The sequence below is a fragment of the Dunckerocampus dactyliophorus genome, chromosome 1 (assembly GCF_027744805.1).
Source record: "Dunckerocampus dactyliophorus isolate RoL2022-P2 chromosome 1, RoL_Ddac_1.1, whole genome shotgun sequence".
Lineage (NCBI taxonomy): Eukaryota > Metazoa > Chordata > Actinopteri > Syngnathiformes > Syngnathidae > Dunckerocampus > Dunckerocampus dactyliophorus.
The window spans coordinates 48,978,428-49,259,056 of NC_072819.1; the positions used below are offsets into that span (position 1 = coordinate 48,978,428).

The window sequence follows — 280,629 nt, forward strand, 5'->3', positions numbered from 1 at the left end:
GCAAATATACAGTGATGGATGGAGACAAGTGAGGATAGACAGCTCACAGGCAGTCACCGCTGTCTGTTTTACACGGCATTTACTGTAAATAGACCCTTTTCTGTGCAGCTGTGGGGTGAATGTGACAAGTATTTGCTGTGGTGAGGAAATTACATCATCTAACCCCTCGCTGTACTCTCGTTATACGCTGACTTTTACACTTTGCTGCTGTGAGAAACCTACTACAGCGTTCAAGCATACAGCTGCAGGAATTTGAAATATCACACGCCAAAAAAAAAAGGTTACATTTAATCATTTGCAAAATATCTCTTAAAATGTAGGTAGGCTAACTGGAGACAACTTCAAACCAGAAAACACTTTTGCTTGTGCCCTCATTTTTCATGAGCTGAATTCAAAGGTCTAAAACTTTTTCTTTGGACACAAAAGGCCCATCCATCCATCCATCCATCCATCCATCCATCCATCCATCCATCTTATCCAAGGTCCAGATCCAGAGCATCCCAAACATGCCCAGTAAGCAGGGGCATATTTAGTCATTTGGGGGCCCAAGGCAAACCCAGTCATTGGGGCCCTCCACATTCTCGTACTACACCGACAAGTTTTATTTTTTGTATTTTTATTTTTACGGATGTGACGGATGTAATTTAGGACACTTTTTTCCTGCTTTTGAAATCTGTTACAGGTACAGTGGTGCCTTGGTTAACGTCATTAATCCGTTCCAGGAGGTCCCACTCAAACCAAAACAGATTCTAACCAAAGCAAAACCACTAACCGGACTCTAACCGGTCAAAACCACTCTTCCATGTTTTCACCATTTGTGGATAATGGCTCTCACTGTGGTTTGCTGGAGTCCCAAAGCTTTAGATATGGCTTTACAACCTTTTCCTGATAGATCTCAATTACTTTTTTTCGGGGGGGTTAATCACTTAAAAACTGCAAAAAACTAAGACATCAGGAAAGGGGGACACACCACTGTATTTATTTTGAAATGAACACTGAGCCATATTTTTGTCTTCCTCTGATGAAATATCGGATTTTGTGGTCTTATTCAGTGCAATTTTGATATTTAACTTGAATTTTATGCATTATTTGTAGGCACACCATTATCATGTCCCCCGCATCCCCATAAAGTGGACATTATGTAATTATGTGTATTAATGTTTCAAAGATGACATAGACAATTTAAAAAAAAATGCTTACCATAAATAAAAACATAAAAATATTTAAAAATAATAAATAAAAATAACTTAAATAAAATGCGTCACGACTCAATGACCTTTTGAAAATGTGGGTTCCAGGTTGAGAACCCCTGATTTAGACAGCATCTCAACAATTGCTTTCCACTTTGTTCTTGTTCATGATATACATTACCTCAAATGAATGAAATATCCAAGTATCGATATTTTGACTTGAGATTAGAGCATAAAGTTCTGAAATCAAAGGTATCAGATCCTTATCCTCTAAAATCAATCAGTATCAATCTGCATATCACCAGCACCTGTGTTCGTTGTCCATAACATACGCCTGCCGGTACCATAACCCCACCGACACCATGACCCCTCCAACACCATGTACCACTTGATCCACAACACAGGTTAAATTAGAGAAGCCTTTTAGTGTGGCACACCTGTGCAATAATCATGCTGTCCGGTGAGGTGGATGACTTATGAATGCTCGCTAAACAAACGTAGGTTTGTGAACAGTATTTGAGAGAGATAGGCCTTTTGTGTCCTGAGTTCCGCTCACGAAAACTGAGAACAAAAACAAGTGTTGCGTTTATGTTTCTGGTGAGTAGTAGTTTGTTTGTAATGCAGTTTTCATTTCCCTCTGCCACAAAGTTGTGTTTTCTGCTACAAGAAGAGCCATGCCACTGCAGTAAATGCGTCTGTTTACTGCATTCGGCTATAAAAAGAGAAGAGAAAACATGGAAAGGGTGCAAATTAGTCCCTCAGGGACATTTATAGCATGTAGAGCTTTTTATTTAGAGCGTTCAGCTTATGGTGGAAAAACCACTGTCCACTTCTTTGGATGATTGTGCTTACAATTCATTGGAATCTTGCAGTTTTACCAGAAGATGGTGTCTAAATCAGCTCTAATGTGCTGAGAAAAGTATCCAACGGAACGAAATTAAGCATCCTGCTATTTACTCTGAGCGAGAGGTTGCAAACAAACATATCGGCCAAAAAGCTCCGTATTTGTACTTCTGTAAAAGAAACCCACTGGGCTTGATTCATGCATTTTTTGTCACACCACAGGGGAAAGAAAGAGCAGGGAGTAGATAAAACACACTGTAGGAAAACACTTTGGGGAGGTATGTTTATGACCGCAGCTTCAGATCATAATCGTGAAAATACAAGTTCAAACAAAGACCTGAATTGGCTGAAAAGGCCGTCTGGCGAGGAATGAGGGAAAATCGTTCGCCCACTGTAACACTGGACTCTGGACCTGCTGCTGCTTTTCTGTACGCTCAGCAGATGTCCCACACACCCCCACCCCACTCCAACACCAGACGACCTGCCTGGGATTAGCTGTCCTCAGATCGAGGTTGTCATAGAGCTCAGAGAAAACAATAAGATGTTTGGATGTGGCTCACGTGATCCTTCACATGGTTTAATATTTCACGAAGAAACTGGATGCTTGTCTTTACTATGAACCAACACTCACGTGAAGCTTATCCGATACTGGAGAAGTTTCAACAAGAAGTCTACAAAAGAACAAGTGAACATTAAGTGTGTTTTAACTGTAGTAAGGCTGCAAGTCATGGTACCATGCTTTACCAGCAAAAACGTAGGCAGTGCAGTGGTATCTCAGTTAACATCCGCCCCGGTTAGAGCGTTTTTCGGTTAAAGTCCAAAATTTTTGAAAAAAATTTGCCTTGGTTTGCGTTCGCCTGCTTGTTTAGCGTCCAAAAAAGCCTCCGGTTTGTTTACTCCGTCATTTTGGATCACGTGCTCAAGACAGAATCTTGCGATACTTGCACGTGGTCACGCATTGTGGGCCACGGGAGCCATTTTAGGGCAACAGCGGTTGTCTATATCAGAGCTGCTGCTGCCAGAGAGAGAGATACACAACGTAACAAAGTACACGGACCTCACAAAAGAGAAAGACGACGGACCGTACCGAGACAAGGGTGCAAAACCTCCAAATTTTACGGCTTAAAGAGAAGACGGTCATCATTTCAGAAGTATGTAAATGTGACCGAGTCACCGGCTGCAGTTGACACACATTCCCGCACATATGGCACCGCATACAGTCATGGAAAAAATGATTACACCACCCTTGTTTCTTCAGTTTCTTGTTCATTTGAATGCCTGATACAACTAAAGGTACCTTTGTTTGGGTACATATAATAATGACAACAAAAACAGCTCATAAGAGTTACAATTTTTGGCAGTACAGTGCTATAGCTATTCATGTAAGAACTTAAGTGATTTTAGTTATTGTCCAATCAAATGTACCTTTAGTTGTACCAGGCACTAAAATGGATCAGTAAACTGAAGAAACAAGGGTGGTCTAATCATTTTGTCCATGACTGTATATGCTTACAGCAGCAGAATACTGTGTTTATTTTGTGAATTTATGGTTCCTAATAAAGTATATTTTAAGATTGGAATATTTGGAAGTGAACTATGTGTGTGCACATGCGTGCGTGCGTGTGTGTGTGCGTGTCCATGCGTTAAAATTACCCCACAATGTGTAATTTTTTATGCAAAAATTATGTGTCCCGGTCCTGCCCCGCGGTGCCCCTTCCTCTTCCTGTCATGTGTGTTTCTCCTTCTTCTGATGATGCGCTTCTGCCACCTAGTGGCCGTTTTTGTGGCATTAAAATTGCTCTCAAGCCTAAATCATCGGTGAGGAGTTGCATCATCGCCTCCTTTAGCCTCTCAGCCAAAAAAAAAAGTAAAAGACGTATAAATACGCCGTTGGGATCGGGCGTTCAGGTTTATAAAAACGTACAACAATGTCTTTGGTATTGAATGAGCTGATTGGATTTTATATTATTTTCTGTGGGAAAATTTGCTTTAGTTAGAGTCCGTTTTGGTTTGAGTCGGACCTTCTGGAACCAATTAATGATCTTAGCCAAGTAACCACTCTATGTCCAATCAGGACTTAACAAACCACTTATTTAGATTATTTACAGAGAGCATTAAATCCTGGGAGGGTTAGCTAGCTGGGAGTAAAAACATTCTCTCATCCTTTGTTTCTCTCTCTTATCTAGCAGTTTATTATTCTGCTCCCACGAGATGCTCAACAAATTCAGTTCCTCTCATAAAAGTCTTAATTGTTCCCCCTGGTACTTCCGTGTGATCCCTCCCCACACTCACACAGACAAGCTACCACACCACAGGGGTACACTGAAGCACCTTTTTTAAGGTCTGTACAAGTTGCTGGCTGGGCTGCAGTATTTGCATTTTTATGCCATGTTTATGCAGCTCATTCAGCGAAAAGGGCCATGACCAAATGCCATTGAAATCATGACAGTCCTCCCCAAATACTAACAAATAACACAGTACCTCGAACACAACATTTATTCCAAACGTCTGCAGGGGTTGAACACGTCATCCAGCAATCTTAAAATCAAACTAGCCTCACTAGAACTACAAGTCATTAAGCACATGGCTACATTTCAGCGTATATACAGTACAGTGCAAGCCTTAAACTCTGAAGTGCCATTTCAATCATCTTTGACAAGTTGTATATCCTGAAATGTGACTGAAGTCCAATCACAACAGTAAACATATGATGTACTTCATCGTAACTTTTTCAAGCATGTCCGAAATAAACTGAACAATTACCATAGCTGATGTGATTTAAAGCATTAGTGCCTATGAAAATACCGTAAGCCACTACTTTTTTCTGCGGCTTATACAGCGGTACGGCTTATTTATGGCTAAATTCTAATCTCGTGACATCTCCTTTACTTCAGAACTACTACTAATTGTTTAAATACCGCGCCGCTCGCGAGTCACTGAGGAAACGGTACCTCTTTCTTTGGCAGGAGCCAATCACGAGCTATCAGTGCACTCACAACAAGCTTATCAACCCATTGGAAATCACAGAAGGCCATTATATAAACCAGTACAACAACATAACAGTCTGGGTCACTCTGTCATCTTTCAAAGAACACTTTACTAACACCACTAAATTCATCACACAGCAACTTAACACTCAAAACGTCTATCTGACAAATAAAATTAAATGACAAAACCCCAAAATTTGAAATTTTTCCCATAAGGCATTGAGTCTGAGCAATTAATTCATTGGGGCGCTACAATGACGTCAACCTCCCTTTGAGCTTTGGACTCCGGGTCCTCCGGGCCATCCACTATTTTCTATGCTTTCTATGCTCCTCCAATGTTATGATTTTCACAAATGATATGCATCGTATTGGTATTGCATATTTCTGAGGTATAACGGTTGAGTGTTAAGTTGTTGTGCGATGAGTTTAGTGTTCTTTGTAAGATGACAAGGCTGTTATATTGGGTAATGACCTCCTGCAATTTCCAAGTTTGTTGTGGGTTTATTCATAGCTCATGATTGGCTCCTGTCAAATAAAGAGCTGACTGATCCTCACTGACTCGTGCGCACCACAATATGTCATTTTGTGACTTGGACATGTGCGACTTATACACCGGTGCGGCTTATATATGTACAAATATGTTATTTCCTCTAAATTGCAGCTTACACACCGGAAACTCTTTCCAGTGAAACGGCTGCATGAATTTCAGTGCAGGTGGTCCTCGGTTTATCACATTTCGTGTTCCGTGCTTGACTCAAAACAGGCTGCTGTCGGCCGAAACACACTAAAAGAACATCAGCAAACTCAACGCTCGCCTCTGCGCTCAGTCAGGACGCATGTCACATTCACTGACAGTCTTTAACAGTACACATAACTGCCAGGTCTCTGATCCTCTGAAAGCTACACCAATAACCACGCAGTGTAGTGGTCTTATTATTGAGTTGGAAAGGGTGCTCATTCTATGGCTTTTATTTTTTAATACTTCATTTAACTATTGTACTTAGTAGGACCCGATGACAGACTCATGGAATTGGCCGCTAAAAAATGAATTTACTGTTAAACACGGAAAGTGAAATAAAGTGAATGAAATGGTGACATAGTGACGAGAAGGAACGTTGGTGTGGGGGAGTATTCCCTCGGCGGACCGCTCAACCGTGGCAGGATCTCATCACAAACATCAACTCGCGCCCTCTCGAACTAAACATGTCAAACAGCGGCGAAAAAACTTGGAAAGTCCTCTCTTTCAGAGCGTGAATGGAAGCTAGCAGGATTAGCTTAGGTATTATTATTATTATGTATTATTATTATTTATTATAATGTATTATTGCACTACAAATTGGAAGTGAACAGTTTAAAAAAACTAATTTTATAGGGCTGTAGTTTATTATTTTATTCCTTTATTTTATGTCTTTCATGCGTTCTGTGTGCATCGGCAGGGGCTGAGGAATTAAGTTAGCTTTAAGATCCGGTTTACATCACAGTCTAGTAACGAACTTGTACATAACCCGAGGAATTCAGTTGTTTTGGGTTACTTTCACATCATTTTTGTAAGAGCCCATGAGAGGGATTGAAAGTTGCTCTTGAAAGCACACCTTTACCATACCATTTTCCCTGGTAAACACCCGTACGTTGCCCTTCTGTCCCGGCGTCCTCCTGTTCCTGTATTTCTTAACTTAGAGCACATGAAAAAATTAAATTTTCTCCGGTACTGCCGGCACCCGGAGCAGAACAGCTGGTCCACTCGGCCTCAGCAACACTCGGTAAACATCGGCGTAACGTACATCCTGCAGCAGGAGGATATAAAGCATACCATACCATACCATTACACAGGCAGGGGACCCATCAGTGACAGTGGTCGTGTTAAACATCAGTGGTGCACATAAAAGTGTGGTGAGCCCTCTGTGTTGCTCGTGGGGAACTTTAGTTCCAAATGTTTTGGGGAGAGTTAACAAATGATGTTAGGGCCGACACCTGACTGTGAAACTGAAACGCTGGACCACACAGTTTGTACCCTGAGAAACTTGGCTCCACAGTCTATTAACACAACAAACCGCTGGGTGTAATTTCCCCGCAGATGAGCCAGCTTCTCACTGCCAGGGAATGTCCTGCGAGTGTCAGATGCAGACTTTTGAAATAAAACAAGCCCGGTCAGTGACACAGGTGAGAGCTGGGTGACGTCAATAGGATAGGGAAACAGAAGAATGAAATGACAGTAAAGTCCAAACATACAGTGATGTGGAAAAAGGTTTGCCCCCATCTTGATGTCTTCTTTTTTTGCATGTTTGTCGCACTTAAATGTTTCAGATCAACAAAACAAATTTAAATGTTAGTCAATGACAACACAACTGAATACAAAATGCAGTTTTTAAATTAAACATTTTATATATTAAGGGAGAAAAAAAGCCTACATGGCCCTGTGTGAAAACGTGATTTGCCCCCCCTGTTAAAACATAACAATTGAGATCTATCAGTCTGGAAAAGGCAAAAGGGAAAAGGTTACAAAGCCATTTCAAAAGCTTGGGACTCCAGTGATCCACAGTGAGAGACATTATCCACAAATGGCGAAAACATGGAACAGTGGTGAACCTTCCCAGGAGTGGCCAGCCTAAGAGTGCAGCAATAACTCCTCCAAAAGGTCACAAAAGGCCCCGCAACAACATCCAAAGAACTGCAGGCCTCACTTGCCTCAGTTAAGATCAGTGTTCATGACTCCACCATAAGAAAGACACTGGGCAAAAAGGGCCTGCGGGGCAGAGTTCCAAGACCAAAACCACTGCTGAACAAAAAGAACATTAAGTCTTGTCTCCATTTTGCCAGAAAACATCTTGATGATCCCCAAGACCTTTGGGAAAATACTCTGTGTTCTGACGAGACAAAACTTTTGGGAAGGTGTGCGTCCCATCTGGCATTTCAGAAAAAGAACATCATACCAGCAGTAAAATATGGTGGTGGTAGTGTGATGGTCTGGGTTGTTTTGCTGTTTCAAGACCTGGAAGACTTGCTGTGATAAATGGAACCATAAATTCTAAAACCAAAAAATCCTAGAGGAGAATGTCCGGCTATTTGTTGGTGACCTCAAGCTGAAACCAACTTGGGTTCTGCAGCAGGACAATGATCCAAAACACACCGGCATTTTTTTCATTTAAAAAAATGCATTCGTGTTCACCTGTGTTGTCATTGACTATTATTTAAATTTGTTTGATGATCTGAAACATTTAAATGTGACAAACATGCAAACAAATAAGAAAGCAGGCAGCGGGCAAACACTTTTTCACACCACTGTACATACAGTTGGTAAATATACACTAGAGCCTCCAAAGTAACAAGCAAAGATTTCCTGGAAAACAAATATTATGTATTTTTGCCAAACTTGTTTCAAAAGATGGGCAATGGTGATCCTTGAAGTCATGTGCAATGTTAGCATATTGAGCAAGAACAAAGAATTGCATGTGCTTCACTTTTTTATTTGTTCTTTTTTGTGACATTTATTCCAAAAGAAGGACCAGGCTCAACACAGACGAAGAGAGAAAACTTGGATGTATTCATATCTGGAAATTAGCAGATTTGTATTTAAAGAAGTAAAAGTCGCATTATCACTTGCGATGAAAGTTATGTTTTGTTGGTTTTTTTGCTGTTTAACTTTTTGTTACAGTGTTGATATGTGAGGATAGCAGATAGCAGATAGTTTTATTTTTTTTACATTGTACTATTTACAGTGTTTAACTTATTTGTATACCTGCTTGGCCATGAAGAATGTTAAAATGTTACAAACAAATTGGCTGTACAAATGTTGTATAATGGTGACAGTTTCCATTATTGTCCATGTCAAATTTGCAGTTCTTATAAGTCCATTGGGGAGTTACTAAAATGACCAATTAGGGAAGCCATTTACATGTCCCGGAAATCATACTTTCAATGGCTGACTTCCTGTTCCGTTTTGGGCCGTGGGTTCTTATAAACATGTTCACAAATTTTTGTGCTGCGTTTGAAGCTTGTGCTGGGGGCAAGCCACTTCTGATGGGTCCTAAAACCACTTCATGCCCATGTTGAGATTTGGGATGTTACTATAAACACAAAATGTCAACATTTTGTAGTGACAACAGTGACCTGTAATCTGCGAATCCAACTGGGATATACAAAAATATAATCTGACGTAATGTATTTACCTTTTCACGTCCGTCACAATCCCATGCCAATCCAGTACAATCACCGAAGGTAAATACGTCGAGTCCATTTCGTCAGGAAAAACCTACTTTTATTTTACACGTCACCGTACAGTTTGGCTGTAGGTTTGAGTTGGACTTCAGGTTAGCAATGCAAAAAACACCAGTGGGCCACGATTCATGTTGTGGCCATGGGAAGCGGACTTGCTGTTGTTAAACGCCAATCCTGTCGACATGGGCTTCAAAGTGGTGGACTCCAGCCAACTCAGGCCAAACAGTAAAGTTCAAAGGTTGAATGTCAATGTCAAGATCAAGTACCGGCTGGTGTGAAGGCTGGGCCGGATGTGCATGAGGAACATTTGTGTGTCTGAAGCTCAGGTGAATCACAATTAAGACACTCCCAGTGTTTAGACATAAAGCTGCATGAACAATGAGGTTAAGAAAACCTAAAATCTAAAATCTTTTTTTAGCATGAATTGCTTCCTATTACTATTTGATGTCAGTCAGCTATCGGGGTCTAATGGGCTAACATTTCTGTTTTTCAACTTGTTCTCCTGCTGGGTTTGGCTTTGTCCTGTGGGAAGCTGCCCGTTAGACCAGGTCAGATTCCACTCACACTTCTGAATTTCTGTCAGTAGCCAGTGCGGTATCACTTTCAGTCCTTGATTGATTCCAGACAGGACTGAACCGTGTGCGAGAGGACAAAGAAGCACCCTGTGGTTTATGTCAGACCTACTAGGTTGCATCACACAAGAACAGCTCCGTGGCTGGGCTGCGTAGAAGCGTATTGCAAAGGGCTTTACAACCCGCGACACAGTTCTTGAAACTGTGCAAAAGTTACACTGAAACTGCTTGTGAATAACTCACACACACATTCAAACTGCCTTGTTTTCAGTGACAGCCTCCACTCTTAGTTAATTGGGAACCATCAATGAGGGTCGTTTCCTGTGCACAGTGGAAATCCTGTCTCAGCGGATGTGGCGTAAGAGAGCCATGGCCAAAGGGGAGTGAGTGGGCAAGAGTTACAAATACGCCATTCCTAAATGTCAAGGAAATCTTTACATGCCCCATAATACTTGTATGGATGTGTGTCATGTAAATGCCATCAAGGGAGTTCCATAAGTCCCTGCTTTACCTCATTTAGTGCACGCTAACTGTGTGATTAACGGGATGGTGAAATAGGTTTAAAAAGTTGAGTGTGAAACCATATTCAGTGTCACATTTATTGCATACCTTGTTCTCTTAAGTTGCACTATGGCCTCACCGCCTGTAGTCAAGTTTCAGGTGAAGGAATGGAAACTGCAGGCTGTGCCGCTTGCGCTTGTTTATGAAAGGCCAAGCTGTGTGAGGTCGTGTAATGCCCTCACAGAGCATATACTCACAAACAGGCGCAATAATAGCGGTATCCACCCATCAAACTCTGGATTTCACAGCATTTTATAAACATTCCTGGGCTGTATGCATCTGTCTGCATGGAGGATTCCACTCAGGAGGCCAATGGCTCTCTGCAGCAGGGGTCCAGCTGTAAGTAGGCTGTTAAAGTCAGCAGATGAGGTGCATCAGACGAGCCAGTCCCACAACTACATGTTGAACTTAATTGCTTGTGGTCAAGCTGGTGCTCTAAAGCAAACTGCTGCTCTATAAACATTGCTTCTTGATTTGAAAAAGGTATAAAGTAAAGTAAGTAAAATATCCTTCGGGACAGCTGTCCTCTACTAAAGCCATGTCTGTAAATAAAGTAGTATGAAGTTTCATGACCACTCTTGACCCCGATCAGGCTGCAAAGACACATCCTGATCTGACCTATATTGAGGACATGAGTTGATCTTAGATAGTAACTACTGTAACTACAGCACCTGTATAGAAGCCGCACCCACTAAATTTAGAGAGAAAAAAAGATTTGGACATATACTGTATAAGACGCAGTTGTTAACGTCATAAAATGGGATATTTAGTGCACAGAAATATGTTTCACAGAAAGACTTTTGTGCGTGCAACACAGCTTTTTAAACAGTGCAGAACAGTACACGGCTAGTTAAACAGTGCCAAATAGTGCATGTAACATAGATAACAGTAGCCTACCAGAAAAGTAATTCATCCCCATCCTCTTGGAACTAAAACCACAATTGAACAGCGTTAGAATTCCTTCGTCACACACGTCGTCGGTCTCTCTCTCTCTTTCGGTGTTGCTTTCCGTGTCCTCCTCTTCATCTGCAGTAGTCCAGCCTTTCGAAACCCCTTGATGATAGTGTAGTTTTGCTCCACGCTGTAAGGATCCACCGACAGACTTCGCTGACAGCCAAGTCCATTGCCTTTAACTTGAAAGCGGCATCATATCCATCTGTTCGTGTGATTTCTATGATGGAGGGTGATGCATGTGCACAACGCGTCTACATTCCGGTACAGTAGGTGGCGGTATGCACCTAAACATTGGTTGCGACCCCACTATTAACAAAAAGAACAACATTAAGTCGCCTATTTTTTGGCTGTCAGTGTTAGATGGATAGATAGCACCTTTTTTCACCTGCAAGAGAACAACACAACATTTTATGTTTTGTTTTATGTGGTTTATTGTATCTGTATTTCTATTTATTGATGCGGATATGACATGTGCGTGTGGCGCTACGTACATTGTGTAGGTTTTACGTAGGGTCACTTGGGGAAATGATGTATATTTCAAACTATTTCTGCTGGAGTTATCGCTCTGGACGAAAACCACGGTACAGCGGGACCAGGGATACCATGGTCCGCCTTTGAGTCATCACGGTGTGTCCCGGTGGATGCAGGTATGTGTCAATAACGCCATCGCTGCACAAATTCCAATATGTCCCCTCTTTTTTGTTGTTTTCATTCAACATAACAGGCTTTGTAATCTTGGCGGTATATTTATGGTGTTTATTATTTCTTTCTGGGGGGGGTATCTTGATGGTTAGTTTACCACGGGGGGGAATAGAAGTGTCTGTCACATCTTAAACAACGCAGGCGGGCAAATACTGGTTTCCCCTCCCTTCCTCGCACTAATCCAATCACCAGTCAGAATTCAGTCAGGATGCATTCACTGTCTCACAGAAAGTCGGATAGTTTTAACACATTTCAAAAACGCACATTTCCCCCACTCAGGTGAAGGGAGCCACAACAAAGAGGCTGAAGAGATGCATGTGGCTCCGGAGCCGCGGGTTGGCGACCCCTGTTCTGGGTAAACTCATAACAGAGAGACCTCAATTCTTATCCGAAGGGAGGCCAAGAAACATTAAGTAGACGAGCAGCCACAGCAAGCAGGAAATAAAACCAGATACTCCAGTGGAATTCCCAAAACTCCTCCACCAAGCACTTCTTACACTTTGCTCTCCGCTCACACTGGGAGTGACTTAAAACTCATTAAAACAATAATAATGTCCTTCTTCTGCGGCCTGCAGTCAAGATTTCCATGCTGTTTTATCACCACCCAATTAGCAAGCCTGGGTAAAATGGGTCCCCATAGTGCAAAACCTGAAGCAAAGTCACGGAAATCATTGTAAGCATTTTTTAAATGCATATTTTCTTGGACTGTAACTATGTCATACACTTAAGTATACAACAGACTAACAGGCCAGCACCAAAACTACTTAGAACAAATTTCTTTGCTGGAATGTTTGCACCCTGAAGATCCCTATGACTGTTAAACGCCACCAGAGCGTCTGCTGTGAGGTTTTCTAAACACACACGAGAAGAGAGAACGCACATTTTCCCCAGACTTCAGTGAGAAACAGCATTAACCTGACATTGCTCAAGTTACTCACAGGGAGATTTTCCTGGAGATTTTCCTGCTAAATTAGTCTTCCAACACACAGCATATAAAGTGTGTACACGTATACAACATGTGACGTACCTTTGAGTAATTATGTAAGTATTGCGCAGGGCTTCCTGCCTGTTACCACAAAGAGGGCCTGATGTGCTTTCTAAATGATTGTTTTCTGCAGATAGATTCTATCTTGTACGTTTGAAAAAAAAAAGCATGTTCCATATAGGTACATGAGATGTGCCGCTTCTGGCAACAGCCTTTCACTTTGCACGGAGTGACCTCGCTGTGTGTCTTTCTGGCTCTGCGCATTGTTTTGGTTGAGCCAATCATATCTGATTGAACATAGCGCTGAAATGTGTAGAGCTGAGCTCAGCTGGTGATCATCTTTTCCATTCCCTCCCTGTATTTGCTATCAGAAAAGAAGTTGATGTTTGCATTCGTCTGCATTGGTCTACCAGTTATTTCCAGCGTGGGCCCTCATCAAAGGTGCTGACAGAGCAGCGTATGTGAGTGTGTGTTTGAGTGTTTCATTGGAATTATTGGGGCTTTGCTGACAGATGGGGAGGAATTCTGTCAGGGCCCGACGCAGACAGAAAACACCCACACAAGTAGAAAGTTTGATGTACTTACAAATTCATTTATGCAAGTAATATATGGTGGATCCTTGCTTATTCACAATTCAGCATTGGCTTAATTATTTATGGTAAAGCCTGCCCATTCTTGGTGTGCCGCACTCAAAATAGACAATTGCGCCATTTCATTCTCCCTAAGCAGGCTACTTTGTGGTTCATGAAGAATGACCAGATCATTGATGCCACCAGGAAATTATTACTAAAAGACATTCCTGTAATCACACCTTGTTCCAAATCTGCTATGGATTTTCTACTGTAGTTGTCCTCCAATGGGGATATAATGTGCTTCCCATACGGTACAAACACATGCTGATCCATCATCCTTTCAGGTCACCAGCTCCAAAAACTACATAAGCAGTCAGTAGAAGGCAGAATTCCCCCCCTGAGGCTAAAGACTTGTTTCCTGCAGTTCGAGCCGATGCCCATTCTATCCCTTGGATTGAGGTTTTCAGTTAGAAATGATAAAGAAAAATGTTCTGGATCTGCCGTCCAGCTCGGCACCAAAACGCAACAGTTTCTTAGGTGTAGTTTTGGAGCTCTATGCACAAACACCATTCATTCATTCATTTTCTATAACACTTATTTTTTTGAGTGTCACAGGAAGGGAGGTGGTGTACCCTGGACTGATCACATGTCAATCACAAGGACGAATGGAGGGGACGTCATGAAAATTAGACAGTGGTGAACCACAACAATACCCCTGCCTGAACCATTTGCCATTAGTTCTTCAGACACTGATTAAACACTTGATTAGATTTCCTGCAAGGGAAATCTGACAGATATATAGAGGCTGAGTCTATGTCAAAAGGAAATAGAGGAAAGGGAAGGGAGATGGAAGTAGGAAAAGGAAGGTGGTTGGGGGGGTGACATCTGTAAAAGGTCTCTGAGTGCACTTCGTGGGCGAAAAACAGTCAGCAGCTTTTAAACATTCTCTTACAGGATATAGGTCACAAAAACATATTCCAGCCCTCATGCTCTGTAACTGTAGATGGACGTATGGAGTACTGGAAGAAAGGAGAAACAAATGGCAGGCAGATGGATCATGAGATGGTAATCTATCCATACATTTAATTTTTATACCGCTTGTCCCCCAGCAGGACAAACAACCATTTACACTCACATTCACACCTATGGAAGATTTACAGTCACCAGTTAACCTGACATGCAAGTTGTTGGAATGTGGGAGGAAGCGGGAGAACATTCAAACTCGTCATGGAGGTGTTCCAACAGAGATTCGAAGGTGCAGCTCTCGTGACTGTGAGGCAGATTTCCTAACCACTACAACACCGTTCTGCGCGGAGATACTGTAGTAAACATCATACATATTCAAATCAGGGCTGTCAAAATTAGCACGTTAATAACAAGTTAACGCAGATTCTCTATAAAACCACTATTTCTTTGACACTTTAACTTCTTTTCTTTAACTTCTTCCAAACTGTAGTTTGGAAGAACGCACACGTGGAAACAAATACCTCGCAGAAATGGACGAAGAAAAGGGTATTTTGAATGTCAGGTTTAGCCTCCAAGCCCTGGTAAATGGCTGTCATGACAAAACCAGAGTTATTTTCCTCAACTGTCCTGGGTGTTGAGTTATCACCAGAGTACGTCGATTATCGGCTTAGAGTTGAAGCAAACTGAAAGAGTAACTCACACAGGACATGGGACGAGATGGAACTGCACCCTGCTGAGCTGGAGAACCTGAAGAAGCTGGAGGCGGTGCTGCAGTACTGCAGGTCAGGTCATTTTTTATTGCCATTTATACAGTGGTGCCTTGACCTGCGAGTGTCCCAACTAATGTGTTTTTGCTTTGATTGCGAGCCCAAATTTTGGTTACGGGCTGCTAGTTACTAGAAGGCATAGCTGAAGACAGCTACTTGGAGGGCTTGTGTCACCTTCGTGCGGGGGCAAATGCGGAAGTGAGCAAGCACACAGAGTGCTCATTGAGACAGCAGTAAAGGCTTGCGAGGGTCTTTATTAGCATTATCATTTTTATTTATTGCCAATTTATTAGCGCTTGTGCTTGAACTGCTGTGTTCTTCTGTAAAATACTCACTGCTCTTGAGCAACTTATTTTTTTTAAGATGTCAATATTTATTTAGCTAAGACCATGTTTTTCATTTTACTTACTTGTGTTGTGGGTGTTTTTGTGAACCTGTATTTGTGATGTTATTGACAATTATATTGTGTCAGACTATTTGCTTGAAGAGAATGATACTTGATTGATGGACAGTTTACCTTACCAGTGTCTACTTGCTGCCCATTGTCTCTGTTTTTGATACACTGTACATTTTGTGTTGAGCTGTTTAATATTAACAGAATACTTCCTAAACATTTGCATGAAGCAAACATATTGTCTAGTCTCATGTTGATAAGAGTATTAAAAATTTGAAAATTATCTTTCCAATGTACACTTATAGATTTTTTAAAAATCTATCTGCGGTCAATTGTGATTAATCAAGAGTTAATTATCACATATCAATTAATCACGATTAAATATTTTACAAATATATACTGTATATACTGACTATATGCCAGAGTTTTTGTATGATTGGGTTTTCGACAAAAAAATTGGCAAATATTTAGCCCCAGTTCTCTTACACTGTCTCCGTTATCGTCCAACATTGCACATAACAAACTGTTGTGTCTTACTTACCCTTTGGTGCCTTGACTCTTTTGATATTAATAAAGATGTGGACGGACTACTTTGAACATTACTTGTTTATTCATCCATCTTAGATAATAGATTAGATTTTTTCTAAAAAAAACAAAGAATCCTACATGTTGATGACTCGGGCTTGTTGTGTTATTAATACACCGCATGAGCATGCTCGCAACTCCCACCTGGAAGCCATTCTCCCCCAGCTCCGTCGCCCTTCTATGATATCATCACTCTGCAGTTGTTTGCTAGCTAACACAGCTACTGAAAAATAAATCGTAGGGCCAGATAAAGTTGTAAGTGCCAGCACTTTCATAAACACTACTGAATTCAAGAAATAACTGGCAGAGACGTACGACAGTACCGGCCCTCTTCCCTTTCCGGTCCTCAACACTGTTGCCAACTCCTCAGGAAGAAAAGTAGCTATTGGCCGTCCTAGAAGTTGCACCAGAGGTTGCTAGATGATGTCATCGGCTAATTTGTATATTATGTAAGAGATACTTACGTTTTCACTTTTAAGTCCCCAAATACCAGAAATCTCTCCAACGACGCCAGAAAAAGTAGCTAGTTTTGTCGCTTTTGAGAAAATATGCTGCCAAGAGGGTTTGGAATGTCGCCAGATTTAGCGACAGAGTTGCCAAGTTGGCAACATTGGTCCTCAACAAGAGTCTTTAGTCCAGGTAAAAGTGACGTTAAATGTTCACTTGTCCATTTATATGCATTTTTGCATTGTTTTCTTCATGTAAAACCATAACTGTTCTATATTAAAAGTGTTTTGTGTGAACATTTGTGGGCGTCTAGAACACATTAATTGAATTGGTTTTTAATGGACCCTTTGGAATGAATTAATAACGAAAACCGAGATTCTGCTGTATATGTAACAAAGCCAGCGCTGTTTTTGTGTTAGGTTTGATCATATTTTGATGCGCTGATGTACTTGGATAACACGTACTGTAATAATAAAGGTAAGAGTTTCACATATTGATGTATGTGTGACAAGATACTTGAGGAAGGCCACGGAGCACTTTCTCAGCACAGCAAGGTCAGAGGATGACGCTGATTGAAGTACAAAGTCAAAACAACTGACTCCACATGTTTTGGTTTCTAGAATACCCAGACATGATATTTTGAAACTGCCATCAGCTAATCTAATTTTAGAGCAGGTTGGTCATTTAAATGCACATAATGTGACAATGTGGTCGTGCTGCAATGCTGGCAGGCCGGCCTTCTGCCCTGAAGCAGTGACCTACATCCCCGAAGGTTTGCTGTCAACTCTCGGTGATTAGTCCGTGCTCAGAGAGAGTGCGGCACTCTTGGTTTTGTGGATTTTCGCGGCGGTATGTCAGTATGTCAGTGTGTCAGAGTGCACCAGGCCACTTCTTTTCGGATGAGTGCATGACACAGTTGGACAACACTTCCTGCCATCAATCTTTTGATGACATTCACAGATACAATCGGAGAGCGTTTTCGCAGAGGTCACTGAGGCCGTCTGTCTGGTCAAGGGCTTGTTTCAAGAGCACTCGCTAGCCCGCAGTCTACTGTACTCAGCCAGACAGCGCTCCCACAGGAAGTTAACCTTTGGACTTGAGGTCATTGCCCATGAGACCCAGACACACAACAACAGGAAGTGCACTTATTTCCTCAGCTAAATCAAGCCAGCAGATGCTGATGCTCCACTCTGTCCTATACAAGAAGCGCAGCCTGCAATTCATTTTGGCACAACATCATTTCACACACAACTTAGTCAGACACAGAGGATCCACATCTGTGTGCCGCCTTTCATATTTTTGCCCTTTAAAAATGCAAAGAATGCTTAAATAAATACAGCCAAATCCTCGCAGAGCTCTGCCAGAGACGACAAACCTCTAAGCCGGATCAACTTTTGACCCGCGAGTCCACCAACATTTTGAAGGGTCCATGTAGGAACTCCCTCTTACAGCACAATAAACAGGCGGGGTCAAAGGTTGACACGTTGATAGACAGAAGCAGATAGGCTAATCCCACACAAGGCTATGCACCGTAATATCTTTATCTGATGCTTACATGGTGAAACTCCGGAAAAGTTAATTCCGCAATTCTTCTAGAGGGTACGAGCAGAACAAAATACTGACAGCTGCAGAGCATCAGAAGCCATTAAAGGGAGGTGAGGAAAAACAAAGTGCAGCCTGTGGACAGTATCAGTGTTGGTCCAGGGTGCAGGAGAGGAAAGAGGGCAAAGAGACAAAGATAGGCTACAGGGAAACGGATATCTTACATCCATGACTTTTGAAGTTTTGGCAGTTGGGCGAAATTGTGAGCGCTTCAAAAGAAAGAAAAATTGGTTGGGCCATTGGTTCAAAAAAAAAATATGAATAATATTTTGAAGTCAGTTTGACATCTGGATGAGTGGAACCACCCATCCGGCACTGCAAGACCACCAAGACATTAAGTGTTTCAATTCATTGGCACCACTGTAAGAAAGGCAGGAAGGTTCCAACAGAATAAGAATAAGGAATTTCCAAAAAAAGAACACTTTTAAAGATCTTTAAAGGCTGTTTAGCGTTAAACTGTGAAGTTCAGAGTTCATGCTTGAAGTGAGGCAAAGCAGGCGCTTACGGTGAAGTCAAGGTCCCATCCAAGATGAGAACATGCGTCCAACCCTGATCTTAAGTTTGTGAGGACTTTGTTTTGGCACCCGATGCTGACTTCGCCACACGCGAAAGCAATCTGGAAGTAAGAGCACAAACAGACGCCACATTCAAAACAACTTTTCTCAGCAATCGTCCTGATCCAAAGCAAGACTCTTTCCCTGTCCCAGGGTTCAACCCGCACCGAAAATACCTCAGTAAGCATTTGGACCTGATGCTGCAGGTCATCTATCCTTGAAACCAGATCGAGCAAAGAGCTTTTGTTTATTTGCTCTCACAGATGGGTCTGGACCCCCTCCTGTTCAGACAGCTTTCCATCCAACCTGAGCGAGCCTGTTGAATCCGCTATCAGTTTTATACCGATTTGACAATATTGCTTCAGAGCAAATTGAAAGACAGCAGAAACTACATTCTAGCGACAATCAAGATGTACTGTACATTTATATTTGTCGTTTTCTTGCTCTGGTTGATTGTATGTCTGTTCAGTCGCATCCAGCAGCCCCATGATGCCAGGCTAAAGATCATCTCCAGATGTTGAACTGGAGTGAAGCATAAAGAGTGGGTCCGATGGAGAGGGGGGGTGAGCTGCATCACATGAAACATGCATCACATGAAAGGCCTACACAAACACACATGCATGCCCACATGCGGTCTTCATTTCGTGATCAGTCCAGGAACTCTCGAGTAATCTTACAATAATAATGAAGTCTTAAAGGCAAGCAAGATGTCAAGTCTGCCTCCAGTAATGACTAATTATCAAAAAGAATCTTAAAATGCTAAAACAGCAGTCCCATCCCACAAACAGTCATAAGTGCAAAAAAGAATGTACTGCACCAGTTCAAGAACACGATCCAACTGTTAAACAGCAATACACAGGGTGTCCCAAAAAATGTATACACCCTTTAGCAGCAGATAACTTTTGCAGATTAAACCCACTTTGTTTCCCAGATAGAAAGTAATTGAGATCCATCAGTCTGGAAAAGGTTATAAAGCCATTTCTAAAGCTTTGGGACTCCAGCAAAACACAGTTAGAGCCATTATCCACAAATAGTGAAAACATGGAACAGTGGCGAACCTTCCCAGGAGTGGCCGGCCAACCAAAATTACCCCAAAAGCACAGCGACGACTCACCCAAGAGGCCACAAAAGACCCCACAACTCAGTTAAGATCAGTGTTCATGACTCCACCATAAGAAAGACGCTGGGCAAAAACGGCCTGCATGTCAGAGTTCCAAGACCAAAACCACTGCTGAACAAAAACAACATTAAGGCTCGTCTCAATTTTGCCAGAAAACATCTTGATGATCCCCAAGACCTTTGGGAAAATACTCTGTGGTTTGACGAGACAAAAGTTAAACTTTTTGGAAGATGTGTGACCCATTACAAGTGGCGTAAAAGTAACGTCGCATTTCAGAAAAAGAACATTATACCAATATTAAAATATGGTGGTGGTAGTGTGATGGTCTGGGGCTGTTTTGCTGCTTCAGGACCTGGAAGACTTGCTGTGATAAATGGAACTATGAATTCTGCTGAAGGAGAATGTCCGGTCATCTGTTGGTGACCTCAAGCTGAAACTAGCTTGTGTTCTGCAGCAGGACAATGATCCAAAACACACCAGCAAGCCCACCTCTGAATGGCTGAAGAAAACCAGAATGAAGACTTTGGACCTGAATCCTATTTAGATGCTGAGTCATGACCTTAAAAAGGCGCTTCATGCTGGAAAACCTTCCAATGTGGCTGAATTACAACAATTCTGCAAAGATGAGTGAGACAAAATTCCTACACAGCGCTGTAAGAGACTCATTGCAAGTTATTGATTGCAGTTGTTGCTGCTAAGGGGGGCCCAACTCAGATCAGCCCACTGAAATCCTGCATGGACTTTCTCATAGGAAACTCCTTGTGAGAGAATGGCTTTACCTTTTGGCACTTTTAAAGACCACTTTTTCAAAGACCTTGATGACCCCGACGTTCACATTGCTATGAAAGCAATGTGCCCTCATCAATGCTAACTTCAAAAAGTTAGCTGATTACATCACATGATCACAATTTGCCCCATCAATGATCAACACCATCTTTTTAGGACAATAAATGAAGATTGAATGTGTTTGTTTGGTCTTCTGGTGCCGGTATAAAAGAGACAACTGGAGTGACAGCCATGTGGACTTCGGGGGGAAGAAAAATGGATGAAATAAAGCAAAAGCATGCGGCTAATGGGAGCAGGATGTTTTATGGCAGGCGCTGAGCACAGTTCAAGACCCGACTCCTTGAAACAAATCCAGAGATGTGAGAAAAGCACCAGCTGAACATCATCTGGAGCACGCTTTACATCCTACATGACAGATGTGGTGCAGTGTGTGACTCTAATGTGGCTCGTGGAGGATGGTGGAGGAGGCGATGAAAGTGACCAGATATGGTGGAGGGGGGATAAAAGTAGCAAGAAAAGAGGGGGAGGATAGACAGCTATCACGTGTCACAGGATGTATCGTTATTTCTTTTCTTGGATATGTTTTGTGAGAAATGCTACATCTAAAATGAGGATGGTTTTGTGCTGCTCCAGAGCATGGACCGCCCCCCTGTCAATCCCCCTTTTATTGACACCAGGTGGTGCTGCTAGTGGACAAAGCATGAACTTGGTTTGATTGGACGCTTTCACTGCACTACTACTACCATTCTACCATAGCAATAACACATCATCATCACAAAACCTTGTACAGGAAATAACTTCCTTAACGACGTTAAACAACAAACAAACTCAGTCCTAACTTTAGTGACTTTAATGCAAAGGTAAATAAATCAGATGACATCGCAAAGCTTTGTGACTTTTGATCGACTTGTGAATTTTACATTGTACAATATCACAGGTGTTTGGCTGTACAGGTTCCACTGTATTCACATAACAGCCCCCGTAGAAGCGTTTATCGATTTAGGATGCAGAATAACTAGGGATGATTGATATTGGCGTGAAAAAGAGATGTTGGTTCACATCGGTATTGTTTTTTTTCTGCCGATAGTAGTATGGCGAGTGATGATGTCGTGCTCCACACAGCAAAACCTGCCTGTCTGGAATTATTTCCAAGTTTCACAAACTGTTTATGGCGTTCTAAATATGAAATAACACCCCTATAGTCACCTTTACTTTCCTATTAGTAATACGCAGGCTGTGGGATCACTACTGGGACACGAGACGGCCAAGACTTTTAAGCATAGGATGCTAGCCGCCAGCTAATTAGTTAGCCTCCAATGTATTTATTCTAAACTTAAGAAAGGTTTTCAAAGAGAGTGGGGAAAAGTAAGTAGTAGTAAGAAGTAAAGTAAGAAGCCAAAAACTTACCACTTCCACACGGAATGAGAGAACTTTTTCCATATAATCAATGTTTTGTGTCATTACTGATGCCTAATGACCAGAATACTACATATGGCTTTTCTTCTTTTATTGTTTTACTAATAATAGACCATAGTCAACCACAAAACAGCGATCATTAATTAATTTTTGAAAAAACGCGAGAGAGTGAGCTGCGAGGGGAGAGTAAAACCTTTAATACATCCAATCTAATATCGCACCTCGAGAAAAATTACTCTTGAGTCACATGCAGCTAGCGCACCTGCAGGAAGATACCAAGCGACGGGAGATGTGTTGAATAAGGCCAGTTTAGAATTTTGCTGATTGTATTAGTCCTGCTGTATTCAGAACAGCAGTTCAGAATACCCGTCCTTTTTGGAGTCCTTAGTGCTGGAGAGTGCTCCCTCGGGGGGTTCCCTTGTTCTGCTGGGGGACTTCAACACTCTCACAGTGAGACCGGGAGAGGTGTGACTGGGAGAAATGCCCCCCACCACAATCTGAACTCGAGCAGTGTTTTGTTATTGGACTTCTGTGTTCGTTCGATTGTCCATAACGAACACCATGTTCAAGCATAAGGGTGTTCATATGTGCACCTGGCACCAGGAGACCCTGGCGACTTTGTGGTCGTGTCGTCGGACTTGCGGTCACATGTTTTGGACACTCGGGTGAAAAGAGGGGCGGAGCTGTCAACCGATCACCACCTGGTGGTGAGTTGGCTCCGATGGTGGGGGAGGATGCCGGTCAGACCTGGCAGGCCCAAACGTATTGTGAGGGTCTGCTGGGAACAACTGGCAGAGTTCCCTGTCAGAAGCAGTTTCAACTTCCACCTCCGGGAGAGCTTCGACCATGTTCAGAGGGAGGTGGCAGACATTGAGTCCGAGTGGGCCATGTTCCGTGCCTCCATTGTCGAGGTGGCTGATCGGAGCTTTGGCCGTAAGGTGGTTGGTGCCAGTCGTGGCGGTAATCCCAGAACCTGTTGGTGGACACCAGTGGTGAGGGATGCCGTCAAGCTGAGGAAGGAGTCCTATCGGGCCTTTTTGGCCCATGGGACTCCGGAGGCAGCTGACAGGTACCGGCAGGCCAAGTGGTCTGCGGCTCTGGCGGTCGCTGAGGCAAAAACTTGGACATGGGAGGAGTTTGGAAAAGCCATGGAGAACGACTTGCTGATGGCTTCAAAGAGATTCTGGACCACCATCCGCCGTCTCAGGAAGCGGAAGCAGCGCCTGGTCGACACCATGTATGGTGGGGATAGTATCCTGCTGACCTCAACTCAAGATGTTGTGGACCGGTGGAAGGAATACTTCGAAGACCTCCTCAATCGCACCGACACGTCTTCCAATGAGGAAGCAGTGCCTGGGGACTCCGCTGTGGGTTCTCCTATCTCTGGGGCTGAGGTTGCCGAGGTGGTTAAAAAAATTCCTTGGTGCCAGGGCCCCAGGGGTGGATGAGATCCGTCCGGTGTTCCTTAAGGCCCTGGATGCTGTGGGCGTGTCTTGGTTAACACGACTCTGCAGCGTTGCGTGGACATCAGGAGCCGTGCCTCTGGATTGTCTCACCGGGGTGATGTCCCCTTTTTAAGAAGGACAACATACCGTATTTTCACAACCATAAGGCGCACTTAAAAGTTTTAAGTCCTTATAATGTGGCGCGCATTGTGGGTGCACCGAGTTCAAAAATCTGTAAGTGTTGCTGTGTAACTTTGATGAGTGCTCCGCTCGACTGACTGGGAAGCATCTCCTGCCGACACGCTGCTTATATAGAAGAAAGGCGGACGTGACTGAGGACAGCATGCAGACATGAAAGAGGACGCTAAAGGCACGTCCCCAGCAGTTATATAGATGTTTGTGCCACATGGAAATGTGCAGCTTTGCAAATTGTGCAGTTGCCAGCATTATTTAATTGCCGTCTTCTGTGTTATTTTTTACAATATTGGTATATCGCATATCAGTAAAAAGACAGTATCAAGAAGCATCTAAAAATAATGCGTCTCTCTATGGAGTTGAAGGTTCAAACTAACGTGCATCTTGATTCGTTTTATATACTGAATAGCCAACAAGTTACTTTTGCGTGCCTCAGTCTTTTAACATTCCGGTGGGCATTCTCTTCATCCTCCACCTGTTCCTAATCACGTTGGTCACGTCACTGTAGATTCCTCTATACTCCAATGGCCAAAGACTGCAACCACTCGCGTTCAATTCTATACGACCATTATCATCGCCATTGGAATCTGTTCTTTGGCACCCAAAAATGGTTCCGCAGTCAGGACCAGTGAGGATCACTGCCAGCGCTAGTCAGCGAAGTAAAAAAAATAAAAATAACCACACTTCTTTTGTGAAGAAACTACCCAAAGCAAGCAAATTCCAAACATGTTTTACTGCTATCCAACAATTCCATCCAGAATTCAAACTTGCCAGTAAATGCCATGTTTACTGTAACGTTGAGTTTATTGAGTTTATAATGATGAAATATATTCAAAAGAGTGTTTGTGTGATAGACAAAAAAGGTTCCGTAAGTGTCTTTCCATATGTGTGAGCGCAGAAGGAGCGGCCTGGCTACAGCAAGAGGTGAAGGAGCCTCCCGTCCAAACTTTCCATTTCCTTTGCCCCCACACCCTTTTGGATTTCCACCCAGCGTTCTTTTGGAGAGGGACAGGCACTTCCCTGATTGTTCCCCCGTGTTGCTTCGTCACGGTTCTTCCTCTTAAGAGGCTGGCCAAAGCAAGCATTGCACGGCATGTATCAATGGCAAGTGTTTTGACTTCTGCGGCCATGAGGGTGTTAACTCCCACTGGTGCCCACTGGCAGGAAGAAAGCAAGGAAATTACCCTCATTTTTGTCTCTTAGTGTGCACATTTATTAACCTATTGCGCTTCCTATGATCAAGCTTCAAACACTGTTGTCTTTCAAAATAAAAAAAAAGTGAATCGGGTTATCTGAGCTCATTCTGTGTTAACGTGTAATTGCTGACTCCAGCGATCCAGCAATGCAGGCTTGCAGGGGAGCAAACAAGTGAGATGATAGATTTGTATCATCTTTGGTGCTTATAAACGTTCTTGGGACGTACAGTGTTTGCCCCCATCCTGACTTGTTTTTTTGCATGTTTGTCACACTTAAATGTTTCAGATCATCAAACAAATTCAAAATATTAGTCAATGACAACACACCTGAACACAAAATGCAGTTTAAATTAAACTTTTTATTATTAAGGGAGAAAAAAATCCAAAGCTACATGTCCCTGTGTGAAAAAGTGATTGCCCCCTAAAGCTAATAACTGGTTGGGCCCCCCTTAGCAGCAACAACTCCAATCAAGTGTTTGCGGTAACTTGCAATGAGTCTCTTACAGCGCTGGGGAGGAATTTTGGCCCACTCATCTTTGCAGAATTGTTGTAATTCAGCCACACTGGAGGGTTTTTCCAGCATGAAGCGCTTTTTTAGGTCATGCCACAGCATCTTAATAGGATTCAGGTCAGGACTTTGACTAGGCCACTCCAAAGGGTCAAACTTTACAATAAAGTACACAAAAATACAGTACTTACTCAGGAACTAATGAAGAACTAATGAGGAACTAATGACTAAGACACAAATTTAAACTAGTTACTGAGGAACTAATGAAGAACTAATGAGGAACTAATTAGTGGAGTAGTTACTGAGGAACTAAGGGACATACATTTAGAGTAGTTACTGAGAAACTGCTTTGTTCCTCATTACCTACTGTAATTTTGTGTGCCTTATTGTAAAGTGTTAATTTGGTTTTTCTTCAGCCATTCAGAGGTGGACTTGCTGGTGTTTTGGATCATTGTCCTGCAGTCCGGCTGTGTGACTTATGTGTCACACGGGCAGAACACAGATAAAGGAGGCAAACTCTAATCCGATGAGAACTAATGACAAAACAACGTATCTTACATTTCTCCATGTGAGGTCATACAAAATACTGTTACCCAGGCTTCAACAATTGTAGTACATTTCCTAACAATAATTTGAAGTACATCTGTGAAATATTAAGCCATAAAGTCATAACCCACTTTCCATCCATCTATAAATCATATAAACCCACAGTATGCTGTTTTGTCAGCTCAAAGACAGGCCAAGGCAAAGGGTCAAGCACACACACATGCACTTTTCATCCATCACAACAACCCGGGCTGGCCAAGCAGGGCAAATTCCCCACTGGTTTTAAACAAATCTTCCCCATTGAGCGTCTCGTCTTTTGATAACAGAGCTGACGAATGATGGGTGCATGCATGCGGACTCACTGTGCGCACTGGCAGTGTTTACCATAGGGGATGACTGTTCACATGGCTTGTCAGGTGATCCGTGCTGCCGGCTACCTGCTGTGCAGCTGGAGACTGTTTTGGACTTAACGATCTGGCCCAGGAGATGAAAAAACATTCAGGTTATTGTTTAAGGAGGAGAAGCCAGACAAATGTAGTTGTCAGATGTTCACATATTGCACATTCATTGTAGGAATGGATGTCATATCAATTTTGGACCCTTAATCATGCTAGGGAGGAATTATCCAACATACATTTTTTAAAAAATAAGAATTGGGTGCACAAGTTAGAATTTTGAATGTTCTCTTATTATATACATACAGGTTTATACTTGGTTAAATGTCCTTTCACCAGTTTCACGCGGTCCAGACACTTTTTGTAGCCATCAACAAGCTTCTGGTATCATTCGGGCTGGATATCGGACCATTTTCAGTTCATTTAAACTGGTTGCTGTCCTGAAATGGACCTGGCTTTTCAGCACCGTCCACAGATGTTACATTGGGTTGAAGTCAGGACTTTCAGACGGCCATTCCAGAAGCTTGTTAGGCTGCTTTATTCATTCCATAACCAATTTTCATGTGTGTTTGGGGTCATTATGCATTTGGAACAATTCTCATACAAAGTTTCATCCATTTTGCTGTCGATTTGCGATAAAGAAGCGAAGAAATGTGAGAATGTTATGAGTCCATCCACTTTGTGCAGTCCAGCATTACCACTAGCCTCGAAACGGTCCCTTGAGTTACAGCGAGTAGCGTTCTTCGGTCTGAAAGCCTCACCTTGACTCTTCAAACACGCTTCTTGTTAATGCAGCATGTGGCTTGTTAGTGCAGTTAGAAGGTTTGAATTTCATCGTGGACAGTGGCATCTTTACTAATTTCCTTTAACCAATAACAATTATTTTAACTGGTAATCTTGAAATTTGCAGTTGTTTAGAAATGACCCCAAAAGACTTTCCCAACTTGTGTCAATCTACAATTCTCATTCTTAGATCTTCACTGAGTTCCTTTGAGTTCCCATTGTTCAGACTATTGATCCATCAACGAATGCTGAAAGTATTTGATGTTGCCAAAGTGAAACACGCAACAGCTGCAGTCAGTCATCATAACTAAGGAGCCTAATTGTGCAAGCAATTCTTGGTTTTAGAAATAATTGACAACGTGTGTTGTATTACCATTGCAACCTGGAAAATCAATTCAAATAAAACAAGAAATTCACAAGACATCTCGTGAGTGTATAGAATGTGTTCCCAAACATGGCATATTTTTAGGCTCATATCCACGCAATCAAAAACATTGTAAAAGCATAAATAACTTTTGATGAATGATGATTATGAAATGTTTAATAAACGTCAGGACAGAAAGAAAAATAATAAGAAGAATGAAACAAATAAAAAGAAAGGATTAGTGTGAGAGGGTGTGGAGAAAGTTCAATAAATATGGAGGGGCGAGGTTTATCTATGGAGGCACAAGTATTTACTAAACACCAGCGTGCACGCCCAACATGCAGGTAAAAATAATACACACAAACAAAAACGTAAGTAGACAAAGATTGTATACCATGACAGCACTCACTGGACTGACTCTTCCCGTCTCTTAGGATCAAAAGACTCCACTGGCCACCATCATTTTCTCCATTTACTGTAGTTTTAGTGTGCAGTTCTGATATTTTTTCCGCTAACATGGCTGTAGAAGACCAGAAATAATTCATTTGCTGAAGAGGATACATAAAAGTTAAACATACTGTCAAGTAGAGACGAACACACAGTTTGCACTTGTAGTGTACCAGTTATTACAAGATGTCGGTGTAGAAAACACAGCTCTAGTAAATCAGTCATTCACAAGTCATTTGGCAGGGAGTCTGTTTCAAATGATGAATAAATTCTTTACTGACACCGTTAAATATTTAGCCGGCTAGCGACATCAAAGCACAAGCCTTGTTAGCCTCCACCAGTAAAATCAGAGGTTTACGTGTTTTTGAGTAAGGGACCACCAGCAGGATTGGAAATGACGCCTCAGCATTGTGTCAGATATATCGTTACATGTGTCAGGAGTACAGTAGAAAGGACACAACCATATGACTCTACGCTGGCTGGGAAGTGCAAAACACTTGAAACACTATTAAAACTATGAAACGCTTTGTGGACCTACTATGCTATGGACCTATAAATGTCCTTACAATGTTGTATTCTCGTGTTAAACTATACCAACGCATCAGATAATGAGGTTTCTCTGCACACTCTGTTTTACAGAGATTTTTTTTAACACTGAGTTCCATTGACATCAATGCAACCCAGACTTCCTTATATGGGCATGACCAGCACCCCTGCTCCGCTTCGCTCTGCAATAGCTCGAGCAATGGCTCCCAGGAAATGTTTGTTGGGGTGTGCCTAAAGAGGCGAGCATCAGGCAGAAGTGGTTGGAGTTGCTGATTCCCGCCCAGCGAGAGAAAAATATGCTCATCTGTCAACGACGCTTCACACGGGACTGTTGTGTAAACATGGGCCAATATGAAGCTGGACTATCCGCCGAACTGTTGCTGAAGTCCGACGCCTTTCCAACGTCACTTGGTCGTGTTGAAGAGTCAGAAGAGCAAGCAGTAAGTAACAATGTATCAGTGTCCTAACTGTTTATTTTGTGTAAGTAATCGGACAAAAGGGGTTCGGCAGCTGTCCGGAAGTCCTCGGGAGCGCTTGGGAGTGTGACCAATCACAGCGGAATGGGATCGGCGGGAGGCGTACATGGAGGAGGGTGGAATAAATTACAGACCGTTTGGACAGAGCGTGGAAGATCTAGAACGCTTTCTGTGCGGGTTATCTTGTGTAGCTGTGATGGCAACCAGGGAAACAATCTATCAGCCTTGTTCACTGTAATTTTCTCAAAAGCACCGCGTTCAGTACGACCAGCAAAGTTTTCCAACTGACTTTATATCACCTGCCAAATTAGAAGCAAGCAGACGTAAAAAAAAACATCGGCAGTGACCGACACAACACGAGCCGTTTACAGCTCTGTCTTGTCAAATGCACCGCGTACGTAACGAAACAAGTTTACAGAGTAAATTTTGATACGAGCTGAGCTGAGGAAAACCTAAAAAAACCCATCAGGACTGGAGGCAGTGACCAACGCGACACGAGCCGTTTTCAACTCTGTCTTGTCAAATGCGACGCATACGCCTCTCTCTGGCTGAAGGGAGTCTGTCTAGGGAGGGGTGGCCGCTGTGTTATATCTGTTATATCTGTTAGAGCCTCTCGGACATTACTGCTAAACTGAATCCAAGTATTTGGCTCACTCAATCACCTGTCCCGTGGTTACACTGTTTTGTTAAATTGTGAAAATAAGTGCAATGCAACTGGCCAAAAAACGCAATGTTTACGCATAGGTCATCAGCCAGAAATCCATTCTGCTTGGTCCAATCACTCACAACCAGCTAAAGTAGGCTATGTCAGTGCAACACAACTCAAGTCACAAGGCTCAGGCTTGCTGTGAGTGGACAAGGTTGAATGGATGCTGATGTTTTTGGCATGCACGTTGTGCTCATTGGCATAATTTAACAAAATACTGTGTTTACAAAGGACAGGTGACTGAGTGAACCTTCTTGAATTCAGGCCAGTAACAAATGCGAGGAATGGTCAACAGTAAAGAGGTCGTGCATAAAACGAGATGCCCAGACACATGGTTCCACCAGGCACTCAGACTGGGATTAGTAACAGTGCCTACATTTTTGAGTTTTTTCTCTTAATATTATGCTTTTATTCTTGTAAATTACAACTTGAATTTGATATTATTACTACTTTATTCTCATGGAGCTTCAAAAATATTTTTTGTGTGGTCCTTCTATTCAGTCGTAATTTGATATTTTTTAGAGATAATGAGGTTTTGTGGATTTTTACAACTACTGTTTTTTTTTTTATTTATTCATTATATTATAATATATATTATATATTATAATATATATTATAATATTAATTTATTAGTCCAAAGTCTAAATTCATTGAGCTCTCCTATAATGTCTTTGTGTGGACAAAGCAGCTGTGTCAGCACACATGAGCCAAGGTAACAAATAAAAAATACAATACATTGGTTTGGTTTGGTTTCATTTTATTTCGAACATGCATATGTCCGAAAAGGAGTAGGAAGAAGCAGAGCTTATTTAATCCTATCCCCTTTTTGTAGCACATCAATTGCTAATACATACATGCGTGTACATACATGTACATGTGTGTACATATACACACATACATTTTACACATACAAGCACGCACATACATATATATACACTTACATCTGCACCTACCCAAGTACGCACATATATACATATACAGTATACACATATACAATATACAGGTACACAAATGCTAAAAAAAAAATGTTTTTTTTCTCCCCCCTTTTCCTTTCCTTTTCCCTATCTATTTATCCTGTCCTTCCTCTCCTGTTGATATCCACATCTTCTTTGGTTTTGCACTGCTAGTGACGCTGGGTTTGTATACAAGAGTTCCTTTTATTAACTATGTCAAGGTTATTGCAATTGATGTGATTTAGAGTTAATGAACAAACAGTAGATAAAAGAAGGTGTTTGTGGATTTTCAAAAAGTAACAAGTCCATTTTTAAAACGTAGGAATAGAAAGTACGGACAATAGATTGGTGTAATTTGACATTTTTTATGCAAACAAGTTGTAAAATTAACCTTTTTTTCATTGCAGATCTTTACCCTTCCAAAGGGCTTGGCATTGCAAGTTGTGTGTCGCATCAAATCTCATGAAGGGCAATTTGGCCTCTTTATTATATCCTTTCCAGTAAAGATTTTGTTCCCTCTGCAGCCAGTAGATTGACTTTTGCTGACTGAAATGTATGACAAAAAAGTACTGATGTTTAATGTATTGATTACTTTTTTGTGATGTTGAATTTTTTTAGATGTACTTGTACCTTGCCTTTGGCATCTTCATTTTTTGGATGAAAAAAATCTGCTCAAACCGCACAACATGATAGTTAGTCCTCTACTGACTGCAGAGGGAATTGCATACAAATGAGATCAAGTAAAGCTAGATTGGCCCGGAATGTTAATGCAACCATTGTGATTTGAGGCTGAAATGCTCAAAAGTCTGTTATGTATGTAAGAAGAGCTAGCGTTAAATGAGTTAAGGCTTTAATTAAAGCTTTATTCCGTTTAGAGGCTCTGCATTTTGGGTGGGAAACAAAACAAAAAAAACATTGTGGCATTAGCCAACGGTGCTTGGTCCCACTTATGTGCACTTTCTACAACATTTTGTTTTGTAGAAATGGAGAGTGAAGACCAACCCGTGGTTTTGCGTGTTGTTGAGGCAGAAATTCTGAAATTGAAATGAAATTCTGTCAGATGTATCCTCCCCTGAACGTCTGCGTAGATGGCCAACTGGTCAGTTTCCTGTCCCGTTGTTTGGTTTGGATGTTTAGCTGATTTTAAGAGATGGTCAGAAGGCATTTGAAAGAAAAGGAACTCGACTACAGCTTAGCCGAGATCAGTGACGGGATATTCTGGAAAAAATGGCAACAACAATTGATGGATTTAAGGCTTATCCAAGCAAAAAAGAGATACAAAAGGCAGCTGCAGCACTCGTGGAGAAGCACCCATGTTTGAAGGAAAAAGGATCAGGAACGGCAGATGATGGCTGGACAAAAAGCTTAACATATCAAATGTCAAATGTGCGAATAAAACTGAGAAATGCTGGATGTCAAGAAGTAATGGTAAATGCTGGCAAGAGAAGTCGAGAATACTCTGATGACGAAAGTTCTCATTCCAGGATCAAAAGGCCAAAGCGAGCAGACAAACTTTCTGCCTAACTTCCCTCGAGGAGAGGATACATCTAGCCTTGAAGAACAAAGAGGAACAATAGTGGAGGAAATGAAAAAAGTAGAAAAGGACGTGACCATGGTTGGCAAACTAATGCAAATGACCTTTGCCCTCCGAAGACAAAACATTGTGGTTTCTGAAGCACCTGTGAAAAACCCGCTGGAGCTTTGCCTGCACTTCAGTTGCCATCTGAGGTCATCCAAATCGGAACATTTTATTTTGTCAGTACTGGAATTATGACAAACATGTTTTTATTGCTGAATTTCAGCGGATAACCAATAAAAATCTGCAGAATTCCTTCTATGCCGAGCTCGACATGCACACCCTCCGTCTGACGACGCTGTTCAGACAAAAGGCTTCCAAAACCAAGAAGACAAGCTGATGTCTTGGCAGCCATTTTCAAAGTTCCTGATGAACAGGTGTGTACTACTAAGCTCAGTAATGTTCACTATGTCTTCTAACTTCATATTTGTGAAGGGTTCTTTTCAACAGACAACATGATTAGAGATGTTATTCTTATCTTGACATGTTTCAGCTGCAATGCTGCTCGCCTTCAGCAGTGTTCCCGGTGTGCGGTGGTGTGTCATTAATCAGCAGCTGCCAAGGTAAAGTGTAACATCTCTAATCCTGTTGAAAAGAATCCTGTACATATACTGTAGGTTTGTATTACACTCTAGTCCGTAGCGCTGCTAACCTGCACTGTCCTTGTGCATCTGAGCCTTAATCTTAAAAAACGTTAGGCAGCCTTTAACATACATTTTTTTAATTACTGCTAAATTATTCGGGTTTACAGTGCAAATAGTTCATAGTAACTTCACAAAGGTGTAAAAATGGAAACACTTTCAAACGTGTGAAAATAACACTTTGGAGTGTGGACCCCATGGGACAAGTGTATTTAGGGCTGTAGAATTTGCTGCCTGATTGGACTTAAAAAAACAGATTTTATTTTAGCGAGTTTTGTCGCCATTCACAGCAACCTGTGCAACAGAAGTCCAACGCAGGAAGCAAACTTGTTCCATTTTTGTTGCCTGTTTTTTTTTTTAATCGCCCGACCCAATTTCTCTGCATACTTTCCATCCTTCCCGCCTCTGCAGCCACTGTCCTGTGCCAAATAGGGCCTTGTTCCGCTGTCCATCTTCCACATTCCAGGCCTGTGAGCCAACTACAGACAAACTAGACCATCCTTTCGGGTTGAATTATTTCATTACATTTCTGTCTAGAATGAATTTTAGAAAAACCTGGTTTGGTTAGAGCAGACAGATTCTTCCACACCATTATTTCTGCCTGCAGAATAGCAGAGTTGGAAAGTTCCCTGTTTTTAGCATTCCACACATAACATGAATGCACGTACGGTTCCACATTGGACCTGCCAAAGCCAAATCATCTTGCTCCACCACTGAACTGAACTGTAACTGAATATTCTAAGAAAAAAGCACATCATGCCACTCCAACTCAGAAACTGACGGTACGGTTTTGAGACTATAAAGCTGTTGCGGGATTATTGTCTGAGCGTACGAGCCAATGAATAGCACTCTACCAAACGGGAGCAAACGTGGACTTTCTGCCCTTGTTCTACTTCTGTCTATTTGGCATTATCATGGCAAATGTTGCATTCCTGAAAACTGGAATGTCCAGACTTTCAAGTTAGGAAAAGTGCATTGGAACAGTATTTCAAGTTCCCAATCGCAAACTTGTGGCACTGCGATCTGACATCACATAGACATGCACCAAAATATCATAAATGGGACTGTCAATCGATTTAAATATTTAATCGCGATTAATTGCATTTTGTCCATAGTTAACTCATAATTAATCGCACTCAATCGCAGATAGAAATAAGTTTTTATCTATAATAACTAGTGATTTTCCATATCCGCTTTTTTGTCGATATCCCTTATGCCGATATTGTCCAACTCTCAATTTCCGATTATGATATCAACCGATACCGATATGTGTAACATAGATACTTTTTCTTTTTTTTTTTACCGGCGCCGCCATGGTCGCTGCCTTTAAAAAAATTATTAACTTATTATGTATTATTATTATGATTTGTGTATTCTTACTGTATTATTTGTTATGTATTATTGAAACTGAAGTGATCTGTTACGTATTTATTTATTCTTATTCTATTTTCTTGTTTTTCTCAACTATCCTATTTTGCTTTATTTGTTTTATTTTTAAGTGATTACTTTTATTAGGACACTTTTGCAGAGCTGCTGGAAACGTGAATTTCTCTTGGAGATAAAGTACATCTATCATCCAAGCAGCCCTGTTTGTTCTCCTACTATTAGCATTTTTGAAGTAATATATTCTATCCATGGATATGAACTTGTCCACGTCGAGACTTGTTTATTCAAGCACATTTTCACTTGCCATGAGAGCGAGGTCCCACATCGGTAGGCATCAGAGACAGGGCGAAGATGAAAGCTAAGCGGCTAGCAAGAAAGTGGAGATTCAAGCCTTCGGTACCTTCTATTATCATGGGAAACGTGAATTCACTACCGAACAAGATCGACAAGATGACAAAGAACGTCAAGACCTTCAGGGAGTGTAGCTTATTGGCTTCACTGAAACATGGCTAACAGCTAGCGTCCCAGATGCTAACATGGGGTGCTAGCGGACTTAGCACAGTCAGAGCGCACAGAGACACGAGAGCCTGTTGAAAGCGCAAATGAGATGGGCTTGCTCTGTATGTGAACAAACCGTATGTGTCATCCCAGCCATGTGAACATTAAAATGTCCATCTTTTCAGCATTTTTTTAAATCGGTTTTCATTATCGTGAAAAAACCTGACATCGATATCTACCGATATCAAATTTTTAAGCCAATATCGAGCCGATAATTTTTTTAGGCCGATATTATCAGACATCCCTAATAATAAGTAGGGATGTAAATGATTTGATACACAAATACAATAACTATATCAAATTTTATGTAAAGCGATATAAATTTTGGAAATATGGGCCATTATTTTATTTAAAAAATAATATACATCTAGAAATCCCCCAGTTTTTGCATGTTTAATGCGAGCAGTGTTTTGTCCCAAGCTGTACAGATAGACTACTATACTGTATTTTCCCCTTTTTCTTTCACCTCATATTTAGCCCCAAATGCTGATATTATGTGGGAATGCAAAAAGGTAAGATTTGATGACCTTATTGAGTGCTAATGTGCATATTTGTGGTACACAATCTCTGTGAAAAGAGAAGTCCAGGCTTGTGCTGGTGGATGGTCGGTCTGTATTCATATCGTGCTTTTAATTTGATGTTGTCCCTGTCATAGTTTTACACAAAACATAATAAATAACAGAATTTATATCGCTATAATGTACGTAATCTTTCCCGGTGACTCGCTTGTGCGTGGCTAATGCCAGCACCGCTAGCTCTTCAACCATGGTCATTGATAAAAGGCCCCAAACAGCTGTCCTCGGCTATGCCTGCCATTAACTAGCAGCTTGTACCCAAATTGTAGCTCGCAGTTTAAAGCGAACAATCAGCCGAGAGACGGCTAGCATCCAAAAAACACTAGTTAGTTGGGACACATGTATGCCAAGATACCACTGTATACGTGACAATAAAAAAATATACCAGCAATGCTTCAGTACCTTCTCGCTTCTCCGGCAGGCGATGTAATCCGTGATAACTCAAATCACAGCCACAGTGGACACAAATAACTTTGGTCGTGTTGCGAGAGCCGTCTGCCTGGGCTTTGTAGCTCAATTTTCCAATCAAAATATCCTTTTTTTTTGTCCATTTCTGCTCAGTATTTGCTCCCACTTGTGGCTCCACAGTCACCGCGACTTCCTCAAACTACAGTGTGGGCCAAAGGTCAAACAGGACGCTTGCACTTTAATCGTGCATCAAAAAAATAGTGTTGTTAAAGGAAACGTCCGTTAACTTTGACAGCCCTAATGATAAATAATTGGTAATGCAACATAGCACTATTTAGTGCTACCTTTCCAGTATTGTGAGTCATGTGTTGAATGATTGCTATGCATTTTCGATCAAGATCAAGGCTGAACAAAGATTAGGTTTGCTGTCCGTACTGCTGGCAGCCAAATTGTTATGTCACAAACAGAACAAGAAGTAACTTATCGGAGTCGGTTTTATGTTTTACGTGACTTCAGAGGCACAATAAAATGTATCTTTTTCTCAAGAAGTGGTGTCAGCCATTCTGCTGTCACAACCACTCTCCATGAAGGACATCGGTTAGCTCCTCCTATTTCAGCCAAACACCTGTGAGGTCATCAGCATCCTCCTTCATTTTTTGGAATCAACTTCCTTTCAGGAGAGGAGTTAACTTGTCACTTGAACATTGTGTTCCAAGATGTACTTTGGGTAGGTGTTACACTTTGTATGTCGTTGAGGACACATCGCACAGCCATAGTAGGAAAAGAACCTGAAAAAACCTGAATGTTTGAAGATTCTTCTTCTTTTTTATGCTAAGCGAACTTCAGAAAGACAAATACTTTCCACAGGTATGGCCACAGTTTCCATGAAGTTAGGCATGCGTTTGGTGATTGAAATATCAAAGTGGTATTGAGTTACTTATCTTTCATAACGCTGCACTAAATGGTGCAAATTAATGTGCCTCAATTGGTTCATTTTGTGGTCTTCGGCCAATAACATAGTTCACAAGTCTTTTCTCAAAGTGGATGCTGACTATTCTTTATTTGTGAATTCGTGGAAGTGCATTGCAGCTTTGTATAATGGTCTATTGCAATTACATTTAGTCAAGGGCCATGTGAGGGCCAGATGGTATTGTTAAAATATATGCTGTACAAATACACAGTGGGACCTCAGTTAGCATGTTTTTTGGTTAACTTTGAACGTTAAATGTTAATTTATCCCTTTCATTTGTCATTTATTTATTTGTGTTTTAATGCATTTCACATTGCTGTCTGCTTATAAAACTGTAAGTTTTGCTTTCTGGAACGGATTCATTGGATTTATATTATTTTTTTACGGGAAAAAGCGATTGTGGTAGAGTACGTTTTGGTTAGAGTCGCACCTTCTGGATGAGATTAATGACACTACCCAAGATTCCACTGTATACAGTATGTATTTTCATGCACCCTGAGTGGTTCTTTGTAAGACTGAAAAGCCGCCCATTGAGGACCCCTGTCCTCCTACCTTTGAAGTCTCAAAAATGGCTAGACATTTAAAATAGAAATTTCCAGGAATCTAGATAGCTAAATATCTTTGGGGTGTAACTCAATATTTGTCTAAAGTAGGTCATAAAGTTGGACAAAACTAGTTGTACAGTTTCCTCCCTGATCGTTGTGGCCACAGAGGCATTCACAAATCCCCAGTAGGACAATGTGGCTCATTATTCAGTGTTCTGAGATAATCTCAGCCCTGCGTGCGGTCCTTCTCGGTGCAAGCTCAGCCCTCAGGGCGAATGTTTAGGAGCCGCCTTCATCAGTATCAAACCTTGTAGACTCAACATTCACACCCATTCTCATTTGCAGTCTGCCATATTTTTTATCTTTACCTCAGAATTCACATAGCCTGTATAGAAGTATTACATGTGGGATATACGCTGTAATGGCTGCTGAATGGATGTTTGCAAAACTTAAATCAGTACTTAGTTATCAGTTCTAGTGCAGAGAAATGTTTCAGATTGGACTCGTAGCCTCGAGCTTCACGTCACTGAACAACAGGAATCTTTTCTGTATGTTTAGCTCGGATGGGCTTGTCCAACTTTGCCTCAGGGATCATTTGTCTTTATCACTTGCAAAAGCTGAATGACCAAGGGACCGGCACGGCTGCTTTCTTATAAAAGGATTCAGACAAACTGGGTATAAATTAATCCATTTCATTAAAGTGCAACCTCGAGGGCTGAGTGGGACTCGTCAGCCACACAAACACAGGTAGGTTTTATACAATGAGTGGCAGAGTACACCTTGTTGTATAACATGTATCACAATGGAAATGATTGACTGAGCACAAAATCTGTTTGTTTCTGTTAATGTGATACTGTATATAATCTTTGAACCTTTTGTTTCATTATTTCACAGTATTTCACAGTATTATGTGAAAGCCAACCAGTGACAACAAAAAATAGCAGAACAGGAATGGCAATAAGCTGTTTTTTATTTGCCCTACTCTACTCAACAAAATATAACTACAGTAATCTCTCGTTTATCGTGGTTAATTGTTTCCAGACCTGACAGTGATACTTTGCTGAAATTCACTTATTTATAAATGGAATATTTTCGTGGTTTGAGCATAGAAAACCTTTTTACAACCTTCTAAACATGGGTTTTAACATTATTAGAGCCCTCTAGACATGGACACCCCTATAATCACCTTTACACTCGTAGTACCCAATATAGTAGACATAATAAGAGGAAATAAGGCATTTAATAAATAAGACTTGTACTTGTGTTGTGTTGCTATGATTGTGTTCCTGAGGGGAGCAGAGTGAGTGGCGGACAGGAAGTGACGTCTGGGGTTCAGAGTTGAGTTTCATCTCGCCATGGGTTACGGCCACAACAGTAGCCCGTGTTTTTATTAAGGATTTTTATTAGCGATTATTGTGCTTGTTGTAAGATATTTCAAACCTGCAATAAAAGTCTGTCATTCCAGCAGTAAAATTCTGGCGATTGTGTGTCTCACTAAACATTAGCATTACTGACACCTAGTGACCAATGTGCAATACTGCATATCGTGCTTTGAATGCCTCTACTGAATGCTTTATTACTATGTCTTACTAATAATAGGTGGTATTCAACCCCCGAAACGGCATGATTTATGAAGAAATGTAGTTTTGAAAAACATTGCTAGAGTGAAGTTGCGAAATTTGAACTGCAAAGTGGCGAAGGATGACTGTACTTCAAAGTATAGGCAGTCGGCCAGATCATCCAGAATGCTCATCCAGAATGCTTCCTTTGGAGTAAACCACGTTTTTAAGACACCTAATCAGGAATGCTGTTTGGAAGCGTAATAATGAATAAAGTGCATGTCAACCATGCAACTTTAAACTGACCCTGTGATTAAGGTTTTTGTTTTTTAAGCGATTTGAGTGCCATATTTCTCTCTCATACTGATCACTGGAAGTTCAACATGCCACCTCATGGCAAAGAACTCTCTGAGAATACTCTCTAATCAGCATCTTGATATGTCACAAGTGTGAGGTGGCTGAATCATGAATTATGAAGGCCCTCAAACAAGTAAAACCAAGTGTTGAAGTGTTGTGTTTATGTTTTTGTTAAGTGTATGATGGTTTTACAATCTCCACAAGTTGTTACATATCTCTTTGCTAGTGGCAAAAAATAAACAGATCAAGAAAAAATAAGTTAGACATAGTGTTTGTCATTTTAGCTCTATTGTGATACAATTTAAAGATACAGTATACAGTCATCCCTCGACACTTTGTGGTTCAAATTTCGTGGCTTCACTCTTATCGTGTTTTTAAAAAAAATATGCTAATTAGTAAATCATGATGTTTTGCGGTTGAATACGGCCTATTGTGAGTCAAAAATATTCATTATTGAAGCAAACTTAAACAAATTAAGCATTTTTGAGCATAAAATGGCAAAATGAACTAAAATACAAATATAAGGCATTCAGAAGATGCATTCAAAGATGCTGTGAAAGATATGTAGTATTCTGATCACTTTTGTTGACGATTTGAATTACCTCACAACAGGCACAATAATCCCTGACAAAAATCCCTAATAAAAACATGGGCTACTTTTGCAGCCGCAAATAACGGCACGCTAAAACTCAACTCTGAACCCCCGAACTCATTCCTGTCTCCCCGAGTGAACACATTTATAGCGACACAGCAGCACGAGTCTTATTTACATTTTAAATGGTTTATTTACTCTAAATATGTCTACAGTATTGGGTAACACGAGTAAAGGTAACTATAGGGATGCTACTTCATGTCTAGATGGTTCTAATAATGTTAAAAAACATATTTAGAAGTTTGGAATGCTCTAACTATGAACATATTCCATTTATAAATCAAGAATCCTACTTTGCGGAACTTCACTTATCACAGTCGTATCTGGAACCAATGAACTGTGATAAATGAGGGATTACTGTATTGGGTTTTATAATTGTTAAACTTGTATGTTGATGCTGTTTCATTTAGACGTTTCTATGAACATTAAATGTAAAAGAAACAACCTCAGTTTACAGCTCACCTGCTGTGGTTCAGAAATAAAAATAAAGCCAAAAAAGACTGTATGGAATCGCTCATTAAAAAGGTACAGGAAGGACCATCAGCAACAAGTATCTGGTGCACCACAAGCCTCAGGGGAATTCTACACAGTGTGGATGTTTAAAAAGCCCTTAAATAAATAACGGTTATGTGTTTCTCATAGATTTAAGAGGAAGTAGTTGCAACCACACGGTTGTTTAGCTCTGGGCATGAAGAAGTTATATTGAATGCAATCTTTTTTTATTTTTTTTTCTTGTTGACTGGAAAGGACGTTCATGGCAACAGCTCTGCTGACAATACTAGAACTTTGAACTCTTTTGGTGCCTTCCTGACTATACTTCATGACCACAAGAGCGGAACAGCTTGCTGACACTTTCAACTTTAACTCGGACAGACAAGAGGTACAGATTCCTTGAAATAAACTACTTCCAAGTGCTGACAGCTGCTCGCATGCCAAGCTAACTGGCTAACTGCTGAAGTTCAAAGCGGTTGCTTCACAATACTGCCAAACACAAAGCAAAATGATACCAGCCCTGGAAATCCGGAAATCAGAAACAGGTTAGTCTGGCTGTTGGATGAAGACGATGAGGAGGACGACGCCTTGAATGAAAAAAACAGTTCCAGAATTTGAAAATATTATCGAGAGCAAATATTGGATATTATTACACGCCTTTGAAGAAGGAAATGAAAGGGATACAACAGCGAACTGCAGCACAAACACAGCGAGAGTTTAGGCGTTGTATTGAGTATGCACAATCGCAGAACGACACCCTCGACAGAATGATCATGGGGACCCACGATGAAGTCATAAACCATATGGAGGAAAGTAGAGCACTGAGCAAGGATACCAAGGCAATAAGAGAAGATATCAAGGTATTACAAGATGATAACGCTGCCTTGCGCGTTGCTCTTGACAAGGTTAAAAACCCTATGGACGAAAATAAAGCATTATGTAATTATGTAAGAGATCAGGGTTTTACAGGATGATATCAAGGCACTATTGGAAGATAATGCTGCCTTGCGCGTTGCTCTCAAGGAGGTTAAAAACTATGGAAGAAAATCGAGCATTATGCAACGATATCAAGGTTTTACTGGATAATATCAAGGCACTATTAGAAGATAATGCTGTCTTGCATACCACTCTTGAGAAAGAATGCATGAATGAACGATCCTCACAAGGCTCCAAATTACACCCAGGTCAGAAGACAGGGCAGTCCAAAACACAGGAGAACCAGATGGAATGGATGTTCCTTCCACAAAGCAACAAATTGCCAACTTCCTGCAATCAAGCGAGGTGGATGTAGATGTAGACACCATCAATACTTGCATCCCACTGTATGGCCTAAATAACACTAAACCCGTCATCATCATTAAGTTCACCAACAGGGAATTAAAAACTGCACTGCTGAAAGAGGGAAAGAAGTGGTAAGGTACAAACGTCTACATGAACGAACGCTCACATCACCAAGAAAGCACGAGACTTGAGGAAGCAGGGAAAGATACAAAGCACTTCGAGCGCCAACGGCAAAATCTACATCAAGCTAAATGGAGGGCCAGCGGAAGCAAGAGTGCTTGTTGTCAAAGATATCAACGCTCTCGATACATATTAAAGATCAGATTACCATGACAACAAGTACAACGGAGGGTACAACCCACAAAGAAAGAACCGTGCAGCTAGGATTACATTCAATACAGAGGTATCTACATTCAATGACGTTCACAGTACAACACGAAAGACTGTAGGACAGGAAGACCTGGGAGTGGATCCGCACAACAAAAGGCGGAAAAGGAAGAACTTTTTGGATTTTGTTTTGTTTAAAAAATTCTAATAATAATATTAATAATTATTATTATAATAACTGCTTTGAGTGTATGGAAGAATAATGTAAATAGTGAATTACAGCATGTTGAATACATGTAAACTGTATGCATGTTCGAAATCAATTAAAGCATAACCAAACATGTTGATGATCAACTAAGCCACTGATCTCTGACCTGATCTTTTTCAAATGGGTTTATTTTCTCAGCACGTCTTTCAGCTGAATTGCAAAACAAAACAAGGCCATGTGTGTTACTTTTTGGCTTGATCACAGATATACCGAGTCTAAAAACTAAAGCGACGCTTAGAGAGTTGTGTCTGATAATCACACATGACTTTAGTATTTGTTTACGCCAGTGCATGAGCCATTTTTATCCTCACAATGCCCGCCACTGTATGTCAATGACCCCATGCCCTGGATACCAGACGGCAATTACAAGGTCCATAAAGCGAGCAGAGGTTGTGTTGCGGTCTTAGCCTGGTCTGCGTCACATGCTGTGACACCGCATTTACAAGAGCCACGCATTTGTCAGCACAGAACAATGGCGACTGTATCAAAAGGCCCCTAACGTTGGGCTTTTATATGGCTCCCGGGGAAGTCTCGTGCGGCGTCTCTACCAAGAGCACGGGCGCAGTTGAGGAATTGTGCGTTGTGTGACGACCAATTACTCTTGACCCTTGATCTTTTCATTTTTCTCCAGAGAATTTCCGACACTAATGAGGGAGACTTGAGTAAGGGATTTAATTGTACACTAAATCTACACAAAGAAACACTATTCTCTCACAAATCACTCTACGGTAGTTGGATTGATTTTGCTTGATATTCATGATAAAGTTATATAATGAACATAATTCTTGTTTTTTAATATTGCCATTGATAATCAAAATTCAAGATTCAAGAGTTTTATTGTCACATGCACAGTAAAACAGGTAGTTCTGCTATGCAATGAAATTTTATGTTCTGTTCATTCTCCCAAAGAAAGAAAGAGAAACACAAGAAAATGAATAAGAACATCAGAAACATAAATACCAATAAATTAAGCAACAACAACAGAAGAGACATTAATATAAATAAATAAATAAATAAAGTGCTATGAGTGTGTGCATGTGTTGCGTGCGGCGTGTGTGAGTGCTTCGTTGAGAAGCCTGATGGCCTGTGGGTAAAAGCTGTTTGCCAGCCTTGTGGTCCTGGACTTCAAACTCCTGTAGCGTCTGCCTGACGGTAGGAGTGTGAATAATGAGTGTTGTGGATGTGTGCTGTCCTTGATGAGGTTGTGTGTCCTTCGTAGGACTCTAGTTTTATGAATGTCTTGCAGTGAGGGGAGGGCTGCCCCAACAATGTTCTGTGAGGTCTTGATCACCCGCTGGAGTGCCTTCCTATCACGTGTTGTACAGGTACCGTACCAAACAGTGATGGAGGCGGTAAGGACACTTTCCATAGTGCATCTGTAGAAGCAACTCAGGATTTGGTGGACATGCCAAATTTCCTCAGTCTTCTCAGGAAGTACAGTCTCCTTTGGGACTTCTTCATAATTTGTTGGGTGTTGTGAGACCAGGTGAGGTCCTTGCTGATGTGTGTGCCAAGGAACTTGAAGGTTTTCACCCTCTCCACCTCAGTCTCATCAATAAACAGGGGTCTATGTGGCTCCTTTTCCCTTGTTCTTGGGTCGCTGATCATCTCTTTAGTCTTATCTGTATTGAGAAGGAGATTGTTATCACGACACCAAGCTATGAGGTTTGCCACCTCTCTTCTGTATGATGTTTCAGCACCACCAGTGATCAGGCCGATGACTGTAGTGTCATCCGCAAATTTAATGATGCTGGTGTTGTTCTGGGAGGCCACGCAATCGTAGGTGAAGAGCGTGTAGAGGAGCGGACTCAGCACACACCCCTGTGGGGTCCCAGTGCTCACAATTCTTGAGCTGGATGTGCGATTGTGGACTCTGACTGACTGGGGTCTGCCTGTTAGAAAGTTACAGAGGGAGGGTGACAGGCCAAGTGTGAGGAGCTTATTTGTGAGTTTGTGGGGGCTGACTGTGTTAAAAGCAGAGCTATAGTCTATAAATAGCATTCTGATATATGTGTCCTGGCCCTGTAGGTGAGAAAGGGCTGTGTGGATGGCAGTTTTGACTGCATCATCCGTGGACCGGTTCTGGCGGTATGCAAACTGCAGAGGGTCCACAGTGGCCGGGATGCTCTTATTGATGTGAGTCATGACTATTCTTTCAAAGCACTTCATAACAATAGGAGTGAGTGCTATAGGGCGATAGTCATTCAAGCAGGTCACGTTGCTCTTCTTGGGTACGGGCACTATGGTGGTGGACTTAAAGCAGGTCGGTACAGATGCTTGTGCAAGCGACAGGTTAAATATGTCAGCAAGCACATCAGCTAGCTCTGATGAGCAAACCAGAAGTGCACGGCCTGAGATGTTGTCTGGCCCTGCTGCTTTTCGTGGGTTTGTTTTGTTCAGAATCCTGCGCACATCAGCTGATGTCACCATGAGAGGTGAGTCCTGTGTGCCCAAGTCCAGCCACCCTCTCTGCTCATCAGGAGTTCGGGTGTCAAAGCGTCAGCTCGTCTGGAAGTGTAGTTTGGCTGGATGTGGCGTTGAGGACTACAAAAAGGCCAGATATGATCTGAGGAGATCCATAAGAGAGGCCAAAAGACAGACAGAAGCCAGAGGGCTACTATTCCACGTCAGACCCTCGGCGCATGTGGGCGGGGCTTCAGCATATCACGGAGTAATGTAGCCGCTATGTTCTTTGTGTTGTGTATCAAGTACTTTCGTATGTGAGAGAATTATGTTGTCATTACAGTATAACTAATAAATAAAATTGTCATATTTATTACAATTTAGAATGTTCTTTAATTTAGTCGGACTTGTACAAGTACAATGTACAATGTATGTACAATGTCCCACAAAAGCGACCACATCTCTCACATTTCCACAATGTTTTGTTATTCAAGATTCAAGAGTTTTATTGTCGTTTGCACAGTAAAACTGGTAGTTCTGCTATGCAATGAAATTCTTGTTCTGTTCATTCTCCCAAGAAAGAAAGAAAGAAAAACACAAGAAAAAGAATAAGAACAGAAGAAACATTACTACCAATAAATTAAGCAACAACAATAGAAGAGACATTAGCTTTTCCAAAATGGGGACTTGGAACAGCCTTCAAAGCACCTTTCATGTTGCTGTACACTTGGTACAGGATGCTATTTGCCCTCGTGGGAAAGCCTACATGCTGATAACATTCTGGGAGAACAGTCCCCGAGGCTCTGTGTCCACAAGACGCTGAAGTCCGATCTCCTCGGCAAGCGGCAAATGTCTCCAACCGGACCGCCGAGTCCGGTATATCCTCCGTCCAGCCAGGTCTCCGTGATTATATGTTCTCTAAGGATAACACTATAGCAATAAAACGTAGATATAACCCAGAGTCGTTTTTTTGTTGTTGTTTTTTTTACATTTGATCTCTCCTGGTTACATTAAACCTACCTAAACCTACCATAAACATTCTGGACTGTTCATATGTTTGTAAGGGGGTAACATTACAACACAGGGAATCTAATTTCTATAATATTACCCTTTGAGAAGATATACTTGTATATTATAATACATAATAAAAGCGACCTGTAGTATTTGACATATTTTGGACGTACGCACCCCCTAGGAGGTAGTGGCTGTGGTCTCTGTGGGAGCGTGCAGGCGTCACTGGAACAAACCATTTAGTTGCTCGGAGTAGGGGGAGGTGAGGCTGTGAACACAGCCACAGGACGCACACAGGTAGGCATAGTCGTGTCGAATTAACTGTATTTATTTTTATCAAACGAGGTACCAGAGTAATGTTGCCGTATGAGTTTATAATTAAGCATAGTGTAAAACGGATCAATTCAGCGTTGACCCCATTTTGCCTTTAGGTGTGTATTTGGTTTCGACAATGATGGTGGACTGTTACATGGGAACAAGGGTGACTATAATTTACTGTCTTGGCTGCTGTGACTGTAATTCAGTGTTTGAGCTTGGTTTTAATTTGCTAGAGAGTGTTAGAATAGTGTTCGGTGTTAATATCAGGCTTGTGTCATCACATGTCCTTGCGGGTGGGAGGGAGTGGGGTGATAACTAGCGACATTTTGCCAAAAAGCCTCACAACTGACTGTTCACCATCTGCAGTAGCTGCCAGCAGTGCCACGATAATGCTGGGTGTACATTTTTTTTAAATATTTTTTTTAATGATTTTTGATAATGGTGAGAGTTGATTATCGTTCAAAGATATTATTTTTTCTAATGGAGAAAATAATATTTGGTCAAAGTCATGCATTGTAAATATCATTTGCTTTGTAGTTAGAAGCTGTTCCAGATTCACGCTGCCAATTTGGAAACAACGAGCATTTTTTCATTTTAGCTTCATCCTGAAATTTCACCCGAAAGCCAAATATCCCTAACTTGTGAGTTAGCTTCCAAGATTGTTGCTCAACTGATTCCATCTTTACATACATCATACCTTGCAGGAATAGATTCAGTCCTTTTTGAACCTAATCCTAATGTTAAATACTTAATCCAAGTTCACACCAAAGGGACACTCCAGTTTAGTCTGATGTGAAAAATGGTACTACATTTTGTGGTGGTTATTCATGAAATCTGAACAGAGCTGCTATAAAAACAGAAGGTCATAGCATTCTAGCATTTGTGGCCCGCAGCACATTCTAAAAATATAATTGAACAAGAAGACTGAAAAAAAAAGTTGTAATTTAACGATAAAAGTCACATATAATCAGGAAAAAAACAACATTTTAGTAGTATGAAGTTGAATTATTAAAGAAAAAAAGATGCCTTTTTTTTGAAGTTGTAATGTTATGAGAGACAAACAAAACAACAAAGTTGTAATTTTTGGAAAATTTAGTTGCTGGAAACGTTATAATGTGACAGGAATGAAGTTAAAAGAAGATGGGTTTTAAGTTATAATGACGAGAAGAACATTGACAAGACGAAATTTGAAATATTTGGACATAAAAAAAAGCCAATGGGAAAAGCAGCTGTGATTTTACTGGAATAAAGTCATAATATGAAGACAAAATAGTCGTATTCCAATGAGAGAAAAGTTTCCATTTTACGAGAATAAACTTGTTATATTATGAGGAAAAATATACATGAAATAAAAATAAAAGAAATATTAAATATTAAAAGAAAAAACATTATTTTTTTAAAAAGTCGTAAAATTATGAGAAACCAAACAAAATAAAGTTGGATTTTTTGGAAAATTATGCTGGCAGGGAAAAAGTTGCAATATTGCGGAAATAAAGTCAAAATGTTATGGGAATATATCATAATATCATATCATTTTCACCTATATCACAAAGCTGAGATGCAGTTTTTTTTTTAAATATATAAATCTATGTATGTTTGCTTACAAAGTAGCTTTTGCATCCTTTTTTTTTTTTTTGTGACACCCCTGTTCTAGATGATGTGTACACACTGCATAAAGATACCCAAGGCTAACAGGCTCTGCTGCACACTATAGATAAAGGACAGACACCCACAGTAGGGTGTTCTTGAGGGACCACCTAATAGATAAGGCAGGCAAAGCAATGGTTAAACTTAGACAGTAATTCTCATCGTTGCTGAAAGGAAAAATGTGCTCGCGCCTTTCACTTTCATTTTGAGTCATATATTCGACTTGACACGGCACTGCTGGATGCCAAGCAGGATGTAGTATGTAAGTATGAAAAAAACTAACTTTTTTTTATGAACAAAACTTAAATACAGTCCAAACTGTATTTGGTACTCCCCAGATTTCATATCATTTGTTTTTTGTTGAAAATTGATGCTAAAATGTTGGCTGTTTTTGTATTGCATGTAACAAACTAGTCAGTTTGCCCTATACCAGGGGTCTCAAACTCAATTTACCTGGTGGCCGCTGGAGATAGGGTCTTTGAGTGAGGCTGGGCCACATGAAGTATTGGGATTAGGACTGGGAATCTCAGGGTGCCTCACGATACGGTAAAATACGCGATGCATGGCTCGCGATAACGATAATACCTCGATACGGTGGGGGGGGATTTGTCATAGTTTGTATTTTGCTGCATTCAGCTGGGATAGGCCCCAGCTTACCCGTGACCCCTAATGAGGACGAGCGGTATAGAAAACGGGTGGAATTTTTGCACCATATTTTAACCAGAATACAAGCCGCAATGCTGCTATAAATGACTGTTTTAGTGCGACATACGTATAAACAGGTGTCATTTTAGGTGTCTGACAAACCGTAAACCTAAACTCATTCAGAAAACACAGCATCTCTGGCAGCAGCGACGTATTCACCGGAAAGAGATGGCACAACAACGTAAAACGTAAACTACACACACAATAGAAAAATGAACATTTCGCTTACTAGACAGTTTTCTTCGTGAGCGCGCTGACAAACGAGGTTGTTGTGCATGTCTGTCGTATTTCCATAAAGTCCTTATCCAGCGTTGCCTCGTCCACACTATAAAAGTCAAAGTGAGTCCACACTTTTGATTTTAAAGATGCCGCCATGGCTTTTTTTCTTCTGCTTGCATTTCTTCTGTGGTTTCCACCCAATTTTCTGCCGCTGTTCGGCTGAAAGGTATCGATAATCCATAGTAGGGTTTCATATTGCTATAGTTGGATATATATACACTACCGGTCATGAGTTTTAGAACACTCCAATTTCTTCGGAGGAAAAAGCTACATTGTTAAGCGTTAAGATGGTCTGTCTCTCTTCCATGGTTAATTCCCTTTTTTCTTGCCATTTTTGTAGCAACTAATGACTTTCTCCAGTATAGTGCTGCTCACGAGGGTATAGTACCACAGTGTGTTCCGAACACTGTTTTTTATGCAGACAGAGGAGGTAGTAAGTGCTCAGAAAGAAATTGGAGCACCTGTAGGAATGAGTTGCACCAGCTGCCAAGGTTCGACCAACCTCCGTTTCTGCAGAACAGCTTTAAATTGTTGACCCATTTTGTGTTCGCTGAAACAGGCATTTTTGTATCATTCTGAAATACACATTATTTGTCAGTTTTGGGTAAGTTTACCTTTTTTATTTGACATCTGGGACTTCACCACTTACCTTTGTACCATTTCAAGCTATTTGTTGGACATGAACGACTTGAGTTTCAATAAATAACAGGAAAAAGTTGGGGTGTTCTAAAACTTTTGACCGGTAGTGTCACAACCCTAGTCTGGCGTGATGCCGGCTCCCAGCATGCATTGTCGTAATTGGTTTGTAAAAAGTTGCTGAAGTGTTTAGAGTTGTTTATTATTCTCCACGGTAGTAGTTGCCCATGTCAAGTCACTGGCCGCAAAATATGAAGCAGTGGGCTACAAATGGCCCACGGGTGGCAAGTTTGAGACCCCTGCCCAAGAGGATTAAGGCAGGGCTGGATAACAATGGTGTTAATACTAAATACTGACAATTTGTAAATGCTCACTGTGGGGTGTACTCATTTGTGTTGCCAGCTATTTCAACTATAATTTATTTGAAGCTATTTTCAGAGGACAGTAAACCCATCTCCCGCTATACAAGCTGTACACTGCCTCCTTTAAATTATTTTCAAGTTTCATCTCAATACCGCTGTCCTTTGAAAAGCTATAATAAAATGGTTACTGAAATTTGAGGGATGTACCCAAGTTTAAGAGATATTAGTGGGGTCGGATGTGGGCCGTGGGTCAATTTAAGGTCTAGCTCTGCTTTAAGGGCTCTCCATGTGCGGAGGGTTAAAGGCCACAGCTTTTAACATTGTGATGTGAGTTGCTGGATGAATGGATTATGGGAGTACATTGATATCTTGCACAACTGACAACCAGTGTTGACCTAGCGTACTGCTGTCAGATGATGATTTGTTTATTTGCATACAAGGTGCTGAAATCTTAATACTGTTCCCACCAAGCTGTAGCACCTTCCATCAGAAGGGTCAGGAATGTTCGGGGAAAAATTCTTCTTGAAACGTCTCAATTAGGTGCAGTGGTGTGAAAAAGTGTTTGCGCCCTTCCTGATTTCTTACTTTTTTTGCATGTTTGTCACACATCTACCAGACCATCAAACTAGTTTAATTAAAGTCATTGACAAGACAACTGAACACAAAATGCAGTTTTTAAATGAAACTTTTTATTATTAAGGGGGAACACAAATCCAAAGTTACATGGCCCTGTGTGAAAAAGTGATTTCCCCCTAAAGCTAATTACTGGTTGGGCCCCCTAAGCAACAACAACTGCAATCAAGCGTTTGTGATAACTTGCAATGAGTCTCTTACAGCGCTGGGGAGGAATTTTGGCCCACTCATCTTTGCAGAATTGTTGTCATTCAGCCACATTGGAGGGTTTTCCAGCATGAAGCACCTTTTTAAGGTCATGCCACAGCATCTCAATAGGATTCAGGTCAGGATTTTGACTAGGCCACTCCAAAGTCTTCATTTTGTTTTCCTTCAGCCATTCAGAGGTGGACTTGCTGGTGTGTTTTGGATCATTGTCCTGCTGCAGAACCTAAGTTGGTTTCAGCTTGACTCCAAAGGAGTCAGTGCCTCACCAGCCACTGAAAGTGACCGTGTCTCTATGCAATAATCTCACAGAGCAGTGGGGTAACCAAGTCATTATTGATTGAATTTTTGGAATTCTGTCAAATTATGACCATTCTCACCTTGTGGTGCTCACACACGTCCTACAGAAAACACAAAGTACAAATGGGAGGAAAAAAGACCCAAACTTAAACCACCACAATATAATTTTTTTCTTTGCACGCATCTTGCAAACATGTTTCTAGGTTGGTCATCTCACTTGTATTACTTTCTCTCTTCCAAGTCTGTACGTTTGCGTCTCTGCCTGAACCAGTGATGACTGACAGCAAAGTCCAACAAGGAGGCGCACTCAAGCAGACGCTAATCTACAAAGATGGCCTGCATGCCAGGGGCCAGTGGGCTAGCAAGGCTGAGTTCCTTCTGGCCGTGGCGGGGCAGATCATCGGCCTGGGCAATGTGTGGAGGTTCCCTTACTTGTGCTACAAGAACGGAGGAGGTAAAGCATGAGGGAAAGCAGTGCAGGAGTGGCGCAATATAAATGGACTTTCACTGTTATCTAATAATCACATCCTTTTTTTATTTCATTCATAGACATCAGTGAAAAGTACTTTGTTTCTCTGTTCAGGTGTGTTCTTTGTACCTTACCTTTTGTTCCTGGTGCTATGTGGCATCCCACTGTTCCTCCTGGAGACTTCACTGGGCCAGTACACCAGCTTGGGAGGGGTCAGTGCCTGGAGATCAGTGTGTCCATTATTTGGAGGTACAGTACATGTGTGTTGTACTTTATGTAATAATCAAGCAGGTCAATGAATCAGTAATAATGCTGTTTAAACAGTAGCATTTTTCATTGCTATCATTTATTTTTTGTCCAAATTATATACTATTATTAAGTCTTGCCAAAACCTCACAAACACACAACATGTTTTACTCACAGACAAACTCAGTGTGGTTTGCAAACACGAAACATCATTCACACATGAATGCGTTATGTTTGGCAAGTAAGAAACGTACCGATCCAACAAATCCTGCTTCAGAAACAAATACAGAAGAAACATATTTCTTCACTTACAAAAAATATCCATCAACTGCAAACTAAAATCTTTCAAGCACAAAAAGTATCCTACAAAAACAGAGCAACCTTCAAGTACAAAAAACAATTCTACAACCGCAAAAAACTGTCACATGACTCTTGGCACAATTTTACCAATGTCATGTGACTTTTGGGACTAATTTTAATGCACTCTGATCCACACACAAATACTTTCTGATTGAAACGGCGGTAAAGATAGCAATATATTCAGATTCGAACTTCCAGGATCAATAACTCCCAAGCGAATGTTTGTTAGACAACAAACGTATGAATATGTAAGCATTTGTGTGTGCATCAGAGTGCAGTCGTGTGTGGATCTGCAAGGCGGAAAATTACTGCCAAAAGTCACGTGACAGTTTTTCATACTTGTATAATTGTTTTTTTTCTACTTGAAGAATATTTTTTGACCTTGGAAGATTTTAATTTGTACTTTAAGGCTATTTTTCCTGCGATTGGCTGGCGACCAGTCCAGGGTGTACCCCGCCTCTCGCCCCAAGTCAGCTGGGATAGGCTCCAGCATACCCCCCTGACCCTAGTGAAGATAAGCGGCATAATAGAAGATGTTCCTTTGTACGTGTAAAACATGCTGTATTTGTTTGTGAAGCAGGATGTACAGTATTTGCTTGATGGGTACGTTTCTTATTTGCAAAACAAAATGCATTAGCTTGTGGATGGGTGTTTTGTATTTGTAAACCACACTGAGGTTATTTGTGAATTGTTGGGTGTGAGTAAAACATGTTTTGTGTGTCTCTGAGGTTTTGGCATGAATTAAAGTGGATTAAATCGCACATCATTGAAGAAATAACTGGAAAAAATAACACACACTGCCACGGGACGCATGCCACTTTGACAAACGGTCGAAAAATCACAATACTCCTGAACAGTGCTACACACGTAACTGCCAGATTGCTGTTCCTCAGAGACAGTAATAACAAGGCAGTGTAGTGGTCTTATTTGTGGTCTTAAATGGAGCTTGTGCGTAAGCCAAGGACCACCTGTGTATGAAATACGGCTTTACACCAATTGAATTTCATGTTTTTTGTACAGAAGTGTGTGCTTACTGGCTAATGTACCGTCACTGCTCACCAGGTGGCAATAAAAGCAGCCTGTTCCATCTTCTTTATCTGCCTGCAGGTCTCGGCTATGCCAGTCAGGTGATGATCCTGCATGGATGTGTGTACTACATCGTCATTCTGGCCTGGGCTCTCTTCTACCTGTCATACAGCTTTCACGCAGAGCTGCCTTGGTCGCACTGTAACAACTCGTGGAACACTGGTCGGTTAGCAGGAAACTGCAGTTGAGTTGGAATACACAGTTAAGTGCAGTAACATGGGTTTCTCCTTCCAGAGGCGTGTTTCCTGTTTGACTATCGCAACCACACCGGCAATGTGAGCAGCCTGCCTGAGAATGCCACTTCCCCTGTGATAGAGTTTTGGGAGTGAGTGTATCCTCACTGATGTTATTGGTTGTATGTTTAAGTTTTAATAGTAGTAACATCTGTGTGTGTGTGGGTGTGTGTGTGTGTGTGTGTGTGTGTGTGTATGTGTGTGTGTTTGTGTTGTAGGAGAGAGGTGCTCCACCTGTCCAATAGCTTAGACCAGCTCGGTCCAATTAATTGGAAGCTAGCGGTGTGTCTCGGCGTTGTCTGGCTCGTTTGTTACTTCTGTGTGTGGAAGGGCGTCAAATCCACAGGGAAGGTGAATCACCTACACAGACTCAATAGTAATCAATGGTGTAGAAATGAAGCTTGGATATGCTTTAGAGTGACTTGTACAGAACTCAACACACAGCCTCCAGTAAGTAACAAGATCATTTTTTTCCTGCCTACAGACAAGCACAGTGGTGGTAGAGTAACAGTCTGGGGATGCATGAGTGCTCCCGGAGCTGCCATTCATTGGCCGAAACATGAATTGCAACATGTCAAGTGACATTCTGAAGCAGTGATGCTCACTCAAAAATATTGACACTCAGGACACAATTTGGACATCAGTGTTGCCAGTCACTCAGACTACTCAAAGTTATATCCAAGTTTCATTTCTGCTGTATAACCCCTACAGAATATATACTGTAGTAATAAACCGGTTGCTGAAATGCAAGGGGTCCTCAGTTATGTGAAATACTGTATCTGTTGCATCCCACCGCCCTGCGTTTAGTTCTCATTCTTTTTGCCTCATTCATGACCTGATCCCTGAATACTGTTGACTTTCTAGGTGGTGTACCTCACAGCCACCTTTCCATATGTGATGCTGTTTGTGCTTCTGGTGCGTGGTGCCACCCTCCCTGGAGCAGCCCAGGGCATCATCTACTACCTCAAACCCAACCACACTCGCTTGGCAGACCCAGAGGTACAAAAACAGATTTTTTTCCCCATAAATATAAACTTTATGTTTTTCATCGCTGTTGTAGCCAGTGGAAGTCAGATAATGTCTTATATTACAGAATGGACACCGAGCATCACCGCAGCAGGGCGGTTGTGCTAACACAAGTAACAGTACAGTGGAAAACACACTTCTGGGGGGGGACGTTGTTCGGATTGTCACATTTTTTATTTAAGGAATTATGAAAGAGTCAAATGTTTTACAAAACTTTGAAACTTTTGTACTTCAAAACTGTTATTGTCGCCATATTGTATTGAGCAGCCAGTTTTTTTCTTGTATTTGACCTGTTTTTTTTATGTATGTCCTGGGTAAACTCTGACAAAGCAGGTGTCATGGATGCTAGCTGGTGCAGCTGTGCGAGAGCACGTTGGTAAACCTTGACGCTTTAAGAGTCTCGTTGGACATCGAGTTGACATTTCAGGGCTTTTAACTCGACAGCTCCTGCTCTCAACACTCAATATGCGGACCCTGGTTTGAGCCCAGGCAGAACGGGGGGCTTGCTCGACCAGACGGGTTAGACAAGGACTGTTCTAGGGCTGTCTGAGTTGACTTTCATTTGTTACATTTTGCCCATAGTCGACTAAACGTCGAAAGCTTTTTGTTGTTCTGCCTCAAGTCAAACACACGCATCATTTTTAGTTCTTTATTAACACAAATGAGGCTGATTTTGTATGACAATAGGCTATGTACAATAAAAACAAATACAAGCTATGTAAAATGTACGCTCAGCAGCAGGCAATGGCACCCCCCCTTGATCACATGACATGTTCATATAACTGGACTGCGAGGTTGATGCTCGAATAAGATCCCTCCGAATAGAATTGTTGAATAGCGGGCGATTCTAAGACACCCCTAGACTGTTCCTCTGACACCCTCCCATCAGCTGCTAACATGTACCTTTGTTTTTTTTATTTTCTCATCTCTCTGTAGGTATGGATGGATGCAGGTACCCAGATATTTTTCTCTTATGGAATCTGTTTGGGGAGTCTCACAGCGCTCGGCAGTTACAACAAATACAACAATGATTGTTATAAGTGAGACACTTTATCATACAGTCATATACATAGTATATATAACTAGTATATACAGTGGTGTGAAAACGTGTTTGCCCCCTTCCTGATTTCATATTTTTTTCCATGTTTGTCACACTTATATGTTTCAGATTATTAATTAAAATATTAGTCAATGACAACACAACTGAACACAAAATGCAGTTTTTCAATGCAAGGGAGAAAAAGTGATTGCCTCCTAAAGCTAATAAGTGGTTGGCCCCCCTTAGCAGCAACAACTGCAATCAAGCGTTTGTGATAACTTGCAATGAGTCTCTTACAGCGCTGGGGAGGGATTTTGGCCAACTCATCTTTGCAGAATTGTTGTCATTCAGCCACATTGGAGGCTTTTCCAGCATGAAGCAGCTTTTTAAGGTCATGCCACAGCATCTCAGTAGGATTCAGATCAGGACTTGGACTAGGCCACTCCAGAGTCTTGATTTTGTTTTTCTTCATCCATTCAGAGGTGGACTTGCTGGTGCGTTTTGGATCATTGTCCTCCTGCAGAACCCAGCTTGGTTTCAACTTAAGGTCACCAACAGTTGGCCGGACATTCTCCTTCAGGATTTTTTGGTAGACAGCAGGATTAATGGTTCCATTTATCACAGCAAGTCTTCCATGTCCTGAAGCAGCAAAACAGCCCCAGACCATCACACTACCACCACCATATTTTACTGTTGTTATGATGTTCTTTTTCTGAAATGCGGCGTTACTTTTACGCCAGATGTAATGGGACACACACCTTCCAAAAAGTTTAACTTTTGTCTCGTCAGACCACTGAGTATTTTCCCAAAGGTCTTGGGGATCATCAAGATGTTTTCTGGCAAAACTGAGACGAGCCTTAATGTTGTTTTTGTTCAGCAGTGGTTTTCATCTTGGAACTCTGCCATGCAGGCCGTTTTTGCCCAGTGTCTTTCTTATGGCGGAGTCATGAACACTGACCTAAACTGAGGCAAGTGAGGCCTGCAGTTCTTTGGAGGAAGTTGTTGTGGGGTCTTTTGTGACCTCTTGGATAAGTCGTTGTTGCGCTTTTGGGGTCATTTTGGTTGGCCAGCCACTCCTGGGAACGTTCACCACTGTTCCATGTTTTGGCCATTTGTGGATAATGGCTGTCACTGTGGCTCGCTGGAGTCCCAAAGCTTTAGAAATGGCTTTATAACCTTTTCCACACTCACAGATCTTAATCTCAGTTATGTTTTAACAAGGGGGGCAATCACTTTTTTACACATTGCCATGTAGCATTGGATTTTTTTTCTCCCTTAATAATAAAAAGTTTCATTTAAAAACTGCATTTTGTGTTCAGTTGTGTTGTCATTGACTAATATTTAAATTTGTTTGATGATCTGAAACATTTAAGTGTGACAAAAATCAGGAGGTCAGGCAAACACCTTTTCACACCCCTGTATGTACACTATATATAGATATACATTTAGCCACACAAGTGTCAGTTCAAGCAAGACTTAGACTTCAGGCTGACCATGCTCTGTGAAATGGTAGAAGTGGCTGCTCGGATGGCTTCCAGAAGGAATGAGTGGAATTGCCCAAAAAAACACAATCTGACACAGCCACACCTTTAAAGAAAAGCTTCTGCTGCCACGTTTTCCCACACTCAACAGAGTTGTGCACGGAAACAGCCAAGCACTTAACTGTTGCAAGCCCATCAATTCATTCCATATCCTTCCAGATACACTTACGTGTATTCTTAGTAGGTACTCGGACTGTGTTGCCATCCCAAATCATTTTTCTTTGTGTGTGTGCAGGGACTCTTTCCTTTTGTGCCTCTTGAACAGTAGCACCAGTTTCCTGGCAGGGTTCGCCATCTTCTCAGTACTGGGCTTCATGGCAAAGGAGCAAGGCGTGGATATCGCCACTGTGGCTCAATCGGGTAAAAACACATTATTAACGACATACTGCCCCAAATTGGCTGACACTGGTATTTGTATGCTACACGGCCATACAGTTACAGTATGTCCAGAAAACCGTCCAGGTGTGATTACATGTACACTTTCAGCTGTAATTGAAGAGGTTTCACAACCATTGAATGCGGAACACTTCCAATTTCAGGGGTTCAGTATTTCAAAAGTTGACGTGATGCCATTGTCCGTTGGGATACATTGTGGTTGTCTACGACCAGTGTTATATGTTTTTCTGGTTGTGTGTCCTCACAGGTCCTGGCCTTGCCTTTATCGCTTTCCCCAGAGCTGTAGCAATGATGCCTCTTCCACAACTCTGGGCCGTCTGCTTCTTCCTCATGATCATCATGCTGGGACTGGACACACAAGTGGGTCTTAATCACACTTGCACACACCTACCGGGTCGCTATTGTAAATCACTTTCCATGTCCCTGTGTAATGTGTCGCATCATAACCAAAAATCGTCCGCGGACGTGTCTCCTCACTGTGGTCCAGTTTGTGAGTCTGGAGGCGTTGATGACGTCTGTGACCGACTTGTACCCCCATCTGATCAGACGTGGACACCGGCGGGAGCTGCTGCTGCTGTTTGTCTGCGTCGTCTGCTTCCTGATTGGACTGGTCATGGTCACGCCGGTATGATGTAGATATGGTGATCATCTAACCAGTCCTTTTGGGGTTTATCACGTCGAATAGTCAACCTTCTGTGTGTGTGTGTGTGTGCGTGCAGGGTGGTCTGTATGTGTTCCAGATATATGATCATTTCTCCTGCAGTGGAGCCAGCCTGCTGCTTCTCTCCATCTTCCAGTCTATTGCAATTGGCTGGGTCTATGGTAAGAATCCCGTCTTCTCTCCTGTCCCTTTTTTTCCCACCTCATCCTCAAATTGAAAGAGGAAAAAGCATCCCTGTCTACCGTATGAGTACAGATTGTTGCAAATTAAACAGAAAATCTAATAACGAGCAGGGAGAAAATTACGTAAAAATTGTTTTTGTGATTAAATTACTCACACACTCAAGCTTTCCACTTCCTCCTTCCATGTGCATTCCACTCGGAGTCAGTAGACCGAACACGGCTGCAGCTACTCCCTGTTGCAAGGAGACTGGCTCAGAGCCAGGCCCTTTTCTGTCTCCTCTCAATCAGTCCCTGGGCCGCCCTCGCCTCACAGTCTGGTGGCCCCAGGGAGCCACTATTCCTGCCCGACCTGGGCAATGAGGCATTTATATAAGCACAAACAGTGCAAAAACATTGATTTTGTCAATTAGGCTCAGAAAAGTAGTAAAAGAGAAGTCCCCTTCCAGGTGATAATGATTAAGAGGTCAGTGTGAGTGTGTGATGCTGCCACTGAAAAACAAAGAATCCGTTTTTTATGGCTGTCCCAGCAAGAGGTTTTGAAGAGGCGCTGCAGCGATGACTGCTCTGCACTTTTATTTTTATGACGGCGACGGCTTTGGAAACACTTGCAGGTAAATTTATCTTGTCAGTCTCATCTGAGGTGAAACAACAGACCAGAAGAAGATGAATCAGAGCTTGCGTGAGCATGGATGCTTTTTTTGAAATTAAGATTGCTCGTTAAAGAACTATACAGTGGTGTGAAAAAGTGTTTGCCCCCTTCCTGATTTATTATTTTTTTGGTTGTTTGTCACACGTAAATGTTTCACATCATCAAACAAATTTAAATATTAGTCAATGACAACACAACTGAATACAAAATGCAGTTTTTAAATGAAACATTTTATTGGTCCTGTGTGAAAAAGTGATTGCTCCTTAAACCTAATAAGTGGTTGGCCCCCCTTAGAAACAACAACTGCAATCAAGCGTTTGTGATAACTTGCAATGAGTCTCTTACAGCACTGGGGAGGAATTTAGCAGAATTGTTGTCATTCAGCCACATTGGAGGGTTTTCCAGCATGAAGCGCCTTTTTAAGGTCATGCCACAGCATCTCAATAGGATTCAGGTCATGACTTGGACTAGGCCACTCCAAAGTCTTCATTTTGTTTTTCTTCAGCTATTCAGAGGTGTACTTGCTGGTGTGTTTTGGATCATTGTCCTGCTGCAGAACCCAAGTTGGTTTCAGTTTGAGGTCACCAACAGATGGCCGGACATTCTCCTTCAGGGTGTTTTGGTAGACAGCAGAATTCATGCTTCCATTTATCACAGCAAGTCTTCCAGGTCCCAAAGCAGCAAAACAGCCCCAGACCATCACACTACCACCACCGTATTTTGCTTTTGGTATGACGTTTTTTTTCTGAAATTCGGCTTTACTTTTACACCAGATGTAATGGGACACGCACCTTCCTAAAAGTTCAACTTTTGTCTAGTCAGACCACAGAGTATTTTCCCAAAGGTCTTGAGGATCATCAAGGCAAAATTGTTTTCTGGCAAAATTGAGACAAGCCTTAGCTCAATTGTTCAGCAGTGGCTTTGATCTTGGAACTTTTTGCCCAGTGTCTTTCTTATGGTGGAGTCATGAACACTGACCATAAGTGAGGCAAGTGAAGCCTGCAATTCTTTGGTTGGAGTTGTGGGGTCTTTTGTGACCTCTTGTATGAGTCGTTGCTGCACTATTGGGGTCATTTTGGTTGGCCGGCCAGTCCTGGGAAGGTTCACCACTGTTCGGTGTTTTGGCCATTTGTGGATAATGGCTCTCACTGAGGTTCGCTGGAGTCCCAAAGCTTTAGAAATGGCTTTATAACTTTTTCCAGACTAATAGAGCTCAATTAATCTTAGTTAAACTAAAATCACTTTTTCACACAGGGCCATGTAGGGTTTTTTCTCCATTAATAATAATAGTTTTCATTAAAAAAACTGCATTTTTTGTTGAGTTGTGTTGTCACTGACTAATATTTTACTTGATGACTTAATGATCTGAAACATTTAAGTATGACAAACAATGCGAAAAAATAAGGACTCTGGAAGGGGGCAAACACTTTTTCACACCACTCTAATGTCCTATCTATGTGTGTCTTTTTCCTCTCATTTTGGTGGTAAAATTTATTCTAAATCCTTTTAGCTAACCACAACCACTCCATTTTTCTTTTTGCCCAAAGGTGCTGAGCGTTTCAGTTCCAACATCAGGGACATGACGGGCCACGACCCCCTGCTTCTCTTCAAGCTGTGCTGGAAATACCTGACGCCAGCCGTGTGCACTGTGAGTGACCTGTTATTAATTTGATATATATATATATGTATATATATATATATATATATATATATGTATATATCTACAGCGGAACCTCAGTTTTCGTCTGAAGCGTGAGTTTTTATCTGAGGATATGGGAGTCTAAATAACCAAAGAATATGAACCGGTGACATTTATTCCTGACAAAAGGATCTACTACAGACGTCCGGGCCTATAACAGTCCCTGTATGCCTACTACTAAGCGGGTCTTACAACAGCGCAGCTGGAATAAGCACCCTTTCTTTCCCTGCCCGGCATTTTATACATTTTTAGATTGTGTAGGATGCAGGAAGTCTGGCGATCGTGGACCAATCAGCTCGTGCAGGGGGCTGTTGACGTCAACCAATCAGCTCTTGGAGGGGGTTGGCGACATCGACCATGACGTAGACCAATCAGCTCCTGCCATTGCCTCCTTTCATGCTGATTTACCTCCGTGTCTGCAGCGTCAATGTGGCGCCTGAATTCGAAAGCCCCGAGCACTTCCTGCTTTGATAAGACAACAGTACAGACCTACACAAAAGGGGGGATGGTTTACCTGCAAGGCGACCACTACATCTCAATGCAGATGCAAATTCACAACACAATACAAAAGGAAGAAGAAGCCAGTGACAAAACATTCATACACCTACACGTCCCAGCCCGTTCCAAATTGTCAGACGAAAACCGAAACGTACAAAAACCGAATCCATTGTTTCCATAAGAAATCATGCAAATCCAGTTTTGCCACTTGCAACTTTTTTTGCAGCCATTTAAATTTAAAAAGCACAGATATGTCTAACATTCAGAATTACGCAGTGTGCCTGCACACCTTACCAGCCAACCGGCGCACTGCGTATTTTTGGAGGAAGGAAGGAGACAGATGCAAAGTTGTTCGTTGTTCTGTGCGCCTTCTATGGAAAAAATAAACCACCTACACACAATATAGACGATGAAAGGATTGCCTGGCCGCAGTCTGTCTATGCTGTAGTGTCCCAACTCCAAAAGAACCCCGATGCTTCCTTCACAGAGATCGCGTCACCAACGCGTAGATTTTTTTGGGGGAACTCTGCTAGTTTGTTGCATTTTTTTAGCAACAATTTTAGACCAAAACTGAATCCTACCCAACACGTATTTATGCGTCTTTTATGCGTTTTTTTGCGCGAGAGGCAAAAAGAGGTTATGACGCACTTAATAGATGTCACTGTCACTGCAGTTTTAAGCCACAAGGTGGCAGAAGTGCATTTGATAAGAGTGCGGCATGGCTCATTTGCATGTATTAGCAGCAGTGGAAGCACATGGAGGAGTAGCCTGCAGAAGAGTACGCATCGCAGGGCAATTTTAACGCATGCACGCACACACCCACACGTGCACACACACAGTTTAGTTCCAAATATGAAAATTGTAAATAGTTCTTGGTGTTATATTTTTAAATTGTTATTTTGATGTAAAACAAAAAAAATAGTAAAAAAGCTGTTTTTCTCCCTTTTCTTGTTGGGAACTGATGTTTTCCTGAAACCTACCTAAAAAGGTAAAAAGGTAGAACAAACCTTTTTTTTCCTGATGAAAGACAAGAGTCTAGTCTTTCTTTTGTGGGGGTTCCGTCTTTATATAGCCATACAACTCAATATTCTGTGTGCCTTGAAAACCAAAAATGGCTGGGATTGAATGAGTTAATACAGTATATGGAATTGCCATGTGTATTTATAAAATTGGCCTTCCTGTCACCTGTAGGCCACCTTCCTGTTCTCCCTGGTGTGTTGGTCTCCACTGAGCTTCGGGAACGGCCTCGTTGCTCCAGGTTGGGCAACGGCGCTCGGCTGGCTCCTCACCCTCTCCTCCGTGTCTCTGCTCCCTGTCTGGGCCATCTACGCTCTCGCCGTGACGCCCGGCACCCTCGCGCAGGTTCTTTATTATGCTACTTGATAGCGACAATTCAAACGTTGTTTGTGCAACTAATGTGTGGGTTTTTTTCACCGCCATAGCGCTTTCAACGTCTGTGCAACCCCACCACGAACTCGCCACAGGTGTTCGAACACTTCTCCGGCATCTCGACCGCCTACAGCCCTGCACTTAAGCTCACCGAGAAGCCAAAGGACGCAATCAGCGACGTCATCCAGGACTACGTGGCTTAGTGGCGTTCCAGGATGCGCATGCAGGTGTGATGAAAGAGAGGTTGGATCCTCAAGCACCGCGTCCACCAAGCATTACAGTTAGTTTCACTTTGGAATTGCATAACCATTATTGTTTGTTCGTCATGACGCATTGACTTTGTCAAAAATGAGGGTAGCAAAATACGTGATGGTGCACTCATCATGTGCTGTCTCTTAATTAGACCACATGCATGTGGGGAAACAGCAAAACCATCCATTTCATAAAATTCGGGATGCTCCGATCAGGGTTTTATGCTGCCGATTCCGTCGGCTGACTGAGATCAGCCGATACCAATCACCTGGATTCACTTTTTATTTGTTTATGATGAGTGGTATTGGCCAGGGGCGCCATATGCGGGGGAAAGTTGGGAAAATTCCAAGTCAGGGGCCCCCAAAAAAAGGTAATTATTAAAAATAAAGTACAGTAGTACCTCGCATAACGTAAACCTCCTTTTACGTAAATTCCACTGAACGTAAAGAATTTATGTAAAGTTTTTGCATCGTATTACGTAAGAAATTCCATATAACGCAAAGCGTCAAGTCGGTGCAAGTTCAGAAATTAGATTTGAATAGCTCGCGCGACAGAGAGAGAGAAACATTTTCGATGACTAACAGAGTACACTTGGTGACACCTTCTGACTCTTCACGCTCTCATTGGCTGATTATCGGGGCACCGCCTTCCCTCTCATCTCATTGGCTGATTATCGGGGCACCACCTTCACTCTCATCTCATTGGCTGATTATCGGGGCACCGCCTTCGCTCTCATCTCATTGGCTGATTATGGGGGCACCACCTTCACTCTCATCTCATTGGCTGATTATTGGGGCACCGCCTATGCTCTCATCTCATTGGCTGATTTATCCAGCACGTACATGAGTTTGTGTGAGAGACAGGCTTCTCCCTTCAACCTCCCTTCCTCTTTGTAGTCGCCCTTAAACTAGTTGATTGTTTTTGTTTTTCAGTTTTATTCATTTACAGTAATCCTTTTTATTACCTTATTTTATATTGGAATGTTACTCTACTATGTTTATGCTAACGTTTTCTTATATTTTCCCACCATATTTGGTGGACTTTGAATATTTTGAAGGGCCAATGGGGTGAGTTTGGGAAGATCTTGGAAGGGATTAGGCTATTTACATGTCTTTTACGCTTGGTATAACATAAAAACTCTATAACGTAAACGTTCTCTGAACGGATTATTTACATCATTTACGTTAAATATATATATTTTTTTTTAACGGGGCCCACAATTCTGCCTGCACCGGTGCTATTGGATATGTGATCTGAAAAAAGCAACCATAAAATGACTTTAATTTCGACAAAACCATATTTTACTTACTTTTTGAAGAGAGCGTACATCACTCGTGGAACTTACAGAGGAAAAGACAACGCCGTTAAAGCGATAGTTCGGATTTTTTCATATGAAGTTGTATTACATCCCCATCAACAGCGACTTTTCCCCCCACCGAATAAAATCAGACCTCACAAATCGCTCCGTGTTATATTTGTCTCCCGCCATCTCCCTGCGCACTGTCGCCTCTCCATTCTTGTGCTCGCATGTTCTTCTGCTGTGGAACACACACGTCAACAAGATGGCCTTACTCTTTACTTGTGTAACCCCAGCGACTACATGGAACGACGTCCTACATCACCAAAATCCAACTTCATGTCAAAAAATCCAATCTGTGCTCCAAGTGAGAGAGCAGTCGGTGGAAACCGGTGTCGTCCACCGCCGAGAAAGGCTGGTCATTTAGTTTGATGAATTCATTCATTTTTTGGATGATTTGCTTAGCCTTCTGACTGTCACGCACACATACAGGCGAGCGTTGACCATGTTAGCTGTCGTGAGCTGCACCGTGGGCCTCGAAAACTCTTCATACTCCGTCAAGTGCTTGTTCTTCAGATGCCTCATTAAATTCAAGCTTTCGCGGCATGTGTTGCAGGAAGCCAAGTTTTTAAGTTCCACACGCCTGCGCAGTGTGAAGGAAAGGGGGGAGGGGACACTACACTGCACCCAAGAGTCGGCACATGCCGATCCTATCCACGGAAATCGGCCGTGGAAATCTGTGGCCAATCGATGGGAGCATCCCTACATAAAATATCTGGGATTACAATGGAGAGGGCATTCAAAGTGTGTAATGATATTGTCAGCACGCATCACTGTACCGTGTATCGTGTTTTCCTGCTGCACACAGCCAGATGCGGTAATCACCACAACCAGATCAGGTTTTTCCAAGGTCAACTGAATTGTAGCGCTTGGTGGACACTTGGCTAAGGACTTTGCACAAAGGCCCCTGATTATCAAGGGATGTAAGAAAAAACACCTCTATATATACCTCTATATGATAAAAAACAGACCAATAAAATATAAGGATATATTTATAGAAAATGTGAATATATGCATCAATTTACTACTTATGTGGCTTATTTTTTTACAACTTTAGGCGTGAAGGATGTCATTGTACTGCCAACAAATGAATGTGCCGTTACTGCTTGCTTCTGTCTGCTTCCTCAAGGTCAGAAGGGAAAGCCTTGATTTGGGGACTCCCATTACAGCTTTAAGCGCCCAGCCACCCTGTGAGCAGCTAACACTCCTTTCCGTGCAATTTCATTGAAGCCACAGGACAGTTAGTCACATTACCAAACCGTTCTTTTGGGGCTCAGCACCGTCGTCGAGCCTTTTTATCTCTGAGAAACGGGGCTAATGTTGGTCTGTTGTCCCTTTGGACACCATGCAACATGTTTTGTAATCTTCATTTAGTTAGTTATGCCTGCATAGGGTGGTTTACATGCCTTACACCAGGGGTCTCAAACTCAATTTCACCGGGGGCCACTGGAGGTAGAGTCTCGGTGAGGCTGGGCCGCATCAAGTATTGGGAGTAGGGCTGGGAATCTCAGGGTACAACTCACAATACATGGCTCACAATAGTGCTAAAGGGCCACCCCTCCCCCTGTCCATGTGATAACACCACTGTTAGTTCAGGGCCCCTGTAAGTATGTAAGTAACACTGAGCTTGCCCGGATGTTGCGGGCTGCAGTTACACTACTCTTTGATGTCACAAATGGCCCGCGGGCCGCGAGTTTGAGACCCCTGCCTTACACGGAACAAATCAAGCTTTTGCGAGTTTTGCATCAGCCCGTGGCGTTTTTTTGTTTCACTCATCAAAAGATATCATCCTGTGGAAAATGCACAAGTTCTATATGCAGTTTCTGTAAAGGGTAGCGGCGTTTGCCTTGTTACCAAATAAGTTCATTTTTAAATGTCAAGCACAGAAGCATCAATATAACTGAATCAGCATTCAAATATTTTGTTTATGTGTTTATGTTTCTTATGTTCTTATTCTTTCATTTGTTTTCTTTCTTTTCTTGGGAGAATGAACAGAATAAGATTTTCATTGCATGGTATAACTGCTGTTTTACTATGCACATGACAATAAAACTCTCTTGATCTTGATCTCTTGATCTTGATCTTGAAATAGGTGTGTGCACAAAAAACACTCCATTTTCACTCTTTGTGATCTCATTTTTGCTGTATTTCAAAAAAGGTTTTTACTCAACCTGATCCTTACTGTGTACTGCTGTTTTCTAATAGTTTTGACACTGCAAAATCGCTGCTTTGACAAGAATGTTGAAATGGCTTTGACACGGCAGCACTCTGTGACTTGGCATGTGAGAATGTGAAAGGTTCACGTGAATCTCTATGAACAGGTCATTTTTCTTGAGCCATTGTGATGAAGACAAACACGGTGACATTTTACAACCCAAAACAGGGTGTTTTTTTTTTTTTGTAATCATTTTGACCAAGTCAAGTTCTGTATTTTTCTAGTTTGTCTGAACATGCGTTTGCATACTTCAAATTACATCTGTCAGAGTGTGTTTTCTGTGTTTTATCTTATAATGGGCCTCTTTTTCAGCTTGTGTCATTGTCTACTTTTTAAAATAAATATATACAGTGTGGACAAAAGGGCGTGTGTCGGGTTCCATATTTGAGAATGCAGGAGATCCCTAACGCTAACGATCAGGACTCTGCATCGGTCCGCCGAAAGGCAAAGCTCTCAATTTACCGGTTGATCTACGTTCCTACCCTCGCATATTGTCATTAACTTTGGGCTCTCCCTTAGAGATAAGATGAGAAACACTCTAATCTGGGAGCAGAGGAGCCGCTCCTCCTCACATCGAGAGGAGCCAGTTGAGGTGGCTCGGGCATCTGGTCCGGATGCCTCTCGGAAGCCTTCCTGGTGAGGTGTTCCGGACATGCCCAGCAGAGATTCGAACCCAGATCTTTCAGATCTCCTGACTGCGTGGTCACCATGCTTACCCCCCACCCCCACAGAGATAGAGTCTTGATGCATAGACGAATTCAAAGCACTTACAATGAAATTCCCCTCATCTGATTTTCATCCTGATGGGAATTACTGGTTTTACCACGCATGAAAGGAGGATGGAGAGTGTGTGTGTGCGTGCAGAGGAGCGGAGGGGATCCTGACACCACCACTTATAGGCAGAGCTTGGTGGTTATGTAAAAGGATTGGCTTGTCAATGAGCTGTATTGGATTCTCTCCTTTCCCAGCCACGGCAGGAAGCGGGCTGCTTCCACACACGTGGCATGGCACGCGGAGGCCTTCGCTAGCTGGTTTGGTGTCATGCAATGCTGTATGCAGCCTGCGGGTTGCTATGTAATTGTGTGTGTGTGTGTGTGTGTGGATAACGTGGGTGGTTTATGTCCATATGGTTGCTTTGGCATACATGGTCTCAGATGATAAGGATTAAAAATCATCCAATGAGTGAGTGTGAGAGATTCAAAGAGGGAGGGAGAGAACATCGTAGGGACGCAAGCCAAAGTGTTGTGTGTGTGTGTCAGTGCACGCACACGCACGCAAACAAGCAGTCGACGTCTGTCTGACATCACAGCGACCTGACCAAACATCCTCTGTCGCACACACAGCTTGTATTTGCTCTGCCTTTACAGGCGTCTTTTACTGCGGCGAATACACTTGACAGTTTGGTGTGAGGGTGAAGCAGCCGGCGGTGGGGGTCTGGACACCAGACTGGAGGACAGACAGAAAATAAAGATGGGGTGAGGAGGAGGCGGGACAATTGCTGGTGGGGGATATATTGCATAACAGCTCAGTGAATTGGACATGCGGTTTACCTCGATACTGGAGCCACTGAGGTGGCCCCCAGCTCAATAAAGCTAATGAGCCCCAACTCAACTGTTTATTGGGAATCTGTGTTTGTGCTCTGTAGTTGCTATTGCCCCATGCCTGTGAATTTTATCATACGGTAATGTGATAGACCGTTGTCCAGGGTCCTGTCCGGTATCCTTGGTAGCTTTGCACAAGTCCACAGCCGGGCATCACGCTGTGTTCCACGTTTGGCTGCACTCCTCCCGTCCTCCGCAGCGCTCACACGCCCACACCTTAGCCCTCCACCTCACAGTCAGACCTGCACCAGGGACTTCGGATTAGAGCGCTGACATGGGCTCTCACCACTTGATGCAACAAAGCCGTAACACAATATGTGCACTGCAGGTTGGAAGTTCTGAGGGAGGCCTCCAGCGGTAATGGCTTCTGTAGGTGACTCAGCGCACGAGCAGCGCCGTGGAACTCTTAAGACTCCTAAAAGAAAAGCCACTCTCAAGTTCTTGTAATTCCCAGACACCAGCGCTGGTGAGGCGTGCGCAGCTGAAACCCTCAACACACCAACGCACGGGTGTCCCACTGGCGCCGCCTCGGACGTTTCCCTAATCCGTGCCATTTCTAAGCGCAGTCACACACCTGTTTTGTAACTTTCTCAAGCGCAGCAGGATGTAGCACACTCACAGATCTCTGTCTCTGATATGCGCCATTAACGTTTCCCACAGGAACGGTAACTTCCTATTCAGGGAACAATCAGAAATGATCTATTCCTGTTTGCAGAAACTCCTCATTTAAAACCTATTGGTGCAATTTCAATTATTTAAATCAACTGTGTCCAAAGTGACAAATTAAACAGTGCAGATTTTGATATTTTCCTTTTGTAAAAAAAAGTTAATCATCAATCCAATATGGTGGCGCAGCACGATGACGAAGCCAAGTAAACGCCCCATTATAACTTGCGGTGAAAGTGGAGACTTCACACCCGTACCAGTTTTTAAACAGTGTAAAAACCAGACTTACGATCAATAACAGTTTTGTCATTGTGTCGGCATGTTTAATATGTTACTGTGGCAGAGAAGCGCCAAAACCTTTACGAACAGTGAAAGAAATTACAAGTAACTAAACCGGAAAGGGAATGTGTCAAATTTAATGTGCGATTGACAGGAAGTGATAGCATTTCGACCAATCCGATACGGGAATTTGGAGTTTTTTAAATGATTTGTGTGGCGCAGTCACTTTCCGGTTTCGACAGTTGTGATTTGTTTCGCAATTCGTACTTGTGTTTTGCATTTTTCCGTATCCCCCAATTCAATCCCCCAATTTGGTGATAGTAATTTGTTCCGCCGTTTGTGAAACTGCTTTGCACTTTTACATTATGCGTCAAAATGAAATCAGAGGAGTCAAACACGTGAGCGTTTGCAGGCTAATCAAAAATTTGCTACAGACTGCAAGCAGTTTGGACATCCTTAGTGAAAAGAGTGAAAAGCAGCGTTTATAGACAGGAGCTTAACTCTTTTTTTATTTGATTGAAGCCGTTTCGGGAGGAGTGAGAGGTTGTTAGAGCGTAACAAGGCATGGAAGCATTGTTCAGGTTCCTCTTCTATCCTCTCCTCCAGCACTTGACTGCTTTGAGGAGAGAAAGAGAGCTAGAGGGAAGGGGGATGGAGGAGTGGTGATCGAGCGCAAAGGGGGCAGGACTTTTCCTCTCCTGGTCCTATTAAGAGCAAACTTTCTCATTTAGTTCTCCAACTTCAGCCCAGACTGCACACAGTTTCTCTCTGCTTCTCTTGGTTTCTTTTTTTCCACCATTCCTGCTCCACTCCATGGTTTTTCTTGTGCGGGACATAACAGGATGCACTTTTGTGAGTTGCCTCCTCAGCTCGTCCAGGGTGGCTTTTGTGATCCGGACGTAAGCGTGTAGATGCTGGACTGTGTGGAATGAACAATGGTGCTGCTCCTTGGTGCTGCGGCCAGGGGCACGCTCTTGCTGCTGTGCGGGCTGCTGGAGTTGCAGCTCGGCGGCGGGGTGCCTATTTTCCAGGGTTTCTATCTTCCACCTGCGAACGGATCGCTGCTCACACCTGCCAGGAGGACAGATGGGGTCGTGCGGACTATTGATAGGATTTATAACGGAGGGGGGAAGGCTGGGTACTTGGTCTACCTGGATGGGAGTCGCTTCCAGCTGGACATGGAGCGCGATGAGTCGATGAGCCCCGAGTATGTGCTCGCCATGATGGGGGGCAGCTCGGCGTCTTTGCAGCGGGGGTGTATGTACCGAGGGACGGTGGACTCCAAGCCAGAGTCCCTGGCCGTCTTCAACCTTTGCGGCGGCGGTCTGGAAGGCTTCTTTGCCGTGCACAATTTACGCTACGCTGTCACGCCGATCATCCGGGCCAGAGGACACGAGCGCGACTCGCGCGCTCTACAGGACAGGGACGCGGAACGCGCGCTCCACGCGTTCACGCGCGAGAGGTTCACGTTTGAAGCGGCGCGCGACGGCCGTGAGAGTTGCGGCACGCGCGACGCACGCAGGGGGCGCAGGGACGCGGCGCGGAAACGTCGGGTCAAGGGTCGCGAGAGGACGTGGCGGGAGAAAGAGGGCCTCTCGGACGGGCGGAGATGGTGGAGCCAGTTCGCCCGAACCCCACCTTCGGACAGCCACATGCGACGTAAGAGGTCCGTCTCCCGCGCCAGACAGGTGGAGCTTCTCCTGGTGGCGGATGAGACCATGACCAAGAAGTACGGGAAGGACTTGAACCACTATCTCCTCACACTGACCTCCATCGCGTCCAAGCTGTACGGGCACGCCAGCATCGAGAACCCGATCCGGCTGTCCGTGGTGAAAGTAACGACGGTCAGTGAAAAAGACAAAGGGCTTGATGTGACAAAGAACGCGGCGGCGACGCTGAAGAGCTTCTGCAAGTGGCAGAACCAGCAAAACCCGCTGGACGACGACCACCTGCACCACCACGACGCCGCCATCCTCTTCACTAGGCAGGTAAACGAACTTCCCTCGCTTGCTTCGCGCCCAGGTGCGCTGCCAAGGCAACGGAGTGACGCCATAGTTGTTTTTATTTTGATGGCGGGCAGCTGCTTGGCTGTGAGCTCTTAGCCCAGTGGGTGGCATTTAAACGCACATGAAAGTTGCTGACAAGTCACATTAGTTTCCCATTGACTCCGTGCGTAAAGGACACATATGGACACCAAAGTGAGTGCTAATTTTGGCTATGGGCTGTCAGATGTGTTCACCCTCTTCTGCACAGCCTGCTTCCCACATGTCCCTCCACGCCTCTCTGTCTTCCCTTCCTCTATTTGCTGAATCTTGTGTGCTTAACGCCGCTCAGCGTCTGTGAAACAGCCATAAAAACTGTATTTCCTGCGCCTGGTGTTTTTCTAGGCAGACTCCTCTGTCTCCAGCATCCCCTCCCAGTCCCCCGACAGCCTTCAAGCCTGTGTGACCTGAGGCGCATGCTCGCGAGCCTCGTACGCAAATACTTCCCAGGAATTTTTAAAATTAGCTGCAGGGGTCCCTACGCAAGCTCAACTGCGACATAATAGGGCGGACTCCCCAGCCTTGCATTATCCTCTCCCTCTCATCACTCCAGTCTGCACATTTTTTCCCAGTTACTTTTACAGCATCTGCCAGCTGAGGCTGTCAGAAAAACAAACATAAGCTGTATGGAGACCGCACTAATTCACCCCGTCTTTCACCCAGCCTTACTTTAGCCTCCGTCTGCGCCACAGCCGCTCTTGAAGCAAGCATCCGGGGTATTACTTTGTATCTCCACGGTGCACGTGCCTGGTCCGTGCCGTCATTCGTTGGCTGGGGCATCAAAAGTATAGTTGGCAGAGAGTTCCAGCCCCTGCGTGCCAACCACCTACGAACCCTGTTGACACTACACCTGCTCGGGCAAGCCCGCAGAGGCGAGCGGCGTCTGCAGGTGGCTGGTTTTGGCAGAGTGGCTGTGGAAAAAGACACAATGATACAGCTAAGGCGTCCACTGGGGTGGACCAAATATTATCCGTATTATTATCCATGCAAAAGGTGTTCTGTTGGCCGGGCCATGTGTGTACATTGTGCATATTCACACCTAATGCTGCACACATGCTGCTGAAAACTTTTCCATTTCTTCATAACTGAATCCGAGGAAGCAGGTGAACCACCTACGGGTCGCCCCGTAACCCAGAAAATAAAGTTTTCTGCTTGTCTTTTGGGCAAATTAGTCTAATTGCTGCTCGTTTATGACCCCACTTTTGGGTCACGGCCTTAATAAGCTCTCAAAAGCAGTCACCAGTTTACTTTAACGATGACCCCTGACCTATTTGTCTCTGAAAGCCCATCATTTAGATTCTCAGCTGCGGCGGGGCATTTAAATTGCCGTCACTTTAACCTGTCAATCAATATGACGGGCAGACGTGCACATCAAAACACTGCAGGGAAGCAGTCAGTGAAACAGGAATGCACAAGCCACATTTTTGTGTGGAATCCAGTCATGTGACGGCTAAGGTTACTGTTTCCCTTGAAATAGCGCTGCCTGGAAATAACTGCGTTTGGCTCAGGTGTCTTGCACCCAGCTGCATTATGGGGAAAAACAAAACACAAGGATATGTGAGCTGTTTCCCAATAGTCTCCATCTGGCTGTGTTGTGATGTTGTTTGGTTGATATGCATGGAAGGGTGTTCACATGTAACGGTACCTCGGTGTTTAAACCGTTCCAAATAGGTCGGCGGAAGACTGAAACGTACGAAAACCGAAGCAATTTCTCCCATAAGAAACACAGCGGAACCTCGGTTAAAGTCTTTAATCTGTTCCAGAAGGTCTGACTCAAACAGAAACATACTCTAATTAAATTTTTCCGGAAGAAATCATGCAAATTCGGGATGTCCCGATCCCCATTTTTTGCTTCAGATGCGGTACCAATCCTTTTTTTTCTTTAAATAATAAGCTTTTGTTACAAACATGAATTTGTGTAATCAAATATGGTTATGAAAATTAGCTCTTCAAAGCATGAAAAATAATGCAACCAAAGTATTGCTGAATTTACTTTTTTATTACCCAGCATGACCAACAATATTGTTTGGCTTACAAACCTCTGTGAATCAGGTCCCTAATCCAATAAAAGATCCAATTAAAGATAAAATTGGAAAAAATGGGTATGCAAAATACCTAGGGTAGGACTAATCATTTGACATGGTTAGAGATCAGTTTGTGGTGTGATTTAGAATACATGACATTTTTTTTAACAAACTCTCTCAGGCGCAATAGTAATTTATTGATGGTCCCTAGTATAAAGCGGCACTTCCCGTGCGCGCAGTGGTGCAGCCAGGAATGTTTCATTGGGGTGGCAAAGGTGAGACCATTACTCAGGTAGGGGTGGCAATAAGTTGATACCTGAAATGTGACCAAGGGTGGCTACGGCCACCACGTGCGAGCTCCCCACACAGTGACACAGCAGCCCGGGCAGAGTGAGGGGGCACGACCGCTGTAGATACGGATCCGAATGTCCAACGTTCAATGTGAAACTAACTTCACCACGGTACACCGCGGACACGTGTGCATGGTGGTGTTGCGTTTTCTTCTTCGAGTGGCAACCAGCTTTGAGGCGCATTACCGTACCCACCATGTTGGAGTGCGGCCCAGAGTTAGCAACGTCATACAGCAACCGGATCAGGCCACCCACTGGGCTTTTTACCATTACGATTTTTACCATTATTAGAGCCCTCTAGACATGAAATAACACCCCGATAGTCACCTTTGCACTCCTACTATTCTTTGTTTGCACCACATCGCTCAACTGTAATGCGCAGGCTGCGGGATCACTGCAGGGACACTAGAGACCGCCGCCGCTTTAAACATAGCATGCTACCGAGCTAACTAGTTATCCTACAATTTATTTATTCTAAACTTAAGAAGGGGTTTCAAATAGAGTGAGGAAGGACGACAAAGGAAGAAGACAAAAACTTACCACTTCCACACAGAATGGGAGGAGAACCTTTTTCACTGTGTCATGTTGGACATGTCATGGCTTCCATGTAGTGTGAAGGTAATCTAATCTGCTGTCATGTCTCAGGTAATATTACTGATGCTAAGTGACCACAATATTACATAGAATTTACCTGATATCCAATATCAATATTGGGCCGGTACCAGTGTGGCTGTGCTGATGTCCGTTGGTAAAGCCGACAACTTAAGAGTCGCGCTGGACATCAAGTTGATAGTTCAGGCTTTTAGCTTGATGGCTAGTGCTCTCGACTGTCATATTCCAGGTCTTGGTTCGAGTGGAATGCAGGACTGCCTGAACCAGGTGAGGTACAAAATGCTGGGAGTATCCGCCATCCACATCGTCAGCATGACCACAAGATTCAACTTTGGACAGTTTGTTCACTTACAGCAACTTGTCAACTGACAACAGTGTGCAACAGAGACAAGGTACCAGAACCGAGGCGGAATTTTGTAAATCATACAAAAAGCGTGCATTAAAAACTGAGGTTTGACTGTAAAACTAAAAAAACAACACATCTGAAACGCACCCTTATTGAATATGTGACTGTCCACTCAGTCCACAGTTACGTGATGGGATTGGTGCAGTAGGAGAGTGCATTCGCCTCTTTGAGTGTCACACATAACAGTCCCACTGCAAACCCACCCGCACAATGAGTGTGTGTTTATGTGTCCGACAGCAGACAAAGATACAGGAGCCATGTTGACAGACATACGGTGTGTGCGCTCCGGTTTTCTTTCACATATCACTCAAATATTTGCGTGGACATTCCCAGCACGTGCTCGCAATGCCGTTGATGCAGAGGCAGGTCAAAGTCGGGTCACTTTTGTGGTGTTATCTCAGGAGTCAAAGACAAACCGATATGTTTGGGCTGAACCGTGCCGTGGAATTCAATGCTAAAGGACTGCCTGGTGAGATGTCCTTGGTGCCTACTAGGGATGCCCCGATCGATCGGCCACCGATCAATATCGGCCGATTTTGGCATGTGATCAGCATATGCAAATGCCTGTCAACGCTGATCACAACAGTCGATCACCTGTGGCTCGTACTGTTGCGGCATGCAGCCTGTCGCGATCGTCCCCCATCCACTTTCCTTCACACCGCGGAGATGGGCCAAACCCTAAACAAACATGTATACCGTGTGGAATATACCTGCCGTTGAGAAATTTTGCACCCTGTAAAACATGCCACGAAAATATCTCACCAGCGTAGCACGTTAAAAAGCTTTAATAAGAAGCTTCATTTAAAAACTGCATTCGGTGTTCAGTTGTGTTGTCACTGACCCCTGTGGTTTTATGGTTCCCTTTTTCATACCACATAGCCAATAGCAGGGGTGCAACCAGGAATTCTGGGCACCATAAAAAAAAATCATGTTGTTTTACTTTTGAATTATTACCTATTTTTTGGGCTCTCATGGATGATCAATATCAGAATCGGCAGCGTAAAACCCTGATCAGAGCATACTGATCCTTCAGTTAACAAAGAAAGCCCCTGACATTACTACTGACTTTATCCACACTGTTATGTCATTTAACCTCTTACATGGAATTTGCACGTGTGTGGCGCCGACTCCTCCCTTTCCTGTGCGCTTGACAAACCACCAGCACCTCCGTGAATTTTTGTGTACATCACAGTGTACATTTCCCAGCTCTCGCCGCCATCGCAGTCGGCCCCTCTATTTGTTTTAGCTGTTCTTGATATTTCACACATGTTGTACTCTGTCTGGCATCTGTTGACGACCTGCAGACAGCCCCTGGAGCCCCAAAGCCTCGACCCTGGCTGGCGGGCACGCCGCATGGACCTCGCTCTCGACTCCCTATGATGCATGGGTGAATTTTATCTATCTATCTATCTGACTGTCTTGTTGATGTAGCTCATTTACAACATTTTCCTGAAATTAGGCCTGGAAAATTTGAGGTGGATGTCAAAGGAAGTGTGCATTTTGCTGCCGATGTAAATTATTATTATTATCTTATATTATTATTACCGTGGCAGAGTGTCGTTCCAGCTGGGATTTGTGCAGTGACATCAGGTGTGTTGAGTGTTTTCAGTGTGAGCTAAACCAGCTTAGTCAGACATTTAACATGTGTGTCTGGCTGGCTGTTTGTTTTACTCAAATCTTGGCTAAGACTGATCGGTCTCTCACACGGCGCACATGACCCACCCCCACCCCCACCCCCGCCCCCCCAGTAGTCACCTGGCCTTCGCATCCAGCTTGCCACCTGTTCCTGTGTTGTTTCTGCCAATACCCCTGTAACTCCATGCCCTCCCTGTTCTCCTCTTTAATTTCCGGCATCCCTCCATCCCCCGTCCCGGGCCCATTTCCTTGAATTTGTTTCTCTTTCTTTCTCTTTTCCCATAGTTGTCTGTGGGAGGCAAAACAATGTTAGGAGTAAGAGTGAGCATAATTCCCATTTTTTTGTTCTTTTCATCCACGTTCTGCTGCAAAAACATGAGCTTTCAAAGCCTGGCCTTGAATGGGCTCGGTGAAGAAATAAATACAAAAATGTTGGGGTGAAAGACTGTGGGAAACTTCATATACACTCCAACTGTCAGATGAAAAACAAACATTGTGCTTGTCCGCGCATCAGAGAGGAGAGGGCACTCAGCGGGTCTGAGTTGGCCCTTGTTGGCCCTGAAAGTATTCATCAGTTAATTGGCAGAGAGCCTCCCTCTTGTTGCATTGTGCATGTGCGTCCTGTATATTTTCTCTAAGTGCGTGTATTTATTTGAAAGTAGACTCTATTAGTGATGTACGTATATCTGTGTGTGTGCAGTGTTTCCACCCAGTTAGTCAAGTGTGAGTGCAGAACACAAGGCAGTTTGTTCCTGGAACGAGTAAACACCCTCCCCGTAGAGCCTCTCCCCTGCGACCCAGCAGGCCTGTCAGCACCACTTAACATGACGACTCACCTTCCCCGTGGGACGTGTTTGTGTGTTTCCCACTGCATGGATGTTTGTGTGCACACATCCATTTGTGTCTGCACTCTGACGTGACGACGAGATTAAACGATTGATTGCTGCGCTTGGCGGGCCGAGGCAGGACGCCCCGAGGCCTCATCGGCATGGATGAATGCGAGTCAAAACAATCCATACGATGTCCCAGCTGTGGGGCGGACAAATAGTAGAAGAAACTTTAAGGGGCACTGTGCACGTGAAGTGGTGTGAATTTGTTGTGTTGTATCTGTGCAGGACCTGTGCGGCCATCACTCCTGTGACACCCTGGGAATGGCGGACGTCGGCACCATCTGCTCTCCAGAGAGAAGCTGTGCTGTCATCGAGGATGACGGGCTTCACGCCGCGTTCACCGTGGCGCACGAGATAGGTAAGCAGGCATACACACTTGAAGACGTAAACAGAGAAACAGACTCGTTGGGGCTTGCTCGTCTGTCAGCACTTCTGAGGTCGCTGAGGATCCCGAGAGTCTTGCGTGCTCGCCGTGTTTTCTTTGCTCATTCTTGCTGCGTGTGCAAACCTGTGGCATCCTTTCATTGACGCCATGTCACCAAAACATTTCAACGTCTTTCCCCCGCTGCCTCAGGCCATTTGCTCGGTTTGTCCCATGACGACTCCAAATTCTGCGAGGAGCGCTTCGGCGTGAACAGCGACAAGAGGCTCATGTCCTCCATCCTCACCTCCATAGATGCGTCCAAACCCTGGAGCCGCTGCACCTCGGCCACCATCACAGACTTCTTTGACGATGGCAATGGTGAGTTTCGAACAGAAGCAAACATCTGGAATTATTTTAAAGGTGAGAGCTCTTAGGAGCCTGTAAAAGATTTATACTCTTTCTGCAAATTGCATCCATGTGAGCTTGATTTGTTTCCCACAGTGTCTATCACTGAGCGAAGAATGTTATTGTAATGTAACGCAGCCAGTGATCATGTTTCCTACCTTGCAATGGCCAGAAAGCATAGCGAGAAGGATGCAAATACACAATTTATCGCATTCTTAGCGAGTGATTGAAACATTCACAATTTGTTTTGAATTAAATCACTCATCATACGCTGTTGTGTCCCTGCTGCAGCCGAGTGTCTCCTCGACTCTCCCCACCAGCCTCTGCTGGGCCCCGAAGAGCTCCCAGGGCAGAGCTACGATGCCGTGCGCCAGTGCCGCCTGGCCTTCGGTCCAGAGTACACGGTGTGCCCTGGGATGGACGTGTGCTCTCGGCTGTGGTGCGCAGTGATTCGCCAGGGACAGATGGTGTGTCTGACCAAGAAGCTGCCAGCTGTGGAGGGGACACCCTGCGGGAAGGGACGCATCTGCCTGCAGGGGAAGTGCGTGGATAAAACGCGCAAAAGGCACTACTCGGTAAGAGGTGAAAAATGACTTCATTCAACGCTTGCTTGCTTTCTAGGCAAGCGTGGACAGCTTGATGTGACAACCCTTTCCACTCTCCTCTGTGCCGCAGTCATCCAACCATGGCAGCTGGAGCTCCTGGGGTCCTTGGGGTGCATGCACCAGAACATGCGGCGGCGGAGTGCAATTCGCCCAGCGGTTGTGCAACAACCCGCCGCCGCGGAACAACGGGCGCTACTGCACGGGGAAGAGAGCCATCTACCGGTCCTGCAACGTTGCACCATGCCCACCGTCCAGTGAGTGCTGCACATCTATTTGTGTAGGCGACATCTGGAATAAAATAATCACCTTCTTCTACATTTGCTCTCTAGATAAGAGTTTCCGGCAGGAGCAATGTGAGGTGCGCAATGGCCCGCAAACAGATCCGAAAGGGGTGAAGACTTATGTTGAGTGGGTGCCCAAATATGCTGGAGTTCTCCCGAAAGATGTGTGCAAGCTAACCTGCAGAGCAAAAGGAACCGGTTATTATGTGGTGTTCTCGCACAGGGTGAGCTACCAGAACAAGTGTTGCTGGGACATTTGAGTAAAATAAAGCGCAGAGAGGTTAATCAAACTATGGTTTCAGGTGATCGATGGGACCGAGTGCCGTCCTTACAGCAGCTCGGTGTGCGTAAAAGGGAAATGTGTGCGAACGGGCTGTGACGGCATCATCGGCTCCAAGCTTCAGTTTGACAAATGCGGCATATGTGGAGGCGACAGTACAGGATGTGTACGAGTTGTGGGCAACTTTACCAAGAAGAGGTAAGGTCAAATACCTACACTTGGTGAACATGCCTTTAAAGTAGTACAATCCTCAGTCCCCCCCTTGACCTTGTTGAAGTATCCTTGGGCGAGATACTGAACCGAAAACTGGGCTTCCAGTGTACATAAGTCTGAAAAGTTGAAAATAAATCATTAATCCATTCCAAAAGGTCCAACGAAAACCCCAAAAAATGTTTCCCTTAAGAAGTAATGGAAATCCAATTAATCCGTTCCAGACACCGAAAAGCATTCAACTTTGTTATGTGTCTCTGTTAAGCCATTCCCCCTGCAACTTGTGTTAACTCAGGAACCTTTATATTACAATGAAGGAGACAGATACTGTAATAGAGTTGTTCATCGTTCTGTGTGCGTTGTATGAACAAATAAACCACACACACATAATAAAGATGCATTTGATAACTGAGACAGTGTACAAAAATAATTTTTGCCGAAAACCGAGTCCTCCGAAAACGGAGGTTCCACTGTATATGTTTAAAGAGTTGTACTTTTGTTCTGCATGATGTGTATGTGCCATATCATGACATTATCCCTAGTTTAATTTTTATGCGTTCGGGTACGAAACAAGATTTCCATGACCTTTTGTGAATTTCTCACATCACAACTTTAGGAAGTCCATATATGACAACACTGGGCAGCGGTAACCAATCCAAATCTCCTTTATTTCAGCACTACTGCTAATTGTTTAAATAGTGTGCCGCTCACGAGTCAGTGAGGAAACGGTAGCTCTTTCTTTCTTCTTAATCGCTTCTCAAAAGCTTTCAGTGCACCCACAACAAGCTTGTCAACCTGTTGGAAAGCGCAGGAGGTCATTATGCATAACAGTATAACAATATAACAGTCTGACTCGCAGTGTCATCTTACAAAGAACACTAGACTCATCACACAGCAACTTAACACCCAAAGGGTATACCTGACAAATATACAAACAGCTACCAATACGCATTTATTGGGGCGCTGCAATGACGTCAGCCCCACTCTGGCCTCCGGGTTCCTCTGGCTCCCTATGGTGGACAGAGACAGTATTGCAGCACCATCCACAATTTTCTGTGCTGCTTGTCCTCCAGTGAAATGCTTTGATCAAATGAAATGCATTATGGAAAAACTTCAAAATGTTCCTTTTTTCATTTAAAACTGGTGTTGGTGTATGTTTGTATATTTATTAGGTATACCCTTTGAGTGTTAAGTTGCTGTGTGATGAGTTTAGTGTTCTATGTAAGATGACTTCGTGAGTCATGACCTCCTGCAAATTCCAATGGGTTGACGAGCTTGCCGTGAGATTTTTCATAGCTGATGATTGGCTCCTGTCAAATAAAGAGCTGCCTGGTCGTCTTGGACTCGTGTGTGCCACAATATGCTATTTTATACCGTGGACATGTGCGGCTTATACACCTTTACCAATCTGTTTTTTCTTCTAAATTTATTGGGTGCGGCTTAAACACCGGAATTGATGGTAATTCATGAATCTGATGTAACCCTGCATGTCCACAATGATCGTCTTGGACGATGGTTCTCAACTGGTTTGGCTGCAGAACCCACCATCACCCTTTAATAACAAGTGGCGACCCAAATTGCGGAAGTTTTTCTATTCTTATCCAACATTTCATTAAAAGACTGTGCAGTTTGAATTAAGGTGGTGTAAAATAACACCGTGTGCCAACTTTAATGAAATAGTTTTTTTTATTCACAAACTCAAAATGACTTGAACAAAAAGTGTCTGTAAGTGTCACGTTGCTCTGATTCAACTCTTCTGATGAACAAAAAGTGCAACTCAAAAATATTTGGATGCACAAATTAAACTACTGTAATTTCCGGCATATAATCCGCTACTTTTTTCTTCAACTTTGAACCCTGTGGTTTAAACAGCAGTGCGGCTAATTTATGATAATCTTGTGACATCTCCTATACTTAAGAACTACAACTAATAATTTAAACGGCGTCGCTCGCGAGTCAGTGAGTCTTTCTTTGGCAGGAGACAATCATGAGCTATAAGGGCACTCACGACTAGCAGCCAGCTCCCTGACGAGCTCCCTGAGCTCATGAGCTCAGCGTGGCAACTAATGAACTGCTCTACTTGGACGAAATGCATTTTGGGATACTTGTCTTGTGTATTTCTTAGCTACATTTTGAGTGTTAAGTTGCTGTGTGATGAATTTAGCCTTCAATCTAAGATGACACCCTGAGCCAAACTGTTATATTGACCAATGACCTCCTGCGTTTTCCGATGGGTTGACAAGCTCGTTGATGATTGGCTCCTGTCAAATGAAGAACTGCCTGGTAATATGTATAATATGTCTTTTTATGACGTGGACATGTGCGGCTTATATATGTACAAAAAAGCTTTTCTCTCTAAATTTTGTGGTTGTGGCTTAAACGCCGGTGCGTCGTATAGACCGTAAATTATGGTATTCTTTTGATTAACTCAGTAGGCCATCACAGAACTACAAGTTTAATAATAACATGATGGGGTGTCTCTGCCTGGGCATAATTGACGTTAGAATCGCTGCTGCTATAAACGCAGACATTGTCACCGCGTGTCAGCCTCCTGCCGTAGCACGTCTGTTAGCAATTGTAGCTCAATGGCCGAGTCTGGGATGTCGTCGTTAAGACGTGTTTTGCGAGAGTACATAAACACAACATTCTGTCACAGTCTACTGGTTGGATCTCAAAAGTTGTGCACGGTCCATTTTATTGTCCAGGGAGCGAACATCGGCCAGGATGATCGATTAACAAAATAGTAGTGGGGGTCGAGGCTGAGATGGACCGGAGGTGGATGCTTAGTTTCTGTGGTTCGCTGGTGTCCTCGGGTTTTAAAGTCCATCAAGAGCTGCTGCTAATGTCACGTGTTTTGGTGAATGCAAAACATGTAAACACATCGGGAGAGAGAGGGGGCCACTGTGTCCAGTCATGCCGCCATCTTACCCCTGAGATTATTTTCGTATGGTTTCTTTGGCAAAGATCCGCAACCCACTGAAAACTTGAGAATCACCAGTTGGGAATCACTGGTCTAAGACACACAGACTACGGTTTTTATTGTTTACATGGTCAGTTTCCTTGCCTGGATGCTACTTGTCACTTCCCGTTTATGTGAACTCGATCTTGTCTTTCACCCTGACAAACAGTAAGGGCTACACTGACGTAGTGAAGATACCTGCCGGCTCCACCCACATCAAGGTTCGTCAGCACAAAGCAAAAGACCAGACCCGCTACACCGCCTACCTCGGCCTCCGAAGACCCAGTGGGGATTACCTCCTCAATGGCAAGTTCATGATCTCCACCTCCGAGACCATCATTCCACTCAACGGCTCTGTACTCAACTACAGTGGCTGGAGTCAAAAGGATGAGTGGCTTCACAGCATGGGTCCCGGGGCCCTGCAAGAAGCCTTGGTGGTCCAGATCCTTGCGACAGACGCTAAAAAGCCCCTGGATGTCCGCTACAGCTTCTTCATGCCACGCAGGACCACTCCACAGCAGCCACCACCCCCGCTTGTACCTAACCTGAATTTAGCCCAATTGCAGGGCACGACAACTGTCACAGGCAGAACCACCACCGTTAGCACTACTACATCTTCCTCCGCTCCCACTCTCCTGGTTCCAACACCAACAGCAGCTATCGCTCTCTCCACTTTACCGCCCGGGCCCCAGTGGGTGACTGGAGGGTGGATGGCCTGCTCCAGGACTTGTGACACTGGTTGGCAGAGCAGGACAGTGCAGTGCAAGGACCAGGGCGGGAAACTGTCCAAAGGCTGCTTGCTGAGTTCCCGCCCCTCTGCCTTCAAACACTGTCTTGTGAAGAAATGTTGAACTGGCAGGAGGGGCGCTTTGGACCAATGAATTTATGACATTCTGTAAAACTGGCGATGTTGAACCAAGTCTCACACTCAAGCTAATCAAGGGACAATTTGGTTTCTAGCCAAGGACTTTGTTACAGCATCCAAACATCTTTTATTGTGTGTGTGTGTGTGTGTGTGTGTGTGTGTGTGTGTGTGTGTGTGTGTGTGTCCTGAACGGGGGGACGCACATCGTTCAGCCTCCAGCTGACTTCCCTGAGTTCCAAGAGAAGGCGGCAGATGGCGACCAACAATGGACGGGGAAACCCAGACATTCGGTGTTGAAATGGTGCTTCACACTTTGTCCAAGCAGCACAATAATATTGTACAAAAAGTCGGGGGAAACAACTTTACCGAGACTGAGACTCGCTCAGGTTCCCGGCAAAGTTCCTTTTCTCTGCAACAACTCAGGAAGAACGTTCTTCCTTATGACGCAAGTGTTGTCTTCATTTAGTGTTCCCCTGCACAGCGGAGAGGAACACGAAATCAACTGCTGGAGGGGTAAAGTAACCACAACCCTCCTTAACATTCATGGAGACAGATCACACACACATTTGGTGCATTGCTTCATTTTTGAAGTGTCTGTGTGTGTGTGCTGACATGCATTGAGAGTCGTGACAATGCAAAGACGTTCCACTGGCACAGTCAACTTTTCCCTTACGTGCACTCCATCATATTCTAATTGAGAGTCAATGTCTTGGACAACGAATGATATCAAAGTATGTGTCATTGTTCAACCATCGTTACAGAGCCACGTGCACATGCGCACACCTCACTGAAACACACATTCCCATGAGGAAAGCCCTCTCGCCGGACAGCAGAAACACAGCACTGAGCTTGTAATTTATTGTTTGTTCGACTGCTATGTGTGAATAACAAAATATTGAGATGAGGTTTATTTATTGTAGTAATTTTGTATCAAATTACTATTTAACTTAGGACTGTGCAGAATCCGCAGTGTAAGAATATAGTGTTTCTTTTCTAGTCCTGAAATGATGTACATAAAATATCTATATTTAAATATGTTGGCGTCTGTGTCTTTTTCTTTGCCCTCGGAATATGCTGAAAATAAAATGAATTCATTAGTAATGACATGGGTTTTTTTTAATATATGGTCATCACTGAGGAGGACATGGTTCTCAGCCGGAAAAGGCTGGATTGCACCCGAGGTCGAGGAGTTCAAGTATCTCGGGGTCTTGTTCACGATGAGGGAAGGCTGGAGCATGAGATCTCCGCAGCATCTACGATAATGCGGACTCTGATCTACTGTACGTTCCTATCACCTGTGGTCACCTATGGCTTTGAGTAGTGGCCTAAAGAGCGAGATCACAGATAAAAGTGATCGAAATGAGTTTCCTCCGTAGCGTGGCTGGACTCACCCTAAGAAATATGGCAATGAGATCAGGGTAGAGTCCCTGCTCCTTCGTATGCCTCCTGGACGCCTTCCTGGTGAGGTGGTCCGGGCATGCCCAGCCGGGAGGAGGCCCCAGGGCAGACTTATGTCTCACAGCTGGCATGGAAGCCCCTCGATGACCCTCGGGTGGAACTGTACGACGTAGCCGGAGACCGGGAAGTCTGAGCGGAAGAAAATGGATGGATTATTCGATATTACACAAATTTGCTTTGTCACCAATAACACTAACCGAAAAATGGCAATGTTCAATTTCAGATAGTTTAGCTTCTTTTGACCTACACTGGATTGGTGTTAGCATCTTTTCAAAACCCTTCAGATTTGCTGTATGTATGTCCTATTTGCTCCAATATGACCTTTCGGTAGTGACCTGACACGTTGCGGGCGCGCCGCTGACGCGCTGCCGACGAGTGCGTGGTGAAGCTAGTCACCTAGCTGGCTAGTAGCTAGCCAGTGCGGTGTGGCAAGGTGTCGCTACGCCAGTAAAGTAGTTCATGTTAATAACAATAATAATAACAACAATGTCGCTGTAGCTTGGTTAATATGCAGGTCTAATTATGTAAATCATTTTAATTTCAAATATGTCTGCAATAAACTACAAAATTGTGGTTTTTATTTTGTATTTCTTGGAGGGGGGGAAGCAAAATGTAGCAGTAATTCATTGTCTCAAACAAGCGGCATAGAAAATGAATGAATGAATGCATGAAGGATAACTGTCTCAAATCACATGACTTCAGACGGATATGACCTGGAATGGAAAGAGGGCCTATCCCAGTGTGGCCACTTGACGGTAAATCGTCCAATGCGGTACAACATCGCCATCTCCTGGCTGCCATGCCGACATGGTGCAGCAACAAAGCTGGACTTGACTTTAGCTCATGCCTGACATCTAGCGGAGGCAGGTAAAATTGCAGCCACTTTTTAAAGCGCTGCTTCTTTTAAGGTGGACCGCCAAATAAGATTTGAGAGGCTCAAATGTGAGGGTTTTTTGGGGGGTTAAAGTCGTGTCGTGACTTTACACAAACGTTCCTATAAATTGTGTTAACGTTTATTTCTGTCTGTAATCGCAACATTTAAGCTATCAGTAATAATTTAGATGTAGATCTATTTTTTAAATAAATAAAGTAGAATGAAGATGTTAAGGATCTGGTCGGACAGTGGTGCACATAATTAGGTGAAACTTTTGAGCAGAGGCGAATACGTCCGGGCGGGTGGGGCGAGAAGCCGGAGGACGGGGGCTGCATCTGCCTTGGATCCAATGGAGGAGTGCTCTCGCGTCAAAGTACCGTTCCACCTTAAGACTTCAGCGGCCCCTTTCTGCGTTGCGTGGCGGGTCTTCAGCTCAGCACAGCCGCCTCGGCACGCAGGAGGTGAGCACGGTATGGTCCAGACCTGCTGCCTCCTTCAGTTCTTCACAAATTAACGAATAAATAAGAGTAAAGATTAAAAAGAGAGTTGTGCAACCGTGTTTCATGGCATATTCGTAAACCTGTACGAAAGGGTTAAGACGTCATGTAGAGGGGAAAACTGACTGTCCTCTACAATGATTGATTATTATGGCGAGGCTCCAGGGTTTGGCCCCTCTCACATCAAAGGGCCCTCAAAAGGGGTGGCACCCGGGGGGTCAGGGGCGTATATAAGGAGGGAGAGTTGTGGCTGCAGCGCAAAAAGCGGAGAACACATCAGAAAGAGTCAGCAAAACTTTTTCAAGGCAAAAGTAGGCGCTGACACTTGAGAGGAAGACCTGTCGGATTTACTACTGAGATCAAGCTTTTATTTTCATTTCACTGACTTTTAACTTTAAATGGAATTTGCACTGGATGTTGTCCCCGTTTAGGCCTTTAAAAAACGCAGTGCGTAGTTTGGGTTTTGTGTTAGTTTAAGTTGGTAGCTGGAAAGTATTTAAAGGACTTTAATTCCCTCTGCTGGTTGGATTCCATAAAATGATGTGGCTCTTCTGTTTTTCTATTGGTTTTATGGCCGCGCTGTGCGTCGGCGCTTGGGAAGAGAGCACCGTAGTTCCAGTCCGGTTAGACACCGAACCGGGGAGAACCCTCGCGCCAGACGAAACGCAGATGAGGGTGTACAGGCTGGACGCGTTCGGTCAAGAGATGACCTTGCAACTGGAGCCTGATCAGACGTTCCTCGCCCCAGCGTTTGTCTTCCACGTTGTGGGGACTCCCGAGTCCGAACCGAGCCCGCAGCCCAAGAACGAAGACGAGTCTGGGTGTTTCTTCTCGGGCACGGTGAACGGGGACGAGCACTCCGCCGCTGCGCTCAACCTGTGCCAGGGACTCAGAGGTGGATTTTACTTTCACGGCCAAGAGTTCTTCATCCAACCCCTCAACGCAAGCGAGGAGGAGAACGAGGAGGATGTGCACGTCATTCGCCGGAGGGGTCGCGCAGCGGCTGGAGAGGAGAGTTCCAAGTGTGGGGTCAATGAGGACGAGGAGAGGGTGCCGAAAAATCATCAGAAAGAGCCTGGAAACTCAGAGCAGACAGGTAAGAATGTCTTATTTACATTTTATATTTTTAATTTTGACATCGTTCACAGAATTATCACAGCAGTTTCACAATAAAAGTACTGGAAATCCGGCAAGCATTTTGACAGCCGTACACCCCGTGCCAGAAGGGGCGGGGTGAGGGTTCGAAGTGGGCGGGAAGGTAGCAGGCAGGGGCGCTTCTCCCAGGAGGTGGGGTGGGCGATACTGGAAGTTATGCTATCGATCCGATATGAAGTAAATAGATACCGAACATTGTCAAAACCTTTGAAGGATTTGTGATTTTGTCTTTAATTTCTCTTTAGAAATTTAACTAGAATCAAACCCAGGACTTTTTCTTTGGCAAAAATATATATTGTAATGTAACAATGTCCATAAATTAATGCAATTATTATTGTGTACCCTTTTATTATATACACGTTTTTGACCAAAATAATAAAACAAAATTGTCATTCAAATCAGTCCAATAATAAAAATATATAAACATAACAATATCAACCCTGTAGCAACATTAACAGCACAATTAAAAAACAGCTATTTGTGAACCTAAGTTTAAAGAACTGAAAATACCGAGATTATCGCTCCAGTATCGACCCGATACGGGTACGACACTTGAAATCGGCAGAATCGACATTTGTATAGATCCAGGGGTATTCGGAATGACGGAGGGGGGGGGGTCGAGCCAGCCAGAGCCGTGCAAACTCACCTCCTGGTACAGAAATTTGTCCCCATAGCAAGGATTTTCTTCCCTACAAACGCCAAAGTTTCCACCCGAAAAGGTCATTTTAAGAATGTGGAGGAGGAGGAGTCATGAGTGGCGTGACGTTGAGTCTTGACAGTCTGCAAATCACATCAAAAAGCAGAGTAAAAACATTTGAAAAGACCATTTGCAAGAAGCCATTGCAACTTTTAATCTCTTAAAGACCTGCTGTATGTCCAAAGTGCATAAAAATGTGGACTACTTCAAAAATAACCAAACTGTTCTCCCTGCCTCTTCAGCCAATCACAGGACCAGACGTTTTGTTTCCACTCCTCGCTACCTGGAGATCATGCTGGTGGCTGACCAGTCCATGGCCGAGTTCCACGGTGCCGGGCTCAAAGCCTACCTCCTCACCATCATGGCCGTGGCCTCCCGCCTCTACCGCCACCCCAGCATCCACAACTCCATCAGCTTGGCTGTGGTGAAGCTGCTGGTGGTCTACGAAGAAGAACGAGGCCCCCAGGTGTCTTCCAATGCCGCCATGACCCTCCGCAACTTTTGCCAGTGGCAACGGCAGCACAACCCCCCCAGCGACCGCCACCCTGAGCACTATGACACCGCCATGCTCTTCACGAGGACGGTAAGTTGGAAGGATAAGGAAGAAAAGCAGGACGGAAGACTAGTTATTGACTTTTTCATCTGGGATCATCTAGGATCTGTGTGGCGCTCATTCCTGTGACACTCTCGGAATGGCAGATGTTGGCACAGTGTGTGACCCGGACAGAAGTTGCTCAATCATCGAAGACGATGGACTGCAAGCCGCCTTCACAGTTGCACATGAACTCGGTGAGTAGAAAAGGATCATGTTCTGACAAGATGGATACATTGTGTGCACTGCTAAACTGTTGTACATGTGTCCCGCAGGCCATGTCTTCAACATGCCTCACGATGACGCGCAGCTTTGCTCTGGGGTTAATGGTCCCCACTGGGGCTCCCACATGATGGCCTCCACCCTGTCCAATCTTGACCAGCAGCAGCCGTGGTCCCCCTGTTCCGCCCTCATGGTCACCACCTTTCTGGATAATGGCCACGGTCAGTGTCTGCTTGATAAGCCCGTCAAGCCTCAGGCGCTCCCACAGCCTCTTCCCGGGACGGTCTACGACGCAGACCACCAGTGCCGGCTGACCTTTGGTGACGACTCCCAACATTGTCCTGACCTGAGCACCACCTGCGCAGCTTTGTGGTGCACAGTGACAACGTCCAATGGTTTGCTGGTGTGCCAGACCAAGAACTCTCCGTGGGCTGACGGGACCTCGTGTGGGCACGACAGTTACTGTCTGGCTGGACAGTGTCTCACAAAGAGCCAAGCTGCTAAACATCAGGTAGAAACCCGACTCGATTCAAACAGGACATTTACATTTTCAAGTCTCAGGTTTGATTGAAAGCTATGCCATTGTGAATTTTGTTTTTCTAGACCCCTATCAACGGTGGCTGGGGAGTGTGGGGTCCCTGGGGTGATTGCTCTCGAACCTGCGGTGGAGGAGTGCAATACTCCTTCCGTTCTTGCGACAACCCTTTGCCTAAGAATGGAGGCAAATACTGTGAGGGCAAGAGGATCCAGTACCGCTCCTGCAACACTGAGGCCTGCCCTGACACCAATGGTAAGCCAATGCTGGCGGAACTCAAATCTAGACGGTATTTGAACAAAGCAAACCTGACCATTGTGTCATTTTCTTAGGCCTGTCATTCCGGGAGGAACAGTGTCTGGCGCACAACGACATGTCAGCCCAAGTGTCTCTCGGATCAGGAGAGGGTGTTGAATGGGTTCCCAAATATGCTGGAGTTTCGCCCAAAGACCGTTGCAAGCTTGTGTGCCGGGCCAAAGGAACGGGATACTTCTTTGTCCTCAAATCTAAGGTGAGAATCGGAGATTAGACGTTAAAGTTTTGGGTCATACTAGCTCATATTCACAAGCGAAAGAATCGGATTTTGTCTTCTGGCCTCAAGGCTTCTTACCTCTTGACACAGCACAACCTCATTTGTGTGACTTTTCATTTTGACATAGTGTATTTACACATTGGGCCTAGTAGTAGTGAAAAATTGCCAGATGTCTAACATGTAACAAACATTTCTTATAACTTCGAATGCAGATAGAAATTGTACAAATTTAGCAAACGGCCGCACGGTGGCCGAATGGTTAGCATGTTGGCTACACAGTTAAGAGACTGGGAAGACTTAGGTTTGAATCTCCGCTTGGGAATCTCTGTGTGGAGTTTGCATGTTCTCCCTGTGTCCCTGTGGGTTTTGTCCGGGTCCTCGGGTTTCAAAATTTTCCATTCCAAAAACAGGCATGTTAGGTTAATTGGCAACTAAATTGTCCATAGGTATGAATGTGAGCGTGAATGATTGTTGTCTATATGTGCCCTGCGATTGGCTGGTGACCAGTCCAGGGTGTACCTCTCATCTCGCCCAAAGTCAGCTGGGATAGGTTCCAGCATACCCCCGCGACCCTAATGAGGTTAAGCGGCATAGAAAATGGATGGATAGCAAACAACAAAGATGGCCTTTCAAAGCTATAATAAGGCCACTTGATGGCGCTGTTTGCTCACCTTTCCCCCATCCCTGTTAAACCTCATGCTGTGACTGATGAGATTTTTTTCCACCAATAGGAAGGTGGTGTCATCTTTCATTGCATGTTTACTTTTGCTTTAAAAGCAGCTGCCTTCCACCGACATGACAATGACAAAATCATGGAGAACATCTGGTTTTACCGCATATAAAGACTCGCAGGCAGTTTGAAGTCTGCACTTCCTGTGTGGCTGTGTCACCATGCTGTTTTGCTGCGCATGCATTTTACGCATCCACGACGTTGAGCACTCCCAACAGTTAATTCAGTTCTAGGAAGGATTTTAAGTTCCAGTTGTCCCCCAGGTGGCAGATGGAACGCCCTGCAGCCCTGATTCCACCTCAGTTTGCGTCCAAGGCCAGTGTGTCAAGGCGGGATGTGATCGCGTTATCGGCTCCAACCAGCGCTACGATAAGTGCGGCGTGTGCGGCGGCGACGGAACCACCTGCAAGAAAGTGTCAGGATCATTGGAACGTGCCAGGTAAGAACCCAGCCCATTTTTACAGTTTTTTGATGACACCATGAAGAATGTGTACATGATTTGATTAAATTGGCCAACGGTTGTCTTCGATCCAGACCCGGGTACCAAGACGTGGTGACTATACCCGCAGGTGCCACCCATATGGACGTCAAGCAGCGTTCCCCTGGCAATGGCCGCCATGACAACAGTTACTTGGCAGTGCGCCGACAGGATGGTACCTACCTGTTGAATGGCGATTATAAGCTAATGACCATGGAGTCAGACATCACCCTGCGAGGGGCACTGCTGCGGTACAGCGGGTCTTCCGCCAGTCTTGAGCGGCTCCGCAGTTTTTCCCCTCTCCCTGAGCCTCTCACCATTCAGGTATTGTCTGTGGGGGAGGCCCCGAGGCCCAGAGTGAAGTACAGCTACTTTGCCCCCAGACCCAACAACGCTGCTTCCCCCAACAACAACGGAGGTCGGCGGCATTCAATCAACGCCATCCGAGAGCTGGGCGTAGCTGAGTGGACTCTGATGGAGTGGGGTCCCTGTTCCCAGACCTGCGGAGGAGGCATGCAACAGAGAGAGGTGTTGTGTCTGGATCCCCAGGGCCGTCCGTCCAAAGATTGCCCTGAGGAGTTGCGTCCTTTGGCTTCACGCTCCTGTGCCTCTCAGCCTTGCCCCACCTGGCTGCTTGGAGAGTGGTCTCTGTGCTCCAAGACCTGCGGCCGGGGTTTCCGCAAACGTCAGCTTCGCTGCATTGGCCACGACGGCCGCACACTGACCCACGACAGCTGTGACACCAAAGATCGGCCACGACCCTTGCTGGAACTGTGCTATCAGAGTGCCTGCTAAGGACTGCTTTGACAATCTGACCTCTATTTCACAAATTCATTAATTGTACTTGTCAGTGACTGCGTCTGTCATTCCCCTCTTGTTGGGAACCACACTGCCTGTGTCAACAAAGTCTGTCGCCTGTCTGTCTTTGTAGCGCAGCAGCGGCACACCTTGTCTCCCACCAAAAATTAATGAATTTTAGCATGCTGTTTACCATCCTGATGTCGTGCTTGTGTGCGTGAGCGTGTGCAAAGATTTGATGCATGTTTGTCCAAGCTGGGCTGGACACATTCAAAGGGTGTGGAGATAATTGTGGCGTTTATATATGGAGAAAAAATAGTGTCCTACTAACTCCTCCCATCAGGTATGGAAAATAAGATTTATTCTGAACTGTCAGTCCACATTTATTTATCACAAACCTGTAGCACTTCACTTTTTTTTTTTTTTTTTTTACCAGTGGCACATTGTAACGCTCATTTTCTTTCTCTGAATGCCTCGTATTTTGTCATTTAGCCATATCTTGAAAACCAAAGAGTTTTGTGTGTGCGTGTGTGTGTGTGCGTGTGTGTGTGTGTGTGTGTGTGTGGAGACCTAAAGAGGGACTTGTCTCCTGCTACTACTTCATAAGTAAGTCTCTCCTGCCTTCTGCGAAGGCATCTTGTTTTTTGCAGTTGTCGCTATTGTACAGAATATCCAGACATTATTTATTTTTGTACAGCCTGTTATGTATAATCATGTGGCCTTTTTAATATTATTTTTTATTTGTTATTGAGATCACAGAAGGAAGTAGGATATATAGAGTATTTATACAATGTTTTATATAAATATATGTATATATATATATATATATATATATATATATATATATATATATATATACATATATATATATGGTCCTAGGTTCATGAATAAAATATCACATTGACTCATGCAACTATTGTCTCCTCTTTTGGAAGTTAAATGGATTTGACACACAATGTTTGGACCACCAAAAGTGGCCCTGCAGGCGCTGTCCCACAAAGCTGAAAGATGACCCTCCCGCCTTGTCATCTGGCTCTGCAGCAAAAAAAAAAGCGGGTCATTATCCTGCATTTACGGATGGTTAAAAAGAAGATGAGATGTACGAGTACAATGCATAAAAGACGCATCACATACTGTACATACTTGTGCTTCTGCACATTTTCTGACTTGGAGCCAAAGAAAAACACAGTTCTGCTACTAATATATCACCCTACTTTTTACCTGCTTGCTTCTTCATGCCTCAGCATCACTGCAGCTTGAAAGAAACATCTGGAAGGCATTATGAATCATTGCTGCTCCATGTGGGTGGCAGAGCTAAATTATCCTTCTCCTCACTGGGCTCCTTGCTTGTTTGAATTATGGACTTTGTCATTCAGTTCAACAAATGAAATGGGCAGGACTTTTGAGTACATTGTCAGTGACTGCAAATTAAAGGTCTCAACAAGGCCTTAGAACTTGCAATGGACGTATTTTTTAGATTTGATCTGAAAGTGTTAAAATATTTACAAGCACAAAATCTTGAATACAATCCATATCACAATTTTACACTTCGATAATTCATAATTCTTAACATGCCCGAAAAGGAGTAGAAAGAAGCACCTTGTGGGCTGGTGTGCTCTCTTTAACCAGCATTATGGATGATCCTAACTGTCCTTTTTTGCAGTAGTAGAGTACAGTAGAGTACTAATGTTTGCCTTATTAAGGCAACATTAAGGTATTTTTTTCCACTTTATGTTGTACAATAATCCCTTCGCAGCTTCACTTTATCACAGTTTGCCAAAAATCTATTAATAGATCATGATGTTTTGCGGGTGAATACGGGCTACTACGAGTCGAAAAAAATACAAATTTTGAAGAAATTGTTACATATTTTTTGCCTGAAGGCAAGGCATTCAAAGACGCTGTGATGATACGTAGTATTTAGGGGTGTCACGAGACACCCAACTCACGAGCCGAGGCACGAGATTGGGTCCACCAGAACGAGACGAGATTTTGACATTGATTTTGTCAGAACTAGCAGTACAAAGGTAATTGGAGTCTGTAGTTTGCGAATCGGTGTTTAGTCTCTAGTCTTGTGGATCAAGCCAACAGCAGAGGTGGGAGAACGTCAGTGCTTTGCAAGTCTCAAGAAAGTCTCAAGTCTTTAATCCCAAGCCTTGGGTCAAGTCTCAAGTAAAGACGTACAAGTCAAGACAAGACAGTTGAGTCAAGTCTGAGTCCTTACAAGTCATAAGCACTGTTTAGTGTTTAGCAAATAAAATGCTATGACCTCGTAATTTGCCAATGCATATGAAATTATCCATGCTTTGACACGTCCCGGTGTTAATCACTGCCAATATCCAGCAGACTGGCACTCGCAGAATCGTAAGCCACAGCCTCGTTGTTTGCTCTTAAACCTGATTGGATGTTAATAGATACATTCAATGAGGCACATTCTGGGGGAACATTTGGCGTCTTTCATGCAATGACATAATAACGGTCTTGCTCATTGAATAGTTTTAATGGTGACGCATTTTACTCACCGAAAATCTCAAGTATTTTCAAGTTATCAGACTAAAGTCTGAGTCAAGTCCCAAGCTATTGATGCCAAAGTCCAAGTCGAGTTGCGAGTCATTGATGATATTGTCAAGTTGAGGCCAAAGTCATCATAACTGTGACCTGAGCCTGACGTGAGCCTACGCCCCTGGCCAATCACCAATGATATTAGAATTCTATTTCAGTAGCCCGGGTAGTGCCAACTTTGGCTATTTTCCTGTTGCCTGGGAATTTTCTTCTTATTAAAGGTATTGTTATGTGTTTTTTTTAACGAAAAAAAAGTAATATGATCAGGATGTTCAGAAAGTTAAAGTAGGTCTATGAAACATCCAGTGTGGGTAGGAAGATAGTAAACCACAATGAAAGTTGCTAAATGAATACGGCAGACTAAAAGTACAACCGTTGATGCAGCCAGGAGTCATTATGACTCTTTTCAAACGTATTTGTCATGAAATGATGTGACGGGCGTGGGATATTTTGTCTGCTGAGAGGGGATGGGCAGATTGATAGGCAAGGCAAGGCAAGCTTATTTATAGAGCACAATTCGTACACAAGGTATTTCAAAGTGCTTTAAAAAAAAGACAAAAAAAAGGGTACAATCACTGCATAAAATCATTCCATAAAAACATCATTCTAAAATCATTACATAAAATTCCGTAAATCATTCCATAAAACAAAAAAAAGTGCAGATAAAATACTTTCAGGTGTCATATGCACAGTTGAATGGAAGTCTTTTTGGCCTGGATTTGAACATTGCCACAGTTGAGGATTGTCGCACATCTTCCGGAAGACTGTTCCGGATTTTGGCAGCACAAAACTGAAACGCAACCTTATCGTGTTTAGTCCAAGACCATGAAAAGACTTTTAGCAGAGCTGTTTTAAAGTCTATTCTCTGAGCGACAGGAAGTCAGTGCAGAGACCTGAGTACTGGACTAATGTGGGCATATTTCCTTGTTCCAGTCAGGACTCGAGCAGCAGCATTCTGGATGTATTGCAGCTGTTTTACATCTCGTTTATAGAGCCCGGTGAGAAGGCTTTTACAGTACTGTAGTCTCGCCTGCTGGAGACAAAGGCATGGATTAGTCTTTTTGTATCTTCATTTGTCTGAGTTTAGCTGGAGAAAGTTGTTTTGCATCCACACACTGATCGATTTGATGCAGTGACAAAGTAAATCTGCAGGATGTTCACCGTCCGTCAGTGACACGTTGATCTGAGTGTCGTCTGCATGGGAGGCATGTACAGATTGAACAATAGGGGTCCCAGCATTGACCCCGGGGGAACCCCACAGGTCATAGCCATTTGGTCTGAGACACAGTTACCAATTCCAACAAAGTACTTCCTGTCCTCCAGATAGGACTTGAACCAGTTTAGAGCAGTGCCCGAGATTCCCATCCAGTTTTCTATCCTCTTTAATAAGATCACATGGTCAACGGCAGCGCTCAGGTCTAGCAGAACTCAAACTGAGATTTTTGCCTGCATCTGTGTTCAGACGGATATCATTTGTCAACTTAATCAGAGCTGTCTCAGTGCTGTGATGGTGCCTAAATCCTGATTGGAAAGTATCAAACACATTGTTAGACAGGAGAAAGTCAGCAATTACAAGACTCTAAGACTTTTCCCAAGAATGGCAGGCTTGATAATACCAATACCGAGACTAGTATCAATATTGGATTGATACTAGGGTTTGAGATTGAATTATTTTTTTAATTATCTTCTATTTCCATTTTCACAAATACCTGTTTTTAGTGTTGTTCATATGTTACATACTGTAGTTGACATTGTTTGTTTCCAAAATCAGGGAATAGACACTGGGGGGATTTAGGGTGAAGAAAAGCCAAAGGAATTTGAATGAGAGTTTACTTCATTTTGCTCAAACAACTGCATGTAACAAAAACAATAAGGGACTAATTGTATTACTTTGCTGTATAGTTACATAATATTATAATTGATATATTGTCAAACAATATTGTTATTGTTAACAAATGTTTTCATTTGCTTAATATCTTTGTCCAATGTTTTTTTTTTTATTATAATCATGACCAACACATCTGTCAACTACAGTATTAGTATCAGTATCGGCAACACCGTTCTTGGTGTTGGTGCGTAAGGACGCAAACATTTGGAGTATCGCCCACCCCTGCTTTCTAAATCATCATCAAAACGCACAATATAAATAACCGAAGTTATTCATTTCTGCGCTAACTCCATTACATAAAAACATATTGATTTTATTTTGAAACCGTTCACCAGAAGTTCTTTTTGTGGACGCTTTTGCCGACTTGGTATCGCTCTCTCTCTCTCTCTCTCTCTCTTGCAATCGGCGGATGGGAGGAGAATGGAAACTTCAACAGGCGGTTTGAGATGTGTAAGTCCTTGGGAGACTTGAAAGGAGACGCTCACACGTGGAGTGGACAAACGGAGCGTCAACTTTTGGGGAGGAAGCACAGATAGTTGTTGTGTGACTGTAGCTTGGACAAATGCTGCCTCAGGTTCTCACTATGTGATTTCGGCTGTGTTCATTGATAAGGAAGCACAGGAAGGAGGGTCATGGAGAATCCCTGGAGGAGGACGCGGGCGGTGAGATGCGAACTGCTAAGAAGCTCGTTGCTGTTTTGTGCTTTGTCTGGTAAGGTTTTCATGGGTCTGAATCTGTTGTTTAGCTGTACATTGTGCAGTGCCAAAATATATACAGTATATTGGGAGCTAACGTTTGAAAAAAACAAACCTCTGGAAAGTTTCAATTTTAGTTTTGCGTGTGTGTGTGTGTGTGTGAAGGGTGGGGGTGGGTGGGGTTGGTTGGTGTGTGTGTGTGAGACGGGATTGTCTGTGTGGAGAGACATGAGCCAGGACTTCCAAGGACCACCCAGGAAGAGCTAGCCAGAAGCCTGCTGACAGGACCTCCTGCCGGCATTTACATGGAAATATCGCAGCTTTGCTGCTGAATTAAAAAGTCACGTTGCTGGTGCCCCTTCCACAAGGTTTCATTTTGAAGCCGGCTACAAAAGCTGTTTATTTTTCTACCCAAACTGCGAAATTAGCATAATTATATTGCCCTCGGGCGCACGTGGAAAGCAGACATGCTTGAAGTTTGTTTTCCTTTCCATTTGGAGTGATAGACTCCAAAAATGGTGGCGGCGGGTTGTGAAAGGATGCACGCAGAAATAAAACTCTACTGTACAATGATTTTGCAATTTTACAACGATTAACATGTCCCACAATGGTGTCATGTGCAGTAGCAATGGCACAGAAACTCATACTGCCAAACAAAGATTGTCAAGTAGTAGTATTAACATCGTGTTTAAGTCTTGTGTCTAAACCATGGGTGCATGTGCTGCAGGTGTCGGCGAGGCCAAGTGTCACGGCTGCCTGGAGTACTGCTGTGAAGGCTCGCCACCATTCTGCTGCTCCTACTACGCCTATGTTGGGGACGTCCTTTCGTGAGTTATCGCCAAGCTCTCATCTACCTTTTATGTAGCATGAAACTGTCTTTCAGGTTAAAAAAAATAAATAAATAAAAGTTGACCTAAGATTAGAATGAGGCTGTGCCATACTTTACACATTTTTTGGCTTCCGATCTGATTTTTTTTTAATAGTCTTGCCGAACCAGTCTGGTAGCGATGCTTTTTTTTTTCTTTCTAGTAAGCTTTTGTTACAAACATGAATTTGTGGAATTGAATATGGTTATGAAAATAGATCTTCAAAGCAACCAAAGTGTTGCTGAATGTACTTTTTTATTACAACAAAACAATGTTGTTTGGCTTTTGTAACAAACCTTTGAGTCAGGACCCTAATCCAATAAAAGGTCCAATAAAAGTCCATCTGATAAATTGGAAAATATGGGCGTGCAAAATACATTTAGGGTAGGACTAATCATTTGACATGGTTATAGATCATTTTGTGGTGTGATTTAGAATATATGCCTTTTTTTTCTTTTTAACAAACTCTCTTCAACGCAATAGGAATTTATTGACGGTCCCTCGTATAAAAAAAAACAGCAGTTAGGGCAGCACTTCCCATGCGAGCTCCCCGCACCATGACACAGCAGCCCGGGCAAAGTGAGGGGGGACTACCGTTGTATCTACGGAGCCGAATATTCAACGTCCAACGTGAAACTAACTTCACCGCGGTGCGTGCAGGTACATGTCTGCATGGTGGTGTTGCGTTTTTGTCTTCTTGCGGGTGGCCGGAGTCGAGTGGCAACCAGCTTTGAGGCGAATTACCGCACCTACCATGTTGGAGTGCGGCCCAGAGTTACGAACGTTATACGGCAACCGGATCGGCCCCATCCCGGGGCGGAAACTGGTATTATCCGGTCTTTAAAATACAGCGATCCCAGTCCTGAAGATGGGATCGGGACATCCCTAGGTACTTACACTTCAATATGTGCGTATTTGGTTCATTAAGGGTGCAAATTTTGACAGTGGAGTGATGTCCCAAATCCATTACTGTTGTTGCGCACTTACTAGGAATGTGTACCGAAACTCGGTGCTGATGTAAACTGTAGTAATTGGTGCCTCATATCGGTGCTAAATTAATGCAGACTCAGCCGACAGCAGCAAGTGTCTGAGGGTGATGTTGTGCAAGAAACATCTTGTAAGTCTTGACAGAGGTAGGGCCAAACGGTTTTCATACGCCGCAGTTTTCATATGATTTGGTTTTCGGTGAAAATCTTCACCCAAATTTTGCGTACACGGTCTCGACTGTTGTACAATATTGCTCATAACAAACTAGCCCGTTTTCCCTGTACTGTGTTGTTCTGCGAAATCAAATGCCCACACATTATGCGTAATGCCACGGGGCCAAAAAAAGTTGCCAGAATTTTGATGAAGAAGGTGAGACGCAATGCGTCTGTGTAGGCTCTCAGTCGTACAGGAGTTGTCCATCGAGGAAAAGGCTTCTTGAGACGTCATCTGTACTTCTGTGTAGAAGGTGTCGGACGTTTCGCTCCTCATCCGAAGAGCTTCGTCAGCAAACTAATAAGTGCTGGCCTAAGCTACCAGCACTTATTAGTTTGCTGACGAAGCTCTTCGGATGAGGAGCGAAACGTCCGACACCTTCTACACAGAAGTACAGATGACGTCTCAAGAAGCCTTTTCCTCGAAGAAGGTGAGAGTTCCATCCATTCGTCATTTTTCATTCTTTATCATTGTTTTCTGCATGTAAAACTGTAATTATTCTCTGTAAAATGTATTATCTGTAGGGCTGTCAAATGATTACACATTTTAATCCAATTAATCAGTTTTAAACTGATTTCATGAATTAAATTGAATTGAATTAAATGAAATTTAAATTAATTAATCCTGATTAATCACCACTAGCAACTATGTGAAATATGCCCATTTTTACTGTATTTAATGAACAGAAAGATAAATGACAGGACAGGATTTAATATATTTGTGGGCATTAACAGCTCCAAATGAACGGAATATGTTCATCAAGCTAAACCATACCACACAAGTCTAAAAATGTGTCCGACACTAGTCTCTTTAATAGCATCAGAACAGTTGAATCACACTTTAAACCATGTTATGATGAGCAATGAGGGGTTGCATTCAAAGACATCGCGTAATTTCAGGTGAATGTACCCTTTTTCAGTGTGTTTTCCAGCATACTTAAATGTAGCAAATTGTACATCCAAGAGTTACGGAGTGATAACAATAAATCCACTTCATGTTGTTCTTTATCTTCCTGTTTACTTACACACACACACACACACACGCACGCGCGCATTATAAAGCCATTTTTGTGATGTTCAGAGTGTCCCTGAAGGCATCTCACTTTCTTGTAATGAGAATGAGGAAGTGTCGTTCCCAGGATGAACGGAGTAGAGACGTGTGTCACCTTTACACTCGTATGAAAAGTAGACAAAAGGGAAAATAAGCTGTTGAAGACGTAAATAAGACTTGTGCTTGTGTGTTGCTGTAAATGTGTTCCGGTGCTTGGAGAGCAGAGTGGCAGGCAGACAGGAAGTGACATCGGGAGTTTAGAGTCGAGTTTTAGCTTGGCAGTAGCAGTAGGGATTTTTATTAGGGATTATTGTGGCTGTTAATTCAAACCCGCAATAAGATCAAGTCTGGTGCTTGTGTGTCTCACTGAACATTACAGTAACATTACTGACACCTGGTGACCAGTGTGGAATACTACATATCATTCACAACATCCTTGAATGCGTCTTCTGAATGCCTTATATTTGTATTTCAGTTCATTTATCCACCTTAATGATACAAAATGCTTAATTTAGGCAAGAAATACCTCAAATGTACTTAAATATGCATATTTTGTGACTAATAATAGGCCATATTCAATGACGAAACAACCTGATTTATTAATTAATATACTTTTGAAAAAATGTGATTGAGTAAAGCTGAGAAATTCAAAGTGTGGCGTGGCAAGGGATGACTGTACGTTACTTCCTAGGGAAAAAATTGCTTCAGTTTTCGTAAGTTACGGTATTCGTTAAACCTTGTGGAACAAATTAATAACAAAAACTGAAGTACCGCTGTACACAGAGTCTGACGCTCTTTTTAAACTTTACCACCGACCTTAACACACCAACAGCGGTCCTCGGTTCCAGCACAGCACACATCCTTCGCCGTCGACCTCCACAGCCGCGACACAACACTTGCTCGGTATCTACCAATCACGCTCACAGTGATCGAGGTGCGTTCACAAGCAGCAGAATTCTGAACATCAGCATGACAACACGAGTTTTTTTGCACATTCCCTGTGTTCTGTATTGCTGCTGGTTTCGCTGTGATAATAATGACAATTTCTTGTGTTTTTTATTTCATACTGGTGTGTTTATTTCTTAGTTTTCATTGTATTTATATTAGTGAAGTATTTAAATGACTATTCTGTTCGACTTGCATGTCACACAATTCCGTTGTAGTATAAAGGCATTGTTTTGGGCAACACTTTTATGTTTTCCTTACTGGTTCAGGCACTGTTGAAGCCCCGGTGCCGTTTCAAAAGTACCGATTTGGCACCGGTATGAGACAATATGGAAACGATACCCAACAAAATCTTCTTCTCTCCTTTTTAAATGTGAATTGCAACACCTCATGTCGGTCCTTCCCCGTCCGCTGTGTCGCCAAGATGGCAATGCTTGGGGGTGGGTTGGCTCCATCGCTGCACACTCAGCGATGAGACATCCTGAGAGCGGCAAACTCACCCGCCAGCTGTCCTTTTAACTTACCAGAAGAAGCCGACCTTTGGCCGATGCTCGACTTGGTTCAGCACAGCTGCTTTATCACTTTAGCCGAGTTAAGATGCACGTGTATTGACGTGTGTGCTGCATATGCTACGGCTAACACGCCCACCACCGCTTCATCAGAAATGATCGCTCTTTCAAAGCCTGACATGCCTAACATGCTGCCGATGACAATGCAATTCACACAACACAACACTGACTCACGTGAGATGCTGCGCGCCGTCTCCACGGCAACAGCCTCACTCACGCGTGACTGCTTGTGTGTTCCAGGGGCACTGCCATCTCTGGGATCGTGTTCGGCGTGGTGTTTCTGATGGGCGCGATGGCGGCCTTGTTCCTGTGCGTGTGTATGTGTGTGAAAAATGGGCACGGCGCCAGGGTGGGCGCGTTCAACACCTCGTACGTCAACACTGTGACCCATGGCTACCCAGGTGAGACCACGCTCGTGTACCTCGTGTCTGCCACTTCACGTTACCCACTCCTCTTGCAACTGACATTGCTGGATTATTACTCCGTGGTCTACATAGTCCTTTATTTATGGCCCTCAGTCTCCTGTCGGATAAAATCGCAGTTGGACAAGTACTGTATATTTGATAATACTGTAGATATAATAAATAGAATTGGCGCTACCTGTTTGACCTCGCTCATACAGTAAATCATTCAACTCTCATCCTATGACGTCACTTCCTGTCTGCCCCTCTCTCGCGTTAGAATACATTTACAGCAACAGACACAAGCACGAGTCTTGTTTACGTCTTAAATGGCTTTTTTATGTTATTATGTCGAGTGTAAAGGTGACTGTAGGGGTGTTATTTCATACCTAGAGGCTCTAATCATGTTAAAAAAGCATATTTACAAGGTCGTAAACAGTTTTTTAATGCTCTATGAAAACATGTGATTTATAAATAAGATGTAAATGTTTTCTTCAGATGTTTGAGCATATTTAATGTACAAAATGTATAAATGTGGCCTTCCAGATCTTGGATTTTTCAGGTTTTTTTTTTTTTTTTACGGCCCTCTGTGGAAAGAGTTTGGACACCCTGTACTAAGGGATCCACCTTGGCTTCACGCTCTGACATTTGAGCTGCTGTTTTCAAAACGATTCACCCTTTTCCAGTGAAATGTGAATCTCTTTCTCAGTGTGAGGAAGAACAAAGCCGCTCTTTAAAATGCTAAAAATACTTACCGCGTGTTTTGTGCCGGAGTGGGGCGAAAAAAACAGACTGTATTTCCTCATCGCGCTTGCTGGTACATTGTCTGCACGTTTAAAGGTAGCAACATCCATTTTTTCCCCCCTCAGTCTTTCATCATTTATGTATCACCTTTCATTCTCTGTATCATCTTCATGCAAGACTGGACTGGCAATCTTAGCGTGGATAGCTTTGTTGTGTGAGTCCTTTGATCGCCCCCCACCCCGCCCCTCAATTGTGGGTTGGTGCTTCTATCAACTAGTAGGTCATTTTCACAATGGTTTCAGATGAACAATTTTTAATGGGGAAGCGCCTGACAGGGTACGCCACTGAGCTTTTGCTGATGCAACACTTGGAGCTGGAGCTGACATGTTTAATGTATCTGTCTTCTCTGCTGCTTTGATGTTTCAGTGGATAAAATGAAAAGTACCCCCTGCTGTGATACTGTACCCCCTGTAGTGCCTCAGTCTGCCCGCTAGATGGCAGAATACCCCCACCAAACTGAGGAGTTGCTTCAATAATGATTCAGATTAATTATACAAAAAAAGCAAGAGAAGTTCGTCACGGTGAGATGAGAAATTATCGTTATTAATGCGCACCAAGGAGGTTATGTGTTTATCTGTTTGTTTGTTTGTTTGTGTTCAAAATAACTTGAAGAGTTCTCAATGTATTTGCTTGAAATTTTCAGGAACAGGACAAGTTTCCAACAGGTTCTACAAAATATCAAAGACTGATCCAGATAATGGAATAATTCCGGATACTACGATCCAGAATATCAAAAGATAGGGGGATGTTTGGAAATGTCAGCATAGGAAGACAACAAATGAAGCTATAAACCTGCAACAGACACCATTTTATTTATATGTATATTTATATTTGATCTCCGGATGCTTTTCTAAGTTGTTTAATTTACATTCAGCATTTACTAATTATTTTATTACTCCTGTATTTACTTTTTCTTGTCATTAATTCCTTGTTTTTATTTTATTCACACTTATTATTGATGTTAACATTTTTTTATTTTTAAACTTTACACCTTTTTATTCTTTTTTTTTTTTTTACTTTTTCCTCAAATATATATACATTTAATTTATGACACATTTTTCTCTTTTTACATGAATCACTGCATCAGATATGAATTTATTTCTACACAATCTATCTGATTTACATTCCTAATTTAGAAAATGGTGACACAGCAGGTGACGTCATAGTAACTGTGGTGACACAGAGAAGGGGTGGCTTTGAATAAACTCTACCCACTCCTTCGCAGACATGTTGAATTGTGCAAGTCTAATCGTGATGCTCCTCATTGGAACCGTAACGATGCTTTGTCTTCTTCGTCATCCACAGGCCCTCCACCTCCATACACCTACGACTGTGAGACGTACCCTCCACCTCTCCACCCTCCTCCTTACACACCAACTCAGCCTGAGCCGGCCAACTATTCCCCACCACCTCCTTACCCGAGGTGCACGAGCAAATAACGTAGAACGGATCATCGACTGGCCAGCTGAAATGAAGCTCTCCCGGGCTGATTTTGCAGGCAGGAAAGGAACCTCAGGGAGCAGGGCCGGGTGCAATAATGATTCAGCAGGCGGGTCATCTGAGCATAATCAAGGAGAGTTGAGTCGCTTTACAGACAGTGTTGGGAAAATGAATAATAATTGAACACAATGTAGGACAGGACATTGAGGTACTGCTAGCCTGCAGCCACAAAACCAAAATGCGTTATCAGTCTCTGGCTGTGCACTTCAAAGGTAGAGAGCTGCCTTTTTGAAGGTGCTGACTACTTTTTAAGCATACGAGGCAACATTATTACACCATGCAGAAAGACATGGTTTTAACTTGCTCTGTTTTTATTTTATTCCTTCATTCTGGTGTGGAAGTGGGATGTTTAATGTATTTGCAGGGTGTAGGGCGGGATATAATTTTACTTGAAACAATTTGAAGGTGAACCGCAGTCCCTGGTGAGCCACTCTTAACACATGTCAATAGTGCAACTTTTGTTATGTGGTTGATGCGAATGGTGGATGAGACTTGACTGTTTTTAATGAATAAATGACATGTCTCCTTGCTGTTTTTACTGGTGTTGTGAATTAAAGACACTGCGTTACATTACATTACTGCGTGTACAGCGTTGTTATTCATCGCCAACATGCGTTCAAGGGGCATCCCATGCGCGTGCGCGTAGGGGCCGATATCGGGGGCGAGCGCGCTAATCCCACTCCTTCGTGGTCACGTGATTTGGCACGGAGCAGCTGTGCGCCCTCTCGGTCTCGCTCACAGTCAGACAACGGGAGTCGCAGGCGCTGAAAACACGCAGTCTCGCACACGTTAAAGTGCTCGGTGAAACGCTACACGCAGGAGCGTTGTGTTCGCGAAACGATATGGGGGATCGAGTGGCTTTACTGCTGCTGACTTTTGTGGCGTCGGCTCTGGCTGTGGAGGTAAGATTTTTTTTTCCTGCGTGTCTCTGTTAAAATGCTGTGGTCCGCTCGAATGCGGCTGTCATTGGAACGAAGCTGGCTAAGATTAGCCAGAATACCGGAAGTTAAAGGAATACACCTTTTCAAAATTACTGACATGAAGTTATAAACAAAAAATCAACTAGTAATTGAATACGAAATAGTTGAACATACATTTGACCTTCTGTGTGTTTTTTTTGTAAAAGCATGGTTGGCTGACCTATAACATTTGGAGTGCTCTCTTATTTTAGTATGAAGGAACCGGAAGTGTTGGTTTAAAATTGGTTTGTCTCGGCACCCAGTGTTTAAACTCATTACCAGACCAAGCTAAACGTACCAGTTTTAAATGTGACATTTGTGATCTATTTGTCCGTCCTAATTTCATATAACCTTGCATTATAGACATTATAGTTGGCGAAGAGTCTAGTTCTCCTGTCGACGTAATAATTTTTTTTCTGGTGAAATCCTCAGGTTAAACCTGTGGCAACTGATTTATTGACGCTCGTCGGATGAATGTGAGCTATTTTTGTTTTAGGCAACTAATTTACATATGTCCGTGTTGTAAGTTAATTCACACACCCCGTTATTACGTCGATAAACACTGGCCCGTTCACGCGTGAAAGGACTAGTGAAGCAAACATCTTTTTTGTCTGGTTGTCCAGGATCCAGTGGCTAATTTTAGTTGAGTGGGCGTGTTTGGGATTGAAAAAAGATGCGACATGGTATTTACGTATCTTTGTGTTAAGGACCCCTGTGAGATTACGTAAACTCATCAAGCCGAGCGAGCCGTGTAGACGCCGCAAAAAATGAGCAATATGACCGACAAAGCAAACGTTTTCGGTCGTTTTGATGGGGAAAAGGGAAGTAAGATGGCGGCGGTGCACTGCAGCATTGACGAGGGTCGAGGAAACTGGGAAGCAATGAGGAACTGCGGGCTCTATTGTTGCCTTCTTGTGTTCCTTTCCTAAATCTACAACCTAATGCGTGTTAATATTCACCCGGTTTACTCTCAATAATCACTTTATATTACCAAACAGAATCTCTTGAAACAAATCACTGCTCATCCATTTTTGTCCAGTTGTGTTGATGCTCCACATACAAAATGTCTGTACATAATCCCATGTAAACTGACCTCTTGTTTAAGCATCACATAACCACAGGCTTCATAAACATAATAACATGTTGTATCATATAACAAGTGTGAAATAGCTTAACATCCGCCTTTTATTACCTCTACCTCCAAGAAGGCAAGCTATTATGTTCCCGGTTTGTGAGGTTGCAGGAATTTACAAAACTACCCAAGAGGTGTGACTTTTAGGCCACGGAGGAAGCAATAAAACATTGGTGCAGATCTGGATACAGGTGTGGACATGGAATGTATTTAGTCTTTTCGCCATAATGAGACTGCTTGCATGCAGTGACACACCAGTAGAAAGGACTGACTCGGTATAGAAGACCACTGCCAAGGATGAGCAATCAAATTGTACACCCTCTTAGCTAACCACCTCCAGCATATGACTACATTTTGTAATAAATTCATGCTGAGGAACTACAAAACAAATACACAAAGCGTAAGCTCCTGGTCACAGGTAGTTACACCCTCAGTGTTTCTCACACATTCCTTTAAAGATGGCGGATCGCCACAAATAGATTTGGCGGTGCCTGTTTGCCCTTCCTCATGAACAAGAAAGTTCATGTGTTGTTCTAAACGTATTTGTTTTGCTTTTTATGTTTTTACAAGTGAGTGCCACCTTGTTTGGCTTCGATACGATTTTTTTTTTTAATTGTCTTGCTGATCCGATACTGATCCTTTTTTTTTTTTTGATCATATGCTTTTGTTAGCACGTTGGCCAATACAGGAACAGCCTGGAGGTCGGGAAGACCTGGGTTCGATTCTCCCTCGGGCATTTCTGTGTGGAGTTTGCATGTTCTCCCCGTGTGCGAGTGGGTTTTTTCAGGGTACTCTGGCTTCCTCCCACATTCCCCAAAACATGCAGGTGAGGTTAATTGGCGACTCTAAATTGTCCATAGGTATGAATGTGAGTGTGAATGGTTGTTTGTCTATATGTGCCCTGCCATTGGCTGGCAACCAGTCCAGGGTGTACCCCGCCTGTTGCCCGAAGTCAGCTGGGATAGGCTCCAACATGCCCCCGCGACCCTAATGAGGATGAAGCGGTATAGAAAATGGATGGATGGAATATGCTTTTGCTACAAACATGAATTTGTATAAATAAATACGGTTATGAAAATCGCTCTTCAAAGTATTGCTGAATTTACTTTTTTATTACACAGCATGACCGACAAGATTGTTTGGCTTTTGTAACAAACCTCTGAGAGTCAGGTCTCTAATCCAATAAAAGGTCAAATAAAAGTCCATCCAAAAAGATAAAATTGGAAAAAAATGGGTGTGCAAAATACTTTTAGGGTAGGACTAATCATTTGACATTTGTGGTGTGATTTAGAATATATGACAACAAACTCTTTTCAACGCAATAGTAATTTATTGACGGTCCCTAGTATAAGCAACCAGGGGTTACAGCGGCACGTCACGTGCGCGCTCCCCGCATGGTGGTTTTGCGATTTCTTCTTGGCATAGAATACCCATATGGTTTTTAATATTGTTAGAGCCCTCAATAGCAATACAATACAATACAATAACACCCCTACAGGTCTGGGATTCAGAGTTGAGCTTTAGTTATATGCACAAATGCCGAAAATGGTCCTATCTGGAAATGTTAAAGAATCCTTTTAAAAAAAATCCTCAATCTAGACGGTGATACGGATCACCTCCAAAATGTAATCAGTTCTTCCATGTCTCATGTCTGACAATTCCTGACAATTTCATCCAAAACCATTCAGAACTTCTCAAGTTATTTTGAACACAAACAAACAGATAAACGCGGGCAAAAAAATTATCTCCGCGCTGCGCTTGCGCTTTGCACTGCGCTTGGCAGATGTAATGGGATGATTATGTCATCACGTCATCCTCCGCAACCCAACATAGCCACATATAGAAAGCAGTCCTGTGGGTATCACTGCAACCTCAGCTGTGGGTAAAAGCTGGTTTTGGGGTTACACACGTTCATCACCCATTTCACATGGTTTGTGGCAGTAATAAAGACAGATAAAGGTGATGATAATAAAAGCTCTGTTATTCCTTGGCTGCAGTTATTGTTTCGTTTTTTTTTGTTGGGTTTTTTTGCAGGCTTACATGTGTATTATGAAAGCGAGAGAGAGGCCAGAGCTGTCTATGTGTGTGATTGCACAGAATATTGGCGTATTCTGGTTTTGGGTATTTCTGTTCCACTTTCATGTTCCTACTTGCACTCGCTCCCTGTTGTAATGGGTGCACATGGAGTGAGTCATTTGGGCAGCACCTTAAGCAGAGCAGTGTCTTTGTTCCTAATCCTTTGCTTAAGTGACTCACAGTGATCTTTACCCCTTTGAGCCTTGAAAACCTCAAGGGTCGAGATGATCACGATTAAACCTTTTTTTTTTTTTTTTTTCAACCTCGTTAGGCTTGTTTGTGTACTGACAAAAACACATAGCTCCAGGAAGGAGCATTTCCCGGTGGGTCCACCCTCTACACAGTATGTTCATGTTGATTGTGTGAGTAGGATGCCATCCTTTGTGCATAACAAAATCCTGGGGAAATGGCTCTTGGATCGCCTACTTGTGTAGAACTAGGGGCGGATCGGCCCACTCCCCTTATTAGCGAGCCCTAATACCATTATGTCTGTTGGCACACACTGAGTGTTACACTGGCACCTTCTATGCTGCTCCCACTTTGAAGGCACCAAGCTCTCTTCTATCTTGTCTTGCTTCGTATCTTTAATGGTCTCTGTGTTGCTAGCCAGCTATTGCGCAGACACAATATTTACTGTTAGTGAATAAGAGTGGTGTACATTATCTGTGGCGATGATCCAGATATTGGATTGATTTCGTCCCAGGAAGTGGGACAAATCCCCAATCGAAAATGCTCTCCATAGCCCTTTTCCCACCAAAATCCCAAGAACTTTTATTACGAAGAACTTATTTAGCCAGGTAAAAGGATTCACCAATACAGTTAAAGGATTAAGATCTCGACACTTATGGAGGACGTACAAAATATCTGAACTAGGGATGTCCCGATCTACTTTTTTTGGCTTCTGATCTGATCCGATTTTTTTTTAATAGTCTTTCCTATCCGATCCGGTACCAATACTTTTTTTTTTCAATAATAAGCTTAAGTTACAAACCTGAATTTGTGGAACTGAATATGGTTATGAAAATAGCTCTTCAGAGCATGAAAAATAATGCAACCAAAGTATTGCTGAATGTACTTTTTTTTTCCTGTGAGTCAGGTCCCTAATCCAATAAAAAATCCAATAAAATTGGCAAAAATGGGCATGCAAAATACTTTTAAGGTAGGATTAATCATTTGATGTGGTTATAGATCAATTTGTGGTGTGATTTACAATGTGTCACATTTTTGTAAGAAACTCTCTTTAATGCAATAGTAATTTATTGACTGTCCCTAGTATAAACAACTAGCGGTTAGAGCAGCACTTACCGTGCAAGCTCCCCGCACCATGACACAGCAGTCCGGGCACAGTAAGGTGAAACTACCGCTGTAGCTACGGAGCTGAATATCCAACGTGAAATGAACTTCACCACGGTATACCGCAGACATGTCTGCACGGTGGTGTTGCAGTTTCTTCTTCTTGCAGGTGGCGGGAGTCAAGTGTCGACCAGCTTTGCGGCGCATTACCGTACCTACCGTGTTGGAGTGTGGCCCAGAGTTACGAACGTTATACTGTAACCGGATCGGCCCGATATTATCTGATCTTCAAAATACAGCGTCTTGGCAGCCGATCCCAATCCTGAAGATTGGATCAAGACACCCCTAATCTGAATGTGTGTGTTGGCCGCACTAATTGCGTGTGTGGGGCGCATGCGTGTCGCACGACACACATAGGAGTCCGCAAGTGCGACGTGCGGAAAAAATTGACATTTTGCTCAATCCCGAGATCAGCAAAACGTACGAAAGACACATGTTGGCCGCACAGACGACGCACGAAAACGTACAGTGTGTAAGTTTTGTCTTGCAACCTGAAGAAAACGTAAATGCCTGTAGAGTTTGTTTGACAAAAAACTTCTGCGGCCAGTCTACGGCTCGAAAATCAGTCCCTCATATGCACGTCCTCCGTGCGTTTTTTTGCACGAAGACCCGCCGTAAGAGCCCGTGCGACCGGTTGTGACCTAGGCTTAGTACAGATTTGTGAAAAATATATATGAGAGATGGGCCTTTTGTGTGCATAGAAAAAGTGTAGCTCCACATTTAAGTTGTATTTTATTTTTCCACAGACTCAATTGAAGTCCCACTGAATATCTTCCTCTGCAACTTCGTTAAAAGCAGTCATCTGTCTACTCTTTTGCTCTATTTTCTAAATGACTGAAATCAAGAATGAAATAAAGATGGCGAATGAGTTGAAACACGTCAAGTGTGTTCGACCAATCAGTGTTTTTGAGCACACACCCTGAAAAATTCCTGGGCTTCTGGAAAAGATCCTGGTCGCTCAGAGAAACATTTCGAGGGAAAGTTTGGGCTCTGGGGAAAGTGTCATCTTTTTTTTTTTTTTTCCTCTGTACCCCGCCTGTCGCCCGAAGTCAGCTGGGATAGGCTGCAGCGTACCCCCGCGACCCTAATGAGAAGCGGCATAAAAAATGGATGGATGGATGGTCATTTTTGTGATGGCTCAGCAGGGGTTTTTCCAAAATCCTAGGTAAATATGAAAGTTTGTGAAAAGGTAATAATGCAAAAAGTTGCACATCAGAGTTGCCCTGACTCAACATCACATTTCCCCTTCATCCACCTCCTTTCTCTGTACTGGGCTAAAGAATTCCTGACCTTTTCATGCTGTTGTTTCTGTCGTCATTGTCCCAGTAACTGGGGATGACGTGGATGTTTGTTGTTTTTTTGTTTTTTTTAAACTGAATGAGAACTTCACAACCACATTTACAGAAGTTTAGCTTGCAGCGGCTGGTAACGGTAGACCCTGAGCCGACTTCCGTTTCCACTTCAGGTGATAGCTGGTTCAGTTACACACTATGGTGTGACATCGTAAGAGTGCAACACAATGTAACCCACTAGTGAATTCAAAAGAAGAGAAACATTGCTATGTGCTGACTGGTCCCAAACGTGAAACACAAACGGCTTTGATTCATCGCGTCGCTCGTGTTAGTTACCCTGCCAGCCCAATTACCAACGTGATAGCTTTGTGTGTGATTGTGATGAGTGTTAAATAGGGCTGGGCTCACGATAATGATAATGTATTCATACAGTGATAGGGTGAAACAAAACAAAAAAATTCAGGCTTTTTTTTTTTTGCAGCCTTCAGCTGGGGTAGACTCCAGCTTACCCGTGACCCTAATGAAAACAAGCGATATAGAAAACGAATGGATATTTTAAAGCATATTTTAACCAGAATGCAAACAGCAATGGTGCGGAAACAATAAGACTGTTTTAGTTCAAAATGACTAAATAAGGATTTTTATTTTTGGTGTCTGACAAACAGTGGCACTATTTTAAACTCATTCAGAAAACACAACATCTCATGTCTCTCAGGTAGATCAACTCTGTTGAGCAGAAGCATAGCAAAAATAAATATTTAGTGTAATGGAGTGGTCAGCTAATCATTGGAAAGAGACAGAGGATGACACGGATAAGGTTGAGCAGAACGACAATGTTGACAATAAACAACATAACCTAAACACACCTTTCTTGATTGAATAACACAACATTTAGAATTTGAATAGAAAAGTCTTATTCATTTCTCTTACTAGGCGCAGTGTTGTTCGCGAGCATTGTGACAAATGAGGTGGCTTTGTGGTGCCGCCCGTGTGTCGTATTTTTGTGAGACACTCCTTACATCGTGCAAAGTCAGCGTTGTCTCATCCACGCTATAAAAGCCAAACCGAGTCCACATCTTTCCGTTGGACTTCACCTCCCAACCGCCATAACGCGGCATTTGTTTTTTCTTCTTTTGCTTTCTTTTCTTCTTCTTCTGCGACTTCCGCCCAATTTTCTGCCGCTCTTGCGAGGAGATCCTCCTGGATGACATGTAAAATGGCGACCCAGTGAGGTAGAATGGTGGAAGATGTTTATAGTGGCTGTATTTGAATAATAATGAAAAAAACGATACATGGCAAGAGTGTATTGTTAATCCATCGTAGGGTTAAATATTGCGATGGTTCGATATATCGATGTTTTGTCACACCCCCAGTATTAAACTCTGAAACTGGTGTATGGCTTTATTGACCACTTACATTCACATCGTCACTGAGTAGGAACTGCATGGAAGCCAACCCAGTGAATAACTAGAATATGTGCGCTACTGGTTCCAAAATGTACACTAGTTTCCACTTGTTCTATGCATATCTCTGAAACAGCAGCGTCATTCATCACCGTCAGGGCGTGACACCCGTCTGTAAATATCGGCAGTGTGCTGCCAGAGCGCACCCTTCATTTCACAGCTGGCGAGTAAGCAGCTGTTAGTGCCAGATTTTATTAATGCGTTTAGAAACGAGTCACGCTGACCCGCCTCTATACTCAGAGTCTGCACGGAGGCAGTGCACACTCATGCGTGTATCTGCCATTTCATGTCAAGATGATGGTGCCGCCTTGCCCTGAGAGTCCAGCCTGATTTGAAATTTGTAGTCACCCACGCAGACAAGCCAGATGCCTTCTGGACAAAAGTGCTATGGTCTGATTTGACAAAGTTTGAGCTACAGTGGTCTGAAAATGTGTTTGCCTCTTCCTGAGTTCTTATTTTTTTGCATGCTTGTCACACTGAAATGTTTCAGATGATCTAACAAATTGTAATAGCAGTCAATGACAAAACACCTGAACTTTTTATTATGAAGGGAGAAAAAAATCCAAAGCTACATGGCCCTGTGTGGGGAAAAAATGATTGCCCCTTAAAGCTAATAACTGGTTGGGCCCCCCTTAGCAGCAACAACTACAGTCAAGTGTTTGCGATAACTTGTAATGAGTCTCTTACAGCGCTGGGGAACAAATTTCAAATTTTGGCCCACTCATCTTTGCAGAATTGTTGTCATTCAGCCACATTTTTTCACATTTTCCAGCATGAAGCGCCTCTTTAAGGTCATGCCACAGCATCTCAGGTCAGAACTTTGACGAGGCCACTCCAGAGTCTTCATTTTGTTTTTAATCAGTCATTCAGAGGTGGACTTGCTGGTGTGTTTTGGATCATTGTCCTGCTGCAGAACCCAAGTTGGTTTCAGCTTGAGGTCACCAACAGATGGCCGGACTCCTTCAGCAGAATTCATGCTTCCATTTATCACAGCAAGTCTTCCAGGTCCTGAAGCAGCAAAACAGCTCCAGACCATCACACTACCACCACCATATTTTACTGTCGCTATGATGTTCTTTTTCTGAAATGCTGCTACTTTTACGCCAGATGTAATGGGTCACACACCTTCCAAAAAGTTCAACTTCTGACTCGTCAGACCACAGAGTATTTTCCCAAAGGTCTTGGGGATCATCAAGATGTTTTCTGGCAAAATTGAGAAGAGCCTTAAAGTTCTTTTTGTTCAGCAGTGGTTTTCATATGGGAACTCTGCCATAATGCCGTTTTTGCCCAGTGTCTTTCTTATGGTGGAGTCATGAACGCTGACCTTAACTGAGGAAAGTGAGGCCTGCAATTCTTTGGATGTTGTTGTGGGGTCTTTTGTGACCTCTTAGATGAGTTGTTGCTGTGCTCTTTGGGTCATTTTCGTTGGCCAGCCTGGGAAGGTTCACCACTGTTTCATGTTTTTGCCATTTGTGGATAATTGCTCTCACTCTGGTTTGCTGGGGCCCCAAAGCTTTGTGACCTTTTCCAGACTGATAGATCTCAGGTACTTTTTTCCTCATTTGTTCCTGAATTTCCTTAGATCTCGGCATGTCTAGTTTTTGAGGTTCTTTTGGTCTACTTCATATTGTCAGGCAGGTCCTATTTAAGTGATTTCTTGATTGACAACAGGTGTGGCAGTAATCAGCCCTGGATGTGGCTCGAGAAATTGAACTCAGGTGTGATAAACCACAGTTAAGTTATGTTTTAACGGTGGGGGGAAATCACTTTTTCCACACAGGGCCGTGTAGGTGTGGGTTTTTTCCTCCCTTAATAATATAAAGTGTTTCATTCAAGGTGAGCTTAAGAACACTACAGACTGGCAAGCAGACTGGTGATAGCATCATGGTCTGGGGCGTTTTGCCCCAGACTGCACAAAGTGGATGGAATGATGGACTACTTCCAAGTTCTTCAAATACACCCCAAACCAGAGGTATCCAAGTTTTATTCCGATAGTGTTGTCCCTTGAGTAGATATGATAAAATTCTTGCTGAAATGAATGAATAAATGAAATGAGACTACAGTACGATAGAAATGAAACTTGAATATAATTTACAGTAGTCGGGAACAGCTTTGCTGGCTGTATGGATTTACTTTGTGTAGTATAGATTTACTAGTGAGTATACCCCACAGTTAACAAGTCCAAATTGTAGCCAAAGTGTCCATATTTTGTGCGAGTGCCATTGATATCTAGGATTTGCTTTAATCCTCTTGGGGATGGAATTTACCAGAGTTGCGCAGGTTGATGCTGGGATCCTGTTCCATTCTTCCATGATGACATCACAAAGCTGGTAGATATTAAACTCCTTCAATACTCCACCATCTTCCACTTGAGGATGCCGCACAGTTGCTCAGTTCTTGACCACTCCATCTCTTTACCTGCAGCTTCCACAGCAAGGCAGTTGTCATCTCAAACATGTGTTTGGGGTCGTTACGTTTTTGAAGGGAGGAGGAGATCATGCTCTGCTTCAGAATGTCACAGCCCAGACATTGTACATAGTACGCTGGAATTGTTTTCCTGTTTGTGCTGAGTATAATTGTTTTGTATTGTCACGCCTGGCGAATGTGAAAATGAAAATTCCTACAGTCGAGCTGTTTTTATTCTCACTGTGCTGCAGGATTCATCTCTGCTGTTCACGATTAGGACAACTGACCTCGTTCAACAACCACGTCTCATTTGCTGCTTTGCTATACGTCGCTATAGCTAGTACGATGCTGCTGACACTTTTCAACAGATTTTCACCCATGTTGAGTTTACATATGCGACATTAATTTGAAGTAGGGGTGGCTATCACAGAATAGCACTGATTCATTCATTTCCTATGCCGCTTAATCCTCATTAGGGTCACCGGGGTATGCTGGAGCCTATCCAAACTGACTTTGGTCAAGAGGTGGGGTACACCCTGGACTGGTCGCCAGCCAATTGCAGGGTACATATAGACAAACAACCTTTCACACTCACCTTCATACCTATAGACAATTTAGAGTCACTTTTCTGATGTGGGCCCACAGCGACCGTGTTCCGGTTTTGTTCGTCTTTCTCTCTGTGTTAATAAATGCAGTGAATTAAGTTACCCTACAACTTTGTTGCACACCTACCATGTTTGTGTTTATCTGAGTGTTTTAGCATGGTTCTTTGAAGTGGAAGAAGTCACAAACAAGATCTGTTTATTTGCCGGGATCACCTTTAGCTCTGCTCTTTAAGGAACAAAACAAAAAAAACATTTGAATATTATTTGACTTTTTTGATTATGAAAATCCTTAGTTGAAGACAGCCCTACTTCATACTTTGGCATGCACATGACAGTCTGTGAATGAGTTTTTTTGTGGACAGAGATTGTTTTAAAACGCTACTGTGTGACTGGGGATTTTTTTTTGTTTTTTTAAACCGGGTGCGGAAATGTGCCTTTTTGAAAAAATCTGTGTCCTTATGGACACAGTCTCAGAAATCCTGTTCAAAAATCTTCTTAGAATTATAGGAGCTGTTATTAGGTACAAAGTTGTAGGGTCACTTCATGTAAAGTGTACCAGTTCTTTTGTTCATATAGTTTCTGTTCAATTCTAAATGAATAAATCATATTACATCAGCCTCTGTGGGTGTATTGTTTCATCTGTTTCTGGAGCTGTTTCCTGTTTCAGTCTTCAGAGTTGCACTTCCTGTGTTTATGTAGCTCTCAAGTGTTGCAAAGCTGTGTGTGTGTGTTTTGGAAGATATTGTGCAGTTAATCCAATTGAACAGAATTGCAGAGCCCCAATGAATGCGTTGCTCAGATGCAATGCCTTATGGGAAAACTTTAATTTTTTTTTTCCAATTTAAAATCACATTGGACATTTTTGTTGTAGATTTGTCAGGTACTGTACACTTTAAGTTGGGTATTAAGTTGCTGTATGATGAATTTAGTGGCGTTACTAAAGTGTTCTTTGAATGGTGAGTCAGACTGTTATGATGTTATACTGGTGTGTGTGTGTGTGTATATAATGACCTCCTCTTATTTCCAATGGGTTGACAAGCTCGTTGTGAGCGCACTGATAGGTAGTGATTGTCTCCTGCCAAGAAAGAGCTATTGTTTCCACACTGACTCCTGAGCGGCACAACATTTAAACAGTTGGTAGTAATTCTGAAGTAAAGGAGATGTCACAAGATGGGAATTTAGCCATAAATTAGCTGCACCGCTGTATAAGCCGCAGAGTTCAAGTTTAAGAAAAAGGTAGCGGCTTATACATCGGAATTTACGGTGCGGTTAATTGATTTACTGGCTGTCGTGACAGGCCTAGCGGTAGCTTGACCTAAGCATTAAACTGGACAACTTGCATTTTCAGGAAATATGATATCACACAGTAGCACTAAGGTGTTGACATGGACTGGTTTCAGACACAATGATTCCATTTTCTAAATTTGTGTCTGTGAACATGCAATCGGCTTAATCTGTGCACTCTTTTTCTGTCAACTCTTTTTCTTTCTCTTTTCTGTGCGTTCTAACGATATAAAAACGGCTAAAAAGACGCAGCTAAGAATGCACGTAATGGGAAACACATTCTACCTATGAAGCCTTCTGAAAAGAAACAACGCTCCATTTACATAGGAAAGAGAAAAAAAGAGACATTTGTCTTCATGTCTCACATAAGGATCATCCACATTGTGAATGATGGGCAAAATTGTCCCAAAAAAAGTGCTGTTTTCCTTTTCAACACACAGACACAGCCATTAAAGTGTTGATGTAATGCATGCATCAACCTGATCACACACGATGATGAAATTCCTGCTCCCAGATGACACGAATGAAGGTGTTGGCCTCGGTTGCCACAGCGATGATGGCAGAGACGGGACCGAGCTGTCAGTTTCCCGGGGGGCTGGGCGAGTGCAGCCTCCGTCTCCATGGCAATTATGACTAAGGGAACCAGCAGCACCTCCATCATATGGAGACAAATTGAGTTGGAAATGTTTGTCTTCCACACCTCTAATCAGATTTCACACATTTGTCTGTGATGAAATCTGAGCAGGACTGGACTCGGAAAGAGCTTGTTCTCACGTCTATTGCCCAGTCAACTATCGTTTTTGGGGCATACTCGGCAAGGTTGCGTGTGCATGCGACCGCGTGGCTGTTGACATGCGTCAGGGACATGCTTTGTTGCAATGCGCCAATGCTGTGAAGCAGCATCTTAGATGTCTTTTTACTCCAGATGACGATCTTATTTGGTATAAATGAGTACAAAAAGTACCACAGAACAGAAAGATTGTGTGTGTGTTTGTACGCTTTGGAAGGAGACGTCCCCTTAGGATGGGAGCTGATTTAACTGCGTCCCCCCCACCCAGCTCCCTACGGCAGGCCTGAGCCACACTGATAAGGCTGTACAATTAGTAGCACAGCAAGACCGACACCCATGGGGGCACACTTCAAAGATTCTGTGCTCACTTAGTGGGTACTTTAACATGCCCACAAATACATAAAAATACCTTTCACGACCTGCGCATGAGGGGGAAGATGCGTCATGTATGTGCTTGTTTACATGCGCCCTCTTTACAAGCTGCTGATCATATCTTAATGCACCTGATCTCCGTGAACGAGGTTACATTTGCTGTTGCATGCTTGTCTTTTCAGCTTTGCCGCCCGTCTTATAAGAAAATCTGGCCTACACAAATGTTTATTGTCGTGGCAAACATTCTTTCTTCAGCGAACCACTTTGTGAAATTGGGAGCAACCAATAATCTCATTTTAATCGCTTTACGTGATGAGATTGTTGCTTTGGCTTTTTGTGTTTTCATTTCATTTTAAAATTGTGGTGAGGGCGTTTTTGACATGTTTTATTTACAGCATTTTATTGAAAGCATTGCATGCCAAGCCTTAGCGACATGGACATTGAAGATGCAGTGTAATTCTAAGATTCCATTTGATTCAGTAGCTTCTGCCCGAGATGTATTTTCATGAAGACTCGTCTGGAGATAGAATGCAGAAAAGAAAATGCAGCTTGGTCCTGTGCTACAAATATCCTAATTGCATATTTTCAGTGTTTTTTCTAGCTTGCTCCACTGCACCACTTGACATCTTTGGCTCTCACTGATGTTTTTCATCAGCTAATTTAGCAATATAGGTTGGAAAGCATTTTTGGTAAATTGCTGCTACTGTGCCATCATGTATAATTCCTGCCGTAGAAGTTGCACGCCTTGCAGTTATGTGACTGGAGTTTCTGCTGACTTGAATGGAACTATCTTCTCGGGGTCAAGCTCATATAACATCAGCCCCAGTTCCCCTGGCTCACTCCCTGCGGATATGGCGATATCTATCATGCCAGATTGAGACTAACGGGAGATATTTCTCTCAACTGGGCTGCCGTCCTAATCCTCAATGCCCAGATTACCACCCCCACCTCCTCCTTCCATTCCCACAGGATGGCAGGGCTGAGAACTAGAGCTGAAATAGGACGTAAAGTCCGAGAACAACACAGCCTTTCAATAATGCACAGTTGACTCTTTGCTGCTAACGTCCTTTGCAGTTTGCAGGCTTTTTTGGGTTCATCTTTGGATCGTGACTCACAAAGACATGCTGTCACTGAGTACTTTTTATTTGATTGTTGTTTTTATTTGCGAAATGCGCACACAATATCCCATGTCACTCGGAATTTAGAGCATGTGCATTACTGCATTGCTAGTTAATGCACGCAAGCTCCTGCACTGTGCGAGTCTGACATTGACTTTCTGGAAATGACCTAGTATTTTCCCTTCTAATTTTTCTTGAATTTCTTCTATTTCCCAAAGTATGTGGCCTTCTGGTCAAGCTCGTGGACAGTCTGTTCTCCAATCTCTCCTGGTTTGCCGTCATCACGCTCATTGTTCATTCAGCTCCCATTCCTGCCTCGGTCTTTGTCCTGGGACTCTGATTTACAAGCTTGCAAGTGAAAGCTTGCAAGCAGCTGGTCAAGTGCGACTCACAACCCAAAGCAGAGAGGAAGTTATTTGATCACCTTCGGTAAGGTGAGAAGCCAGAAGCAGAGCGGATAAGGTCGCAGTGAAAACTGAAAATAGAGTTAATTAAAAGCAAGTTCACAGATGACTTTTTGAAGATTAGTTGAAAACTTTCAGCTGTTTGCCGCAGGTTATGCCGCTTATTTGCAAACAGCCTTTTGCGCTCCTCACTCCCGGTCAGCAGCACAGGAATCAAACTGCACACCCTTAAAGAACACGGTATCGGGTTCAGATGGCTCAGTGACTATTAGTGGTGTTAAGTTGCCATGTGGTGCAGCTGAGGCGAACTTGGGACAGGTGGTGATTTGACACCCTTTGTCCGTGCAGGATTAACTAGCTGCTTTGGTGCAGAGGGCACGTTTGATTGTTCATAGCGGAAACCATTCCGTAATAATTTTTCCTGTATTCTTTAATGAGCTTCACACTTATTTCCCTGTCAGCCATCCTTCCTTTGGAAGAGGACTTCATGCCTAAGGCTGCTTGGACTAAATCCGTCTGCATGGGGGGAATGGGAGGCTATATCCATCTCATAAAACAGCATTTGTTTGCCTGCCAGGGACTTCAAAACCATTAACAAGATTAGGGAAAGCACAATGGCACCATTCCCTCTCCTCCCTCCCTACACCCTCCCACCCCTCAGTATTCCCTCTGATTTTGTTCAAGCTCATTTGGCAGTACAATGCAGACAGTGTTTGTCTGCACTCTCTGAATGGAACTTCTGCAATAAATGCACACACAAGCCCAAATAATGAAAAAAAAAAGGATTAAGTTCAGGCATCCTTCTGGTCACGCATGCTCGAACATTCTTCTTACCTCAAACTAACCTGCCGACTGACTGTGGTGCACTGTGTCGTGAGCAAACGGAGAGAAACGACCCAGAAGTGACTCAACTGAGAGGTTGTATAAATAACCTGATGTTGAGGAAGAGCATGAAAAAGTCTGCAAGGGCGCAGAGGGTGCAGGATTGCCATTGATGTTATTGCTTGATGTTCGCCAGCGATTTAGTGAGCTCACAATGTAAAAACTGAGTCTTGTATGACTAATGCACGGCTGTGGGCTGAGCATGCCATTGCAAGAGAGATGAGCAACCCCAAATAATTTACAGTGATATCGTTCTCCCTTTCTGTCCCACCTCAACACTCTCAATGTCATTGCATCCGCTTGCATATCTTAAGAGTTTAGCATCTCATTAAATTGCTCATTTGTATCGCCCTGACCTCTAGGTGCCCACAGACGGTTCGACGGGCCTGCTGGCTGAGCCCCAGGTGGCCATGTTCTGCGGTAAACTCAACATGCACGTCAACGTACAGAGTGGCAAGTGGGAGCCAGACCCCTCGGGTACCAAGAGTTGTGTCGGCACCAAGGAGGGCATCCTGCAATACTGCCAGGAGGTAACAGGCTCTAAATCTATTTTTAGATTTATGTGGAGAATCTATGGCGAGCATAACCCCCCCCCCACGCACACGCACACACACACACACACACACACACAAATAATGATATTGAGAAGCAGTCGGGAAAGTAATTTCCTCCCAGGGAATATTTATCTTCCCTGCCTCGGGTGTATTCAATTCTAGCTCTGCATTTAGCCAATTCACATTTGTGGTAACATTATTTTAGTCGACATCATATATTCACATAGTAGACATACTGTATATCTGGTTATCCTCTCATTTGATCGGCTGATAATTTGCATAAATATGCAATCGGTGAAATACGATACAATTGAAATGTAATTCGCAGAGCTGGCATCATACGCGAGACACCGGAGGTAGCTTCCAGTATTTTGAATGAAAGAGAAATGCGTCCATTGTGTGGCACTCCTTCGGAGTGAATGAGATGCCACATGCCATCTTTGGTGGAGTGCAAGCTATGCGTTCATACAAACAGTCACAGGTTATTGCCGACGGCAACCTACGCCAGCAACGGCATACACTTTCGACAGCGCAACTAGCAGCCTCTCTCACCGTCCTCTGTCCTATGTCACTGTCGTATCCGGTCATGCCTGAAGTGCCTTCACTGACTGACTGACTGAATTTAGAAAGGGCAACATGAATGACTTACCCGTAACTGTCACTGCTAACGTAACCCAGTCCATTACAAGACTGTACCTTTTTATTGCAGCTATAGTGGTACTTCTGTTTTAGTTATTCATTTGTCTCAAAAAGTCAGACAAAAACCAAAACCAAAGAAATAATGTAAATCCAATGCAGTAATTGGTAGTAGTTGGCAAAGACGGCACCAAGTGGTGAGGACGGAGGGGAGGGGAAGCCATCTTGGTACTTTGCAATGAGTTCTCTTTGTTTAATTCAGTAGTGTTTCTCGCCTTTATCAAAGTGCTGGCACTCCCAACTTTGTTTGGGCCCCTTGGCCAAACAAAATCCGTCAAAATCCTGATTGTGTAAATCCTGATATATGTGTTAAAATACAGGGATTACGATGGCGTTAAAAGACTGGCGCTATCGTTTGTAACCTAACCAATCACAAAACCACTTTTCACGCGTTTAGACATTAAGCGGCGTAGTGAAGCGCCATGTGAATGCGCTATGAAATGTCATGTGGTGAAAACAATGATGAGCAACGCTCATAATAACATGGAGGTAAACACCGAGGCATCTCTCAAGCAGGCGCTAACAAGCTACAACATTCCAAAAGTACCACATGTACAAAGCCTTAGATTAGCCTTCCTTTCCAGAGCTGATCAAGAGGGAGGCTGTAGGTCAACAGCCTGATGAACTGTGTCTGAAATAGAAGCTCAGATGAATTCCTCATGCGTGCAGGTGTATCCAGAGCTCCAGATTACCAATGTGGTGGAAGCCAACCAGCCTGTCAGCATCCAGAACTGGTGCAAGAAGGGTCGCAAGCAGTGTCGCAGTCATACGCACATCGTAGTGCCCTACCGCTGCTTGGGTGAGTCCACAATGTCATTGGCGGAAAGAACTCCACGCTTTTTTTTCCAATTCTGACTAGCTTTTGCAGATGTCTGCAAGGACAATTTGGCTTTTATACCCACATGGTTGGATTTTGTCTTTAAGATAAACAGACACTACCGGTCAAACGTTTTGGAACACCCCAATGGTCTGTCTCTCTTCGTTGTCAATTCCCTTTTTTCCTGCCATTCCAGTACGATGCTGTTCAACTGATGTTCACCAGGGTGTAGTACCACAGTGTGTTCCAAACACTTTCTATGCAGACAGAGGAGGTAGTAAGTACTCCAGAATGTGGAGCACCTGTAAGGAATGAGTTGCACCAACTGGCAAGGCTTGATCCACCTTTTGTGGTCCCTGAAACAGGCCTTTTTGTATAATTCTGAAATACACGTTTCAGTTTTGTGTAACCTGACCTTTTTTTTTTTTTAACCTCTGGCACTTCGCCACTTACCTTTTTGTACCATTTCAAGTCATTCATTGGACTTGAACGACTTGAATTTCAATAAATAACTGGAAAAATTGGGGTGTTCTAACTTTTGACCGGTAGTGCATTTCATAGACATAATTCTAGATCAACAATACTATTTGCCCCATTGGCTGGACAGGACAAGGAGGTGGGGGGGGGGAAAAATATATTTCACACACAAAAAAAAAGGTTAAGATAAAAAAAAAAGTGTCATGAGACGAAGCTTGTGTACAAAATATAAATAAATGTTTTTGCTGCAGTGGGAGAGTTTGTGAGCGACGCTTTGCTGGTTCCTGACAAGTGTAAGTTCTTACATCAGGAGCGCATGGACCAGTGTGAGACCCACCTGCACTGGCATACTGTGGCCAAGGAAGTGAGTGTATACACACACACACACACACACGTGCGCACATACTGTAGCAGAAATAGTCCCTTTTTCTAATCCTGAAAACATTCTATAGTCCTGCACAGACCGCTCCATGAATCTCCACGACTACGGAATGCTTCTGCCATGTCGTATCGACCGTTTCCGAGGGGTTGAGTTTGTCTGCTGCCCAACGGAGGCTGAGCGCGACACCGACAGCGCTGAGCAGGATGGCGATGATTCTGATGTTTGGTGGGGTGGAGCAGAAACCGACTACTCAGACAACAGGTACGCGATGATTTGAATGAAGTTCAGGGGACATTAACGTTCCCTCTGAAATTGCTGTTGAACGCTGAGAGACCTTGTCACCGAGCTGAAATGCTAATAAAAGAAATTACTTGAGCTCTGCAAAGCTTTAAGAATTTCATCAGAGCGGTGTGTATGCTGAGAAGGCACTACGATGTTTCTGGGATGCTGTGACATAAAATTGCTTTTCTGTTCATTGTCTTACTTTTAAATGAAAATATCGTCAAGGGTTTGGCCTATGAAAGATGTGAATGAGCATAATACACACATAAATGCACCAGTCTCAGCATTCATTCTGATGACTGACGACAACGCTGAATTTGTTTCTTCTCCGTTGAATTATCTTTTATTTTCTTTCATTTTTCCTTCCTCGTTGTTCCTTCCATCTCATTGCTCTGCCTCTCCCAGTATGGTGCGGGAACCAGAGCCAGCAGAGCAGCAAGAGGAAACCAAGCCATCTGTGGTAGAGGAGGAGGAGGAGGCGGCGGCAGGCGAGGACGATGATGAGGAAGAGGACGTGCTGGATAATGACCAAGATGGAGACGGGGAGGAGGACGAAGAGGGCTTGGGGGAAGAGGAGGATGACGAGGAGGACGATGAGGAGGACACTCTTGATGATGGCGATGACGAGCCTGCCACCAATGTTGCCATGACAACCACGACCACCACCACCACTGAGTCGGTTGAGGAGGTGGTCAGGGGTGAGTTGGAGCATTCTAAGTCTACTGTACATGGAGAAGAAGGGGAACATGACCGCGATTGCGTATGTTTACTGGCTAGTGATGCAGTGGTTATGGATGACGACTGGTTTGTGTGTGTGTTCTCCAAGATGTGTGCTGGGCCAGCGCAGAAACTGGTCCATGCCGGGCCATGCTGCCCCGCTGGTACTTTGACCGTCCGGAGGGCCGCTGTGTTCAGTTTATCTACGGTGGATGCGGAGGCAACAGGAATAACTTTGAGTCTGAGGAATATTGCCTGTCTGTCTGCAGAAGCGTCAGTAAGTTCTGCCACAGGCAGAGGACCCGGACCCAACCGCCCTTGGGCTGAAATTCCTTCTGTTTGTCTCTAACCTCCTGTCAGATGCTAACAGCTGCGTGGTCTCTTCTGGACTTCCCCTATCGTCCGTAGCCTCCTCTCTTGGCTAGTCTTTTAACATTTCCCCACCTTGTAATTCTTAAGATTGTGAAGACTTCAAATTGTTTCTCACTCCAAGTTACCAGGATGTTGCAATTAAATGAGCAGCTTGTTTCAGTCTTTGCATGACATGTCTCACTGCCTCTCTGTCGCTCCCCATGGCAAAAGAATGAATGAATTGTGGTGTGAATGTAGTCGAGCTGAGCGCATGCAGCACTACCACAGTGGCTGTACCAGTATACTCATGGGCGCGCCTCTGGCCTGGCCATGTCTTGAAACATGTTTTAAACTGTTGTGTCTTGTAGCCTTATGCCCACTTGACAAGTAGTCTTCTTCAAAGTGAATAACATCCCATGATTTTTTTTTGTGTCCTGTGCAGTCATGCACTCTCAGCAGACTGATTTCCAGTGAGGCGTGACCTTCACGCCTGCACACACACACACACACACACACACACACACACACACACAAAACACGAGCCACTTTCTGATTGCTCTTACTAAAGATAAACAACTCTGCTGATTAAATTCAGGTTCATGGCATGTGTCTTAGCAAGAAGTTAACTTTCAAGGCCACAGGACGAAGTTGAGTCTTTATACAAGCGTTTATGGGTCATCTGAGGGGTTTGCTTGTTTGCTTTTGTACTGTTGTAGTGTTCTGCCTCTGTTGACCTTTTCTGAGCTCCGTGTTTTGTCTTCGATTAACCACATAACAATAAAAAGGCTTTGCTTCTATTTCTCACAACTTTTGTCTCGTCTTTGTCTCTTTTGTCTGGCTGACGTAGTCCCCACAGCCGCTCCCGGCTCTCCCGACGCTGTGGACCACTACTTGGAGACGCCTGCTGATGAAAACGAGCATGCCCATTTCCAGAAGGCGAAAGAAAGCCTGGAGGCCAAGCACCGCGAAAGGATGTCCCAGGTATTGGTGGAGTAGTGAGCAAGGCAGGATACTTGCTTTTTCCGTCGTTCAGTCTTTGGTCTCTGCTTGCATGAAAATAGCAATTTAAATATAAAAGTAAATTGTGATTTTGGTGGTAAAAAAAACATTGCTTGTGAACAGGAAATTGAGAGTAGAAAAGGTGTAGCAAAAAGAAGATGAGTGCATCTTTTAATCCTCTCCGGGTGGGCTGCTTGAACGGATTCTGTTTTAATTGCTTTCCTTAATGAAGTGGTTGGCTCTCCAGTGGAGAGCCAGATGGTCCATAGCCACCGTTGGCTCGATGCAGACGAGGACACCTTGTGCAGACCTTAAAATTACATTTCGTTGTGTTGGAGATCAGCACTGCATCATCGGGTTTTGTGCAGTGGACTCCCCACTTCCAGACACTGCTGTGTGTCTGGTGCAGGCCTGGGCTCAGCTTGAGGAGAGTATGCAACAGAAGAGGGCTCTTAAGCCAACAGATGCTGTTTTTTTTCAATACTTGTTCTGTCTCCATGCCGGGAGTGTGGCATTTCAGCTAGACAGCCGCATATGCCAGCGTGCACACATTTTCAGAGGAAATTGCAAAGTTTAGTTGATTGTAGAGTGTGTCCCTCTCTGCTTGTGCACAGGTGATGAGAGAGTGGGAAGAGGCTGAGAGGGAAGCTAAGAATCTTCCCCGTGCTGACAAGAAGGCGGTCATCCAGGTAACCTATGCGTATTCTGAGCATTTAAAGGGCTAGCTTGGGTGTTTCTTTTCCTATTTTAACATACAAATGTTGCCATTTTATATGAAGCGCTTCCAAGAGAAGGTAGAGACACTGGAACAGGAAGCAGCCAGTGAGCGGCAGCAGCTCGTGGAGACCCACATGGCCCGAGTAGAAGCCCTGCTCAATGACCGCCGCCGCCTGGCTCTGGAGAGCTACCTGACAGCCCTGCAGCAAAACCCCCCCAGGGTACAAAACACACATCCTTTTTTTTAATGTGAATAACTGACACTTTTAATGTACAGTGGAACCTCGATTTTTGATATTGCCTTCATTATTGTACAATATTGCGCCTAACAAAATGTTGTATTTTATTTTATTTGAATCTTGTGGTATTAATAGAGATGTGGCCGTACTACATCCAGTAGGGATACGCCGATCAGGGTTTCATGCTGTCAATGCTGATCATCCATGAGTGAAATCAACCGATACCAATCACATAGATTAAGTGTACATTTTTAAATATCCAATTGGGTATATCAGGGGTCACCAACGTTTTTTTCTTGTGAGAGCTACTTTTATGGAATGAAAACGGACAATTTTTGCAACATTTACTATATTTTCATAGCTCATTTCAACCCAAACAAAGGGAATATGCTTGTTTTACCAGAACATTTAACAAAATGCTGGCATTCACAACTCACATTTTGTATTTCAGAATGCTTTTCTTGTGTTCTCTCATTATTAACTGAAAACCTGAATGAAAAACAGGCTTGCGGGCGCCTCATGTGGTCATGGGGGTGCTACCTGGTGTCTGCGGGTACCACGTTGGTGACCCCTGGGCTATATGATGTGAAAGGGGAACCATAAAATCAATGTTTGACAAATGTCAAACATTTGTCATTTAGACAAAACATATTTGACTGACTTTTTCCAAAATCACTGGTGAAACTTCTGGTTCAGGCGCCTTTTTTAAGGAAAACTTGGATGCGAGATCAGCTTGATGGCGCTCCAGGCAGTCCGACGAATCCCACCACTTTTTGGGCTATCCGCCTCAGACCTCCGACTGCCACGCACACATGGGCGCTACATTAGCCGCCGCCCGACTGATTATTCACATGGCGAGCCTCGATAACCCACTGCGCCCTGTCAAGTGCCCACCCCCACACCAAACTAAAAGTTTTTTAATGTGCCATCCCGGCGAGACATTTTTAGTGGCATGTTTTGCAGGGGGGACAACTTATATCACTCTCACAAGGGCGGGTAAGTCCCACGCGGCAGCCATGCTTGTTTTGGCTTTGTGAGGGGAAAGACGCCGGGAGGCGGTCGCTATAGGCTGGATGCTGCACTGGGGGCGGGGCTGATTGGCGGATGTGATGAAGCAAGTATCGGCACTTGCCGATACCGTGCTTTTTCACGGGAATCGGCCGATACCGATCGGTGGCTGATCGATCGGAGCACTCCTAATATCCAGCATTGCTTGCTTTCTCACACAGCCAACACCGCTTAGTTTACACTATACTACGACCTCCTGTAAGGCACATTCATTTGGAAAGTATGTAAAACTTGTCAGTTTGCCTGCGTACCTTTCTATGGACTCGAGTGCCCAAACAAAGAATCCCACACGGTGACTCAGCCTTGTCGCGTTACCAATACACTGCGCCAGTCCAACCGACTGTCTTTAACGTGTTTTTTTATTTCAAAGCATGCTCTCAACTCCCACATGGATGTCTCGCCCTTCTATGATGTCATCACCGGTTGGCTCTGTAGTTCTTTGCTAACTAACACAGTTACATAACAAGTTGATAACCCACCATGGGGCCAAGGAAAGTTGCAAGTGCCCGCAATTGGATAAGGAAGGCGATAAACAATGTGGAATTTGAGAAAGAAGCTGCAGCAAAACACAAGGGTGCTCTCTGTGTGGCTCTGGCTTCCCCCCCCCCCCCCCCCCCCCCCCCCCCCCCCCCACCAGTCATCGTAACGTTAAATGTTCATTTATCCGTTTAGCCGTCTGTATAAAATGCGTTGTGTTCATATTCTTAGGTAACTGGAACATACATTCTTTCCTATAAGGAAAATTGTGCCAGTTTTTGTACAATTCCGTTTTAGCTGGAACAGGTTTATAACGAAAACCGAGGTAGCACTGTATTTATGTTCTCGTGACCCCCAGCACCTTTTTTGCTTCCTGTAACAGTCTCAGCGAGGTCTTTTGTTGGTATTGTGTATTTATAAGCGAGATATTTTGAGTGCCCGCTCAACATCTCAATCAAATTGTAAGTCTGCTGTTTTGGATGTTTTGTCCTTTCTTGCTGCTCCCTCTCGACATGTCCGAAGTCTGGGAAGAGTCGTTTCAAGGCCAAAGTGCTCGTGAAAAATGTTTGACTTGCTGAGAAGCTGTAATGTCACATTTCATGAATTTTACCTTCAGCTGGCTTGTTTCCAGTCATACTGTCTGTCTCTGTGCCTCACTGCCTCTCTCGCTCTGTGTGACGCAGCCTCGTCATGTCTTCAGCCTTTTGAAGAAGTATGTGCGTGCTGAGCAAAAGGACAGACAACACACTCTGAAACACTTTGAGCATGTCCGTATGGTGGACCCCAAGAAGGCAGCGCAAATCAGGCCTCAGGTACCCCACGCTAGAACAGCAGTTCTGTCATGTTGGGGGTGGCACAGTCTACCTGTCATACACTTTGTGTGTGTTTGTGTGCGTCTTTATTAGGTTCTGACACACCTGCGTGTCATTGAGGAGCGCATGAACCAGTCACTGGGACTTCTCTACAAGGTGCCCGGTGTGGCTGACGACATCCAGGACCAAGTCGGTGAGTTTCACCGGACGTTTTTCTTGTCACTATTGAAGAATTTCCTTTACTTGGTTCTCTGGAAAATTCAAAACTAATACAAAATAATATCTAAAGTATTTACAATGTTATCATTGCAGCCTTTAAGTAATCTTCATGAGGAATTGTTCAGCTGTCTGTCTTGCCCAATTCCTAACCTTGTGAGGCAGATGTGCCGAAGGACGCTGATTGTGTTACACATTACAGAGGGATTGAAGGCTCTAAATTCCATGCATTTTTTTTCTTTTGCTGATAAGGGCATTGGAGCTATTTGACCTAATTCTTCAGCACAGAGTCAAATTAAACTGTTTGCTGGGAAGATAAATCTGTCTCCCTCCCGAACGCCTTCCCATCCACCCTTCCTTGTGCTCAGTTTCTGCAGTTTTTTTGGGTTATTGGTGTTGCGTGCGTCACACAGCCATCTGTGTCTCTGAGACTGTGACAGTTTGTACTGCACTGCGAATGATACATGCACGCACACATGCACACACACGACCCTGGCTGACTGGAAGAAAATGCACTAGTCGCTCTATTAAAGATGTTGAGGCATTCTTCGAGGCTGCAAATCATTTGTGTAGGTGATGTTGGATGTATTGCTTTGCAGTTTGAAATAGGGGTGCGCCGATCCACATTTTTTCACTTTCAATCCGATCCTGATACCTGAATTTGCTGATACAGATACAGTTTCATTACCAGAGCTCTGTTTGCTTTAATATGTAACTACGTCAAAAGAACATCAGCATACATACAGTGGTGTGAAAAAGTGTTTGACCCCTTCCTGATTGCTTGTTTGTCACACTTAAATGTTTCAGATCACCAAACTAATTGAAATATTAGTCAATGACAACACAACTGAACACAAAATGCAGGGATTGCCACACCCTGTTAAAACACAACTAAACTGAGATTAATTGAGGTCCATTTCTAAAGCTTTGGGACTCCAGCCAACCACAGTGAGAGCCATTATCCACAAATGGCTAAAACCTGGAACAATGGTGAACCTTCCCAGGAGTGGCCGGCCAACCAAAATGACCCCAATAGCGCAGCGACGACTCATCCAAGAGGTCACAAAAGACCCCACAACAACATCCAAAAAAACTACAGGCCTCAGTTAAGGTCAGTGTTCATGACTCCACCATAAGAAAGACACTGGGCAAAAACGGCCTGCATGGCAGAGTTCCAAGACCAAAACCACTGCTGAACAAAAAGAACATCAAGGCTCATCTCAATGTTGCCAGAAAACATCTTGATGATCCCCAAGACCTTTGGGAAAATACTCTGTGGTCTGACGAGACAAAAGTTGAACTTTTTGGAAGGTATCGAGGAAAAGGCTTCTTGCGACGTCATCTGTACTTCTGTGAAGAAGGTGTCGGACGTTTTGCTCCTCATCCGAAGAGCTTCGTCAGCGAACTAATAAGTGCTGGTAGCTTAGGCCTTAAATACAGTAAGAGTGGGCGGAATTGGTGTGCCAACACCCTCCTACTATAGGTTCCTTACACTAAGCCTGGGCGGAGTAGTGGTATAATCCTATCCTGCTGTTAACACCTCCGATAAAAGGGAAGTGTCGCTCCCTGAATTGGGTATGAACGACTCTGATACTGGCTCGTTAGCATCTATTGTTCTGGCTCGGCCCTGGCTCCACCTCATTTGCAAGACTAAGAGCTGTGGGTTTTGGTCTCAGTAACCTGCTGAACACAGGGTCCAAATTAAACCTCAAACCACCATTCCGATTCAATGATGGGTTCTGTTGTTTGACAAAAATAGCTTCCTTTACTCCTCTTTCAAACCATCTGTTTTCTTTGGCCAAAATCTTTACCTCGCTGTCCTCAAAAGAGTGATTGGTAGCTTTAAGGTGTAGATGTACTGCTGATTGAGGACCACTAGAATTGTCCCTGCGATGTTGATAAAGCCTTTTTTGGAGCATTTGCTTAGTTTCCCCAATGTAGTGCTCTTTGCATTCCTCATCTTTACAGTGGAGGGAATAGACCACATTGCTTTGTTTCTGGTTTGTTTCTGGTGTGTTCAGCAGGTTACTGAGACCAAAACCCACAGCTCTTAGTCTTGCAAATGAGGTGAAGCCAGGGCCGAGCCAGAACAATAGATGCTAACGAGCCAGTATCAGAGTCGTTCATACCCAATTCAGGGAGCGACACTTCCCTTTTATCGGAGGTGTTAACAGCAGGATAGGATTATACCACTACTCCGCCCAGGCTTAGTGTAAGGAACCTATAGTAGGAGGGTGTTGGCACACCAATTCCGCCCACTCTTACTGTATTTAAGGCCTAAGCTACCAGCATTTATTAGTTCGCTGACGAAGCTCTTCGGATGAGGAGCGAAACGTCCGACACCTTCTTCACAGAAGTACAGATGACGTCTCAAGAAGCCTTTTCCTCGATGGACAACTCCTGTACGACTGAGAGCCTACACAGACGCATTTTTGGAAGGTATGTGTCGCATTACATCTGGCGTAAAAGTAACTCCGCATTTCAGAAAAAGAACATCATACCAACAGTAAAATATGGTGGTGGTAGTGTGATGGCCTGGGGCTGTTTTGCTGCTTCAGGACCTGGACTTTGGAAGACTTTGGAGTGGCCTCGTCAAAGTCCTGACCTGAATCCTATGGAGATGCTGTGGCATGAACTTAAAAAGCTGCTTCATGCTGGAAAACCCTCCAATTTGGTTGAATGACAACAATTCTGCAAAGATGAGTGGGCCAAAATTCCTCCACAGCGCTGTAAGAGACTCATTGCAAGTTATCGCACATGCTTGATTGCAGTTGTTGCTGCTAAGGGGGGCCCAACCAGTTATTAGGTTTAGCGGGCAATCACTTTTTCACATAGGGTCATGTAGCTTTGGATTTATTTTCTCCCTTAATAATAAAAAGTTTCATAAAAAAAAAACTAAATTTTGTGTTCAGCTGTGTTGTCATTGACTAATATTTCAATTTGTTTGATCTGAAACAATTAAGTGCGACAAACATGCCAAGAAAAAAGAAATCAGGAAGGAGGCAAACACTTTTTCACGTGATCGGCATACGCCAATAAATGCCTTTTAACGCTGATCGCAAAAGCCGATCACCTCTGGCTCGTACTATTGCAGCATGCAGCCCGTAGTGAGTGTCCCCCGCCCACTTTCCTTCACACTACGCAGGTGTGCCAAACCCAAAACAAACATGTCTGCCATGTGGAACTTACCTGCCATTTGTGAGCGTGACATGCATTTTGCCCACTACAAAACATGCCATGAAACATATCTTGCCAAGATAGCAAGTTAAAAAGCTTTAATTCAGTACGGCATTTGAAGAAACAACGAGGCCCATGCACTCATCAGTCAAACGGCAGCCAATGTACCCAAACCCTGAACAGCACTCACTCGTATGTACTAGACAGTCAGCAGTCGGAAGCAAATAACCCGAAAAATAATTGAATTCATGGAACTGGATGACTCACCTCTGTCAGCGACTGCTCTCTCGCTTGGAGTCCCGCTGCGTGCTACTGGAGGTCCTGCTAGAGCTCCATCAGACGATATACTCTCACATCCAAACTCCCCTTAAAGAAGGCGTTTCATTGTCTGTAAGTTTCACAAGTGATATGTTCTCTTGAAAAAGTGAAATATGTTTACGTCTAAATGAAGATGATTTTATGGTTCTATTTTTCATACCATACAGCCAGGAGCAGGGCTGCAACCAGGAATTCAGGACCCCATGAAAAAAAATCACATTGGGTCCCCCCCTTTTTAGTTTTTAATAATTACCTAATTTTTTTTTACCTAACTTTTCCCCTTTATACCCCTGCAGACAAGTATGATGTTGTAGCAACCTGGAAGTTTTCAGTTGTGTAAATGTCAGACTGTATTGTGTGGCTATGAACACATCACGCATTTGCTGATATTCTTCTAGCTACGTCTGCTGACAACATTAAAGCACAGATGTGACTCATGAGGGCGGTATCGGCTAGGTCCCATACATCAGTGGTCCCCAACCTTTTTTGACCCACGGACCAGCTTGTGTTCCCACAAATCTCCCACGGACCGCGGGTGGGGGGTGGGGTGGGGTGGGGTAGGGTTTGATGGGGGTCAAATTTATCTTATCTCTGGAGTTTTTCCAGAGAAATTATTACATCTCTTTTTGACGTGTGTGTGGTACAAGGCAGTGTGCTAGCATGAATTAACTTGAGACAAATGTGCACATTAGCACTCAGTAAGTCATCAAAACTTACCTTTATGCATTCCCACATAGTATCAGCATTTGAGACCAAATATGAGGTGAAAGAAAAATGGTAAAAATACAGTAGTAGTCTATCTGTGCGGCATGAGATAAAGTTAGCACACGCACAATGGACATGCGTCAAGTGAGACGGATGTAACAGAGAGAATCCGGCAACTTTTCAAAATAAAACAACATGGAAATTATTTTTTCTTTCTGTGCGGCCCGGTAGCAAATGCCCGGGGGTTGGGGATCACTGCCAAACATCAATTACATACGCTGGTACTGGATACTCATACTGGATCGGATCGGCCCCATCCTAGTTTTAACACTTACCCACACCAAATATTTGATGTCCTGATTGTTCGATATATTTATTGTATTAAACTAACCAAAAAATATAACGTCTGTCATTCTTGGCCCGTCTCCTTGTGGTTCATCCTCTAATCAGAGCTTCTGCAGAGGGAGCAGGCTGAGATGGCCCAACAACTGGCCAACCTGCAGACAGACGTGAGGGTGAGCTACGGCAATGATGCCCTCATGCCCGACCAGGAGTTTGGAGATGGCCAAACCGACCTGCTGACTCAGGAGGACACGCTGGGCCTGGGAGGAGTTGGCTTTGTCCATCCCGAGAGCTTCAACCAGCCCAACACTGACAACCAAGGTGAATGCTGCAGCATTTTGTCATTGGTCGATAGCTCAGTAGCAACTTGACGTGCTGTCTTCGTTCCCCCCAGTCGAACCAGTAGACTCTCGCCCCAGTCTTGACAGAGGCGTCCCCACACGGCCAGGTAGGTTTTGATGAAACAAATGTTCATTGGGAGAATTGTCACCGGTGAAGACTTTGATGTATTTATGTGAACAGAGTTAAATGCACAAGTATAAAAATAGTCAGGCAGACAGTTCGAAATAGATGACACGTTTGCAGCTTGACCTCTGTGTCTGTATAGCTGTTCAATGCTCTCATGTTAGACTGAAGCCTGAGTGGCTTCTGCACATGTGTATGAGGGAGCATGAGTGTCAGCATCCATAATAGATGTTGCTTCTCCTTCCCTTGACAGTGACAGGAATGAAGATGGAGGCCATTCCTGAACTCCGAATGGAGAAGGGGGACAGACAGAGTACGGAATATGAAGTTCACCACCAGAAACTGGTAAATACTGTAAAGACAAGGATGCTCCCTTTGACACACAGCAGACTCATTTTAAAAGGCGCCAGTGTGCTTGTACATGCAAACGAGCCGGTGAGCATAGAGGACCGGGCGCAGGCGTGCTCATGAAAGATGCATTCGCTGACACATGCAAGCTCACCCTCTGCCCCCTTCGCGATGCAAACTTGCGTTCATACTGTGCCCCGGTAAAATCGCCAAGGTTGTCGCCATGGAGACGGATGTCCATGGAGACAACCGTGGTAATGCATGCGACTCGCTTGTGCGGACTCTTAAAATCCTCCACCCTCAGATCAGACTTGTGTAGCGGTAAATATTCCACTGACAAGCCACATTAGTGGACTTACCATGAGGCTGCAACCCACTTTTTAGTCGGCCTCCAGTAATCCTCTCGATATTGTCATTCCAGCGCAAATGCCCCAATCTATCGTAAATCCGTATACCCCATTCTTCTCACCGAAGGTCTTTAATCCGTTTAATCCGTGCGTTTTATAGCATATCACATTTTGACATTCACCATAAGCAGGCTGGTGTCAGGGTGTCACTCATCTTAGTAATTTGATACCCATAACAAAAAAATAAAAAAAGACAGGGCTGCCATGTCAAGATGCAGTTCGTCTGAATTCCTGCTGCATCTTGCTGGTAGTGCGCGTCACCTGACAAGTGTCTCTGCCTCAGGTCTTCTTTGCAGAGGATGTGGGCTCCAACAAGGGCGCCATCATTGGCCTGATGGTTGGCGGTGTTGTCATAGCGACAGTAATCGTCATCACCTTGGTGATGCTTAGGAAGAAGCAGTATACGTCCATCCACCATGGAGTCATTGAGGTGAGAAGCAGACCTTTTGGGTGATGGACGCTATTGCACATGTGCGTGTGTGTGTTTGTGTGTAACCCTCCTGTCTTCTTTTTACTCAACTCCAGGTGGACGCTGCCGTCACTCCGGAAGAGCGCCACCTGTCGAAGATGCAGCAGAACGGCTATGAGAATCCAACCTACAAGTTCTTTGAACAGATGCAGAACTGAGGGGAATGTCATCGACATACACACGCACACACACACACACGCACACGCAACACAAACTAACATCTCATTCCACACATCAAGCACCTTCCTTCCCCCACCCCCCTCCCAGAGTAGTCTTGACATCTCCAGAGCGCAGTGTGGCATAAACCAACCAGTAACCGAGCATACGGAGCAAGAGCAGCCAGGGATTCTTTCATTGATGCTTGGGCGGACACTGTGGCAGAGCCAGTTTGCACCGTTTGTTTACTTTATTGGAGCGAGACACCTTTTTGATTAGAGAGCGTTTTTATATGTTGCTCCGTCTGGGCCTGCTGATGTATTGGAATGGCCCCGCCCAGTGGCCAAAAAAAACAAACCCTGCATGAATGAAAGAAGCTTGTTCTCTCTTTACTGATCCAGGGCCAGAGCGTTGTGTTTTTTCCTGGCTTGTGACAATTTTAGGGGCGTAGGGGCAAACCTGGCTTCTGATCAGTGGGATTGTGGTTGCGTGGCTCCTTATGTCTCATGTTCACAATTTTTAATTGCTTTTTTTTTTTTTTTAAACATTTGAGGTTTAAGTTGAGCAGCACTTTTCAGAAATGAAGCACAGTTTTCCTTCTTTTTTTGCACCACGGCTGCCCTCTCGACACTGGAGAATAATGAACCCGCTCTCCATTCCTCCATCCTCTTTTCTTTTTGTGCATTCTTATGACAGCTGGGCTGCATTATGTCACACACGGCTGTCTGGAGATGATAATGAACACGTTGACGGCGATGCTAGTAATTACGTATTCTGAATGAGCTGTTTTTATTTTAAGAGTTTCTCTATGGTTTCCAGTTTTGTTTTTCAAAAAAGATTGAAAACAGAAAAAACAAATGTAAAGTCCTTTTTTTAAAACTCGCGTGTAATGTACTGAAGTAATGCTGAAGTCGTAGTTGTTCCTATGTAGTGCATGACAACAGGATTTTGAAAGAAGAAAAAAAAAACACACAAAAGATCTTAACGCTGCTCTCTCGAGAACCCCCCTCACTTATAGATTGTCATCTTAGCAAGATTGTACATTTAGTATCTTCTCGTGATCACGTGACTTCAACGAATGAAAACTGTATCAAATCTAGATGCTTTGATATCTTCAAGTACACACTTAAAAAGAGATCTGTGATTTTTTTTTTTTTGTTTTATTTAAGTGTGTTTCTACATTTCCTTTTTTTCCAGAACCATTCTTCTTTTTAGGCAGGCACGGGCTGGCTTCATCTGTACATTTTCATTGAATAAAATATATTGTGTTAAAGATTCTTGTGATTGGGGGCTCACCCTGCTTTTATTTTTGCTCAACTCATTTTGTCGCCTGGAGTGGAAAAGCTGTCTTGTGTGGGCGGCGGTTGCAGGACTATAGAAAGGATGGATTAGAAATGTGCGTGTGTTTTGTCATTTTTAGTCTGGTGTCTCCCCCCCTCCCCCCCAGCTTTAAGCTGACATTGTATCCAATTTTGGTTCTGCAATTATTTTCCTGTCCACTGATAGAACAGGTGGAGCTCTGATAGGGGGAGTAGGAGAAGACGGAGAGCGTGGTAGAGAGGAAATGACTTGCAGTTCTGGATGGATAGCCAGCCTGGCGGGCAGTCTGTATTTATAATGGCTTTTACATCACCCATCCACCATCCATCCAGCCCCCCTGCTCATCCCCTCACCTCCCTCCATCGCTTTTGTTTCTCTTCAGGCATGCTGATCACCTCCATGCCACCCATGCACATTCTACTTCTCAGAGGATGAGCACTGCTGTCTGTAAATACATCATTAGGGTGAGCTCTTGAGGGCGGCCGGTATGAAGGCAAGTATTGAACGTAACCTTGTCAGTAAAGTAGCCAACTCTTTCTAAAGCATTGTTGCATATCAAGAAGCATAGCGTGACCTCTCACTCTGTCAAACATCCGCAGTACAGTATCTGGGAGTGCGAAACGTTTGGCAGCACGGTTTTGCTGAGCTGCTCACAAGAGGCCCAACAGGGGGCAGTAGAGCAATGGAAGCAGGGGTTTCTTTCTGTTGGTTGCATTGGTTTTGTTGTCGATTGTGTAATATTCTGCAGGCCATTTGCATTGACTGGGAAACGCTTTCTACACTGTATTCCATAATAAAGTTTTGAATGTACCTACAGTTACATGGTGTATGTGTGTCATGTGTCTTTTCACCTTGGGAAATTGTAATATCTTCATGATATATGGGCTTATAAATTGTATAGTAATTATGTAGTCATTTTAATTATATGATGAATACGTTTAATATTAATAACGTTTTATATTGTATTGTATTATCTTCATGACATATGGGCTATTTTGTGTATTTAACATATTTATTATACAGTGTATTAGCTATAAAGTAGTGTAATTGATAGTCATGATATATGGCCTATATAGTATACATCCATCCATCCATTTTCTATACCGCTTCTTCCTCATTAGGGTCGCGGGGGCATGCTGGAGCCTATCCCAGCTGACTTCGAGCGACAGGCGGGGTACACCCTGGACTGGTCGCCAGCCAATCGCAAGGCAATATAGTATACAGAGTATATTAATTTAATGTCTTCATGATATGAGTGTATTAATATCGCCATGTAAACTAAACAATGTATTAATATATGCGGGCTGTATAGTGTACTAATTTAATGTCTTCATGATATATGGGATTTATAGTGGTGCATTTAATGCCTTAAATTTATATGGGCTATATACAGTAGTTAATATCCTCACGATATAAAGTGTATGAATTCATGTGTTCATGATATATGGGTTGTATAGTAGTGCGTGAATTAATATCTTCATGATTTCTGGGTTGTATAGTTGTGTATGAATTAATCATGATATATGAACAATATTGTAGTATATTCAGTTAATATCTTTACGGGCTGTATACTGTAGTAGTGTATTTATTAGATAGATACCTGGCAACGACTCCCGTGTAATGAAGTGTGTTAACAAGGAAAAAGCCTTTTGTCCCAGGCTTCCCCATGAATGTTTAAAACGCAGCGCCGCACAAACCGGCGGAATTTGACCCTCGCCAACTCGCACAGCCCCTGAACTACACATTTCCCACAATACACCGCGGTCCTCCACATTGGGTTGTTGTGTCCGCAGTGTCAAAATCCAAGGTGAGTTGTGTGTATTAACAGCAAAGGATTTTCAACTGCCATATGTTCACCGTATATTTGTGCAAGCTAGTATTGGGCTATTTTGTTAGATTCGCGTGACTCGCGTAAAGCAACGCTGCTGTTTGTCCCGCGAGTTAAAGCTAGCTTGTTAGTTGACGAAGGTAGCTGGCGCTAGCTAGCTGTTAGCTTTACGCCGACGACCTTGTGTTGTGCGTTTGCGAACGACTGTTGTACTACTCAGAAGACATCAGGGATATTCCGGACACATTTAAGGATGAACCTAAAATGCAGTACTGTTTAACATTTACAGATTAACTTAATTTGAGCGTATTTAATGTTGAATGCACACGTCCAACATGTTCAATACATAAGCCACAACTTGCTGTCCTCTGACAGTTGTGTGTATACCTGCGCTTTTGTGGGTAGTATATTATCTACTAATATAAAGTCAAGATTTTATGTAACAATCAAAGCATCTAAAGACTAACGCGTCTCTCTTGTTTTGTTTTCTCTCCGGAATAGCAAACTAGGTAGCGTAATGGACATGCTAACGCTATGCTAACCGTTAGATTAATCCTCGAAGCTAACGCTGTATATGTGCGTAAAACCTTAAAGGGGTATTGCAAGAAAACGTTGACAGTGTAAAATATGTTTTTTTCTCGCTACGGATATATCTAATTTGCCCGATCCTTTCTCAGGCAGGTACCAATTTCGTCTTAGTAATTACACGTGTGTTCCTCCAGATGGCGCTCCACCGCTTCCTGCAGTTGTCCTCTATGCTGCGCGCCACGGTCAACCAGACCCTACGCAGGAATATCGGCCTTTCTGCGGTCCTGTTCAACCGGGCCAAGGAGCTGGATCCCGTGCAGAAACTGTTCCTGGACAAGATCCGTGACTACAACACCAAGAGCAAGTCAGTCAACTACACCACACAACTCCTGCCAAAAATCCACACACGCACATAAAAACACCCTGCAGCCAGATACATGTATGTACAAGTCTGCACGATTAGCGAAGCGATAATGTAGCCATTGATAGTGGCTGCCCGCACAAATTCCATCCTCCCCGTCACACAGGTCTGCCCGTCTCTTTTCATCATTTATTTAATACCTTGGCTCTCCCAGGACTTCTGGTGGCATCGTGGATGCGGGCCCCTCTTATCAGAAGAACATGTCCGAGGAAGTATCCAAACTAGAGCGGCTATACGGCGGAGGAGACCTCACTAAGTTCCCAGAATTCAAATTCCAAGGTAAGATTCAACTCTCAAGCATTTGTTTTTTTTCTCCTGTTCAACCCTGTTCTTTCTTTTGTCCTTTATTTGAAGGAACCACCTGTGTATGATCACCTGAACTGTTCATTTGTTCATCGTGATAACACACCAGTGTGCTTTTTTGGCCACTTGTTTAAATGACTTTATCATAAGACGTTCAATCTTATTGTGGATCATGTATTCATCTGAAGTATTTTCAAACTGACCTTGGTTCACTGTGACATGCTGAGTGATACTTACTGACGGAGGCACTCACAACTGATAATAAACATCAAGCAAAAGTCCTAAACTGTGTTTGAAAGTAAAAAAAACAATGACACAATATCCTTTATTCATTTGGCTTTTGTGCTGTGATGTATCTCCTGTCTAAGAATAGTCAGCAGTGGCGACGCCATTCAAGCAAGATGGCTTTCACTTTTATATTCTGCTTCCAAGTTGTTTTGGGAACATTTTATCTCTGCACGTCACCGTATTGTTTTGAAGTTGCAAGCCATCTTTTTCCAGTCTTGCACTGCACCATCTTGGTATTTGTCACTAATGATTATTTCTCCATTGCTTTTTTCTTCTCTAGAGCCCAAGCTTGATGAAGTGGCCAAGTGAATGCTGTTCATCTTTGCTCCACAAATATCCAGTGTGTATTATATTTAATAAAAAATAGATGGTTGAATTTTTGTCATTGTCTGTAATGCTTAATGAATTACAGGAGAATTCACTCGGTGAACATAATAGCGTAGTATAGAGCCGTGGTTCTGGTATTTTATGTCGATATACTGTTTATTTGTACAAACCACTGTATGAGTTGCCGGCACCAACATTCTGCATAAATCACTTGATTATCAACGTAGATCAATACAAATTTAAGCTAGAAAAGCACTCGGAGAGCACAGACCTCCGCCAAGCACCATATTTCCACCCATATTGTGATTTACACCATAAATATTAGTCGTACGTTTATTTTATCTACATATTTAGATTGCTAATGTGAGCATGCTTGTGCCCTGCGATTGGCTGGCGACCAGTCCAGGGTGTACCCCGCCTGTCGCCCGAAGTCAGCTGGGATAGGCTCCAGCATGCCCCCGCGACCCTAATGAGGATGAAGCGATATAGAAAATGGATGGATGGATGTGAGCTTGCTAACACATAGCATAACAGTGCTAAGTGTTTATACATGTGTCTAACTATGAAAATGACTAAAAATGCTACTATGCTAATGTTGGCATGCTACATACAGTATTTAGATTCCTTGACCATGAAAACGTACCATTAGCAATTGTATTCCTAATGATATCAATATTAGTATAGTAATTATTCACAAAAGTTGCATTTTCCGGCATGGTGGTTTTCTTTTCAATCTATCTCTGTTGCTTTTGAAGCTACAACAAATCTGTTGGCACCCTCCAGATTCCACAGTGTCTTGGCTATACTGCATATAATGGTGTTTGTTGCATGTTTATAGCTTCATTTGTTGTCTTCCTAGGAGGAAAAATCCAAAGGTCTCCTATTTTTTCATATTTTGGATCGTAGTATCCGGAATGATTCCATTATCTGGATCAGTCTTTGATATTTTGTAGAACCTGTTGGAAACTTGTCCTGTATCCCCCCCCCCAAAAAAAAGTCAGACATCTGCAACAACTTAAAACACTTTACAAGTTGACTCAGGGCCCGCCCCAATTTCTGAGAAGCACTTCAACTATAGTACAGGATGTATCAAGAGAAACAGTCCCTGGTTTATAGCGGTTAACTGGTTCCAGACCCGACCGTGATACAGGATTCGATGTTAATAAATGGCATATTTTCTTAGAGCATAGAAAACCCGATGATGACTTTGTAAATTAACATTTTTAGAGCCCTGTAGGCATGAAATAACACCCCTATAGTCACCTTTAAACTCCCATTATTCATTGTTTACAACCCATCGCACCACTCACGCTGCAGGGACTCGAGACGGCCGCAAGCTAGCGAGCTAACCAGTTAGCCTCGAATTTATTTCTTCTAAACTTAAGAAGCCAAAAACTTACCACTTCCCCACGGAATGGGAGGACAACTTTTTTCATCTGGAGTCATTATTGCCACCTAGTGGCCACAATACTACATTGGAGCCACGGTATTGCGAGGGATGTCTGTACTGTTAAATGTATTTGGTTAGGCTTAAAATACAGCCAAAAAGTGCAGGGAAAAAAAGCTTCAATTAGCCATAAGAGTGACCGCTCCTTGCTCCTTACACTTCAACTTGCCTGCCTTAAACCTCACGAACCCTTGGCAGGACGCTCGCTGAGACGCTTGCAAATGGAGAATGTTTAACCACAGAAATGATGGTTGCAAGTATCTTTCTGTTTGTTTTTAAATTTGTGTCCAAACAACATACCAGTATAACACAGCTTTTCCATTGCATTGTCACTTCAGTTTCTTTATTGTTTATTGGCCTGTAGCTCATTCTAAAAAATATAATTTCACAAGAAAGCTACAAAACATGCAACAGCAAAAATGCAATTCTCGTAAAATGATGACTTTTTATGAGAATAATGCAATACGAGGGAAAATAATGTCATTTTCATAGCATAAAGTTGAAATATTAAAGAAAAATATTTTTTTTAAGTTGTGATATGACAAAGTTTTTATATTTTAAATTTTGTTTAGAAAATTAGGTTGCGGAAAAAGTTATGTTGCGAGAATAAAGTCCAAATATGATGGGAATAAAGTAGGCGTGTCACAAGAGCTCGAGATGATCAAAACATCAGATTTCTCGTTCAGAAAAAAAAAACCTGTCGTGATAATAAATAAATAAATTAATCCCGCGATAAAAGTGAACTTGATCATTTGGACGGCCTCTGCATATTGTCACGTGCATGCGTGTCTGTTTGCCTCGTCTCTCGCCTCCAAACAGGCATCATAACTGACACTATTGCATCATAACAGTGGTTTGTTTGGTCTAAACATTTTTGAAAATATTGTTTAGTGTCAAATTGTGGGACAGTAAACACTGCAAAACACACCTGCATTATTTTGCGACTCTATTAAATAATGTTTGTCCAGTCATATTTTTTCATTGTACTTTTCTTAAAGTTCATGTTTAAGTCTCGCCTCGTTCTCATGGACCCAATCTCGTGTATTGTCTTGAGTGTTGGGTATCTTGTGACACCCCTAGAATAAAGCCAGAATTATATGAAGAAAATTGAAATAGTTGGAAATGAAGGGGAAAAAAACCCCAACAGAATTGGGAAAAACAGGTGTAATTTTATGAGAATAAATTGTTAAGAGAAAAAAGACGTATTCTAACAAGAAAAAAAGTTGCAATTTTACGATAACACATTGGTAGTATTAAGAGGAAAAATAATGTCATTTCAGTAGCATTGAGTTGATATATTGAAGACAAATGTGTTACCTTGTTCAAGTCATAATAGTATGAGAAACTAAAAAAAGTACTCAGACAGCGCAGACCTCCGCCAAGCGCCATAGTTTCCCCCCATATTGGGATTAACACCATAAATAGTAATCCTACATTTATTTTATCTACATATTTAGATTGCTAATGTGAGGATGCTAACACATAGCATAATAGTGCTAAGTGTTTAGATGTGTTTAACTATGAAAATGACTAAATGCTACTACGCTAATGTTAGCAGGCTAGCAATGCTAACATGCAAACGTTAGCATGCTAACACCTAGCATGATAGTGCTAAGTCTTTATATGTGTCTACCTATGAAAATGGCAAAAAATGCTGCTATGCTAATATAAACATGATAGCAATGCTAACATGCTAATGTTAGCATGCTAACACCTAGAATGATAGTGCTAAGTGTTTATGTGTCTAACTGTGAAAATACTGTAGCTAAAAATGCTAGTATGGTAATGTTAGCAGTCTATCAATGCTAACATGCAAACGTTAGCATGCTAACACCTAACAAGTACCGAGAAGGCTAAATGTCCCGAATGAGTTGAGATTTTAAATTTGGAATGGTCTGAATCGGCTGAGAAATGTGGACGTAGTTAGAACCTCTGCGCTGCACTTGCGCTTGGCGGAGTAACAAACAAAACAAAATAAAGTTGGAATTTTTGCAAAATTAGGTTTGGGAAGAAGTTATATTGTTATTGGAATAAAGGTAATGTTTTATGGGAATAATGTCATAATATTCTGAGAAGAAAATTTACAGTACAAAGATTATTTAAGAAGAAAGTTGAAATATTTGTACTGATTCGTACTGATTTGGCCCATATAGGGCCTAACCGATACCGTGATTAATTGAAACAACAAGCTTAGATTAATTGACAAAATAATTGTTACTTGCCGCCCTACTATTAATTGTTATTGTGTGGAAAATGCCATTAGAAGAACAAATGTAAAGGTGGTCTCAAACTAGCACAGTCTGCATGTAATTCAAGATTAGTGCAGACACAACCTCAATGGAAAGTCAGGAGTAAAAGAAATGTAATGAGCAGGCAGCAGTAATGAATCACGGTCATCCATCATAGCAGCTTTTGCATGCTTGCCCAAGTAAGAGGAGGATGCTGGTAGAAGGACCACTTAAATATGCCATTTTTATTGAGATGTAATAAATGATGGGTTGTAGCGGTAGTGCAGCTTCCCCTACAGGTGCTAGCCATATTATACACGGAAATGCTTTATCTGGAATTCACTGATAACCGCAAGTGAACCAAATGTCAACTGACCTAGTTGAGGCTCTGCTGTCACTTTGAATTGTGCTGAAGTGACGGCGCTTCAGGGTAAAGATCAGAGACGTGTTTTATCTTCTCCAGGATAAATATTTGAAGCCCCAAAGTTATGTCATGCGGGGCACGTTTCCATCTGACCCCTTGCCTTTTTGTGCAGTCGAGCTTTAATGTCAAACTCTGGAAAGGCACCAAATCATGGATTACTGTGATTGGTGGAAATTGAGATCCAGATGTAGAGAATGGACAAAAATAGTCGCTGGATGAAACTATACTTTGAACTGTGGCACATCAGATGCCAGCCACTGACTGGAGTGTTGCAGATTCATGCATTTTGCTCTATCTCTCTGGAAATATAGCAGTCCTTTTGTTAATGATTGACTCGTTAGCAGAGTCAAGCAAATGAGTTTGGGGAGTTTGTTTGGGGATAGTTTGGATTTTTTGACATGAAGTTGTATGAGATCCCCATCAGCAGTGTAGTGCATCAACAGTGACTTAGCCCCTCAGTTGGTCCCGCAAGTCCGGTTCTGGTCGGAACCATCCCGTTAAGCGACGCCACAATGAAACCGTCAGTGATGTCCAAAAATGCAATCTAACAAATTAGTGGCGTTACAGGATTGGGAATGAACACCATTATTACTAACGCAACAAACCCAGTTTACCCTTTATCTTCGAATACATCGTCTCTAAACAACTCTAAACCACTACACTACAACATGATTTGGAGCGTTTGACAATCAGTATTTATCTAACGACATGACGAAAAACAAACTTTTAATAGCACTGGCCTGGAAGACTTCAGTGGAACTGGCAAACAAACCCGTTCCCAGGCTGACTTATATGTCAAATATAAACACTGCAGATATACTTTTCACTTTTTTGTTCCTGTGATGCACATACACATGCACATGCACATTAACCAATCAGAGGATGGAAAAATGCTGACGTCACTGTGGGCCAGCTTTGTATCAGAAATCTGATTGGTTAAAAAAAAAAAAAACAACAACAAAAAACAAGAACAAACAGCCCCATTACTAGTAGTGTTTAAGTGACATGGGCCAGCATTCCTGATTCTGAAGGCCCTGGGCAGATTACATTGACATGGCAACACGTAAAAGCTGGAATCTGATTGGGCAAAAAATTCAAACATACACCTACTCGAAGCAGTGCAGCCAAGACACACGCTACTAAATGGAGATAATAGGCTGGGGGGGGAATCAATTAATACAATTTCATCCAACAAATACTATAATTGTAGTTGTAAATGTAGGTCATGTGATTCTGATAGAGTTTAGGCTAGCAGACACTGGAATGACTCGTTACTTTGAATTAGTAACAGCAGTTCTCCTTCATAAATGTAGTTGTCAGTGAAAGTGATTATTCCGTTACTGAGAGATGTTCCATGAGATGAGAGTTAGGCTGAGCTTGTGACGTGCAATTATGCCGCCCGGCACTGGGGGGAGTGAGCAACCACAGTTCTTGTTGACTCGCTATGTAGCTTCCTGTGTCGTAGTAGTAGTGAACAATGGTGAGTGAAGAGACATGGAGTTGAACATACTGTAGGTAGTTAAAACAATTGGCCTGTTTGGGGATGGTTGGAAAAAAAAACCCTTTTGAATCTTGATATACTGTCAGTAACAGCGTTGTAATGTTTAAAATAGTCATGAGTTAGTTACTGGAAAATAATCAAGGCGTCGTGAGCGCTCATTGGTTTGAAACTGCTGGTGTCCATACAAGAACGTGACTCATGCACTTTAAATACAAAACCTTTTTTATTATTGATACAACATTCAAATAAAACTCTGAACAACCCATTCACACCGTCTAAAAACAGACACGCCTTTTGATTAACAGTGGCACAAAAATATAAAGACAGAAAAAAGTAAGGCAAGTTCTTTACAAAAACTGATCCATTGATAAATATGACAGACAAATTAAAAAGGCACAAGGTATATATATTGTATACAGTATATCAAAAAGACCATGCAGGCACATTAGGATGGAATGGGGTTGGTCTTCATAATTGTTGTATTTCCTGGGCAGGGTTTTGTGTTTTAACACAGTGGACAAGTGGCCCTTGGAACACTGGGGCCCCAGTGTTATATAGAATGGCAAGTGGAGCAATACTGAGGTAAACTGCATTTTTTTTGTTTCAACAGATTGAAAATCACAATGCAGTATCATGAAGGGAGGATTGTTTCAATGCAACAGAATTCCTTAAAGTAGCGAGTCTTTGGTAAAAGAAAACATACTGTAGGTAGTTAAAACAATTGGCCTGTTTGGGGATGGGGACAAAAAATCCCATATTATTTGAAGTTTGTCTGTTCTAACGTTGACCACCAGGGGGGAGCAGAGTGACATCAAACTATATTTAATTCCACATAAGCAGAACTCGACAGAGGCTACCCACACGGCAAAGCAAGAGTATGCAGCATTGCAAACGTCAGATTGGCCCTTCGTCGCCCCCACAAAAAGAGAGTAGTAAAGGATAGAAATAAGCATATCATTCGAAGATCAGAAGCTCATTCCGAGTCTGCTCGGGGAAAAGAAATCCAGAATCCAGTATTGGCACCTTATTGATGTATTCCCAAAAGGGATGCCATCTGCTCAGAGCATGAATGACTGCGTGTGTTTGAAATCCTGTGGCCGAAGCAGAGAGAACAATGTGTCACATATGTACATCATGTGTGCATGCTCTTGTTGTTGAATAAGCTGCTCCCTGTGACCTGTGACCTGCTTCCTGCGCTTGATTAGCAATTGCTTTGTCTCCTCACTACGCTGGCTGCATCAACTCTCTTCCTGTTTTGTGCTCTTTTGCTTATTTGCAAGTATGTGCTTTTCTGGCCTCCTTTGAGGTGCACGGTGGACCCTCGCACATTCGTGATTCAGCATTGACGACCCTTTTTTCCCTCTGAAAATAGCCACTTTTTTCCTCAGTCACCATTTCTATCTGTTCCAGACACAAAAATCTCAACAAAAAATACATTCTGCAGAGAACAATTTTAGTTTTACATGCAAAAAAACAATGCATAATAATTCTAAATGGATGGAACTTGTTGATGGGGTCTTCCCGTACATCCCAGCGAGAGTGAATTTAAGGTGTTTCTCACCTTCGTTATCAAATTGATGGCACTCACAACTTTCTTGGGCCCCATGGTTGGTTATTTAGCAGTGGCACTCAATAAAAAACTACATGTGTAGGGTGCGTTGTGTGGCCACTCACTTTCATGGAACGATACAGTAGACTGGAAAAGGACTAGTTTGTTACATGCCCGTTGGCAAAATTTTGGCATAAGTTTTCAATAAAAACTTACAAAAACTGGGGCGTACAAAACCCTGGTTTGACTGCACCATTCTTAGAAAGCCCAAATTTCTGTCTTTATGTTTCACTGATGTTTTTTTTGTCAAGTGTAGAGATTTTTCCGGGCCTTGAACGCACCATAGATGTGCGCTGTGACTGGCTACAACGTGACTCCGATTCTATCTGTTCATCGATCATCTTATATGATCATTCATCATTGGTGAGTACAGTGTTCCCTCGCTCTATCGCGGTTCACCTTTCACAGAGTCACTGTTTCGCGGATTTCTTTTGTTGCAATTTTAGTGTTTTTTTTTTTTTTACAGCGTATGAACGCTGTTACAGGCCGAGCCTGGCCCTTTAAGAAGAATTGCATTGTGGGAGGTTGAGTGTTGTATTTGTGTGCTTTAGCAGAGGCGGCGGTGTCTCTATTCTCTCTCTTCTGTGTGCACCTCCCATTGTCTTCTGCGTCCTGATTGGCTGTGGACCATTGTCAATCACCGTGTGAGCTAACCGTGTGAGCTGCTTGCTAACCGCCAGTACTGTAAACAATAGAAGAAACAGAAGAAGCTAACCGTGTGAGGAAGTTATGACGATGGGAGCAATGTGTTTTGACAAGGATACAAAAACGCTACAGCTGAACGGCGCCAGGACTATGAGGCACGGTTTGAGGAGTGAAATACTCGTGAGTCACTCAGTAATTCCTTGTCACACCTAGTAGGTTGATTAAAATTCAAACGAAATTTGAACTTTGAGAGTGTTTAAACAAGAGTGAAATGTGAGAAAATGTTAATGCCTGTCTAAGAAAAGGATATCAAGTGTAAGGTGAAGGGTTTTACAGCCTTAAAACATGTATAAGAAATAAAGGGAACACTTAATCAATCACAATGTGAGTCACACTTCTATGAAATCAAACTGTCAGCAGCACAGACTGGCAATCAATTTCACTTGCTGGAATAGACACCAGGTGGACAGCAAGAGACCCCCAATAATAAGAATACATTTGATTTCCATTGATCATTTTTGTGTGATTTTTTTTTAGTAAAGAAAATATTTAATAAGAATATTTCATTCATTCTGATCTAGGATGTGTTATTTTAGTGTTCCCTTTATTTTTTTGAGCAGTGTATAATTGTTAGAAAAAAAAAAGTTGGCTGCATTGCGGATTTCACGCTTTGCGTGTTATTTTGGGAACCTATCCCCCGCGATAAACGGAGGAACACTGTACCTAATACATTTTATACTCTAAATGCGTCTAATAAGCGTATGAGGCATACTTAAAAGGGGATGTGTTCCGAGTGACCAATGGCAATTGAAGAGAGATGGGGAGTGTTCTGGAGCTGACTCCGATGTAATCATTACAACAATCATTGTTATTGTAAATGTTGATCCAAAATCAGAGGAAATTTGGGGGTGATGTCGGTGTCAAACTACCAGGAAGATAAATGGATGAATAGAAAAAGACTTACTTCTTGGGGTGGAGGGATATAGTTGACATTGGACCTGAAAGACAAAGCAGTGATAACCACATCAAATTGTTGGACAATCAGAACTTTCATGCCATGCAGTCATAACTTAAGTCGTGTCTCGTCCTGCACAATCTACAGTACCCCCAATTAAGGTGTAAAAGGAAAGGCTGAAAGGAATGGCTTTCGTTATTCTAACTTCCTGTCATGTTGGCTAAGTGTTACACTCACATGTCCTCAGTTCTGTTCAGGTTTTGGCTGCTGATGTGAGCGGCACCATGACACTCGGAGATCCAAAATGACCTGTTGGTTGGGGCGGATGGGGGGTGGGGCGTGGGGGGGTCAGGTTGGCGGCTGTAAACGAGTTCAAGGAGAGGGCCTGATTGAAGACTGGCACTGCACACCATGCTTTTTTTGCGGAGATGAGATTATTAGCGGCACATGTACACACATGCAGCCAGTCATGATGCGGCAGAGCCAATGGGAATGCAAAGGTGAGGTGGTCGAGTGATGAGCCATTCACATGCAGCAATCCAATAGATAATTTTACTGCTCCTGCCTTCTTCTTTCATTAGGTGTTACCCTAGGCTTCAGGTTAGGCCCACTTTTAGTTTTGTTCATCGCGTGCTGGGTTGTTAGGAACCGGACCCAGCATCCCTCTAAGCCAGCCTTGACCATTTTAATTTATTTGCAAAGTAGAGATACATCCTTGATCTCCTTCCGTGCCCTGTTAAATCGTGCTTGCAAATTGTGCATCGGAAATCATGTCGCATTGTCTTTGAGTCTTTGTGAAGAAGTGGGTTCTATAAATAGGAAGTTGACACTGACAGCTCCAGTTAGCTCAGTGGGATAAGCATCAGACTTTAACCTAGACAAAGAGCTTTCGCATCAGCTTCATGAAGAGGCTCTGCGCTGCTTCTCCGTCAAACGCTGCACGGTAACAAGCGAGTAATCAAATAAAGTCAGGCGAGATAGGACAGTCACACCAGATTCGGACGTCCATTTATGCCTCTATGGTCATCCGGGCCTAAGAACGTCCTGCCACTCTGTGTTGTTATGGCAACTCCTCAATCCTCTCGATAATTCTTTTCAAGTGATCCGTCCAATCAGTTTAATAGGCTGCAATTATCTGACATCTCCTAGCTGATTAACAGCCGCTAATTACTGCACAATTAAGTCATGCTGATTGTTGCTCTTGTGCTGGTTCAGCTCATCTGTCGCAAAAAGTTTGCACACAGCTTGGACAGATGTACCACGCAAGTGTCATTTCCATGTGTTGGTGCCAATCGTCCAGCAGAAAGCCCGGCACTGCTGTGGCTCATAAATACACACATATAGACACACGCTCAGGCACAGCTGTCACTCCGCTCAGGCCTGACTCAGCACGCAGACACGCGTCTAAGTGCAACAACAAACCCCTCCCTTCCCCTTCCCTCCAATCCTCTGTGTTTACGATATTAGGCTGTGTTTGCTCACGTCAATGTTAATGCAATCACAGAGCTCTTACCTTCCTCTGTGTCCTGCTGGCAGATGATCCAACACGCCCATGGAAGGGAGAACAAGAGCGGGCATCACTTTTTATTCAGTAATAACAGTCCCGCAATTAATTAATGTGCTGGTAAAATAAAAAAAACAAACACATCAAGTGGAACCAGCAGCAGCAATGAGACAAACTCACGGCTGAAGAAGCCATTGCGGTGAAGCAGGAACCCCCCGCAGCTGCAGACCACCACCATCAGGCAGACCACAACCACTGCCACCACCACAGCTGTGACGTTCATGTCCTCTGGAATGAGAACACAATCACTAGATGCAAACATGCAAGACTTTTGGAATGATCAAGCTCTAATTTGGACCAAAGTACACAAAGAAGTCCTTCATGGTATCCGCTAGCTGCTAAAGGTGAGGACTCTTTCATATTTTAGAAGCAGGGGGCGAAAACGTTGGCGGGCTTTTCCTCTCCACTGCTCCGCTGATTTTGTCCAGTGCTGAAAGGTGTGAGTGCAAACACGCACACACACAAACACACCTATCGTCATGTGCTTGCCCTCGCACATCTTGGGCTTTCCCACCCCGTTGGAAGCCAGGCAGCTGTAGCGACCATTGTCCTCTTTTGCCACAGCTTTGAACTCCTGTGCAGCAGACAGAGAACAGACTCAAGACTTAAAAATGTCCTCCAGTAGTTTGGTGTTGTGGTGTGTAATACTGGTAATACTCACCAGGACTCCTGTGTGAGAGTTGATTAGATAGGTGGCGTTGGCATGGCGCGGCGGGCTCATCAGCTGGTTGTCCTTGTACCAGGAGTACGTAGCAGGCGGGATACTCTGCTGGTCCCGACAGCGCAGCTGCACCGCAGAGCCCGTCACTGCCACACTTGGGATTTCGCAGGTCGGCGTGTTAGGGGGCACTGTGGGAGTACACGAACACTGTACAAGCCATTCCGACGTACATTACATAGTGATCCAATCCTACCTAAGACTCTGAGTGTGACGTTGGTCTCGCCCAAATTTATAGAATCGAGAGGAGCGGTGATCTCACAGCGGTAGTCGCCCGCATCCTCCTGCGTCACCCTGCGCAACGTGACTGTGGCTCCCTCGATGCTCGCCCGCCCCTCGTACGGACCTGAGAAGCAAGGTTGAAAAGGTAGGAGCACTGAACGCATGTCACACATTATCACATGGAGGCGAAGCACGTTCCAGTGGCATGAACTTGATGGCGGTGAATTAGCAGGCCCGGCAGCGTAAAAAGCAGAAGAACTCTCCGGTTAACTGCATTAGACTGTGGCCAGGTGAAGGCAATGATCCATTATTTATGTCACCCATTAAATCCACATCCTTAAACCTTAATGAAGATGGATCCGGGGTAGGAGATTTTACGCCTTGGCACCACTGACACACGGACACGGCTTGAAACATCACTGACATTACGGGAGCGCTGAACTCCTCCCAGCAGGCATGGCAAGCTGATTTAAAACAAATGTCCCGTGTGTCACCACCAGCGATAAAGAGCCACCAGGGGTGCCTTCTCACCTCGGAAGTGTCCGTCAAAGTAAACAAAGGAAACATCTTTCCCCTTCTTCTTCCACTCGATGCGTGGGTTCTGGTCCCTCTCTGTGCGGAACATGCAGGACAGCTCTGCATCTGGAAAAAAAAAAAAACAAGCGATGGGATATTTATGGCGCCAGTCGCACTTGAATAAACCCGTCTGGTTCTATTTAAAGCTTTATTCTGTCAAGGAAGCATCAACTCATAAAATGGGCTTGAGATGGTCTGCTTATTTTTTTGCATTTTTGGCCTCACCTGAGAACTCGTGCACCTCCACTCGAGGTTTGTTGGTCGATACGGTGACGGGAAGGGAGGGGCAACCTGGAGGTGGTCGAGAGGACAACAAGGAGAGTTAACAAGGAGACAAAAGGAGAGGTGGGAGCAATATTGCTTGTCATCCATTAGGGGGCAAGGTGAATTAGGTAATGTGCGCCACGTTGCCCGCCAACTGCGAGAGGAGAATGCTTAATGCTGCCGTCAGTCTCTGTCGTTCGACCCGAGATGTGAAGGTAGGATTATTTTCTCGTCCACTTTAATCCCGCTGGGTTAAGGAGCAGCCAGCCTTATGTCTCCTTAAGCGCAGGTTAGGATAAGGGCACCAAACACCTCACAAAGCTCTCTGCAGCAGCTTGTCCAGATTAAGCCGATGTACCAAGCAAGGCCTTTAGCATGAGCTTGGCCGCCAACATGTCTGTGTTTGCTTCCTCCGCCGCCTGCGTGTCACTGATACCCCGCATCCAAACAGGAAAAGGAAGCAGGCAGTGACTGGCCTGCATGCTGATTGGCTTATGAGTCTGATTATGGTCAGTTTCACAGGTTGAATGTGGGTGAAGGTCGCCTGAGGGAGAAACTGATTGGAGGCGTGCGCACGCCGAGGACATTAAAGTGCTGCCGCGTGAAAGCTGGTCTCCCGTAGGTCAGCAAATTAAGGATACGCCAAGTGTTTTTTTAGAAGTACATCAATATGAAATGAGCCTCCAGAGAACTTACTGAGCATTAAGGTTTCTCAAGGCCTCTGAAAAAATACGAAGATGTGTCAATTTTTCAGGAGGATGTCGCACACGTACTCTTTTCTAACGGGCTCTGCATGTTTCCTGTAGTTTTCTGAGCTACTTCCTATTGTTTGCAGCGGCCTATTGTTTGGGATTGACTGTATTTGGAGGGCTGAGGACAAAGGGCAGGACGTCTGGATGAAAAGTAACAGGAAGACAGACATGAGCGTTGTTTTTCATATTATGTATGGCATACATGCAGCGGGAACGGCACCCGCCCAATGCAGCCGCATGTGTGAGCTTTGAAACACTTTGCAACAAGTCTCAATTTGCACCAGCCTCACTTGTCAAACTTTCAATTAAGTGAATTAAAACTGCACACTCTCCCTCCCGGACGCTCTCTCCTCCCCTCGCTGTGCAACCAGCGGAAGTGTAAAAGGATTAGGATTGTAGCCACGACTCACGCACCCCTATGCCCTCAGAGGAGCATTGTCTCGCTGAAGGATGAACCGAAAGGAGGGAGGGCAATACAATGAGATTAAACCAGGACGAGAATGAACGACAAAGAAGAGACGAGCGGCCCTGAGAGGAGATGAAACGACTTAAGGGAGCGAGGGGGGGGGGCGGAGTTCAGGGATCCGGAAGAGCATGAATAAAAAGCGGGATTGAAGGCGAGGGAGATCCTCTCAGACAGGGAGACAGTGAATGGGAGCAGCTCTTGTCACACAGCGAGACCCGGCCTGCCGCCACCTTGAAGGGTGTCTCTTTGAGCGAAGGCAGCCGAGCTGACAACACGCCCGGCCGTGTCGCACGCGTACAGAGAAATGAGCAAAGAGTTTGTGCGTGTGAGGTCCTCCTTGTCGCCATGACTTTGTACAACGACAAACACTGTCAGCTTCAGCGCTGTCAATTAGCCACCAAGGTGTTGAGGCGGACAACCAACACATGGCCTTTTCAGTTAGCAGCACATGGTGTGTGATGCTAACACAGCGCTACTTTTACGGTCACCACCAAGGCGGCTGGCACGTTCACACAGGAGTCTATGTTCTTAAAAAGTTTTCTGTTGCACTCGAGAGCAACAGCACTCTGGTGCCGATGGGCCTGTTGCGTCTCTGAAGGCGTCAACACGGATGTGCGCATCTCGTGCGTGGCGTTAACATCTACCGAGCACTGCGACAGCTCAGACTCACAAAGGGACAGCCACCCTGCTGCCTGAGCGAAAAAATAGAAACATGGCACGCTCGCTGCTTGGCACGCAGCTCTCTAGCCTAATTACAAGAGTGTTAGAGACGGACCGATGGTGTTGCCGGGTCAAAAACACGGTGCAGTAATCACTATGACACTCATTCACCTAGCAGGGAAAGGGGAGGGAGGTGGACACACAGGAAGCATCCTGTCTGGCTGTGTGATAGAGATAACGGCACACGGGGTCAGAGGGAAAACAGGGCGAGCAGAGAGTGTGTCTCCATTTGAACAAAGCCCTTCTGTAACCCAGTGAGCAACAGCTGTCCCAGTGTGTAAATGTGTGTGTCAGTCAGAGGGGGGGAGACACACAGACCCACCCTAAAACGCTTCCTGCTGGACTTAACAATGCAAGCTTGCGCCAGCATCCATTGACAACATCAGCGCCTGATGGTGAGTGATGTCTGGCAGGTTGTACACACACACACACACACACACCTCGGTGAACCCTTGACCTGACAGGTGGCAAAATGAGGACCCGAGTAAAACGTGCGTCACTCACTCGCCCTGTCTCATCACATCCATGTCAAGCTGCCACTTCTCCCCCTGCAGTGCCAGCGCTCACACTGCCTCCTCTTGTGTTCATGTTTTGTCACCCCCTCCCCTCCACACACACATTTTGCAATATGTTCCAATATCAGCTTGAAGCCCTTGGTGGTGATCCAATCATTGGACTCATGCACATATGCACTCATGCACCGCCAAGCCACCCACACCCTTGGGTGGCGTCCGGCCAAGTGCAACTTGTAGGCAGCCTGCCTGGTCTGCATCCTCACGGAGGCACCAACTGGACGTTTGTTGTTGCAAACAACTTCACAACACAGTTCATCTGAATAAATCATAACGTGTGTCTGTGTGTGCTATCATACACGCGTTCAAGCAGATACAAACGGTTAAGTTGTGAATAAATAGTTTCAGTGGAGACACTTACATTGCATGAGTAAAATAACAATCGGAACACACAGAGACGTCCCCTCCATTGTCGCCCGCAACTCCGGCTTGAGAGTCTTGTCGACGAGGCGGATCCGGAGCCTCAGCTTTCTTCTCGCACTTGTTCACAACTCTCCGATAATTCATCCAGCTTCCAGGGGCGACACTCTTGTCCCGGTTTGGTGCGACGGGACCGACCCGGCGCCGAGCGTCACACGGCGAGGATGAGCGCAGCGCGCCTCGCGGGGCTGCCGGTGACGCGGTGCCGGTGTCCGAGCCTGGAGGAGGGGAAAAACGAGCGAGCCGCGGATAAGAGCGTAAGATCGCGGGCAAATGTCCTCTCTAGTCTCTTTGGCTGAGGTGGAGGTGGAGATGGAGATGGAGGGACGGGGCGGGGTGGTGCTTGTTAAACGAGTGCAGAGCAGAGAGCGCAGCGCCGTGTCCAAGACGCGCACTGCAACGGATTCATCCTCTACAGGGCAACCCATCATTTTCTTCTAACACTTTACAGCGCATTTAATTTTTATTTTACAGCATCTTTCTTCCTTTCTTGAGATCTTCCACTGATGGGAAACCAAATAAGGTGCACCTTGTCTAATTAGCAACATGCTAAACACCATCAGTCACAACAATATGCCTTTGAATAGAATGAATTAATAATGCTCAGTTTTGATTGATGTTTATTATTGTGCTTGTAATTTGCACTGCACCACATTGAAAGACTAAGGCAGTGGTGTCCAAAGTGTGGCCCCGGGGGCTCATTTATTCATTGGCCTGCAGCAAATTGTAGAAATAAAATTAAGGTATATCTTTTTATTTTAATCAAGTTTCTTTAATTTTAGATTCATTAGTTTTGTCTTTAAATATCTCTTTTTTTGAAAGCATATTTTAAACTTCACATCCTTTGACTTTTCAGTGTGCGGCCCTCAGTGGAAAATGTTCAGACACCCCTGGTCTCATGTTACCTTATTTAGCTATCACTCAGGGTCAATATATTAGCAACCTGTCCATGTATGACGCAGCGCAGTGGGACACAGCAGTGCAAAGCACAATAACGTACTCTATACTTCAGTCATAGACTTTGGTAAAGCAGAATTTTGATACAGATCTTGATTGTGTGGGTATCAGCAACCAGCAGCTTAAATTACATTTTCTTCTCTTTCATATTTCGAGACTTGTGGGTGGAACGTGAAGGAGGTGTTGGATATTTCAGGATAATTCTTTTATTAGTTTCATCTCTCTCTGCAGTGTTTTTTTTTTTTTTGCTTCTCTTTCAGTCTCAATAGTGTTTGTTCCCCGAGCTCACTGGTGATGATGTGTGTGAATGTGTCACAGATTTAAGCAAATCAATGACGCAGCGGTGAATAAGAATCTTGTTGAAGCTGCGGTGTGCCAACGGAGTCTCTGGGTGTGTCTGGTAGTTTTGGGGGGTCGACTCTTGAGTTGGGGCAACAGCTGCAAAGCGGACAGGTTTTCTGGCCAGAGGCTGAGCTCCAGCCCCCCGATGGTTTTGTGCTTCAAGGCTGGGAAAAGACCCCCAGGAAGGTGCACAAGTTGAAAAGGTTTGGACAACCTGAACAGCGACTTACAGCTGCACACTTTTCTCCTTTCTATGCAGCTCAAATATCAAGAGGGGGTTTGGGAAGTGATGAAAAGTTTGGAATTGGACAAGAACCGATACATTTTCTCTGATGGCAGCTGCACAGTCACACATGGTGGACTTGAAGAAACATTAACGCTACAGACTCGTGTTTCACTTTCTAATGAGTTTGTAACCAAAGCTTACTACAGTGAAGGATTTGTCGTGGTACCCTTCTGCTGAGTTATGGCGCCATATGAAAGGCCGAGAATTTTTGCAGATTGTTACGTCATCGCAGCGAGTACATAAATTGTCTTCTTAGGTATTTGATTGAAATGTTTTTTTTCAAATTCAGCGTATTAATTTTTGAGTTATGGCCAAAATGTGTTTTGTGAGGTCACAACGACCTTGACTACCAATCTAATCACTTATTACGTGGCTCCATACGGATGCCAGATGCAATAAAACTGCCGGAGATTTTGCTTTTACAAGAATGGGACGGATGGATGAAGAAAATAAAAAGTCTGTAGGACGGGATGCAAATTAAAAATAGTTATCCATCTTCCAATCAAAATACTAATGAGTGATCTTCCATCAGCACTGGCACTTGACATAATCGTCCTTGACGTGGAAACGTGTATTAAGCTGACAGAAAGCAGGAGTGTTGGGTGTCGACGGGGGTTGGGGGGTGTAAACACTGGCTCACACGGTCCTGCGGTGACCTCAGAACACACTTGATCCAGAGCCACCTGTCTGACAAGTGGCACACACACACACACACACAATCACAATCACGACAGCTGCCAACAGGCCGACCTCCAGCCAACACACTGTGTTTGTTGTTGCAGATTACCGAAACACACGTGCAGAAAAAAAATACTACGCAATCAGCGCAACAAAAAGAGCTGTTTGTTTCCATTCCATTGAAATCAAGAATTGTTTGACACTTTTATTGGTCAAATGATACATGTCTGCGTGTGTGTGTAGAATTACAGATATGGTGTTACTGGTTGGGTGAAGATGGAGTAGGGGCAGCAGCAGGGGGCGGAGTCACTTCCTCAGGCGGCTGCACCTCCACCTGTGTGGAAGAAAAAGGGTGATTTATTTCATTTTATTTAATATCTTAACTTCAATTTATAGCTATATTTATAGTTTTCACTTAAACACACAGCATCAGCATCCTGCAGAGGGGTCGTTTCAGTTTATAGCTCCTCCGCTGATGGTGATAGTGATGCTCTGGGACGAAAAGGACATGACAAGATCGCACACAGTATACCGGGTGACGTTCCTCTAAACCATAAAACAGAGCAGCAGCGGCTCTGCATGCTAATCTGCCGTGCGTCGGAACTCCACTAAGACCCGATCCAGATATCATTCACTTTTGACACGCGTCCAACTCTTGAGTCCATACGTTTGTCTTTAACAAAGTGCAGTTTCAATTCCCCAAATAGCAGTGGCGCTGTGAAAAGGAAATGTAGGCCACGGAGCATCGTATGTCATCAGCTGCCAAATCAAGTGTGCCTATTAATGAGTAGTCCCCCCCCCACACACACACACACATACAGTCAGTGATGCACAGTGAATACCAGAAAGGCTGCAGCAGAATATATTTTGCCTAGATGGTTCCATCCAAAATTAACTCAGCCTAGTTTGAATTGCAAGAATTTATGCATCTTTGGTGCTTCAGTCAGAATGTGTCGCGATGCACCTCGTGGAGAGTCTGGAGAGATTTAAAAATAGTTCTTTGGATCCTTGGTGTGTTTGATGTTGACTTCAGAAAGGAGCAGTTTGTCCTTCATGAGAAGGATGAGAGTCTCTCAGTTTTTTGCCAGAAACATAAACCCAATGCCATAAAAATAACGACGTTAAGACCTAACCTCTAGCTACCTTGTGAAATCTGGAGTGATGGGGGCATCGAGGGCGAGGGGCTGGCTGGATTTAGAACAAGCGGTAATTTGGACGAGCATCCAGCATGGAGACCCAAGCGACGCCTCGCCAGTACGGCATTGCCTGAGCTGGCAGACTCGCTTTACCTTTGATGTTTTCTCTGTTGGACGAGTGTGTGAAACAGGGATGTTTGTTCTCACCAGTTTCTCTGCCCGCTGCCTCAGTTTCCTCCAGACTGTGTGGTGGGCCTGCAGGGAGGAGACAACGTGACTAGCAGGCACATGGAAATGCAATTCTGACACACGTGACAGTTAAAAAGCACAATGGTGTTCTACCCATTCTATGTACTTAAAATGGAGTGTTTCTGTTTCCTCTTTTCATGTTAAGTTGCTGAATGGAAGAAGCAAACTCCCCACCTGCAGCTGCAGAGGCAGTGAGAGGCCCTGTGCTCGGCGGTGCAGGCCCCAAGACCCTGGGCCCAAAGTGTGGAGAGCTGTCACCTCGTACTGGAAGCACAGACCAGTTCTGGCCACCAGGGGGCCCCCACTCAACATGACATGGTCCCCACATCTAGGGAACACCCATGTAGAGGTAACATCAGGGTTATGCCTGACATTTTGTGTCCCAAGTCTTACAAAAAGTATGAGTGTCTGACCCTGCTATTCTTTGGGTAAGGAGAATAAGAATAGGAATTTCTTAAATTTCTGCATAAATTGGTCATCAAATGTACTCTGATCACCTAAATCACAAAAATAAACCAACCATACCACACAAACAACTATGTTTTTATATTTTTATGGAAAACATGTAAACATTCACAGGACAGGGAGGAAAAAGTAAGTGAACCCCTGGATTTAATAACTGGTTGAGCCGCCACAGGCAGCAATAACCTCAACCAAACGTTTCCTGGAGTTGCAGATCAGACGTGCACAATGATCAGGATGAATTTTGGACCGTTCCTCTTTACAAAACTGTTGTGTTTAGCAAGATGCCTGGGATGTCTGGTGTGAACAGCTCTCTTGAGGTTGTGCCACCACACGGTGGCCCAGTGGTTAACATGTTGGCCACAGTTAGGAGATCGGGAAGATCTGGGTTTGAATCTCCGCTTGGGCATCTCTGTGTGGAGTTTGCATGTTCTCTAAATTGTCCATAGGTCTATGTGTAATTGGCCCAGCTGGGATAGGCTCCAGCATACCCCCGCAACCCTAGTGAGGCTAAGCGGCACAGAAAATGGATGGATTGAGGTCATGCTACTGCATCTCAATCGGTTTGAGGTCAGGACGCTGGCTGGGCCACTCCAGAACAGGTACTTTCTTCTTCTGAAGCCAATCTGTTGTTGAAGTGCTTCTGTGTTTTGTAACACCCATGCTCGTTAGAGCTTCAACTGTTGGACAGATGGCCTCAAGTTCAGTTGATGATGGCAGGCTGTCCAGGCCCTGAGACAGCAAAGCACGCCCATACCCAGATGCTACCGCCACCATGCCATGTTGGGTGAAGGCTCAAGTGTTGGTGTGCTGTGCCATCTATCCTCCACACATGGCGCTGAGTGTTCCAAACAATTCAAATTTGGTTTTATCTGTCCACAGAATATTTTTCCAGTAGCGATGTGGAACATCCACGTGCTTTTTGAGCGATCTTAAAACGTGCAGCTATCTTTTTCATTTTTAGGCAGCAACAGCTTCCTCCTCGGTGTTCTCTCATGATCCCCATTCTTGGTTCGTGTTTTTCATATGGTAGATTTGTTGGCAGATGCTGGCGTGTGCCAGAGATTTGTGTAAGCCTTCAGTAGACACTTTTTTACCCTCTTGCAGTCGTTTTTACATGACGGCCACTCATTGGAAGAGAAGCAACAATGCTGAACTTTCTCCATTTGTAGACAATGTGTCTAACCGTGGACTGGTGAACATCAAGACTTTTGGAGATCCTTTTGTAACCTTTTCCAGCGTTATACAAGTCAATTCATAATGGTAGGTCTTCTGAGAGCTCTTTTGAGCAAGGCTTGGTACACATCAGGCAACGCTTCTTGACAAGAGACAATTCTAAACTGGTGTGTGTTTTCTAGTGGCGACAGCAGCTTTAAGCCACACCTCCAATCTCGTCTCATTGATTGGACTGCAGGTTGGCTCGCACCCGACTGAGTGGCTCTTGGAGAATCTGTAGCCGAGAGGTTCACTAACTTATTCCTTCCTGTCCTGTGAATGTCTACGTGTTATATTCAATGAAAATGTGAAAACATAATTTTTTGCGCGGTTTTAGTTTAAGCAGATTTTGTTTATTCTTGTGATTTAGATCAGTGGTCCACAACCTCTTTGGACCCACGGCCCGGCTCGTGTTCCCACAAATGTCCGCGGACCGGGGTGGTGGTGGTGGGGGTCGTAAAGCGATGTAATTTATCTCATTTAGTATTTATTGTGAAAAACTAAGACAGGAAGAACATCAAATTAAAAGCACAAAGTGAATACAGACCCACCATCCACCACTATAAGCTTGGAGTTTGTTTTTCAGAGAGAAGATGCTAGTGCCGCTGCTTGACGTGTGTGCTAACAGGCAGTGTACTAGCATGAATTAACTTGAAGCTGCACACACAACAACTATACACATTAGCACTCAGTAACGTCATCAAACTTGACCTTGATGCATTCCCACATCCCCCCCCCCCCATTAAAATACAGTATAGTTGGGAGAAGGCTAGTGCATGTACAATGGTGCGTTCAAGGACTGTCAAACAAAGTGGGACACTCGCAACAAACAACATAAACATGCAAAAACTTCAAACTATATTATTTTTTTGAATAAAATAATGGCCCACATTTCCAAAATTGATATGCATTTACTTAAAATTGTATTTAGTTATTTACAAAAGTAATTTTTTTTGTGTGTATTTTTTTTATCATTGCGCCTGAAAGGTTTCCTTGGCCCAGTTCGGCCTCGCCCACGGACCCGTACTGGGCCCCGGCCCGGTGGTTGGGGACCCCTGATTTAGATGATCAGACTATGTTTTATGACCAATTTATGCAGTATTGTAAGAAATTCAGAGTTCACTTACTTTCTTTTCCTGCTGTAGTGCAGGGCTGCAACTAACAATTATTTCTTAGTTGATTCATCTGAAGCTTGCTTTGATTAATCGAGTGATCTGTGAGGCCTGAGACCAGGGGTGCCCATTATGTCAATCATGAGCTACCAGCCCATCGCGAAGGTACTGTGGGTCGATTGTATAATCGTCACTTTGTAGATGTCATATGACATCAGTCAGCTGACATAAGCTCCCCTCCTGATTCGCTGTTGGTCGCCCACAGCAAAGATTAAGTGGTGAACAGACGTCTCAAGATACACACAGAGATGCAACTTTCATCTTTATTATTCTGATTACGTCTGTTCAACTATAATTTCATGATTGGAAAATGTGCCGATTGTTAAAAACTTTAAATGTTGCCTTGACTTTGGCTGCGTTGTCTTTTTCATAATCATTTCTTGTACAGTGGTGTGAAAACGTATTTGCCCCCTTCCTGATTGATTTATTTGCATGTTTGCATTCACACGTAAATGTTTCAGATCATTAGAACATTTAAATATTAGTCAGTGGCAACACAACTGAACACAAAATGCAGTTTTTAAATGAAACATTTTCTTCTTAAGAGAGAAAAGAAATCCAAAGCTACATGGCCCTCTATGAACAGGGCCATGTAGCTTTGGATTTCTTTTCTCTCTTTGTGTTGTCATTGACTAATATTTTAATTTGTTTGATGATCTGAAACATTTAAGTGTGACAAATGTGAAGAAAAAAAAAAAAAAAAGAAATCAGGAAGGGGAAAACACTTTTTCACACCACTTTAGATGTGTAATGTTTGATTGCAAATGCTAACTGGATGTAAAACATGAACTGTGTGTCTAATGAACGCTACATACAGTAGCTCTTTTGACTGACACACTACTCAGGTTATGGACACAGGAATTGTGTGTCATGATCTTTATTGCCATATTGAATTGAACTGTGAATTATTGAATGATATCAACTACTTTGATTATCTGTAAACTTTGAAACTGTGAATGTGAAATACTTGTCATTAGTATTTAGTATAGTAGTTTCAAAGTTTAAGTTAGTGATTTGGTCCCCAACATATCACAAAAGGAGGAGAGGAAACAGGTACAGTTTTAGTAGATCTCTAGAATTGAGGTATATTATAGGTGTCCACACAGATGCCTGAATAAGTAGTGATGCTTTGCAGATGGTAAGCCTCATATGGAGGTTGGTTAAAGGACTTTAGTTTTATTTTGGCTATTTTATCAATGGCATAAGGTAGTTAAAAAATGTACACTTTGAAGCGACATTTGCAAAAGTCTCGGGAGTAATAAGATCTCACTACTGTACTGCTGTTTTTTTGGTCAACCTTGTGTTTTACAGACAAAGTCCCGCCTAAAGCAGGGTACACACAAACCTCCCCATATGACAATAATAAAAAAATCCCGGCTGCCTGAGTAATGGACAACGTAACCAATGCTGGTGTGCATGCAATGTCACCTATAAAGCATCACTGCCCCTTTGGGATTCTGCGCTGCCTTCTGCTCCACCTCTTCCTGTTTGTACCTGAGACAGAGAGAAGAGGCTTCAAACATGACCTTTGAAAGGTGGAAGGGGGTATGGTCGACGATGGACAGCGTCTACCTGCTGTGTGAGAAGACTTCCAGTGCCACAGAGGGGGAAACCTCCAAAGGCTCCCAGGCCAGGTCCTGCACGATGAGCTGCTGGGCTCCTTTCGTCAGAGACCGCAATGACTCCTGGAGCATGACAGCCACAAGTGTGTGAGCGCCGAAAGACACAAACAGCATCAAACAGACATCCGACCTCGGTGGGAGTCCAAGAGTCCAGCTGAGGGTCCAGCACCACATCACAAAGGAAAGCTCCGGACGTAACTGCAGGGAGTTATGAACTTATGAGTGACTTCTGCTCCACGGACAAAGTTCGACATTGAATCCTAAAACCAGAAAGCAGCACGTACCTGGCACCTCTGGCGTGCTGAGCAACTGCACGGAGAACTCGTCCTTAAACGCCGTTTCCAGCACCTGACCAAGGAGAGCAGTGCAGGACCGCCAATAAGCCTATAAAGACAATAAGGGGACAGAGGAGAGTCTAATTGTATTTACCATTGGTATGTTACCCATCATATTTATACATAGAGTTGCAGTCAGTCTCATACATTCATCATGGACATCCTTTTCCAGCATGGAATGATTATACAACATCTTCAAATCATTATGGTACTAAGAAGTGTATGTAATCAACTTATGTATTACACTCACAAGCTACCTCATTGACCAATGTGGGGTCGCTGTCTTTAAACGTAAGCAGCGTGAGAGTGCAGGAGTGAGTGAGCGGCTGATGGAGAGGCCACAGCTCTCCATCCACCAGGGCCAAAACACAGTTGGTCACATGATGCTCTGTCAGATCTGCGAAAGGCAGTAAGTATGCTTAATACACGCAAAAGAGAACAGTTTTCAGGACAAGCTAAGAAGTATTGGAACCGGTTCTTTTCACTCACGCCTGGCGCAGCTAAGCGGTGTGGACATCCCTCGGTTCATGATGAGCAGAGTGCCATCCAACCCTGGGCCCTGCATGGACACCTCAATCTTCTCCACACGGGGGTACAGACCACGCTGCCTGGCCTGCTCTCTGGAGAAGACTGCATTGCGATGGCTGAGAGCCTCTGCAGTTGACAGACGTGCAGCCGCTGCGGTCGACGTCAAGCCTGCGTTGATGGGAAGAAACATTTCTCGCATAGGTAAGGTTAAAAACTACATCCGTCTTGCCTACTTTTGCACACGTTCTATCCTGTACGTATTTACTCTGTATAATAATATTTTCATCTTAAATACTTTATAGCCGTCTATACGGTGCTGCTTAGGTCACAACCAGTCTGTCAAATTTCTTTGTTTTTATATTTCAACTGAGCAAATAAGTGAAAAGTAAACGTTTGTGTAGGCCGAGTTCCATGTAGTCAGCATTGGGTCCCTGTAGAACTTTAAATGGGCACAAACTAGCTTTACAATATACACAGCACAAATTAGCATTTCGCAGTGGCGGCGAGTATTGGTCCGGCATTACGCCTTAATAGTGACGCTAACTTGTTAGCTTTTCGTCGCTAAAAATTAACTACTTACGGCGTTGGAGAACCTGACAGGCAGCTCTAACTACCATCATGACGAATTGTTCGACGACCGCAGAAATACAGGTAAGCTAACGCCACAGTGTCAATTACAGTTGCCTCAAATTGAAGGACGCCATGCCCGCGTCTTGTGCACCACTACATTAGGTCCGGTGAGGAACTAAAGTCAGACGCTTGAGTTCCGTGTGTCCCTCGAAAGAGGCCGCAGTTCTAATTTTGCCCCGTGAGTGTCGCTGTTTGCACTGATTTCCACTGTTATGTAAAAAAAACATCCACCGTCTTTTCATTAAAAAAATAATAATCAGGGCGTGTCAGCCTTTCCCTGATCTTTCCCTGACAGACCTTGATGAACTGTTGCTCTGGTGCAAATTGGACTGAATCCAAAAAGGTATGATCTTGGCCCTTATGTCTCATGTGTCCTCCAGTTTCATTCTCTAATGGACATTAATGGCACTGGAATGGAATTTGTCAAATGCTGGACCTTACGGGTCCAAAATGGTAATGGCAACAGCAGAACAGAGACATCAGCTGCAGGAACAAAACACCATAAATCATCAATGGAAGACCTATTTTCATCATAAATGTGAAGCACTGGACATCTCGGGGTGGAAGGAGGTAAGTGGTTCCAAGTGGATCATATTCAGAAGGGAAAAATATGTGGAAAATGAAAGACAGACAATCATCCACGTATTGATATTCACAAATAACACATTCTTTGGAATCAATCAGGACACACTGGTGCATAACGATTTATTTTTCTTGTCGAAAATAAGTGTCAATGAGACTGAACCACTAACTGATGCAACTGTCACTATAATGTTCAGCATACAAGGCATTGGTATCATTTTGTAAAGTGTAAAGTGTCTGCACATTTCAACAATGATTGACTAACATCGTCTCTTTGGGTGAGATTGTACTCTAGGTCGGCGTGAGAGTACGACTTCATGCACACATCATCCACATTTGGGTTAGTCTGAGTGAATCTCTCCAAAAGGCGCAGTTTGTTTGTTTTTTTCTAGTAGACATTCGTTCTTCTATGCATTCATTCATAGTTAGGCAGGCCGGCTGCTGGGCCGACTTCTGGTGTGACACCTTCACAGTGGTGCTGCTTGACATCCGTGTAGAAACCTGGTGTTTGGTCTTGGCGCTGTCAAGAAGTCACAAGAGTGCAAAAGGACAACACTGGGCGATACGTTTACTGCCATCTTTTTCTTGGCTTCCCAAACTGATGTAGCGCTCTTATCCTCCGTGTTGATGGCTTTTGTTTGGCACAGTTCTGCCCGTGGAAACGCCCCTGAAATTGGCTGTATACCGGGAGGGGCCTGACGGATGGGGACTTCCAAAGAAAATCCACCCTGTATCGAAGGAATTTTATCTTACCCTTGTTTGTCTGCTTTGCTGGATGCGTTCCTACATTTCCCAGCATGCCTTGATTTTCTAATTTAAGCCCTCCCATCCGCCACCCGTCTGCCGATAGACTGCTACTGCACGCTACAGGCGGGGCAGCACACCTCTCTGCGGTCCGGCAGTGGGCAAAAGTCCATCTGCCGTACGATCTCGGTGAAAAGCTCGTCCACCATGGTCTTGCTCTTGGCAGACGTCTCCATGAAGGGGCAGCCCCAGTCCTCCGCCAGTGCCTGGCCCTCGCTGGGGGACACCTCCCTCTCATCCTCCAGATCCACCTTGTTTCCCACCAGCACCACCGGCACCTGCTGGTACCTGGAAATGAAAGAGGAAGCCATATGAGAAATCTGCCGCCTTCTCCTCCCCCCCGGTGGGTGTATTTTCCTGCAGGAACCTCCTGATGCCGCTGTGGGGAACTCAGAATGTGTTGGCCTACATATCGTCAGACGCTCAAACCACAAGAACGGTGCACAGTGGAGCAAGAGGGGAGCAATAAATGAAGCTATGCTCGAGCTTCCCGGGAGGGCCACCAAGCCCAACATCATTAGAGAACCGTCATGACAATGGAGCACCTCTTGGAACACCGCCTGCGCTTCACATGCATGCAAGCTGCACGTCTAATGGCCTACAATAGTGGTTAAAAATCATTGCTGTCGTGTGATACGCATACCACATTTTCCAAGCGTGTGAATCCTTCTCCTCCTCCTCCTCCTCCTTGGGCCGTCGATACTAGGAAATCAGGCTGGAGGGAGGTAGTGAATAATTGAATAAAGCTAATCCAGAGGCAATACAGTCCAAGAAACAAATAAACAGTACAAAGACCGAGTCGGGTGGTTGCCAGTGACGGTAGGGTCCACTGTTAGTCCGCTACTACCTGCTGCTGTTTGGTGAAACGACAGACAGAAGGAGCATCCTTCCAAAAGAAAGAAAGAGTGGCGTGGACATGCTTGACGTCTGTCCTGTTTGTGTTTGGAAAAGCAAGACTGGAGACGGTGTGAACAAGCAGAACGCCACACGGGCAAATGCGACCTGACAGCCTCGCAGGAGAAACTCTATATATATCTACGAAGACACAGGGAGCGCCCGCTTGGAGAGTCGGGCTGCGTGCGCTCTCCTCGCAATAGACCTGGAGAAGCTGAAAGCACAACACCGCCTTACTGGGCTACGAAAGTCTAGCATGTCAGTGGCAGCGCATGACGCTTTCGTTGAGCTAGCTGCATAGTAAAACATGGCATTGGAGCAGTGGAGGACTATAAATGCGTCGGAAGCTGGGGTGTCACGAGACACGAGACGATGAACGAGATTGGGTCTACGAGAACGAGACGAGACACGATTTTAACATGAAGAAACGTCCATCCATCCATCCATTTTCTATACCGCTTCTTCCTCATTAGGGTCACGGGGGTATGCTGGAGCCTATCCCAGCTGACTTTGGGCAACAGGCGGGGTACACCCTGGACTGGTCGCCAGCCAATCGCAGGGCATGAAGAAACGTCCGATGAAGAAATATATGACGATATATTGCAATCTGCTAATTTAATTTCTACGTTACACTCTTCTGCAGTCTGCGTGTATGCCAGTGGCCCCGCCTCCACCCACCGAGACAACTGACAAGAGGGCTCACTCCGTTCAAGCCGTTGTTCTATGGAACAACTGTGCCAAGGTGCTGACACCAACGCACAGAGTGAACCATCTTCCTGCCAGTTTAGAGGTGGGAGACGAGTAAAGCAGACATGCATGCGTATGCCAATATATCGAGGCCGGCAAAATTGTCAACTTTATTTTCATGTATTGTGTAATTAATTCATTAATTATCGTCCCAGGCCCAGTGCCTGCGGGACAATTTTTTTTTTTGTGAATGAGAAGTCTTGTCGCATTTTAACCTCGCAAGATCTTGTAACACCCCTAATTGGAAGGGAATAAATAATAGATCATAATAGATAATAGATAATAGACCATAATAGATAATAGATCATAATAGATAATAGATCATAATAGATAATAGACCATAATAGATAATAGACCATAATAGATAATAAATCATAATAGATAATAGATCATAATAGATAATAGATCATAATAGATAATAGATAATAGACCATAATAGATAATAGACCATAATAGATAATAGATCATAATAGATAATAGATCATAATAGATAATAGATTGCCAGTGTTTCCATTAGAACTAGCATACATGAAACTACGCTCACTTTTTAGTGCAAGTTGCAAACAAGTTCCGTTTCTGTGGCGGGTTGTTCGTCAAATTTTAGTGTAAGTCAGAACTTGGAAGCGGAATCCTGCTTCGCAAAAATTCACTTATCACGGTCGGGTCTGGAAGCAATGAGTAATCAAAGGATTACTGTCCAAACACAAACATGCGCAAATGGAGGCTCACCGTGTCAATAAACCACTACGGGTAGAATAATTAGAAGAATTCTTTAGCATCACCCCCCCCCCAGTTTCAGTTCAAATTTAGGTTATGTTAATAACCACTTATGTCCATCCAGCCTGAGGGGTGTTGACATGAGCGGTTCCCACTGTACCGTTACAACATGAGCACATAAAAAAGGCTATAAGGCTTTCAGAAAACACACAGAAAGACACGTTGTGATATGTAGTATTCTATACTGGTCAGTAGGTGTCAGTAATGATACATTGGGGGGACAACAGCCACGGCGGGAAGTACTCAGTGATAATGTGACTCCCAATGTCTCCTATATTGGCTAATACAAGTGTAAAGGTGACTATAGGGGTGTTACTTCATGTCTACAGGGCTCTAATAACGATGCTCTAACTACGAAAATGTTCCGTTTATAAATATGGAATCCTACTTTGCAGAAATTCACTTATCACGGTTGAGTTTGGAACCAATTACCCGCGATAAACGAGCGATGACTGTAATTATTTTTTTTGGACCACACCGACGTGCCCGCTGGTGTAAAGTGGCCAACCTCACAGTTCAGTGTAAACGTGTCAAGTATTCCTTGACGGAGGCACGGCTTCCTGTGTTGATCGTTGCAGTCGTGGGAGAGCATAACAGCGTTCTTGTTAGTTTTTTACGTGACCATAAAAGCCGCAAGAATCCTTACGAACAGATGCAGATTGCAGCTATTTCCCTCTGAGGGTGGTTGTGGCAGAGAAGAGAGAAGCAGTGTTTAGAAGTTGCAAAATTTCATTTTCCGAGTGTCTTCAGGGCAGAGCCGCCTTATTAAGGCTACCTGCTGTGCTAAAAGCGTTTTCACGAGCGCACGTAGGAATGGGGAGGTGGGAAGAGCAGCATCCAACATGAAGGCCTTCAAGCCTGCAGCCAGCCAGCACGCTGCAGTCTGCATCTGCTCTTAATTAGAAGCTGCAGTGTGAGCTCGCTGCTGGGCCGCACACAAAAAACACAAACAAAACAACTTCCAGAGCTGTGTGTGATGTCTCCGAGGGGTGCTCAACAAAGCTTCCATGCGCCGCTGAGCCAAGCAACCCGGCAACATGAGTGTGATAAACACGCAGATATTTGGGCCTGTGGAGCAGATGTTCCTCTCGATGGCGACCACGTTCAAGTTACTGGTGGCTTAACTGGTGGCCCTTCGTTGCTTGCTCTCCACTAAGATGCTGCTAGCCTGAGGTCCAGACACTGCTGTGAAGCCCCCTGGGACGTGTAGTTTTGGTCTCCACCCTGTTCCCGCTCCCCTCCTGCTATTAGACACAGCATCAGTGCGGCATGAAAAGGCCGCTTTGAAGCCGCTTCCCCTGGAGAAGCGTTAACCCTCAGATGGCACGCAAGGAGATGATGAGATTGTGTGTTAGCAAAGGCGGCGCATGCTAGCACTCGGCGAAATAGACTTCAACAACGTGGAAGGAGGAGAAGAAGCAGGAGGTTTGCAGCACACATTCTTTCCCACATAAGAGCTCTCCACTCCACTTTACACGGCTCGCTAATGGACGCCTGATGTCTTCTTGGCTTCTGACCCAACTCGGTTCCATTATGTTCTGGTGAGTGGCTTCATGCAACTTCACCGCATGTTGCCGCCGCCGCCGCTGCTGGCTCAGCACAATTACTCAGCAGGGAGCAAGATCTCCTCAAATGCTGACGAAAACCAGCAAGCGGGGCGCCTTGTTAAACGTCTTTTTTGAGCCATTAGTCAACAGTCAGTTTGTGACACGTAAATGTTTCAGATCATCAAACAAACGTAAATGTCAGTCAATGACAGCACGACTGAACACAAAACGCAGTTTTTAAATGAAACTTTTTATTATTAAGGGAGGAAACAAATCCAAACCTACGTGGCCCTGTGTGAGAAAGTGAAACAGCAGGGCGTTCTTGTCATATAGAAGATCTTTGACTAAAGCATAGCTCTCCGCAGGTGGTAGTCCGTTTTTGTGATTGTTGTTGTCAGTGCCGTACGACTGCCGTGCAGGTGTTCCTAATATTTTGAAGATACGGCGGGGCTTCCAACCACCCCCCCCAAAAAAATGTGAAGTGGGCGGCCATTTTGAGAAGCAATCCGGTGTAGGTCAATGTATGCTAAGCTATCCGAACAAAAACACCTCAGCTTTGCGTTAAAGGTGGCAAAGCAAATTAGCATCTAATCATCTTTTCCATCGCATTTATAATCAAAATATGCCAATGGCCAATAAAAAAACCCCGCATGTTGCGTCGAAACAGACAGATGTTGTGATTATATAAGCGTGCTTCTCGTACGCTGGAAAAAGCCACTTCAGAGGCAGAGCAGTGTGAAATAAAAGCATCAAGTATTTATGGGCCCCACGTACAGCATGCGCTGGCCACATTCCCTCCCTTCCGCTTTGCTATTATTCATTTCCAGCGGCGTCCCCCGGCTATGACGTGGGTCCACGGTGTGGCGCTGAACATCCGAGACCACACTTGGTAGGGAGCAACTAAAACACTCGTCATATAGAGGATCTTTGCGTTTTTGCGAGACATCTTAACAAACAGCAGTCACGTAGAGCAGTGGTCCTCAAGCTGTGGTGCGAGGAGGACCACTGCTACGCGGGACCATTTATAAAAGTACACTTACAGTATGTTGGAAATCATCTTCAGGCAAAGCTCAGCTTTCAATGACAGTTTTCACCCAAATTTTGCTGCAGTCAATATTGCATGGAACAAACTTCTCAATTTAAAAAAAAACATTAAAACATAAAGATTTTAAAATAAAATAAAAAAAACTATGGTTAGGATCCAGGAAATGAACGGAACTGAGAGTGTAGTACGCCATGATGGTGAGCAAGAGAGGTGGGCGGGGCTAGGCGGACAATAGAGTACAATGTATTCACGAGCTCTCAGCTGAGTGTAAAATAAAGTTATACGCTGATGAAATGGACGAATGTTATTTAGTAAACACAATGAATATATATACTGTATATGTATACGTATATATACTGTATATGTGTGTACATATACAGTATAGTTTACAGGTAATCAAAGTAGTTGATATCATTCACAAATAATTGACAGTTCAATTCAATGTGGCAATAAAGATAATTACACAGAATTCCTCAATAGTTGTGTGCATAAGCAAGTAATATGTCAGTCAGAATAGCTACGCAGCGTTCGCCATGTCTTACGTCCAGTTGGCATTTGCCGTCAAACATTCCGATGTACAAGAAATGAAAACTATTATGCAAAAGGCAATGCAGCCGAAGTCAAGGCGACATATTGAAAAGCTTTCAGCAACGGGCACATTTCCCGATTCATCATGAGACGATAGATTAAGAAAGGGAAGAGTCGAAAAACACGCGTTTCTATAGTGGAGTTCATGACGCCAAGCATCTCCGCCTGTCATCTGAGACGTGTGTTCACCATTGCGGCGGAGGAGCAAGAGCGAATCGGGAGGGGAGCTTAGTCAGCTGACTGATGTCACATGGTGTCTACAAAGTCACGTTAATGCGAGCGACCCAAACTACCTCCGCGAGCTGCGACGGGCGCCCCCTTGCCTAAATCACCATCATCAGACACCGTTTTGGGACGTATGGGTGAAGATGCAACTTAAGGACCCTGGATGTTTCGACTCGGCCAGTTTGAACTTTTTTTCTTTGTTTTCTTGTTTGATGTTATTTTTAGAACGTGCCGAGGGCCAGTAAAAAAATGAGCTCTGGACCACAAGTGGCCCCCGGGCCGCCCTTTGGTACGTACAATCTCGTGGTCTTACGAAACATCTGGACGGACAATATTACTAACATCCTCGGCCAACATTTCTGCAGTAGGTCCTTAAAAACAGCAGAGCGCTCCTGTCATATATAAGATCTTTGATTCGGGTTCTTGCAGCATGTCTTTAAAAACAGCAGAGCGCTCCTGTCATATATAAGATCTTTGATTAGGGTTTTTGCAGCATGTCCTTAAAAACAGCAGAGCACTCCTGTCATATTAAAAATCTTTGATTAGGGTTTTTGCAGCATGTCCTTAAAAACAGCAGAGCGCTCCTGTCATGTATAAGATCTTTGATTAGGGTTTTTGCAACATGTCCTTAAAAACAGCAGAGCGCTCCTGTCATATATAAGATCTTTGATTCGGGTTCTTGCAACATGTCCTTAAAAACAGCAGAGCGCTCCTGTCATATTCAGGATAAGATCTCTGACCAGTGTTTTTGCAGTAGGTCCTTAAAAACAGCAAAGTGCTCCTGTTGTATAGAGGATCTTTGACCAGCATTTTTGCATGAGGTCTTTAAAACACACACATTGCACGTTTCTGCAGTGGGTCCTTAAAAACAGCAGCATGCTCCTGTCATATATAAGATCTTTGGTTAGGTTTTTGGAGTATGTCCTTAAAAAAAAAGGCAGAAGAATGCTCCAGTCATGTATACAATCTTTGATTAGGGCTTTTTCAGTAAGATCTTAAAAACAGCAGAGTGCTCTCGTCATATATAAGATCTTTGATAAGGGTTGTTGCTGTGTGTCCTTAAAAACCACAAAGCGCTCTTTGTATATAAAGGATCTTTGATTAGCATTTTTGTGGTACATCCTAGAAAGCCGCAGTGTTCCTGCCGTGCAGAGGATCTTTGATTTCTTTTTAAATGCCACATCCTTTCATTGTTTGATTTGTTTGATTCTCTCCATCGCAAAGCAAGATCTTCGACTGGCGCTTTTACCGTCGACCCTTAAAAAAAAGCAGAGCGCTCCTGTCGTATAGAGGATCTTTGACATTGCTTGTCTTTCAATGTAAGACCATATCAGCCGTTTTTGCACCGATGTGACATTTCCAACAGGAATAATCGTGGAGGGAGAAGTCAGTCTTCAGCCTTCTGAAAAAGTGTTCCTCAGAACAATTTAGTAGAAAATCTCTGCTGTAAACACACAAGGACAAAAACAGCACCAAGAAAAACAGTTTTTGCAAGACCGCCGTGGTCATAACAGGCCTCGGTCGTGTAAAAACATTTTTTAGTCGCCCAATTCAGCAGAGAGGTGCCCAAATAGATCCCCCCCCCCCCAGCTGTGGGATGATCTCAGTGGATTTGTTGAGTAATGGCCTGGAGTGATCAGAAGCACATCCCGAGTTAGTCATCTGTGAGCGTATCAGCCGGGAGGGGTTCAACGGGTTCCTCTTGTGGAGAACACATGACGTGCTGCTTCATGTATCATCATGTCATGTGATATCATATGTAATATCATACACCGTGTAGCGTAATAGATGTATCATAATGTAATGGTGTAGAATATTGGCAGCACCCAATGAAGTGATGAGTGTCTCACCTCTTGACCCTGATGATCTGGTCTCTCATGGGCTTGATGTCCTGGAAGCTCTGCTGGTTGACCAGACTGTAGACCAGGATGAAGCCCTGGCCGTTCCTGATGTAAAGGTCCCGCATGGAGGCGAACTGTTCGGTGCCGGCCGTGTCCAGGATCTCCAGCACCGACGGGGACGAGTCCACCTCGATCTCCTTCCGGTAGAAATCTTCAATGGTGGGGTCGTACTTCTCGATGAACGTCCCAGTGACGAACTGGACCGTCAGGGCCGACTTGCCCACTCCGCCGCTGCCGAGCACCACCACCTTGTACTCCCGCATCGTGCCCCGCGTTCACATCCGGCACATCCCCGCCGTCGTGCGCTCACGCCACGGCCACGACACGCGTACTGCGGCGCAGGCGGAGACGATGTTGCGTTCAGGCTCCTACTGAGATGTTCCCACGCTATCTGGACGGAACCCCCTTCTTCCATCCATAATGCAGCAGGCAGACATAAGACTGCACGTCATCTTCGTGTGCTAAGAAGACATCCCCCCCCCTCAGCTCTACACGAAGCAGCGCAGAATTTAGGGTGAAGGGTTTGTCCTTAAGAAGACAAAAAAAAAAGTGTAGGGAATCCACGCCTCTGGATTCGGTGCATCCACCGGACGTTTCCGGCCTGTATGAGGGGCGATTAATGCCACTGAGCAACGCTACCACGCTAGCAACAATACTAGCTTAATTACATTTAATTTTTTAAAACTTATCGGCTAAGTTTGAGTTCACACAAATGTTAATGTGTTAATTAGCATTATTGGTTTTGCTCAAACACCTGTACGTGATAACTGGTTGCTATAAATGTGCTATACAAGTACTATTTGAATTGGCAATTGATATTGTTCTATATTGCCGTATTTACAAACTGTTATATATTTGATAAAATACTTGATGTGTATCATTAACCAAAAAAATCACTCGGTAATCCCGAAAAAATGTCCAAGTTAAACGTACCGCTATCGACAATACCTGCGTTCAGTTGGTATCACAGCGATACCAAAATTTGTAGTATCGCCCATCTCGTGTCTTTCGGTTGGTAATTTTTCTATGGCGGTGAGCTGATAAAGAGATGGCCAACAAAAAAGTAACCCTTTACTTTTCTTTATTTCCTTCTTTCAATAGATTTTACACTATCTTGCTGGAACCAAAGAACAAACATTTGACTAATATAAACATAATATAGCACAAAATATATTCAAAAGAATACATTTGTCATAAATGATGACAATATCAGATGGGAGTGTGTGTGTCCTGTTTGGTTGTGGAGGTGCAGAGCAACGATCATGGCACACAATCACAGTACGTCACATTTATCCCGTCTGGCGCCCTCTGCTGGCGAAAGCTTCGAATTACAAGTTCTGAGGTCCGCGGAGGTCCGGGGATCACAGAATTGTCCTCATCTTCGCCCCCTTTGGCCTCCATTGACTTCGAATGGCTTTAGATGAGAAAGTTCATGTTTGAAATCAAAGTCAGGGGGCTGGAGAAGAGACGCGTCTCTCGCTCGGGAACCAAACTTAAGGCAACGTGTTTGGATAAGCCGAGTCTGCTCAGAAATGTCTTTTTCTTTTCTTTTCTTTTACCATCAGTCCATGGTGACGCTTGGGCATTGTCGGAAACCAAACACGGACATGTCCCACAACAAACATTGACTTGGAAGAAAAGAAAACAGTTTCCCCCATGCATGACGCTCCTTTTGGTTGTTTGATGCTGGAGGGTTCCGCAAACGTAAAACCATGACAGGAAGTGAAAACAGTATTAAAAGTGCAATCCTTGAATAAAACATGTCAGTGTGGCTCCTGAAGGTCCTTTGTTGTACGCTAAGTAATCATTTAGAAATGATTTTGTTCTTATATCTATATTTCTATATTCATAGAGTCTATGTGATATTGAGTGTGACAGCGCTATAGGGGCTGTGAACATGTTAGCAAAGAATAAGAAATGTTAATATCTTGTTTACAATCTAACGTGTGTACAGTGCTCTAGCAAAAAAAAAAAAAAAACTTACAAAAATACCAAACTTTTAGTAACTGCAACACTTGGTTGCCACGCCAACAACTTATATTATTATGAAATGCTAGCATACTGGAGTGAAAAGTACATCTTTTTTTTTTGTTTATTTGTTTTGCTAAAATCACATCTAATACGACACAATTGATTTTCTTTCCTCTCTCGACAACGCAACACGGTTTCCTTTCCAACGAGAAGGCCATGGAGGTCCAGTCGCTTTCGATTAAAGGATGGACTTTTTAAGCCAACTAAAAAGCGTGGCGCACGTGCGGCTTGTCACATGACCTCCAACCATGCACAATAAATTACATTCGTTTTAAAAGTTGTTTACAACATAGCAGTTAACTTGAAGAGGAACAAGATAAATTACAACAAAATAGAACTTTACCCCCCCGCCCCCCCATCCCAGCAACAAATATCACACACACACACACACACACACACGCACACACACGCGTCACAATGCAGAGAATGAAACCCATCAGGTCTGATTGTGGATTGTCGATGGTAAGCATCAAGCACCGTGAAATGACATCTCTTTTGGGGGGAAAAAATAAAAAATACAACTAAAAATAACACATACATTTCTAGAATATTTTATATATTTTAAATATTTTTTAAATATTGAAAATATATATTTAAAAAAACTATGAATAAGTATTTTTTTAAAGAATATGTTAAATATCGTTTGGGATTTAAAAAAGAAACAATGTTGTGTCTTTTGCGGGGGAAAAATGGAAAATATATATTAAAAGATACAATACATACATTTTTCTTGAACATTTTATATATTTTTATATGTTTTAAAAAAATATTTAAAATATATAAAAACAAATACTTTTTTTGTGGAATATTTAAAAGAAAATGATTTGTGGGGGGAGTTTCAGACATATATATATATATGTATATACTGTACATGTGTATATATACTGTATATATATACTTGTATACAGTATATAAACAGCACACGTCTCCAAGCAGAAGTCTGAGAAGAAAGAGACACTTTCCATACATGATCACACGCTTTACAATACATTGTGTGTTTTTCCGCTCCTCTTCCTCCTGTAAACTACTGGTACGAAATGACGGTCGGTGGTGAAAGTCAGCAGACATTCAAAGCTCCTTCCAGAAAGACACTTGTGATGTCCATGGACAGTTGGTAGAAAAAAAACGTTTTTGTTGTTGTTGCTGTGTTTTTTTTTTTTAATTTCTTGGTTTTTTTTACCGTCAGTGGGTCGGCGGCCGGCGTGTGTGCGGGATGCGGTCGGTCGGTGAGCATGTTTAGGCACTTCTACGGGTTTTCTAGGATGAAACGGGAGGGGGTCAGACGCAGGCAGCCCTCCGAGTCCGAGTTCAAGTCGTTGGGCGTTGCCGAATGCACCAAATGTTTTTGTTTAGCACTTAAAAGCTTCTTCTGTCCCGTCATCACCGACCTAGCAGCCACTCGTGTCCTTGTCTGCCGGCAGACGGTCCTCAGATACACACAGATACACACACACACACACACACACACACACACACACATGGCTTGGTATGTCTGGGACTAACCCCGCCCCGCCCCCTGATAAGCCCTTGGCACTGACCCCGGCTTCTCGGGTGTCTGCTGTGTGATAGCTGGTCCTCAAGCGGAGAAGGTACCACTCTCCACCAGTTGGGAAACGGCGACAACAACCTCATATCTTCTCCAGGTGGCCACATTGGCAAAATGCTCGGAGGTCCCGCTCTGTTCCTGGCATCTTGCACGCTCACGTCCACAAAACAGAAGCACTCGAGGCCGTAGAGAGAGTGTGCGTGTGCGTGTGCGTGGACTCGCAGCCTTCCTGTGACTTGTGTGTGTTCCACTTGGTAGGATGCACCGTACGCATCATGTAGTGCAAATCAAGCGTCCATTCGATGCCAACCGAGGAACAAAAGGGTGCAGAAATGTCAAATAAATACGAAAGAAAGGGTTTCAATGACCACTGTGGTGTTTGTGTAGCGTGTACAAGTATACAATAGCAATATCTTGGACTTTTTCCTAGAAATACATACGCTATATATGGTGTGTGTGTGTGTGTGTGTGTGGGATAAGCCGTGTTACACTCTTAGCATGCAGGTTGCTGGACCTCTATGGGAGAGGTAAGGTAGTATTTACACGGTAGAGTATCTGCAGCTCCTTCACACACCCGTCCCGTGGGGTTGCTTACTTCAGGATGATCTGCAGGAGAGAAACACAAAGAGGGTGAGGAGGCGTTTCTACCCAGCATCCTCCGTACCGCCATCAACGATAAATATGTGGGATTTTTTTTTTCCTCTGTTGAAGGGGGGGTGGGGCAGAAAATGTGGATAGAGTGCGGGGATGGGGGGGCGCGTGATGCTTATTAGTGGACAAAAGCCAGCCACATGAGGTGTGTGACGTTGCACGAGAGAGGTGGTGAGTCCAGTGACGCATTCTCGCTGTATGACGGCAGTATTTTTGTCTCCCTTAATCATCAAAAGTTTCATGTAAAAACTGCAGTTTGTGTTCACTTGTGTTGTCATTGGCTAACATTTACATTTGTTTGATAATCTGAAACATTGCAGTGCGACAAACATGCAAAAAAATAAGAAATTAGGAAGTGGGGCAAACACTTCTTACACCACCGTACGTATTCATTGATAAATCATGTTTATTTGGTGGATTATTAGTACTAGTCAAAAACGTATTGTTTGCATGAATTCAAGCATAAAAATGGCTAAATGAACTAAAATACAAATACAGAAATCCTCTTTTATCATGGTTAATTGGTTCCAGAACTGACCGTGAGTGAATTTCCACAAAGTAGGATTCCTTCTTAATGAAAGGAATATTTTTGGAGGTACAGCATAGAAAACTTGTTTACGACCCTCTAATAGCATTATTAGAGCCCTCTAGACATGAAATAACACCCCTATAGCCACCTTTACACTCCTATTACCCAATAAGAGTAAACAAGCCATTTCAGACGTAAATAAAGCTCGTGTGTTACTATAAATGTGTTCCCCGAGCGGCAGGTGCACAGGAAGTGACGTCAGGGGTTCAGTTCAGAGTTGAGTTTCATCTTTGCATGGGTAACGGCCGCTAAAATGTTTTTATTAGAGATTATTGTACCTGCTGTGAGATAATTCAAACCTGCAACTAGAAAAGCAGACCTTCGCCAAGCACCGTAGCCCCGCCCCCATATTGTGATTCACCCCACAAATATGAGTCCTACCTTTATTTTCTCGACCATGAAAACATAGCATTAGCAGTTGGATTCTTAATGATATCAGTTAGTTCAGTAGTTATTCACAAAAATGTGTTGTCTTCCTAGGATGAAAATTCCAAATATTTTTTTTCACATTCTGGATCTTAGTATCCGGAATGATTCCATTGTCTGGATCAGTCTTTGATATTTTGCAGAACCTGTTGGAAACTCGCCCTGTATTTCTCCCCCCACCAAATGCTCTGACCATTTTTTGTTGAGTCATATGCAGAAATTCCGAAAATGGTCCTATCTCGCAACGTTAAAGAATCCTGGACACCCCCCAAAATGTAATCAGTTCTTCCATATCGCGTTTCTGACAATTACTGAAAATTTCCCCCAAATCCATTCAGAACTTTTCCAGTTATTTTGAACACAAACAAACAAGCAGATAAACGCCGGCAAAAACTTAACCTCCTTAGCCGTGGCAATAAGAGCCTGTTCCAGTGATCAAGTCTGGTGCTTGTGTGTCTCACAGAACGTTACAGTAACATTGCTGACACCTAGTGACCAGTGTAGAATACTACACATCATCACATGCTTCTTTTGAAAGCCTTATATTTGCATTTTAGTTCATTTAGCCATTTTTATGCTTGAAAATGCTTAATTTAGGCAAAAAATAAGTAACAATGTCTTAAATATGGATTTTTTATAGACCTAAAAAATAGGCCATTTTCAACCACAAAACAGCACACAGTTAACTAAAAAAAACAAGCAAAATTCGAAGCACAAAGTGGTGAGGGACGAGTGTATAAAGCGTTCAGGGACGCATTGACAGTAGTATTGATATGTAGTATGTTGTATTCTACACTGGTCACTTGGTGGTAATGACAAGCACAAGACCTGACGGGCGGAACAACAGGCTTTTATTGCAGGTTCAGATGATCAGGTACAATAATCCCTAACGCTGGCTTCTCTGTGCCCACGACGTCATTTCCTGTCCGTCCCCCCACTCAGCTCCCGTAGCATCAGAACACATTTACAGTAAGACACACGGGCACGAGTCTTATGTATGTCTTATTTCTCTTATTAAGTCTACTACTGTATATTGGGTCGTGTGTCTAATAATGGTACCAATGTCTATTTAGAAGGTCGTAAACATGGTTTTCTGTGCTCTAGCTGCAAAAATATGTTTGCTAGACTGTAATACCACATCCTGACAGACGGGGGTGCTGTAGCTTAATTTGTGACCCATTAAAGTTGTGGGGCAGCCTGGTGACACAATGACAAACACTGCTTGGCTTGAGACATGGCTTCCAATCTCGGGTGGGGCCTTTTTGTTTGAAGTTGACATGTTCTTCCTGCGCTTGCTTGGGTGGCTTCCTTCCACAGTCCCAAAACACGCTGAAATATGGAGGAAGGATTAAATAACCTCTGCTTCTTTCTAGCCCTTTTCTGACATGTTGCGTCCATGACCATGGCGGTCTTCCTAGGAGCCCCGTATGTGTTTGAATGTCCCGTCTGTGCAGTAGATGGCGCTGCTGGCTCGAGTATATAAGCCGGGCGCCAACAGGTAGCTGTCAGGTGTTGACCCGGAAGGGAGTGTGTATTTGACGCTGTTGTTGTGTTATTTTTGGAATTAAGACAGCATGGGACTACAGGTAGTCACCTTCACTTCATTAGCACAGTGCTTGGCTGGCTATCATAGCCACATTTGCACCATACAAGAAGATCACTGCAATTTCTAATGCTTTGAGGTATTCATTGAACAATATATTCCTGATAGTAGTATAAAACTCATGAGTGTATCTTAGCATTAGCTACAATTTAAAAGTTCATTCATTGTTGCCAGGGAGGACTGTGTCCCTGGCTGGCAGGGAGGGGCCGGTGGTCAGAGGGACAGACGGAGGCAGACAGCAGAGGTCTGACGTCACCGCTTCTCCTTGTCCCAAATGCATCTTTAAAGAGCGGCACCGCTTCCTGCTGTTGCTTCTGCATGCCAATTACAGGAAGTGCGCGCGCACGGCCGCCGTGTGACGGGCAAGGACGAACACGGTCGGAACGTCAGCTATGACGAACGGAGACGGGAACGTGTTTTCAGAGACTTGACAGCCAGGGGTGTCCAAACATTTTCCACCGAAGGCCACATGCTGAAACCCGTTGTTTTCCTGCTGTGACTCATAATATTAAGACTTAGAAAAACAAACAAACATTTTTTCTTTAATTCAACTCCATGACATTATTTGGCCTCATAATATTATGAGTTTATTTTCCTAAAATTGTGACTTTTTTTCTTGTTGGAATACAACTTTTTTTCTCTTAATATTCAGACTTTATTCTCCTAAAAATACAGCTGTTTTTTTCCCATTTTTCCCCTAATTTTCCAACAACTTGAAATTTCTTCTTCTAAATTTCCTTCTCATAATTGTGAATTTATTCCCAATATTTTTCTCATAACGTAACTTTTTCCGCCAAACCCAATTTCCTCAAAATTACAACTTTATTTGTCGTTTCGTTTGTTTCTCTTAATATTACGACTTTTGAAAAATAATGTCTTTTTTCGTTAACTCATTCAATCCCAGCCATTTTTCAAAAGGCAGCCCCTTCAGCCATTTTAGACAATTTTGACAAATTTTTCAAGGCGCACAGAATATTATGTTCTGTGGCTATATGAACACGGAGCCTACCAAAAGACAGATTAGACTCTCATCTTTCATCAGAAAAAAAAAGTTTGTTTCTACCTTTTTCCGTTCTCTAGTAATCAGCAGTAGAGTATAGGTAAGTTTCAGGAAAATACCATTTCCCGACTAAAAAGGGAGAAAAACAGCTTTTCGTGAAAACATACATTTCAAGCATAACTTTCCCTTTGAGCCACTTTTGTTTGCTTTTGTGACAGCTCAAATATCTAAACAACTACACCACGACATAAACAAAGCAAAAAAGGGCTGTATTACATCAAAATAACAATTTATTTACAAATACAACACCATGAACTATTTACATTTTTCACATTTGGAACTAAACTGTGTGCCTGCATCAAAATGTCCCTACATTGCGTAACCTTGTGTACGCTACACTCCTCCACGCTCTCTCACTTCCCCTGCATTCATACTTGCAAAGGATCCATGCCGAGCTCTTATCAAATTAACGCCGTTTTACTGGCTTACAACTGCATGAAAAGTATTGTGCACTTGCGTCATCGCCTCTTTTTGGAAAAGACATATGAATACGTCTTTGGGAGCGAGCGTTCGGTTTTTAAAAAAACGTATTAATACGTCTTTGGTATTGAATGAGTTAATATTTGAACTTTCTGCTACAAAAATGATTTTTTAAAGTTATTCTCGTAAAATTACCACCTTTTTCTCTTAATATTTTGACTTTATTCTTGTGAGATTATTGCTGATTTTTCAATATTTGCTGCTGCTCTTGTTGTTTTTGAAAGAATTTTTCTTGTTAAAATACATTTTTAGAACGTGCTGCGAGCCAATAAAAAAACAATGGCCCCAGGCCGCACTTTGGACACCCCTGGAATAAGTCATAACAGTCAATCACAGGTGAAAATACCTTATGAAACGATGATTGAGAGCTGTACTGTATGTTGTAACAATTGTAGGGTCAGCTATGGGTATGCACGGTGGTTTTCTAGGACCCAGCCTTTCCAGCTTCAAGCTTTTTGGAGCATTTTCACGCAACATTGCTCAGTACATGTCTGTGTCCTGAAGGCAGCTATCACTGCCTGACTGCCAGCTGCTGTGCATGCATTGTGCTGAAATTTCCGGGTTTAAAACGGCCCACACATGCACGCCATCCAGGCTTGGCTCCTGCTGACACATAGCAACAGGAGAGCCGGTGATCAGAGGCCATTTTTAGACACCTTGTGCGATCATCTTTCCTGTCTGCCTCACCCTCACAAGAGCAGCCTACAGCCATTTTCTTACATACACTGGCAACAAGGACATGATGAAGAAGTGAAAGAAAAGCTGTGTACATGCATGTGCTGCAAAGTGTGTATTTGTTTGCCCAACACACAAGCAGTACAGGTGACGTACAAACGTAAAAACACACAACATGCAAAACAGAACCAGAAAGTGGCGCAACACAACACAAGTACTCCGATGCAAATGAGAGAGCTCTGAAGAAGTGCTGGATGAGAGCGCCTCCGAGGGCTAAAAATTCTCAGGAAACATGATCGGCCACCCAGCAACCCACCCCGTCTCCCCTCTCCCCTCAGGTGGAAAGGACGGATAGGGCGGGGCCTCAGCCACAGGTTCCAGCGACTTCTTCAGAGCTCCAGGGACTGATGAAAGAAAGCTTTAAAAGGAGCAAACCTGATTGGCTGGTGCTGTTGCTGCGTAGGGGACACTTGTGGCAGGAGTTGTTGCTGCAGAGACAGTAGCAGGCGTAGCACTGTACATCATTGGGACTTGGTTTGGAGGGTGAGAAGGGGGGTGGGGTGGTAGCAATTGGCACGTAGGTGGAGCGGTATGGCGACCATGGCAACAGGCGTGGCATGTGCATGTCGGCGCGTGTTGTTTGCGGATGGGTGTTGTTGCGGATGGTGGCGGATTTTACAGAGCGCCAGCAAGCCATCGTTAGGATCACACCGGCAGATGGCATGCAACCATTCACAACGCAAAGCAAGGAAGGAGGAAGAAAAGATGACGGGAGGAAAAAAAAAAAGAGGAGAGAAGCAGATTACAATCACAAATTAGGAAATTTGGACAGAAAAACAGTTTGCTGCTTTCCCAAAGAGTTTGAATGTTTTTCCCCAAAAATACAGCTTAACTGAGTCTTTACTCATCTACGACCTACTGATTGGTCGTCCGGGACTTTTTGTAATTCCCATCCAGCATTGAGAAAACTATGTGGGTGTAAGAATCGCTCTGGGAAACTGCTTTAAATTTCCTGATCAACAGCACACAGCAAACAACTTGTAGCTTCATACACAGGCCACACTTTGGTGTTTAACACATGAAATGTGTGTTCTTGATGAGCTTTCACCCTCAAAAAACATCATCAGCAGTTATTATACTTGCAGTGGTGTGTGCGTGTGCGTGTTTGTGTGTGAGTGAGAAAGAGAGCGAGAGCAAAAAAAGGGAGGGTCAGGACCTACCAAGACTGCTAGCAGGTGTCATGCACAAGACTGACCCTGTTGTGTTCATGCAGAAAGAGAAAGGGGGGGGGGGGGTATATGGGTTAATTGAGAGGGAGGTGAGCCACAAGGTTAGACAAGTTACAGCATTGATGGACGCAAGCAGGGAAGTTCCCCTTGACCGGCTGTATTAGTGGCAAACACCAGCTAGGCCTCACACTTTACTAACCTAAGTTCATCACGTATTCTGTTATTTACCACGAGGCAATAAGCTTATTTTTATACACTTGCTAAATTCATCCCCATCTATCTGGGAGAAAAACATGCTTTTAATCCAAACAGGTGCTTGCTTGCAAGTCATGTGATTTACAGACGTGCACTAACCAAACTATGACATGAAACTTGATATAGTCCTCTGTGATTGTGTTGCAGCTGCACTGTGGACAAACCCCACCCATCTGGCGTTTAGACACAAACATGATGGCACGTGAGTGTGGCTACAAGCTAATGTTTTAGCCACGCAGCTGAAAGATGGTGTTGTTTGAAAGACAGAACCAAACTTATCACGTTTTGGGGATGGTCCTCTAAATACTTGAGATGATGACGCTATCATTGTGTGTGAATGAATATACAGTGGTACCTCAGTTTTTCTTTTTAATCCGTTCCAAAGAGTCGGTCGAAAACTGAATTTGACAAAAAACACATTTTTCCCATAAGGAATCTATAAATGAACATTTATCACTTTACCTTTATTGTTAAGATGGCGATGAACGGCGAGGGTAGAGGGTTTTGCTATGACTTCTTTCTTGAATTCAATCGTGTTTCCACCTTCTTTATCAAAATGCTGCCACTTGCCACTTTCTTTAGCCCCATGGTGGGTTATTTTGCAGCCGTACTCGATAAAAAACAGAGGCTTGTGGTGTAGCTATGTTAGTCAGCAAAGAACTACAGATTCAACAAGAAGTACAGAAGAAGATTCAAGAAGTACAGATTCAACCTGTGACGATGTCACAGAGAGGAGACGGAGCTGGGCGAGAATGACTTCCGGGTCAGAGTTGAGAGCTCGTATCGTAATAAAGACACACTATGCCACCTTGACACTTGCATGAATTTTGCCTTCGCATTGTCCCGCAATTCGCTGTGGAAATCATTTCGATGGTACACCTGAAAAGCGTGAAGACTGGTTTGCACGCTGTCTGCATTGTGTTTATGCATACGAAAATGGTGCGCATTGGCACAACATGCCACGCTCCCGCACGATTTATTTACACCGAAGTCAAGTACTGCTTACGTCTAGTGTAAGACATAGTACGCGTGACACGCATTGTTCCGCATTGTCTCCACCGCTTCCATCCGCATCTGTGAAGCAGTTGTGGCATTATTTGGTCCCGCTTTGTCCCGTGTGATACCACACCCTAGCAGAGGTGCATGTTACGCGGCTTTTTGGTCGAAGGCGATCAACCAAGCTTCTGCTTGGGTCTGCCGGTTGATCTTGGCAGGGTGGAAGCGGTGTCAGGAGGTCCACTGTCGCCGGCGGGTTTCGGGGGGCTGTTTGGTTCCGACACTGAAGGAGACGACTTTAATGGTTTTAGTGCGGAAGGAGGAGGATGAACACGGCAATGACAGCGAGTTTCGTGGTAGGATACTGTGTAACTAGCCGTATTACACACACTGTTTGGAAAAACGCATTTCTTTAATGAAAAGTTTAAAAAAGCTTTCTGTGTACTAAATATCCCATTTACGACGTGGACTCCTGTGGCTTATAAACAGGTGCGACTGCGAGTATCTTGAAGCTGCAGTGCTATTACTACTTCCCAAAGACCAGAAGGAAATGCAGAAAGAGCAGGCACTGTAAAACCCTAACTAGAGAAAGGCAAGCACAGGCAGTGTGGGGGAGTGAATGGCTGACTAGCGTACAGTGTATTAATACCATGACAAGATTCACTTAGGCACTCGAGTCCCACGTTGTACGTTGGGCCGTACGATAACTGAGACAGTGTATGAAAATCAAGACATATTTTTGGCAATGATTTTTGTCAAAACCGAATCCTATGCTTATGAAACACGAGGTAGCACTGTATTTATTCACATTCAGAGGAAAAAAGACATACGCTATATGGATTAAAGTCTCGGGACACGCCTCATAATTCATGAATTGATCATCAGAGGTTGTTAACCATCAATCTTAAATCATATTACCAAGACATTGGGGACTATTCTATGCCGCCAACTTTGGGAAATGCCTTTTTCTGCTGAACATTGTGAGCCTGCAGGCCCTTTTGTCCAACACCGGTGACATCGGACCTCACAAATGTTCTTCCTGGTGGATGGACACACTCCAAAATCTTGTTTTTTTTTCTAGTCTCACCTTCTGTGGGTGTCATGGCCCATGGTCCCAATACTTTTACCATATAATGCAACTGGTCACGACGGGTTGCTGCTCAAATGACTTAGTGATCTGTCTTTACCAGTGTGCTTTGCGTATGGATGGCAAGTGCCTCCTACCTGTGGGAAAGAAAGCTGGCTGCTGGAGCTGAGCGCTGGTCAGTGCCTGCTGGTAATGCAAGACACTGGGGTTGAACAGCGAGCTCGCACCGTTGCTCTTCTCCAGTGCCGGTCTCTTTGGTAGCGGCTGAAGGACGCTGTGAGGAAACGCCTGCTCAGCGAGAAGACATGCACACACAAGAGAAGAACAGTGGATTTACACTTGGGCAGGTCACACCCATATTTGGACATCTACTATTTGACTATGCTCAGCACAAAAAGTCCAAAATGAAGAGTGACAAACTACATCCTAGCAAAAACACTGGTATTATTTTACAATTACATTTCAAAAATGTATAATACAGACTGGCAATTGCCAATGTAAACTATGAAACTTCAAAGTGCATTACAGCATTTCACAAAAGCAAAAGAGCCAACTTAAACTTTGTGAGTGGCTACAGTACAATTAAAGAAGCTACATGCAAAGCAAAAGGTGAAAGGTCAAAGTACCAGGTCTACAGTTGCCTCGAGGGGTCGCTTCATTGCTTTGGCAGTCGACTGAGTCTTTAATTAGCAGGCAGCGAGCACATGATGGCAGTGGGCCAATGGGATTCAAGCGTATTAACATACAGGTAACAGCAAGCAGAGGTGCATCATGGGGGACAGCATTGCATTGTGGATAGGTGAGAAGGAAAAAAACAAAAACAAAAATAATCTGAATGCAGGTATACCACATACAAAACAATAGGCATGCACATAAACAAAAACCTTTTTTGTTTACTTTAAACATTTGCTACTTTTGGAATTAGTATAAAAATTGTAAAAAGGCATCTACATTAAACATCTACATTAAAGTTAAAAAAGCGAGACTTGTATGTCATAACTACTGGGCAAGAATTTAGTAGCAAGGCTGACTACAACTTTTAACACCAACAAAATGCATCAGGATAAACAGCGGATAAATGAAAAGATCAAATGTTGACTATGAACTATGAGCTCCTATTAACATTGTGTGTGAGGTGGTGGTTTGTTCAAGTCATCCTGCAGCAGGTACGTGACTGTGTGATCAGGTTCAACTCAATGTGGAGCGCTGTTTATTCTCCAAGACACCATAAATATCCGGGCTGCAGTGTCACCGTGTTTCACAGCTCTATAAAGTAGTAACACACAGTGTCGTCCATGCAATGATGACGTGGTTGAAAGGGGATGTAATTCAAAGTTCCCATGGGGGCCATGCAGGCTTCTTGCTTCACGCATGTGGACTTCCGAGGCGTGGTGTGCGGAAATTGCATGACAGAGCAACAATACGACATGAACAAACACTGTGGTTAGTTCAAGATGGAGGATGACGCGCTGCAGTGAGATGAGAAGCAAAGGTGGCAGCACACCACTGCGAGGAAGGGAGCTTGCAGAACGGCAAGGGAGCTTGCCGTTCTGCGTTGGCAAAGCAACACGTAATGTGGCACAGTTAAACAACACCACTAACAGACAGCCTCCAGTTAAGTTCCCCTGCTTTAGATTACTAACGTGATTTATGGATAATGATATTAACACCAACGAAGCAATAATGGTTTTATGGGTCTCTGCTTTAGCTTGGGCGAATTGGATTAAAGGTGCTGACTAAACAAGTCATTCTCCCAAGGTTAACCTCCTCACCTCCAGCAGCGCTCGTAACTGCTACTGGTAAATATAAAATGACGTCATAAAGTCAATAGGATGAAATGCATGAAGACCACGCAGTGTGAGGAGAATGCACAAGGAGGATGAACTGAATCTTGTTTGACAAGTTAACGTGTGGCAAATGGGGAGGTTAATGAGCTAGGGGCCGGTGTGACCATCAGACGTTGGCACCGCGGGGTCATCCCTTGCCCCAAGCGGCCTCATATATATTTGGATTCCTTGCCGTGTCCCAGCTGTTACGCTCGGCCCAGCACGCTAGTCACTTTTGGAGGACGAACAAGGAGAACAAAGCAGCGATGGCGATGGCCAGTGAGCTTTGTGCAATCCATAACACATGCTCGTGCCATGGGGAGAGAAAACTAGGCAGGCGTGGTGCGAGGTGGGTAAGTGCAGCAGCTAACAGGAGCGTTCATCCGGCATCCTGTCTGAATTTCCACCTGTCTCTTGGCCTGTTGGGGGATGTGATGTGACTTTCTCATCCATCCTTGATTTAATTAGCACTGATCTGTGGAGGGCTGCACTGGCCACTCACAGATAGCAAGGCTGGGGAGCACTATTGCATTGTGTTTGTCTGAACCAAGGGCGTTGCACAATGAGCATGCTCTGGTAATAAAAGACTGTTCGTGAAGTATCATTGTAAAAAGGCCGCACTTTGGGAGGAGCATTGTTAGTGAAATGCACACTGGAACCAACTGGAATGAACCGGCAGGTGGGGGGTGGGGGTGGCGGGGGTGGGGGGGCTGCTTGATACCGTAATAATAAAGCAGGGCTCCACATTTTATGTTACTGTGGGGGTGTCATAACAAGCAGCATATGTGTGTGTGTTTAATTGAGGTAGTGCATCTTTGTGTGAATGTTACCATATGCAACACTGTGCAAAAGTCTCTGATTTGCTCTTTTAGCGGTACTGTAATTGCAACTACCGTCACTCGGTAGAGGCTGATCTGCTGACAAAAGTGAAAAAGTAAATCACTGTGTCGTATTTGTTTGTGAATGACCACACTACTTCCCAGATGGTGGAGGACAACTAACAGATGGGCAGTAGCATTATTATTCTATAAGGAGCATTATTTTTGTTGTAGATTTTGTCATACAGTAATCCCTCGCCACTTTGTGCTTCGAATTTCGCGGCTTCATTCTCTCACGATTTTCATAATGTTATATTATAATTATGTAAAATGAATATATGAATTCTGCATTGTTGTTTAATACGGACCATTATAAATAAAAAAGCATATTGAAGCAAATTTTACTTTTTTTTTTCAAGCATAAAAATGGCTAAGTGAACCAAAATACAAAAATAAGGCATTTAGAAGACACATTCAAAGTGTGTAGTATTCTACACTGGTCACTAGGTGTCAGTAATGTACTGTAACGTTACCAGACTTGATTGTCGGAAAAACAGGCTTTTATCGCATGTTTGAATGATCTCACAACAGGTGCAATAATCCCGAACACGGGCTACTGTTGCGGCCGTACCCCATAGCAAGATTACAAAAAAAAGCCACTCCCTGTCTGCCCCCACTCACCTCCCCAAGCACCGGAACACAAGCACAGCAACACACACGAGCACACGTCTCATTCATGTCTTAAATGGCTTACTTTCTCTTATTATGTCTGCTATATTGGATAATACGAGTATAAAGGTGACTATAGGGGTGTCACTTCATGTATGGAGGGCTCTAATAATGTTAAAAAACATATTTAGAAGGCTGTAAACAGGCTGTCTATTCTGTAATTCCAAAAATACTCCACTTATAAATAAGGAATGACCAATTAACCGCGATAAACGAGGGATTACTGTAATGTTAAATGTATCTGTTCTACTCTTTTCTGATTTATTATATATCCAAATGACTGCTGTGAAAAAGTTCATGAACACAACAAAAACAGTGGGACTTTTACACAGTACTGTATATGATATATTTTCATCTTCCAAATTATAACATACGTATGCTCTATTATAGGTGCTAAAAATGGTAATCTATATTGTGTTTGGGCCAATGTACAGGTGTGCTCTCACCATGGCTGCTGTCGTGGCGGCGGCTTGCGCAGCGACCGCTGTCTGATTGGCCTGGTGTTGGGCGGCCTTGATTTTGGCCTGCAAGTGTGCCGGCGGGTGGAAGTATTTACACTTCTCGCGAGAGCAACGACTCTTGATGTAGTCCATGCAGACGGTGACTGTGTTGTCACTGGTGTCGATCATGGGGCTGTCACTTGGGTGGGCAAAGCGGCAGTCGGTCTCGCCACGAGCGCAGTTGCCCCGCTGGAATTCACGACAAACCTGAAATGGCACACAGATGAGCAATGACAGGAGAGAACAAAAGGTAAATGCATTGTATTTGATTCATTCCATCATCATGTAATTTAAATGTACTGGAAGCCTGGCATGGAGAGACAAGGATTTACGTTTACTTTGCTCTACATGACATGACTTGAATTGCAAAGACCGGAACACATAATACACACAGGTCCTCAGGAATTTACATTTTTCTAGTGAGTAACAAAACTACAACATATCAAACCCAAAGAACCATGGAACCATGAAAGCAGCCAGTGTTGAAGCCTGCCTGGCTATAATCGCAGGGGATATGCTTTTCACGTAAATTTTGGGGTCCGTTACGCCTCTGAGACACATACACGCAGGCCATTTGCATGGGTCCAGGCGCAGCATGTTCACGCACGCTCTGCGTGGGAGTGCATACATGTCTCTGAGGGATGCTGTTTCATTAGCGAGCTTCATTTAGTTGCTAAGTGATAGCACTCGTGAAGACAAACACGTTGAGGCACACACCTACGCATCACCTCTAGCTACAGTATTATAGCGATAACAATTGTTTATCTTTGTGTGTGTGTATGTGTGTGGGGAGGGGGGTGTAAAACGCGCCCCTTCATTTCATAATTAACAAGGTCTTCTCATTCAGTGTTGCATGCTGGGGGGCTGGTGTGATCTCATCGCCATCACCTTTTTTTTAATGCAATATATATTTTTGATACAAGATCAAATAATTAAACAAGAAAGATGACAAACCGAAGCTCTTTAACATTTGCCTGACAGCAGTGCAGGCGTTCGATCTGGCTGTGTTTCAATTCCGCTTCTTTTTTCCACTTTTTGAATTTGCAGTTGTTAAAACAAATATATAGCGAGAGGATTGGAATCAATATTTGTGCAACGGTTCTCGAGAAATCCCCCTTACGCTATCAGCCACAATATTCAAACCTGTATAATCTAATGCAGGGGTGTCCAAACCTTTTCCAGCGAGGGCCACATGCTGAAAAATGAAAGGATGCAAGGGCCACTTTGATATTTAGTAAACCAACAGGTGAAATACTACTAAAAATGATGTGTAATACGAGTTTATTCTTGTAAAATTGCGACTTTGGTTCTTCAATCGTTTATGACTTTTTTCTTAATATTTTGACTTTATTGTAATAAAATTACAGCTGTTTTTTTTCCATTTCAACAATAATGAAAATTTTCTTTATTTCAACAGTGTTACCAAAATGATATTTTTCCTCATTTTACAAGTTTATTTTCATAAAATTGCAACTTTTTTCTCATTAGAAATGTTTTTTTTTCTCTTAATATTTTGACTTTACTCTGGTCACATTTTTGCTGTGGATTTTTTCTGTATAATTTTCCAACTATTTCAACTTTCTTTCTGATATTTTGACTTTATTCCAATGTTATAAATTTTCCCCCAACCTAAGTTTCCAAAAATTACAACTTTAGTCATTGTTTTTGGTTTAAAAAAAAAAAAGTAACTTTTTTTCTTTAATATTTCAACTTCATGCTACTAAAATGACATTTTTCCTCATACTATTACTTCATTCTTGTGAAATTATGGCTTTTTTTCCTTGCTAGATTACAACTGTTCTCTTCATATTTTGACTTTTGATTGAGTTTCCCATTTTTGCTGCTGCTGTTGTTGTTTTTTTATTTTCCTTGTTAAATGACATTTTTAGACTGTGCTGCGGGCCAACAACAATCACAGCGGTGGACCGCAAATGGCCCCCGGGCCGCACTTTGGACACCCCGATCATAATGAGAGCATTTCCAAGTGCTCTATCTAACATCCTTTAGAAAGATAGTAACTGATAGGGTATGATAGATATTAGGTTTTGAGTATTCAGGTCCTGTTCCAATTCTGTCCCCACATTAGTGTGCTTCATGTACGGCCTTTGCTCCCTTTCTTCCTAGTCATAATGTTATGCAAGTTGATAAAGGCAAAGAACTGGTACAGAAGGGAAGTGCCATGCAGACCATGTATGGCTAGAATATTTATGATGATTGACTGATATTGTTATTGCGCCTTTAGATTTAGTCTATTAGCTCAGTTATTTTTAAACTAATTGCTTCTCACAGAGGCCTTCACAATACACAGTCGACATCCATGACACACACACACACACACACACACACACACACACACGGCTTACATACAACTGATGGAAAGATACTGAGACACACAATAGATGCATTGTTCTCACTCACTCAAGGTTAACTTTCACTACAACACCAGTGACAACACTTTCACCTTCTAGAGGGGCTTGGTAACTGCTATCTATAGTCTGTGTACTTTCACTATGGGCTCTTCTTCGATCTTCCTTGTTGATGATAGAATCCAGCGCTGTAATCAAATATGGTGCTCTTATTTCTTAATACAAATTGAAAACCTTTCAAATTGTGTGATCACTGACTACTTCTCTGAAAGGCTAAAGAGAAGCGATAGCCTTTACATGACTTAATTCAGTTTTATTGACTTATTCGGTGTTGCCCCTTCGCCGTTGTGCTGTTGGATACTTTAGATGTGCAATCGGTCAAGAATGTGTGGCTGGTCTGTATATGGTATCTTCTCGTTGGCCATTACATTCCAGGAGCTACATCATATTTCATGTTATTTTTCCCGCCACAGTCATAATGCAGTGACTTCACCGCCATTGTTCATCGTCCTGTAAAACCTCCATCTTGTTAGAAGTCATATTCACATGAACGTACAATCTCAAATGTGATCATGCTTGTCTCTTCTGAGAGAGAAGGAATGTTGGGATGGGTCACCTCCAGTTTGTCTGTTCGCAGCAGTTTCTGGTTGGCGGAGGAGCTTGCAGACACCGACACAGGAGGACTGCCTGGGACGATCACTGGGGTGCTGGGCAAGATGTCTGTGGGCACCAGGCCCATGCTGTGAGACATGGGGGTCAAGTATGGTGTGTAGCTCAAACCTGCGCTGGAGCCCAGGGCTTGACTAACTGGAAAAGTCTGCTGCAGAAGGAAGACATTTGACCTATTTACAGTCTGTAATGACGTACAACTTCCTTCTTGGTATACAGTACATTTCCTGTAAGCAGCACTGACCACAGGTTGCATGGTGGTGCCAGGAATCATAAACTGCATCTGATGAGCCAACATGGCGGCTGCTGTTTTCTGCTGGATCAGGTTATTACGCCCGTTGATCTCTAGTTGGGTCTTCAGGTGGGCAGGCGGGTGTAGGTACTTGCAGTTCTCCCGTGTGCAGCGGCCCTGAGCGGGATGACAAACAGACAAAGGAGGTCACGTACGGATGCTTTGGAAAGTGGACTTGAACTTGACTGAGGGCCTGCAGCGTTTTCATAAACAGGCCTTCCTTCTGGAAGATGCAAATACAGCATGGGTGTGGTCATGACAACAGAGACCCTGTTGGATTAAGGAAATGTAACTGCCTGCCACATGCTTAATGGCAGTACACACTATGAGCAGAGACAAAGTAGGAGAGGGGGTCCGGAAGGAGCAAATGGAAAGTGAAAGGGAGGAGAGAGGACAGCCGAGGGGCACAACAGGGCAGAGAGGAGAGATCGTAACATGCTGGCCATGACCTGGCACATTGTGCGGAGGGTGGAGCCAAGAGAAGTGTGATGAGAATCATAAACAACTTAGACTGCGGTTGCTAAGACGATGCTCCTGCTTTATTTCCTGTCATTGCAGGAAAAGCGCAAGTAAAAGTCATCACTGCCTGGTTCTTGGAAATAATTCATACAAAAATCTGTTTTGAACAATACAGTGAAAGATGCAGTGTTGCTCAAAAAAACAACAATCAGTTTTAAAAAATTGCTAAATTACCCTCAAATCCGGTGTATAAACCGCACGTGTCCACGTCATAAAATTGCATATTGTGGCGCGCCCGAGTGTGAGGACCAGGCAGCTTTTTATTTGACAGGAGCCAATCATGAGCTATGAAAAAAAACCTCACAACAAGCTTATCAACCAATTGGAAATTGCAGCAGGTATTTACTCAATATAACAGCCTGACTCACGGATCTTACATAGAACACTAAACTCATCACACAGCAACTGAACACTCAACAAGTATAGCTAAAAACGATTTTAAAATAAAAAAACTTTTTAAAGTTTTCCCATAATGCATTTCGTTTTAGCAACGCAAATAAACAGCTACCGTTTCCTCACTGACTCGCAAGCGGCACAGTATTTAAACATTTAGTAGTTCTGAAGTAAAGGAGATGTCACGAGATTAGAATTTAGCCATAAATTCGCAGCACCGCTGTATAAGACGCAGACTTCAAAGGTTAAGAAAAAAGTAGTGGCTTATACACTGGAATTTACAGTAATGGTACAAGAAAAACGTAATGTGGTGAAACTGTCAGTGAAATATGTAGAAAAAAATTACTTATTGTGCATTTTTAGGAAATTACAAAAAAGAACACAACCCAAGGGATGCATAATGATGAATGCCTGATGGATTGTTTTCCAACCTCAACCTGTTTACATACTGTACATGCTTTCAGCTATGTTGCATGGTGGGCGGGTGAACAGAATAATTCAAAACAAACAGGACTCCAGTTATAAGCTCACGACTTCCAGTGTAAACACAACCAATAATCTTCCGTCAAGATAAAACCAATAAAACCGGCCTATTCTTGTCAAATATTAAAAATACGCAGCAGAACATCAAACACTCAATTGGCACTGTTTCAGTTATATTTTTATTCCCACTGATTTGAAGCCACCACAAGGAAAAGAAAGGAGAATAGAAGAAAATGAATGTTTTTCTTCGCATGTCTAAGACTGGCTGTGCCACACGGCAGGCGCAACACAGAGCGAGGGCTACAACGTTTCTGTAATGATGAGCGACTCAGGCTGACTGACCTCTATGCCCTGCAGCGAGCTGCTCAAATCTCCTCCTTTATGCTTCACATGAGGCAACTCACACCTGCCCACACATATGCATATTAAATCCCTGGATCACAACACGCATCGCCCACGCACACCACACAACACTGCCATGCTTGAGGACATGCACACAAACCTGGTGATGCCATGTCCAGTCTGGGGGAATAATGTTTGCGCTGGACCTCGCAACCAGGTGTCAACACTAATTGTAGCCACCACAGACACTTGTGTGTGTATGTGTGTGTGTGTTTGCTGCAACCAGGGGCATGTGTGGGCAGCTGCAATAATGCACAATAGTATACATGCAAAGGTCTGGACAGCATCCAAAAGGAAATCTGCAAGCGTAGCACAGCATCAGCATCACTACCTACAGAGGTCATAAAAATCATACATGCACAGTCAAGCTTGGGAGACCCACACTCCTCACGGTGTTCATTTTGTCCATTTAAGTGGAATAATTTCGTCTCTGGTGCCTGTGAGTGGCATATGATTCTTTTCACCGCTCATCATCACTCTCTTGAAAGTGATTAGGTAAACGGTGGCTGAGATCCCTGGGCAAAGTTTTATAATGCACAACCTAGTCAAGCTAAGTGCCGCCCTTGGACCTCCATTGCTTTTATCTTGTCAAACTGTGCGAGTCTTTCTCACTTAAGCACCCAAGGTTTTTTTTCCTGTGCATTGTGCTTGGCCTTTGCATGAATTTGGTTTCATTAAGTTGTGCTTTCTGACAAGTTTGTACAGTGCAGTGCTGTCCTGAATTCTTACTTTTATCATGTTTTTTAAGCACACTTAAAATGTATGAATTGGATCATCAAACATACCTAAATATTAGACAAAGATAATCCAAGCAAAGACAAAATGCAGCTTTTAAGTAATCATTTTATTTATTAACCAAAACAAACTATCCAAACCTACATGGCCCAAAGTGAAAAAGTAATTTCCCCCGAAACTTAATAACTGGTTATGTTTCGCTTAGCAGCAACAAATGCAGCGTTTGTAAAAACTGGCGATGATTTCACATCGCTGTGAGGAATTGTGTTCATTCCGAGCACAAACCGCATTTTTAAGGTCATGCCTCAATAGGATTCAAGTCTGGACTTCAACTAGGCCGCTCCAAAACCTTCATTTTGTTTTTTTAAAAGCCATTCAGTGGCAGACTTGTTGGTGTGTCTTTGCCTTTGCTGCAGAACCTAACTAAGTGTGCTTCAACTTGAGCTCACAAACTGATGGCCAAACTTTGGATGGATTTTTGGTCTGGATTTTTGGGTCAAGAGCAGAATTCATGTCATTCCCATCACCAAAATATGACCAGTACATTGCTTTCAGTGACCTGGCAGTTATGTGTAGTGCTAAAGAGTTTTGTGATTTCCGAGCGTCAGTAAACGTGACATGTGTCCCGGCTGTGTGGTATTGTAGAGTTAATCTTATGAAACATTACACACAACTCACTCCTCCTTTGCCCCAGGATGAAACACTGTCCGCAACACCCTTCTACTCCCATTTCCTCAAGATGAACATCCCAATTAACTCAACTCATGAACTCAATTCAAGAAACGACATTGTTGAACTGTTCCTACAGTATGTCATCAATGGTGTGTACTTTAGTCTTCCCATATAAGGACACAGGCACATAAACAAGGGATATTTGCAGTTGTTTTGCAACTCCAAAAGGGGGTGAGTTATATTATAGAATTACCGTAATTTTCAGTGTTTAAGCCGCTACTTTTTTCTCACGCTTTGAACCCTGCGGCTTATCCAGTGACGCAGCTAATGTGTGGTTGCGTTCTGGTCTCATGACATCTTCGGAGCAGTTATTTTGCGCTTTGCGTGCGCGCCCTCATCGTCAGTGATTTATTTACCGATTCGAAGCCGAGTAAAATTCAGGCTGGTATCGATACCATGCCAATGCTTTGTGTCGATTGAATCGATTTTAGAACCTCGAGATCTACTATCGGAGGCATCGATATTTCAGTATCGACCCGCACATCACTACTCATCATGGAGAACGTGTGAAGAGGCGCATGTGATGCGCGGCTTTCAGAGTTGAAGGCGATCGATCTAGCGGCTTCGGCTCAGGTCTGCCGGTGGATTCCGGCAGCGTGGAGCGGTGTCGGGAGGCCCACTGTTGCCGGCAGGTTTCGGTGGGGCTGGACTGCTGAGTGCTGGGGAGAACAGCACGGGCTCGGGGTCTGATTTGCCTCAGGCCAGCAGTGGAAACGAAAGAAGTAGAGGGACCAGCGGCGTGTGTTCTGAGGGACTTGTGGGGGTGATCGGTTCTGATATGTACGACTTTAGTGGTTTTAGTTTCCAAAAGGAGGAGGAGGACAGCAATGAATGACTTTTCTACTGTTTAACCAGCCGTATTACACGCACAGTTTGGCACAAAGCATTTATTTAATTGAAAGTTTAAAAATCTTTCTCTGTAACATCCTTCAGTGTATTAAATATTGCTAACACCTGCAACTGATAGATCGGTGCGGCCTATATATGTACAAATATTTTTTTCTCTTTAAATTTAGTGGGTGCAGTTTAAATATCACTCTATAGTACGGAAATCTTTTTGTGAAGTCCGCCTGCACTGAAGATGAGGTCAACTTTACCTGAGGTTGTTTAACAGCTGCTCTTTCAGAACATCCATCCATCCATTTTCTATGCCGCTTATCCTCATTAGGGTTGCCGGGGTGTGCTGGAGCCTATCCCAGCTGACTTTGGGCAAGAGGCGAGTCGCAGGTCACATATAGACAAACAAAAATTCACACTCACATTCATACCTATCGCCAATTAACCTAGCATGCCGCGTTATCGGAATGCGGGAAGAAACCGGAGTACCCGAAGAAAACCCACACATGCACGGGGAGAATATGCAAACTCCACACAGAGATTCAAACCCAGGTCTTCTCGATCTCCTGACTGTGTGGCCAACATGCTAACCACTCTGCACCATGCGGCCCCTCTTTCAGAACATGTTTTGCTAAATTCCTTAAGTGTGAAGTGCACCCGTTACACCGTGCACAAGCTCGGGGTCTGCCAAAAGGCTGCCCAGATAAGGAGTAACTTCTGGTAATGCCGCATCATTTGGTATCGTTTCGAACTCTATTTAACTGTAGTGGAATAAACGAGGGGAGCCCCTTCTCCTTCAAACTACAGATGTATCGCTGAGTGGTTTCTCAATAGTCAACAACAGTGTCTGAGCGCGGAGAGGACAGCTGAGTTTGCTGATATTGTTTTGGCGTGGTTCTGCCAACTGTAGCCCATTTTGTATTTGCAAGAAAGAGATTGTTGATCGACCAACTCCTCATCATCCTGACAACCTCTGTGCAGACGTTACAATCCGATCTTTATCCTTTCTTAATGATGGTTGCACGAGTCAAGGGCCCAATATTGAGCACTTAGTGTATTTCAACTTGTCATGAGCCCTTGAGCGAGTCTCGTGTTTACGGGAGCACGTACCGGTACATAACCATGAAATAACATAACACTGAACGCTGTAAACCAAAGACCACACCACTGAGGAGTCTTCAAAAAATTGAGAGATTCACAAAAAAAGATTCAAAGTCAGGTGGTCTGTCTGAATTGTGCGTTTCTGGCAGACATAGTCACAGTTGTCATCAAGTAACAATACCATGCACCCACGTGTGTAAAATGATGCATTCATCTAAGTGAGGGAAGTGTTAATCACTATTGTGCATTGTAAGCAGACAGCCATCATCCACATCACGCCTATTTAGCATGCAAAGTGGAAAAACATCTTTGACAAGTATGAAAGGACGGGTAATAGAAGTGGCAATAGATAGCAACAGCTTTACTTTTGGGTGTGTGTGATTAGTACTATCGGTCATCAGCAGGGGGCTCTATTTTCAGGCTGCCACACTTGAAGATTCAAGGCACATAATATGAGGTAAGATTATGCTGCATCACATAAAAAAAAGTGTGTGCTCAATGTTATAGTCACACATTCGGAATCAGATCCCAGTGACTGCAGACGTGTTTTATTTCAGGGGGTGGTAGACACACACAGATGCCCACACATACACACACTTCTGTCTGCGCCACCCACTCGGAGCAAAGCAGGATCTATTCATTGCAGTTGTCTATGAAAAGGATCTTTGAAAGCACCAAGGCTTCTCTGTGATTCGTGCACCCGCCGCCAGTGTGTAGCCATAGCTACGTGGTAAAATTATACATTTCGGTAGGCCTGCTCACATGGCAACCTCTCATTGTAGGCTGTGCCGAGCCCAGCGCGTGCCAACAGCTATGGTCCTTTGGTACTGGTGAGGGTCCTCTAATAAGGGAGTGCTTTCAGTCAGAATGGACAATTATATCCTTGCGTGGCAGGGACCCACCAATGAGGTCAAAGTTAAATTACCACTTGGGGAATCCTGATAAAAGGCAGCTACAGTAAATTCATTAACGGATGACACCGCTTTCTCCTTTTGTGGATTGTTCCCTTGTTGTAGTTCTTGTAATTGGTGTCTACTAATCATCATTGCCATCCATCTATTTATCTGATATAATTACATGACCTTGGTTACAGGACCAATATAACAGGACAGAACAAGGGATGATGTCCCCTAGCATGAGAGCAGGGGATGCGTGATGACCTTTCACCTGCAAAAAATAACTCTACTCGCCTAGCTACCGTTGCCCTTGGAAGCAGCAAGGATAACCATTGTGGGGGAGAACATGTTTCGCGTTTCTCCTGTGATGCGTGCCAAATGGACCGCGCAGAGCTGGCATCCCCAGTCTGGACTTCATCCTGACATCTTCATCAGCAGCAAAAACCCTCCCCACCTCCTCCATCAGTCTGTGTGAATGGTCAGAGTGGTGTGTATCTGTGGGTGATACAGACACAGAGGGCCAGTCTTCTACCAAGCCTGCAGAATAGCGCTTCAGTTGTGGGCTCCTCCCTTCACCACTGTAACATTTACATTTTGCCCTCAAAGGCAGCTCTATCCTCTGGTCTGTGATACACTGGCCGCTTGCTTGCATATAGGCTGGAAATGGCCTTGTAAAGCCAACTGGAAATGAGTCTTTATACAACACCATGAAGGTTCTCGTTGCCATTAGTGGAGGAGCAAACTGCACTCCGCCAGGAGCTTGCTTATTGCTGTTCTTTCCCACAGCACCACTCAGCAAACCAAATATTCGTCTTTTCTTTTTGCCTGTCACACATGCAGTGTAGGTTTTGCAAGCACAAATGGACAAAAAACTTTGGACATACTTGAATTGAAAAGGGTGCCCAATTTTGTGGGCTTGGTCTGTTCTGTTCTGTTCTGTATCACTGTGCCCCAGTTCAATTCACGTGGTGGAGTTAGTTGCGAAAGAACTTGACCTGACCCCTAGCTGATCGAGCTGTGAATCAAACACCTTTGAGGTGGCTATCCAGCATCAATGACTTCTAAAAAAAATACTTTCTTCCATTTCAGTCCCAGCACATGTAATGGCCACGTGTCCTAATCTTTAGTCCATATCCTTGAGGAGGCTATTAAAGTGTCTGCACATCTCTCTGATGCTGAAGCAGCACTCGGCCCCGTGATCAATGTTGTTGTGACTGGTGGTATTGACAGGCTGTGTTAAAACAGAAATCAGGGAGGAAGATCACAAGGGCTTAACAGGCTAATGGCTCAGCACATAAAAGTGAGCCCAGTGTTCAATCAGTTCTGTGAAAGGAAACGGACTCAAACAGGCCTATCGGTGGATGGGATAGCAGATGTCACAGATTGCACATAGTTGTCTGCATTTATTGTCGATTACGTAAAGAAGAGGAGAACAGCTGACTCCAATGTTTCGGACATGAAGCTTGTGATATTTGTAATGCACTTTACAGCAAAGCAGGAGAACATGTTGTATCCCCACTGACTGGAGATGAAGGGTTGGACGAGTTTTAAGCATCTGTATCTGTGTCTGTATCTGGGGGTGCTAACCAAATGTTGTGGATCGTCCTAAAAGAGGTTGCGGTGAAATAATTTTACTTTGGGATCCCAGCAGCTAAAAAAAAAACAGACCAGTGCTGCCAGCTCTAGTAGTGATACACTGGATGCACATGCACAGCGCTGTCCTTCATTCTCAAAGCCTGGCAGAAAAAAAAGGCTTCCTCTTAAGGATTGTGTTTACTTTTAGGAAAAACGCAGGTTTGAAGTGGCAAGAACTCTTGAGCAGCAGGAAACACTGAAAATCCATTATGAGATGATCGGCAAATGCTTTTCGCTTACATTTGAGCTTGTAAGGGAGAATGTCTGAGGAAAATCAGTGGGTGAGAACAAGGCAGTAAAGGTAGCACTGCTTGTTATTATGTCTCATTTCATGTAGAAACATTGGCACAGTGGAGATGAATGAATAAAGATAAAATAAAACACATATTTTTCTTAATTTTGTTTTGTTCAATGACATCTAACACACACACACAAACAATCATAATACAGTTTCAGATGCAATCCCACTGATGGATGAACGCGGCTGGTGACACGCTTGGACGTAAAAGAGCAAGAATGTAAGGGGAGACGTGGACCAAGTTGGATAAAGGATGTGAAAACACCTTAATCTGAGGTGAAAACTGTGCAGAAAGCATTCAGTCCCCACTCCATCTTATTTATGAGACACTGATAGATACATAGTGATATTTCAGAGACGTTAGCCACATGCTGGTGTGGCACGGTAGCCAGTGATCTGGAAACGTCTACTACGAATGACTGCATTGTAAGAGATGTGAAAGATGTGTCAGTGCAATGTTTTGTCCCCTTCAGATTAGATTTGTTCCATTCAGAATGTTAGTATGTGGAATGAATAAGTATGGACTGTGGAAATTCAAGTGAGAGTCGGCTGCAGTGGTGACTAAGTTGTCCATGCATCTGGTACTGATCAGCCAATAATTAGCATAAATGTAGTCAGTGAAACTCATCCGATCCATTATCAATTGTCATAAACAAGGAATCAGACACAGATTCACAGATTGTAAGAATAAAACGCAAATATGTCGATGTTTGGAACTTTTCCTGAGTGAATGACAAAGATAAAACACAAGCCATTATGTCTAGCTTTACGAGTGGACCAATACGCTACGAAGCTCCTGCTTTTTAGACAGTTTATTGACAAACTGTAACACGTGACCGGCGGCCGTAATCTAAACCAAAAACTGAGTACAATCTGATGAGCATAACTCAACAGACTGGTGAAACAACGTTTTCTACATGCACATACAAAGACTAATGCTGTTATTTTATTATTCATTTTTTCACACCACTTATCCTTCTTAGTGTCACGGATGAGCTGGAGTCTATCCCAGCTGGCTTTGGGCAAGAGAGAGCTATACTCTGGACGGGTCACCAGACTGGTCGCAGGGCACATAAAGACAAACAATCATTCACACTCACACTTGTGAATGCTTTTTGTTGATACTCAGTAAACAGTACATACGTAGTTACTCAGTAAACAGTACATACGTAGTAAGTACAGTATATGCAATAAATAAACTGTAAAGACATATTGCTCACATGATCGGATTGGTTTATTTAATCAGTTTATTCCTGTCCTGATTGTGAAAAGCCTCATGGTGGTTGTGTGAGCAGGCCTTGTCCTCTATTGGTGTTCCAGTTGGAGAGCAGGATATGAAGACTTTTTGTCACAGTGGTTGCAGGCTGTAGGACAAAGGAGCATAATCATGCAGATAAAAAAAAAAAGCAATGCAACAATCCAAAAGGAAATGGTGAGTTGCAGGTGCATATTCCACTATCACCTTTGCATCAAAGCATGGGCCAATACAATACAATATTACTATGGAAGTAACATGTCGATCTAAGTGAATGTCTTTTGAAAAGTTGGTCAGTGTGCCACTGTGGTAACAATGTGATGCCCCTACAAAACCCTGGTCCCAAGCTCTAATCTATCTGGAGGATGGCTGTCTGCTTTAGCTAATCTGATCATCTGTGACCTGCTGAGACATGAAACCCACCACTCGAGCTCCTGTAATCTGCACTCACACAGTCAAATATGCACATAACACATGGAGTGTTCTTCTACAAATACGCAACAGAATCTGTTGATCGGCAAGTCCCAGTTAAAGGTCTCCAGCCTGTGGCCTGATGCTGCGAAAATAAATGCGGCAGAGATCCCGTATCCAACAGCAACTCTAACTAGCCATATCTGTGAAAGATTTCATAGAAATGGGTTACATACTTTTTATGTCCTACTTTGAAAGAACTGTGCCACAATCCCATGAGAAAACAGCAGGCCTTCTGCTAATTTTACAACAGTTTCAATCACTCCTGGCATTCAAGGCAGAAGTACTCTGGAGTGTTCTGAAAATAAAAATAAAATCTACTACAGATGCAAATGAAGAACAAAAATCAACACAGAACATTAAGATCTCGTTGCCTCAATCGAGCGCATGTCAGGGCACGTTGAGAATTTGCGTAAATCCATAGGACAGATAAAGGAAGATAATGAGATGGAAGGAAGCAGATCTGTGCATCAAAGCCTCTTTCGAACACACTCAGCAGATAGGGGCCAAAGCATCGCATGGCTGCTTACTCCCCTATTTTGAAGATTAAAGCTTCAGTTGCTGACAAAAGAAAGTTAAGAGGTATTGTTTCATAATTCACCCAATAGAGAAAGTACTGTAAGCCAGGAGCACAGTAGCAAAACCTATGACTTGGATCATTTTTAGGCTGCAGTGCCTATTTGATACACTTAAACAACTGTATGGTGGAACCACTACACCAGCAGAATGTTTCAAAAGTTGATCATAGTTAATAAAAAATAAAGTAGGTGAATCACATCTTGCATGAGGACTTTATGGATCTGATTTTCTAGTGTATGTTCCAGATTGGATTATGGATATTTGACCCTCTCTCTGAATTGAACTCTCTAGTTTGAATATCGGCTCTGACCTCTGTGTTTAGAGTTTCTCCCTGTGTTTGCATGGGTTTTCCCTGGTTTCCTCCCACAGTCCAAAACCATGCATGTTTGGTTAACTGGAGAACTGTCCACCGATGTGAATGTGAATGGTTTGTCTGTATGTGCCCTGTGATTGACTGGTGACCAGTCCAGCTGTGTCAGCTGGGACTGGCTGCAGCTCACTCCTGAGCCAGAACTGGATAAGTAGTAGAACATTTATTAACATTAGTAAGGGGAAATCTATCCATTGTTATTGTAATTTCCACCATGATGTTGCGTATTTCAAGTACTGCTCTGACCACTCCATCAGAATACATTGGATATCCACCTTGATGTAACATACTACACATTATGCTACGCGTGATGATGACGCACGAGCCCCTCGTTGGTTGAGAGACTGGTAACCGGGACACTCGTGATCTGGAACAACTCAGATTCCCTCTAGAAGCAATGGAACAATGTGGGAGTCCTTGACAAAAAAAACTTGTCTGGGACCAGATATAAAGGGAAGTAATGCACTTTGCAGTTTAACAATCAATACAATAAAGCTTTACTCTCACAATTGGCGACAGAAACAAATTTGGACGCTGAGTTAAACAGACCTCACAGCCAGATGGTGATTGGGAAATGACATGTTGTTCATTGTCATTATTTGCACCCAAAGAGGGTGGTATAAGGTTTTCAATGAGTGCTATATAAAGATTGCCCTAAAGTGCCCTTTAGTGAAAGAGACATGATCAATACACCATTCACTCAAACAGCCTTTGAGCTACAGGCTGGGTTTTATTTGAAAATCACAGCATGCAAGAAAACATATTGATCTCACTCTTCAGCCATGTCATCACCCTGCTCTTTTTCCTGGTTCGTCTGAGTAAAGCAAAGCTTTGACAAAATCGAAGTAGTGGACGAGTTCCGAGTCAACTCGATAAAAATTGGAAGCAGATGAGGATACAGTGTCTTTTTTTCTTTTTTCAAAAGAAGACCCCTTTTATAGTAAACACAGTCAATGGATGTGTTGAAGTGTGTGTTTACATGTGCATACATTTAGTATGCAATGGAGTGACAACTCGGTTGGAGTGATTGATCGTTCCATCGAACAGTATTGGTCTTTTGCCCATTGGACACCATATGTGTCTTTTCAAATTATTGCTAGCCAATTACTGTCCATGGCTAAAAGCCAGCATATGCTAGCTAATGTAACCTCTGGGTGGGACCTTACTCAACCCTCATAAAGGTGAGTAATAGAGACGCCCATAAAAATGTCTATTTTTGACACCCTAATAAAGCCTGGATTCCACAAATGCCATTGCTCACTTGCGACGAAGCACGATACCAAGCTACATGCATACAATCCAGAATCTAGGTTTAAGCTTATTAAACTAGTTTTAATTCCTAAAATGTAGAGGTATTCACCACTAAATGAATGATAATAGAAGATGAAAGATAGAACAGACGGAATCTGAGGCACAGTCTAGCCTTTAGCCTGGTTGTCAAGTTAACACTCCTATGAAGGTTCAACTGTTTCTTTATTACAACAGCTTCTTTTAAACCGTGAATTTAATTAACTAAATTCTTTGCATTAGAATTTTGTGAGATAATTTTTTTTTTTTTTACATATTATATAAATTTCATTGAATAAAAGTTTGTAAGCAAAATGTGTGAGCTTTTTTTTAATACAGCCCATTAAAATATGGAGTTTACAAATTGAGTTTGCTAAAATATGTTGTCAGTTTATAAAAATTAAGTCCAAAAAATGTCTCAGAGCCAGCCAATCAGGCATAAAGCCACGTCTGCACAACCCACACTGCTTGTCCGTTATACTGTACTGTATGCTGCATAATTATGTTGTACATTTTATGCTTTGCTATCAGACATTATCAGGGTGAATGTGAATGATGGCCTATTATCGAAAAAAAAGTAAAAATAATAAACACTTTAGAAGACATTTTTTTCTACCAAAAATCCACAAATTTGCAGGTATGCAAATGGTGATGATGATTTTGAATATGCGGGGATCCACTGGCCTCAACTGGTATGTCCCTCCTCCCCTCAACTCAATCTCCTTCCTAGCCCTCACCCACTGTGGGTTCAAGAGATTCTGGGGCTGTGCATGCAGCCAATTAGCATCCCTCCACCTGTCACTGTGGGTCACCATTACAGGCATCTGCTGGGTGTGAACTTGACCATCTCACTTTCTTCCATGAATTGTGCATGTCGCCCCCAGTCACCCTGTGTGGGCCTAAATGTAGGCAGTGATGACCTATGGTTGACCTTTATGGTATGGCCACCCTGTGTGGGAAAGGAGAGGGGGTAGGCTGTGATGCGATACCTTCATCTTGAGGTGGGTGTAGAAAAATAATCCTAAATAATCAAAGGTTTCATTTAAAAACTACATTTTGTGGTCAGCTGTGCTGTCATTGACTAATATTTAAATTTGTTTAATGATATAAAACATTAAAGTGTGACAAACAGGCAAAAACAATAAGAAATCGGGAAGGAAAGGAATACACTTTTTCACACCATTATCTGAAAAGAGTTTGTCCTATCCGACTCTCCGTACGGCCCTGAATACATCCTGGCTGAGTTCATGAATGCCAAAAACAAAACATCTCAGAAGAAAATAGAGAGTTTCATTCTGCAAGGACAGATTCTTTTGTCTCCTTTGCTAACGATGTAGGCTTACCTGTATGCTTGATATGTAGCAAAAAAATTTGCAACAAACATTTTCAAAACAGCAGAAAAGTAGTAATTTATTTCAAATAAGGCCGACACGCGCAAACTGTAACAGTGGTCATCCCTGCAGTCCAGCCCTTCACACGCCGGGCTCCAACCACATAAGTCCACTGACTGATAGTTAAGTTGAGCAGCGTTAGCCAGTGAACTAAAAGGAACAGGCTCTCAGGTGACCGTGCTGCACCTTTCTTAAGGCATCAGGTAGTGAGGTTTAACCAACATCCTATCACAACACTACTAGTTGGCATCCGTTACACATGCACACTACACTTTTGGTTGCTATATTTTGTTGTTGTACAAGCAAAAATATTCAAACTTTTAAATATTTATAAGCTGTGTTATGATTTGCAGGCCCAGACTTTTTTGTTTAGCGGAGGAGGGGGCAAAATGGCTCTTTTAATAGTAAAGGTTGCTGATCCCTGGCCCATATCATTGGTAATAATATGTCTATCATTTATGAGCTTCTGATTTGCAATCTCATGAATTAAATTGGTAGCTAAACAAGTGCAAATGTATTCAATGTTTCGAGGAACATTTAATAGGGTTTTATGTGTTGTGCACACCAACTTAATCACATCATCCTTGATCTTATACAATTGCCGTTCTTGTGCACTGTGAGTTGCTAGCAGGGCCTTGATAGTAGCTGGCAGAGACAAAAAGCTCTTGAACATCACGGACGTATGAGTGCTGCCAATGTGGCAATGCTCTAAAAACGGTCTCTAAGAGGAGTGGTCACCTTGCAAGCGATGCGTCTTCACCATTGTTTTATCCTTTAACTCACTTGTAACCATTTACTCTGGAGTAGGGCTACTTATTTGAATGAAAAGTGCATCATACAAACATGTGATGTCAATATTCTGAAACATTCTCCCATGCATTGGAGTAAGATGTCATGCGAGGCCAGCTTCACTACAGACTGTTAAGACCGACCAACAGACATGTTGGCCAAAAAAGGGGAGAGAAAGTATTTTGGTCTAAGGCCCCTAAAGATTGCTTCTGTTGCTTCGTTAGATGGAGCCAATTAAGAAGAAATCTGTCTCATTATAAGTGATAGCCCCCCAGGGGAGAGTTGCCTGTCTGTTGAATTGTTTGTAGTTACCTAGCAATGTGCGTGCATGTGCACTCTCAGGGTGGGAATTCTGTCTTTGCAAATTTATACATTTTTTACCTTAAGAGGAAAAATAACAATACAGTCAATATATTTACTGAGCAAAGATTATTTGTGATTGTAAATATAGTGCAGGTGTTTGTTTACACAAAAAATATAAGGCAAAATCTACTGGTTTTCATGCATGATATTCAAGTAAGAAAAGCAGACAAATAGAGTCCAGGCTGAGAGACATACAGTACATTGAATTAGAACCGCCTGAGACTGTCTCTGCTACTGATGAAACTATGCATCAATAATTAATCAAAGCACTACTAAAGGTCAAACACACAGCATGACTCCTGAGATCTGCAAAGGTGCATGCGCCAGTGACAACACTGCAGCGGAAGACTTCTGTCTAGCTGCTTAGCACCAAATGTGAGGATGGCTTGCATTCTGCAGAGCTGATTTCAATTGAAATACTTTCCAAACCGAGTACTTTGTCAGCATTGTGGGTTGCGGAGGGATGAAAAAAAGAAGATGATTCAGAGGTAGTGGGTGGACTGAGACCAGGTGAGACACTGGTACAGCAGATGGGCAGATTTTAACCACACAACTATCCAGCATACCACAAGGCAATGAGCTATACTATACAGTAATCTCTCGTTTATCACTGTTAATTGGTTCCACATAAGTGAATTTCCGCGAAGTAGGACTCAATATTAATAAATGGAATACTTTCGCAGTTAGAGCATAGAAAACCTGTTTATGACTTTCTAAATACGATTTGTACCATTATTAGAGCCCTCTAGACATGGGATAACACCCCCTTAGTCACCTTTACACTCATATTACCCAATAAAGTATGTAGAATCAGAGAAAATAGCCATTTAAGACATAAAACATTCATGGTCGTGTGTGTTTCAATAAATGTCTTCCAGACATGTGGACAGGAAGTGGCGTCGGAGATTCAGAGTTGAGTTTTAGCTGGAGTACGGCCACAACAGTAGCTCGTGTTATTGCGATGATGATGACTATTATTATTATTGTTGTTGTTATGTTATTAATGTGCCTGCTATGAGGTAAATAATTATAAAAACTAAAAGCTTGTGGTTGGCGATCATGTCCGGTGCGTGTTACTAGTAACATCTAGTGGCCAGTGTAGACGACAACTCATCAATGTCTTGTATTGCCTTAAACTGTATTTGTATTTTAGTTCATTTATATTTTAGTTCATTTAGAACATTTTATGCTTAAAATGCTTCATTTTGGCCAAGAATACTTAACATTTGCTAAAATATTCATTTTTTGGACTGGACTAATAATAAGGTTGCTGGACAATAACTGTCCTACAAATTATTGTTGATTACCTATATTACTCACATTTTTTGAGACATTTTTTTCATTCATTATATGACAAAATAATGAGAGTACATCGTATCAAAAGCAATAAACTTTAATTTCACGTATTTAACGTTGTAATTGGAACACTAAGAGCCTTTAAATAAATTAAACAAATAAAAAAAGACTCAAAAACTCTCAATGAAAATTAAATGGACTCAGTCTCTTTTACCAAAAATTGCACTTTCATAAAAATCACAATGATAACCCAACACAATAAAAAATAGACCCTGTCTCTGTTAAGTAAAAAAAAAACCTCCAATAAAAACCACACACACATACACACAGTTATGTAATGTATTGTAAACTAATGTAGGGGGTCATATTTGAGCTGGACCACATATCTGTGGTGGTTCAACACATCTTCTTTCACTCGGTTATACAGTTCAGGAATTGCTGTTTGTGACATGTGCATGTATTCTTACTGTCTGTCAAACATTTCCCAAAATGTTGGCTTTTCAACCATATTGAAAGGTTGCATTTCATTTGTAACGTAGCGAGCGACACTGTCTGTGAGCCCGCACCATTTTGCGCTGTTTCGTTTTATATTTACTTTGCCGATCAAATGCCTCAATCAGCGTTGACTGTCGGGACGAAGGCTCTGCTGCACCTCCACACTGGAGCTGTGGCATTCGGCTTCGAAACCATGGCTTTTATGCCTTCATTCATATTAGCGTTTGTTTGCTAACCTGCTAACTGCTAGCACTCTGTCTGTGTATCCACTCTCTCGTAGCACCGCCTCCACGTACAGGGGAACAAAGAGAATGAATGAGAGGAGGGTTCATTCTCTCCGTTCATTCCACTGTAGAACCAACATGCAAAGTGAACCCTCTTGTCATCCAGCCTGTGGAACAGAGAGACAACAAAAACAAACAGGCATACATACACGCCAATTTATCGAGGTGGCAAAATGATCAACTTTGTTTTTTTTATCGTTTGATTAATCGATTTATCGATTATCATGACTGGCCTAAACAAGCCAAAAAAACAAGCGGGGTCAGCAAGGAGATGATGAGTTGATAACACCATAATCATACAGTAACTTTTTTTGGTACTTCTTGCCAGCTTCAGCATCAAAATCAGCACAGTGGTTAGCAACAGTCAAATGTAATGCATGAATGTGGGTCGAGCATTGGCCTGTATAATGCCAAAGTGAAACATCGGTCTTCCAATTTGTGTTAATATTTATACAAACTGAGTGCTACCTGGGTGGTAGTGGTACCTTGGTTGACATTGCACTTGGGGGCTGATCCCAGACGACTAAGGTCTGGGTGAAATTGGCCAACTTCCTGCTCCTCCTTCCTTGTCTCCTATGTGTGATTGATATGAGCCTTGATTGAGGATGAAGTGGGGATCTCATCAAAGCTTCCCGTGTCCACCCCGGCCAGTGCCTCAGTGTGTCTGCGCGAATGAGCACAGGCTGATCCTACACCGCACACATTCCCCTCCACATGTTTGCTCTGCCCAGGGTGTGGCCCAGTTCAAGAGGATTACATGGAGGAATGCAGCCCGGCCCATCTTTTTAAACAAGATGGGAAAAAGGGGCTAAGAGCAGACATTTGAGTTACTGTAAAACAATACAACGAGAATGGCACTCATGATAACACAAATATACATTGAATCTCAATAATTCTAATTTGGATCAGCACCAAACTGTACACGTTTATAGATCATGCATATCCGTCATATGCCTGAATTTTATCATTAGGACCCATAAACGTTTAACTTAGAATTTACGGAAAATGTTCTCGGAAAATGTTTAAAAATTCTGTCCTGGACCAACATTTAAAGTTGTTTCCCTGGTCCCTGCTCCACAAGTTAAGTTACCCCATTAACTGCCAAATACTGATGACAACACAACATCCTTGTTGTGCATAATTCACTTCAGCTCTCGGTAGCTCTACCCACTTTATTTACAAGGTTGCGATGTCCCAAGACCCCAAAAAACACTCTTCTGAAGCCCGAGCAGGATTAAGATGCTCTAACAAAGTGAAGGAAACCAGGGCACCTCACCCCCAAGGGAGCGAGGGAGGTAACGAGTATTTGCTCCACATGAAAAAGCACTCCACATACCTGGAGGAGGCGTCTACGGTTTCTCTTACTCCAACCACCTCAAAAAAACAAACGTGATATCAGTCCACTGAACTGAACACTGTGCATATCACAGCCTCTCTTAGCACAGTACCCCTCTCATGAAATACGTATTGGTGAGAACATCAGAGTATGTATTGTGCAATGACAAGCAGTCAAAAACTTAAACTGAGACAGATGTCCTGGATATAAACAGTTTTTACTGCACAGAGAAGAAATATAATCCAGTATCTATGAACAGGGATAGTACCAGAGACTGACAGGTCAAGCAGTGAAGTATACTGTATATCAACAAAAGAGTTCCGTCAGTGAATGTGGCATCATGTCATGACTGCTGTGAGTGCATTTGCTCTACTAATTACAAATTCAACCCAGACCCCTTCTCTTGTCTTCACCACAGGTTGTCTTGCTCACAGCAAAACAACTTTTAAACAGCTCACAGGAAATGCCTTCATCCGAGACATATCAATGAGTTTTCAGAAATTCCGGTGTATAAGCCGCACCATTGTATAAGCTGCACGTGCCCACATCATAAAATGGCACATTGTGGCGCGCACGAATCTGTGAGGACCAGTCAGCTCTTTATTTGACAGGAGCCAATCATGAGCTATGAAAAAACTCACAACAAGCTTGTCAAGCCATTGGAAATTGCAGGAGGTCATTACTCAATATAACAGCCTGACGGTTCTATCTTACAAACAACTAAACCCATCACACAGCAACTTAACACTCAAACATTTATACCTCCGAAATATCCAAATATGTACCAATATGGGTATAATAAAAAAAAAATATTTTAGTTTTCCCATAATGCATTTCATTTGAGAAAACCATTTCATTGGAGGAGCATAGAAAGCATAGAAAATGGTGGATGACTCTGCAATGCTGCTTCTGTCCACCAAACTGAGCCAGAGGACCCATGGCCCAAAGCCCAGAGGGAAGCTGACGTCACTGCAGCGCCCCAATGAATGCGTTGCCTTATGCCTTGTGGGAAAAATGTTGGGGTTATTTCATGTGAAAATAGTATATGTTTGTCAAATACACCTTTTTAGTGTTCAGTTGCTGTGTGATGAATTTAGTGTTGTTAGATAGCGTTCTTTGAAAGATGACACAGTGAGTCAGACTGTTATGTTGTTATACTGTTTTATATAATGACCTTCTGCGATTTCTAATTGGTTAACAAGCTTGTTGTGATTGCACTGATAGCTTGTGATTGGCTCCTGCCAAAGAAAGCTATCGTTTCCTCATTGACTTGCGAGTGGTACAGTATTTAAACAATTAGTAGTAGTTCTGAAGTAAAGGAGATGTCACGAGGTTAGAATTTAGCCATGAATTAGCCACACCGCTGTGTAAGCCGCAAGGTTCAAAGTTTAAGGAAAAAGTAGCGGCTTATACACCGGAATTTACGGTACTTGCCCGCCCAAGCTGGCTTAGTGTTCCTGTGACAGGTATCATAACCATGTTGAAACATGTCACATGGGAACAACAGCTTGTTCGGCCGTTGCCATCCTGGTGTCACATATTTGAGGCGTGTCTCAATGGAAATTTAATGATACTTGGTCAGCCATCGCAACCGAATGTGAACAAGGCTTTGGTTGGACAGAGATGAAGCAGCTTGTCCTATTTTAAGATATGACAAATGTATCACGGAGAGACTGCATTACAGTACTAAAGCCAACAGTGCAGAACCAGGTGACAAAATGAACCTCTCCACGTTACATTATCAAAAGGTGGAGGGATCCCTCCTTGTCACACTGCCCATGGAAAGCCAAAGTGACTTCGCAGTTGAACCTCCACTGAACTGGCTCTGAAGACCAGACCCACTCCAGCACTGAGGTGGTTTTGATGAAAAAAGGTTTGTTTTTGTTTTTTCTGAAAACAAGTGCTTGTGTGTGTGGTCAAGTGACAAAGTCATGCATTATACCATCAAGTGAGAGGTAGCAGGAAGACGATACAGGCATAATGGGGCTGAAATCAGTCTAATGTGGAACACACATTTCCTAATGGATAATAAAGCTTTCATTTCCTCAAGTGTCACTTGGAAAGATTTGGTGAGACAGCGAGAGATAACAGAGAAGTGTCTTAAAACACACAGAGTCCTGTCTTCTGACTATCACTGGTGAAAAAAAGGCCAAGGAAATGAAAGACAAATCTGCCTATGACTGTACCAATTTGATCAGATAGAATATAAGACGTAAAAATCTCCAGCAATGTAGAGTTGCGATGGGTTGCTGGGGAACAATGAGAACATTACAAGTGAGCGACTTAAGTCAGAAGACCAATTGTACAGTACTTTGTCACTCAAAGGACGCACTGCTCTCAAGTGGGGTTAGGAGTTGTGACTGAATGAAAGAGTAGCACAAGTCATGAATCTGTGAGCTACAGGCATTTTGTTTTCTTTGCTGGCTGCCTGCAGGAAAAGCAAATTCGTGTCATGAGAAGGAGGTAAATGTCTGGCCCTCACTTATCTGCTGCAAAAGTCAATCAATACCAAATGGAGTCAGCTGTTTATCAGCTATATAAGTTCAAGAGGAAAACAGTAACATCAAATAATATGATAATGATGAAATTCCCAAATTTTATGTAGACAAAAGTGGTCCGTCATAGCCGAAAACATTGGCTTTCCAAGATGCCAATGTTTTTGGCCATGGCTGTATGTCGACTTCAACTTATAGCAACACGATCTTGATCAATTGTGCGACATAGACACAATATTGTGTCTTGCCTACAGTTAAACATGGTGGCGGAAACATCTGGAACTGGGGCTGCATGAGTGCTGCTTCCAGCATATGCTATGACCTTCTGGAGCAGAGCAATCCCAGCGCAAGATGACAACACAAGGCTCTGCGATGCCATCATGGAGTTGGCAGAGGGTTCCAATGACAACCTGTTCATCTGTGGTCAATTCAATGTACAAGAGGATTAAAGGAATAGTTTGAAATGTTTGACTTGAAATTGTATGACATCCCCATCAGCATCGTAGTCCAATAACAGCGACTTATCCCCCATTTGTTCTCCTAAGTTTAGTTCTGGTCAGATCTCTCAAACTTCCCAAAACGCTTGCCGTTATATCTGTGTCCCGCCGTATCCCGGCGCACTGTCGCCTGTGCGTTCATGTGAATGTGACGAAGACACTCCCATCTTCTTCCGCTGTGGAAGAAGATGGGATGGGACATACAGTATGTAAACAAGATGGCCGCGGTGCTCCGTCGGGGAAGTAGATGCGAGCGTCTTTGTCACATACGCATGAACGCACAGGTGACAGTGCGCAGGAATACGGCGGGAGACAAATCTATAAAGTCAAGCATTTTGTGAGGTTTTGAGAAGCCAACGTCTTTACTTCATTGTCTCCAGCAACTAATTGGAACTACGTTCTTCATCACAGAAATCTGACCAGAACTGGACTTAGGAGACCAAGTAGGGGGTATGTGGCTGTTATTGGACTACAATGCTGATGGTGATGTCCTACAACTTCATGTCAAAAAATCCAAACTATCCATTTAAGGCAGTGCTAGATGGTGCTTGCACAAAATACTGACAATTTGGCCACAATTTGGACATGCTTAGTGTGAGTGTGAACAAAGATGTATTCAGGTTTTTATTTCTACAGTGTTGTACCTTAACGATAGATGAAATTGAGAAGATCACATTGCTTCTGAAATGTGAAGGGGTGTACTCACTTTTGTGAGATACTGTATATATATTTCTGCAGAGATATTACACAATTCAAAATGGGATTTTTTCAATTGAAATATGAAAACATTTTGAGTAAGGGCAAACATTTCACAAGGCTGAACTTGCAATACAATGCACAACTGTATACATACAGTAACTTGCAGCTACAGTGCGTCCTCCTCCAGGTGTTCTGCCCCAGTTACTTTGGATATTTATCACTGTCGAGGCCGTTTCGTTTGTTTATTTCTTCACTCAGTTTGATGTGAATGAGATTCTCCCAGAGGGTCATTTTACTTGCACCTCGTCGGGGCTCAAGCATGTCACCCACAACACACTGCACAAGTGCACTTCTTGCATTTGCGAGGGTCAAATATTAAAAAATACATTTATGTCAGTTCATGCTGTTTGAGCCTTGTGTGACTGCTGACAAGGAACCAAGAACAGAAGGACTAGAACTACCTGAGGAGATCAAATGTACTCCCCTAAACATAAATGATGGTGACCGGGTACGGTAACATTGAACAAACTTACCGTAGAAGATCCCACATGCATACCTGTGGTGACAGTGAACATGACAACAGACCACTCTGGCCTTTAGTTTCGTAGGTCAGAATGATCTGCTGACTGCCAGCGTTGAGCTAATTTGAGCGTCTAACAGTGAACACCAGACTCACCGTTTGGAACCTCAAAACTATAACGCTTTACACTGAATACTAAATTGGTTTTACCTTTTGTGATATTAAATGTAAGACAATTAAATACAGTAAATGAAAGTCCTTACCTTCAAAGAGTCAAAACAGGCGATCACTCTCCCATTTTCCACCTGGCAGCTTTTAGGTGGGTGGGCAAATTTGCACTCTTCATCACTGCGTGAGCAAGTCCCCCTCTGAAACTGCCGACACACTTCCAGGGTCAGCCATTTTGTGTCACGTATGGAAGCAATGTTCAGAGCCATGTCAGCGTCGCTGGCTGGTTTGGAGCAGAGCCACTTGGTTTCGGGAGGAGGCACGTCCTCTGAGGAGCTGTTGCTGGATTCCAGGGATAACAGCTGATGGAAGTTTCGGCTGAAAACAACCCGTTTCAGCTCAACGGATAAGATTTGTCGCTGCAGACAGGAAAGTGGAGGTAATGAACTGGCAAAGTCTTGTGTGTGAGCAGAACATGGGGCTGCTGTCGAGCAATTTGTCACTTAAACAGTGGATTGTTCATCACTCAGCAAGAATCAAGTGCAAACATCTGACAAAGCAGAGGAAGCATTCTCACAGATGACTTCAGTTGCTTTTGCCAGTGACACAAAAATGTCCAAAAATGTTGTTGGAGAGCAAGAAGAAGATTCTGAAGGACTAAAGCAAGTGTCTGAACGTCCTGTCTCGACTGCAGATGGGCTCAGGAATTCCTTAACGCTATCACGGATCTTCAAGTAGGGATGCTGTCTCACAAGGCACTTTCTGTCAGCGATCTGGAGTGGAGAAGAGAACAATATATGGGAAATACAATGAGTATGATGCTGGGGTGATCTGCCTGCAGAATAAAAGAAAAAGTAATGTAACTGTTCTTCAACATACAAAATAAACGGTAAAAACCTCAGTAATGTGAGACTACAGACAAGACAAGACCCTGGAGGTCCAATCCACCTAGTGGAGCCATGGTCGGCACGATGGCCTAGCCAATACAAAACTGCACGGCGCAGCACTATTCTGGGCCACTGTCCAGAAGTCAGAGAGTGACCGAAACAGATGCAGATGCCAGTGCCAGACATCATTTCCACACAGGACAGTGTCCTACTATAGTCGCTGTCAAAACTAGATGCTGGCTAACGGACAGCAGGCCATCAATTGTTGTCTGGGGACAGAAGAGGGGACAATTGCTTGAGCAACCAACGGAGAACGTGACCTTTCTGTTGAGCTTATGTACTGTAATTTAACACCAAGCTACTGTGCAAGAAAACGTGGTTGGCACATCTGGAAATGTTTCTGTCTAAAGAGGGAACAGAGAAACAAAGGCAGGGGATACCACACAGCCCCTTTTTACAGAAAGGCTGTGAAAACCTAAAGATTTGGCTAAAATAGACCCCTTAAAAACATTCGAATCGCAAGTTCACAGCAGACAAACGTTGCAACCTCTTATTCAGCATGCATATGTTTGTGCTGTAAAAATTGTTACAAATATGACTATGGTGGCCCCTGGGAGGAGAAAGAAGAGAAAAAGACAAGCGTTTGAATACAGAAACTGGTATCAACTAAGCTTGTAGAGACTTGTAATCTCAATAACACGGTGAAGGAAATCCTTTTTCAAATTCTTTTTAGGGAGAATACACATCTGACAGGACCTGAGGAAATTCAGTTGGCAGAGTCTTGTTAGCTACTGTTCACATCTTTAGTCTACATTCATCTTTAGTGGGGGAACTCAAAAATACAGTTTGCAGTTTTGGCCCTAAACAGCAAATACTGTATGCTACATCTGTCACGATAATCAGTGAATCAATCAACTGTACGATAAATAAAAACAAACTCAATAATTGTGCCGGCCTCTATTTATTGGCATGTGCGTGCATGCTTGTCTTTCACATCTCTGTCCACTAACCAGGAGTCACTCTGTGCATCTGCAGGGCCCAATGAAATCCGTTTTCTTTTTATATTTTTATTTTTCCATGTTTCCATGTTTCCATGTTTTTTAGAATTCCGTTTTTTACATTTTACACTTATTTTACCTGCATCGAGTGCGTACTTTTGTGACAGTAAATAAAATGTCCGCTAATAAAATACAAAAATCCTTAAATTTATTGATGCAATACATTATTAGCCAATTTTGCCCACTATTTCAGAAACAGATGTAGTGTGGCTAACTTTTCTAATTGTGTTTGTGTTTTGTGTGTGTTGAGAATGTGTGTTTACGGGTAAGACGAGCTGGGTGCAAGAATAAACGTGCCTCTCGTCTTTTTTCACTCAGAACTTGCATGTCGTTAGCAGGCATTGTAAAATGCTCGCTCACATTAAAGCTCATGTACTCTTCCAGCCTGAGTCGCACACACACAGCAGCATCAGAATGCTCTGCTAAACTAAGCTAACACTGCTAGCTTCCATTCATGCTCCGTAAGGGAAGTTTCCTCCAATCTTCGTCTGTGTTTCAGGTCGCCATTTCAACATTTACTTGGGGAGGGGGTGGGTTAGTGTTTGTGATGAGATGCCGCCACAATTGAGCAGTCCGCCTGGGAAATACTTCACCAATCAAACAATCCTTCTCCTGACAATGACATATACAACAGTAAATCTCGTTTTTATTGGCCAATTCCACGATTCTGCGGAAATCATAGGACCCTACATCTGTCTCAACACCTGGGCCCGTTGGTTCTATAGTGGAGGGAACAGCATGAGTGAACCCTCCTGTCAGTCATTCAGTCCCTTTGTCCCCGTGGGCAGAGGATGGGCTGCTAGCGAGTGCACACGTAGCAGCAGCACTCTGTGTGCACTCACTAGACTTTGTGGCATGGAAAAGTTTGTAACAAAGACCCGGGTTTCCGCTACATATAATTGATCGTGGCGGTGCGCCACTACAAAATAAAATAAATATGTCGTAAAAATGTTACACTGCGCTTTCTTTTGATTTATTTTCAAAAGCATGCACCGGAATTGCCTTGCTGGCACTTGCGCATGTGACCAGATACGCGACACGCCTTGTGTTGACGTATTGTCGGGAGGCTCAGCCTATCTACGCCTATCACAGCCTATCACAGGCTCAGCCTATCTATGCCAGCGTGTGTGATCGCTCACGTTTCAATCTCATTCCACTTTCTGCCATTTTTGTTTACATGCCTGTCTGGTGGCATCTAGCTAGCTCGTTTTTGTCGACTTACTTTTTTAAAGTGTCATTTAACAATCTTGCTCTCTTGTCATGATTATAATACTTATGGCTTGTCTTCAAAATACTAGTTGTGTGTCAAAGTTGTGCAACCGAAACACGTTGTGTGTACAGCTTTAGACAGTGACGCTATCACAGGGGTCTCCACCAGGTAGCTCCTCTGCTAGCAGTAGCTTAGAGGAGTTGAGTAGTTCACCAAAGAATATTTGCTTCGCCTCTTAGCATTTTTATAAGTGTTCTATTCAAACATGACGCCTGTATTTAATGACAAATGAGCACAATTGCAAATAAAGCACAATTTAAATGTTGGCAGTGCTCTCAGCAACTTTGCCATTAAATTAACAGCTTTGCAATGTTCTCGGTTCATGTTCTGCTAGTTGTGGAAAAAACTTAAATAAATAAGTCATTAAAAACTTGTTTTTTTTTTTATGCAGACGCAGCAGCGGCACGACACAGCGGCCTTCCCATGCAGCCCACCACCACAGCTTCAAAAAATATTAGGGAAAATTAAATAAATCATACAAAACGGTGGAACTTACATTTCAGCTGCCGTGATTCGCCACGTCTAAGACCTCATTGCGCAAACGCATTTTTCTGCATCCAAAACATGTACTTTGACCAAACTCAGAGAAAACGCTACACCTCATTAAACCCAAACAGCGTATTCCGCACACAATGTTGTGAAAAGTGAATCAAGGAAGGGTGTAAATGAGCAAATGAGCTGATGTCTGCATTGACACACATGTGAGTATTTCCATGGTTTTTCTCTGTGTTTTTGGTCAATATTCAGACAATAACAAAAATGACACTGATTCAAAATCACAACTACTTTGATTGATGGTGATTTTTATTCAAGTGCAATTTTTGCTAAAAGAGACTGAGACGTTTTTTGTTTGTTGAATTTATTTGGTCGTTTTTTTTTTGTTTAATTTATTCCATGTAAACGCTCTTGACATTCCAATTACAACATCAAATACTCTTTTGATAAATTAAAGTTGCAGGCTTTACAAAAATGATGCCATAAATTATCATTACATGAATTAAAAAATGGTCTCTAATATTGAGAATAATATTGCTTATCCGCAATCATTTGTGGGACAATTATCATCTAGCAAAATTTGTTATCATGATAGGCCTACTGTATACCGTACATTCCGGACTATAAGCCGCACCCATTCAATTTAAAAACAGCCTTTTTCCAAACAGTGCGTGTAAAACGTCTAGTAACAGTAGCCTGCCAGAAAAGTCATTCATCGCTGTCCTCATCCTCCTCCTGGGAACTAAAACCACCAAAGCGCCACTCAAACCTGAAAGCTGCATCACGTACACCTCTACACGCGTCCTCCATGATGGGAGCGCGTGTACGAAGCACAAAATGAGTGCTCCGAAGCACACAAGATGCCGCGAGACCAGAGCGTGACCACAAATTAGCTGCATCACTCTAAAACGCAGGGTTCAAAGTCTGAGCGGCTTATACATTGGAAATTACTGTATCTACTTTAAGTCATTAATTTACTTGATTTACTCTTGAAATTGCCCAACAACCCTACACTGCTCCGATCTTCTTGAATCCGGATCTTTGTCTAGCAAAGCCCTGTCCCACTTTAGTTGTTGTCATGGCTGGCGAGTCCAGAAGCTTGTCGGCCAAATCTGTCAAGAACAGTGGCTCCACTCTCCACAGCAGGATTTAATTTCACACCATTTCCCCACGGAGGGGGCCAATCACTTTGGAAGAGACAGTCAGGTGGAAATCAAGCCAGATCTGACCTTTAACAATTAAACCCATCTTATTTTTAGAAGTCATAAGAAGTCTGTGATCAAGCTCACCTACTTTGTGAAAATGTATGAAGAGAGAAAAGTGCCTTTTCTCTTCTCTCTCTCAGGGTGATAATTCCTAAAATGACAGAGTTGTGGTCTTGAACCACAGCCACCACGCATTTTTCATTTGTTTGAGGGAGAACTTTGAGGATCATAAAAGGGGGAAAAAAAACTGTCATTCGAGATGGAAACCTTGCACGATTGGCAAAACAAAACTGCCTTGGACCGCTCCACTGTGCACAGCTTTGGTTTAGTCTGAAGAGTCTGGTCCGGGGCCTCGGATCGTATCAACTTCTCTTGGCTTAGCCTAGCTTAGCTTGTGCTCGTGCGGCCTGTCTTAGTTTATGCGGAGCTTAGCCGGCGTTCTTCAGGCACTAAGCAACAATAAAGGTAGGAAAGGACAGATGGTCCAACACCCTGTTTTGATCGCAGAGATTAACACGCTCATGTGGGGAATGCAATGCTGTGAGATGCGTACTTGTATTGGGTGGGTCAATATTCAGTTATATGGGATGCATTAAAATCAAGGCTTTTACCTGTATACGGCTACTTTTCAAAGCCAAAACTACTCTTGAGTATTTTATGCTTAGCATCAGCATGCATCCCCCTCCCCTCTGTGTCATCAGCAAAGTTGATAGACAGGGTGACCTGTGAAACAGGATGGAGATGTAAAGAAAAGCACCACAGTACTGGACATTATGGATTACTGACGCTTACTAAAGCCAGCTGGCAAGGGCATTATCTTACTAGTCTGCTTAATTGTATGAGAGTCAGCGGGACTGGGGCGTCTCGAGTGAAAGTCATTGGCTTGACCTCTGAATACCGTGTATGTTACCTGTATGGTACCTGTGCACTCTATGGCGTGTGATGCAGTTTATCTTAGCTGCTTTTGCCGGTTGTGAGCGTTGTGATGTTTGCTATGGCTGAGGCCAGGTGTGACCTGCACAATTACATTAAATTACTGTGAAAAAAAAGCTCATGAGAAGCTAGCCTTGAGGCTGCATTTCCACTTGTTGCCATTTTATGCTGGAAAACCACTGCGATGGAGCCATTTGCATGGCCAAGAGGAACACGTGCTCAATGTTACTCATGGCTGTGAAGAGTAGACCGCATTGTCGGGGAGAAATAGGAAAATGTTCCATTTCCTGTGTGTAATGGAAAATGAAGGTGCCTTGTAACACAGGGTTTCTAAAATGTCCCTTTGTTTCTAGCAAGCCTAACCTAGCTTTCCAGGTGACATCAGTGGCTTGTTTGTGTGAAAAATGTTGCTTTCAATGTTTCCTCCTCCCGGGGAGAAACAGAGCGGGTCTATTGCTTGGATGTAATACAGTGCTTATGAAATTGTATTTGACATAAACCTGGGTTCCTGGAGTTGAATAATAAGCACCATTAGCGGTAAGGACGAGCGAGTGAGACTCCACCAGGACTAAGCTAACATTCGGACGCAAAACAAGAAGCATTTCACAGAGTCAGCAGATTGGTGTGCTGCACATCATAATAGCCTTAGCTCGTGACCCGAATGGCCTTGTTCATGATATGGGCCAGGTCTTTCTCCGCCTTGTTAGGTGAGATTACTTAACTCTTTCCATCATGTTTATCTTTCTATACGCAGAACTAGGTGACATTTGATTTATGTAATTGTTCTTCTGTGCACGGCACAGTACCTACGGGAGTTCTCGTCTGCCCTGTCGCATTGTGATTTACTTTTTGACAGACTCGGAATTTCTCAGTAAATGACACATGAATCTTCGTGACAAAATTCAGACAAAAACAGGAGGAGGTTATGAATGTGCACAATTTGGTGCTGATACAAATTCAGATTTGCTGACCTTAGCAGAGGTGTGCCGTTGTAGGTACTGTTTTCTCACTGCAAGACAACACCGGCTTCTGTTAAATGTTGCTCATTACAAGAATCAAATCAAATGAGACAAATCACCTTAAAAAAAGGTCCGGTGCCCTCAAAGCGCATGGGTGCTGAATGACTCAGCAAACTCTCTTTCATATTGTCTAAAAAAAACACCCACCTCAAAATCTTTCCAACATGGTCACCAAAATGTTCATAAAGCCTGCTTCTACAAACCGTCCCACTATTTTGTTGACAGGAAGGGCAACACTGATGTTCAATTTTACAAAAGCACCTACTTTTGCCTGATTTAGCGCCAGATGTGCGACACCACCCTCGCCTGTTAGCAGTTATGTCAATATGGAGATATGGCATGATTCATGATCAAAGTGCGTGTTTTATTTTAAAAGTCGCCGCTCATTTGCGGCTGTTAGACACCAGAATTTCCTCATTTGCACAAACAAAGCTTACATGTCGGTGAACACTTTCAAGTCAGGCCATACAAGCAAACTTTAGAACCTGTAACAGGCAGCGACATGGCCTACATGCTGAAGTGAAAAATATGTAACTCATGTGGCTGCTGACATTTGCACTGTTGGGGGAGTGAGTCCACTGCTGTGATAATGCCTCACTCCCTCTCAGGAGTGGGTGCAGTGAGACCATTACAGCACTGGAAACTGCAATAATGGTCCTAACTGGGAGGTTCTCCACATTCACTCATTTTCACCCTCACACAGATCCCTCTCCTATGACCCAGTCTGGAATGCAGCACAATGCAGCAGGCTATTTGAAAAATGATGTTTCTTTCCCACCTTGTTTCAGCGGGTCCCCGAGCTCGCACGTTTGCTGTCCCCGACATAAGAGGCACCTTGCGTGGCACTGTGCTTCCAGATACAGCACGGTTGTCTGCCTCAGCAACTGGAGTTAACGAGCATGTGAACTGTTGTCATTCCCCGCACGCTGCCCAGTGCCGCAACCAGAGGTCCACGCCGAGACGGATCCTCTCTCAATGTCTCTCTCACTCTCAGCCACGCAGCAAGCAAGCCAGCAAGTGAGGTAGGCAGGCAGGCGGGCGGGCGGGCAGGCAGGCGGGCGTGCAGGCAGCCGGACGCGCAAGCAGGAAGCAGAAGTGTGCCGACTCCAACTATGTGGCTGAAACATTTCCAGCTAGCCCCCCGCCTACACACGCACGTAAAGCCAGCCCCTTCCTGCCCACCAGCCTGTGATAAGGGCCTGCCCCATCACAGCTCCAGCCAATGGGAGAACAGCAGCTATATATCAATGCTGCCTGTGCTTCCCTATTGGAACAGTGCAGGGGATGGGGTGAACACTGCACTTACAGTAACATCCTCTGAATGCTAACCTGTCAAGGTGTTTCCCAAATGTTCTGCCCTGCCAAACTGTTAGGTCAGTCACTTTCACCTCAGTTTTGACCTTTTATGCAACGCTGCTTGATGTCAAGGATATATGGGTAGAAACTCTCCACGTCTTCACTGTAAGTGGATGATCCTATCCGTCCTTCCTATCTGTCTGCGTTCTATTGATATGTCACACCATCCCCCCAGGAAACAAGAGCACCGCACCTCCTCCCTTCATCATCCAGACAGACACTCCAATCATTCACATCCCTCTTCCTTCCACCCTCTAAGCTCTCTTTCACGCAGAATTGTAATCACGTTACCCAGTTTGATGGACTATAATCACAGTATAGAGAACGTTTCTGTTACTGGCGGCGGGGCTGTCCAACCAATCCTCCCATCACCCCCCCTCCGCCCTTCCATCCAGCTGATGACATGCTGGTTGGCATCATGTGAGCGGTGAACCTGGGCGCCACAGAAGTGATGAGTCAGAGATCCAGATTCAATCGAACAGCTGTACCGTCTGTGCCTCTCGCTCTGTCTGCCTAAAACAAAGGCTGTGAATGACGCGGCAGCCTGGGTGTTTCGTTGATATCTGTGGGCTAAACATGCTTCACGGTTCTGTGATAAGCAAACCTGATAAACAGTCTCGCAATGACACTCTATACTGCCTGACGTCATCTTGTGAGAAGACATAGTCTAGCCCTCTGCTATTACGTGACACATGGGGGAGGCGAGATTTTACAGCTCCTGTCAACGTCTGGGACCCCAAGCCTCTACCTTCCGGGACGTAGTACCAGAAATTGATTTTTGCACCCTCAGTGATCGTCGTAGAAGTGCTGTATGCTCGCTGTTTCCGAGGTCACAGCATTGGTGCTTTAGCATGTGTAGCATTTAGGGGAAAACCACACTTTTTTTCTTTTTTTTATTTTGCCCATCATCCACAATCCTTATGTGAAACACGAGCACCCATATTTCGCTTATTTGTGCATTCTAAAGAGAGAAAAACAGTTAGCATGAGGGCTCTAACAATGCACGTCATGGGACACACTTATTTCGACCATAAAAAAACACTAAAAAACTTACAACAATGTTTTGGCGTTTTATATCCATGCTGTGACCGTGCAGCAACAGGCACAAACGATACATCCGCCATCGGTAGCAGCATCAAAAGCGCGTGTCTGTTTGCAACTGCTAATCATGGCAGACTCAGTGAGAGCCGCCGACGACTAGTGAGGATGAGGATCCAGAACCTCATCTTTTTGAGCCTGAATAAACGGAGGACAAGCTACAGCCCGCAAGAAGAGAGAGTGAATGGAGGTCACCACCGGCATGACTTGGTGGTATAAATGTGGAGCTTCCCAAGCCATGCCGACAGAAACGGAGTGTTTCTGCTGCACTGGGTGGCATACAGTCTTACCATCAATGGACAGGCTCGTGTGTATGGAGAGGAGGACAATGATCCAAGAGACTGCATCACAACGAACAAGGAATCGTTCCTGCTAACAAACCCTTCCGTGATAGCAAATTATTTCCACCTCCCCAAAATGAACTGGAAATGACGCCCCAAGACGGCTGGACCAGACGGACAACTGTACATTGAGTAAGTCACCATGATGTTGATTCTGATACTTGGCCACATCAGGCCTGCCAAGCGTCTTAATCTGGCCCATCAGGCGTTTCCAAATACCTATTTTAAAATCTTTAACATCGAAGCTGTATGCGGAAACGTGACTTGCAGTGCTATTGGAGCAGGAAATAGTCAGATTGTACAAAAAGATGATCCAAACACCACAACACGTCAACACGCAAGTGGCGCACAACGTAACCTGCCCATTGCACCATCTGGGCATACAAATAAATAAATAAATCTTCGCAAAATACCTATGCCAAAATTACACCCATATAGTCCTGCCGCAAGGCATGCTGGGTAGCTTGTGGTACTCTCTCTTCCAACATTTTGCTGTGTTTGTCACATTTTTGCTTGATTGCAAAATACGTTGGGGGGGGTCGTCAAGCAAGTAAACGAGGAGGGACGTTATAACACACTGTTGATATCAACGTTTTACTGTTCATAGCTCATGTTGTTGTTGCCGCTGGACTACCCGGCATACCTTGCGGCACTTGTAAATAACAGCTTAAGTTACGTGTTATGTTTCCCACTTTGCTGTTGTTTATCACCCACGTAGTTGTAGCAGTTGATTTATGTGATGCGTTGATGTGTTGTGTTTTCGTTTCGTTGCACCACGAGTAAGTATGTCATGAGTAAGTATGTGACGTTGTTCTCTTCGATCAAATTGTTTTGGAATGGGTCTCGGTAGTGCCGTGAGGCGCTGCGTCACTACGCCAGAAAAATAGTTCTTCTTGTTGTCTGCTACAATAACTATGTCCCTCTAGCTTGGTTTGTATAGAGTTATTACAGTTATGTAAATAGTAGAACATACTTGCCGTTTTTGGAGGTTTTTTTGGGGATTTATAGTTGAAATAGGTGCATTGTCAGCTCCCACATGCTAGCTGTTTTTCTCTCTTTAGAACACACAGAAAAGGGAAAGACATGCGTGGTCATGTTTCACATGAGGATTGTGGATGATGGGCAAAAGTGCAGTATTCCTTTAAGGAGCAATTGAAAAACGGAAAGCTACTATTTGCATTTGATTGGACCGACGTCAATCGTGCAGCATCAATTTCTTTCATTTGACAACACACCTCAATGATCTCATTACTCATATAACAATTGCAGCTTATGACCGTGTCCCTCCTAAACAGATTTTTCCAGCAGGAAAACAAACAAAAGCCTCGCAGACAAACAAGCTGAGCCACTTCCTTCCCTCACAGTATCCCCTCCCCGCCTATCACGGCTGTCCTGTTTGACCCCGACCCAGTCTGGCTCACTCACACATTACTAGATTTAGGATTTCTGTGGCCTGCAGCGATTTCATTTCCAAAATAGAAAAGCGTTATTCTTAAACAATGGCTGATTACATCAAATGAAGATTGATGTGGGTGAAAATGCCCTCGGTTATGATGTGGAGGAACTAACAAATGAATGGGTAAACACGGCAAGCTCAGAATTAGGGCACTAAAGAAAGATCAATAAAAGGGCAGCTGTCTTGTCTATTATTAGACGTAATCAAATATCATGCAGCATTAAGTTGTGTTTCCTTCCGCTTGTAACCATTCTGTCGCACAACAGTCCACGTGATGTAAGAGAATAATGATGAAAACAGACTACTTTATTGTCTATATGTTACTTGTAGTCCGGTACTCGGGCCCGGACCAAAAATGAAAATATTTGCAAGGCCAACGGACTCTCTTGTCTGTCAAGTGTGAACGCACTGACTCAGCCTTGCCGGCCTGTATGTGCTCCTCTTTTTTGACAGTCACTCCCAAAACAGCACAGTACATAGCGGATTACTATTACTATTGAAGAGGAACCATCCTGACATTTTAAGCAAGGCGTTTCAGTTCTGCACAGCCAACCGTGTGGCTCTACTTGTGACTCATTAGAGCGCTTTATTTTTGCTCTTAGCAGGAATTAAGTGAAGGTGTCATTACATTCCGCGGAAGATGTTTTCATTATGAACTGTGTCATGCACAACGCCATTGCTCGATATTGCCAATTAGTTTATACAGTTTAAACTAAAGTGAATTAGAGTCCAGGGGGACCAGCGCGGCGTCACACGAGCTCATTACATCTGTGCTTTCACTTGTTGCCATTACCTTATAGCAGCGGAAAGGGCCAAACATGAGATTTGAGTATAATATGTCTGACAGTCCATGAAGTAACACGGGTATTTAGAGCAGTACAGCAAAATATGCTAACAGCTAAGCTAACTTGCTGCTCACTTACCTGATGGCGAACCTGTCAGATCCAGCTGCGCGTGACAGCGCTACTCGGTCGGTCGGAGGAGCGAAAGCCGCGGCCCGCCAAGAGACATCCAGCAAAGATGAGCAATCTGCGACATCCCACTACTTTACGGCAGGTAACTTTTGTTGAATTTCGAATAGTGTTTGAGCGAGTGACTGGTGGACTAGCTGTTACTCGCTACTCGTTAGCTTGCTAACTACTTTTAAGGCTTGGGAGGAAGCAACAAGCGATTTTGACAGTTCATGGACGCGTGTAAATGCGCCGCGCAAGAGGGGGTGGTGTTGCACGCGTCAAAACTGTAATAACACAATAGTAATCAATAGTTAAACACGTATCAATATATACTTTGACTACTATGTATTTAGAAACGGGCTAATTTACACATGTGTTTCTGGAGTTGCAGTAAAGCAACTTACAAGCGAGGAAAGACATACTCACACCCCACAGCAATCATGGAACAGCCCAGCAGAAGCAAGGGTAAAGGGAGGGGGTGCTTGTTGCCAAGGAAACAACATTGAATCTCCCTGAGGAATAAGATGTGGCTGATGATTTCTGAGCAAGTCACTGTCTGCCTATCAAAGTAGCCTCGCAGGACATGAAGACAACATTGCATATTAGATACAGTAAAAAAAAAACAACACAGTTTAAAACAAAATGTCATGAGAAAACATAATGTAAGCCACAGATTGCAAACTCACCAGACACATAATTTAATACATCTATAATACACCTGCTTTTCCAACTGCGATCATGTTAATTATCAGCAGTGTTTGGCAAAAAAGTAATTGAATTAGTAACATAATTACTCATTGATAAATGTATTTAGTTACGAGGGAAAGTAATTAATGCGTTACTTTTTGGAAAACCCTTCAAATATGGGAAATAATTACAATTTTGTTTTCTAGTGGCATTTGCATGTGATTTGGCCTGATGGCTGAGCTTGTGACTTGCAATTTTCTACCAAAGCGCTAGGGGGCAGCGTTTTCCTGAGAGTGAGCAGCAACATCTCTTGTTGCTTAGCTATTTCCTGTGTTGTGGTAGTGAACAATGAGAGAGTTGATATATACATATACAGTATACATGACGCGCCACATTGCACTGTTGACATTGTCACATTTGAAATAGTCATTAGTTATTACGGTAGGTCAGCCAGCATTTTATTAGGTTAGCAACATAATGTGGATCATCCAAATATGAGAAACATATCTCTCTGATACGGTTATTGTGTGATGATGCTTTGACAGATTGGACAAGCAGGGATTTATAGGTTCAGCTCATTAATGCATGATGAAGAGCAAACATGAAAAGTAAAACCTAACTAATGTTTAATGAAACATGAAAATAAAAACATTATGTTATTACAGATAGCAGCTCACGCACGTTGAGCTCAACTCCCAAGGCCGAATGTATTGATCTGAACACAGGGGTGGTTTTTGTAAAAAAAAAATACAATAAAAAATCCTGGTATACTATACTTCTCCAGCATTCTCTATACACCCACACACGGAAGCAAACCTGGGGGCTTGCATGATACTTTTCCTGCTGCAAAGCTATCAACATTTCTGTATTTACTTCCACGTGTAGGAAAAGCAATTAGTTGATACACTAAAGCCTTAAAAATTAAAAATAGCCTGACTACAGTTACACAGTGTGCTTGAACGCCTCATCACCTGCACAGTTCGGGGAGTACAGTGCACAGCAGGGCTCACGACCCATCGATCTTTGAGACATTGCCTCCATAGACATGCACCTCCAAAAAAATCGTCAAGCTGAGGCTCGTTAGGGCTGTGTTCAGCATTAGTCTGCACATCGAGCCCCTGACGTGGGCTCGACATAAATCATTGAATCACAGTGGAAACAAATATTTAAAAAAAACAGATGAAGAAACAAATATAATGTATAAAAGAGCAAAAATGGTAAAAACAGAGCAAAAGACACAATGAGAAAAAGCTGAAATGTTGACGCCAGCACCCAATAATAACACAAAAGCTCTGTATTTAAAAACAAAGCTTTAAATATGTATCACTTTTTACTTTACTTAATGCAAAATAAATCTACAAATACATCTATAATTTAAATATATATCTCAGTGATCTTGGTCTCAAAGAGGTTGATGACCACTGGTGTACAGAATAATAACAACCTCATTTTAATGACATCAATCCCAAAACACAATGTAATTACAAACCAAAAGACACAAATGACTTGTTAGATGCCAGACACAAAAGGCATATAACAAAATATATATTTCAAACACAAGTGGTACACAATTGTACCACTGTGTTAAGTGGACCTCGGGGGTCTTCTTGTGGGTAATGAGCAGGAAAGTATCCCCCTTGATGAGGTATGGCAGTGGGAAGCAGTTGGAGACACTCAGACATGCAAATATATGAACATGTGCACACAAAAAGGGCCAGGGCTCTGACTGCACTACGCCCCAGCTACACACACACACGCACACACACACACACGATGGGCTTTTATGTCAAGGATAATATTGATCTTGGACCTCACCAATTGAGAGTGTATACCTGATTATGAAAGCTTTTAACCCAAATGCTTATTGCAGCAAATGTTTAATGGAAGGAGCTTACTGCAGACTGAAAGCTCTGTGTGTGTGTGTGTGTGTGTGTGTGTGTGTGTGTGTGTGTGCATTTGATGGACTGTCGGGTGATCACCTGAGAATTTAGCTGACCGTACCTTTGATGAGCAGCGGACTGCACACAATCCCTTCTACTGCAAACATGGAATAAGCCGATCCCAATGTGTGCACGCTGCGGTGGACAGGCGCATTCGGAACACACAACATCCATTCTCAGACAGTCTCATATGTCCCCGACAACAGACTTGTCTTCATCAATCATCTGTGGTAAATTGTTTTGCCGCTCCCAGAGTCCTTAATCAAACTTTTGACAGAATACTTCTAAAGCCATGTGTTGTGCATGAAGTATTTGTTAGAATTATGCTTGCCTACTGCCCAGACTATCTATAGCAAGGCAACGGCTTTCATCAATGTAAAAAAAAAAAATGAAATTCTTGTCCTAAGTAAACACAACTAAATGCTGTCTCTTCCAGAGTATAGGCATGTGAAGAGAAAGAGTACATTACCATGACAACGTGTCTCTTGGCTTGTCAAGGTTGCAGTAAAACCAAACAGTGATGACTGCACACAGCCGGGAATCTTTGCTATAAATATCCCATTTTTCTTTTTCTTTTTCTTTTTTTAACTGAACTTCAAACGACTTGTTCTCTGAAATTGCTTGACAAAAAAAAAAAGAAAATCAATGTTCTTTCATCAGATCCCCCACTACGGTGCAAAGTGCTTCCAAATACAGTATAGGAATGTGTATTATTCATGAGCTCCAGGCCGATGCAAGGCCGGATTCCCTGATGTCTTAACCTGCCGTCATCACAGCCCAACCTCTGATCCCGGCTTGGCAGCCACTTCTCCACAGGAGTGATACTTATTTGGAATATTCGATAATACACTCGGGATCGGTGAGAAGTCAGCTTATGATGTTTTCTTTGTTTCTCTCTCGCTCGCTCGCTTTCTGTCACACACCCCTGCAAAGACAAACACAGCAAACTCAAAGCGTGTAGTAAAGTACTTTGCACGTCGGCGAGCTGTAACATTGCCGGTGTTTGCATTGCATTGCGTTTTATCATTGCAGAGGCTACCAGGCGTTTCTATCTCTCAGCCACCCATCTGCTTGAAATATTGATGGCTCTGCTGCAAGGCTGCAGGTTGGAAGGGCACTTCCAAACGCTCCCTGAAAGAAGAAGAATGTACATCGGAGGTCATGTGACCTCGAAGCGGGAAGACTTCAGTGTCTTCAAAGTTGAGGGATAGCATGTTTTAATGTTTTAGTGTTTGACTATTAATGACAATTAATTAATGACAATTAGGAATGTTCAAAAGTGAGATGCACAAGTGTAATATATTAATATTAATGATGTTAATTACATTGATTAGCTTATTTTTATTGCGCTCAGTATTCGGGCTACGGTTTCTGTCCAGTTTTGTGCGTAAAGGGAACAACTTTTTTTCCCCTCCCAGAATTCTCTCTTTATTATTTATTATTGTTATAAAATGATTTTGAAAAGGAAGCATAAAAATGTAATTGCAATCTACCGTCGGGTAATACTTCAACAAATAAAATTGTCAAATAAAGAAGTCAAAATATCAATATAGCATAGAGAAAAAACAAAGGATGTGATGAAGTGTGCATTAACTCCAGGTCAGTATATTGTACTAAAAGCTATACAAGCTTTGTTTTAGACGGGGAAAGCTTTTTAGTGTAATATCTAATAATAATAAAATGTTCCCTCGTTTATTGCGGGGGATAGGTTCCCAAAATAGCCCATAAAAAGTCTGTAAAGTAGCCAACTTCCTTTTGTTACAATGATTGTATATGTTTTAAGGCAGTAAAACGCCTCGCCATACACGTTATACACTTTTCTCAGTCAGACCATAACATTTTCTCACATTTCTCTCTTGTTTAAACGCTCTCAAAAAAACTTCAAACCTTCGTTTGAATTTGAATGATCAGCCTACGGGTCGGACACAAGAAATTATGCAGTCACTCACGTGTATTCCACTCCTGTTGCAGTCCTCCTCCTTCGAATTGATGATTCTTTTACAAGCTAGCAATGACACAGGAAACACTGGACGGCACGAAGGAGTTTGATTGAGAATGGTCTACAGCCAATCAGGACGCAGCAAACAATGGGCGGTGCAGACAGCCGAGAGAGGGAAGAGAGACACTCCATCCATCTTCTACCACTTATCCGAGATCGATTAGCCTAAGCAGACTTTCCTCTGCCAGGCCACATTGTCCAGCTCCTCCCGAGGCGTTCCCAGGCCAGTTGGGAGACATATTCTCTCCAACGTGTCCTGGGTCTTCCCCGAGGCCTTCTACCGGTCGGACGTGCCCTGAACACCTCCCCAGGGAGCCGTCCGGGAGGCATCCTGACCAGATGCCCAAGTCACCTCATCAGCAGTCTCTCCCAGATGACGGTGCTTCTCACCTTATCTCTAAGGGAGAGCCCAGCGACCCTACGAAGAAAACCCATTTCGCGATCTTGTCCTTTCGGTCACTACCCAAAGCTCATGACGATAGGTGAGGGTAGGAACGTAGATCGGGGGGGCATGTCCCCTGCACTTATTCAAAAGGCAGTCCTGGTCCCCTGCAGTTTTTACCGTCCGAAAATAAGGCTACGCTAAATCTGGAGACCGGTCAAGCACTGTAGGACCAAGTGGAAACCGGCTGCTCAAGCTGAAGCCTGTTTTCCGACAGATAGCCCGTTTCTTCCTGATAGGTAGATAGGCTATCCCCTCCTGTGATACCCACCTGATCCTTTTGATCTGCTTTTTTTGACTGGAAAATGAGGTATAATTTGATGTATGTGAGATCGATTGACGCTGGTTGGTAATGAGTTGGAGTCAAGTTGACTGAAAAGGTAAAACAGAGAATTGGGTGATAATTGGATGCTACGTGTTTACAAGCAGCCAAACACCAAAGGGGACAGTGAAGTGAAAAGCAAGGATAGAAACGCAGTGAACTGAAAGAGTCTGAGGTTTATTCAACAGTTCATTTGTGGCCTACTTGTGTCTGTCTACGACAATTTTATATTTAAACGCTGTAGTCTTATGCATATTTTAAACTTCGTCTTGCTTTGAGGTGTAGGGCAGACATGGCTCTTCAAGCAGTTCAGGTGGATTGCATGCAACCTCAGATGTTGGAACGAATACGAGAGTGTTGCCCTTGTCAGACGTTTCCTCTGCTGGTAAATACATTGCACGTGGCACCGTTTCGCTGTCATTGTGGATTTGTAAGCGGCCGTGCAGGCCCCCTCTAACCGCTGTGATGATTACATTACAGTAACCATGGTGATTTATTTGCTGCGTGATTTCCAGTGGAAATGTATTTATGGAGGAGTGTGTGGGTGGAAGGTGTGTGTGTGTGTGTGAGACCTTGTTTAAGGTGTGTATACACTGACATATAGGCAGTCATGACAGCTTCCATTTGGGATCTCAATTAAATTAATTAGCACTAAGTCAAGCGCGTCCACTGCAATCGTGGTTTTGTGGCGACATCTAGTGGTGAAGGTTTGTATAGCAAAAGGTGCACGGTTGCGTTACTTTGCGCAGGTCTAGTGAATAAATATGCTAATAATAACATTCATAAGAAAGACACAAGCAAGCATAAAATAGGAAAATAAATCAAATCTCAATTTATTCAAGGAAAAGAAGGTGGAAATAAAGATCCTTCAATGCAGGGGTTCTCAACTGGTCTCATCCTGGGACCCACATTGTCCCCGGATGGGATCGCCCACTTTTATAGAGGTAAGGAAATCCATTTTTTCTTTTTAATAGCTTTTCAAACACATGCATGCCGTGTTTTGCAACAAAAATACACTCACTGACATTGTTGTTGAAATATTGTATTTCAGAGGAGGAATGCAAACCACAAAACTAATATGTGTATGGATCAAGGAGGAAGATCAAAAATAGATTTAAAAATGTCTATTTCCAAATGAAAAAGTATGACTTGAAAAAATGCAAACTGTAAGAAAAAAGATGAAATATTTAAACGTAATTTTTGCAGGGCTGTCACATCCATCCATCCATCCATTTTCTATACCGCTTCTCCTCATTGGGGGGGGGGGGGGGGGGGGGAATTACAAGGTTTAATTAAATTAATCACAGTTTTCAAATAAATTAATCACGATGAATCACCAAGCACCAATTATATAGCATTCTCTTTTTACACTGTGTGACCTACTTTTTTGACTCCATAAATCTTTGAATCAGCTTCAGTTTTGATCATAAATACCAGACATTTGATTGATTTTGGAATTGTAACCTTTATGATCAGGACTGACGTTGATGAAAACATATGAAAAGAAGAGGGCATCTTTGTCCGTTTGATGGCAGCAATTAAATTATTTAGGTTACATTGTATTAAACTAAAGCATTGTAATTTGTTACGTCTAACGTGTTTTGAAAAATCCATCTTCTACCGTTTATCCGAGGTCGGGTCGCGGCCTAAACAGGGAAGCCCAGACTTCCCTCTCCGATTTTACGTAAAACACTTTTCTGTGAAGAACTACCTCGTGTTTAAATTCGGCTCTTTAAATAAACTCGCCTCGCCTATTTGTCACGTCTTTTGTTGGGATTTAATTTTTTTTTACCGGTAGCAGGAAAAATGCCCCCCCAGAAAAGTAACTTATTGATATGGAATGAAAAAAAGTATGGGCCATCACTAATCAGTGGTCGCCATCTCAAAATGTATGATACTGATCAGGGGAAACAAATCTGATCGATGTCCTTCATCACCTCCGTTTCATTGCTCCTGCCTGAAGGTGTAGTTCCTTGTGTCGGCTGCAGGGGGCAATGTTGCTCTGCAGGAACGTTCAAGGGTTACGTTTTGGTCTTAAACTGGGAGGGGCAAAACCGTGAAGAAGAGACTTTATGGAGGCACTTAGCCATGAATGTCATGAAAGGCATAAACGAGATTGTTTAATCTCAAACTATATACTAAATGACGGCTCAAGGTGCGTTCACCTTCTCACTTGTACCACTTTTTAACACAGTTCACTTACGCAATGCATTGTCCCACGGGGTCAAGGTCCTGTCTTGGAATCTTTGTTGGCCCCACTTTTTATGTGTGGAGTTTGCATGTTTTCTATAAGTTGAAGACTTTAGGAGTGAACGTGGTGGGTGTGAATGCTCGTCTGTATCTCCACGTTCCCCATGACCCCCAAACAGGAAAAGCAAAATGGATAGATGGTATCCCTTGCAGCTTTCTAATCCGAGCAGTCCGAGCTAATCCAAGTTCTATATTGACTGGATTTAAACACCTGACAAAGGCGCACTGATGTGATGGGCGAGGGTGACAGGAGAACTAATGGCAAATAAATCCCATGAATGGGTTTAATGGCGGATGATTGTGAAAATCCCGTTTCCTTTCTACTTGACGGGCGCGCGTCTGCAGTGTTGTCAATTTGTGAGATCGGGGGCCTGTGCAGAATATCAGCAGGAAAGCGGGGAGGGGTATGGATGCTGTGGCTGGACACATAATGTGGGTCTCGTGCACTCTCAGGGGATTGGAAACCAAGAGGCTGGATTGTAGAGAAAAACAGGATTTTGTCTCTCTATGAGGCAAATGCAAACCAAAATAGAGGTGCTGACAGCTTCCTCTATCCAGACCCAGTGGGAGCGCTTATTCACTTTTGTGTTGTGAGATAAGGGGGCGATTTATTTATTCAGGCTGATAGCGCTGGCACACTTTGAATGATAAAGGAGCGTGTTTGTGTGTGGTGTGCGCATCCACTTTCAACATGCCAGTCAGGATTAAAGGTTGCAACCTGGAGGTTAAAAATGCGGCCTCCGTGTAGGAGAAGTTTTGTTTGTAGACTTCTTCCTCTTTCACACAGACTCGTGCACCTGGCAGCTAAGATCAAACGTCAGTCAGCACGTTCCACATCAAACGTGTACGTCGGATGATTTTCGGCCATTGTTTGCAGAAAAAAAACACATCTAAGGCAGGAATAAACGGAAGCGGGACCTTTTGTTGTGGTTTATCCTCCGGGTTCATAAAGGGAAGCATTTAGTGTTATTTATGTGCAACGTGACATCTGTTCTGTAGCGCACCACATCGGTGCTAACTTGCCCGGTGCAGATGCTCCCCAGCATGGTGATTTATTTTCCTCGTATGTTTGGTGTTTGGGTCAGCGAGGCACCGCATGGTGCTGTTGGCACAGCTGATGTGGCGCCACGGGAGAGAAGGCCTCCAAAGAAGTGCTTTATTTTTACATGGGAGCGGTTGCATTTGGCTGCAGAGTAATGGCGAATGGGAAGCGCTGCACCTTGGATAAACTCTACAAACGGGCGCTTATGGAGTTTTATCGCTAATCTTCAGATGCCAGGAAATATTAGCATCAGTGGAACCGTTGTGCCCGTCATTATACGCTGTGTTCCAAATTATTATGCAAAAGATTTTTTTCATAAAATGTTTGGTTTTTCAATGAAACTGATGGATGGTATCGTGTCTTGGGGCTCTTTGACTTACTGATATCAATCTCGGACGACTGTCATCATTTGTTTGCCAGGTGAGCCCAATTAGAAGAAAACTACTTCAAAATGATGTTCCACATTATTAAGCATGCCACAGATTTTAAGCAACATGGGAAAGAAAAAGGATCTCTGCTGACAAAAAAGCGTCAAACATCGCAATGCCTTGGACAAGACATGAAAATATTAACTTTGCTTTGAGAATTTCCTTAACCCTGCACTGTTGTTATCTCAGATGTGTGAAGTTACTTCATACTTCCAAGTGGATGAGATATAATTTGTATGATGAGATCCATCCAGCCAGCGTCTACCGCTTATCCGAGATCGGGTCACGGGGGCAGCAGCCTAAGCAGGGAAGCCCAGACGTCCTTCTCCCCGGCTACTTCGTCCAGCTCCTGCCGGCGGATCCCGAGGCCTTCCCAGGCCAGTTGAGAGACATAGTCTCTCCAACGTGTCCTGGGTCTTCCTACCGGCCAGACATGTCCTGAACACCTCCCCAGGGAGACGTCTGGGAGGCATCCTGACCAGATGCCCAAGCCACCTCATCTGGCTCCTCTCAATGCGGAAGAGTAACGGTTCTTCCAGATGAAAGTGCTTCTCACCTTATCTCTACGGGAGAGCCCAGCCACCCTGCGGAGAAAACCTATTTCGGCCGCTTGTACCCAAGATCTTGTCCTTTCGGTCACTCCCCAAAGCTCATGACCATAGGTGAGGGTAGGAACGTAGATGGACCTGTAAATTGAGAGCTTTGCCTTGATCCTTTCTTGAGTGAGAACCATGGACTTGGACTTGGGGGGTGCTGATTCTCATCTCAGCTGCTTCACACTCGGTTGAGAACCAATCCAGTGAGAGTTGCAGGTCACGGCTCGATGAAGCCAGCAGGACCACATCGTCTGTAAAAAGCAAAGACCCAATTTTGCAGCCACCAAACCAGATCCAAGCCCTGGCTGCGCTTAAAAATTCTGTCCATAAAAGTAAAGAACAGAAACGGTGACAAAGGGCATCCCTGGCGGAGTCCAACCCTCACTGGAAACTGGACCAACTTATTTCCGGCAATGCGAACCAAACTCTGACAGCGTTCATACAGGGAACGAAGCGCCTGAAGTAGGTGGCCCGGTACCCCGTACTCTGGAGTACTCCCCACAGAATTCTTCGAGGAACACATTTGAATGCCTTCTCCAAATCCACAAAACACATTTACAGGGTTTGGGCAAACTCCCACTTCAGAGGAGCAGAATATTTGTTGCACAGCAACAAAACAGAAAGTGTTCTTTTTTTTTTTTTACATGTTTATATTAAAGGGATATTTCGCGGCCATCTTGTTTACGTGTGTTCGACAGCGGAAGAAGATGCGAGCGTCTCTCGTCACCGACACTGCAGAAATAGTCCACTGCGGATGGGGTGTCATACAACTTCATGTCAAAAAATCCCAACTATCCCTTGAAGCAAACAAATCAATTACTGTAACAAGAAAGGATCGGTATCGGGCCATCCCTCATCTACGATGCTGGTACTGTTACGGCACTGCTAAAATACCACATCCGGTGATTTCCTGTTAGACTACAAAATGATGACAAAGTCCGAGTCCATTTGTTGCTACTCCTGAAAAACAAACCCAACAATGGAGTCAACTGGAAAAGTATAAAGATCAGAGGGGGCATTGTGGCCCACATCAGGGATGTTTGGAGATGCTCTCAGCAGTAGGGGTGCTTAAGGTGTGCCTCTGCAGGTCAAGCCACCGCTTTCCGCTCCCCTCCGCTGGGAGGGACCCCAGTGTCAGTTTCAACAGGAAAAGACTGAAGGTCAAAGCACAGACTTATTGTTTTCCTGCGTGTGACAGACGCCTGTCTGTTTCAACTTCCCCTGTCTGCTTAAAACACGCACCTGAGCACAGAGGAACACAGTCAGACGGACCGCACTGCAGTTATTTTATCGTCTCGGCCCGCAAAGTCCTCGGCGGTGCGACTTCCTCCCGGGACCGGCACATACAGCAGCTTCGGCCAAACAATTCAAACATCTTTTTTAGCAGATAAGGTGAGAAAGCTGTGGAACCCGGGAGACACCCCCCAGTCCCTTTGTACACTGATTAAGGAGACTGGTGGATGCATATAATCAGCACATTATTGATAGTCTTAATGAGAAAGACTCTGAGTCACAGAAGCCATTAGCCGCCATAAAAGAGGCTTAATTGTTTTGTGTGTGCGTGTCGGCGCGGGCGTGCTTGTTGAGTGGCGTGCATGCCTTCCCATGCAAGGACCGAGCTAATTAAATCCACTTCCTTCGTTAGCAACTTCCCCCCCCTCTCTTAATTAAGAGGGTTAATTATGGGCCTGAGCAGAGGTCACACTCGTGCCTGTGTGCAGGCGCATGCTCCGCACTCGAGCAGGATGCGATAGCGTTTGAAAAGGGATAAAAGAACTCTGTGTGCTTACATGGCTTCCATTCAACAGCTTCTGATATTCGCCAGAGCAGCTAAATAAAAGGCTGCATTTCTCAAGTCCGTTTGTAAATGATAGTCAGCCTTGGCTCTCTTTACACGATGCTGTCAGGTTGACGGTTGGCATGACAACTGCATTTTGGAGCCGGAAAACATTTGAAATCGGGTCTCAGAGTGGACATTTTTGGTATTGTTTTATTATTTCTGTTGACCTTGGAAAGCATGTCTACACTTGTTATAGAACACCTCATCGCGGGTCTCTCAGTAGGGAAGTCCAGACTTCGCGGTCCCCGGCCACCTCTTCCAGTTCCACCGGGAGGACACCAAGGCGGTCCGGTCCCAGGCTAGCCGTGAGACATCATCCCTCCATTGTGTCCTAGGCCTGCCCCGGGGTCTTCTCCCGGCTGGGCATGCCTGGAACACCTCACCGGGGAGGCGTCTGGACTAGATGCCCGAGCCCCCTCAACTGGCTCCTCTCCATGTGAAGGAGCAGCGGCTCTACTCTGAGCCCCTCCCAGATGACCGAGCTCCTCACCCTATCTCTTAGGGTGGGTCCAGCCACCCTACGGAGGAAACTCATTTCAGCCACTTGTACCCGCAATCTCCTTCTTTCGGTCACAACCCAAAGCTCATGACCATAGGTGAGGTTGGGAACATAGATGGGGGGGGGTAAATTGAGAGCTTCGCCTTCCGGCTCAGCTCTCTCTTCACCACGACGGTCCGGTACAGCGACCGCATTGCTGCACTAGCTAGTCATCAACACATCAGTAAAACATACGTACATTATAGCGACCTATTTATGGTATTTATGTGTTGTGTAAAACTATGACAGGAACAACATCAAATTTAAAGCACAAAATGAACACAGAGCCGCCGTCCACCAGTACGAACCTGGACTTATTTTCAGAGAGGTTGTGTACCACAAACATGCACATTAGCACTCAATAAGGTCAGAAAATCTTACCTTTATGCATTACCACGTAGCATCATCATCAGGGCGCAAATATGGGGCGAAAGAAAAAGGGTAAAAATACAGTATAGTAGTCCATCTGTGTATTCCTCTTGGAACGGTCAAACAAAGTGGGACCAATCGCCGCTCGCATTAAGCATTCAAAAACTGGGGGATTTGTAACCGTACATTATTTTTGAATCCACCGTCCACCAGTATGAGCCTGGACTTTGCTTTACAGAGAGGTTGTGCACTGAACAAATATGCACATTAGCACTCAATAGGGTCATCAAATCTTACCTTTATGCATTCCCAGCATTTGGAACCAAATGTGAGGTGAAAGAAAGAGGGGGAAAAATGCAGTTCAGTCGTCTATCTGTGCAGCGTGGGACAAAGTTAGAAGGTGCGTTCAAGGACCGTCAAACATGCATAAAACTGGGGGATTTCTAAATGTATATTATTTTTGAATAAATGGGCCCCTATTTCCAAAATTGATACCCCTTTACATAAAATCTGACATAGTTATCGTAGCTGCGTATCAAAAGATTTACATCCTTATTATAAAAACGTATTTCTAGCTGCGATTAAGTGTGATGAATTATGAGTTAACTATGAACAAAATGCGATTATTGCGATTAAATATTTGAATCAATTGGAAAGCGCTAATAAGAAGACATTGAGAACACAGTTGGGCTCACGCGGTGCATTAAATAACACAAGACATATTGTATGCTAACTGGAAAATGTACACAAAAGTTTGGCATACTTTTTAGCATTCGCTAACCGAGGTTCCACTGTATTATTATAATGTGCCCACTTAAATCGACTGGCAACATAACATTTGAGAGCCAAAGGGGTCATGTCTTTGAAATCGGTCCGTAAGTCGACATGTGTTGTGTTGTTCCTGATATCTCTTGGGGCACAGGATGAACACGTGCACACCGTGACTTCCTGTTCAGTGCAAAATAAGCTTCAACATAAAAGCATGGCAGTATTAACTTGGATTCTACACACTTTTTTCGTTTTCAAGTTGTCACTGCGGTCAAAACATACAACAAAATGAGCGGAATGTGGACGTGGCTGGACGACCTGGTCGTTTTCTCAGCCTGTCACTTCATTTCACGTTCACGTTGGAATTTCTACACCAACAGTGAGGAACAAACAGCTCCATATACAGCAATACTAGACACCCCATGCTCCCCACTGGTCTCACACGCTCCATTAGCGTTGATGGTGCGTGCTGAAGCGTACGTACGAACGTACTTGCTCTCGCCTTCGAGGGTCATACATCCTGTCCGGGGGAGGGGAGAAAATGTGGATCCGGTACCCTTTGCCAACTTTATCAGCGCGGGTCCACACCGCTGTGTTCAGCACTAAAAAAACAAGACATTAACACCTTCCTCTGCTCGACTGACTCCTCATAAAGCTGTAGTGCGCAAAACAAACATTAAAATGCAGCACTGAGGAAGATTACACTTAAAACCCATGTTTTCTTGTATTATCTCTTTAATCATAACGCCACCACACGGTTGATTGTTTTCAGGGAAGGACTTACAGATGCGCCTCAGTGTCACTGTCATGCCTCCATGCTGGCGCACCATTAGATATTGCTTTTAGTAGCCTCTGGTGTGTTGGCGATGGGAGGGGGTCAGCGTTGCCACCGGCAGTAAACTAACGCAGCCATCAGCTCTGCACAAGGGAGCAAACACCCCATTAAATCAGGCCTCCACATATTACTGTAATAAAAGCCTCGCTCTTGCCTTTATGGGCTTTTTAATTATGTCTATTCGTCTTCCCGGGAACGTGAGCAACAGTTCATGATGATCCCCATTTTCTGAGGACTCATCCACTGGCAGAAAGCTGGAGGAGGAGGGGGGTTAAATATGACTGTTGTTACCGAGATGGCATTTTGTGTTTTGTCTCGCAGTATGGAAGCAGTGTTGCTACATTTCTATTTTGCTCGTGAGGCTTCCCCCCCCACCGTGTGAGATTTAAGTGAGCACAGACTTTATCTCTGATCTTTCATTAGTCTGGAAAAGTCCTGCAGGTACCCGGTGCCTGTATATATGTAGATTGATGAAGCAATATACCGTAGTTCCCTTTATACACAGCACACATTTTATGGTCAAGTTATTTTCTGCAAGGTTGGACACAACAGCTTAACCCCTTTTCACCCGGGGGCGGCTTTTAAAAGTGCAAAAGCACCCGAGCCTCCACCTGTGTACCGCATTGGTTTAGCAGATGCTTCATTTCAAATTGTGGACCCCTGCCTAAAGATAAAGGTTAGCTTGTCTCAAGGGAAAGGAAAATAAGGAGCACGAGGCTTGAGCATAAATCTTTTATTGTCCTCAGTCAGGTAGAAACCTTCACAGGGGGTTTGTGCACTCTGCTGCAAATGGCAGCAGCCATGACAGCAAGCAGCACCACCGCCAGTGCTGCACCCACTGCACACAGCACGACTAAAGATGGGGAGGAAGCTGAGGGGGAGGATGAAGAGCAGCATAGCTTAGAATGTAAACAATATGAGCCCGTGCTGTGCCTTCATACCTGCTTGTGTCTGAAGTGGGGAGTTTGATTGTGGCTGTGACACCCGCGTGTGGAAGTACTCTTCCACCAGAATGGGGCCCAGAGCGGCTCTCCCGTTCCACTGCACGAGACCTTCCAGTCCAATGTGGAAAAATGGAGGGGGGGTCAGTGCATTGCATGACAGTCACAAGGCATTTTGCCCCAAAATATTATGCATTTCAAAAAGACACTGGAGATGCCCCAAACTGCTTCTGTGGAGCCATTTTTTTTTAAATACATTTTTTTTTAAACATCTGCCTTCAGCATACAGTATTGTAAAAATAACATCCATTCATTAGGGATGGGTAATGAAACACTGCAGACATTAACGGCAGGAACCAGCCTGAAAGCTAAGTGGTGCCTCATTGGCGCTCTTGTAAATCTCGGAGGAGGGTTCGGGTTAGGGTTTGCCAACAGGAAAAAAAAAAAAAAATCATACCTTAAAAGGGATAGTTTGGATTTTTTGACATGAAGTATGACATCCCCATCAGCAGTGTGGGGCATCAACAGCGACTTACTCCCCGCTTGGCCCAAGTTTTGGTCGGATATCGATGATGAGAAAGTTTAAAAAATAAAAAACAACAAAAAAAGAAACGTAGAAACATAGAAAAAGGAAAAAAAACAAACAAAAAGTAGTCCGGTTAATGAGTAAAAAGTTTGGCTTCTGAAAACAATATGGGTTCGAAAGAGTGATAAAAAGGTCTCCGCGGGGGGGGAGTTTTTATATATATATATATATATATATATATATTTTATTATTCATACTTTAAAAGGGATAGTTTGGGTTTTTTGACATGACGTTGTAGGAACATCCCCATCAGCAGTATTAATTAATTAATTAGTATTAATGTGCCTCTGTCCTCTATCCGTTGCCGTGTATGGGATGAAAATGGCGGCAACCCTTGTAAACAAGATGGCTGCGACGGATGAGTTTTAATCACAATGGCCAGCCGGGACCGCGCATTAATACAACGTCACAGAAAGTCAAGCAGAGTGATTTGTGAGGTCTGAATTTTTTCGAGGAATCATTTTTGTCATGCAAATGCACGACTCGTTCCAACGCATATCGTTTTGAGAAGCCAAACTCTTCACTTAACTAACCGCAACTATGTTTCTCATCACCCTAAGCCGCACCCACTAAATTTACAGGCAAAACCAGATTTGTACATGTATAAGCCGCACATGTCCACGCCATAAAATGGCCTATTATAGAGTTCGTGAGGACCAGGAAGTTAAGTTTATCAATCCATTGGAAATTGCAGGAGGTCACGGTCTGACTCACCATGTCATCTTAGAAAGAACACCAGCACAGAAAGAACACAGCAACTTAACACTCAAAAGGTGTACCTAAAATATACAAACATGTACCAATACGAGTTTAAAATAGAATATTTTAATATATATATATTTTTTTTAAGGTTTTCGCATAATGCATTTCATCTGAGGAAAGCATTTCACTGGAAGACGAGCGGCATTGAAAATGGCTTCATGGCGCTGCAATGCTGCCTCTGTCCATCAGAGGAGCCCTGAGCGAGGCTGACGTCATTGCAGCACCCCAATGAATGCGTTGCTCAGACAATGCATTATGAGAAAACTTCAGAGGAGTTGTTTTTTTCATTTTCAACTCTTACTGGTACACGTTTGTCTATTTCTGGAGGTACAAATGTTGAGTGTTAAGTTGCTGTGTGATGAGTTTAGTGCCAAAGAAAGAGCTACAGTTTCCTTACTGACTCGCAAGCAGCACAGTGTTTCAACGATTAGTAGTAGTTCTTAAGGATAGGAGATGTCCCGAGATTAGAATTTAGGCATAAATCAGCCGCACCGTTTGTTAGTTTGACGTATTTTTCCCCATATGTTACATTTTTTTAAATGAATAAATTATCTGTGGTTCTGCCAGGGAACACAGGTTTTGGTCCGCTAGGCAACACATCCTTTTGCCAGTAAAGTCCGTTTTTCTGATGAGGCCCTCACTGGAAAACGTTTTGGACACCCCTGTTCTAATAGCCACCTTGCTGAGGTTCTTTCAACATACCAGCATCTTCTTCAAGGTTCCTTTTCCGCCTCTGCCGGCTGCAGCTGCTTTGGCAGCAGCTACACACCTCGTTGTCTCCACCCGACGCCACCCATCTGTCCCCATGCAAACACGTGCACGTCAGAGGAAGCAAGCTGCTGGTCATTTGGGTCCACTGAAGGGTTTGTTCTCAGCACTCACTCACCTGTTAGCTTCGGTCAAGAACGAACAGGCTTTGTACTGCGCGCTGACGGGAGCAGAGATCGCGGTGGCTGTCAGCTGACATGTGATGTAAAGCTGAGGGAGTACATTGAAACTTGGAACATGAAGATGCTCTCGCCTGACAAATTGCAGAGTTTGAATTTGAGGTGTTGATTGAGCAGATTGATCCTCCGATGATACTCTTAGCTTGTGCGAGTGCTCATAAAGTTGTGCCTGGTCCGTGTGTATTGATTGAATTCTCCCATAACATTACCCAACAGTGCATTCATGCACTAAAGTCGTTCTCTTGGGGGCGTTCGGGGCTCCAACCCAAACACTGTTGGCCTCATGAAAGACAAAAAAGATCATAAAAGGCCTAACCACTCCCATCAAAACACGCCACTCAGATTGCCCCAAATGGAAAATGGGCCTAGAAGTCTGGCTCGGTTGGTCTCGGGTTTCAATCTGCACATCTTACACGAGCGGCACTTACAGAATTCCTGTGATCTCTGTGGAACTTGAAGGCTTCCAGCTGGAAAGCGAGTTTATCCTCGTGGCTTCTCTGCATGAAGTAGGACTTGGCTCCCGTCAGCTTAGCGTCTCTTAGACACCTTATAAGGCAACGAGCAGGCTTAGGACTCACAGATCAGACCATCATACTCTGCAGTTATTCACAGGCGACGCTTGCTCTTTAAAAGCATATATTAAACGGATGCAAATACAGTTAAACCTCGGTTTTCGGACGCCCGCTTCAGTTTTCGTTTGATTTGCTTTGTCAAAAATGTTTGCCGACATTTTGCCTCAGTTTTTGTGCACCGTGACTTAAACTAGTCCGTTCGGGGGGGCGCTTTCAAATGTAAAGCATTGCCAAATTATAAAATTCTAACTCTATAATCATTCATTTTGGTTAACTAAAAAAATTGCAAGAATTGATATTTTGCACTGTTGGATCTTAAGGAGGTTCTACCGAGAGCTTCAAAATGTAAAAATAAGAAATGGGAAGGAGACAAAAAATGTTTTGAGTGAGCAACTTCTTGTAAACAACCAATAGGCTCTTCGTTGGCTGATCAAAAGTTTAAGACCACAGCCTTTCAAAGCCAAAATCTTAGTGGTGCTGAGTGCAGTCCAATAACCATCCCACGGCATCCTGGAGAGAACAAAACGTGCCTTCAAAGGCCTCGTCTCAAACACCACAAAAATTGCCCGTTTGGAATTTGCACGAGAGCACCAAACATGGGACAGGTGGAGGAAATTTTGTCCCCCCCCAATGGAACAATGGATCTTCAGGTTGTGCAGGGGCGTCAAATGGCAGCTGGCTATGGAGGGGGCATCAATCGTGACTGAAGGCCCTCGTCGGTGTGGCAACGACTGGCTTTTTCAACCGGACAACGCTGGAGTTCACAATTCCAGAGGAGTAAGCCGACTCCTGCGTGTTCCCTGATCTTCATCCAATTTTTGAGGTGATTAACCTCAAAAATTTAATTATTAAGAGAGGCGCAGCTACTCATTACAGAGTCCTTTTCGGTAAATTTTAACTGGGGTTTTGGAATTTTTTTTTTTTAATCTATGATTGTAACTTTTGATCAGCCCATTTCATTTTAACGCTTGTTTGCAATAAATTGCTCACCCGTTCCCATTTCTTCTTTTCGCATTTTGAAGCGCTACGTAGAACCTCCTAAAGATCCAACAGCGTAAAACCTAAATTCTTGCCATTTTTCAACTGGTCTTAAAATGTTGATCAGGAGTATTTTTCAGATTTTTTGTGCATGCGTGTGTCATTTGTTAACCGTGCAAATGGGCTGACAGGTCATCTTACAAAATCAGAATCAGTAAAAACCTTGCAGCGCGCGCCATTGCCGTGTGTAAAACTATTTCTCTATCAAATGTATTTTTGGGGCATTTGGAACGGAGTAATTGGATTTACATTATTTCCTATTTTTTGGGGGGGGATTGCCTCTATGTTTCGGGTGTCATCGGACCTTTGGGAACAAATTAATAACGAAAAGTGGTTATATTTACATACACATACACTAACCGGTGCCGGTGTGTCTCACCCGTGATTGTTGATGAAGGTGTACCCTGGTTGAGAATTGGGGTCGGGGTCCAAGGTGGCCACACAGGTGTCAACATAGACCCTCAGTGGAACATGGTGGCCCTGGAGGACCGAGGCCTCAATGCGCATTACATCACCCAGGAAGTAAACACTGGTGGGCCTGTGCGACTGCCAGTCGTCTAATCAGAACACACAAGGAATAGAAGAGCAACACTGAGACGGAGATGGAGTACATACTGAGGCGTCAAATGATACTGTAAGGTCACCAAAATACTCCACACTGTCCTGCTTATCTGGACATGAATACTCCTCTGTGTGCCAATCAAAAGTGGAACAACTCTCCCGCACGACAGCTTTCATATCGCCAAGGTTTCCTCTGGGGAAGGCTCCGAGTGGCAGCTCATCCAGGTGAATATTAGCCAGACCCCCTGCTGTGAATCAACACCATTCCCCCACCCCCCCACCAGGTTCGTCGTTTTGCTCACCGGTCATGAGCCGCAGGGAGAAGTGGAGCTGCCGCTCCGTCACCACGCTGGAGGCAAACGTCTGCCAGTGAGGCACCATGGCGTCACTGCTCACATAGCGCCTCCTTGGGTCGATACAGCCACGTCGTTACGTGAGCAGCTGTGTAGATCGGGGGGGGGGGCAAAACAATCAGGATTTACCTGGGGTAGTGGCATTCAATCAGCACCTCCACGGGGTTAGTCTTAAAGATGAAGGTGCTGCCCACGGGTGCTGGGGAGTAGATGAGGGAGAAGGTGTAGATGAGGGCTTCGTCTGTCATCTGAGGAGGACGGGGAAGGCGGTTAGTGCAGCTCCTGGCGTCAACACTTTATGCCAGGGGTGTCCAAACTTTTTCCACGGAGGGCCGCATCGTGAAAAATGAAAAAGGATGACTGTAACGACCATTTTGAGGTTTCGGAGCACCACATGTACATTTGCCCAGAGGTCACATATAATTCAAAAATTCAGTTTTAATATATTTTCATATATATTTATATTAGGGATGTGCGATAATATCGGCCCACCAACGTTGTTGTCCCATGTTGTTTACAAATTCCACCACAGGAGGTAAGCGATTTAATGGATATCAGCATCTGTGTGGGAGAATGAGAGTTGGACAATATCGGTTATCCGCAAAAAAGCCATCGGACATCCTTAATTTATAGAAGACAAATCTACATACACCTTCTTCTGGTAATATTATGACTTTTCCCACCCCCATATTATAAACAACCCCCCCCCAACCTAATTTTCCAAAAAAACACAGCTTTGATTTTTGAGTCTCATGACTGAAAAATGTGTTTTTCTTCATGATTTCAACTCAGTGCAACTAAAATGACATTTTTCCTCATATTACGATTTTACTTTTCTCTTCATATTTTGACTTTATTCTTGTAAAATTACAGCCGTTTTTTTATCCCATTTTTGCCGTTTTTATATATATATATATATATATATATATCTCTTATTTTCTACCTTTTTTCCCCCTAACCTAATTTTGTTGTTTCTCGTACGACTTTTTTTTTTTTTTTTTTAATTCTTTACTATTTCAACGAGTGTATTCTCGTAAAACAGACTTTTCCCGCTTAATATTTTGACTTTATGGCCATAAAATTACAGCTGCTTTTAAAATGTAAGTGAAAGTGTTTCACCTTTCTTGTAATATTTTGACTTTATTCATATTAGAACTTTTGCCCCAACCTAGTTTTCCAGAAAATTACCATTTTATTTTGTCTCGTCACGTCTTTTTTCCCTTTAATATTTAAGTGCTACGCTACAAAAACGACGTCCTTCTATAAAAATATTACGGTATTCTCACGCATTTCCAACTTTTTTCCCTTCAGTATTTTGACTTTATTCTTGTAAAATTACAGCCGTTTTTCATCCCATTGCTGCCGTTTTTTTTTTAAATTCTGATTTTACCCTTCTTTTTTTATTTTCTACCTTTTCCCCCCCAACCAAATTTTGTTTTGTTTTTCATATGACTTAATTTTTTTTTATTAGAAAAAAAATCCTTTTAATATTTTGACATTATTCCCATAAAATTAGTCATTTTTGGAATGTGTGTAAGCAAAACTGTTTCTTCTTCTTTCTCTCATCACATCTTTTTTCCCTTTAATATTGAAGTGCTACGCTACAAAAACGACGTCCTTCTATAAAAATATTACGATATTCTCACGCATTTCCAACTTTTTTCCCTTCAATATTTTGACTTTATTCTTGTAAAATTACTGCAGATTTTTCATCCCATTTCTGCTGAGGGTTTTATTTAACAGTGATTTTACCCTTCTTTTTTATTTTCTACCTTTTCCCCCCCAACCAAATTTTGTTTTGTCATATAACTTAACATTTTTTTTAATTAATAAAAAAAATAAAAATTTCCTCTTAATATTTTGACATTGTTCCCATAAAAATGAGTCATTTTTCAACACTAGAAGGGGCCAATTGTGTGTGTAAATTTGTGTAAGTCAAAGTATTTCTTCTTTCTCTCATCACATCTTTTTTTCCTTTAATATTGAAGTGCTACGCTACAAAAACGACGTCCTTCTATAAAAATATTACAATATTCTCACGCATTTACAACTTTTTTCTCTTCAATATTTTGACTTTATTCTTGTAAAATTACTGCAGATTTTTCCACTTTTGTATTTTCTTGTCATATCATATTTTTAGAATGCGCCGCGAAACAATATAACCCCTCGCCCCCCCAAAAAAACAGCCCCCGCACCGCACTTTGGACACCCCTGCTGGGTGCAGCTGTTCCACATGATCAGAAAGGCTCTGATTGGCAGGTCTGTTGTAGTTTCCAACAGGCAGCGGCATGTGGAGGGTTGAACTGAAGCAGCAACACCACACATAGATTGCAGTCCTGTGGGACTTGTGTTTCGTAGCAGCGGTGCGTGTCACCTGGTCCGCCACAGTCTTGTCTCGGGCTACAAGTAAAGCACACCTTGGCGGTGCTGCCGCAACCCTGCAGCTCTGTCCGGAAGCGCAGTATGCGGTCAGCGACGTGCAGCAGGCCGCAGCCTCCTAAGGTCAGATCACTCGGACGTATCAGCTGATTGTTTCCTATGAGAGCAAAAAGAGCAAAAACACGACCTAAACGGGACGCCATAACCTGAGCCCATTCCTGCTCCTGCGCCGGTCAATAACACTCCCAGCAAGCGCAGGTTTGCTAATGCGCGGCACGGCAGTGCCAGGAGGGAAGGCGAGCTTGATGTAGCGCAGTAATCGGCGCAGTGTGTCCCGTCACCACCCTTCCCATCTCAGCCCCTTCCGGTGAGGATGCTAAATGCTGCCGCGTTCCACTCATCAAAAAATGAAAAAAAAACACACATTACCCAAGAAGTTCTGCTTGACCTCTATGACGACCTCTCCCTCTCCACAGCGCACCGCCACGCTGTCAGCTGGCACCGGCACCCGCTGCTCTAAATCGACCAGCAGCTACAACAAGTCCAAGTGATTGAAACGGGACTGTGATAGCTCGTCCAGCAGCGGGACTTGACGGTTGGAAATACCTTTGGATCAGGCTCAGCAGGAGGGTTGAGATCCGGGCCTAGCATGATGGTCTCGAGCATATCATTTTGGAGTCTTGGCTGCAGAGGCCCGCTAGCCTCCGGTCCCTGCGTGTTTGGCACATGCTCGTCAACAACGGGCCTTCTTAGCTGGTGGATCCAGAGCCGCTGGCTGGCAGGGGAACCTCCTGGGTGGCTCGGCTCCGTCCTCTCTGACTGTTGATCTGTTGTTTGTGGCAATGCGGACGGCTCTTTGCTCGGCCGCGCCCTTTCGTTTGGGGTTTGAGTGGTGCTGACGTTAAGGCTTTGCGAAGCAACACGAGGATTTCCACCTGACAGGAGAAGGCCGAGTAAAAGCAGTCCCTGGAAGCCCATGACAACAATCACCCAACAGCGGGGTGTTTTAAGGGAGCAGCGCTGCTTCTCTGCTTGGATCAAATGAAAGATATGACGCTTTGGCTCAGACTCCACCCATTCTTAATGACTTGATTGGACTCCAGCCTGGAGGGCTCCGTTTGCGGCGTTGCTGTCCCATTTTCCTCTTTATGGAATAGAATTGCAAGTCATCTGCTTGGCTGTGCACTCGGAAGGTCACATCTAGACTTGGATTGGAATCTCACTGCTGCTCCAAAAGCTATTTCTCACTTTCTCTCTTAAGGGCAAAATACAAGTTCTTTACATGTTTAAACCCAAAAGAGGCTTTTTACCGATAGCATCCAGCACTTCATCACCGATACCGATATCAACACTAGCACCTAAGTATCTGCGTACGTTGGCACGTGCAGGCTAGCACGTCAAATGATAGCGCTAAGTCTGTATGTAACTTTATATGTGTGAAAATAGCTAAAATGCTAACAGTTAACATGCTAACACCTAGCATGATGACACTACATATTTATATAATTTTGGACATTAGTTTAAACATTAGCATGCTAACAATGCTAGCATGGTAACACCTAACATAACAGTGCTAAGTGTCAATGTAAGATTATACATTTGAAAGCGGCTGAAGTATTAACGCGCGAGCATTAGCATGATAACATGAAGTGTCTGTGTAAGTTTATAGCTATGAAAAGACTAAAATGCTAACATGCTAGCAATGTTAACGTGCTAACTTTTAGCATGCTAAAACGTTGCATGACAACACAAACGTCCATGTTATTTCATATCTATAAAATTGGCTAAAATGCTAACATGCTAATGTTAGCATGCTAACACTTAGCATGATAGCGCTAAGCGTCTATGTAAGTTTATATATAGTTTATATATAGCTGAAATGCTAACATGCTAACAAGCATGCTAGCAATGCTAACATGCTAACACCTATCACATTAGCACTAAACTCTGCATAGTGGCTCTGCATACGTACAATGTGAAGGTGAACAAATTGCTCCACTCAGCCACAAGCTTGAGTGGAGCACGTCATCGCTCGCGTGCCGATATCATTATCAACACCAATAGGCCCCCGTATTACGGCCGACACGTGTAGTTGAAACTGTGACAAGCGGTTCATAATTAGCGACTTTTCTCAACAGAAATGAGACCGAGCTCGGCTTAACCCCATCAACGCTCTCCGGGAGGTTGAGCCCGCATGGCTCTTCATCATCTGCTTTCAGTCCCTCGTAAAATTCACGGTCGCCCTCGACGAGGGATCACAGATGTCGCCATGAAAAGCCTTTGTCTGTGTGACACGTGACAGGAAGCAGAGGATATGTTTTCAACTCGCACCGCAAGCACACATTTGGGAATGACAAACAACGGCCGTCATCAATCACACTGCTGGAATGTTCCATGCAATATCTTTCCATCTGTTGAAAACAAGACATATGATGCCTGTCCCGTGCGTTAGTTGAAGTACACGTCACGATCCCTCTCGTACACCGTGGCCGTTCCCTGGTTCGCGCTCAAATTAATTGTCCAGCTGTGACACAAAAGTGTTGGGGCACACCTCCCCATCGTAAATCATTTCATCAGTCAGCGTTTGGGTTCAATTCATTCGTTCCAGACACGTTTTCTAGAGAACAATCCTAGTTTTACCTGCAGAAAAGACTGCAAAATAAGAACAAATGAGGTTTGACTGCATACTGGGTGTCGGTAAGAAAGCCGGGATGAAGCCGCTTTAGTTTTAATGTCATGGCAGCTGACGATCCGCTGCACAGACAGAGACAAAAGAGCCATTTTTGGGACATAAAGACAAAACAACGACATAAAATACGTACAGTAATCCCTCATTTATCGCGGTTCATTGGTTCCTGACCCCAATGTGAAAAGTGAATTTTCGTCAGGTAGGATTCCTTATTTAAAATGGGAGTATTTTTGTACTTAAAGCATAGAAAACCTGTTTATAACCTTCTAAATACAGTTTTTAACATTATTAGAGCCCTCTAGACATGGATTAACACCCCGATAGTCACCTCTACACTCATGTTACCCAATATAGTAGACATAATAACAGAAAATAAGCCATTTAAGACATAAATAAGACAGGAAGTGGTGGCGTGGGTTACAGCCGCGTTAGGGATTATTGCGCCTGTTGTGAGGTACAGTGTTCGCCCCGCAAAACCCGCAAAGTAGCCAAGTGTAGTTTTTTACAAGGAAGGACAGGCATTAACATTTTCTCACATTTCTCTCTTGTTTAAACGCTCTCAAAGCTCAAATTTTGTTTTGAATTTGAATGATCAACCTACCAGAAATGATAGAGTGACTCGCGTGTATTTCACTCCCCTGGCCGTGCCCGGTCCTGGCAGCGTTCAGCTGGAGCCTTTTTGCATCTTTATTAAAACATGTTGCTCCTGTCGCCATTTTTTCCGCGCGCGGTTCGCTTCTTCTGCAAGCAGCTCACACCGTTAGCTAGTTGGGCAGCCATCGTCCCCATCAGGGCTCTGCGCGTGTGCAGAACGCGTCTCGTCCACATCCCGTCGGCCTATTTTTCGGCAGTCACATGTTAGGCTTGTGTAAATCTACGCCGCCCGATCTCTGAATCATCTGATCGCTGAAAAAATACACGCAAAAGCATTTGGCAAGAAGATATGTTTGGGTAGATGCAAAGTACGGCCCGGGGGCCATTTGCGGCCCGCCGCTACGACTTTATCGGCCCACCGCACAGTCTAAATGTAATTTAACAAGGAAACTTGTTCAATGGAAGCAAAATGGAAAAATCAACCAAAAGTCAAAATAATAAGAGAAGATTTGTAATCTAGCAAGGAAAAAAAGTCATCATTTGTCAAGAATAAAGTAAAAGTATGAGGACAAATGTCATTCTAGTAGCATGACGCTGAATTATTAAAGATGTTTTTTTTTAAAGTCAAAAGCAATAAATAAAGTGGCAATCTTTGGAAACTCAGGTTGGGCGAGAAAGTCAAAATATCAGGAAAAAAGAAGCTGAAATATTTGGAAAATTATACAAAAAACATCAACAGCAGAGACTTTACCGGAGTAAAGTCAAAATATTAAGATTTCTAACTTGAAAAAAGTTGCAATTTCACGAGAAATAAACAGGAAATACAGGATTTTTTGGAAAAGATAAAAAGCTATAATTGCGAGAAGAAAATTTCGAAGAGGAAAGCTGCAATGAAATAGTCGGAAAATGTAAAAAATGGACAGAAATGGAAAACACAGCTGTCATTTTATGGGAATAAAGTCAAAATATCAGTCATATTCTGATGAAGAACAGAAGTGGCAATTTTACAAGAATAAACTCGTTTTATTACAGAAAAAAAGCCCGTCATTTTTAGCAGCATTTCACCTACACGACAGATATATTCCAAAGGCGACGTGCACTTTTTTCTTGCGCTACATGGCGCTTCGGAGCATATCTCCATGTGCTGGGTTACGAAATACCAAAGTGGACGCCCCTGTCCCGGCTTGGTTGTTTCCGCTGAAGTGTGCCAGCATTCGATGTGTTTCATTCCATTCATTGATGTGTTATGTGTGCGATATGGGCGGACCCGGAAGAGAACAGTAGCGTGCTTATTCTTTGCAGGAAGTGGCAGACAAAGACATGAGGTGTGTGTGTGTGTGTGTGTGTGTGTGTGTGTGTGTGTGTGTGTACGGATTGAGTCTCGGCCTCCTCTGCACATTTCTAACTCGGTTAGCGAGCTCTAATGTGCCCCCGGAGGGGCAGCCACCAATTCCACACACTCACGCCATCCTTGCAGCCGCCGCTCTCAATACTCCCGACGCACACGCGGGACAGGAACGACAAGAACGGGTTCCAGCGGGTCCTCCGGCAGGGTGGCGTGCTGAGGACACAGATGCTCTGTGCCGACACAACCGCAAAGTCATAAAAGCAGGCGGCTTTGGCAAGCTGCGCACCAGACGGACTACAGTAATGGAGGCTCATTAAAAGCATGTAGTGGGAGAAGGATTACTTGTAGCCTGCTGCTGCGGTGGGCGTGTTTGCGTTGAATGGCGCATGAGGACGTTTGTGGGGGAGATGGTGCCTTTTTTATGAGATGCTGGCAGTCGTTGTCGTGTTTTGGCAACTCATCTGCCAGAAGTTAAAGATGGAATATGTGTTCAGAGCTAAAACAGAATGCAGAGCGAGATGGCGAGAAGAGAAAGTGAGAAGACCTGAAAGAAGAAAGAACTCACTGTGCGTGTGTGTGTGTGTGTGGGTGTGTGTGTGTGGGTGTGTGTGTGTGCGTGGGTGGGTGGTACTGGGGTAAAAAGTGAAAACAAAGGAGGGAAAGAAGAAAAATATGGTGGAGGTCAGTGAACCTCAGGGTGAGGGATAACAGCCGGCAACTCGGGCCTGTGGGAGCCGTGTGGAATAACCTCTGATGCACGGCCCATCAGCAACCGTTTCCACACAAGGTCGCAAATGTTGTTTCCGCACCCTCGCAGGGACACACACACACACACACACACACACACACACACACACACCCTGAAACATGCACTCACACAGGCAACGTACGTTACACAAAGCCACACATGGACACTAATGGACTGTTATTAAAGACATGCATCACAGCATGACAACACCGAACACACCAAACCAACACACATGCAGGGGTGGGAAAAGTGTTTGCCACCTTCCTGATTTCTTGTTTTTTGCATGTTTGTCACACTTCAATGTTTCAGGTCATCAAACAAATGTTAATATTAGTCAATGACAACACAACTCAACACAAAATGCAGTTTTTAAATTAAACTTTTTAATATTGAGGGAGAAAATAAATCCAAAGCTACATGGCCCTGTGTGAAAATTGCCCCCTAAAGCTAATAAGTGGTTGGCCCCCCCTTAGCAGCAACAACTGCAATCAAGCGTTTGTGATAACTTGCAATGAGTCTCTTCCAGCGCTGGGGAGGAATTTAGCAGAATTGTTGTCATTCAGCCACATTGGAGGCTTTTCCTTTTTAAGGTCATGCCACAGCATCTCAATAGGATTCAGGTCAGGACTTGGACTAGACCACTCCAAAGTCTTCATCCATTCAGAGGTGGACTTGCTGGTGTGTTTTGGATCATTGTCCTGCTGCAGAACCAACAGATGGCCGGACATTCTCCTTCAGCACAATTCATGCTTCCATTTATCACAGCAAGTCTTCCAGGTCCTGAAGCAGCAAAACAGCCCCAGACCATCACACTACCACCACCATATTTTACTGTTGCTATGATGTTCTTTTTCTGAAATGCAACGTTACTTTTATGCCAGATGTAATGGGACACACACCTTCCAAAAAGTTTAACTTTTGTCTCGTCAGACCACAGAGTATTTCCCAAAGGTCTTGGGGATCATCAAGATGTTTTCTGGCAAAATGGAGACGAGCCTTAATGTTCTTTTTGTTCAGCAGTGGTTTTGGTCTTGGAACTTTGCCATGCAGGCCGTTTTTGCCCAGTGTCTTTCTTATGGTGGAGTCATGAACACTGACCTTAACTGAGGCATGTGAGGCCTGCAGTTGTTTGGATGTTGTTGTGGGGTCTTTTGGGACCTCTTGCATGAGTCGTCACTGCCGTCTTGTGGTCATTTTGGTTGGCCGGTCACTCCTGGGAAGGTTCACCACTGTACCATGTTTTCAACTTTTGCGAATAATGGCTCTCACTGTGTTTTGCTGGAGTCCCAAAGCTTTAGAAATGGCTTTATAACCTTTTCCAGACTGATAGATCTCAATTAGTCTCAGTTATGTTTAAACAGTGGGTGCAATCACTTTTTCACACAGGGTCATGTAGGTTTGTATTTTTTTTCTCCCTTAATAATAAAAAGTTTCATTTAAAAACTGCATTTTGTGTTGAGTTGTGTTGTCGTTGACTAATATTTAAATTAGTTTGATGATCTGAAACATTTAAGTGTGACAAACATGCAAACAAAATAAGAAATCAGGAAGGGGGCCAACACTTTTTCCCACCACTGTATATTTATTCCATCCATTCATTCATTTTCTATGCCGCTTCTCCTCAGTAGGGTGGCGGGGGTATGCTGGAGCCTATCCCAGCTGACTTCAGGCAACATGCTCGCCAGCCAATGGCAGTGTATGTTTATTCGTCTCTGTCAGTGTATTACCTAGTTTATAATGCATTCTATTTATTCTTCCACTTCTTTTGTTTTTCTGTCCACTAACTCCACCCACATTTCTATATATGCAACAGCCGCGCACGGTGGCGTGGCTCCAGTCGCAGAGCGCTTGTCTCTCACCACGATGGTCGCTGGTTCGATCCTCCGTTGGTGAGTACATTTCAGCTCAGCTCCAGCATCTCAGCAGTTTCGCTTCATATCGTTATTATTCTTATTCATGATGTCCAAAATGCATGTTTTCGCTTTTAAACGTACCAATTTGCGCAGCGTTTGAGCGGCGGTGCCGGATAAAATGGAAACCATATCCATCCAGAGCAGACAACTCTGCCACACTTCACATCGGCGGAGCCTGAAATACAACCCGATTGTTTGGCAAGCGCGGCCTCACTTTTATCACATCATCCATGACATTTCTGATGAAAGGATGAGTGCGAGAAAGCGCCGTCTCACGGAGAGGCCCTTTGTCACCACGTAAAGGTCCTCTGCGGTAGACGATTGGCAGGTGTCACCACCTCGCCAAGAGGAACAATGCGGCAATAGAATCAACCTTTCGCTTTTGCTCGGCGCCGTGGCCTTCAAACTTGTTCACTCGAGGGGACAACCCTTTCTGCAGGGGTGGGATCTCACCTGTGAAAGCGTTACTTCGCGTGACTGATTTAGTTGCCACGCTGCAGTGGATCGTTTGCCGTGTATTTCTTAGTAGCGCAGCATGAGAGCGGTTAGCACCGATGGCTCCCAGCATGAAGTCGTGGCGCTAGGGTCTCGGTTCTGGCCTTTTTGGGGGTGTCCAAAATTTTCCATCGAGGGCCGCGGACTGAAAAATCAAAGGACGGAAGGACCGCTTTGATATTTTACTTGTCGCAAAGCAACCCGCTCAGTTCACGAGACGAGACGAGACGACGTACGAATTTTGGGTCTGTGAGAATCTGATGAGACGAGATTACATTACTTTTAAGAAAAGTGCAATGGAAAATGATTAGGGATGTCCGATATTGGCGTTTTTACCGACAACCGTTATTGTCCAACTTTTGACTTATTTTCACATAAATTTACTGTTTTTTTTCTTGTAAATGTAAAGCTTTAGTCTTGTAAATGACTTACTCTTGTAATATTACCACTTTTTTTCTTGTAAATGTACAATTTTGTTTGTTTGTACGACTTTATTCTTGGAATTTTTAAAACTTATTTTTACGTAATATTACGACTGTTTTTTTTCGTAAATTTATGGCTTTCATCTCGTTCTCGTTCGTTCTCGTAATATTACGACTTCTTTTCACATCAATTTACAACTTTTTTTCTCGTAAATTCACGGCTTTAGTCTCCTTAATTTATGACTTATTCTCGTAATATTACGACTTTTTGTCTTGTAAACTTACAATTTTGTTTCTCATAAATGTACGGCTTTATTCTCGTAATTTTCCGACTTCTTTTTGCTTAAATTTCCGACTTTTTTTTAAGGTTTTTCTCTAATAAATTTACAACTTTATTCTCTTAAATTTTTCACTTATTTTCACGTAATATTACAACTCTTTTTCTCATAAATTTACGACTTTTCTCGTAAACTTACAGTTTTAGTCTTGTAAATTTACGACATTTTATTCTTGTAATATTACGACTTCCTTTTGTGTGAATTTACAACTTTTTTTCTCTAAAATGTAGAGCTTTGGTCTCGTAAATTGACAACTTTATTCTTGTGATATTACGACTTTTTTCTGGTAAATTTACAATTTTTTCTCATAAAATTATGACTATATTCTCGGAATTTACGACTTATTTTCACGTAGATTTACGACTTTTTTTCTCGTAAATTAAAATGTTTTTCTCTCATAAATTTACGACTTTATTCTCGTCAATTTTTTGACTTATTTTCACGTAATATTACAGCTTTTTTTCTCGTAAATGTACGGCTTTAGTCTCGTAAATGTATGACTCTATTCTTGTAATATTACGACTTCTTTTCAGGTAAATTTACAATCTTTTCTCATAAACTTATGACTTTAGTCTGGTAAATCTTTTTTTCTCATAAAAAAAAAATATCATAAATTTACGACTTTTTTTTCGTAAATTTACAGCTTTATTGTCAAAATCTCAGATTCTTTTTCCCCCAAGGTGGTCCTAATACTCGTATAGTCTTCCCTTGTTTCCACGGGTTTCTGATCAACCGATGCAGGGCACACGTTTGTGAAACTCCGAAGTCATCTCAGCCATGCTGCCATTTTGTTTAATAATCAATTTGTCAGTGATGCATTGAACGCCGGCTCTAATGTGATTGTGTGTAAAATGTGTCTCACTTCTCCTCCCTTCTCTCAAGCCCCCGCAGGTGCGTGCACGTGCGTCGCGCAGGGATGAGCAATCCTGAAGGCTTGGCAATTACATCTAAATGGCATAATCGGACGTGATGGATGCCCGTTGCCTTTCGCCAGAGTCTAGACCCTGGCTCCAGCGGTGCAACAAGGTTACAGCGGAGTGGGAAATGATGAAAGGTTTCATAGATTTCTTCTGCTGCGCTCCAGCCTGCTTCCGCTCCCAACATTTGAACATATTCTCCAGAAAATATGTGGCTGGTGGCGCATCAAATATTCATTCCATTAGACTATTTTGATGAACCGTTTTAAATGATCGGACCGCTCCGGCTAACGGAGGCTTGTGAAAATGTAATGGCTGATTTCATGGTTTGCAAAAGCAGTGATGAGTTTGACCCTGCAGGATAAGCAGGCTAATGAATGGATGTTTGCAGACTGCTCCACCAATAGGTGGCACTGTGGGACCAGTAGTTCCCCGTGCTGTGGCGAGGAGGCAAATCATGTATCAAGCCACTTAAGTTCAATATTAGAAAAATGACTTGTGTTGCTGTGATTCTTATTTCTGCTTTTTTTGCATTTTTTTCCACTTCTGAGCCAGACGACGAGTTGAAAATGGATCAATTCGGGCGCTGTGGTACGATGTCAAATTGATGGAATAATGCCAGTGATTGCCTTGACTCACTAGTGAGTGCAGCTGCAATAAAAGACATGCATTTATGTGTGAGCAAGAGGACAGGACTCAGAACTTGTCTGGACTGTCAGCATGCGGAGTGCTGCTGAAAAAAGGGTGTACTGGTACCTTGTAATTACCCACAAGGCTGAGAGTGTGAGAGGAGAAAGCAGCTGGTGAATGTGAGGTGAAGACGGGTGATTGTCAGATGAGGGAAACAGACGTCTTGCCTAAAGAGGTGACAATGAGCGGGGTCAGTCGGGAGCCGTCAGCACCCTCATCATCAGCAAGAAGAATACGCACGAGAGCCCAGCTTCCTGTCTTTGGAGTCTTTGATTGTGCGTGTTCTTCTTGAAACGTGACATCACCAACTTCCACTTTCCCATGAGAGCCTCATTACCCACGATCCCAGAGGTTGACAACAACGTTGTCATCATCCGGAACACTTCTTCTGCTTTGCCAATCACCGCAGGCGGCGCTGTCAGTCGGGAGCATCAGAAGGGGGGAAAAAGCAACACGAAAATAGACGTGAGACCAGCTAGAACACACATCTCACGCATGAAACGAGAACTTATACAGCTTCTCGCCACCTGCTTCTGCACCATAATAACCGCACTGCTTTGATCTCATTCATATTTTTCCAGGCACTGCCTGACTGCCTTGCACTTGACTCACCAGCCGTGGAGACGAGAGAGACCACGCATGAGAGCACCGTACAGCCTCGTCTCATTGTTGTCTTGCCGCTGCCGCTCAAGGAGGAAAATGTCCTCAGGCGGCGGCAACCTCCGTTACACATTTCACACGGCTTTCCGGACCAGCTCGTTTTTGATGTCCCCCCGACCCCCCTAAGGCCCCTTGAGTATTAAAACAAGCAACCCCCTCCTCTGCAGCGGCATCTGCAGCCAGTCATTAGCGCTCTGATGTGATGGTGCCAATATGATCATTGAAAACATGGCAGAAACAAATGACGCAGAGAAATAGCCCCTGGCAGAGTAATCATTTTGGCCCTGATGTCAGCCGGTCTGCCGCTCTTACAGTGAAAAACGGAGCAGGGAGGAAAAGTAGCCTATTGCCGTGACATTCAGAGGGATATTTACCTTGTAAAGATCTTGACATTTCAGTGCACGCCGTAATAACATCCTGAAATATGAATGGAGAGGGGAGCGAGTGGGGAGGAGAGTGTGTTGGATGATGGATACCGTGGCGGGAGGACAAGCAGCGGCCACGGGACGACCACAGGAGGCCACTCTTTGCTCATTCTCTGTTAACCTTGTCATAAGATCTTGCTTGCCCCCTAAAAGCAGCATCGTGTCCTCATCGTGGCAGCTGTGGTCGGAAGGAAAGCGTTCGCTTAGAAAAGCGCTTGATTTTTTGCATGTGTGATGTAACATGTTAAGGCAAAATGAGTTCTTTGAGAATAATGAGAGTCATTTAATTGAAGAACTCTTGCATGCAAGGAGACAAATCATTACAACCCGAAAAGATGCAAAAGAAGCAGGGTTGATGTCCTCCCCCTGGAAGGGACAGACGCGATGAAGGGCAGACTCACATGCCGAGACACCCAAGACTAAATTAGGTGATAAGCATGTGGAGGACTTGTTTTGGAAACAAGAGGCCTCAAGCCTACAGCAGATAGTGGGAGCAAGTCAGTGAGACATTAAGGTGTATTTTAGCAGGAATACATACAGAGGTGTGAAGTGTTGGCCCCCATCCTGATTTCTTATGTTTTTGCATGTTTGTCACACTTAAATTTTTATTATCATTAAACAAATTTAAATCTTAGTCAATGACAACACAACTAAACACAAAATGCAGTTTTTAAATGAAACTTTTTATTATTAAGAGAAGAAAAAAGTGATTGCCCCGCACCCCTGTTAAAACATAACTGATATTAATTGAGATCTATCAGTCTGGAAAAGGTTATGAAGCCATTTTTAAAGCTTTGGGACTCCAGCCAACCACAGTGAGAGCCATTATCCACAAATGGTGAAAACATGGAACAGTGGTGAACCTTCCCAGGAGCGGCCGGATAACCGAAATGACCCCAAGAGCACAGCGACGACTCAGTCAAGAGGCCACAAGAGGCCCCACAGCAACATCCAAAAAAACTACAGGCCTCACTTTGGCCTCAGTTAAGGTCAGTGTTCATGACTCCACCATAAGAAAGACACTGGGCAAAAACGGCCTGCATGGCAGAGTTCCAAGACCAAAACCACTGCTGAACAAAAACAACATTAAGGCTTGTCTCAATTTTGCCAGAAAACATCTTGATGATCCCCAAGACCTTTGGGAAAATACTCTGTGGTCTGACAAGACAAAAGTTGAACTTTTTGGAAGGTGTGTGTCCCATTACATCTGATGTAAAAGTAACGCCACATTTCAGAAAAAGAACATCATAGCAACATTAAAATATGGTGGTGGTAGTGTGATGGTCTTCAGGACCTGGAAGACTTGCTGTGATAAATGGAAGCATGAATTCTGCCATCTGTTGGTGACCTCAATCCTCCATCTTGGCCGTGAAATTCATTCACTCATTCAGCAGAGCATAAAAACATCTACTCATGACCGACCAATTAATGTAAAAAGTGTGCCTATCAGTTGCAATACTGGTTTGGGATTTACTTGGTCTCGGATTGAAGTATCGCCCACCCCTCAATCCAAATCGTAAGACTGGAGGTTAACGATACATAGTCACCATTCAAATCAGTGTTTAACGATTACATTTTAACAGTGGCTAACTTCTTTTTAATCTTGTGTGGCTGCTATGAGGGAATACTTTGTCGTTCCATCGGTTCCTATTGTGTTGTTTGGAATATATAATACTATCTGGAGGCATGTTGCCCAGCGGTCCCTTATCGTGACTCAAATGGAGGTCAAAGGTTGTATTTCCAGTTGCTCAGCAGAGAATTTGGGACCTTCTTTTCTATTTGGACAACACGTTCAGTTGCCGTAGTAGCACCGGCTCATTTCCGCTTAGCTTAAACAGCAGTTTGAGGTAACTGCCGGAGATCGCTTTTTTAAATAAGATCAACGTCTCATCGCGGGCTGCAGCTGAATCCGTACTTCACTGTGGAGCAGTGCGGCACCACACCGTGACTGCTTACCATCCATTATTTACGTTCCATTTCAAGTGCCTCCGAGGTTGGATGGAAGAATGACGTTTCTTTTTGACACCTAATTGGTTTACATCTGGAGGAGTTTGGAATGCAGCGAGGGAAAACAAAGTAGATCTCCTCTCTGAAGTAAAGAATAATCCAACTGAGTAATGACTCCGCCCGGAACCCGTAAATGCAAAAGCAAGCGTGTGAATTTCCCTCCTGTCCTGGAAGCACTTTCAAGTTGTTGCGGAGTTGATGAGCATGTCCCATACGTTGCAGCATGCCGTCTAAAACGAGGTGGGAGTGGGATGGCTGTACAGAAGGTTAAATGCTGCAGTCAAGCTGTGCTAATGAGCTTGACTCCCGTCACTGTGTCGCCCACGCGCTGTTGACTCACGAGCACTCATTGATCTCTTTTGTCAGGAACAAGATGCGTACCCTCCGCCCACTCCGTGACCTTTCGGACTCGTCTTTTTACGTATGCCTCCTCTTTATTTTTACATTCCTCGTTTCAACTTTCCAAACTTTTCCAAGCTTTGAATGAGTTGTATTTCTTTGGCCAAAAGATCAGCCATAAAAAACCCTGCTGATTCAGTACTTGGAACGAACCATGTGTTCATCCTGGGCTTGCCTGGAGATCAGCTGGTCATATTGGATTCCTCGTGAAGTAACCAAGCGAGACGCTCCGTGATCCGTCTGAAGCTCTGTTACGCTCGTGTGAAACACACTGTTGGGTTCACACCCAGGTTAGCATGTGTGTCCTGGTTGACCATATGGTCAGCAAACATACGGCGGTGTGAAAAAGGGTTTGCACCCCTCCTGATTTCTTTTTTTTTGCCACACTTAAATGTTTCAGATCATCAAACAAATTTAAATAATAGTCGATGACAACACAAGTGAACACAAAATGCAGTTTTTAAATGAAATGTTTTATTACTAAAGGGAGAAAAACATACAAACCGACATGGCCCTGTGCGGAAACAGTGTTCTGTTAAAACAGAACTAAACTGAGATGAATTGAGATCTATGAGTGTGGAAAAGGTTATAAAGCCATTTCTAAAGCTTTGGGACTCCAGCCAACCACAGTGAGAGCCACAAATGGCCAAAACATTAACCAGTGGTGAACCTTCCCATGAGTGGCCAGCCAACCAAAATGTACAATCATCATCGGACAATTGAAGTAACCACACAGTTTGCACACAGTAACGCTATATGTAAGCCACATCTACACTATGCAATAACTACATACAAAAGATTCTAGAGTTTTATTGTCATATGCACAGTAAAACAGGTGGTTACACTATACAATGAAATTCTTATTCTGTTCATTCTCCCCCAAAAAGAAAGAAAAACACAAGAAAATGAATAAGAACATCAGAAACATTAATACCAATAAATGAAGCAACAACAGAAGAGACATTAATACAGATAAATAAATAAATAATAAATAAATAAATAAATAAATAAATAAATAAATAAATAAATAAATAAATAAATAAATAAATAAAGTGCTATGAGTGCGTGCGTGTGTTGCGTGCGGTGTGTTTGAGTGCTTTGTTGAGAAGCCTGATGGCCTGTGGGTAAAAGCTGTTTTAAAATGAATGAAATGTGAATGAAATAATGATATACCAAAGCTATATAAAAGACCTACAGTATATAAAACTACATGCAAAACTATGTCCGAAAATGATGGGCGCAAGGAACTTAGTTGTTACCATTTCTAGTATTATTCATTGGGCATTGCTTTACATTAGAATCAATGGATTCTAATGTATACATGATGTACACATAGTAATTGCTGCTAAGGGTGGATCTTATGTATACATAATGTATGCATAATATCCAGTTGTATCGTGGTGTGCTGTTTGTTTTTCACTATTCCTTAAGTGTGTGTGTTGCTTTCGAATGGATGTTTGTGTGACAGGCTGATTTACAGGCCAGTGGTGTGTTTAATGGAGCCGATGAAGCAATGATCGTTCATCCACTGCCTTCTACCCTCCCACCCTCTCTGGCTGGCGATGCTTCCGTATACACGCACACATAAACACAGCAGGCGTTATGGGGGATAATCCAACAGCCAATTTGCTGGAGGGATATACTTTTTTTCTTTATTTATCAATTGCCGAGGCTTTTACAAGGAAATTTGTTTGGTAGTAGAACCGACAATTCCATTACCATACCGTCCCGCCACCTTCCCTCCCTCTCTCGTTACTCTCTCACACGCACACGCACACGCACACGCACACACACACACACACACGCACATACACACACATACACCTCTGCTCCATGACCCAGATCATCCTTTTTACGATTAAGCCGTTTTCTCCCAAAAGAGGTGCAGTGTAATCATGAAAGTGTCACATTTGAGCTGAGAGAAGAGGAAATGTTGCCTTCAGGGTCACTCTAAAATTCTCTCCTCTTCACTCTCACCCCTCCCATCTGCCACCTGTTCCCCCGTCCAAACGTGCCCTCCATCTCTTTGTCCTCCTCACCCAATTCCGCCTCTCTTTTATTTCAACCGGCGTCGTCCCTCTTCTGTTTCATTCCTCGTCTTTCTTTCGGATTCTGTCTTTCTTGTCCAATCCTTTTTTCTGTCTGATTATGCCTCAGCCGCCCCGCTTTCGCCACGTGTCTCTCTCTGTGACAGAGGTTCAATAAGCTCTGCCTCCAGAGTGGCCTTGCACCGTCAGTGGCCAATTACCCGCTCACACTGCCTGTCTTCAGGGATGGACAGGATTTGCAGGATCTGTTGTGTGACACACGCACACACTGAGGCCTGGACACCTGTCGTTTGGGCGCACAGCAGCAAACGTGCTGGCAAACCCGGCAGACATAGTGGTGGTGAAGGATCTGAGGAGGACAGTACCGACTGGACAGAGCAGCACAGAGTAATATCAGAAAGGAAGAGCGTTGATCCCTCATGTTTGTTCTCACAGTTCTGACGTCACAACTTGAGGAAGAAGTATGGCAACTTGCTGGGTGCCCTGCGGTAACCGGCGACTGCTGCTCAGAACCGTTTCTCGCTTTTTCTTGAAATGGCAGCCAGAAAGTGTCTTGACGGATGTATGCATTGTGAAGGTTTTTTGTTTTCTGGGGAGCTAAAGACCTACTTTACGGTCACTGCTCCTCACGGCCAGCCCTTTCATGAACAAAGCAGCCGGATTCTCCAATGTTCATCGAAATGTATCCAATATACAATTCTTCTTCGCTGTTTACTGATCACCATTAGACTGCTCTGAGCAGTGGAGGGGGTTTGGAGTGAGGTGTGGGGTGCTGGAGTCGACCCTTGGCCAATTGCAACAGATTTGACATAGTCGGGGAAGGAGACTGCTGAATTTGAGAGTTTCGGCCAAGAGGAGAAGAATACAGATTTACCCTGTACACAATTTATTCAACCCCCCCTGAAATGATCAGGATAGGACCCTCTAAAAGGCATAAAAACACACAAAATTATCCTTATACCGTAATTTCCAGACTATAAATTTAAAGAAAAAAAGATTTGTTGATATATACGCCACAGCGGTCTATACGCTGCAGATGTGATATTTAGAAGCTAATTGCTGATGCTGTATTTGGTAGTTTCACAACACATATGTGTTAATTCCACAACAGGAGATACAGTATGTGATGTTACATTTATCGGTATAGGTATCAGTTGATATCGGAATCGGAAATTCAGAGTTGGACAATATCGCCATATCAGATTTCGAAAAAAAAGCCAATATCGGACATCCCTAGTTATTCCCTGGGATTTGGCTTGCAGCACACGAATGAGGCATCTTCTCCGCTCCGACTCTTGCCACTCCCGATATGGTGGCGATGTTGACGTACGGCCCAACGCTCGATGTGGCGTCCGCATATATACAGTATATGTCTATGAGCTACCCTGGTCATCATTAGCGGTGTTTTGACAACCCACCACGTCCTGCCTCTCAGAACACGGTTGAGCAAAACATCGGCTCAAGTATACGTTGTGTGTGCGTGTTGACAGCAATGTTGCTTGTGGCGCTTAAAGGGCCACATCGACTTTCATTATAAGGAAAAATATGGTACCGACATTGACTGATTTTACATTTTTATGCCAATATCGGGCCGATATTAGTCAAAACAGAACCTGGAGTAATTGTACACTTGATCAAACTTATTTAAGATTTGTCAGATCAAAACAAAAACACTGCATAAGACTTCAAAATGTGATATTAGCGTCCACGTCACTCGTCCATTTCACTACGTCTTGAAGCTGCACTCTACTATCATGGGAACTGTAGTTCTTTTTGCCATGAATTAGTTGCATCACTGTATAACCGCAGGGTTTAAAACGTGAGAAAAAAGGAGCAGCTTATACCCCGGAAATTACAGTAGGTTACAGGCCTAGAGCCAGAACCAGAATTAACTACCACCTTCCCTACCATCGTCCTCCACCATGGTTTTGTGCTGACCAGTGAAGAGAAGCAAAGTAACTTTTTCTGAGGCTGCCTATTTTCCTTCTTGGTTTCTTTTTTGATCATAACCACACAAGAGAGGCGCTGTGTTAAAAGCGATGGATAGTTCTCCAGCTCCACTGATGCAGGTGCGTCTGTGAGCGTCATGCTAACACATTAAAGCAACAATGAGGGATCAGAGCTTGAATATGTAGCTTGAACAGGAACGTAACGTTCCTTTCCTCAGGCTTAACGCCTCTCAGCCCTCTGACTCCCTTGATAAATACTGTATGTGCAGCGCATATAAACACTATTTTGACCAGATACTGTTCCAAGTTGTGTCTCTGTGAAATCGTTCCCCCTGCAAGCCGTGTTCACTAAGGAACCTTTACATCACAATCCTGTTTTAAGAGACGCTATCTTAATAGTTTGCTACGAGTTCGTTCTGGAATTCAATGGTGTTTCCTACTTTCTGTATCAAAACTCTTGAGTTTATTTTGTGTAACGCTCAGAAATGCCCCTGAGCTTCTCACCAGCCATCAGCACACTGTGCTTAGTGGGAGGAAGGAGAGAGACAGACACAAGTTGCTGAATAAATAAATGAATAAATGAATAAATGAATAAATAAACCACACACACATGTAATAAAGATGATTAAAGGATTCCCTGGCCTGGAATCTGTCTATAGTGTCCCAACTTTAAAACAACCACCATGCAGTCTTTAAGCAGACTGAGTCACTGGTTCGTGGATGTTTTGTTTGGGCACTCGACTAGTTTGTCTGGCAGTACGATAACCGATACCGATGTACAAAAACAGAGACATATTTTCATCAAAAACGAAATCCTACAAAAACCGAGGGGTAGGAAAATCGATGTTCCACTGTAGTTTGACATTTTGGTTTGAGTTAGGCTCACAAAAAACCTCCAGCACTCACATCTGCCCAATAAGCAGGCTGCATCACTTTGCCTAAAACAGACGAACCAGCATGTTTGAATGTGACAAGTTTAGGCTTCGAGGATGTTTTGAGTCACTGAGTATTGGAAAATCACTGTGTCATCACCCGCGGGAATCATTTCTGCATGAATGAGAACAAAAGGGCTACAGTTTTATAATTCTCTTTTGTCTAAGACGGATTCTTGACATAATAGCTCTCTTACTTTTGTAAGGCTAAGCTACTGTAGCACAACCCCATTCTTCATCACAGATATGATCGCCGTCCTGGCGTCTCTGGCGTAAAGTCTGCATTATTCATTCTACTCACGCTTCCCAACAATGCACCTGTGATTATCATAATGTTTTGGAGCCACGACCTAGCTAGCTCAGATGGCAATGCTCAGATGGCAATGGAGCAACGGGATGCACACAGCAGGTTATCGTTCTCCTGTGCCTTTTTCCGTTCCGGAAGATGAATGCTGAACTGGTTTAAAAGTGCAATAGCTTAAACAGAAACAGGAACTTGCCAACATAGTGGAAAGGTAAGTCCTACAATATATGCACCATACGTGTCACCTTGAAGGGAAGAGATTTGTCTCCATTGTGACTCCACTGGCCCACCAGAATGTAGCAAGCCACATGTCTGAATCAATCTGTCAGCTGGAAACCTTCCATGACTTTTTCTCCTTTTCCACCCTCAGTGTTTGCTGAGAGAGGCTGGAAATGATCTGAGGGAGAATAGGATCCCTTTCTCTGTTTCCAAATCCCTCTGTGGGCCCTTTTGAACTTGGCAGCGTCTGAGGCCGGCTTATCCCGCCACTTCAAAGACGCTGGAGATGGCACATTACATCAGGGCTGCGGTGACCACTGACGTGTTCGCCACACGAGCGGAAACAGAGAGGAATGTCCTCTAATCTCCAGCCTGCAGAGAGGGAGAGAGGCTTTTAAGTCAGGCCTGGCAGTTCGGAAGGCAGGTAAGTGGCATCTGGCCCTCAGTTGGACCCAAGGGGAGCCTTCCCAGTCCCTTGGGGCTGATATGTGTACAGTTGTCCCTCGTTTATCGCAGAGCCGACTGCGATAAGTCAATTTCCACAGAGTAGCAAACTAGTCAACCTCTCCAACTTACTTATTCTAAACTTAAGAAAGTGTTTCAAACGGAGTGGGTAAGAAGGACAAAGTAAGGTGCAAAATTTACCATTAAAACAACTGCAACTTGACTGAAATTAACATTAACTGAGATTGCCAACTTAACTGACATTAATTAAGATCTGTAAGTCTACAAAAGGACATAAAGGCATTTCTAAAGCTTTGGGACTCCAGCAAACCACAGTGAGAGCCATTATGCCCAAATGGGCAAAAGATGGAACAGTGGTGAACCTTCCCAGGAGTGGCCGGCCAATGAAAATGACCCCAAGAGCGCAGCAATGACTCATCCAAGAGGTCACCATAGACCCCACAACAACTGCAGGCCTCACTTGCCTCAGTTAAGGTCAGTGTTCATGACTCCACCATAAGAAAGACACTGGGCAAAAATGGCCTGCATGGCAGAGTTTCAAGACCAAAACCACTGCTGAACAAAAGCAACATTAAGGCTCGTCTCAATTTAGCCAGAAAACATCTTGATGATCCCCAAGACCTTTGGGAAAATACTCTGTGGTCTGACGTGGTGGTGTGTGTAAGGTGAATCTTTTGTAAGGTGTGTGTCCCATTACATCTGGTGTAAAGGTAACGCCGTATTTTGGAAAAAGAACATCATACAAACAGTAAAATATGGTGGTGGTAGTGTGATGGTCTGGGGCTGTTTGGCTGCTTCAGGACCTGGAAGACTTGCTGTGATAAATGGAAGCATGAATTCTGCTGAAGGAGAATGTCCGGCCATCTGTTGGTGACCTCAAGCTGAAAGCAACTTTGGTTCTGCAGCAGGACAATGATCCAAAACACACCAGCAAGTCCACCTCTGAATGGCTGAAGACTTTGGAGTGGTCTAGTCCAAGTCCTGACCTGAATCCTATTGATATGCTGTGGCATGACCTTAAAAAGGTGCTTCATGCTGGAAAAGCCTCCAATGTGGCTGAATGACAACAATTCTGAAAAATTCCTCCCAAGCGCTGGAAGAGACTCATTGCAAGTTATCACAAACGCTTGATTGCAGTTGTTGCTGCTCAGGGGGGCCCAACCACTTATTAGCTTTAGGGGGCAATCACTTTTTCACACAGGGCCATGTCGCTTTGGATTTATTTTCTCCCTCAATAATAAAAAGTTTAATTTAAAAACTGCATTTTGTGTTCAGTTGTGTTGTCATTGATTAATATTTAAATTTGTTTGATGATCTGAAACATTCAATTGTGACAAACATGCAAAAAAATAAGAAATCTGCAAGGGGGCAAACACTTTTTCACACCACTGTATATCTGATACCCTCTCATCCTAAATCATTTATAGCTCACAGCTAGAAAAGCCAACGTCTTTGCAGCAGTGAATGGGTACCAAAGAGCCACTAAACTTCCCATTGCCCACCCTGTCTGATATTGACTAATTCAAAGAGGCGTGTCCAAGTAATTAGGTAAATTATGGCTTGGAAGAACCGTAGACTCGCTTGAGAATTGCACTGTATAGATTCCTCTCTAATTACTAAGGAGAGCTTGACTGAAATAGCTTCTTCTTTTATCCTTGGCCATAGACGAGGCCGCTGTAAGCCCGGACTTAGCCTTGCCATCGACCTGCTAGCCAAGACTTTATTTCCAAGTTCCAGCTGCACTCCATCCTCGTTTGTTGTTCGCCATGGGAAAGCTTCAGCTTGGATTTCATCATGATAAGAAACAGGTGCACGTATGATACTAAAAAACTGTAATAATCAATAAATAAGCTAGATAGGCTGAGGAGTTCAGAAAAATATGATTAACAGAATTGTATTTTGCAGGATTTAGTTAGAAGAAGAGCTAGGTCAATAAAAAAAGATTAGCCATACATAAAATAATTAAACCACAAATTAAACAACATAAAATGGTAAAATTAATATGTTTAATAAACCACAGAGGTCAGGGGCATCCAAACTCTTTACACCGAGGGCCGCATACTGAAAAAAGGATGCATGGGGGTCACTCGGATATTTTTATGTCTTTTTTTAATTTGGTAAAAAGGCTAAAAATAACCACTTTAGATATATTTAAAGACAAATGTTGCGTGTTATTATTCGTTAATAGTAGGAGTGTCACGAGACATCAGTATACAAGATTGCGTCTCTGAGAATGAGATGAGAGGAGACGAGATTTTAACAATACTTTTAAGAAAAGGACAATGAAAAAATATTTATAAAAATGAGGGCTGTCAAAAATAGTGCGTTAACGGCGGTAGCTAGTTTATTTAGTGAAATACGTTCCATTTTTTTTAGCGTAATTAACACATGCGCATCATGGCAAGCCAAGCCTCTGTTATGACGACAGACGGAGGTGTGCCACAGTGTGGCGTCCCCACAAAGTCACACAGAGTCTGCCGCTCTTTTATAACTTTATTCTGACCTGAACACATCAACAGCAGGGCAGTTCCAACACCACATATTTATCTCAACTCACAAACACGCCTCCCCTTCATTCATCCTGGGAACAACACTTCCTCATTGTCAATGCACAACTGCGAGATGCATTCATCGACGCTCCGGACATTACAAGAACGTCTTTATTATGCGTGTATATGGGGTCTAAATAAACAGAAATACAAAAAAAACCCCAATAAGTGGATAATCTTATCCCTCACTTTGTGACCCTTAATGCGGAAGTACAATTTGCTGCATTTATTTATGCTCGGAAATCCCAGAAAATACACTCAGAACATGTGAATTCAACTTAAATGAACACAAGCCCTCGTTGCTCATTAAAACACGGTTAAAGTGTGATTCAAATGTTCTGCTACTATTAAAGAAACTAGTGTGAGGTAAATAGATTTTCGGACGTGTGCTATCTTTTAGTTTGATTTCAATTTTCAGTTGATTTGCAGGTGTACATATACAATACAATACAATACAAATATATACAAGTATAATCCTGTCCTGTCACTTATCTTTCTTTTAATGAAATACAATTAAAATGGACATATTGCACAGATAGTTCCAAATGATTATTTGTGATTCATTCATTTGAAAACCGTGGTTAATCAGATTAAAAATTGTAATCATTTGACAGTCCTAAAAAAATATGACAATATATTGCAATTTACTAATATAATTTCTACCGTGTTACACCCTTCTGCACTATGTGTGTATGCTTGCGGCCCCGCCTCCACCCACCGAGACAAAGAGACTGTATGACTGACAAAAGGGCTCACTCCGTTCATGTCGTTGTTCTATTGAACATTTGCGCAAAGGTGCTGAAAGTGCACAAACCTCCCTGTTTGGAGAACAGCCGCGCATGCACATGGCAAAATATTGAGGCCGGCAAAATGGTCAAATCCATTTTCATTTATTTGTGTGATGAATTCATTTATTTATTATTGTCCCAGGCGAAGCGCCCACGAGAGCTAGAAATCTTGCCACGTTTTAATCTCCCAAGATCTTGTGACACGAGATCTTGTGCACTTACTGTACTTTTATTGAACATGTATTGAATTGAAAGAAAAAAGAAAATGTATTGAATATTGAAAATGAGAGGCTAACCTCCACGGTGTATCCCGCCTGTCGCCCGAAGTCAGCTGGGATAGGCTCCAGCATACCCCCGCAACCCTAATGAGGAGAAGCGGTATAGAAAATGGATGGATGGATGGAAGTCACTGAATCGATTTGAAATGACTGCATCGCTTTGAATCGTATCATTCGAAATGAACCGCATCGGCATTAAAATGTTATTAAAAGGAATCGTTACACCCCCATGGTTGAGTGGTTCTGTGCTACACTGTGCGTTGATTGGCTGGATGAGGCACGTGAGACAAATCACAGAAGTGAAACGAAAAAAGTAGCACCATATTTGTTCTTAGCAGGCTACTTCCTGGTTTATGGACTATGTCGATTGGAATAAGTGTCATTAACATTCCCGGGAGTGGACGGTTCATTGTTGCCGTAGTGACTAAATTATATCCATCCCTTCATTTTCTTCCCTCCGAGGCCAGCAGTGAGACATGGTGTCCCATGGTGACGTAGTCCCGTTTGACTTATGTAGTGCGAACCGAGCTCCGACCAAATGGCCCGTAGGAGTGTGCTCAAGCTGAAACGACGCACATGCATCCCTTCATCTGCACCTTTATTCAGAACCGCAACAACGTGTAACGGGTTCTTTCTTGCCCCATGTCATACCCCTCTGCAAAGTTTTGTGGGAATCGGTTTTGTATTTTTTTGCGTCATTGTCCTACCTTTTACTTACAATTGATCTGTTTGATTGAAAACCATCGTTAAAGCAACAAACGAGTGGTGACCTACGACTTCAGGAAAAATATAAAATGAAAACATCCGTATGCTAGCGCAACACTAACACTGAAATGATTGAGCAAGGAACTCTAACAATGTACCAATATAAGCCGGTTTAAGAAACCGCACAAGCTCGCAGTGTTTACAAGGTACAGTACATGCAAGATGAAGCATGCTGAGAACCGTATTTATTTCTTGCTTAGCCTGCATTTATTCACACATTAAACATTCACACTACTGTATTTATTTATGTATTCATTTATCTTTCTCCTCTATTTATTTTTAGGTTATTTTGCATTTTGAATTTAATTAATGTATTATTGTTTTAAACACAATTTTTTTATTTAATTTCTTTATTATTACTTTTTTAAACACAGATTTTTCTTTCTTCTAACCAGTGTAGAATACCACATATCATCACCACGTCTTTGAATGCGTCTTGAATGACTTATGTTGGTATTTTACTTCATTTAGACATTTGTATGCATGAAAATGCTAATTTAGGCAAAACATTTGCTTAAATATGCACATTTTCTGATGAATAATGTGCTGTATTCAATCACGAAAGAGCATGATTTTTTAATTTATATATTTTGGAAAAACCGCGATAGAGTGAAGTGCGAAGAGGCTGGGGATTACTGTAACCCACCGCCACAATTATATACACTGTGGGAAACAACCTTCACACACACACACACGGATACACACTTGCACAGCTAGATAGACACGCACACACTCTGATTTAGAATAACAAGCAATCACCAGCTATTCGCAGGCCGTAAAACGCAGTATGCCATTTCTCCCAAAGAGTGATCGAACCAGAAGTTTGAATGGAACCCGGCGTGATGCTTTTCTTTTGACAAGCTGAGCCCACTTCCCTCACTTCCCACCTCCTCCTGGTCATTGATCGGGCCTCTTGTCACTGCTGCCAGTGCGCCTGCCTGTGACAAAATCAGGCCCGGACTGGTCAAGTGGATAACACCTTCTGTCTCGCAATCATACACTGCAGTGAGTCTGCTTCGGGACTTCAGGTGAAAAGAGAAGAAGAAAAAAGAAAACATGAAAAAGCAACCTTGATAAAAAGACGGTCAATGCGTCAGTTTTGGCTTCTTGAGCTGCTGCTCCCTCGAACATGAGAGTATAAGAACTCAAAGTAGCAATCAAAGTAGGATCAATCTGCAGTCTTCTGATGAACTAATTATGCGGTAATTGTTCCGGTCTAGACCACAGATCCATTGTATACGTCTCTTTGTGTCTCTCCGCTGATTGTGAACGATAATTGGGTTTTTTTGAGTGGCAGACACTCTCTTCTCATTCGCCCTCTATTCACCAGAGACAAATTTATCTCATGCTAAACTGTAAGCTGGTATGGAGACCTTTTAAACAGGATGCAGAAGGGTGAGTGATGCCATGGGACCTCCAACGCATTTGCAATTAGTGCATTTGCATAATTTGATTGAGTGTTTATCATCTATGAATTGCTTTGTCTTTCTCCCCTCTCAGCTCTCAGCTGGCATTCGCTGAGGGAGGAGGGCGATTACCAGTGGATATGGACGCGGCATGCGTTGGACGTTTCTACAGACCAGCGAGTCAGAGTCAGGTCAGCCGAAACTGATGTAGTGTTACGCCAATAATTCCTCAACTCTTTGGCCTCTAAGACTTAACCTTTGAAAATCCCAACCTGCACATAATCAAATCCAGTTCCAAATGTGTCTAGGTTTGACCACTTCCACTTCAGAGAAACCTCATCAGTTCAGACATCCTTTGTAAATACAGGTGATCCTCGTTTTATGGCGTTCCGTGGTTAAGGTGAACTGCAATAAATGATTAATATTGTAAAACTAGAGAAGCACTCAGACAGCGCAGACCTCCGCCAAGCGCCATACACTGCATTCCAAATGATTATGCAATGATATTTTTCTCTGATTTTGCTAAATCGTCAATATAAATTACAGTCACCATCTTCAAGTCATCAACTTTAGTACAATTTCAATTTTATTGAACAAACCTCCCAATGATTACAGTTTTTTTTTGCCCATGCCCATACCAGCCAATGACAGAGAGGTAGGTATTCTTTGCATCATGAGATGGTGCAACGTCACACATGAAGGTCATTTTGCGACAGAAGGTACGGCTCTTCATGTTGTACTGTGGAAGAAAGTGGTCAGTCAGAAACTCCACATACTTTGCTGAGGTCATTTTCACACCTTCAATGACCGTAAAGGGCCTACCAATGAAATTCCCCCACACTCTCGCACAGCAAAACATGCCTTCCATGACGTACGATACTTCCTCTTTTATCGCGGTTAATTAGTTCCAGACCCGACCGTGGTAAGTGAATTTCTGCAAAGTAGGATTTGTTCTTCATAAATGGAATATTTTCATAGTCAAGAACATAGTTTTTAGTAGTTAATATCACTGCGCATTAGCAATGTGGTGTAAACAAAGAATAATAGGAGTCTAAAGATGGCTTAGGGGTGTTATTTCGTGTCTATGGGTTCTAATAATGTTTTTTAAAAAAAGTAATAAGGAGGTTTCCCATGCTCTAACTACAAAAAGATTTCCATCCATCCATTTTCTACAATGCTTATCCTCATTAGGGTCGCGGGGGTATGATGGAGCCTGTTCCAGCTGACTTCGGGTGAGAGGCGGGGTACGCCCTGGACTGGTCGCCAGCCAATGGCAGGGCACGTATAGACAAACAACCATTCACACTCACATTCATACCTATGGACACTTTAGAGTCGCCAATTAACCTAACAGGCATGCTTTTGGAATGTGGGAGGAGTACCACACACAGGGAGAACATTCAAACTCCACACAGAGATGCCCAACAGAGATTTGAACCCAGGCCTTCCAGATCTCCTGACTGAGTGGCCAACATGCTAACCACTCATCCACCGTGCGGCCCACAAAAATATTTCATTTATTCATTTTTCATTTATTATTAATGAATCCTACTTCGCAGAAATTCGCTTATCATGGTCGGGTCTGGAACCAGTTAGCCGCGATAAACGAGGACTGGATTTGTATTTTTTTCATTTATCCATTTTGAGCCCTGAAAATGCTTAATTTAGCCCAAGAGTACGTACAATTTGCAAATTTGTGAATACATTTTTGAAAAACCGCGATGACTTTTTCTGGCATCGTTGGAGAGTTTTCTTGCGATATTTGGGGACTTAAAAGTGAAAGCACGTATTGATCTGCAGTTTCTATTCTCACTCAGCAGTAGCGGGAGCTGCTGAGACGTCCGCACCGCCCCAAAGCAGTCATAAGCCGTCAGTTCATTGTCAGCTCCTGCGGCAAACTGAGAGCATAGTGGAGCTGCACGCATCCATGAATCCCACATGCCCCAGGCGTGATGCCGCGGGGTTAGATGTCGCCCTGTTTTACAGAAAAGGATCTAAAAGGCTGGAGGCGAGTCCGGATGTAATTATTACGCTGTCTAGACTTTGAGAGGGGCTGGCCGAGATAAAATAATACAATTATTTTTATTTTGATACAGTGATGGCCAATTTTAAATTAACAAATCAAGTATCAAGTTTGTTTGTAAGTCTAGACGTAATTAACGTTTTTACTCACTTTTTTTAATCTCTTCTACGAGGTTATGCTTTTTTCCTACAGCATCTGGTACAACATTATATGCAGATAATGTGCAAATTAGCCGATGACGTTGCCAATAGCGACTTTTCTGACTGAGGAGTTGGCAACAGTGAGCGTCGTAGGACCGGAACTCGTGCATAGACTGAAAACCTGCCCCCCTTGTAAAACTGTCCTTTAAAAACCAGAAATATAGAAAACTCTTGGTTTTACCTGCTTGAATAAGCCATAAGGTTGAGTTCTTGAGTAAAAGCAGCAACAGTTTGTGAGACAATTATGAGCTGCCGACAGAGAAAAAGGTACCATTTGAGAGCCATTAAACTACTTAGATATGTAGCCCGCCTTGTCTCCGCCACTCTCTTTTACTTCCTCTGAAAGCACTTAATTCTTTCTCTGAACCCTGCTCCCCACACCAACCTTTCTTCCTTTCAAATGTAGCCCCATAATTGTCTGAATCAATGTGCAGCGGGCCTACCTCGCTGTGATTAGGCAAGAAGTCAGGCTATGCTGCTGGTCGTCATGGTTTCCAGGAAAAAGCCATTTCCAAAACAGATCTCCTGCCAAGCCTTTGATTGACGCATAGCAATGAACATAAATTAAAGCAACTTTTTTCTGCATGTAGATGTTAAATTACCCCGTGCGTATCCCTGACAAGGGAACGAGAAACGTCTGGAAAACAGGATAAATGCGGGAGAGTATACTTCCGTTGACTGTGTGTTGCTGTATTTGTGCAACCTGCATGGTTGGATATAAAGTCATATTCACACCCATCAAGGAGCATGCTGCAAAGGTGCTGTGTCTTGTTAAACCTGAGGAAGAATCAAATGTTTAATGAGGTGTGTGTGTGTGTGTGATACTTGCGCTTTCACCCTTATGGATGTGGGAAAATGCGTGTGGAGATACGTGAGAGTGTGCTGATGCTAACTGACACCGTCAGACAGGTTTCTTCCTCTCGAATGAGTGAGTACAGACCATGCACTCACCACAATGAAGAGTTAGTAGTCAGTGTAGTAGTGGTTAGATATTGCATCGTATGTACACAGTAGTTCAGGTCAGGTGATGTGAAAAAGGAACCATAACATTTTGACAAAAACATATTTGACTTACTTTTTCAAAATCACTGGTGAAACTTAAGAGGATCAGGCACCTTCTTTCAGGAGACTTTGGATGCAAGAGCAGCTCGATGGCACTCCAGCGGGACACCAGGCAGTCGGCAAACCCGGTGTCCTTCACCGCCGCCGACGGCCGGCCATCCAGTCCGAGGAATCCAACCTTAGACCTACTTAGACTGCCTTAGACCTTCCACTGACTTATCGAAACCAGAGTAGGGCAGCATTGGAAAGATTTTTTTGTTTTTGTGGAGAGCTGAAGACCTACGACATGGTCAGTGCTCCTTTGCTCTTGCAAAGGTCAGTGTTTTGTGAACAAAGCACAGTTTGATGAGCATGGATTCACCCCTTTCAGTAATCCCTCGTTTGTCAAGGTTAATTGCTTCCAGACTCTACTCTGATTTCTGCGAAGTAGGATTCCTTATTTATAAATTCAATATTTTTGTACTTAAAGCATTGAAAACCTGTTTACGACCTATTAAATACGTTTTTAACATTATTAGAGCCCTCTAGACATGAAATAACACCCCTACAGTCATCTTTACACTAGTATTACCCCAATATAGTAGACATAATAACCAAAAATAAGACATCTAAGACTTGGGAGGAGAGGAAGTGATGTGGGGGGTTCAGAGTTGCGTTTTGGCATGGCATGGGTTATGTCCACATCAGTCGCCCATGTTAGGGATTATTGTGCCTGCTGTGAGATGATTTAAACCTGCAATAAGAGCCTGTTTTTCCGGCAATCAAGTCTGGTGCTTGTGTGTCTCACCGAACAGTACAGCACCCTTACTGACACTTAGTGACCAGTGTAGAATGCTACATATCACCACAACGTCTTTGAATGCGTCTTCTGAATGCCTTATACATCTATTTTACTTCATTTAGCCATTTTTACTCTAGAAAATGTTTAATTTAGGCAAAAGATGTCACGTTTGCTTGAAATTTCCTTTTTTAAAAACTAATAATAGGCTGTATTCAACCACGAAACAGCATGATTTATTAATATATATTTTTTTAAAGACGGTGATCGAGTGAAGTTGTGAAATTTGCAGTGTGGGGTGGCGAAAGACACAACTTAAATTGTATTAAAATCAACTTTCGATAGCGCCCCACTGGGATCCAATATCACTTTGAAAGAACCTGAGATAGCTTGAACCCCATAACCCCTTTCAGCAAAACATGTGTTTTTTTGGTGTTTGCATCTTCAGAGCACCACTGGACTGCTTGACACCCCTGAATTTCAACAAATTCCAATTTTGTTTTTACAGTATGACGCTTTGAAGTACGTTCTAGTTGTTTTTTTTAATGCATGCGTTTTCCATGTTGGTTTAGAGCACTGAAACGGATTAGAGAACTTCCTCTTACATTTACTGTTGTGTACTTCTTCTAACTGGTTACAATGCATTGTGCTTCTAGTTCAGTTCTTGCACAAGAAAAGAGAAGCAGTATTAAAGGAGGGCCGATTGCCTGAGGCCCAAGTTTTGCCCTCATGACATACATAAAAAAAGTGACAGCCTATTTTTCTGTGTGATCCCGGATGCTGATTCTCGACTGATAATTGTAAGCTGCGCAGCAGGAAGAGAGAAGAAAGTCGCAACTATCGACTGGCCTCAGTCTCGAACAGAACAAAAAAAACGCAGGGGCCGTGGTGCTGCCGCTGAGAACGTCAATTTTGCTCTTTAGAAAAGGGGCACTGCTCAGAGAGCGAAAGCAAATCAAC

General features: G+C 43.3%; 11 protein-coding genes across 29 annotated transcripts; 6 read left to right on the forward strand and 5 right to left on the reverse strand.

The window, feature by feature from the left end:
- The first annotated feature begins 46,033 nt into the window (after positions 1-46,033).
- Positions 46,034-66,546, forward strand: LOC129182731 (sodium- and chloride-dependent GABA transporter 2-like). The gene is made up of 15 exons (XM_054779187.1): positions 46,034-46,084; positions 51,113-51,325; positions 51,455-51,589; positions 53,054-53,194; positions 53,267-53,357; positions 53,484-53,616; positions 54,130-54,264; positions 55,228-55,331; positions 57,107-57,231; positions 57,515-57,627; positions 57,755-57,892; positions 57,987-58,089; positions 60,307-60,407; positions 62,148-62,318; positions 62,399-66,546. Exons 2-15 carry the CDS (start codon positions 51,145-51,147, stop codon positions 62,546-62,548), a joined length of 1,821 nt encoding a protein of 606 aa, XP_054635162.1. The 5' UTR covers positions 46,034-46,084; positions 51,113-51,144; the 3' UTR covers positions 62,549-66,546.
- A 2,891-nt stretch (positions 66,547-69,437) lies between these two features.
- Positions 69,438-83,670, forward strand: LOC129191413 (A disintegrin and metalloproteinase with thrombospondin motifs 5). Its single transcript, XM_054794749.1, has 8 exons — positions 69,438-70,703; positions 76,900-77,032; positions 77,249-77,416; positions 77,735-78,018; positions 78,119-78,302; positions 78,378-78,553; positions 78,632-78,807; positions 81,948-83,670. The coding sequence occupies exons 1-8, from the start codon at positions 69,651-69,653 to the stop codon at positions 82,627-82,629; spliced, it is 2,856 nt and encodes a 951-aa protein (XP_054650724.1). The 5' UTR covers positions 69,438-69,650; the 3' UTR covers positions 82,630-83,670.
- A 2,076-nt stretch (positions 83,671-85,746) lies between these two features.
- On the forward strand, positions 85,747-91,986 carry adamts1 (ADAM metallopeptidase with thrombospondin type 1 motif, 1). Its single transcript, XM_054777762.1, has 8 exons — positions 85,747-86,568; positions 87,567-87,907; positions 87,981-88,113; positions 88,192-88,649; positions 88,742-88,928; positions 89,006-89,184; positions 90,199-90,374; positions 90,470-91,986. Exons 1-8 carry the CDS (start codon positions 86,010-86,012, stop codon positions 91,206-91,208), a joined length of 2,772 nt encoding a protein of 923 aa, XP_054633737.1. The 5' UTR covers positions 85,747-86,009; the 3' UTR covers positions 91,209-91,986.
- A 4,068-nt stretch (positions 91,987-96,054) lies between these two features.
- cyyr1 (cysteine/tyrosine-rich 1) lies at positions 96,055-104,225 on the forward strand. The gene is made up of 5 exons (XM_054784334.1): positions 96,055-96,111; positions 96,274-96,372; positions 97,084-97,183; positions 101,227-101,387; positions 103,497-104,225. The coding sequence occupies exons 2-5, from the start codon at positions 96,294-96,296 to the stop codon at positions 103,628-103,630; spliced, it is 474 nt and encodes a 157-aa protein (XP_054640309.1). The 5' UTR covers positions 96,055-96,111; positions 96,274-96,293; the 3' UTR covers positions 103,631-104,225.
- Positions 104,226-104,387: 162 nt separating this feature from the next.
- Positions 104,388-137,158, forward strand: appa (amyloid beta (A4) precursor protein a). 2 transcript variants are annotated; one of them, XM_054793532.1, is made up of 17 exons: positions 104,388-104,593; positions 120,190-120,357; positions 121,747-121,876; positions 122,623-122,735; positions 122,824-123,014; positions 123,441-123,733; positions 123,862-124,029; positions 124,951-125,084; positions 125,717-125,791; positions 125,882-126,040; positions 128,287-128,415; positions 128,509-128,608; positions 133,282-133,494; positions 133,568-133,621; positions 133,892-133,983; positions 134,677-134,823; positions 134,919-137,158. In XM_054793532.1, exons 1-17 carry the CDS (start codon positions 104,534-104,536, stop codon positions 135,018-135,020), a joined length of 2,328 nt encoding a protein of 775 aa, XP_054649507.1. In that variant the 5' UTR covers positions 104,388-104,533; the 3' UTR covers positions 135,021-137,158. The 2 variants fall into 2 exon arrangements, with proteins under 2 accessions (XP_054649507.1, XP_054649516.1); XM_054793541.1 differs by lacking the exon at positions 123,862-124,029 and having other exon boundaries at positions 104,390-104,593.
- An 827-nt stretch (positions 137,159-137,985) lies between these two features.
- atp5pf (ATP synthase peripheral stalk subunit F6) lies at positions 137,986-140,082 on the forward strand. Its single transcript, XM_054793767.1, has 4 exons — positions 137,986-138,145; positions 138,889-139,058; positions 139,270-139,394; positions 139,987-140,082. Exons 2-4 carry the CDS (start codon positions 138,889-138,891, stop codon positions 140,013-140,015), a joined length of 324 nt encoding a protein of 107 aa, XP_054649742.1. The 5' UTR covers positions 137,986-138,145; the 3' UTR covers positions 140,016-140,082.
- A 5,761-nt stretch (positions 140,083-145,843) lies between these two features.
- On the reverse strand, positions 145,844-155,432 carry jam2a (junctional adhesion molecule 2a). Its single transcript, XM_054793744.1, has 10 exons — positions 155,058-155,432; positions 152,148-152,213; positions 151,878-151,988; positions 151,321-151,470; positions 151,068-151,255; positions 150,878-150,980; positions 150,527-150,634; positions 150,356-150,368; positions 148,852-148,885; positions 145,844-146,724 (listed from the first exon to the last, which is right to left on the reverse strand). Exons 1-10 carry the CDS (start codon positions 155,104-155,106, stop codon positions 146,692-146,694), a joined length of 855 nt encoding a protein of 284 aa, XP_054649719.1. The 5' UTR covers positions 155,107-155,432; the 3' UTR covers positions 145,844-146,691.
- Positions 155,433-157,506: 2,074 nt separating this feature from the next.
- Positions 157,507-164,847, reverse strand: mrpl39 (mitochondrial ribosomal protein L39). 3 transcript variants are annotated; one of them, XM_054793732.1, is made up of 11 exons: positions 164,679-164,847; positions 164,060-164,266; positions 163,828-163,967; positions 163,520-163,619; positions 163,366-163,433; positions 163,186-163,298; positions 163,042-163,107; positions 158,939-159,092; positions 158,723-158,770; positions 157,805-157,871; positions 157,551-157,713 (listed from the first exon to the last, which is right to left on the reverse strand). In XM_054793732.1, the coding sequence occupies exons 1-10, from the start codon at positions 164,716-164,718 to the stop codon at positions 157,833-157,835; spliced, it is 975 nt and encodes a 324-aa protein (XP_054649707.1). In that variant the 5' UTR covers positions 164,719-164,847; the 3' UTR covers positions 157,551-157,713; positions 157,805-157,832. The 3 variants fall into 3 exon arrangements, with proteins under 3 accessions (XP_054649698.1, XP_054649707.1, XP_054649689.1); XM_054793723.1 differs by lacking the exon at positions 157,805-157,871 and having other exon boundaries at positions 157,507-157,713; XM_054793714.1 differs by lacking the exons at positions 157,551-157,713; positions 157,805-157,871 and having other exon boundaries at positions 157,878-158,770.
- Positions 164,848-165,418: 571 nt separating this feature from the next.
- Positions 165,419-174,442, reverse strand: LOC129190938 (ras-related protein Rap-2a-like). Its single transcript, XM_054793754.1, has 2 exons — positions 173,788-174,442; positions 165,419-166,402 (listed from the first exon to the last, which is right to left on the reverse strand). The coding sequence occupies exons 1-2, from the start codon at positions 174,099-174,101 to the stop codon at positions 166,165-166,167; spliced, it is 552 nt and encodes a 183-aa protein (XP_054649729.1). The 5' UTR covers positions 174,102-174,442; the 3' UTR covers positions 165,419-166,164.
- A 130-nt stretch (positions 174,443-174,572) lies between these two features.
- mbnl2 (muscleblind-like splicing regulator 2) lies at positions 174,573-228,274 on the reverse strand. Of its 16 annotated transcripts, none has more exons than XM_054793584.1 (10): positions 228,034-228,274; positions 226,628-226,709; positions 216,088-216,765; positions 193,322-193,783; positions 190,286-190,546; positions 187,093-187,146; positions 186,604-186,754; positions 184,120-184,155; positions 183,335-183,429; positions 174,574-178,021 (listed from the first exon to the last, which is right to left on the reverse strand). In XM_054793584.1, the coding sequence occupies exons 3-10, from the start codon at positions 216,259-216,261 to the stop codon at positions 178,007-178,009; spliced, it is 1,248 nt and encodes a 415-aa protein (XP_054649559.1). In that variant the 5' UTR covers positions 216,262-216,765; positions 226,628-226,709; positions 228,034-228,274; the 3' UTR covers positions 174,574-178,006. The 16 variants fall into 16 exon arrangements, with proteins under 16 accessions (XP_054649587.1, XP_054649578.1, XP_054649559.1 ...); XM_054793651.1 differs by lacking the exon at positions 226,628-226,709 and having other exon boundaries at positions 174,580-178,021; positions 193,322-193,522; positions 193,619-193,783; positions 228,034-228,272; XM_054793641.1 differs by lacking the exon at positions 226,628-226,709 and having other exon boundaries at positions 174,583-178,021; positions 193,322-193,525; positions 193,619-193,783; positions 228,034-228,271.
- Positions 228,275-242,847: 14,573 nt separating this feature from the next.
- LOC129190867 (zona pellucida sperm-binding protein 3-like) lies at positions 242,848-251,550 on the reverse strand. Its single transcript, XM_054793552.1, has 11 exons — positions 250,865-251,550; positions 250,688-250,790; positions 250,297-250,415; positions 248,009-248,127; positions 247,829-247,932; positions 247,345-247,522; positions 245,784-245,901; positions 245,295-245,386; positions 245,111-245,205; positions 243,061-243,171; positions 242,848-242,990 (listed from the first exon to the last, which is right to left on the reverse strand). Exons 1-11 carry the CDS (start codon positions 251,234-251,236, stop codon positions 242,866-242,868), a joined length of 1,536 nt encoding a protein of 511 aa, XP_054649527.1. The 5' UTR covers positions 251,237-251,550; the 3' UTR covers positions 242,848-242,865.
- Between the last annotated feature and the right edge of the window lie 29,079 nt (positions 251,551-280,629).

Coding starts and splice junctions, on each gene's coding strand:
- LOC129182731 (XM_054779187.1), top strand. CDS start 51,145: ATGACTGACAGCAAAGTCCAACAAGGAGGCGCACTCAAGCAGACGCTA. Junction 51,326..51,454: donor GTGCTACAAGAACGGAGGAG/GTAAAGCATGAG, acceptor TTCTCTGTTCAG/GTGTGTTCTTTGTACCTTAC. Junction 55,332..57,106: donor TACAACAATGATTGTTATAA/GTGAGACACTTT, acceptor GTGTGTGTGCAG/GGACTCTTTCCTTTTGTGCC.
- LOC129191413 (XM_054794749.1), top strand. CDS start 69,651: ATGGTGCTGCTCCTTGGTGCTGCGGCCAGGGGCACGCTCTTGCTGCTG. Junction 78,303..78,377: donor TGCACCATGCCCACCGTCCA/GTGAGTGCTGCA, acceptor TTTGCTCTCTAG/ATAAGAGTTTCCGGCAGGAG. Junction 78,554..78,631: donor ATGTGGTGTTCTCGCACAGG/GTGAGCTACCAG, acceptor CTATGGTTTCAG/GTGATCGATGGGACCGAGTG.
- adamts1 (XM_054777762.1), top strand. CDS start 86,010: ATGATGTGGCTCTTCTGTTTTTCTATTGGTTTTATGGCCGCGCTGTGC. Junction 89,185..90,198: donor TCTTTGTCCTCAAATCTAAG/GTGAGAATCGGA, acceptor GTTGTCCCCCAG/GTGGCAGATGGAACGCCCTG. Junction 90,375..90,469: donor GGATCATTGGAACGTGCCAG/GTAAGAACCCAG, acceptor TCTTCGATCCAG/ACCCGGGTACCAAGACGTGG.
- cyyr1 (XM_054784334.1), top strand. CDS start 96,294: ATGGAGAATCCCTGGAGGAGGACGCGGGCGGTGAGATGCGAACTGCTA. Junction 96,373..97,083: donor GCTGTTTTGTGCTTTGTCTG/GTAAGGTTTTCA, acceptor CATGTGCTGCAG/GTGTCGGCGAGGCCAAGTGT. Junction 101,388..103,496: donor TGTGACCCATGGCTACCCAG/GTGAGACCACGC, acceptor CGTCATCCACAG/GCCCTCCACCTCCATACACC.
- appa (XM_054793532.1), top strand. CDS start 104,534: ATGGGGGATCGAGTGGCTTTACTGCTGCTGACTTTTGTGGCGTCGGCT. Junction 123,015..123,440: donor ACCGACTACTCAGACAACAG/GTACGCGATGAT, acceptor TGCCTCTCCCAG/TATGGTGCGGGAACCAGAGC. Junction 125,085..125,716: donor ACCGCGAAAGGATGTCCCAG/GTATTGGTGGAG, acceptor GCTTGTGCACAG/GTGATGAGAGAGTGGGAAGA.
- atp5pf (XM_054793767.1), top strand. CDS start 138,889: ATGGCGCTCCACCGCTTCCTGCAGTTGTCCTCTATGCTGCGCGCCACG. Junction 139,059..139,269: donor GACTACAACACCAAGAGCAA/GTCAGTCAACTA, acceptor TGGCTCTCCCAG/GACTTCTGGTGGCATCGTGG. Junction 139,395..139,986: donor CCCAGAATTCAAATTCCAAG/GTAAGATTCAAC, acceptor TTTCTTCTCTAG/AGCCCAAGCTTGATGAAGTG.
- jam2a (XM_054793744.1), bottom strand. CDS start 155,106: ATGGAGGGGACGTCTCTGTGTGTTCCGATTGTTATTTTACTCATGCAA. Junction 151,989..152,147: donor GGAGGTGCACGAGTTCTCAG/GTGAGGCCAAAA, acceptor TTTTTTTTCCAG/ATGCAGAGCTGTCCTGCATG. Junction 146,725..148,851: donor ATATCCCTCCACCCCAAGAA/GTAAGTCTTTTT, acceptor CTTCGGCCACAG/GATTTCAAACACACGCAGTC.
- mrpl39 (XM_054793714.1), bottom strand. CDS start 164,718: ATGATGGTAGTTAGAGCTGCCTGTCAGGTTCTCCAACGCC. Junction 164,267..164,678: donor CTGTCAGGTTCTCCAACGCC/GTAAGTAGTTAA, acceptor CCATCAACGCAG/GCTTGACGTCGACCGCAGCG. Junction 159,093..163,041: donor GGGGCAGTGATGCTTTATAG/GTGACATTGCAT, acceptor GGTGTTCCCTAG/ATGTGGGGACCATGTCATGT.
- LOC129190938 (XM_054793754.1), bottom strand. CDS start 174,101: ATGCGGGAGTACAAGGTGGTGGTGCTCGGCAGCGGCGGAGTGGGCAAG. Junction 166,403..173,787: donor CAGATCATCAGGGTCAAGAG/GTGAGACACTCA, acceptor TTTCATTTCCAG/GTACCAGCAGGTGCCGGTGG.
- mbnl2 (XM_054793584.1), bottom strand. CDS start 216,261: ATGGCTCTGAACATTGCTTCCATACGTGACACAAAATGGCTGACCCTG. Junction 186,755..187,092: donor TCGAGGCAACTGTAGACCTG/GTACTTTGACCT, acceptor CTCGCTGAGCAG/GCGTTTCCTCACAGCGTCCT. Junction 183,430..184,119: donor GACACCTGCTAGCAGTCTTG/GTAGGTCCTGAC, acceptor CTCCAAACCAAG/TCCCAATGATGTACAGTGCT.
- LOC129190867 (XM_054793552.1), bottom strand. CDS start 251,236: ATGGGCTTCCAGGGACTGCTTTTACTCGGCCTTCTCCTGTCAGGTGGA. Junction 248,128..250,296: donor GTTGCGGCAGCACCGCCAAG/GTGTGCTTTACT, acceptor CGTCCTCCTCAG/ATGACAGACGAAGCCCTCAT. Junction 247,523..247,828: donor CTCCCTGCGGCTCATGACCG/GTGAGCAAAACG, acceptor TGTTCTGATTAG/ACGACTGGCAGTCGCACAGG.